At 42.4% G+C, this 288,358-nt stretch overlaps 5 protein-coding genes and 2 pseudogenes across 5 annotated transcripts; 4 read left to right on the top strand and 3 right to left on the bottom strand.

Moving 5' to 3' along the window:
• Nucleotides 1–11,303: 11,303 nt before the first annotated feature.
• Nucleotides 11,304–50,956, top strand: LOC120021846 (annotated as a pseudogene).
• A 2,076-nt stretch (nt 50,957–53,032) lies between these two features.
• LOC120021536 (E3 ubiquitin-protein ligase RNF165-like) lies at nt 53,033–68,984 on the bottom strand. Its single transcript, XM_038965327.1, has 8 exons — nt 68,860–68,984; nt 59,602–59,899; nt 59,236–59,361; nt 58,347–58,479; nt 57,927–58,031; nt 57,633–57,728; nt 57,161–57,264; nt 53,033–56,933 (listed from the first exon to the last, which is right to left on the bottom strand). Exons 1-8 carry the CDS (start codon nt 68,918–68,920, stop codon nt 56,816–56,818), a joined length of 1,041 nt encoding a protein of 346 aa, XP_038821255.1. The 5' UTR covers nt 68,921–68,984; the 3' UTR covers nt 53,033–56,815.
• Nucleotides 68,985–70,849: 1,865 nt separating this feature from the next.
• LOC120021847 (uncharacterized protein C18orf25-like) lies at nt 70,850–98,904 on the bottom strand. Its single transcript, XM_038965694.1, has 5 exons — nt 98,886–98,904; nt 95,811–96,665; nt 75,400–75,597; nt 73,793–73,901; nt 70,850–73,476 (listed from the first exon to the last, which is right to left on the bottom strand). Exons 1-5 carry the CDS (start codon nt 98,902–98,904, stop codon nt 73,278–73,280), a joined length of 1,380 nt encoding a protein of 459 aa, XP_038821622.1. The 3' UTR covers nt 70,850–73,277.
• A 7,077-nt stretch (nt 98,905–105,981) lies between these two features.
• On the top strand, nt 105,982–107,553 carry LOC120021848 (annotated as a pseudogene).
• Nucleotides 107,554–120,694: 13,141 nt separating this feature from the next.
• LOC120021628 (transitional endoplasmic reticulum ATPase-like) lies at nt 120,695–142,868 on the top strand. Its single transcript, XM_038965434.1, has 16 exons — nt 120,695–120,867; nt 120,987–121,129; nt 121,476–121,606; nt 121,811–121,942; nt 122,907–123,009; nt 123,208–123,341; nt 126,909–127,044; nt 127,283–127,395; nt 127,568–127,732; nt 128,038–128,160; nt 128,349–128,561; nt 128,849–129,027; nt 134,995–135,124; nt 135,414–135,569; nt 142,092–142,246; nt 142,504–142,868. The coding sequence occupies exons 1-16, from the start codon at nt 120,701–120,703 to the stop codon at nt 142,607–142,609; spliced, it is 2,286 nt and encodes a 761-aa protein (XP_038821362.1). The 5' UTR covers nt 120,695–120,700; the 3' UTR covers nt 142,610–142,868.
• Nucleotides 142,869–157,303: 14,435 nt separating this feature from the next.
• On the bottom strand, nt 157,304–161,087 carry LOC120021719 (dnaJ homolog subfamily B member 5-like). Its single transcript, XM_038965564.1, has 4 exons — nt 160,919–161,087; nt 159,654–159,906; nt 158,746–159,308; nt 157,304–157,904 (listed from the first exon to the last, which is right to left on the bottom strand). The coding sequence occupies exons 1-4, from the start codon at nt 161,015–161,017 to the stop codon at nt 157,671–157,673; spliced, it is 1,149 nt and encodes a 382-aa protein (XP_038821492.1). The 5' UTR covers nt 161,018–161,087; the 3' UTR covers nt 157,304–157,670.
• Nucleotides 161,088–203,521: 42,434 nt separating this feature from the next.
• On the top strand, nt 203,522–206,945 carry LOC120021850 (probable global transcription activator SNF2L2). Its single transcript, XM_038965695.1, has 5 exons — nt 203,522–203,784; nt 204,693–204,798; nt 206,144–206,245; nt 206,386–206,527; nt 206,809–206,945. Exons 1-5 carry the CDS (start codon nt 203,522–203,524, stop codon nt 206,943–206,945), a joined length of 750 nt encoding a protein of 249 aa, XP_038821623.1.
• Nucleotides 206,946–288,358: the final 81,413 nt, after the last annotated feature.

Raw genomic sequence — 288,358 nt, forward strand, 5'->3', positions numbered from 1 at the left:
TACTCATGTGATGCTGTGCATGATTCTACTATAATCTCTGTTCTGTGTGTGCCCGCCACCAACACATGTTTACAACCATCAGCTTCTGCTAAAGCTCACGGATCATTGGGAGAGATGAGTTTAATTCGAATGATATTACATTTATCATCAATTGCACACAAGGCCCAACCAAAACTTGACTTTCGCTTTTAACCCGACCCTTCTGAATCGGAGAGGTGCAGGGGGCGGCCACATTGGGCACCCAGGGAGCTGTTGTTGTGGGGGGTTAACTGCCTTGCTCAAGGGCAGAACAACCTTTTGGTTACTGGCCCAATTCTTTTACCGCTAGGCTGCCTGAAACCTTATATCAACCTTGAATGGATTTTAAAAGAGGACTGATCGACAGAGGCACTTTTTTTTTTACAGATGATGTAAAGGAATTACTAATATCGCTCCCTTTTGAAATGATATGATTTTTGTCATCAGTATTATCACCGCATCGTGTCATTTCCCTTTTTGCAATGTGACAAAGTTGTAACCTTGGAAAGCACCCTGAATCTCACCCTTGGAATGCTGTATGTTTGTTTCTAGTAGTATTTGTGGTGTTTAACTGTGCCAGAGTGGAGGAACATGACTGAACTGGAAACATAGGATCATTCTTCTGTACATGCTGTGCAATGCCTTTTGATTTTCGTAACGCCCCAAATTCCCATGATCTTCCATGATCACTCCTAAAGTCTTTGGAAGATTGTTTCTTGGACTTGTAATTCACAGTCACACGGGTTGTGTGTAAAAGACACAATGCACAAAATAAGTTATCCGTATGAGCACATTCAAGTTTGAGTCTCAGAATCACAAAAGATCATCATTTTATAGAGTCAAAAATAACTAGGTCGAAGAATCAGTCCGAAAATTAAAGGATGGCATTATTAGAGCTTGGATGGAATTATTACAGTTTGAACAGTGATATGAAACCTACATTCTGGGTCATTCTTTATATTGTGTTTGTAAATAAACATGTTTGGATTTTCTGCTTGTCCTGATCATTTACTTTCTATATATAGACGTCTGATCTACAAAGAAATGTGGATTTGGGTCAGGCATACAACATCCAATCATTTTAGTCCAAACTATACCCACCAATCACCACACAACCCAACAAATCTACTGTACTAACATTGCAAGTGAGAAATTCAGAATAGCACTGCATGGAATTGAATACATTACAGTATTTGGATACTTTTTCAAGTGAGTGGAATTGAACATGACAGGAAAATGCAATATTTCCCAATGAACGACAGTGAATTCAATCTTGTCATCTGAAGTCAAGTATTTTGTCTGCAGTTAATGAGTAAATCGGGGCCATGTTCATTCGGGGACACAACAGAAAGCGTTTCAAAATGTTTTGCAACAGAAACGGAAAATGACTGTCAGTCTTTTTCCGTTTGGTGACTAATGACCACAACCCTATATATGGATGGACCACAACCACATGACCAATTTACCGTCTCGTTTCAGGTCAGCTGGCCTCTGGTTTGTCTGCTCCAATTAGCTCCTTAAGCAAAGCTACTGTCAGCGCCTCAATAATTAAACAGACGGCAGTGTCAGTGTCCTATCCGCTCACTGAATCACTTAAGCAGGGCTGCTACTGCAGCTCTGCAGCCCCTTGAGCCCGTTGAATCCCACTGAGTCACCAGATACCATAGCTTGTATAGGTGAAATAGTAGTACACCCACATTCTCCTGTCATGGCAGTGAAATCTGAGAAAGACCATGTCACTATATATGAGGTATTGGGACCCCAACACAGGTATCATGTATAAAGTAATGTTGGATACATAACACAGATAAATCAATTAAACTCATAGGTGATGTGATAGAATGCAGCTGAGCACAGGCAAAATCCTAGAGGAAAACCTGGTTCAGTCTGATTTACACCAGACACTGGGAGATGAATTCACCTAAAACACAAAGCCAAATCTACACTGGACTTGCATACCAAGAAGACAGTGAATGGCCGAGTTACAGTTTTGACTTAAATCTGCTTGAAAATCTAATGGCAAGACCCGAAAAGGGTTGTCTAGCAATGATCAACAACCAATTTGACAGAGCTTGAAGAATTTAGAAAAATAATTATTGGCAAATGTTGCACAATCCAGGTGTGGAAAGCTCTTAGAGAATTACCCAGAAAGTATCCAGAAAGACTCACAGCTATAATCCCTGCCAAAGGGGATTATAAAATATATTGACTCAGGGCTGTGAAAGATATATTCGTTTTTTTTATTTGTACATTTTTACAAATGTACAAATGTTTCTTACACTGACATTAAAGTATTTTGTGTAGATCGTTGACAAAAAATTGCAATTAAATCAATTTTAATCTCACTTTGTGGCAAAAGTCAAGGTGTAAGAATACTTTCTGAGGGCCTAATGCATTTCACAGGCCTAGCATCTGGGCTTTAAGTCAGAAACTTTTAACCATGCTGAAACCGCTGAACCGTCAGAACCACTAATGGATGTTCAAATGTACCTGGTAGGCCTAAAAAATGTGTCAAAAACATTTCTTGTGCAGCAAGAAAGCATATTTGAACGTGTGTATTTCAGTTTTTCCACACAGGTCTTATATAGGCTACACAATGTATCAAGCTCTGTATAGTCTTCAACGGTAAATTTCTGCCCAAAACACACAAAAGCGCAGGCAGCAGGAGTCACAGCAGTGTTCCCTCAGAATTGATTCAACACAATCAACATGTCTGAATCCTCACCAAGTAAACTGAAATGACTGTATCTCTCCCCTTACAGTACCGTTCACAGCACCTCTGTTTTCACTTGTTCTAATCAAGTCCAAATTCAATTCCCGCTGAATGATGTTCTCATGCTTATTTAACGAGGTGACATGGTCTATAAAGAGAGCAGCGTATTGGTGGTTGACCTCATGAAGATTCTGAGAAGTCAGCATGGTTACCAAGAGAAAGAACAGGGGAAAAAATGAAGACATCGGGTCGAGATACAGGTGAGCAGTGAGCACATCCAGGTCGGCAGATGCAGGTGAGCAGTGAGCACATCCAGGTCGGCAGATGCAGGTGAGCAGTGAGCACATCCAGGTCGGCAGATGCAGGTGAGCAGTGAGCACATCCAGGTCGGCAGATGCAGGTGAGCAGTGAGCACATCCAGGTCGGCAGATGCAGGTGAGCAGTGAGCACATCCAGGTCTGCAGATGCAGGTGAGCAGTGAGCACATCCAGGTCTGCAGATGCAGGTTGTCACAATGATTATGACGATCAGCAGGTGAGAAGGTATGGATGACGAGGTAAGTCGTTAAACAAACAATCTCTTTCTTACCTGCTTGTCATGTGATTGGGTATGACGCTTTCTTACGATATAGGCCTACTTGGGGTTGTATTCAAGTGCTAAAATTAGTTAAGATGTGTTCCGATATGTAGCTATTTTTAGATATGTCCTTCTGGTTAACCGCTCAGACAAGACTTGACTATTTGCAGTCATTTGTGTATTGGGTATCAGAGAGTTGATGATAGAGATATGACAAGTTATATGCCAGAACTCTTCCCCCCTTTCCAATCCCCTTCCTTAAGACCACATCCCCCTGAGCGCCTCGTGCCTAGATGATCAGGTATCAGGTGCAGATATGTATACATTTGCACATGAATTTGATTACAAAATAATAAATGATCTGAGGTTCCCGTTCTCCTAAAACCTCTCAACATGAGGTTTTGCTGTACTTTCCATTTGTTTTGCATTCATAGAACAAGGGATATCAACGTGCACTACAGTACTAATGGCGATAAGAATTTTATTGAGGATTAGATGATGTATTTCTTTGCCTGTATCCTTGTGTATATATACCACACCTCCTCGTGCCTTATTGCTTAATTATAACACTTTGCTTTATAAGGCATTATGCAACTTGGGCATAATACTCTATGGTTGGAGATATAGATGTTTATGAACAGCTCATAAGGTGTTATTAAATGAGCTTATAATGCATTATAAGGGGTGTTACCCGAAAATACAAAAGGTTGTTAATTAGCATGAAATGCTGTTTCCTTTAGTAAAAAAACAAAAACATCTGGATTTATACGAGCTGGATTAATTTTAAGTTTTACTTTATGGTCGATGGTTGTCAGATACTGTAAGTGTTATTGAGATTCTAGTACATTATATTTTTACATTCCTGCTGATGTATGTATCTTACATACAGTACATACAAACATATCCTAATAAAATGAAACATCCCTATTCTGAACACAGACGTAACTATTTGCTAACAAAGTGGATCAATAGCAGCAGCAACACAAGATAATCATTTCTTTGGACAACATGCAAGCTCTGGGCATTAACCTTGGAGCTGGACTCTTAGTTTGTGACTGTAGACTAGCTGCAGGTTTCAGAAGGCCTTGGGACCAATATGAGTTCAATACACACTAGTATGCTCAATTGTGTCCTGCAGTTGTACATGATCATGGATGATATGTGTCCAGGCGTGTTAGGAGGTGATGAGTTGTGTGTGTGTTAGTGTGTGTATGTGCGTGTATGTGTGTACACGCGTATCTGTGCGTGTGCGCTTGTGTGTGCGCCTCGGTAAAATCGTGACGCACCCGGCCCGTGAAGAGATCCTGACATGATGAATAATGGAGAACACCGCGCGGGGCAAAGTTATCTCGGCAAGGCAACCTTTTTCACAAGGCTTTCTCCTGTGGGTCACATGATTCCCGTGGGGCCAGTCATTTTTCATGAGCAGAGCGTGTCGGCGGCCCTGCCCCAGGAGGAGTGCTCCTGGCCAGGCAGAGCTCCATGTGGCCCCAGCCTCCTCCTCAAGCACATCCACACACCTGACAGCCGGCCTGTCCAGTCTAGTGTACCCAGGGGCCCCAACACGGCTCGCTGCCACGGGTCAAATTAATTGTCTGACAGCTCTCGAAACTCAAGGAAGCTCTTATGAAACTGAAGGCCAGGAAAGCGGATGAATAAAAGATGCAGAGGAACGGAGGAAACTGAAGAGGTTGATGACAACGTGGAGGAAAGGAGCCAAAACCGAAAGGTAAAAGCAAGTTTGATACCAACAGAGACGCCAAGCCAAACGGGGAGAAGAGCCCAGAGGAGTGATTTGAGAGTCAGAGGAGGCACCAGAGGAAGGGAGAGAAAAAAAGGGGGAAAGCCACAATAAGGTAAAAGAGAAGAAAAAAAATAAGACAAAGAAAGAAAGCAGGCGATGAAGAGGGGGATGACGAGCAGAACAATAATGACACCACCAAAGCCAAACCAAAGAAGAAGAAATCCAAAGAAGAGGACATGACTGATGGAGAAGATAAAGAAGAGAAGAGGAGAGGAGGAGATGGGGTCCAAAGACAAGAAGTCCAAAGATGGAGGGAAGAAGAAGGCTCAGGATGAGGAGCCCCTCTTGGAAGATCAGGAGGGAGAAGAAGAAGACACCAAGACAAAAAACTTGAAGAAGCAGAAGAAGGGATCGGCTGAAAGAAAAGACCAAGGCCAAGCAGGTGGACTATGCTGCCACAATGAGCTGATGACCTACCACACGAACTCATCCGATGGCTATGAGGTTAAGTACCACAGCTGGGGCAAGACAGTATCTCTACATAGTTCAGGTAAGTCTGTAAAGTACTCTAGTTCTAAGCTGCTATCACTCACTGCTATCACTCACACTCACAATCACTGGCCACTTTAATAAATGGATCACCAGTCACTTTATACAATAATGCCACTTTGATAATGTTTACGTATATCTTACATTACTCATATCACATGTATATACTGTATTTTATACCATCTATTGCACCTCGCCTACGCGAGCGTCCAGCCATATACTTACATGTACATATTCTCATTCACCCCTTTAGATTTGTGTGTGTTAGGTAGTTGTTGGGGAATCGTTAGATTACTTGTTGGATATTACTGCACTGTCGGAACTAGAAGCACAAGTATTTCGCTACACTCGCATTAACATCTGCTAACCATGTGTATGTGACAAATAAAATTTGATTTGATTTGCTGTATTCTGAAGTGGGGCTGAGTTGTATTTCTTAAGCCAAGCTGGGCTCTACTGTGTTGTTGTAGGGCCTGTCTGGGGATCCCTCTGTGATTGTCCCTGGATGAAAGCTCAGTGTGTTCCACATGAATGGAGCCCAGCAGAGACTTAGAGGCAGACAGGTGCTTGGAGTCAGGCTGGGGCCAGGGCCTAGGTCCAGGGTTAGGAGGAAAGGTTGGCGTAGAACTGGGGCTATGCAGGGGACAGGAACAAGGACTGAGACCAGACAAACAGGCAGACAAACACACACGCACACGCACACACACACACACACACCAGAAGTAGAACTCTCTATCTTCTACACATCTAATCAGGTTCATCAGGTCATATCATTATCACATCTCTTTTTTTTACAAATGTATTAGGTCTGATTATATCAGGTCTCTTTCTGTGATCAGGTTTCATCTTCTCTCTTTCCCAGGTTGCTCTGTCTGATCAAGTATTTTTTTAGGACTCACTTTCTTTCAGGTCTTTCTCTCCCACTCTCTGATCAAGTTCTCCACTATTTCCCTCCCTCCCTCCCTCCCTCCCTCCCTCCCTCCCTCCCTCCCTCCCTCCCTCCCTCCCTCCCGCTCTCACACTCACACAAATCAAATCAAACTGTATGTCACCTACACTGAATACAACATGTGTAGACTTTATCGTGAAATGCTTACTTACGAGCCCTTTCCCAACAATGCAGAGTTAAAAAGTAAGACAACGTGCTAATAAAAATAGAAAATAGTAAGACAATAAATAACAATAACAAGGCTAAGGAGTACCGGTGCTGGGTCAATGTGCAGGGGTACAAGGTAGTTAGATAAAATGCATAGCCATGGGAAGTAGGGTTGCTGAAGGTGCTGCAGATGTTCAAGATGTGCTCAGTGGTGCAGCTGTAAAACCTTTTGAGGATCTGAGGCGCCACGCCAAATCATTTCAACCTCCTGAGGGGGGAGATGGCTTTCGCGCCTTCTTCACGACTGTGCTGGTATGACGCACGCACGCACGCACGCACGCACGCACGCACGCACGCACGCACGCACGCACACACACACACACACACACACACACACACACACACACACACACACACACACACACACCCCTTTCTCTGGGATAGTTTTCTCACTTTTCTTTATATTTTACTGAACCTAATGAACTGCTCCTCCATGGACTCGTCTCAACTCTTAGGGCTGAGGCAGTGCTGGGGTCCTCCGACTGTTTCCAGAGGAATAGAACAAGGCCCCATTTTGTATCATTTATGAGGCTGTACAATCAAAGTTTACCCAATGTCATGCAGTATTTACCAGGGACTTCTATTTACAGCTCCTCGTGTTTACCCTGTACATACACTATTAACCATGACCTGCATGTTACATAATTCTGCTGACTGGCTAGGGGGTTTGACCTAAACCCCTTGGTTACATTACCCATTTACTATGTCCTGTACCATCAGTTATTAATGGCGTAGAATAGAAAGAACCCTAATGAAGCCTGCTAAAAGAAGAAGACCCATTGCAGGACATAATATTACAAAGAAAGTCCTTTGGAGCCTATAACACTATAGGTTCATATTGTTTGCATAAAAAAAGAGCAATGAAATGTAATCACACCAAATTCAAGTCATTATAGAAAGCACTTACACTGAGTTACAGCTTAGGCAGCAAAACCAACAAATCTACTAAATGAAACCTACTTTAGTCACACACATAAACACAAAGTGACAACAGATAAACGTATCTACAGTGACAGCAGACATGTGTCAACCCCCCCCCCCCCCTCAGACAGACGGGTGTGGTACAAACAAACAAAGCCATATGATACGGATGAGTGCTGAGTGTTCATCTTCCTCCCTGTCTGTTTCATGGTCAGTCATAGAGAGAGAGAGAGAGAGAGAGAGAGAGAGAGAGAGAGAGAGAGAGAGAGATGCACATAAATCCAGCTCTGAAATGAAAAAGAGTCTCAGTTGGCTTGGAGCCAGGCATTGATTCAAAATGCTCTGTCAATATGTTTTATATTTAGTATTCATTTATTCATATTATTGAATGAGATACGTATATTGTAATTCAGTGACATCTTTCAAGGTATGTATGGCATATGTTTTTAATCCTAATTCATGAACGTACAATGCATGTTTGGGTGTTGCAAATGGGATGTACAATGTGGAATTTGGGCAGAAAATAATGTTTTCTTTGCCAATTGTTAACCCTTTGCATTTCATTCTAATTCTCCAGCACAGAAAATAGGTATTTTTATCAATCTACCTAAGGATGATTATTTATTACAGTATAATTACTTCCTTTGTTGTGTTGCATTGCGGGTTTGAGGGCTGTACAGGAGTGCATTCCTGTAACTTTAAACTCACGAGCCTCATATAAACTGACGAAGCGATGCTGTTCTGACGTCAACTATCAAATCAGTACAATTGTCACAAAAAGCTACTGATCACGTTAACTGGCCTCATAACGTTTACCAGGAGGTAATGGAAACGATATTGCTTGATGGATATGATCCATAACGAGAGGAGGCTAATCTCCTAATGCATTTGATGGAGGCCTGGCTAGAGTACAGAATGCATTCTTCTATACAGCTACATAATGGACACGCAGCGTATCTGGAGCGAGGAGGAACTACGTGACATGGCCGGTCTTCTTTTCAATTAGAGCAAATGAAAAAAGACCACGATGTAATTTCTATATAACACACTTAATCTGTGTTGGTAATATGAGGACCTGCACAGGGACTGTTATCATGCAAGTCGCAGGCTCTCTTTATCACTACACACCCATGGGCACGCAGATAGAGTTACACATATACAATATACTGTCCCTAATCTATAGTACACTTGGCTACACCTTGTCATTCAACCTGACATTCAGGTCATTCTCCCCTTCACATAAGACACATTGACTCAGTATGTAACATATGATATACACAGATGTATATACAGTAGATACTGTATACATAGATACATATGAATGTTTTACACTATATATACGAGAGTATGTGGACACCCCTTCAAATTTGTGGAGTCGGCTATTTCTGCCACAAATTGAGCACAAAACCATGCAATCTCCACTGACAAACATTGGCAGTAGAATGGCCTTACTGAAGAGCTCAGTGACTTTTAACGTTGCACCGTCATGGGATGCCACCTTGCCAACAAGTTGGTTGGTGAAATTTTTGCCCTGCTAGAGCTGCCCCGGTTAACTGTAAGTGCTGTTATTGTGAAGTGAAAACGTCTAGGAGCAACAACAGCTCGGCCGCAAAGTGGTAGGCCACACAAGCGCTGAAGCGCGTAGCGTGTAAAAATCACCGGCCCTCGGTTGCAACACTCAATAGCAAGTTCCAAATTGCCTCTGCAAGCAACGTCAGCACAAGAACTGTTCGTCGGGAGCTTCATGAAATGGGTTTCCATGGCCGAGTAGCCACACACAAGCCTAAGATCACCATGCGCAATGCCAAGCGTCGGCTGGAGTGAAGCTCGCCGCCATTGGACTCTTAAGCAGTGGAAACGTATTCTATGGAGTGATGAATCACGCTTCACCATATGGCAGTCTGACGGATGAATCTGGGTTGAGGATGCCAGGAAAATGCTACCTACCCCAATGCATAGTGCCAACTGTAAAGTTTGGTGGAGGAGGAATAATGGCCTGGGGCTGTTTTTCATGGTTCAGGCTAGGCCCCTTAGTTTCAGTGAAGGGAAATCTTAGCGTTACAGCATACAATGACATTCTTGTCAATTCTGTGCTTCAAACTTTGTGGCAACATTTTGGGGAAGGCCCTTTCCTGTTTCAGCAGGACAATGCCCCCGTGCACAAAGCGAGGTCCATACAGAAATTGTTTGTCGAGATCGGTGTGGAAGAACTTGATTGGCCTGCACAGAGCCATGACCTCAACCCCATCAAACACCTTTAGGATGAATTGGAACGCCGACTGCGAGCCAGGCCTAATCGCCCAACATCAGTGCCCGACGTCAGTAATGCTCTTGTGGCTGAATGGAAGCAAGTCCCCGCAGAAATGTTCCTACATCTAGTGGAAAGCCTTCCCAGAAGAGGGGAGGCTGTTATAGCGGCAAATGGGAGACCAACTCCATATTAATGACCATGATATTGGAATGAGATGTTCGACGAGCAGGTGTCCACATACTTTTGGTCATGTAGTGTGCAGTATATGTCCATATGTCAATATGTAATTAATTACAAATAGTTGTGACATATAGCTTTAATTATCATTACCATCATTACTACCGAGGATTAGTAAAGTTTCACCTTACTCAGATATAGCCTTTATATGTCCTACTTGTAATACGGAATGATCAATTAACATTTGCATCATGACACATGTAAGTGGTGGCCCTAGTTTTGAACAGGTCTGCGGGATTGGAACAATCAAGGCAGAGCGAAATGCAACATTTTGGAATTCTAATGGAATTGTGGGGATAACTGCTCAAATGGCATGAATTCCAAAGTTTGAGTTGGGGTTGATTTGTTTGGTCAATGTCAGTCCGCCATTTATTTTGAAGGTTCATTTTAGACACAGACAGGGCGAACTTGTTGGACAGTCATTTAGTGGCGGAAATGTTATTGATGCATTTTGCCCCTTTAATTAGGGAGGGCAGCCTTGGAATTGTCACATAGATTTGAATATTGACCATAATTGCCAAAAGGGGAGCATTGAGATATATGTGTGTCAATGACAATGGCAGGTATATTCTCCATTGTTGGAGTCTATCGTATCTGATTCACCACAGCTGGCAGTGGAAGACCTTCCACAGACACACTAGCCATCTGTCACTGTCAGAGGAGGGGGTAGCCTCATGCCAAAACCCCAGACTGGCTCTGGTCAGGTGTCCGATTCTACCACCCTGTGACAGAGACAACATATTAGGCCTCTATCCAAAGCCCACTGAATCAGATACTGAATAGTATTGTCTTTCAGGTAACACCTAATTTGATCGTTCTTATGACATTTATATGCAGTGGCATAAATATGACTTAAGACTTGTTATGAGGTGTCATGTCCAATACATTCAAGTTCACTCATGCCAAAGAAAGTGTTACCATTGATATTTAAGAGAGGACAACAGCATATTGGGATTCTGCCACTCTACCAATCTGGCATGAGACCATCATTGTGCCACACACTAAGCTGATCTATCAGAAGCTCTAATTTACCAGATCTATCTTTATCCCTATTTATCTTGTAGCCCGTCTCTCCCTTTTGCTCATACTATCTATCTCTTCTCACGTTACGGAAGCTGAACGGCATTTGAAAAAAAAAATGAAGACAGACGTGTTCCAGATCAGAACACACAACGTGGGGCCATCGAAGAAGCTGAGGTACGGTATGACAATGGTATCACGGTGGCAGAAACCACTAGTTTAATTCAATGTAGACTACATTATAATAATTTCAGCATACTCACTGTACTGCAGTCTTAGACTGAGCTGAGACTGCCTGTGGGGCATTTCCTCGGAAATGCCACTGAGTGTTAAGCACCATCTGTTCTTTGGGGGTTGTGATGGTGATGGTGCTAGAGATGGGATCTGGGTCACATCCCCAGTCCTAAAAAGGGAAGATGCATAGATTACGTCTGCGTGACTGCAACACACTGGGTGTTGGTAATAGCCTAGATCTATCTTTTGAGGAGTGAATATATATATATTTTTTTAAACATCTGCATTGCTGCAGGTCATCTGAAAATCTGCAAGTGTGAAATACAAACGGTTTCAATCTAGACCATCATTATCCAGTTCAATGTGTTTTGAAATTAGCTTACTGTAGAAGAATGTGCCAGGGCTAACTGTCAGTTAACCACCACCTAAATTAATAGGCCTAGAATTTCTGATAAGGTAGGGTAGTTTATTTAAACTCTAAATTGCTACTTTGGGCGACATTTTATCTCTGCAAAATTGCATAGCTACGCAATAATAACTTAAGGCCAAGGCTACTGACAATGTTGTAGAAGGACTGGTCTTGTGTTCTTTCATGATGTGACGTCTGTGAGAGTCAAGCATTTTGCCGCGGATTTCTTTACACCTCTAAAAAAAAAAAATCGCTGCATGGACAATAAGTTTAAAGATCATTCAAACGAGTGGCGTGTGGTAACGCAAAGCGGCTTCTGCACAACTGTACAGGAGTCAAGTTTTTTCTCTTCTTCCCAGCCGAGCGCAGGATCACACTACCAAGCGGAGCTCTTCACAAGTTCAACGACCCGACCGCTGCAATTGACTTCATCAACAAGAACTTGAAGGAAACTGCTCCCCCAGACTGACTGCAGCAACGAGATTGATATGTAGCCTTTCTGCAGTGCAGTGTTTGATAGGTAGCCTCCTGTTATTTTATTTGCATTATACATACATTTTCCTCATTGTTCGCTGAAATAGTAAGCCTCTATTCATATAATATATATATACTTTTATTTATTTTGTCATTGTTTTGTTTTGTTATTTTTTCTTGTATGTCAGGTTCGGTCTTCTGCTTACATTTAAAAAGCTACACTCATTTACTTTCTTTCCAAAGTATGACTCAACAACCTAATTTTCTAGGGCAGTCGACAGGGAGTACACTTCCATTTGCTTTTTTTTTAGGGGTGGATCAGCTTTAATATTGCGGGAAAATTGTTGCTTCCATCAATGTAATTGTCTGCATCATTTCCAATCCCCAATATATTTTTGGGGTAAATATATATATACATAGATACATACAGTACATACCTATATATATATATAAACATTCATACGTATACACATACACAGTTGTAGTCGGAAGTTTACACACACCTTAGCCAAATACATTTAAACTCAGTTTTTCACAATTCCTGACATTTAATCCTAGTAAGATTAGGTCAGTTAGGATCACCACTTTATTTTAAGAATGTGAAATGTCAGAATAATATCAGAGAGAATGATTTATTTCATGTTTTATTTCTTTCATCACATTCCCAGTGGGTCAGAAGTTTACATACACTCAATTAGTATTTGATAGCATTGCCTTTAAATGGTCTAACTTGGGTCAAACGTTTCGAGTATCCTTCCACAAGCTTCCTACAATAAGTTGGGTGAATTTTGGCCCATTCCTTCTGACAGAGCTGGTGTAACTGAGTCAGGTTTGTAGGCCTCCTTGCTCGCAAACGCTTTTTCAGTTCTGCCCACACATTTTCTATAGGATTGAGGTCAGGGCTTTGTGATGGCCACTCCAATACCTTGACTTTGTTGTCCTTAAGCCATTTTACCACAACTTTGGAAGTATGCTTGGGGTTATTGTCCATTAGGAAGACCCATTTGCGACCAAGCTTTAACTTCCTGACTGATGTCTTGAGATGTTGCTTCAATATATCCACATCATTTTCCTGCCTCATGATGCCATCTATTTTGTGAAGTGATGCTGATGCTGCCACCCCCGTGCTTCACGGTTGGGAAAGTGTTCTTCGGCTTGCAAGCCTCCCCCTTTTTCCTCCAAACATAATGATGGTCATTTTGGCAAACAGTTCTATTTCTGTTTCATCAGACCAGAGGACATTTCTCCAAAAAGTACGATCTTTGTCCCCATGTGCAGTTGCAAACCGTAGTCTGGCTTTTTTTATGGCGGTTTTGGAGCAGTGGCTTCTTCCTTGCTGAGGACGTCGGGCCCTCATACCACCCTCATGGAGTCTGTTTCTGACCGTTTGAGCAGACACATGCACATTTGTGGCCTGCTGGAGGTCATTTTGCAGGGCTCTGGCAGTGCTCCTCCTTGCATAAAGGCGGAGGTAGCGGTCCTGCTGCTGGGTTGTTGCCCTCCTACGGCCTCCTCCACGTCTCCTGATGTACTGGCCTGTCTCCTGGTAGCGCCTCCATGCTCTGGACACTACGCTGACAGACACAGCAAACCTTCTTGCCACAGCTCGCATTGATGTGCCATCCTGGATGAGCTGCACTACCTGAGCCACTTGTGTGGGTTGTAGACTCCGTCTCATGCTACCACTAGAGTGAAAGCACCGCCAGCATTCAAAAGTGACCAAAACATCAGCCAGGAAGCATAGGACTGAGAAGTGGTCTGTGGTCACCACCTGCAGAACCACTCCTTTATTGGGGGTGTCTTGCTAATTGCCTATAATTTCAACCTTTTGTCTATTCCATTTGCACAACAGCATGTGAAATGTATTGTCAATCAGTGTTGCTTCCTAAGTGGACAGTTTGATTTCACAGAAGTGTGATTGACTTGGAGTTACATTGTGTTGTTTAAGTGTTCCCTTTATTTTTTTGAGCAGTGTATAAATGGGCCCTTTTAACTTTGTCTGGCTTGCCATTCCAAATAAAATGTAATATTTTTTGTTCATATAATTTAAAAAGCAGGTCACTAGGTGTAGGCAAAACCATAAGCAAATAGTTAAACTGGGATATGACTAAAGAGTTAATCAGGGTGATTTTTCCACAAATAGGCAGGTATTTTCCTTTCCATTGTAGCAAGATCTTATCTATTTTTGCTAACTTTCTATAAAAATGTATTGGAGTGAGATCATTTCTTTCTTTCGGGTTTTGTATACCGAGTATGTCCACATCCCCGTCAGACCATTTTATTGGTAAACTACACGGTAATGTAAAACTGGAATTCTTTAGTGATCCAATACGTAGTATAGTACACTTATCATAATTTGGTTTAAATACAGAGAGGTTAGCAAAAGTATCTAGATCCTCTATGAGGCTGTGGAGGGATTCTAATTGTGGTTTTAAAAGAAAACATGAATCATCAGCGTACAATGACACCTTTGTTTTTAAGTCACGGATTTCGAATCTCTTAATATTATTGTTGGATCTAATTTTAACAGCTGACATTTCGATGGCAATAATAAATAGATATGCCGATAGTGGACAACCTTGTTTTACTCCTTTTGACAGTTTAAAACTTTCTGAGATGTAGCCATTATTTACTATTTTACACCTAGTGTTACTATACATAACTTTAACCCATTTTATAAGTGATTCACTTCCATTTTCTAGTTGGAACTGTAAAGGTTTGAACCAACCAGTCAAATATAGTAGAGTACTTAATCATCTTCAACATCTGGGAACACAGATTGCTTTCTTACAAGAGACCCATCTGAGAATTTCAGATCACTTTAGATTGCGAAAAGGCTGGGTAGGTCAACTTTATCTCTCCACTTTTCAAAATAAAATCAAGGCGAGCTGCAATTCTGATACATAAATCGGTGCACTTTGTTTCTTCCAATGTTATTTCAGATGCCAATATTATTGTCACTGACAGAATCTATAATACTCCATTGATCCTTGCCAATGTCTATGCGCTTTATAGCTTCACTTCCAGATATGACCTCACACTTATTCATCTTGGGAGGGGATTTCAATTGCTGGCTTAATCCTACTTAGCACACATTCTAAGTCTGCTAAGGCTATCCAAACTTTTCTTGAAGAATTTGCCGTTACAGACCCCTGGAGTTTTTTCAATCCAACTAGTAGGGAATATTCATTTTTCTCCCATGTCCATCACACTTATACCTACATTGACCACTTCTTCTTAGACAACAGACTTCTTTCATTTGTATGCTCATGCTCATACAATTCCATTGTCATATCTGATCACGCCCCTCTGACTTTAGAGCTATCAGTTGGTGGTGGGACTGAGCCTTGTGTACCTTGACATTTTAATAGATGCTTGCTGGCTGATTAAAGTTGTCAACTTTCTGACAGCTCAGATTTATGTTTTTATAGCTACTAACAACACCCCCGACGTTTCAGCATCTGTTCTGTGGGAGACTTTTAAGGCCTTCATTAGAGGTCAAATCCTTTCATACGCTAGTATTTTACAGTTAGCCAGTACTTACGCTACTTCACCATTCCCAAATGTGTACAGGGATTGACTCTACAAGCTGAATTCAATACCTTGTCAACAGGCCAAATTGAGGAACTGCAGGTTAAGTCGCAACATACTCACTATGAGTATGGTAACAAGGCAAGTAAATTGCTTTCTCATCAACTTTGCCAGTCTTCCTCTACTCAAAAAGATTCTCAAATTCAAACACCTACAGGTGCAACAATAGATCCCCAGCTAATAAATAACCAGTTTAAGGACTTCTATGCCTCTTTATACACTTCAGAACAATCTGCTGACCCCTCTGCTCTTGATACATTTTTTAATACTTGAACTGTCCCAACAATTGATTCAGTCTCCAAGCTTCAATTGGTGGGACCTATCACCATGGAAGAGATTTCAGAGTCAGCACCTCGCTGTATATAGCCTCAGCACATATCAAAGCTGCAGGATAAGGTCAAATCTAGACTTGGTTTCCTCTATCGTAATCGCTCCTCTTTCACCCCAGATGCCAAACTAACCCTGATTCAGATGACCATCCTATCCATGCTAGATTACGGAGATGTGATTTATAGATCGGCAGATAAGGGTGCTCTCGAGTGGCTAAAGGTTCTTTATCATTCGGCCATCAGATTTGCCACCAATGCTCCTTATAGGACACATCACTGTACTCTATGCTCCTTTGTAAAGTGGTCATCTCTGTGTACCCGTCACAAAACCCACTTATTTATAAAACCCTCTTTGGCCTCACTCACCCATATCTGAGATACCTACTGCAGCCCTCGTCCTCCACATACAACACACATTCCTGGGTCGCCCCTCCTTTCAGTTCACTGCAAAACACACTCAAATTGGAAAGTTTTATCTCCATCTCTTCATTCAAAGACTCAATCATGGACACTCTTACTGACAGTTGTGGCTGCTTCGCGTGATGTATTGTTATCTCTACCTTCTTGCCCTTCGTGCTGTTGTCTGTGCCCAATAATGTTTGTACCATGTTTTGTGCTGCTACCATGTTGTGCTGCTGCCATGTAGTGTTGCTACCATGCTGTGTTGTCATGTGTTGCTGTCATGCTATGTTGTTGTCTTAGGTTTCTCTTTATGTAGTGTTGTGGTGTCTCTCTTGTCATGATTTAAAAAAAAACAAACATTTTTAATCCCAGCCCCCGTCCCGCAGGACGCCTTTTGCCTTTTGGTAGGTCGTCATTGTAAATTTGATCTTAACTGACTAAATGTTAAATAAAATAAAATGAAAACAAGTGAAATCTTTTTTTCCTTTAAATGTGGCAGCTCGTAACTACCCATTACACACATTGGCTTTCAGAGTAGTTTTCAACAAACTTACATACTTGGGGGTACCTGTCACAGACACATTTGATAACCTTTTTTAGGCTAACTTTACTCCTCTCCTTACTCTGGTGGAGAAAGATTTTGAATGATGGTCATTGCTCCCCCTATCATTAGCTGGTCGAATTAATTCGGTTAAAATGAATACCCTAAATTCTCCGACCTCATTCAATGTATACCTATTTTTATTTATTCGATGGGATTATCTCTGACTTCATCTGGAATAAAAAAAAATCCAAGGGTCCGCAAGGTGTTCCTGCAAAGGCCTAAACCCTTAGGGGACGTGGCCCTAACTAATTTCCAGTTCTATTATTGGGCCGCCAACTTCCGTGTAATTCAGTACTGGATCCGTGCAGATAACTCACAAATCATTCCAGCATGGTTGAAGATAGAATCTCCCTCATGTATGCCATCCTCACTGGCTGCTTTGGCACATTCCCCTATTCATTCTGCTACTTCAAGTTATACCAAAAACATTTGAGTAAAAACCACTCTCAAGATCTGGAACCAGTTTAGACGTCACTTTGGTTTGCAAACCTAAATAAAGGTAAAAAAAAATAAAAATTAAGGGCACCTCTACTCATAATTACGTTTTCCATCCATCCCTAGTAGATAGAGCCCTCTCCATGTGGTTCAGCCTTGGCAGCAAATCATTCAATGATTTGAATATTGACGGCCCTTTTGCATCATTCCAACAACTCCGAATAGTCATTTCTTTAGATATCTACACATACGTAGCTTTGTCCTTGACATGACCTCTCAATTCCCTGGGCCCTCCCACTGACCACTGATGCATTTTTCACACCATCCCCAACAGTAAAAGGTATTATTTATTATAGCTATGATCAAATTTACCCTCTTCACAATCAATCCTTCATTCGCAGCTTTAAAACGTTTATGGGAACAGGATCTGGGTGATGAGTTTAATAATGACACATGGGAAGATATTCTGTACCGCGTCCACTCTTCTATTTGTGCCAAACATGGTTTGATCCAATGCAAAATCCTCCACCGCACTCACTGGACTGAACGCAGGCTTTCTAAGATCTATCCTGATGTCGACCCTGTTTGCGACAGGTGTCGGCAAGCTCCTGCTTCCTTAATACATATGTTTTAATACATATGCTTCTCTTCTCTACATAACTACTGGTCTGCAATCTTTGATAACATATCTAAAGTATTACAAGTGCCTTTTGCTCCTACTGCCATAACATCATTATTTGGGGTAATACCTGATACTATAACACTACCAAAACACACATCTGACTTTGTAGCCTTTGTGAGTTTTTTGGTAAGAAGGTTGATTTGGCTTCTGTTGAAATCGCCCTCGCCTCCAGCTGTTTGCTACGAAATTCTAGGGTCAGTAAGGAGGCCTGCGTCTTGTGACCGTAGCGTACGTGTAGGTATGTGCGGCAGGACCAATTCGGAAAGATAGGTAGGAGCAAGCCCATGTAATGCTTTGTAGGTTAGCAGTAAAACCTTAATCAGCCCAGCTCTAGGCTATCATTCCCAAATCCAGCTATAATATTGTGAGTATTATTGTTGTTTTTAGAAGTTCAGTGCCATTTCAGTCATTAGGTAAATGTAGAATGCATTCTCCACAGTAGAAAGGAATTGTTTTAAAATAGCCTGCAAATAGCCTAAGCTTCCACCATTTTCAGTGTTGAAACGGTGTGCAAATGTCCCCCCTTTGTGCCGTTTTGAAGCTACAAAAAGCTATTTTCTCTCAGCTCAATGGCAAAATGTGTAGAATTGCATGAAACTAGCTTTAAAACTGCAAAAATATCAAGCAGCTCCATTGGGAAATGTGTAGAATTGCAGGAAATTCGTTTAAAATTCTAAAATTGTCACGCCTTGATCTGTTTCACCTGTCTTTGTGCTTGTCTCCTCCCCCCTCCAGGTGTCGCCCATCTTCCCCATTATCCCCTGTGTACTTATACCTGTGTTTTCTGTTTGTATGTTGCCAGTTCATCTTGTTTATTCAAGCTTAACAGGGTTTGTCCTGTCAGCGCCTGTCTTTTCCCAGCCTCTCTTTTTCCAGCCTGTCCTGACCCTGAACCCGCCTGACCACTCTGCCTGATTCTGCCTGCCATCTAAAAACCTGTTTTTGCATTGTCATTATGTGGTATTGTGTGTAGATTGAGGATTTTAAAAATGTAATCAACTTAAGAATAAGGCTGTAAGGTAACAAAATGTGGGAAAAGGGAAGGGGTCTGAATACTTTCCAAATGCACTGTATATACAAAAGTATGTGGACACCCCTTCAAATTTGTGGATTCGGCTATTTCAGTAACACCCGTTGCTGACAGTTGTATAAAATCAGGCACACAGCCATGTAATCTCCATAGTCAAACATTGCCAGTAGAATGGCCTTACTGAAGAGCTCAGTGACTTTCAACGTGGCAACGTCCTAGGATGCAACCTTTCCAACAAGGCAGTTCATCAACTTTCTGCCCTGCTAGAGCTGCCCCAGGCAAATGTAAGTGCTGGTATTATGAAGTGGAAATGTCTAAGAGCCGGCAAGTGGTACGCCACACAAGCTCATAAAATGAGACATCCGAGTGCTGAAGCGTGTAATGTGTAAAAATCGTCTGTCCTCGGTTGCAACACTCACTACCAAGTTCGAAACTACCTCTGGAAGCAACATCAGCACAATAACTGTTCGTCGGGAGCTTCATGAAATGGGTTTCCATGGCCGAGCAGCCACACACAAGCCTAAGATCACCATGCACAATGCCATTGGACTCTGGAGCAGTGGAAACACCTTCTCTGGATGTAATCACACAAAGCGTCCATTTTCAAGATAGCATGCATAGGTCGTCGCAGGAGATCTTCACAATTGTAATAATCTACGCAGACTCTCGAACGGCATTGATCACTTGCACCATGTACTTTCAATATAATCTCACCTGCAACTCAATGTTAGGAAGGTGTTCTTAATGTTTTGTACACTCAGTGTAGGTTGTAATCTCATTGATCAAATCAAATCAAACCTTATTTGTCACATGCGACGAATACAACAAGTGTAGACCTTACCGTGAAATGCTTACTTAAATGCCCTTAACCAACAGTGCAGTTCAAGAAGAGTTAAGAAAATATTTACCTAATAAACTAAAGTAAAATATAATATAAATTAACGCAACAACATAACAATAACGAGGTTATATACAGGGGGTACCGGTACCGAGTCAGTGTGCGGGGGTACAGGTTAGAGGTCATTTGTAGGTAGGAGTGATGTGACTATGCATCGATAATAAACAGCGAGTAGCAACAGTGTACAAAACAAATGGAGGGGGGGGGGGGTCAATGTAATCAATCAATCAAATGTATTTATAAAGCCCTTTTTACATCAGCCGATGTCACAAAGTGCTATAGTCTGGTGGCCATTTGATCAATCAATGTCTCAACCAAATATTACCCACGATAAAATGACATGGGGTGCCCAGTGGAATCAAAATTGTAGCTAGTTGTTGCAAGATTTTTTGCAATTGTTTTGGTGTTTCTTTAAACAATAACGTCATGTGTAGGTGTCAGAGTATCAGAAGGCCTAATTGTCAAATGAGGAGTTGTTACCCCCAATAGCTGACTGCCACTGTGTCCCCAGGATTGAACACGACAACACAGGTGGCTTGAATGCCAGCTGGTTCCTGGACTGGGTCGTGGTCACCGACATGAACCGTCCGCACCCGAGGTTCTACTTTCAACCTGCAACAACTGTCTGAGCCGAGAGGAGGGGGACAAGCCTGTATGTCAGAGATCTGCTGGGCAGCCTCAACCCCATTGGCATCCCCAAATGTAGGTCGATCTGGAAAGCACACCTTTACACACAGTACAGGACGCACATCCAAACGACATAGAATATAGAAGGCGACACTGCACGAGGCCCGTGATTCAAAAACACTCGAACCAATTGCACTGAACACGCATACAGTATAAGCTGCAAAGTATAGGGCAACTGAAACACAGATTTACATCATTTAGGAGCTACACAGCCAACTTGATTTGTAGTTAATGCACACGTCATGTTCTTAAAGGTAAGTTACTCTGCCTACTGTTGCTTGTGGGTAAGGTGCCTCATGGAGCCTAAGCGTCTGGTAAGCCTTATACTCCTCTTGTTACCACGTGACCTTCATCTTACATCTCATTATCAGACAGAGAGAGGAGGACGCAGGGTGCATGTGTCTTGTGGCCAAACGTGACCACGGTAGTGGACACAGATCATGCCTCCGCTCGCGCCTACTTTTCCAGTGTATTCAAGACTGGAGGAGGGGTCAAAGTAGACCCGTTATTCCGAACCAGACAGTTGTCATGGGACCAGACACACCCTGACAGGCACACTTACACACACCTGTAGTCAACCTATTAATATTTCACTGCCTGATGTCTATTGCGAGAGAAGGGAAGGAGATGCACACAAACTCGCACAAGGCACGAGACTTGACAGGAATTAAAGAGAGGTTAGAGGTTACGGTAGAATGTAAGTTTCAGTGACAATGATGGCATAGCATGAAAAGTACCATGATGGCTGTGTCTATGCCCCATGTGAAATATCCCGAACAGACCATAACCAGTTCATGAATGTCCTATCCTGTTTGATATTTTGTGAATGTACAGGGAATGTATAAATACAGTAATTGTGTTCACCTCTGCCGAGAAGGGCAGTGGGTCAGATGGCGACGTCTTCCTGAATATCTTTGGAGACCATGGTGACACAGGTGAGATAAGACAATCTTCGTGTTCCACATCTCAAGCGTTAGTTGTTCTCTGAGTCAGCTGTGAGAATACAAGCACTGCACTGTAGCTGTTCTTTCTGTCATTAGCTGTTTGACTTCATTCTATATCATTCTAAATTCTATTTTGTTTCATTTAACATCATCAAAGAGGAGAGGTGGCTAGCCAGTGACAAAGATAACTTTTTGCTGAGAAGTATTTTGGTCTGTAATAAATCCCTTTAGTGGGGAAAAACTCATTCTGATTGGCTGGGCCCCTGCCCAGTCATGTGAAATCCATAGGTTAGGGCTTAATGAATTCATTTCAATTGACTGATTTCCTTAAATGAACTGAAATTGTTGCATGTTGCGTTTATATTTTTGTTCAGTATAAAAGGGGGCGTGTGAACACTTGCAATTTCTTTCAACATGGAGCAGGATAGACGGCAAGGGAGAGGAAGAAATCAAAGAGCTTGTGGACAAGGGGCCCGTCAGAGAGGTGGTCATGGGCCCCATCAAAAAGGTAAAAGAGGTGGGCAGAGGCCTTATCATGGCAGAGGTCCTTGAAATGTGTTCACCCCAATCTGGAAAGATCGCCTGTCAATTTGATTATGAGAACATTTCGCCAAGAAAAGTCGCCAAGTCTGCAGGATATGCACTATATTTAAAATGTTTCGCAGACACTCTTATCCAGAGCAACTCGGGTTAAGTGTCTTGCTCAAGGGCACATCGACAGAGCCTTGTAGGCTCAGGTTACTGGCCCAACCCTCTAACCACTAGGCTACCTGTCTCCCCGCTATCCTTTACCATTACATGTTCATTAAATTACATATCGTAATGCATGTAAACTCACAAAACATGTTACAGTAGTCTTACACTATGATATATTGACAGTATACTCTGTTCTACCCTCAGAATTGACAGAAGACCCCGTGGCCATGTGTGGCATCCATCAGCCTACCAACAATCACCTGCCTTTTGAAGAGGCACCAGGTATTTATGAAAAACATTTACCTGGTGCCTTTTGAAACAACGACCAGGTTAAAAAACTGCGGGCCGAGTATGTTGAGGTGTAGCGCTATATACTGTATTACTGTTACTATTTGATGCACATGCTACTTAAAAATGTCATATTGGAACTACACTGTAAAAATAACTAACCAAAATATATTTTTTAGAAGGAGATGGTGCTTGATGCTGCTGTGAACCATCACAAGTATATCTTTGTTGGTTGAAGTCCGCTTCATCATTCACAACAATACACAATCTAAAAGTAAAATGATGGAATAAAGAAATATGTAAATATTAGGACGAGCAATGTTGGAGTGGCATAGACAAAAATACAGTAGAATAGAATACAGTATATACATATGAAGCATATGAACATATAAAGCATTGTGTTTCTCAATGAAATTGGGCAGGCCTGTCAAAATGAAGGGGTCACCTTTGTCATTGTGTGGGACAATGTCAGGTTCCACCATGCAGAGGTGGTTCAGGCATGGTTTCGGGCCCATCCCCAATTCGTAACCCTATATACCTGCCATATACCTGCCCCAATACTCTCCTTTCCTCAACCCTATTGAGGATTTGTTTTTCAGCATGGAGGTGGAACATTTACGATCGCCATCCCCATGAGCATGCCAGCCTCCGTCTGGCCATGGATTAGGCATGCGAAGAAATCAATGCCGACCAGTGGTTTGAGCCCCACATTTTTATCAAAATGAAAATAAAAACCTGTTTGCCTGTTAGTTTGGCATTAATACGTGTCACATATCAGTTTGCAAACAATGTAAAAAAAGATATATATATATATCACTGAGTTAATAAAGCCACATACAAACATGGTCTCTTTTTTGTTTTCTTGAGTAAGGGAAATACAAAATGCAGGTGTTTCAGCCTAGCTCAGTGCTTTCTGTGGTGGTGTGATGCTACATTATTGCCAAGTCTAAGGGTAGAGCTTGAAAATTCAAGCCCCTTGGGTGCTGCCGTAGAGTTACATTAGAAGTGCCCATCCAAGAAGGCTCAAGATCATTGGCCGCAGATACAATTACGTCAAATCACGTTATATCTACAGTAGCTTTGATTGGACTGATCATGTCAACATCATACTTTCAAAATCTTAGCTAGCAGTCCTCATCATGAATCAAGTTGACAATCTACTGGCAAATCCTTTTTAATCCTTGTCATATGAAGAGAAATTATACATAAAATGTATCGGTGCTCATCGGCCATTGGAAATAAGCATTACACAACAAGCTAGAAATTGCAAATGCAACAATGAGTGGTTTGGAAGGGATCAGTGGCTAAATGCAAGCATTGCAAAGCAATCAGTGGATTGCAAAGCTATTCAGTGGAGTGGCTGTGTGGTCCCATGTCTAAGATTAAGTGTCTTGTTTCCTAGTTTAAATCCTAAACATTCAACATTGGCCAGGCTGTCAATGAAGCATGAGTTGTGCCACGCTCAAAACAACTGTTAACTCGGGAACTGCAAAATCTGACTTTATTTAGTTCAAGACAACTGGTAACTCGGGGAAAACGAGCTGTAATTGGGAAAATACGTTTTAAACTGTCATCGGAACTCGGGCCTCTTTCTAGAGCTACAACCTGACAATCACTGACATCATCAGGATTCAACCTTTTTTTCCCGAAATCCCAGTTGTCTTGAAAGCACCGTAAATACAGAGAATGCCAGACTGATGACAAGGTTTGATGACAAAATGTGCCCACGAAGGACCTCCGCGCCACCTTCCTGTTCACGTGAGCACAGCACAACAAGGTGAGTCCAAAAATGTATTGTATGCTGCTGCATAAATGATGTAATATGCCAGGGAGATATGTATAATGTAGCTAAGAAAGTAATACTAAGTGTATGTTGTGTAGTAAGCTGGTAGTAGCCCATGTGCCTATTTTCACCTCTTAACCAACTGTTCTGACTTGGTGGTGCACATGTAGCCTATAACCTGTTTTTGAGAAATGTAATCATTGAATATTGTAAGAGCTTTCATTGTCTGCTTATATACCCCCTTTATTTATCATATGGTTCTGACTTGGTGTTCTGAATTCTGTCGCTGTACATTTCAAAGGTGCTGAATAAATAGTTATATTGACTACGTCCATCCTAGCTCGCTCATTAATGTCTTAATCAAAATGACAGATTGCCTCTTATCTTCTCGTCCCCTTATGCCATAGTTTGTACATCTCAATTGTCAGTGGAAACCACATTTGTTAAAGCAAGTCAGGCATATCAGCTATATTTTTGAAAAAGGCAGTAAATGAGGCTGAATTAACTGTTTCACTGCCAGACAAGGCTCTGCTGATAGCCAAGGGCAGAAGTGGTAAGGTGTTGGGACAGATTTATGTAGGCCCTAACAGTTCGTGGGCACCGTTATAGTGCAATTAATGTATTGTTTAATATTGTGCTGTGTACTGCCTTTGCTGGCATGCATCCCAATTTATAAATTTTTTGCCACACCAAGATTTACATGTTAAAATCACTACTGATGCAGACCAATGTCCAACTTGGATTCACCATGCCAAAAGGTTTTTTCCTGCTGTGCATGATCAATGAGGACATTCCCTCTGATGTGGATGAGAATGTATGGCCAAATGCTCAAGCCAGGCTTGATGCAAATGAATGCATGCGAAACATTGTTTTATTTTCATTCATTTGTTTAATTTAATTTCTTACATTTGATTACAGACAGACAGTAAACCTATGTTGCAATTACATCTGAACAATGCATGAATGATTGTAGAGCAGTGGTCACCAACCAGTCGATCGCGACTGGTCGAATCTTCAAGGCATTCCTAGTCGATCATCAAACATTTCTGTAGAAAAGCCAACGATAAAGGCATAAAGGCTTGCACTCCTTTGTTTCCCGTATTGCGCTGTTGACGGTATGTGTAGTTGATTCAGAAGCCCTGCGCACCGGGTAGGCAAAGGGGTCCCATTTTGAACCAATTCATTTGTCTGCGGACAAGGAGATCTGTAGCTAAATCGAGTGGCCTACTGTGGTGGCCAATCAGATAGCGCCTTCCACCAGCAAACACATCTGCACCAGAATCAATAAAGCAAGAGCAAAAAGTCTGGAAATCTGGACAATATAGAACAAATACAAAACTTAAAATATACCAGAGCTGTGTACTGGCAACTCTCCGTTGTGGTTCAGAATGCTGCAAAATGACAGAAGCAGAGTTGAAAAAATGACACCTTCCACACAACTTCCCTCCGGAGAATCATGCACATCGTCGGGCCAAACACAATATCAAACACCAACCTCCTTAGACAAACGAAGCAGGAAGCCATGGATACCATGCTCAAGAGACACCGCTGGAGCTGGATTGGACACTTCCTGAGAAAGAGTACACTCCTAGGAAAAAAAGGTGCTATCTAGAACCTAAAAGGGTTCTTTGGCTGTTCCCACAGGAGAACCTTTTGAAGAACCCTTTTTGGTTCCAGGTAGAACCCTTTTTGGTTCCAGGTAGAACCATTTCCCCAGAGGGTTCTACATGGAATCCAAAAGAGACCCGAAGTCTTGTGTTAGCTCCCAGATCTAATATCTAGGCTTTAGCTCAGTGGGCTAACTTGGTTTTGAGTGGTTAATCTGCCTAATTTCTCCACAGGCTGATGAGTTCCTGATCGAGGCGGTGCCGTTGGGGCTGGTGTGCAGGGTGCGTATCGGCCATGATGGGTAGGGCGGAGGTTGCGGCTGGTTCCTGGATAAGGTGTTGGTCAGGGAGGAGGGCCAACCAGAGTCAGTGGCCATAGAGTTCCCCTGTAACAGGAAAGTCAACCAACCAGCCAATCACATGATATCTTTAATAACATAATGGGAGCATGACCAACTAACTAACTTAAAATAATTAGAGGCAAAATGTAAAGGCAATGTTCTCGCGCTCCTCTGAGACTGCATCGACGGTAAACGCTGCATATGTCAGCTCAATCGGAAATGACCTTGAAATTTAAATCGTGCTACAGCTCTGATCTTCAGCGCTACGGATTGAATCGAGCCCTTACCCAACATTTTTAACTGACATTTACCCAATTTATTGAAATGAAAATAGAGAGTTTGGAAAGTTACTTTCATGGGATACATGGACTAGTGCTATGCGACAGGGACTTTTTTCCCTGATAATGATTTTCATCTAATCACTCACTTCCCTCACTAGTAAAAGCAAAAGCACCAAACAGCCAATCACACAGTGTTTCACTAACAGCCGTACTGCCTCAGGGAAGACAGTTATCCGGACCGGCCACGCCCAGTCTGTCTCTAATGGCCGTTCTCCAATGGACACGCTTAAGCAGTTAGCCAGCTGATGGACCAGCATCCCATTACAATTTACAGTGTGTGTGTGTGTGTGTGTGTGTGTGTGTGTGTGTGTGTGTGTGTGTGTGTGTGTGTGTGTGTGTGTGTGTGTGTGTGTGTGTAAAAGAAATACAAGTAAAAGGCCTAAGAGGAGAAACCCACGCCTCATATTATTTTTTAGATGTCAACTACCATTTCTCGGTGGACAGGCAGCATCAAAGGGGCCAGCTCAGACTCCAAGGTGTTTGTCAAGCTGTACGGGAAGAAGGGCGACACCACAAGGATCCCCCTGGTGGTCTCCGACAACGACCTGAGTAACTACTATGAGACGGGCCAAACTGACATCTTCACTGTCGAGACCTACGACATCGTACAACTCTATTCTTTATGTTTTATAAACGTAGAAAATACAGATAGAATACACTATCAGAAACCTAGAAACGTAGATTACAGTCATCTTATTTATACCAACTTATTCCTACAGTATGCAATTATAGTGTATGTCTCAGTTTTTTGGAGTTGTGTGGTGCCTTAAACATCAGAGTTGTGGGTTTGATTCCTGATTGGGTCTCACATACTGACAACGCTAACTGGATTAAAGCATCTATAATGACCATCAATCCCACCATGATTCTTACTTCCTGATTTCTCTCTGTAGATCCACCGTCTTCTGATTGGCCACAATAACAAGGGTCTGGGTGCTGTTTGGTTCCTGGACATTGTGCCGGTCCATGGATAGCAGTACAAGTTCCCCAGCCACCGCTGGCTCTGTAAGGATGAGGCTGATGGGAAGATGGAGGTAGAGATCTACCCCAGCGAGACTCTGGACATCGAGAAACGTAACAGGACGTTTACTAGAGTTTATATTCTGAGACAACACATGCATTATACTGTACAGGGCAGTGGGTAGCTTAGTGGTTCGAGTGTTGGGCCAGCAACCGAAAGGTTTCTAGTTTGAATCCCTGAGCCAAACAAGGTGAAAAATCGATTGAGCAAGTCACTTAACTCTAATTGCTCCAGGGTCACCGTTGATAATGGCCGACCCTGGCCATGACTTCACTCTCTGAGGGTGTCACAGGGGGAGTGGGATATGCAAAACACATATTCCAATTCTCACATGCGTATTAACAGACTCGTACATGTGTGAAATAGGACAAATAAGCTTCACCCTTTACCCGCATACTGTGCCAGAGAATTCTATTATATCATGTTAAAGTTAAATTAATATATTTACAGTGTGTATTTATTTTGGCCAGAGCAGAGGTAATATTTATACACACTAGGTGCTGTACTAGAGCTTTCAAATACACTGAGGCATTTGTATACACAATGTAGCTACCCAAGTTCTCTCAAGAACGCCCAATGGAAAAAGTACAGGAATACCCAAAATGATAGAATACCTCCATGGGCACTGAATAAACCTGTAACCAGATGACTTCACTTGATAAATACAGTTCTGTCCTGCAAGTGATGAAGTCCTACTTAGTGATTATGATGGATTGTGGTGCATTAGCCCACTCTCCATCATCCTGCCATTGTCTAATTGGTTAGTGACATGTTGCTCTGCCCTCTCGTTTGCAGTGATAAACTGCGAGATCACAGAGGTTACGGGGAACAGCGCGCAAAGGTGGCACCAACGTCAATGTGTTCTGTCAGATCTATGGAGAGGACGGCAAGACTGAGCTCATCTGCCTCGACTTTGAGCGCAGGACCACAGAGATATTTCAAGTCAGACACGGTCAGTGAACCAGTAGAAGAAGTCGACGGACTACACATTCATTGGCTTCAAATTGTGGGAAGGAAAGTATTTTCCTTTTTGTGAATTAGTTGGATTCACGAAGAGCACAGCTGTCATTGGTTTTGAGAAGACTTAGCGTAAAATCAGTCATTCTGCCATGTTGTGGAGTGAAGAGGACAAATCTCTGAATAACCACCATTGGCCTGTCTTACAGTCTCTCACCCCTCAGATCGAGGCACTGAATGTGGGCAAATTATTCAAGATCTGCATCGGGTAGGACGGTTCTGGTATGGGCGACGGGTGGTTCCTTGAAACGGTGGACGTCAAGTGGCTCGCTATGGTGCAGAGGGAGGTGGCGAAGGAGAAGCCGAAGGATGACAAGAAGGAGGACGAGGAGCATGTGACAGAGCTCCAGGAGGTGGTGGAGAGCGTGACTTTTCCCTGTCAGCGCTGGCTGGCCCGTGACGAGGAGGATGGGGAGATCGTGGTGAAGCTCCTCCCAGAGGACTACTGAGACCTGGAGGGCTTATGTATACATCAACATCTACGGAGAGATCGTCGACAAGGGCCGAGCGGAGACTCAGGAAGTCCCAACAACCTGAACACATTTGAGAAAGGGCAGGTGAGACGTCTGTCAATATGATGATGATGGTGTCAATATCTGAGTCGCTGTTGAACTACAACCTCTTTCCCATTGACCTAGCTGTTTGACCTTTGTGCACAGTCCCCTGTTGTTACGAATCAAATAAATTAAAACATTTAAACAATTATTGATCATTGAACAGGTATCTTTTTATTAACCTTTTATTTTTGCCTTTGAACTCTGACCTTTCCCGTGGTTCTCTGCGGGGTTCAGGAGGACGTATTCTCCATCCCGGGCCATCGATCTGGGCATTCTTAAGAAGCTGAGGATTCGCCATGACAACAGCCAGCCTCATGCCGCCTGGTTCCTGGACTAGGTGGAGATAGTAGACAACAAAGACAACACCACGTACGGGAGGGGAGGAGGCAGGCACAGGATTACACAATAAGAGAGGATTATTAACCACTTTATTATACCATTTGAGATAATATTGCCTATTTTCTATTTTCTTATTACCACTTATCTACATTCTACACCATATGACACACCATACATGTTTATCTATATAGCTAGGAAGGTGATTTATAGATAAATAGCCGGTCCAAAAAAACATCTCTTCCAAGACTGCCTGTATGTTTGAGAAAAGGTGTGGTTTTGCAGGATATAAAAAGGTCTGCCCATTGGTCTAAGAAAACAACTGCACAGCTCCACTTGGTGGTCAGAAATGGTATTTATGGGGTTATTATCAAGTCACAGACAGACAGGCAGATAGGCCTAGAAGCCTGGCCGTCTAGGCTAGTGGCAGACAGACAAAAACTGTGTTCTAGGTACTACTTCCCCTGTAAACGGTGGTTTGATGACATTGATGAGGACGACTGACAGATCACCAGGGAGCTGGTCTCTGTGGACAAGGCCCTTTATGAAGAAGGGTGATGATGAGGAGGAGGAGAAAGACTCCAGTTCAACACTCGTCCTGGAGCAGAAGGGTGATAAATACACACACCAGTGGCTAGAATTACAAATTGTTTGCTCCTGTTATTTTCAGAGCAATTTTCCTAAGAAAAAGATGTATGTTCTATTCCTTCTGGAAAATAACAGATGCAAACATCAGGCCTAGTTACCCACATTTCATTAATCAGTAGTTATACAGTATATCATTTGATTGAATAATATCAACGCATTATACCATGAATACATTCTTATCTGATTTGGTTGATCTCTCTCTGTCAGCCATGTCCACCACCTTCACAATGAGGGTAAAGACTGGAGGCAAGAAGTATGCAGACACCGATGCCAACGCATTTGCCACCCTGTACGGCACGAAATAGACATTTTGATAATACACACGTTTGTGTCTGTGATCGTGTGCATTTGAATATACTACTAACTGTGCCATTTACTGCTGTGTGTTTTCACAGGCAGTTATGTGACACGAATACATAAGACAGAGAGGTTTCATCCGACACATTGGTGCGGCTGCCTTCCGGGTTAACCGAGCAGTGTGTCAAGAAGCAGTGCGGCTTGGCAGGGTCGTGTTTTTCGGCCTCTCCCGAGTTCGTACCGGAGTTGGAGCGATGGGACAAGACCGTAACTACCAATTAGATATCACGAAAATCGGGGAGAATTATAAAAATAGTGGGTAAAAAATAAATAAAAATAAAATTAAGATTGAGAGACAGACACACAGACACACACACAGTCCTTGTGATATGATGTGTTATGCCTGTGCAGCGGCCGCAGCAGGCTGGTTCCTTGACCAGGTAAAGGTTGACGCCCCGTCCCTGGGCCAGATGCTAAGGTTCCCCTAGGTCGCTGGCTGGACAAGGGAGAGGAAGAACGACAACGGGGCCTTCGTCAGGGACTTGTTGCCTGCAGACCTCCAGACTGATTTCGACAAACCATGTAAGAACCAACCTGCATCATGCTATACTTAGATAACCCATATTATAGCCTACTATCCAGCATACCACTACCCTATACAGTTTTACTATCTTATATCATATCAGGTCATATCTGACATACCATAAGAGCCAGTCTAAAGCACACTGTACTTATTGTAGATAATCCATATCTTACAGGACCTTATCCTAGCAACTACCATGCCATATCATACCCTTGTTTCCCCTCTGTCGCAGTTGTGCCGTACGAGATCAAAACCAGTGACCTGTTTGCAGCGGGTACAGATGCAGACGTGTTCACTGTGCTGTACGGTCGAGACGGGGTGTGCAGTCAGCAGAGGTCTCTCTGTGTCAACAAGAGGGAGCGGACCATGTAGTTTGAGAGGGGAGCTGAGGAGCTGAGTTCATCGTTGAGGTGAGACCACACTGTAGTCACCTATTAAAACACCGTATAGAGCAGACTGTTGAGTAAGGAATATATGGTTCTTTAATGAGGATGATGGTGATGATGAAGAGGATGACAATGTGGGGGATGATGCTCTTGATCCTCATGATGATGATGATGTTTCTGTAACACCATGCAGTTGGAGGACATGGGCGACGTCATAGAGAAGATCTATAGTGGTCATGACAACTGAGGGAAAAACGGAGGCTGGTGTCATTTAAAAAAGCTTGCACTGTGAAATCGCTCACAATCAATGATTATTGTGAGCATTTTTAGGACTGTGGTTAGAGCAGACGACTGCTGAGGAAGAGAATGATACACAGTAGAAAGGCTACTTACTACGCTACAGATCTAGGATAAGCTTACCCTTCACAAATTTTAACCTTAACCATATGGGGGAAAATGCACAAAACTGATCTTAGTCCAGTGTCAAAGGTCAGAGCAATCCTACACCCGCCTTCAGTAAAAAGAGACGGATGACGTCATATTATAAATCAAAACAATACAATTTCTAGTCACAAGGTGGTGCTCTTCTCACGGAGAGACCTGGTGTGTTTTCAGTCACTCACGCATTGCTGCTCTGTGTCTCTCTAAGGGTCGGAGACTATCATCTTCTCTTGTGAGTGCTGGCTGGCCAAGTCAGAGGATGACGGAGAGACAGTGAGAGAATTAGTACCTTCTGACATCATAACGGAGAAACTACTACGAGACGGAACCCTGAAAGTCAACGAGATTGAGGTGGAAGATGCACGGGAGAGTACATACACACAAACGCAAGAGAACACATACGCACATGCACACACACACACACACACACTGAGGAGGAAGGCTCGGTGGAAAGTACACACACATGCACACACATACACACCGGAGGCTGGCCATTCCAGCAGAATGTGCCTTTTCGTTTGTCAGATTCTTTGTCTGCCTGCCTTCTTTGTCTGACAGGTAAATGATGTGGCAGTTCTCTGCTCGAAATTGATGTCTTTCTCCGCTGCAGTCACACAGTGTTGGGAGTTTGTACCCATTTGGACACTTCAGCCCATTATTATGCTTTCTGTCTGTGGGTTATCTCAGTCTGTGTTTTATGTTATCTGTCCACCTACAATGTGTCTGTGACGACGGGTGGCGTTTACAACGCGGGCATGGATGCCAACGTTTTCCTCACCATCTACGGAGACCTGGGCGGCACGGGTGAACACAAACTCAGCAAGTCTGAGACAAACAGCAACAGGTCTGAGAGGGGAGCGGTAAGAGACAGAACAACACACCATATCCATGACTTCCTGTCATTTCTGTATATTATTTGTGCTTGAGTAGGTTTCTTGGCTTTTGCATCACAACATAAAAGGTAGTGATGTTGTTATACAATAATTGTACAGTGATATTAAGGCAATATAGAAGGAAAATACTAATTCATGTGTCTTTCTGGGTCATTCTAACCACTAGGCTACCTGGGGCGGCAGGTATTGGGCCAGTAACCGAAAGGTTGCTAGATTGAATCCCTGAGCTGACAAGGTAATCTGCCCCTGAACAAGGCAGTTAACCCACTGTTCCCCGGTAGGTCGTCATTGTAAATAAGAATTTGTTCTTAACTGACTTGCCTAGTTAATAAAGGTTAAATAAAACATTTTAAAAATGATACTGCTTGTGTTGAATGTGCCTCCTATTTCAGGTGGATATTCTCCAAAGAGGCGGTGGACCTGTACCAGGTGTTTAGAATTAAGATTCGCCATGACAACAGCATGGTGAGTGCTGATTGGTACCTGGACTACGTAGAGGTGGTTCATGAGGATCTGGAGGAGGTCTAAGTGTTCGATGTAGGAGCGCTAGTTGTCCAGGAAAAGAGAGGACAGATGCATCGAGAGAATGTTCTATGTCAAGGTACTGTGTTTGTGTGCCACAGTGTGTATACACCAATGTATTTGTGAACTATACTTCTGCTAGGGAAATCAGTTAAGAACAAATTCTTATTTACAATGACGGCCTACCAAAAGGCAAAAGGCCTCCTGCGGGGACAGGGGCCTGGGATTAAAAATAAAAAATAAATACAATATAAATATAGGACAAAACACACATCACAACAAGAGAGAGTGCGTGTGTGTGTGTGTGTGTGTGTGTGTGTGTGTGTGTGTGTGTGTGTGTGTGTGTGTGTGTGTGTGTGTGTGTGTGTGTGTGTGTGTGTGTGTGTGTGTGTGTGTATGCGTGTGAGTGCGTACGCATGTGTGTGAGCACACAGAACCCTGACAAAGTGTGTGTGACCTGACCTGTGAATTCTCACAGGGTTATGAGGGGGAGAGGGAGACTATCCAAGGCGGGAAGAAGAGCTCAGCCCTGATCATGAAGAGTGTAGACAGCAACATGAGCAAGAAGAGTGATACGAATGAGGACATCCAAAAGAAGAGCACCAATAAATGAACACAATACTGCCAATATAAACCCACACACACAAGCACATAAAGAGTTGTGAAAAAATACTGCATTTTCACCAGTTGCATACATTGCAATAAGCTGATTGAACACTCCAGGAATAAGTATTTATTCACATTACACTTTGTAGAGGCAGGGTTTGGAGAAACAACTGTACACACATATACACACAGTCAAAACACATGACCTTGTGTCTTTGCGGTCATGCCATACCACTTCACCATCTCAACAGGGGCAGAGAAGGATGCCAGTACCAGCAGCAGGGTCTATGTGGTCACCATGGATTGGACCAAACCACACCCAGACGGAGAGGCTGTGGCTGGACCTGCCTGGGGGGAAGAGGTGCTTCGATTCTGGGTCTCTGGAGTCCTTCGTGTCGCATGGCGTTGACGTGGGAGAGATCAGGAAGGTGGAGGTATGGGTCACAGGACATTAAGCATACAGAATATTCATTTCCCAAAGAAAAGTGGTGGTGAACAAAATATACTGTAGATAAAGAAAGAAAATGCCCGCACACAGTTTAATGCTGCTAACAATGAGTGCTTTATTCCTGTACCATGTTACACAAACAGCGTTTAGACACAGACGTCTTCATCGAGTGCAAGGGTCACAACACATATGCTGATGGATGTGGTTGCTCCATGCCCTCCCTATAGCTCAGACGGGGCCTCTCCTGAGAGCTGCTAGCTGGTTGATGAGCTAGCTGTTGCCATGCCAACCAAAGGGGTCAAATATGTTTTCCAGTGTAAGTGCTGGTTATGGAAACAGGATGAGCCTGAGCTCAATTTCGAGTCTTATAGGAAAGGGTCTGAATACTTATGTAAATAAGGTTTTTATTATTTTATACATTTGCAAAAATGTTAATCCATTTTAGAATAAGGCTGTAACGTAATAAAATGTGGAAAAAGGGAAAGGGTCTGAATAATTTCCGATATATATATTTCACCTTTATTTAACCAGGTAGGCCAGTTGAGAACAAGTTCTCATTTACAACTGCGACCTGGCCAAGACAAAGCAAAGCAGTGTGACACAAACAACACAGAGTTACACTTGGAATAAACAAACGTACAGTCAATAACACAATAGAAAAGTATATATATACAGTGTGTGTAAATGAAGTAAGATTAGGGAGGTAAGGCAATAAATAGGCCATAGTGGCAAAATAATTACAATTTAGCAATTAAACACTGGAGTGATAGATGTGCAGAAGATGAATGTGCAAGTAGAGATACTGGGTTGCAAAGGAGCAACAACAAAAAAATAACAATATGGGGATGAGGTAGTTGGGTGGGCTATTTACAGATGGGCTATGTACAGGTGCAATGATCTGTACGCTGCTCTGACAGCTGATGCTTAAAGTTAGTGAAGGAGATATGAGTCTCCAGCTTCAGTGATTTTTGCAATTTGTTCCAGTCATTGGCCCTGTTGTTCCCTCATTTCCCAGCAATGCCTTGTATTACGCCTGGGAAGAAAGCACTTCAATTTGCTCAACTTGCCATTGGCTCAACCATTGACTGAACTTACCCCATGGCCATTGGCACAACATAACCCAAAACACAAATGTTTACTATATTAGCTCACTCAGCTACAAGGATGCACTTTCATGCTAGGTTTAGGACCTCATATTGAAGCTTATGAAGACCCCAACTGATGTATAGAACAATCTTAAAAGTATCTGCTTTGGTTTAGATACAATCATCATGATACTTCTAACACAATACATTCATTTGACTTGGTGAACATCTGTTCTCTTCCTTCTTCCTTCACACTCCATGAAATTATGACCTCTTGCTAAATATTTGGTCACATGATTCATTTTTTGAATGGTTTCCTAGAATCAAGGATGGCTCAACTTACCCCTTTGGCTCAACTTACCCCACTCTCCCCTACAAGGAAATGTCTTAACATGTACTTTTTGTCACATTGATTAGTTTGGTTGGTTTATCTGTTTGGTTTACTTGGCAGTATATGTTATCTCATCAATTAAACAAATATGAATTGTTTAATTTGATTGAGTGATTGATTCATTGACTGATTATTAATCATTGTCTGTCTGTTATTGTCAGATCATCTATGAGGTGACGGTGGTGACGGTGGTGACGGTAGATGCTCTGAATGCAAGAGCAGACACCCAGATCTACCTGTCTGTGTCATTACAGAGGGCATCTTGCTGCAGAACAATGAGGACAGGTACAGTGCCGCACACACAGCTGACCCTGACCAAACACACACCTGACCAATTTCTCACATCTGACCAAACGTTCACAGGCAACTAAACACACTGATTAAACGCTATCAAACACAGCTGACCCAAAAGTTCACCCATATCACCAAATGTTCACACTTCAACAAATACATACATTTAACACACCCAAATAAACACACCCCAATTAGCCAACGTAAAGTGGTTTTGAAACGGCCAAACTGCAATTCTATTCCACATTCATCCACATAAAAAAACTATATTTGAATAGTTGTACTTACTGTAGTTCACAGTGCATGTGATGTGGACTAGTGGTGTGTTTACAGTTTTTTTAAACTCTCCCATAAAGCATTGCGCTCACACTCTGGCTGTCGTTAGGATTGAGCGGGGTCAGGAGGACATGTTCACCCTGGAGGTCGATGACATTGCTCCCCTGGGGAAGATGAAGGCTCGTATCGACGGCTCTGGTAGCCAACCTTACTGGTTCCTGGATAAGGTCAGCACTGACAACATGTCACAGTTTACCGGCTCAATACAACACCGTTTTTGTCTTTGACCTTTTTGAGCAGTAATTGCTCCATGTTTACAGTAAGAATATAATACAGTACCATACAGTCAGTGGAGGCTCCTCATAGGAGGAAGGGGAGGACCATCCTACTCAGTGAATTTCGGGGGGGGGGGAAAATAATTAAACATAGATAAGTTATCCTTTTTAGATAAAACTATACTACACTGAACAAAAATATAAGTGCAACATGGAACAATTCTGAGTTAGTTCATATAAAAAAATCTGTCAATTGAAATACATTCATTAGGCCCTAATCTATGAATTTCACATGACTGAGAATACAGATATGCATCTGTTGATCACAGATACCTTAAAAAAAGGTAGGGGCGTGTATCGGAAAACCAGTCAGTATCTAGTGTGACCACCATTTGCCTCATGCAGCGCGACACGACACATCTCCTTCACATAGAGTTGATCAGGCTGTTGTTTATGGCCTATGGAATGTTGTCCCACTTCAATGGCTGTGCGAAGTTGCTGGATATTGGCGGGAACTGGATCATGCTGTCATACACATCAATACAGAGCATCCCAAGCCTGCTCAATGGGTGACATGTCTAGTGAGTATGCAGACCATGGAAGAACTGAGACATTTTCAGCTTCCAGGAATTGTGTACAGATCCTTGCGACACAGAGGATTTTTGCGCCTGGTCAAAGACAGCTGTTGTGTTGTGCACTAAAGTCCACAAGCAAAGGGAAAAGGTGAGAGGAGGAGATGCGAGAAGGAATTATGCAACTAGCTAAAGTAGCGGACTAAACTCCACTCCATGGTGAAGGAAGTTTATGATTTCACCGAGAAAGAGAACGAGAGACCAGGCTTTGTGGAATCTAGCTCCGACTACATAGATACACCCAAGTCAATATTTAAAAAAAATATATTTGTTTGTCCTCTGTAGTTGTGTTCCTTTCTCTGTTTGCTGAAATCCACACCTTTTCAATAAGGGTTAATTTCTGATGGCAATTTAGTGCGTATGTGCATGTGTCAATTGAATAAATGCCCACGGCGAGGTGTGGTTTCATGTGACCACTCCCTCGAGTATGGTACAGCCGTGTACCATGCTGACCACACCGCTCGCGTTACGTGCCCGAGCATTGCAAAATACATTTACACATACATTATTCAATCATTGCATCCACACTGCTCACACGCCTGCATAGCCAGGCGCTAAAATAGAACTTGGTTCTATTTGTGACGCTCGATGCGCTGAAAGTCCTGCCTCCTCATTGGGTCCACACTCCAGTCCAGTTGGTGGTGGTAATGCACCTTAAAGTTGGTTGCCAACCGCCATATAAAGTCCAAAGAAGAAGACGACCGAAGGAAGAGAGATTACTAGACGGGAACTCGGTTTACCCTTTTATCTGTGGATTAATTGTCAGAGTAGAGGACCTTGTGCATTTCAGGTAAAACTAGCAACCCAATGTTTATATCCTGAGACAAATTAGCTAGCAACAGCAAGCTAAATTGCCATGAATGTTTAATGCTTTTCGACCTATCCCCAAATGAATACAGTTGGTTCAGAGTTAGTTTTTGATATTTCAACCAGCTTGTCCTGATCACGTCTGGTGTGGATTGACAAAATCAACATGCGCATGCCCGGTGCAGTCAGCATGGCAGGGCACTCCCGTTAGACCCATGGAATTAGCCTAACTTCGGCGGCATCCACTTTTTGGTCGTTTCAGTAAACGTTTTCGGCAGCCTCACGCGTCGATACGAACATACATGGCTGTCACGACAACCAATTATTTGCATGCTCCTTATTCTGCCGCTCTTAGTTTGTTACCCGACCTGCTAACACTGACAGTGAAGATAGTAAAGCTGTCTCGTTAAACTTACGTCAGTTTGTTTACCCATAGCTTTTTTTGTCAGTTAGCTGACGTCGTCGAGAGAAGTTAATCCTGATCTAATTCGTTAGTCTTAGTAATGCCGCATAGCTACTTCCAGTCTTTGCCTGCCCTTGAATGGTCTAGTTATTTATAAAAATGTATTCTTGTTGGCTTGGCTATATGTCCTGTCAATTTGCCTCCTACTGGCTCTCCAACACCACTTCCAGCAGCATCTGGTCTCCCATCCAGGGACCAACCCTGCTTAGCTACAGTGTCAAGCCAGTATAGCAGTGGGATGCAGGGTGGTATGCTATAAACTTCGAATTTGGCAGATAACTTTATTAACCTTGCATATTTTCTGTCCTGAGATACTAATAAATAACGAGATAGAAATCAATGAAATACTTATTTTTTTACAATAATTTTATAGCCTACAAACGTCATCGGCGATTCAATTGACACGCTAAATTGCCATTTGAGAAACAGAAATTAGCAAAAAGTCAGTGGTTGTATTTGATTAACGTTTATTGAAAAAGTATACATTTCAGTAAACAAAGAAAGGCACACAACTACAGAGGACAAACATAGGTACAAGGTAGTCATTTCATGATATTTTTTGGGAAGTATTGACCTTGGGCGAATCGATGTAGTCGGAGCTAGATTACACAAACCCTGGCCTCTGCTCCACTCTGTTGGTGAAGTTCATCATGAACTTCCTTCACAATGGAGTTGACTGTAGTCCCCTATGGGCATAGTGAGAATGTTGTATGTGACTGCTATGAAATTGAACTGTGTGTGGGTGATCAGGGGTGTATTCATTCCGCCGATTCTGTTGCAAAACATTTCACAAACGGAACTAACCGGGGAAGGACCTGGATTTGTCCAATAGAAACTCTGGTTTTCCTTGCAAAACAGAACATTTTGGAACTGTTTGGACTAATGATTACACCCCAGATCAGCTACGAGCAGGGGTATTCAACTCTTATCATACGAGGTCCAGAGCCTTCTGGTTTTCTGTTCTGCATGATAATTAATTGCACACTGGTGTCCCGGGTCTAAATCAGGCCCTGATTAGAGGGGAGCAATACAAAAATGGAACTGGCTTCGAGGTCCAGAGTTGAGTTTTAAGGTACTAGGGCTGTGCCGACATGGCCATACTCATAATCGTATTCGTAAATTGACAGTTGATAATCGGATCAGATGATACTTGTGGTCGGAAAAAAACGGAAGTGTTTTAATATGCCTAAATATATGTTGGCAAAATCCCTCCCTACACATTCTCACTTCAAAACAACTGCAGATTAGGAGCAGCGTGCGGAGGGGGTGTGTGTGTCTGTGTGTGTCTCTCCTCAACTTGCAGCGGGTAGCCAAGTTTACTGTCACTCAGTCAGAGTGCACATCACATACAGGCAAGAGTGTGCAAAACGCTATTGAATGTGTCACTCACTGTCTGTCACCTTGATTACTCCAATTTGTCTCTCAACCTGTGCACCTACATTTTAATTTCATTTGTAGGCTAGGTTGTAGCAACCTCACGATGGATATAGGGCAAATTCAAGTATCATGTAGTAGCCTAAATCTAGTGATGTTACACATTACCAAAAGTATGTGGACACCTGCTCGTCGAACTTCTCATTCCAAAATAATTAGCATTACTATGGAGTTGGTCCCCTCTTTGCTGCTATAACAGCCTCCACTCTTCTGGGAAGGCTTTCCACTAGATGTTGGAACTAGAGGTCGACCGATTATGACTTTTTAACGCTGGTACCGATTATTGGAGGACCAAAAAAAGCCGATACCAATTAATCGGACGATTTTTATTTAAGAAAATATATAAATAAAAAAGTATATATATTTGTAACAACAACAATACTGAATTAACACTTCTATTTTAACTTAATATAATACATAAATAAAAATCAATTTAGTCTCAAATAAATAATGAAACATGTTCAATTTGGTTTAAATAATGCAAAAACACAGTGTTGGAGAAAGTAAAAGTGCAATATGTGCCATGTAAAAAAGCTAACGTTTAAGTTCCTTGCTCAGAACATATGAAAGCTGGTGGTTCCTTTTAACATGAGTCTTCAATATTCCCAGTTAAGAAGTTTTAGGTTGTAGTTATTATAGGAATTATAGGACTATTTCTCTCTATACCATTTGTATTTCATATACCTTTGACTATTGGATGTCCTTATAGGCACTATAGTATTGACAGCTTAATCTCGGGAGTTGATAGGCTTGAAGTCATGAACAGCGCTGTGCTTCAAGCATTGCGAAGAGCTGCTGGCAAACGCATGATACTGCTGTTTGAATGAATGCTTACGAGCCTGCTGCTGTCTACCACCGCTCAGTCAGACTGCTCTATCAAATATCAAATCATAGACTTAATTAGAATATAACAAACACACAGAAATATGAGCCTTAGGTCATTAATATGGTCAAATCCGGAAACTATAATTTCAAAAACAAAACTTTTATTCTTTCAGTGAAATACGGAACCGTTCCGTATTTTATCTAACGGGTGGCATCCCTAAGTCTAAATATTGCTGTTACATTGCACAACCTTCACTGTTATGTCATAATTATGTAAAATTCTGGCAAGTTAATTATGGTCTTTGATAGGAAGAAATGGTCTTCACACAGTTCGCAACGAGCCAGGCAGCCCAAACTGCTGTCTATACCCTGACTCTGCTTGCACAGAACGCAAGAGACGCAAGACAATTTCCCTAGTTAATATTGTCTGCTAACATGAATTTCTTTTAACTAAATATGCAGGTTTAAAAACATATACTTGTGTGTTGATTTTAAAGAAAGGCATTGATGTTTATGGTTAGGTACATTGGTTCAACGACAGTGCTTTTTTTGCGAATGCTCTTGTTAAATCATCACCCGTTTGGCGAAGTAGGCTGTGATTCGATGATAAATTAAAAGGCACCACATTGATTATTTGCAACGCAGGACACGCTAGATAAACTAGTAATATCATCAACCATGCGTAGTTAACTAGTGATCATGTTAAGATTGATTGAATGTTTTTATAAGATAAGTTTAATGCTAGCTAGCAACTTACCTTGGGTACTTGCTGCACTCAAGTAACAGGTGGTCAGCCTGCCACGCAGTCTCCTCGTGGAGTTCAATGTAATCAGCCATAATCGGCGTCCAAAAATGCCGATTACCGATTGTTTTGAAAACTTGAAACCGGCCCTAATTAAATCGGCCATGCCGATTAATCGGTTGACCTCTAGTTGGAACATTGCTGCGGGGACTTGCTTCCATTCAGCCACGAGCATTAGTGAGGTCGGGTACTGATGTTGGGCGATTAGGCCTGGCTCGCAGTCGGCTTTCCAATTCATCCCAAAGGTGTTCGATGGGGTTGAGGACAGGGCTCTGTGCAGGCCAGTCAAGTTCTTCCACACCAATCTCAACAAACAATTTCTGTATGGACCTTGTTTTGTACCCAGGGGTATTGTCATGCTGAAACAGAAAATGACCTTCCCCAAACTGTTGCCACAAAGTTGGAAGCACAAAATCGTCTAGAATGTAATTGTATGCTGTAGCGTTAAGATTTCCCTTCACTGGAACTAACGGGCCTAGCCCGAACCATGGAAAACAGCCCCAGACTATTGTTCCTCCTCCACCAAACTTTACAGTTGGCACTATGCAATAGGACAGGTAGCATTCTCCTGGCATCCGCTAAACTCAGATTTGTCCGTCAGATGGTGAAGCGTTATTTCACACTCCGGAGAACGCGTTTCCAGCTATAGCAGGGCAGAAATTTGACAAACTGACTTGTTTGAAAGGTGGCATCCTATGACGGTGCCACGTTGAAAGTCACTGAGCTCTTCAGTACGGGCCATTCTATTGCCAATGTTTTTCGATTTTATACACCTGTCAGCAACGCATGTGGCTGAAATAGCTGAATCCACTAATTTAGCCATGTAGTGCACATTGACCTGCATGAATGGAATATGAATGATAGTAACAGGTGTAATTAATACGATAATAACAGTTGTTATTAACTAAGTGGCCAACGCACGTGAGAGAGAAAGGGAGAGACATGGGTGAGGCATTGATGTCTGTAAGGGCTCGATTTAATCCGTATCGCTGAAGTTCAGCGCTATAGCGCGATTTACATTTTATAAGTAATTTCTGATTGAGCCGACATATGCAGCATTTGGGCGAATCGTGAATGCGGTCTCCACTATCGCAGGAACATTGCCTTTACATTTGTATTTTTGTATTGAGCTGTAGCACAGGTCTACAGTGCTACGGATTTAATCGAGCCCTAAGTCTTAGGTCACAGGGTTGCTCAATCCCCAACATCCCTCTGACTTTCTCTCTTACACACTTGCTCTCTCGCTCTCTCTCACACACACACACACACACACACACACACACACACACACACACACACACACACACACACACACACACACACACACACACACACACACACACACACACACACACACACACACACACACACACACACACACACACACACACACACACACACACACACTGATCTCTACCTGCAGGCGATAGGTCACTGCATAATTCAGCCATACACACCAGACAGACAGACACGCTCACACAGCTCTGCACGGTAGGGGTAAGAGTTCGTCTGGGGTGAGCTTCATTGAATGGCACGTGAGTGTATTGACCCATTTCAGTCTGTGTGGGGTTAGAGCAGGCAGGCTGCAGCTACTGGGCTGAATCTGTTCTCCCCAGACACAGACACAGGCTCAGTAATGAGCAATAGCAGAAGCACAATGCTTTATGCCAATGGGGGACACTAAACATGTACAGTTTTATGTGGTGTCAAGGGGCTTGTGAATAACACAACACAGCAAAAAGACATTGGACAAAGTTGAATTGTATTGTATAACCCTGTCATGACACACTCACCTTCCTTTATATTTTACGATGTGACGTCACAGGGGCATTGCTAATTGTCTCAATATATTACCATACCAATTATTTGTGATATGTATTGGTTGTTGACAGAAGTAGTGCATGCACTAAGAATTGCAATACAACAATTCTGAACCACCCCCCTCACACACCTCCAGGAAACGTAACAGATTTTCTCCTACATTTTGAGGTTTCTCAGTGAGACATAATTGTGTTCCAGTTCTATTTGATGGTCAATATTGAACTGGCGGATGGCTTCCCCCTGTCAGAACAATATGAACGCGGGCCCCAAATTCACTTCGATGCCAAGACCTTACCTTACCACAGGCGTTTCCTATGCAGTAACAACACCCTCCATGTCTTTCCATATCACCCAGCCTGCCTGTAGACTAGCGAAACACGAGCAGTCAAGGCTCATACCCAGCCGTGTCGGTCTGTGGCTGGGCCATGTCCTTGGACTGACCCAGTAGCTGTACAGCATCCCAAACAGATGTGCGCTAACGTTATGGATTACACACACCGTGCCTGTTTATTCAAATGGCCACTGCAGTGAACTGGGCACACAGCCAGCATGCTAATCTCACTCAAGTGAATATATTGATGGTATTTGATGCAGGTTGGGCTACCGGAGCCTTGGGTTTTTACAGTAGGGTACTTTCTCCAGTTACACCCTGTCCATGAAAAGTGGTCAAACACACTGGGGGGAAGAGGGATATACTCATAATGCACAGTATTTACATATACTGTCAGGTCCATCATTATTGGCAGCCTTGATAAATATGAGCAAAAAGACTATAAAATGTATAATACAAATACTGAGCTATATTGTATGCTCCAAAAATGTGGGAAATTATTAGTTATTTTATACTAATACAATTGCCCAGAGACAAATATTTTGTTTAACAAGCAATGAAGAAAAATCTCAAAGAATTGGGGTCAAAATTATTGGCACCCCTGTTTTCAATATTCTAGCACTCTCCCCCTGCGAGGATAACGAGACTGAGCCTTTTTTCTAAAATGTTTTATGTGAATGGAAAACACTTTGGGAGAGATCTTAGACCATTATTCCATACAGAATCTTTCCAGATCCTTGATATCCTCTGTCTGCTCTCATGGACCGCCCTATTACATTCAAACCATTTTGTGGTTAATTAACAATTTCTTTGTGGATTTTTATTCATGCTTGTGGTTATTGTCTTGCTGGAAGATCCATTTGCTGCCAAGTATCGGCCTCCTGGCAGAGGAAACCATATTGAAAATCGGAAGAATATGCAGAAAAGTACCTCAGATCTACGGTAAAATATGGTGGTGGATCTTTGATGTTATGGGGCTATTTTGCTTCAACTATTCCTGGGGCCCTTGTTAAGGTCAACGGCATCATGAACTTTACCAAGTACCAGGACATTTCAGCGAAAAACCTGGTTGCCTCTGCCAGGAGGCTGATACTTGGCAGCAAGTGGATCTTCCAGCAAGACAATAACCCCGAGCATGAATCAAAATCCATAGAAATAAATGGTTAATTTACCACCAAATCTACATTTTTCAATGGCCATCTCAGTCTCCCGACTTGACCCATTGAAAACCTGTGGTTTGAATTGAAGAGGGCAGTCCAGAAGCGCAGATGAAGGATATCAAGGATCTGGAAAGATTCTGTATGGAGGAATGGTCTAAGATCTCTCCCAAAGTGTTTTCCAATCACATCAACAACAAAAAAATTAAAGGCTCAGTGGCGTTAACCTCGCAAAGGGAGGGTGCTAGAGTATTGAAAACAGGGGTGCCAACAATTTTAACCCCTATCTTTATGAGATCTTTTTTTTAAATTGCTTGTTAAACCAAATCTATTCTCTGAGCAATTGTATTAGTATAAAATAATAACATGTTTTAAAAAATTGCATACAATATAGCTCAGTATTTTGTATTTATTTTATGCAGTCCTTTTTGCTCATATTTATCAAGGGTGCCAATAATTATGGACCTGACTGTATTTATATATTTGCATATGTATATTTTTTGCATTTTACCACTATGGATTATGGTTGATGTTTGTCTGGTGTTGTCCTACAGATAATGGTCTTGTCCTTCAGATTAGTCCTGTACACAGGTATTGCCTTATCCTGACAACAGAGATGATTGATGCTTTATCCTGATAGAATTACACCAGTTGTAAAGGCACGCACTCCCATTCACTTCAATGTGCAAATCCACTTAAAAATGCACTCTAAATCTGTGAAAAGGTTGTTACATTGACAAGTTCAGCCACCTTACCTCACACCTAGTCAAATAAGGGTTAATAACTTTGACTAATTAATCATTTATGAATTAGAATTTCCCACAGATTATCATGCATAACCTGACCACAGAGAATGTGTCAGAGTTCACCTGTGAGGAATGGCTGTCTAAGACCAAAGGGCCCAAGAGGACCATGATATGCAAGCTGGCAGCCGTGGTGGACGAGGAGGAGATGGTGGAGAGCACCACCTACATTATCCAGGTAATCAAGACCAGCGACATCGGAGGTGGGCTCAGTCAGTCTGTGCATAGGCAAACAACACATTCTACAGTCCTCATTAAAGGCCATCGTGTTCATGTGACTGACCAGGGCCTGTATTCATAAAGCGTCTTAGAGTAAAACATACTGATCTAGGATCATTTTTGCCTTTTAGATTAAAATAAATGTGCAGGGGGGGACCTGATCCTAGAAAAGCAATCCTACTCCGAGCCACTTTATGAATACAGGCCCAGGTATCAATCTCAAGACAACATTATTCCACAGACCTAAAGCCTAGTCATTACCGTAGTTCCCCGAACCACATTTACATCAATTTTCTGTAATCACAGTGTCCCTCACTCTCTATCTTGCACTGCAAATCGACACCATTTATTATACACTGCCCCAGATCCAGCTTAAGTCCTGTTCCTAACTAGCTGAGATGTTTGTTACGGTATATCCTCCTGATTCACTTTATCTCTGTGGCACAGCGGAGCCTCTTTTCTGCTTGGAGGGACGTGACGCTGCAGCAGAGGTGGAATGCGACATTCCATTTAGACTCATATAGGCTAATGAATGAGATACTCCTCTGAAAGCTGTTGCCGGGCTTTGCTCCTTTGCCGTACAGTTTTCCACCGCAGAGGAGAGGCAGGCTGCTGATTGACACGATAGAGGAGCTAGGTGTCTGAGCTCACTTCAAAAAGCTCCTCGTTCTGCCCTTGGCTGCCAGTGTTACTGAAGACATGGCCCTCATCTTCCCGCCGAGCCCGTGTGTGTGTGGGGGGGATAATGAGCAGAGCTTTCACACACACCGCATCAGAGAAGCACAAACTGCGATCTCAACATTACACACACACATACACACACACAAGTTAAAGACATGTGAGCACATGAGTCACATGTGACTCAGAGGAAACAGGGATTTAATTTGATAAGGTAGTTGGTTAATTGTTAATAGTGGACTATTTGAAAGGCAGTCTATGGAAGTAAATATTTTAGTGATTTTATACATTTTCAAGGATGTCTGACAGATGGTGATGTCTTCAAAGGCAGAATGTTAGTGGCTAATGGGGAAGGTTTACAGAGACCTTTGGGGTGAAATTAGGTTTATATAATCTGTGTTATCGTCTGGCGACGGGGAATGGTTATTGGTGAATAGATTTTTATGAAGGCTGTACTTTCAGCTGATTTAAAAAGCAGGCATTTAGGTTTGTAAAAGTGTAACAAAGGGGATTCAGTTTGCATGGCCTTAAGCTCAGAGGGTTAACACAGTCTTGTGGTGCCCATGAGACCCGGGTTCGGAGCCCAGTCAGCCACAAAATCACTGCAGCTTTTCATAGAAGTTGGTGACTCTCCTCCCTCTCTCTCCACAGGTGCAGGCACTGACGCCAACGTGTGGATCATTGTGTTTAGGGAGAGCCGTGACACTGGGAACCTGGCTCTGAAATCCCAACATTTTGATCACAAGCGTGATCCGTTTCCCTGATGTGCTCCGCATCGGGGAACTCTCCAAGGTCCGGGTGTGGCACGACAACTCAGGTCAGCCAATCAGTCATCAGGAATATGATGCCATGACCGGGAGGGGAGCCAATTGCAATCACAGTGAACAAGTCAAAATAAGAAACCTGCATACCTATTGGTTCTATCAAATCAATTGTTATTTGTCACATGCCTTGTAAACAACAAGTGTAGACGAACAGTGAAATGCTTATTTACGGGCCCTTCTCAACAAAGCAGAAAGAAAAAGAGGGAAATAATCGAAAAAGAATCACACAAGGAATAAACACACAACGAATAACGATAACTTGGCTATATACACAAGGCACCAGTACTGAGTCGATGTGCAGGGGTACGAGGTCATTGAGGTAGATATGTACATATACAGTAGGTAGGGATACTGTGACTAGGTAACCGGATAGATAAAACAGTAGCAGCAGCATATGTGATGAGTCAAAAGAGTTAGGACAAGAAGGGTCAATGCAGATAGTTAAATAGTTAACCAATAGTTACCCGGACTAACTATTTAGAAGTCTTATGGCTTGGGGGTAAAAGCTGTTCACGGTCCTCTTGGTTCCAGACTTGGTGGATCGGTACCACTTGCCGTGCGGTAGCGGAGAGAACAGTCTGTGACTTGGGCGGCTGGAGTCTTTGACAATGTTTAGGGACTTCCTCTAAAACTTCCTGGTATAGAGGTGCTGGATGGCAGGGAGCTGTACGCCCCGTACCTAAATCTGCATTGTGTATTTATGCACCGACTGTGAACTAGGTCGTTATTATGATATATTGTTTATCACGCCTGTCTATTTCATACCCTGTCAGTTGTTTCATACTCTACTGATATGTCATGAGCAGGGCCTGCTCCAGGGTAGCACATAGAATACATTGATGTAAAAGATGAGGACCTGGACAAGACGTTTCGTTTCCCATGCGACCGCTCTTTGGCCAAGAATGAGGACGACGGTCAGATGAGGACGACGGTCAGACGAGGACGACGGTCAGACGAGGACGACGGTCAGACGAGGACGACGGTCAGACGAGGACGACGGTCAGATGAGGACGACGGTCAGATGAGGACGACGGTCAGACGAGGACGACGGTCAGACGAGGACGACGGTCAGACGAGGACGACGGTCAGACGAGGACGACGGTCAGACGAGAGCGACGGTCAGACGAGGACGACGGTCAGACGAGGACGACGGTCAGACGAGGACGACGGTCAGACGAGGACGACGGTCAGATGAGGACGACGGTCAGATGAGGACGACGGTCAGACGAGGACGACGGTCAGATGAGGACGACGGTCAGATCACGAGGGAGTTGGCCTGCGCCAACAACAGCATCCTCGACCTCAACGAGAAGACCTGTAAGATCAGTTGCACACAAGCCTGAGTTCTCTTTAGTAGGGCCGAGCATTTCTCCTGGTAAGGCTATGCAGTCAGGAAGAATTCCTGGCTCTTGTCTGTACAGTGTTCCAATCAGATCATAATGAAATGACTGTAGTGTACTGTAATCTACTTGGAATCCTATCCTATTGCAATCCAGTCCTCACATAACCCCAGTTGCACATTTTTGTCCTAGCCTTCTAAGCCCTTGATTAGTTGAATCAGGTCTGCAACAAAAATGTCCAACATTGGGGTTATGCAAGGGCTGGACACTGACTGTACTAATGACCTACGTTTGCCTAATGGACTGTTCAAGAGAATTCGGTCCCCCCAGGGCCAAGCTAACGCATTGTGTCTGTACTTTTGTTTGAAACAATATGAAATGATTACCACCACGGTGGACACAGACGACGCAGAGACCATCTGGATCGCACTGGAGGGGAAGAAGGGGCAGTCAAAATAAATTGTGACGGAGAACTCCAAGAAAAAGAGATTCTTGCGCTACGCTGCTCTTGGGCTTGTGTTTGTGTAAAGAATAAGCAGAAATGATTGGGTTGGAGGGTTTTTCTCTGTTATGCCAGCCAGGCTTAGAATGATCTCACTTGGCACTAAGAGCTCTTTTACAGACTGATGAGTCAGGCCTCTACAACAGTGTACTCTGCTCTTATGGAATTCAATCACTAGTAGTAATAAACTCGTTAGACATCGCCAGGCATGAAAAGAGCTCATAAAATCTAATCCACACCTATTTGTTTCAGATCAAATTTTTGCAAAACCTATTTAATGAAGCTTGTAATATTCTTTACTGCTTTTTGCACAATGGGTCTTATTTTCATTCAGAGGAAGTTCTCCAAGCAGCTGGGTGACATTGCTGGCATCTGCCTGGGCCACACTGCCAAGGATGGGAAGGAGGTGAAAGGAGGCATTCTGGCATGTGGAGGAGGTCGTCGTCATAGAGAAAGAGCTAAACAACAGGTGAATGACCCCTAGCCTGACCCCATGTACTGTATATCAACCATCTGGTGCTTATTCGGTAGGGTACAAAACCCTGCAGCTAGAAACATATTGTGTGGAAACTCACAAGTTCTCCATCTTGTGGAAGAGAGAATCACTCCTTTTCATATCTCTCCTGTCCCAGGATCCTATTAATCTGCAACGCCCTGATCCCACTCTCCCTGAAGAGGGACGAGTTTGTGACCAAGACCATCAAGAGCTTCGCAAGCAAGGCCCGGAGACTGGTAACCATCAAGTACGATATCATCACGAGCAACGAGAAGGGGGTGGGCACCGATGCCAACGTCTTCATTAGCATCTATGGCTCCAACTGCTGCGGCGGAAGTTCCGCGACCGCTTCCTGCTGGAGTTGCTGGACTCAGTCCGAGCTGGACTGTGTGGAGGTCACCAACACGGCCAACGACATCACCATCTTCCTGTGTGGGAAGTGGCTGGACACCAAGAAAGTGGACTGCCAGATCTTCAGGGTCCTCTACCCAAAGTACTAAAGACCTCATATTGAGAGTTCTCCACTATATCAAGCCCTTACTATAAGCCTCGGGGCTCAATTGCACAGCCGAGCAGGAAAGGCCCCACAGTATGTTGGACCATTTCCAAGCATCTTCGTAATGGAGAGATGCAAACTAAGTGGAGTTTGGATGTGAGCAGCCATTTCATTTTCCCATGGACGTTTTTTATTGCTTCATCACAGTCATGCTCTCACGAACAGAAAATGTTTATATTTATTACTATATTTTTTGAATATGTCATAGTGTCTCTGTGTGTGTGTATGTACAGTATATCACAAAAGTGAGTACACCCCTCACATTTTTGTATATATTTGAGTATATCTTTTCATGTGACAACACTGAAGAAATGACACTTTGCTACAATGTAAGGTAGTGAGTGTACAGCTTGTATAACAGTGTAAATTTGCTGTCCCCTCAAAATAACTCAACACACAGCCATTAATGTCTAAACCGCTGGCAACTAAAGTGAGTACACCCCTAAGTGAAAATGTCCAAATTGGGCCCAATTAGCCATTTCCCTCCCCGGTGTCATGTGACTCGTTAGTGTTACAAGGTCTCAGGTGTGAATGGGGAGCAGGTGTGTTAAATTTGGTATCATCGCTCTCACACTCCCTCATACTGACTGGTCACTGGAAGTTCAACATGGCACCTCATGGCAAAGAACTCTCTGAGGATCTGAAAAAAAGAATTGTTGCTCTACATAAAGATGGCCTGGGCTATAAGAAGATTGCCAAGACCCTGAAATTGAGCTGCAGCACAGTGGCCAAGACCATATAGCGGTTTAACTGGACAGGTTCCACTCAGAACAGGCCTCGCCATGGTCGACCAAAGAAGTTGAGTGCATGTGCTCAGCGTCATATCCAGAGGTTGTCTTTGGGAAATAGACGTATGAGTGCTGCCAGCATTGCTGCAGAGGTTGAAGGGGTGGGGGGTCAGCCTGTCAGTGCTCAGACCATACGCCGTCCACTGCATCAAATTGGTCTGCATGGCTGTCGTCCCAGAAGGAAGCCTCTTCTAAAGATGATGCACAAGAAAGCCCGCAAACAGTTTGCTGAAGACAAGCAGACTAAGGACATGGATTACTGGAACCATGTCCTGTGGTCTGATGAGACCAAGATAAACTTATTTGGTTCAGATGGTGTCAAGCGTGTGTGGCGGCAACCAGGTGAGGAGTAGAAAGACAAGTGTGTCTTGCTTACAGTCAAGCATGGTGGTGGGAGTGTCATGGTCTGGGGCTGCATGAGTGCTGCCGGCACTGGGGAGCTACAGTTCATTGAGGGAACCATGAATGCCAACATGTACTGTGACATACTGAAGCAGAGCATGATCCCCTCCCTTCGGAGACTGGGCCGCAGGGCAGTATTCCAACATGATAACGACCCCAAACACACCTCCAAGACGACCACTGCCTTGCTAAAGAAGCTGAGGGTAAAGGTGATGGACTGGCCAAGCATGTCTCCAGACCTAAACCCTATTGAGCATCTGTGGGGCATCCTCAAACGGAAGGTGGAGGCGTGCAAGGTCTCTAACATCCACCAGCTCCGTGATGTCGTCATGGAGGAGTGGAAGAGGACTCCAGTGGCAACATGTGAAGCTCTGGTGAACTCCATGCCCAAGAGGGTTAAGGCAGTGCTGGAAAATGATGGTGGCCACACAAAATATTGACACTTTGGGCCCAATTTGGACATTTTCACTTAGGGGTGTACTCACTTTAGTTGCCAGCGGTTTAGACATTAATGGCTGTGTGTTGAGTTATTTTGAGGGGACAGCAAATTTACACTGTTATACAAGCTGTACACTCACTACCTTACATTGTAGCAAAATGTCATTTCTTCAGTGTTGTCACATGAAAAGATATACTCAAATATTTACAAAAATGTGAGGGGTGTACTCACTTTTGTGATATACTGTATATATATATTGGACTTGTTGGACTCAATATATACTACGTGAGGAAATGGCCTGGACTTTATGGCTAAAACACAATAGTGTCAAAAGGTCAGGTAACATGATCGTGCCACAATTTTTAAGAACCTATTAGGGATGACATGTTGCAAATGAGTTTTTATAAGTGTATACAGTTTTGTACTGCTTATTCAAAACACTTGTTTCTGAAAACATATTTTTTAGATGCTTTGTCAGATGTGTTCAGCTGCAGGTGAGATTGATTACTTTGAAGGGAGCCTGGGAAAACAAATCAAAACATGATTGAGACATGATCTCCATCCTGATGATGTTGACATTCTCAATGAAAGTATTTTTTGAAAAACATTTAGAGGCATGGCTAGCTGGTCTTCTAGAGACACAAGTTAGCCTCCACTCACGCACACCCATAATACACCTTCCATTTTATCCAATTTATTACAAAAAGAGCACATACAAAAAGGATAATATACAAGCCTTGAAATAAAATTGAAATTAAAAAAAAAAAAGTAACAGTTTGGGTTTAGCGATGCAACTTTTTAAATCATTATTAGTAGTAATAAATAAAGTACAAAATTCCACCAAATGTGAATCTAACATTTTACACAATACGCTCATCCAGTTCTTCATCAACACACTCATCATTAATGAGCTATTGCTTTAATATTAATGATAAATAGTTCTACTCTCCGATAAAATATCCTATATTGAAAAACATTGCGCAGTCACAGCTAAAACAGCAGATATCTCATACAAAGGTGGTGGTTGCCCTTTCACTGGCAGTTTTTGGGATATTTTCTCTTTTCTTCAGTTGTTTGTTTGTCAGATGCAAGCAGCAGCAAAATGAATTATTTGTATTATTCTTAGTGTAATCTGCAAATATTTTCACCATATACTTATATACCATCGAGAATATATATACATATATATCCAAACCTGAGAAAAACATGCATTTTTAGTTAGTTTGTGCTTTAAGAGATCCTCTGTTCTTGTTTTCCCTAGAGAGAGGATTGTGAAGGGAAACATTGGATGGGTTCTGAGTGACGGGAGGGATGGACGGTCATGAAAAAATAAAGGGAAAGGAAAGATGGGAATAATTAGTGTAGCGTCGATGAACACAGTGAAGCGTGCCTCTTTCTACAAAGGTTTTGGTCAAATATTTCATACATTTTTTATAAAACAAAGTTATTTTAAAGGATGGATCTGATTAGGTACGATTTAGAGTTTAACTTTAAAAAAAAAAAGGAGAAAAACTGGTTATGTTCAAATACTCCTAAATAGCTGCTTTCATTTCTCTCATAAGGTAACCACAGATCTATTTGGTTAGTGAAAGCATTAATATGCCAACCACGCCACCGGATGATCCCACACTTCACTTATGGGGGCTGACATATTTATTTCACCTTGCAGGTTGGTCAGTGGTGACCTTAAAGGGAGAAAGGAGGGAATAAGGGAGGAAAGACAACATTCTACACTATTTGGACATGGATTTTGGGTAAATGAGTGAGTGTGGTTTAAATCATACGGTAATATCTCTTGACACTAGAAGCGAGGCACTTGTTGGACTCAAAACGACATGTTTTTCTGGAAACGAGGTAAGGAGAAATATCCCATGACAAAGACGAGAAGGAACATGCTTTGTAAACAGACAGGGTTGGAAGGATGAGACGCAGAGAGCTGGAAATGACAGAGTATATAATAATGATGACAATACATCTATGTTCGTGAACTGTTATGCCAGTGAGAGGGTTCCCATGTTAAAACTAAGAGTGCAAAATGAGAAAAAGGAAAACAATTCAAATTAAAAACCATTTCACTTCATTGCAGTTTGTCCACTACGTCACAGCATAGGGGATAAGGGAAAATTGCATTGAATGGAATGTAACCAAGATATCCACAGCACCACATGAGAAGAGCAGGCTAGACAGCTCGGGACAGTAAACATAGCACAGCCGGCTCGGGGAGAGATCAAACAGCAGGGCTTTTTTTGTTTAATTTCTTCAGGAAAATTACAACTGCATGCGGAGCATTCCCATTTAAAACAACGCAAAAATGAGGTAAATCATTTTTGTTGTTGTTTCTAAATAAATTGATTTAAATTGCAACAAAACAAACTATATAAAATTAAATATGTACCCATGATATCTACAGTTAGTAATAAATTATGATTGTTAAATACTTAAGGCATCTCAACTGACAACACCCTGTGTAAACTATCAAAACATCCCATAGAAAACTCCACTAAAAGGAGGAGGCAGTATCAACACTGGCAGTGCACAGGATAGTAAGGGTCTGTCCCAATCCTTCACAACTAAGTCCACAGGGCAATTACATTGTTCCTAATGCTTCAATACTGAGTCCACAATGCATATGACAGAGAGGTTTTTAAGGATTGGCACTGCTATGTAGTGTTTATGCACGTTGACTTAGACGTCACAGGGCAACAGACCAAAAGGAAAACATAAATTATCAACATTTAAATCCTTCTTTTTTTTCACAATAAAAGTGTTCTATGACCCTTATTTTGCCCCCTCCCCCCCCTCTGTCCGTGTGCACTGTGGATACTGCCCCCATCACACAACATTCTACATTGTTGTTCTAGCAATACAGCATAGAAACCAGCATAGCAACAACGAGGGGAGATCTGTCACACAAAAACACAAGTTCAACAACTAAGCTCCTCCCTCGGGTCCAAAACACTGCGTGTTTATATACCGAAATATACAGAAACCAACGCAAATGCAATACCAAAGAAAGAGGTTGTTGCTATATCTATCATCACGTGTGCTTGTTCTTTAGGCAATAAGGTAAACGTCACAATAGGATTCCATTTTGTTTGCCACCAAAAAGGGGCAGGATGAACACACGCTACAGGTCAGGGACAGCCGCTGACGTGGTGCTCAGTTCTTTTTTCTTTGTTAGTGTTGAGAAAGATAGTCACAGCTCAGATTAACTAAGTCATGCACAGACAACCCCCTCCCCTTGTAATTTTTTTTGTACGCTAACACAACAGCCCAAGCCAACATTGAAACATGCATTTCATTACACTGCTCAGCCATAACGCCTGCGCCAGGAGGGGATGGCACAGAGTCGCTGTTTCCAGGGCAGCTAACCCTCCTGCATACCCAGAATGCCCCACACCTCACCCAGTCACTGCAGTGCATGATGGGGGATTGGGTCTTACTACATTTCTTTTTTGCATTTTTTTTTAAAAGTCCTTATTTGGCTTTGTATTCTACAAGCACTCCAATCAAACCACCGTTAATCTAACTTCTATAACTTCTATATTCCCCTTTAACACACACTTGAACCCGCACTTTAAGTTTGTCACGCATGATCACGCATTGGTTAAATACACACTGAAACCCACACACTGGGGCGGAACACACACGTTAACCCGTGCTGCGGCAGGTCAAGCGATACCATAACTCATTTGGTGAAACACTCACTAACCTGTGTATTTACTCAAACACACGCCAACCCAAGCATTGGGACAGGCCGACATGGCAGCGGTGAAATAGTCGTATTATGTCCCGACACTGATGACAGCATCAGTCCCAAGCAAATGTACAACTACTGTATTGCTGTGTCTGATACTGCTACTGTACTACCACAAATGATCTGTAGGCAAACATGGCGACAGGACTTTTACGTGATTGATTTAGAATCCTGTTGTGGCAGAATAAGCAAGGTGTGTGTGTGTGTGTGTGTGGTCGGCTGGCTGGCAAGTGGGGTAGTGTGTTAATCACTCAGTACATTAATGTCATGGCTTTAAGAACATGCTACAAAGACACAGGAAACAGGACACACACCTGCCTCCCCTACCTACAACAACACGACGGCAACAACACCCCACCTCCAGCAAGCAACTAGTAAACCCTGTGTGTGTGTGTGTGTGTGTGTGTGTGTGTGGTGTGTGGTGTGTGTGTGTGTGTGTGTGTGTGGTGTGTGTGTGTCTTTTTGCCGGGGATGTGCTTTTATTGAGAGAGAGAAAGAGAGAGAGAGAGGGACTCCATTCTCTCGTGCAGTAAGTAATCCTGGATTGGCTCAGTAAAGCGTGAGTCAGAGGGTGATGTCACATGACGTCTGGAGACATTTGGCAAGCACCCGTGTGAGGAGGGACCAGGGCCGGGGTGGATGGGAGCAGGAAACACACCAGGGTGATTGACAGCAGCCAGGCCGTCAGGCTTCACCCCCTGGGCCATCAGCTGTCAGGATGGAGCTGCGTCTCGATGTCCACGCGGCAGATTGGACACTTTCTGCTGGTTGCCAGCCACTGGTCCACACAGCCCTGGTGGAAGAGGTGCATGCATGGTAACCGCCTGGACGGGCGAGGGGAAGAAAAGGAGGAAGGTAAATCGTCTGGTCATCAATTCACATATATTGAAAGATAGAAATATACGGTATACACATCACACTGGTTTGGGATATTTAATATGCTCCCAAAGGTTATTGATTGACGAGACGCAGAAATGGACACAACAAATCACCTTTGGGAGCATATCAGTTGCAGCCTACTCATTATTCGGAGGGTCCTGACGGTCATTACCTGACATCCTCTGCGTCCTCCAGCATCGACAGGCAGATGGTACATTTCTCATCCACGTCAGTCTCCTCGTCTTTCTCACCAATCTTCATATCCAGAGGCTTCCTCTGTGGACCAATCGAATGACATATCCAGACTATAATCAAATGGGGTCATCAGTGCTCGAGAGTTTTTTTTTTTAAAGAGACAAAAGGCTTCAGAAGTAAGCGACATTGCTTTTTAACATATTTATTTTATTTTTTACTTGGATTGTATACAGCACCATAATCATACCACACAGAATGCTAACCTGTGCTTGTGTATCTATGACGAGTTTGTGTAGTTGAGGTGATTTGGAATCATGCTTTAGTGGTGAGGTACGCCTGTCTGAGACTTGTAAAGCCCACAGACCTTGAGGATGTCTTCTTGGTCTCAGACATTTGCAATATAGCTCCACTAGTGTGTATATTTGTAGCTGAAAGAACTGCCTCCTCACCTTCTTGTATTTGTGTGGGAAGGTGAATCTCTCTATGGTGGTCTGAACCGCTCCCCTACTGACACTTCCCAGCCTGTCTTCAAGCTGCAACAGCTCCTAGGGCACAGGAGAACAAGGCTTTAGACAGAACTTCACGAGGCATTTGCAATTACAAGTGCACTGCTAACGGGACATAGAACAGATAAGGCATTGCCGTTAAAGCTAAATTGTTAAACATGTATAACACTAGTAACAACAGATATAGAACACAGTAAAACAGAATAGGGTAGGATACATCTAGAGATGGACGTTCACCTCGTAGCTCTCTCGTACAGCCGAAGCGTGGCGCGACGGGTTGAGGCTCTGTAGAGCCAGCAGGTGTAGCTGGGGGTATGGATAGTTTCTGATCTCGTGCACAACCTGTCAAAAAACACACAAAACACTCTATAGTCGTTCACAGAACATCGGAAGATATGACCAAACATACAGCACGGGACAGAAGTCAAGCAAAAACCTAAACCTAATAGAACAGCAAGACAGACGCCGAACAAAAGATGTAAACAGAGACAGACAGACAAACCACCGACATAGACCCCAAAACAGGCAGCACACAGTCTAAAGAAAAAGCTAAAGCAGAGATCTACAAAGACACTAAACAATAAAGATAGACATAAAAATAAAAATAAACTACAACAAAGCAGAGACAGACCAAAACAGCCAAATCAATTGATGTACCACTTGAGCAGAAGTCGTGTTCCTGGGAAAGTGGTGCATTCTGGGGGATGCCGCCAGGTAATGCTGATAGTGCTGTGGAAGCTGCTGGAGCTGGTACTGATGGTGAGAGAGGCCAGCGTCCACACTGAGGTCCCTACGAACAGAGGGACAGTGAGCGACCTGGATTAACATCAACACAGAATATGAAGGCGTTTACAGACAGGCTGCGATAAATAGCAATTGAACCGCAAGAACATCGGCCTACTGTTAGGAGAGACCAGGTCCCCGGTTGTTGTCAGCTCGAATGTTGTCATTAAAACATTGTTTGATTGGTTGACAAGATTAACTCTGCTCATTGGTCAACCACGCACAGCGGCCGCTCAAGACTTCAGCTAATTTCATATTTTGGCACCTCGAGCACCGGGCTAGCAACGCAGCTCACGGTAGCGAACCGCTTCTGTAAAGTGCCCGATGAACAATGATCAAATCAAACTTTATCGGTCGCGTACACAGTTTAGCATGTGATATATCAGGTGTAGCGAAATGCTCATGTTACTAGCTCCTTACAATGCAGTAAAAATGTCAAACACTTCAAAATGTAAAGTGGAAGAAAATACACAAAAAGAAAAAAACAAGAAATCAAGAACGGCAGAACAGTTGAGCTATGATCTATGGTCAGTTTAGCATTTACCTCCCAAATTGTTAAGGTTGGGATTTGGAACGGGTATGCTAATAATAGATCCGTTCTTATGAGTAACTACCCAAAGCCATAAACACTCCCGAGGTGCTTCCTACAGGCAGGTGGAGAGACACCTAAATCAACAAACACACTAATGCCAGACAGACGCGGCGGTGGAACAATGACTTAACGTCTCCACGGTTCCCGGTTTCATTTCAAACAGTGACTCACCAGTCTGTGCCCTCGGCCAGGTAGCGCGGCTGCTGGCCGATTGGCTGGGGGACGTGGAGGGGAGGGGAGTAGTCATACCCCGAGCGGAGCCTGTGAGGGTTCAGAGGAACGCGCTCCTGTGTTCGCCTGCACGGAGGAGGCATTTACATCCATTAGCATTTGGAAATTGGAGGGGCTGTAGTGCTCTAATGTCTGTTCGTGTGTGTGTGTGTGTGTGTGTGTGTGTGTGTGTGTGTGTGTGTGAGAGAGAGAGAGCGAGCGAGAAAGAAGGAGCGATAAAGTGTATCAAAGAGTGTGTCTTAATGAGCATCCAAGAGTGTGTTTAACTGAGCATGTCAAAGTGCTTAAAAAAGTGTGTGGTCATACCGGGAGTGTGGGAGGAACCTGCGGTGCTGCGCCTCTAGAAGCTGCTGCTGGATGAGGTATTGCTGGTGTAAGGCCTGAGGTAGAAACGGAGGCCCCTGGACGTCCTGGAACTGAGGGGGGGCCGGCAGGGCCGGAGGTTGGTGGGGGGCTGGGGACAGGTGAGGGGCCAGGCCAGTCTGGGGGGGCTGGCTGGCATGGCCCAGGGGGAACTCTGCTGAGATGGGAGCCTGGGGGGCCGCCAGGTTAAAATGTCGGCAGGAGGTAGCATGGCTGTGCTGATGCCTGGTGAAGTGTGCTCCTGCGGGAGACAAGCGCACCCAATCAGGATTCAGAGGAAGTAGGCCTCAACCAATCAAGACAAGACTGAAAAGACACAGCCAATCAGACGATAGAGAATCACACCCACCCGGAGAATAGACAGACAGAGTGATCAACCAAGACAAGAGAACACTCACCCAATCAGAGAAGACGCCAGAGAGAGTAGAAAGATTGAGTGATCACACCAATCAGACAGACAGTGAACAGCCAAACAGATAGAGGGAGTCAGTCACACTCAATTAAACATCACACAGAACTACACAGACATTTTACATTACATTTTAGTCATTAAGCAGATGCTATTATCCAGAGCGACTTACATAAGCAATTATAGTTAAGTGTATTACTCAAGTCACCTCAAAAGAGATCTTTCACCTAATTGGCTCGGGGGATTTGAACCAGCGACATTTCAGTTACTGTCCCAACGCTCTTTACCGCTAGGCTACCTGCCGGCCACAGACCGATCTAATGATAGCACAATCCCACAAAATCAGACAAACAATCTAACAGACAGGAGACGTACAAATCATTCTCAGACAGAAACCAAAACCACGCACACAGACAGAGTTTTAACCAACAGTCAGGACACGATCGTAAAAACATATTCAGAAACAGACTGACAACCCTCCCCCCAGCACACACACACACACACGAGACCATACAGATCAATTATACACAGAGAGAAAACAGAAAGTGACCTCACCCAGGAAGAAAACACAAAACAGGTGAAAGAGCAGATGAAGAACAGACAAAGTGGAGCGACCTCTAACCTCCAGACAGAGCCAAACTATCCAGCTCATATCCTGCCGTTCTACAGAGTCAGCTGGGAGTGAAGCGGTTCATTGGTCACCGACCGACTGGCCTTTAGTTTGATTTGGACTTCATGCAGGTCTCTGATAATATCAGCTAAGTTTGATTTCAAGGTTTGATGTGGACTTTTGCTTAAGTAGGTTTGTATAAAAGTTAGAAATAAGTACCCTGGGTTTAATTGCACCTTGAATGAACATAGATTTTCATATGGTACGGAGTTGCAGTGTATGAGAATGTTTAACGTGATGTGGCGGTACATAGTTTCAATGTTCAACATGCTACTTATTCACAAGGAACACAGCCACTGTCTACCTGCCTCTCCAGCTGTGAGATGTAACTGCAGTATTACCATCAGACCTCTGAGCACTAGGCCCTTAGGCCTCTCTCATTATGGAGCCTGGCATTATGGGATCAACTGATAGATCCACCAGCCACTTGGGGTCCGACTCAATAGTCTAAAGTGGGGTCCTCTTCTTGTCTCATTTTCTTATATCTTCGCTGATCTGAAAAGACAGGGCAGGTGAACACAACATGGCAGATAGACATGCCAAAATTGCTTTCACTTGTCCAGGGCCCGGTTTCCCGATGGAACTTAAGCTTACAAGTTTTTTTTAATGATGCATCTTTCCTACAACGGCCGAAGACGTAACATGCGTTTCCCAAAACACCACGAAGGTCGCTAAGTGCGTCGTTGGAGGGGGTTTCTATACTGATAAGATCGAAAGAAAGGAAGCACTGCTCTCGGATCAGCTTTCTCCATTCAAATAATAGCTTAACATTAGACGGATCAGCTCCTGGAGAGATATTACCACCTACGGCTGCATAGATTGAGGTTGCTTATTCTAACGCTTACCCAATAAAAATTCACAAAATCACCGATTTGGCACATCATTGCCCGCATTTTTGGCTACACATCATGAAATATATTGAGACAAATTACAAAAGGTAGCCTACAAGTAGCAAAATAGAACACAATTGAACATTAAATGTATTTCAATATGATTGAATAAATAGGCTTATAGCCTACTGTTTATATTTTAATGCAGTCATCTTGGTTTTCATTTGATGCTTATTTTAATATGTCGCTTGTTTGTATCAATTGAAAAGACATTGGCAACTTTGTATATGTAGTCAACTTTATACAAAGTGTTTAGCGGACATCTGTGTATGAAGTCATGCGGGAGGGCAAAAAAGCATTTAAAAAAGCACTTAGCGCTCTACAAGTGGTCTGAGGCAGGTGTTAGATTACGAGCGTTTAAATGCAACGTTAATAACAATGGTTTTGGGAAACAGCTCGGAGATCTAACGACGCTCCAACGAAGGTTCTAACGATGAACTTAAGATGCTTTTGGGAAACCGTCCTTCACACAGATCTGAAAGAGAACTGGGCTAGAAGGAAAGGACACAAGAGGAAGCCAATACAGACAGACTATTGAGGTGCAGACCTGTAGCTAATCCTACACTTCCACCTGAGGCAAGCTGCTGATGATATGTTCCCCATGTATCACCCCCGGGTTAATGCCGCCTCTCGGTCTGTCTCTCTGTTCCTCAAAGGAGGAGTGGTGGAGCGCTGGCCAACCTGCTGAATCAGCACACTGCTGGGTCGCAGCCAAACAATCAATATCCATTACACACAGGAGGTGTGGTGAGGAGGCAGCTGCTCAGTAAGGCCCCGTTTTAGCCCCCCCAGATGTCTGAGCCGGGGAGCAGACACCAAGGTCTGGGGGGGGGGGGGTGGTAGTTCTTTCTCAGACACGCAGCCCTCATATAAAAGACCCTCCGACTGACTATGAAAGGACAGGCTCCATATAGGGACATCTTTAGTGCCGTCCTAGTTTATTCAGCAAGCAGGTTATTCCTCACAAAGCCAGAACAAAAAAGCCAAAGTATTTTTTTTATTTGATGTACTCCATAGAAGGGTCCTTCGGAAGAAGGATAGTTGACATATAGGTGACATTTGTTCAACTTTTATATGCCTGTAGAGTAAATTATGTTCAACAATGTATTGAAAAAAAATTGCCAAATGAAAAATGCTATAATATTCATAAATGAACATAAGAAAATTGTGATTGAAATTAAAATACTACTTATATTACAGAGCAAGCAGAAAAGCTTCATGTGACATCAATTCTTGCTTTGTAGCACCTACCGGATGAAGTCTTAAAAGGAGGCCAGAGCAAGGCCAAAATGTCACAAATATTCCAACTTCAATGAACTATTTCTCAATTAAGCGTTAAGATACAAAATGTCAAATATGTCAACAATCCTTCCTCCAAATGACCCTTCTATGGAATATATTGTGAAAATCCCCAAAGTCATGTTCTTTTTTTTGTTATAGTTTCGTGAGGAATCGCCCAAGCTGTGTGCTTGGACTATTATTGTGACAATAAAACGATACTACTGAACTCCATAAATGATAAATGGCTCATAAAACAGCTATGCAACTTTGTTCTAATTTGATGCGGAGACAAGAGGGTTTAATCATTATCTTTACTGTTCAGAGGGGAATTTCAAGTAGCACTGCCTCTAATGATTATGATCAACAGAGGTGTACTTGATACTTTTTGCTGGTAGTTGAATCACATTGTGTAACCAATTCAAGTGACAAATGAATGAATCTGATACAGTGGTTGGACTATTTAAAATTACAAACCAAAAGGTTACTTCAGATCAACTCAAAATTGTATAACCCCCCCCCCCCTCCTCCCTTCTACATCATAGCCTACGTAATTCAAAGCAGTTTGAATGTTCTAGTCACAAACCAAGATGACATATTCTGCTTGGTTGTTCTTTTGCTACAGTATATATTGCCCTGAGACACAGGAAACCCAGTGAACCTCAGCCATAAGAGGAGAAATTGTGTTGGCTGGCTGAGGAAGTAGAGCGGGGGAAAAAAAACTGTTGGCTTCTGGCTTTGGTGGAACAGAGGATGCCATTTCAAAGCATTTTCACTCCGTTCTGACGGAATGCTTTACATGCATGTTATTTCACAATATTCATAAATGTAAGAAAATTGGGATTGAAATCCAAATGCTACTTATATTACAGACCTCAATAACAAACGGTTAAACTGACCCCAGTAACAAAGGAGAAACATGATCATAATTTTTTTTAGATTTGGATATAAGAACATCTCAGGGTGGATGTGTCCTATGATGACAGGGTTGTCCCCAGTATTTTTTTAACAAAGTATTGCTGCTGAGAGGGGGGGGGGGGGGGGGGGGGGCATTGCCCCCCTTTGGACTCAAGAGATTGTTTCAGTTTTGAACACTTGTCACAAGGTGTGCGAGCACCCCTCTTACATTCCTTGGGAGAGAACCCTTGATGATTCTAATCATAAATTACACCTTATTTGGCACACATTGCACCACTGACACAGACTGAGCAGCATACGGCCTCTATAGCCTATTATTGACTGTCTGTCTGCTCATACCTCTGTGCTGAGCTCGGGGTGCAAATCTCCTGACTGGTGCATATCTGTGCTCAGACCCTCCAGAGCTGCACGCACGCACACACCCAGCCCCTCCCTCATGGTGCGGCTGCGGCATCGCTCCCCCTCTTGACTGACAAGCCTGTAGCCCTGCCCACCCATGAATGCAGCAGTCTGACGTCCAACCCGGCTGGCTCTGCAGCTTTATAATCACTGCTACTACCCCCCCCCCCCCCCAACATAAGCCCCATCTACACTACACACCCCATTCCCTCGGCAGCATAAGCATCCCATTACTTTACAGTGCAAAAATAGAGGGGTGAAGAGGTAATGTGTAGGCTAATCAGTGCAGTAGCTATCAACCAATCATGAAAGACTTAGTACCTAGGTCTATCTGATGTAATGGCATGTAATGTGTCCAAGTGCAGGGTTTAGTAGGAAATTGGAAACTGGTTTGAGGGGGTAGCTAAGAAACACCTTATGTTTTACACATAAATAACCCAAAGTACCAAAAGTTTTGTAACTCATTATGGATGTAGGTGTCCGGTGCATACTAAAGTATAGTAAGATAAGGTGCTCACATTAATCCTAGTGATTTGTGCATTATTTCATCACATGATTAGAATACACATGTAAAGTCTAAAAGCGGCTGCTTGCATGGAACACTAGAGTAGGGTTGAATAATTTGTAATTGACTGCCGAATATGACCTTGTAAGTGTTTGAAGAACAAGGCGGTGACAATAACCTTTACCTGTGTGCGCTAGGTAGGAAGGCTATAAACCTTAGCCAGATATATTAGGTTATTTGGTTTTCCCCAAAACATGATGACCATTAAACGAGGGCAGTTTACTATCGAAAAGTGCTCTGCACTATCATTGTAGACTTTTATTTAATTGGTCATGTGTAGACCAAATTTAACACAATCTAGCCTAAATTTCTATCATCAACAACCAGGCCTAGCCGACATAACAAAAGCGACCCGTTTTACCTTTTCCTGGTACAAATATTTGACCATTTTCAAGTTGCACTTAAATCGGATCCAACTTCGTCCGTGTATAAAACTGATACAACCACACAGAAGTCTGCTTAAGACATTATCCAAAAGGTAAAACAAGGCCACTCACTGAGATTTTACGCTTCTGTCACAGATTTATACCGACTTAGGGTTGGATGCAATATCTTTTACTGCAAAGTGTATTGAGCTGTCTTTTACTGCAAAGTGTATTGAGCGGTTAAAATGCATTTTAAATACAGTATCACTCATCGTATAAAGTTGTTTTGCTAATTGAGTTCAGTTTGATGCTGATTGATCTAGCTCACCTGAACAGCCAGGTGCCATTCCATATTGAAGCAAGAGAGAATTATGCATCTAAGTGTATATGTCAAGGTAAAGACTTCACTTGTTCCTTGCGCTGTAGGGTTGTCAAAGTAAAAGTTTCACTTGCATAGTTTTGAGATACAGGCAAGTCTATCTATTTGCCTTATGTTGACCAACTCAGTCTGTACAGCTATTGACTGGCTGGTGCCGCTTGTGTCAAAACTATTTTTTTCAAGAACACCAACGTTAACAAAACCGGCATAACCTCCATAGCATTTAAATCAGTGTTTTATGTTGTGTGTCATGTAGAGGAACTTCAAGGTGTGTATTCAGCCTCAAAACAAAACTCAAAATCTCCCGTCCTGGTCAGTTTCTGAAAGACACCAATTCAAGATTCATTATTTTGCAAAAGATTAAACGCCAAATTCATCAGTTGCGTGCGACATATGGTGCATATACGGAATAACACTTTTGTAACCAGATTACAACAATCTTTAAAAAACAAACCGAGACTGGCAAAAAAGGATGAAAGGAAGAAACAGATTTAGCTCACTATTACTACTACAGTAAACAACCAATGTGTTACAGCTGACAAGAGTCAAATACAGATGGAATGTGTATTGATTGGAGGGGGGGGGTGACTATGGTTCCAACATTAATCCCTGCCTCCCATGTCTCAGTCAAAATGTATTTTCCCAGTAGGATCAAGTGATTTGACTGTCCCTAATCCTATGATTGGGAGTAGGGAGAGAGCAGCACCTTGAAGTACCTCCACAAGAGAGAGATGAGAGCACAGAGAGAGAGAGAGGGGGGACTGCCTTGGTGATGGCACGGTGGTGGGGACACACACACATGGAAATCAGCAAAAAGCACACTGAAGGTTAGGAAAAATACTACAAGTCTTTATTGGAAAATATTAGTATGTGTGGCACTGTGTGATAATAGTAATAATAATAATAATATAACTACATGCAAATAAAGACCAAAGGCAAGGCCCGACCATGCTCTGTAGGGTTAACAGAACAGAAGCAGCATCCAATGAGTAGATGTGTATGCTACAGCACATTTCAGTACAGCAGGGACATCTCTACACCAAGATTACATTGGAATCTGCTGTTCAATGTGAAAACATAAAAGTAATAAAAAATGATCATGCATTAGGTTCTAATACAAGGTAGAGAAACCACAACCAAAGAATAAAGACATTTTGATTCTAAAAGGAGTTCTACAGCAGTGCAGGATATACACATCCCTGTAAAATGGATAGCATTCTGTGGAGGTGTTGAGACTGGGGAGTTTAGCATGAGTGTGGATCACAAAGGGAATATTAAAAAGCAAGTCAAGTTAAGTCTCGCCGATCCGCTGTGACGAACTAAATGGGTTCATTCAATTAGAAGAGACAAAGGCTCGTACACACGTATAGGATTATGGCTGGCCGTTTAGCCACTAGAACAGGTGCATGGACCGTCAAAGGTGGCAATTTAGGATCATTTGGGAAAAAGGCATGCAAATTAGAATGCAGATTTATTGCTGCCAGTTGTCCAATTGGTTAATTGTGATTAGGATGATAGCATTTGGAAGGGGGAATGAATGTGATTTGTTTCAAACAGGCTATCAGGTCCAACTGACAAATGCAAGGTGGTACAATGCACCTTAGATTCAAGAGGGATGACTGGAGACAGCTATCCACAAGTTCGATCAAGCCTGGCTATAATCTAATCGAGGGGCCAAGGGGTCAAAATGTATCCACTTTACAGAGATTTACAGCAGAATGTAGTCTATCCACACTGAATGGGAGAATCACAATGACATTTTGTAGTAATAGGTCTAAGGCTACAATGGGTTATTTACTAAAGAGCAACATGACAGTTTAAATAAAGACAAACTGTTTTCTAGAGAAGGTGTTATTCTTTAGTCTGTTACACAGAAGGATACGGTATGAGTGGGAGAACTCGGGTTTTAATGCCAATGTCGTCTTCAGATGGAAAGAGGAAATGAGGAAGAAGGGGTTCACAATACAGCTAGATGCAGAGAACAGGCAGAGGCTACGGCAGACAGCAGCAGATGATCGTTAGCTACACAATGGAAGGGGACAAAGGTCTGAGAAATGCGGAATGTAGCGCCAGCCTCGATACTATGGAACAGGAAAAAAGAACACAAATAAAAGCACAATGAAATCATTGGTGCTACCTCATGTCTCTTAAAATGCACGTTCATATTATTATTATTACATAATTAGTATAGCCTTTTACTGCATATCGAGGATGTTACTTATTTTGGTCGATTTGGCTAGTATGGTCTTTGCAATCGAGCGAAACAAAAGGCAATCAGTTGTGCTCGTGTTTTTCCTGGAATATATAACGTTAGCTTGATAGCTCAAAACTAGACATGGGGTTTGGTTTCGGGTTTGAGAGAAAAAAAATATTTTTTTTACAAAGCTACGGGATAGCGTTTCTGACCGTACTATAGTTTACTAAGAAGAAAACGCGTCACTAGACTGCAGTGCATTTTAAAACACCTAACGTCAGCCAACCAGCTCAGATTGAATGTGGCAGTCGTTTTCGGGAGTTAATTGCATAATGAAAATGTATATAAATTAGGTAAGCCGACTTAAAGTACAGCCTCTGCCAATAACATTAAGCTACCTACACCAAATATTTCGCTGAAGTCAACTAACCCCACACAACACACACTAACACTATATTGTCACTCGCCAAAACCAATACATAAGGGTAAACAATTGATGTCACTGATGTGATGTTCGCTAACCAGCTGCTCGATCCGAGTAAATACAACAGCTAGTTGTTAATGTATTAGTCGACGGTGTAAAACAAATTTACCCTTAGAGTACTGTAGGCCAAATTGGTAGAAACGACTCCGCTAGCCATATCCTACTGTACTGTTAGTAAGAAAATGGACTATTCTACTGATGGTCCTCGCGCGTCTATCAGCCTAATAGTAAGGCAGGCTCAGCCAGGGTGGCCCATACCAGATAAACTAGCGTTGTTGGCTGGCGAACTACCATTTTGCTTAGTTAGTTAGCTTGACAGGATAACATTTGGCTTTGACAATAAGAATTTCAAACTAGAGAGGATTGCAAACATTACGCATTCGTTATAGTTACATCAGGTACACAAGTAGATTATTTCGTTTGACCTTGTTCGATTAGTTACAACCTTTAACGTTACTGCAAACCCAGATTTTATTCGCTCGAACGAAGCTGCGCTAGCAGGCTGGCTAGCTAAACAGCTAACGTTAGCTGGCTGGCTAGCATTATTAGCTTGGCCTCTGGCACTGCAGATGGCAGCTAGCTTTAATATTTACATCATACAGGAACGAGAAAATACATAAAAAAATGATATAATAAATACATAACTTTACCTCTATTTCTTACAGAGCCAAATACGGGAAGAACCAAATATCCGACATGTACTAACACCATCCTGGGTCCTTTGTTGTATCGCTAGCCTGTGAGACAGATGGTCCATGGAAATGGTCCCTTCCAATCCTTGCACATTCAAACGAACAGGCTGCTCAGCTGCCTGGCATACAAAGACAGAACGAACCAATCAATGAACACCTCTCTTAGTAAGCCTCTGCCTGTGGCACACGGGACAGCCAATCAAATCAGCGACTTGCGTTTTGTGAATTACAAAGAGGTGGGGATGTCCGTCTTCTGGACATCTACTCAAGTCAATCAAGCTCAGATCCATCCAGTGTTGAATATCATTGCATTTCTTTCATACCAACACACTATACTGCTAAAAATGTACACATTGTGTCATGTTCCTATATGTACTCCAGGACATTTTTGAAGGCCTATTATTTGAAAGGATATTGTCATGCCATGGTGTCCTGGCTAGACTCTCCAGTCTGCACCACCAGAATTAAGACAGGAGCTGAGCAAGTCTGACATGGGAACAGATGGAGAGGGGGGGGGGGTGTCACTAAACTCAATCATTCTCTACTCAGTGGCAACCCTAATACCGCCTAGCCTACCCACCACTATAATCCCCTATGGTCTTGCACAAAGGACCCTGAGCTCTATACTGCACCCCCGCGGTCTGACTGTCGAGGCCTTTATGGAAGTCATGCTCCAGCCACAGATATAACCTAATTTACCCTTTAGTTTCATATCATATTGACTGAGAGACTGACCAACACTCTTTCACACCCCCACTATCAAATTGACCCTTTACTTAGTGTGACAAGTAATCACAACGGTCATATTGATCAAATCAACAACAAAAAAAGGAAAACCATTCCTATGCATTGTTGCCCAGATAAATCAGACAGACGACACCAGTTGAGAGTTTTGGTTAATTTTGTATTTTTGGTACAAAATATTAATATTCAGACACAAATAGCGTTGCACTGATCTCGGAAGCCTGACGGGAATAAAAGCCCCAATCACATAGCTATCTTTGGATAAAAGGATATTCCTGCACAAAGATTAACTTCTGAATTTATTTGCAGAGTCAAGCAAGTACACGGTGGACTTTTTTGTTTAATATTGTGTGTAGGCTACGATCGTTGGTGTGTGAAATTAATTGCGAACTCAATGCAGTGACAGCTCGGTAGTCCTCCAGCAGGCAGCAGTTAGCTGAAATGAAGTCAACACCATTTTCATACCTATGACATGGCGGGGGTAGGGTAAGGTAAATGGTGACATGCAATATGCGATATAAGCTTGTGGATTGTTTACAACATATTGAATAACCTAGTATTTTACCATTCATTTCAAGGACTCGCTTACTGGTACTTAACGATGGTCCTTACCTCTGTGAACATTTTGTTTTGATTTCTACTAGGATAGGGCCCTCTGGTGGTCAAGTGTGTACTCTACAATCACAATTTCAATGAAAACGGCACAAACAAACAGCTACTCAGATATACAATCACCTCCTTCAGAGTTCCTTAAACTACCAGCACATAACAATTTAATTGATTTTCTAGGCTAGTAAAATATCTATTAGCAATTGTTCTACTCACCAATGACAAGGGGACTAGCCATGGGAATTAGCATACAGCTGTAGTGGTGGCCTCAGGATTAACAGAGATGGCAGAAGGGCTCCAGGGTTGAGGTTAGGATAGGCAGATTGCACAGCTCCGGTCCCCCTTGCCTGACCTCTGACCCTGTCCCTTTGTGGGTGAGGGTCATATTGTTCACGAAGAGAGGGAGTCCTCTGTGCTGTTGGGGTACTGAAGGAGGGAAACACTGCTCTACACAGATATTGAATCAGAGACAAGTAATAAGTGAAGCAGAAACATCATCCCTTTGTCACTCTGATAAGGCAAAGACACTGACAAACCCAACAGTATTGACAACATGGGAATTACATTTTTAAAAAAATCACAATCAACACAGTCCTTAAATAATACTATATTTATTTCATTTTAAAATAGTTTCCTTTTTGTTCTACAGACATCATTTCAAAGAAGTCCGGGACTTGCAAAATATTAACACTAATTTCTTGTTAATTTAAAATAATGACAGTAAAATAAATTAAACAGAACAAAAGGGTTAAATTACCGAGAGCGGGTTGAAACAATGTTTGACGTGAGGACAAAAATGTAACAATGGTATGCGCAACCATACTTGAGTGATGCTGCCATAGTTTCTTACAGAAAGCAATCCACTAAGCCTAAAAGGCATGAGCAATGTCTTAACTGACAAACAATAATCATAATGACGAGCTATACAACAAGAATGGGCTTAGCGGTGTTGCATGCAAGAGAATAGGTCTGGAATAAAAAGGTACATTTCAGTGCTAGCTGCATGCAGTGGAGAAAACCGTCATGGTGATACTGAAATTCCAACATAATAATGTCATCATCTAATTTACACAATATTTTTCTCTGGGAGGAGGGTGATGTTAACACATTCAACTTGAAATCAACTAAACAACTTAAGAACAAATTCATAGACCTCAAAATAATTTAAACACATGCAAAAGGGAAATAAAAGCTGTCAAAAGCTTAAATATCACAAGTCTGTAAGGATTTGAAGTCTTTCGTTGACAAAAATTGGATTAGACTTTGGTTCAGTTCCTGGTGTCGAGGAGGACTTTTCTCTTTCTGTGACCAGCAGGAGTGAATTGAATGCTTCAATATAACCCTCTAATGAGGGAAAGAGATAGAGACCAAGAGGTTCATGCAGTTTAAATGGATGTGATACCAGACCATTGGTAAAAACTAACCAGGCGTGGTTGCAGTCTCACCAGGCCTGAAGTACTGCATGAGTACACAATAAACAGGAGAACCAGGTAGAGTCCTGAGGAATCAGGGTTAAAACAATTCATACATTAAATAGGTATCTCTATAAAGCCCCCAAATGGGCACAACACTCACCAGTACTTTCCTTGTTAATATCTACGTAGTAAATTCACATCTATTATTAAAATAGCTTTTTTGTAGAGGCGGCAAAATCCACCGCACTTTAAGGTAAAAGAATATACATGACTCTGAAAGAAAATAGTTCACATTCCAAGGCATTCAGGCAATCTTCGCTCTTTAATGTTCAATGGAAGATACATTTCCTCAGATGTCAGAAGGGGGTCTCGAAAAGTTAGGAGGAGGGATATCTCATTCACACGGATACACATACACACAATCCACATAAGTGCATCCAGTTAGCACTGCAGGGTCATACATTCACTGACTACCAGAATGACACCTGGGACACTTTCAGACTGTTCTCCATAGCAACGGGCTGGCTCAATAGCCAGCAGACCTGTCTTACAGTAACAGTACTGTACACAACCTGCTATGTCAGAGGACTGCAGCAACTGTTTGAGTACAAACAGGACTGCAGCACTCATCTTGTCCTGTGTGTCTGACCACTAGCTACTCGAAGAGAAAGACGAGAACTGAACATAGACCAGTGATGCGGTTTGTTTCCTTGAACAGGAAAACAATACTATCTAGCTAGCTTAGAACTTGATTTAGCTATGGTCTTAAACACATTGAGTCACTGACAGCACCGTTATCAATAGTATAAATGAAACATAATTGACTATATATTTTTGTAAGCGAAGTAAGGTAAAAAGCAACATTATTACTGTAGTTTGACCAGTGAGAGTGTGGAGCCAGTGGTCAAATCTTAACATACACCTAAAAGAAAAGTGACTCTTATCGAGATGTAGGAATCAGGTCAAGCCACCAAAGCCCTGTCACAGGCCGGCGGACCTTGCTGTAGAAAGTGTACCAGTTGCCATTCAGTATCAACTGAAAGCCCAGTCCAGTCAGTCGGAGAATAGGTCACCAGTCTGTAGTGCAGCAGGTTCAAGCCACTGATCCTGCCCCGCCCTCATGCAGCAGCTTTTAAGTCTGGTTACAGCTAGCGGACAGAACACAAAGTGCCTACCTACATACGTACGACAGTCTCCGGGATGAATGAGGTACAGGACAGGGAGAATATTGCTATGTGTTTTACTGTAAAACATCTCTATGGTTCCACCTGCTCTAGTGTCTTGCCCTCTTGATTATTATATCTTTAAAAAAAAACATGAACAGGGAATCACCTTAGTTAAAATAGCTTTGATACACAAGGTTCTACAGTAGGTTAAAAACAAACAGCACTCAGCAAGAAGAGGAAGAGTCCATGGGGCTGCATCTCAAGACACCCTATTCCCTATATAGCACACTTCTTTTGACCAAAGCACTATAAAGTGCACTAAATAGGGTGTCATTCGAGACACAGCCCATGAGTCACAGGTGGTGTCTGTAATACTCAGGAAGGGCTTCCGCCGTGGTGGGGGAGGAGAGGGGTGCAAGGAAGTCTTCAGTGCACAAGTTGCTCAAAGTAGGAATTTGTGTCTAGTATCCTCATCCAGAGTGAGGTCCACTACCTCCGGAGGGGACACCCAGTTGGGCTGGGGGGACACGGTAGTCCAGAGCGGGGAGGATTGCCTTGTGCTGTTGTTGAAGTGCTCCCCTGAGTTGGGCTTCCAGGCAGAGGACAGGCTCTGGATCACTCCGGCCCTGGGATGGGCACACCTGTTAAGAGGAGCAGCACAATAACACAACAAGGACATTAGAGCAATGTAAGAGAAATATTTGGCCAACAACATTACACTGAGGATTTGGTAAGTGCAAACTACGCATTGCAGTTCACCAGTTCCTTGGCGTTGTGGTTGTCACCCAGTAAAACTATAATGACAGTTTTGTTGCGGCAATGAAACAGTCACATGACCATGATTCTCAAATTAACACGTGTCAGAGCAACACCATACACGATTACAGTTTCGTAGTGGTTGCAGTGCAGGCCGATGTGACCTCAGTGTGTGTTGTAAGTTATGCTTTCTGAACTCACCTTGTGTTTTCTTGCACTCCGACTATTTCCACCTCACTGTCTGAGGGGATGTGGATGTGGCCCTTGTGCTGAGGGGGTTCCCTGTGGGCCAGCTCTGCCTCCATGTGACCTGCAACACAACAATGCAACACACTTTAGAATGCACAGGGACATGTATAGCATTGCACCCCGGTAAAACAAATACAACAAAATTAACTGTGAAGTTAGGGGACACTGAAATTATACAATTCACACACCTCTTCTAGGAGTCTTATGGACACGAATATCTGGTTTACTCTATATTGCAGTAGATCTATGTCAATTTATACTGAACAAAAATATAAACGCAACATGTAAAGTGTTGGTCCCATGTTTCCTGAGCTGAAATAAAAGAGCTCAGAAATAATTTACATATGCACAAAAAGCTTACTTCGCTCAAATTTTGTGGACAAACTTGTTTACATCCCTGTTAGTGAGCATTTCTCCTTTGCCAAGATAATCCATCCACCTGACAGGTGGGGCATACCAAGAAGCTGATTAAACAGCATGATCATTACACAGTTGCACCTTGTGCCTGGGACAATAAAAGGCCACTCTAAAATGTGCTGTTTAGTCACACAATCAAATTTATTTATAAAGCCCTTCTTACATCAGCTGATGTCACAAAGTGCTGTACAGAAACCCAGCCTAAAACCCCAAACAGCAAGCAATGCAGGTGCAGAAGCACAACACAATGCCACAGATGTCTCAAGTTGAGGGAGCATGCAATTGGCATGCTGACTGCAGGAATGTCCATCAGAACTGTTGCCAGATAATTGAATGTTGATTTCTCTACTATAAACTGCCCCCAATGTCATGTTAGAGAATTTGGCAGTACGTCCAACCGGTCTCATAACCACAGACCATGTGTAACCAAGCCAGCCCAGGACCTCCACATCCAGCTTCTTCACCTGCGGGATCATCTGAGACCAACCACTCGGACAGCTGATGTGGGGAAAAACTCATTCTGATGGGCTGGGACTGGCTCCCCAGTGGCTGGGCCTAGCTCCCCCCTCCCATCGGTGGCCCACCTTTGGCTGCGCCCTTGCCCAGTCACGTGAAATCCATAGATCAGGGCCTAATTTATTAATTTATATTGACTGATTTCATATGAACTGTAACTCTGTAAAATCGTTAAAATTGTTGCATGTCGCATTTATATTTTTGTTCAGTATACAGCTATGTCAATTGACTAACTGAATTGCTATGAAATACATGTGCAGCAAGACGAAAAAGAAAAGGCAACCCCAAAAAGAAAAACAGCATTTGCAGCACCAGAAAGGAAAAGACAAGCAGATAGACAGTGTCATTTCTCCATCAAACTCCAAAAGATCTCCCCTTTCCAACCTTCGGAGCACAGTACAAAATGTTCTATTCAACCGTATCTATGTCATGGAGCTTGAGATGTGGAGGAAATGACATCATTATGACAATTTTACCAGGTCTTCATCTCTGAGAGTTTGGCTCCTATCACTACTTGTTGCACTAAACAAACCTCCTTGTGCCTGTCAAACTGTCTGCGGATTATACAGAAAGTCATCCCAGAGAGGGTGGAAATTTCAGTGTGATATAGCGAGTTTGTAACTGACCTGCTGAGAGAGAGCACAGATGCTGTACTCTTACTGCCCCAGAGTTTGCTCCCATATCCTGGTCCCTGTGTGTTTTTAGCCTTTCATGTGTTATCACGGTTGTCCGGCGCAGGCACACTCTCTCCACAGTCAAACTTAATCTCTCCTGGTTAGAATCAGTGTCCGAAATATCATAGTGGCCCACTACGGGAGGCCCGTCTGTAGAAACAACAGAAAACACTTCATTATTCAAAACACGGTGTCTCTCAGGTCTCACGTTAGCGGACTTCAGTGCTCGCAGAAGACGTAGCTACCTCCACGAGCACAATAAATGCATTCTTTGCCATTTGCCCTGTGAAAAGGTTACAACCCCCACTGACAATATCATAAGTGTTAGACCATGGCAGATTATGTAACGGTACACAAAACTGTAGCAGAGCAGTTAGGCTATCTGACTGTTTGTGGGTCTAGTATAGCAGCGCACGATAGGATTTCAGACATGGAATGACTGAGTGGATCAGATACATCATAAAAACCCACATTCTACAACTTCCAATATTTTATTTCATGATCTTGACTGCTTAATGCCACCTGCCATGCACGGTAATGAATGACCATGTGTTTCAGTTGTAAATATTTTTGTTGCTAGACAATTAACAAGCCAGTAATAATTTAACTATTCAACCTAAATAATTGCCTTTGTTTTTCTCAGCTGTAAATGCAGGGTTTGGTTTAAGAAGTGGGGGGACATAACCTGGCAGGTTTTTTATGGGCCTCTAAAGCTCATTTCCTGCATTTTTACACAATCCAATATGCCATCTCTATTGACAACAAAAAGTAAGCAAAATTGCCCAAAGTCATCAAGCTAGTAGGTAAGAGAACATTAAATATTTTTAAGTGATAAATAAGACTGAATTAGATCAAAGGTAATTCAATAATAAACATTGTGTTGCACCTTTAACCAATAGCCTAACAAATGAACATCTCTAGAAAAAAACAAAGACTTGATTGTCTTTATTAGACATCCTCTATATCAAATTTCCGCCAGACTGAGCAGCCAGCCCCATCTGCCTACACACTCAACCTCCACCAGCCTAGTCAATAACTCCTCTCCCAACACAAGTTCCTTACCAGTTCCCATCTTTAATTTGTTTTGTTCCCAAGTGAAAGGTAAAAAAATAAAAAATAAATTAAACACATACACCTCAAATATACATTAACACACAGAAACAGCAAATTCTCCAAATAATTAATCTCATAGGCCTAATAGTACTATAGAGCTCTTTTTACATCATTTTTTTGCACATAATATAGCGATGTCGCTCCATCCTGTCCCTAGTGGTCCACCACCCTGCAGCGCCCCAACCCAACACACCCCACTCAGGTTTAGGATCTTAGTGAAACATTCATTATTGGTTTGGGGTGTTTTAGGCCAAGGCCAAAGTGACAACCCGCAGGATGGCAGACACCCAGGGCCAGGACTGAACAGTCCAGCAGCTAGAGATTGCCTAAATAGGTATCTTCCATGACGTGGGCACGTTTTCAATACAGACTCCTTTAGACGTACTGTATTCCATATAAGGAATCCAGACCTCATGAAAGTTGCCCAGTATACCCTTAATCTTGTAATACATTTCTTAGCCGCTATAAATGCTTGGTTACACTGTTTCTTCAGATAGTCTCCAGTATCAACATTTCCAAGCAAACAAAAACAGGGAGATGGGAGAATCTGTAGACATGCTGAGATAAAAGATCTCAGCCTTCACAAGACTATAACATATGCAAATATGTCCCCTTTAGTGTTTTACACCTCCAGCAGAGGAATAACATTTCTAACTGCATGTAATTCAGTTTCACTGGCATATATTGCATTCTATGGATGGTCTTACTTAAACTGCAGTAATCTATGTCTGAGATGATATGAACATGACTGGGCATTCAAACACATCTGTATCCATTCATCATCTTCGATAGCTTCTACCAGGTCTTCTTCACGTTTTTGTTTTACATGTTTTGTGTCATCGGGAAAAGCCTCTAATACCCCTTGACCAGTTTGTAAAACAACTTGTGGTTTGTCATGCCGCCTAAAAAATTAAAAAAGCATCTGCCTTGTTCGGTGTTTGCTTCACAGAGCAGCTCCATAGACTGGTCTTGCCTGGCTGTCTGACCCTGCTGGGACCCGTCACCACCTAATCCTGCACTAGAGGGCTGCATTCCCGCGGGATCCGACAGAGATCATTGCAGCACGGTCAACGGTCAGTCCGAGACTGCTTTGAGATGAAAATGTACAGAACAAAAACACGCAACAATTTCAAAGATTTTACTGAGTTACAGTTCATACAATGCCTTCGGAAAGTTATTATGTTACAGCCTTATTCTAAAATGAATTAAAAAAAATATATATGTAATACCTAATTTATGTAAGTATTCAAACCCTTTGCTATGAGACTCGAAATTGAGCTCAGGTGCATCCTGTTTCCACTGATCATCCTTGAGATGTTTCTACAACTTGATTGGAGTCCATCTGTGGTTAATTCAATTAATTGGACATGATTTAGAAAAAGGCACACACCTGTCTATATAAGGTCACACAGTTGACAGTGCACGTCAGAGCAAAAACCAAGCCATGATGTCAAAGGAATTGTCCGTAGAGCTCCAAGACAGGATTGTGTCGGGCACAGATCTGGGGAAGGGTACCAAAAAATGTCTGCAGCATTTTCCCCAAGAACACAGTGGCCTCCATTATTCTTAAATGTAAGAATCTTGGAACCACCATGACTCTTGCTAGAGCTGGCTGCCCGGCCAAACTAAGCAATCGGGGGAGAAGGGCCTTGGTCAGGGAGGTGACCAAGAACCCGATGGTGACACTGACAGAGCTCCAGAGTTGCTCTGTGGAGGTGGGAGAACATTCCAGAAGGATGGGAAACCTTCCAGAAGGACAACCATCTCTGCAGCACTCAACCAAACCAGGCCTTTATGGTAGAGCGGCCAGACGTAAGCCACTCCTCAGTAAAAGGCACGACAGCCCACTGAGTTTGCCAAAAGGCACCTAAAGGACTCTCAGACCATGAGAAACAAGATGCTCTGGTCTGATGAAACCAAGACTGAACTCTTTGGCCTGAATGCCATGCCTCACATCTAGAGGAAACCAGGCACCGCTCATCACCTGGCCAATACCAGCCCTACGGTAAAGCATGGTGGGGTTGTTTTTCCAGAGGCAGGAGACTAGTCAGGATCAAGGGAAAGATGAACGGAGCAAAGTAGAGAGAGATCCTTGATGAAAACCTGCTCCAGAACGCTCAGAAACTCAGACTGGGGCGAAGGTTCACCTTCCAACAGGACAAAAACCCTAAGCACATATCCAAGACAACGCTTTGGGACAAGTCTCTGAATATCCTTGATTTGCCGAGCCAGAGCCCAGACTTGAATCCGATTGAACATCTCTGGAAATAGCTCCCCATCCAACCTGACAGAGCTTGAGAGGATCTGCAGAGGAAATATTTTTTTTAAGTACTTTTTGCTTCGTCATTATGGGGTGTGTAGACTGATGAGAATTATAAAAAATAAAAAATAAGAATAAGCCTGTAACCTAACAATGTGAAGGGGTCTGAATACTTTCCAAGTGCACTGTGTTTTATATAAACACTACCGGTCAAAAGTTTTCTACATTGTAGAATAATAGCGAAGACATCAAAATTATGACATAACACATACGGAATCATGTAGTGTTAAACAAATCAAAATATATATGTTATATTTGAGATTCTTCAAATAGACAGATCAGGTGTGCAAAGCTGTCGAGGCAAAGGGTGGCTATGTCATGGAAAGAGCATGTGTCCTTAATGTTTTGTACACATACATTCTTTATTAAAAACTTTGGGGGGGGGGGGGGGGGGCAAAATAAAATCACTCCCACCTGTTGTCGATCCCTGCTGTAATAGGAATCTCGGCTGCATAATTTGTGAGCGCAGACAGTGCTGTATGGGAGTCAAGTCAAGAGAAAAGGGGCACCAGGTTTACAGCAGATGCTAGGCACTCCAAAGTATATATAAGGGCCCAGAGTTTTTCCTGGCTGATCAGAATCACAGGGTCAGGAACAACTCCTGGCCCTCCCTATAACTAGGCCTAATGAAGATAAAAATGACTAATATAAACAAAGATTCTCACTTTGTTAATCATACCTGTCGTCAATGGAGAATTACCATAAAGGTATTTGATGTACTTGTAAAACTGGGCTCGCTCTCGCTCTCCAGTGAGATGCTGACATGATACAATACTGTGGTACACAAATAGAAGACAATTTACAGTACTGTGATCCATACAAGACAATAAGGCAAACCAAATATATCAAATTAACTGTGCGTCATGAAATTGAAGGCAGGAGATGGGAGCTGGACCTAGTCTTGTTCACATAAAAAGGTTAAAAAAAAGTATCAAAGAATGTCAATCACTACAATTCATGAGCATAATGAACACATCTTTGAAACTTTGACATACAGCGAAGATCACAAGCAAACAGTAAGAATTTGATGTCGCTATATTCTACAGTACATTTTGATCTGCAAATTGCGATACACCAAAAGATACAGCCCAACTGAATATGCTTCCAGATTTGTTCCTTTAGCTGTCCTGGATGTGTAGTGTTTTAAGAAGTCCTCTTCTTTTTTTTTTTTGACCCCCCTTTTTCAATCTTGTCTCATCGCCGTAACTCCCCAACGGTCTCGGGAGAGGCGAAGGTGGAGTCATGCGTCCTCCGAAACGTGACCCGCCTAACCGCTCTTCTTAACACCCACCAGCTTAACCGGAAGTCAGCTACACCAATGTGTCGGAGGAAATGCCGTTCCACTGGTGACCGGGGTCAGCATTAGACCGCTGCGCCACACGGGAGGCCCCATCTTTATTGTTTTACAAGAAACTGGAGAAGGTTGTTCAGACTCAAGCAACAGGATCTGAACCAGAAAAAGCCACGTTGTCACCTGTATCTTATGTAGGCCTATATAGGAACCAGGAAACAAACATGCGCTTTAACACTCTGTTGTTTTAGTGTGAAACCCTTGTTCCAGTTTGATAATACAACTATTATCAATACAACTACTAGTCTAAAACAGGCTGCGTTTGCTTCAAGCACAGGCCAGGCTGGCAGACAAACACACAACCAACAGCAGACCAGAGTTGGCACACCTAACTACTAGGGCCGGGACTATACCAGTATTGCGTTAGTATCGTGGCACGGAAACAAAAACCGAAGCAGATTTAACATTTAGGAAAACAGCCCTAAGGTCGGAAACAAACATTATGTTGTCATCCAGCTATAGCACACAATATTTTATATACAACAGGTTATACCAAAGAGTTTGATCTGCTTCGTGTTTTCTTTTTTACCATGGAAAAAATATTGTGATACTGGTCTCGTTCCGGCCCTACTAACCACTATGAGGATATGAAAATAAATTTGAGGCTCTTGATATTTTAGCTCCTGTTCAACACAAAAGACTACACATCTAAGGCCCAATCTGCACATAAAAAAAACAACCAACATTGTTTCTCTCAACTGCATTAGGCCTAGTCTTTCACAGTATCAGTGCCACCACAACAGCTGTTCAGGTGAAAAGAGACATCTACTCTACCCACTTATAAAGTTTAACAACGTTCTGAGTTGGACATCCAAATTCAAGGAATCATATGGGGCAGTGGGTATATTGCGTTAAGAATATAATTCTCTCCAGAATGTTTACTGTTTGTAGAGCAGTATTTAATCAATTACAAATCCTAACCCAGTGGCTGTTGCTCGGAGTAAAATGGCAGTATGATATTCCTCACAACGTTCTCACTCCCAGCATGAATTCAGTATGTCAAGGCACATGCTATGAAGCAGCCCCCTGCCTAATTAGCTGGGGTGCTGTAATGCACGTTTTTGTGCAAACTGACACAGTGTGTTAGCTGGTAAACATGTATACTTTTGGAATAGGCCATACTGCAAGCAATACAATGAGAGCCCTGCCTTGACAGTCTCTGTCAATAAAATATGCATTGTCCGTGTCAATGATGCATGCTATGCAGTACAAATAAGTAATTTGGCTCTGTTGAGTTGTTTAAAACGCATTAAGAGATCTCACAGTGATTCAGCGCAGTGAATCACAGTGATTCAAGTTCTGCAGGCATGGAGGACTTTAGAGTGCCATTCAAATGTAATCACCTGTTCCTAACGGCGGTCGACGGTGTTGTTTTTGTACTTGTACAGTCTTTAGTTAAAACACAGACAATGCCATGCTCACCGGGTTAACTAGTATGGAATACTGCACATAATGGACTTTCAGTAGAATTGGTGGCTTGGTGACTAAAATCCACAATAACATTTGGAAATCAGATAAGCACATCTGCAATCATCACTGTGTGCGTGATGGTAATGGAACATTATCCATTCGGAAAATACAGCACTAATGCAGTCCATGAGTCAAACAAGCCAATCTAAACTTTCAATAACCCGGGGTCGGAAATGTCCGGGTTTCCATTTTGGGTGGCCACTGGCACTACGTCAGGCAGGACGTTGTTGTTGTTGTTGAGGGGGTCGGGGGACATGCTGCTCATGGTGATGTTGGCATTCTCCCGGGCCAACATGTACGCCGCCATTGTCTCCTGCGACTCCGACGAGGGGAGGAAGGAGCTGGGCGGTGACGGGCGTGGCGCCCTGTGACGGTGGCGCACAGGGGCGTCGCTCGAGTGGATAGACGAGTCGCCGCTGTCGTCCGAGTCGAGGCGCGTCAGCTTCTCCATCCAGACGCGGAAGAGCTCCTCGGTCTGCCGCTGCATCACGGCGAAGCGCGTCATGGCTTCCTCCAGCACGCTGCCAATGCTGTTCCTGTTCCACGAGCCACCGCCGTCCAACAGGCCCTGAATCTGAGCGCTCACTCCGGAACCCTCCGCTGCACGGCAGAAGCTAGCTTTAAAGACATTGAGGCCAAAGCCATAAGAAACACAGTAGTACTTTTCATGTACACTGGTGGACTGTGTTTGTTTGTTTGATAAAACATTAAAAATTACAAATTTTGTTGACGTGCAGATCGACGTGTTCATGCTGATGACGGACTACGTTCATGCAGTTGTAGCAGTCAGGTCTGTGTAGGGAATGCAGTAATGGTTGATAACATGGAGTTCTACAGATCCATTCCGGACAGAAATTGGTGCTTTAGGAGATATAGTTGCTGTACCTCTTCATAGAAAGTGTTAACTGAAGATTAACCGTCTATAGTTTTGGCGATAAGATAAAGAAACTAACTACACGCACGGTACAATTACAGCATACAATAATTAAAGATGAAGCACCAAGCCACAAAGTACCATGGTTTTGAAACTCCACCTTGGACGTCAAATGTACTTAAACAAGCAAGATATGACCTATTTGATCTAGCACTAGCAGGCAAAACATTTTACCACTACCTCCATGTTATTTCTGTGCTTTAACCCAATCTAAATAAGGACAAAGTTACCTCAAATTAATATAAATTTGTCACCGCACTGCCAACTTTTTATTTTGTTATTATTCAGAGTAAACCCATTGAGACCAGGGTCTCATTCAAGGGTGCCCTGATCATAGTAATACAATCAAAAACAAAACTGTAATAAACCAGCTGGCAACATCATTGAGATAACAATGGAATGCCAGACCGGAGTAAGAAACAGAAAAAAACAGAAAACAAACTCAATATGAAAAGTCAAGAGCTTAAAGCAATAATGATATTTATTTGATCTACGGTTTATTTTATTTAACTAGGCAAGTCAGTACTAGGGCAATTTATATTTGATCCATTGTACTGATTGAAGTTGAGCGACACATTGTTTCTGTAATTCAAGAACTCAATTGTGAACCCAACGTCAGTGTGCTGCTAAGTTTAGCTTCCTCCACTGTTCCTGTCCCCATACCAGGCTCGAACCAGTGATCCTCTGCTTCACAACATGTGACCGCCCTCCGTGACAACCGTTTGAGCTATACAAAAAGGGTACTACAATGGAAATACATGATTCTGTTTTTGTGTTATCCTCTACACATTTTTAAATCCATTGAACTACTGGAAGGCTCTGGAAGATGGAGACATCTCATCCCATTCAGCATCAGTCTCTCTATTATGACAAAACACAGGAAGAAGTAAATCACAATAGGGTAGTTCCATTTGACTTCAATCACTTTTTGACCGCACTCCTTTTAAATTTGAACAAAAAAAGGTAGACATATTTGACCACGATAGAAGTCGTCAGAAAGTAACTTTTTGGACCTGAATGCCACAACATTTAGGAGAGGTGCTCAAAGTTGACCCATTTTGCATACCCCCGCTACCATGAGACAACCCTGTATTCATCACTGGAAAAGGTAAATAGTTGAGTTTAATATAAAAACTTACAAACAGGGTTGTCAAACTATTTTACAAATGTATTTTTTTTTTTTTTTTTACATTTTAACTTTTACATCAACTCTGAATGTTTTACATTTGTTGCAGCTTAGACTAGAGAATGACCAATATGGATTTTTTAAGGCTGATGCAGATACCGATTTTTGGGGGTCAAGATGGCCAATATTTTAGGCCGATTTCAAAATCATTAAATTAGAAAATGAATACAGTCATGTATGAATTATAATGCATCAATTAAAAAAGAAATAATAATAAGTGTAACCAATCTAACGACATAACGGTAATAATTTGATCTGAATGGTAAATCTCTTGATAACCTGAATAAATTAAGATGGCATAGGCCTACTCACAATACAGGTGAATGCCCATTCAATAGTAACGTGTGCATGCATTGAGTTATTGAGCTTGTTCTGGCTGATCAGTGGAGTCTATGGTGCTAAGGATGACAAACAATGTGTTCGCCTTCCATTTAGAACTTATTAGCCTACTAATCAACATTTGTTATAGAAGCATCACTCCAGCATGTCACGTCTGTATGGAAGGACATTATATAGGCACTGCTATTAGTTTGAGAACATAAAATAACACATATTCAAAGCAAATGGGTCCTACGTAACGTCATGATTTGTGATCACGGATTCTTATGAAACTAGTACTTGTCATTTTCCGTGATTTAATTTTTTAAATAAAAATTAAACCTTCAGGAAGCATCTCTAAACAACTCAGCTGCCAGGACGAAATTCGCTAGTTCAGCTATCTGTCAAGAAATGGGCAGGTTGTAACTTCATCCTACGGCTACGATTGGATAGAGTGAGGCTGTAACTCCGCTCCCTTTCACATGTCCCTCCATCGCTAATATCGCGTGCTGCTGTTTACAGGTACTATGAGAACTAGATCAATGGCGATGAAATTTGCTACCAAGCCATAACATTTGCATAATATCTAACAATGAGAGGAAGAAGAAATATGAAAACAATGCACGTTCTGTCTGAATGACTCAAATCTGCCCATAGTTTGAGAAGTGAGTACTCAGACACACGCTGATCTACAGCTTTCTTGCTCCATAAACATGCAGGAAGATTCTTTACGTAGCGAAACCCATTTCTAACCTTTATTTGGGAATATTAAAAAACTTAATAATTTCCCTATTATGGCAATCTAATCCGACTATCAATTCACGGATACGATTGCGGCTAGTCAAATCAGCACACCAGGAAATGGCTAACCTTACAGTGCAAGTCAGATGGCTTGTTGCTGAAAATGGTGCATGCTCAAAATGATAACCAGCTAACGTTAGCTAGCTACATTGGCAATTAGCTCCGAGCATCATGTTTATCTAACCAGCAAGGTAGCATAGTATCTCTTTTTTTCTTTGTAGCCTCGTTTGAATGTTGCAATTGCGCACATTTGTACGTAATGGGGTGAGTTTACGTTATCAGCTTAGTTGTTTATCGGTCGTTCTCTACCGTAGACCCTATTTTACATGATTTGAAGTGTTTGTGTTGTGCCCACCATCGGTTGAGAAACAGCATCCTCTTGAATACAGGGTGGGTGTCATGTTTTGGCTGATAAATGTACTAAAATGGGAATAGAATTGACATTTCAACTTTAAAATTATAGCACAAAGAGGTTTTACATTATACTGTCAATCTTCCATAGGAAACCTATTGAAATCATAGAAATATAGGCAATATATATATATTTTTTATATTTATTTCACCTTTATTTCACCAGGTAGGCTAGTTGAGAACAAGTTCTCATTTGCAACTGCGACCTGGCCAAGATAAAGCATAGCAATTCGACACATACAACACAGAGTTACACATGGAATAAACTAAACATAGTCAATAATACAGTAGAACAAAATAAAAAGTCTATATACAGTGAGTGCAAATGAGGTAAGTTAAGGCAATAAATAGGCCATGGTGGCGAAGTAATTACAATATAGCAATTAAACACTGGAATGGTAGATGTGCAGAAGATGAATGTGCAAGTAGAGATACTGGGGTGCAAAGGAGCAAGATAAATAAATAAATACAGTATGGGGATGAGGTAGATTGGATGGGCTATTTACAGATGGGCTATGTACTGGTGCAGTGATCTGTGAGCTGCTCTGACAGCTGGTGCTTAAAGTTAGTGAGGGAGATATGAGTCTCCAGTTTGAGATTTTTGCAGTTCGTTCCAGTCATTGGCAGCAGAGAACTGGAAGGAAAGACGACCAAAGGAGGAATTGGCTTTGAGGGTGACCAGTGAGATATACTTGCTGGAACGCGTGCTACGAGTGGGTGCTGCTATGGTGACCAGTGAGCTGACATTAGGCGGGGCTTTACCTAGCAGAGACTTGTAGATAACCTGTAGCCAGTGGGTTTGGCGACAAGTATGAAGCGAGGGCCAGCCAACGAGAGCGTACAGGTCGCAATGGTGGGTAGTGTATGGGGTTTTGATGACAAAACGGATGGCACTGTGATAGACTGCATCCAGTTTGTTGAGTAGTGTTGGAGGCTATTTTATAGATGACATCACCGAAGTCGAGGATCGGTAGGATGGTCAGTTTTACGAGGGTATGTTTGGCAGCATGAGTGAAGGATGCTTTGTTGCGATATAGGAAGCCGATTCTAGATTTAATTTTGGATTGGAGTTGCTTAATTGTCCCTAGAATTTCTAAGCAAACAGCTGGAGGCAGGGCTTTCTCCTATAGATCTCCATTTTTATGGAATGGTCTGCCTACCCATGTGAGAGACGCAGACTCGGTCTCAACCTTTAAGTCTTTACTGAAGACTTATCTCTTCAGTAGGTCATATGATTGAGTGTAGTCTGGCCCAGGAGTGTGAAGGTGAACGGAAAGGCTCTGGAGCAACGAACCGCCCTTGCTGTCTCTGCCTGGCCGGTTCCCCTCCACTGGGATTCTCTACCTCTAACCCTATTACAGGGGCTGAGTCACTGGCTTACTGGTGCTCTTTCATGCCGTCCCTAGGAGGGGTGCGTCACTTGAGTGGGTTGAGTTACTGACGTGATCTTCCTGTCTGGGTTGGCACCCCCCCTTGGTTTGTGCTGTGGTGGAGATCTTTGTGGGCTATACTCGGCCTTGTCTCAGGATTGTAAGTTGGTGGCTGAAGATATCCCTCTAGTGGTGCGGGGGCTGTGCTTTGGCAAAGTGGGTGGGGTTATATCCTTCCTGTTTGGCCCTGTCCGGGGGTATCATCAGATGGGGCCACAGTGTCTCCTGACCCCTCCTGTCTCAGCCTCCAGTATTTATGCTGCAGTAGTTTGTGTCGGGGGGCTAGGGCCAGTTGGTTATATCTGGAGTACTTCTCCTGTCTTATCCAGTGTCCTGTGTGAATTTAAGTATGCTCTCTCTAATTCTCTCCTTCTCTCTTTCTTTCTCTCTCTCGGAGGACCTGAGCCCTAGAACCATACGTCAGGACTACTGGGCATGATGACTCCTTGCTGTCCCCAGTCCACCTGGCCTTGCTGCTGTTCCAGTTTCAACTGTTCTGCCTGCAGTTATGGAACCCCTACCTGTCCCAGACCTGCTGTTTTCAACTCTTAATGATCGGCTATGAAAAGCCAACTGACATTTATTCCTGATTATTATTTGACCATGCTTGTCATTTATGAACATTTTGAACATCTTGGCCATGTTCCGTTATAATCTCCACCCGGCACAGCCAGAAGAGGACTGGCCACCCCTCATAGCCTGGTTCCTCTCTAGGTTTCTTCCTAGGTTTTGGCCTTTCTAGGGAGTTTTTCCTAGCCACCGTGCTTCTACACCTGCATTGCTTGCTGTTTGGGGTTTTAGGCTGGGTTTCTGTACAGCACTTCGAGATATTAGCTGATGTACGAAGGGCTATATAAAATAAACTTGATTGATTGATTGATTAATGTGAGTTTGGAAAGAGAGTTTACAGTCTAACCAGACACCCAGGTATTTGTAGTTGTCCACGTATTCTAAGTCCGAGCAGTGATGCTGGACGGGCGAGCAGATGCGGGCAGTGAGCGATTGAATAGCATGCATTTAGTTTTACTTGCATTTAAGAGCAGTTGGAGGCCACGGAAGGAGAGTTGTATGGCATTGAAGCTCGTCTGGAGGTTAGTTAACACAGTTTCCAAAGAAGGGCCAGAAGTATACAGAATGGTGTCGTCTGCGTAGAGGTGGATCAGAGAATCACCAGCAGCAGGAGCAACATCATTGATGTATACAGAGAAGAGAGTCGGCCCGAGAATTGAACCCTGTGGCACACCCATAGAGACTGCCAGAGGTCCGGACAACAGGCCCTCCGATTTGACACACTGAACTCTATCAGAGAAGTAGTTGGTAAACCAGGCGAGGCAATTGTTTGCGAAACCAAGGCTGTCGAGTCTGCCAATAAGAATGTGGTGATTGACAGAGTCGAAAGCCTTGGCCAGGTCGATGAATACGGCTGCACAGTAATGTCTCTTATCGATGGCGGTTATGATGTCGTTTAGGACCTTGAGCGTGGCTGAGGTGCACCCATGACCAGCTCTGAAACCAGATTGCATAGCGGAGAAGGTACGGTGGGATTCGAAATGGTCGGTAATCTGTTTGTTAACTTGGCTTTCGAAGACCTTAGAAAGACAGGGTAGGATAGAAATAGGTTTGTAGCAGTTTGGGTCTAGAGTGTCACCCCCTTTGAAGAGGGGGATAACCTGGGCAGCTTTCCAATCTTTGGGAATCTCAGACGATAAGAAAGAGAGGTTGAACAGGCTAGTAATAGTGGTTGCAACAATTTCGGCAGATAATTTTAGAAAGAGAGGGTCCAGATTGTCTAGCCCGGCTGATTTGTATGGGTCCAGATTTTGCAGCTCTTTCAGAACATCAGCTATTTGGATTTGGGTTAAGGAGAAATGGTGGGTGCTTTGACGGCTTGCTGTGGAGGGTGCCGGGCAGTTGACCGGGGTAGGTGTAGCCAGGTGGAAAGCATGGCCAGCCGTAGAGAATTGCTTATTGAAATTCTCAATTATAGTGGATTTATCTGTGGTAAGTGTTTCCTAGCCTCAGAGCAGTGGGCAGCTGGGACGAGGTGCTCTTATTCTCCATGGACTTTACAGTGTCCCAGAACTTTGAGTTAGTACTACAGGATGCAAATTTCTGTTTGAAAAAGCTAGCCTTAGCTTTTCTAACTGCCTGTGTATATTTGTTCCTAACTTCCCTGAAAAGTTGCATATCATGGGGGCTATTTGATGCTAATGCAGAACGCCACAGGATGTTTTTGTGCTGGTCAAGGGCAGACAGGTCTGGAGTGAACCAAGGACTATATCTATTCCTAGTTCTACATTTTTTGAGTGGGGCATGCTTGTTTAAGATGATGAGGAAGGCACTTTTAAAGAATAGCCAGGCATCATCTACTGACGGGATGAGGTCAGTGGCATTCCAGGATACCCCGGCCAGGATAGAATAGACATTCCTATTTATGTTGACATTCGATGGTGGGTGGCCCAGCAGCCATCTTTGTGGTAGTAATTGGAAGTTAACATTCCTATTAAAATGACATTTCAATGACGTACCAGCTAAATTGCAGCAGTCTGAAGGGATATGTCGATTCTATGATTGAAATACACCTACCCCATATACAAGAGAATGCTTTGTCTCTGCTGATGGTAGGCACAACAAACTCACCGTATGCTAAATACGGTCTAAACTACACCATTGTGTGAGAAAGTGTATATATATATATATATATATATATACACATATACACACTGCTCAAAAAAATAAAAGGGAACACTAAAATAACACATCCTAGATCTGAATGAATGAACTATTCTTATTAAATACTTTTTTCTTTACATAGTTGAATGTGCTGACAACAAAATCACACAAAAATGATCAATGGAAATCAAATTTATCAACCCATGGAGGTCTGGATTTGGAGTCACACTCAAAATTAAAGTGGAAAACTACACTACAGGCTGATCCAACTTTGATGTAATGTCCTTAAAACAAGTCAAAATGAGGCTCAGTAGTGTGTGTGGCCTCCACGTGCCTGTATGACCTCCCTACAACACCTGGGCATGCTCCTGATGAGGTGGCGGATGGTTTTCTGAGGGATCTCCTCCAAGACATGGACTAAAGCATCCACCAACTCCTGGACAGTCTGTGGTGCAACGTGGCATTGGTGGATGGAGCGAGACATGATGTCCCAGATGTGCTCAATTGGATTCAGGTCTGGGGAACGGGCGGGCCAGTCCACAGCATCAATGCCTTCCTCTTGCAGGAACTGCTGACACACTCCAGCCACATGAGGTCTAGCATTGTCTTGCATTAGGAGGAACCCAGGGCCAACCGCACCAGCATATGGTCTCACAAGGGGTCTGAGGATCTCATCTCGGTAACTAATGCCAGTCAGGCTACCTCTGGCGAGCCCATAGAGGGCCCCCCAAAGAAATGCCACCCCACACCATGACTGACCCACCGCCAAACCGGTCATGCTGGAGGATGTTGCAGGCAGCAGAACGTTCTCCACGGCGTCTCCAGACTGTCACATGTGCTCAGTGTGAACCTGCTTTCATCTGTGAAGAGCACAGGGCGCCAGTGGCGAATTTGCCAATCTTGGTGTTCTCTGGCAAATGCCAAACGTCCTGCACGGTGTTGGGCTGTAAGCACAACCCCCACCTGTGGACGTCGGGCCCTCATACCACCCTCATGGAGTCTGTTTCTGACCGTTTAAGCAGACACATGCACATTTGTGGCCTGCTGGAGGTCATTTTGCAGGGCTCTGGCAGTGCTCCTTCTGCTCCTTCTTGCACAAAGGCGGAGGTAGTGGTCCTGCTGCTGGGTTGTTGCCCTCCTACGGCCTCCTCCACGTCTCCTGGTGTACTGGCCTGTCTCCTGGTAGCGCCTCCATGCTCTGGACACTACGCTGACAGACACAGCAAACCTTCTTGCCACAGCTCGCATTGATGTGCCATCCTGGATGAGCTGCACTACCTGAGCAACTTGTGTGGGTTGTAGACTCCGTCTCATGCTACCACTAGAGTGAAAGCACCGCCAGCATTCAAAAGTGACCAAAACATCAGCCAGGAAGCATAGGAACTGAGAAGTGGTCTGTGGTCACCACCTGCAGAATCACTCCTTTATTGGGGGTGTCTTGCTAATTGCCTATAATTTCCACCTGTTGTCTATTCCATTTACACAACAGCATGTGAAATGTATTGTCAATCAGTGTTGCTTCCTAAGTGGACAGTTTGATTTCACAGAAGTGTGATTGACTTGGAGTTACATTGTGTTGTTTAAGTGTTCCCTTTATTTTTTTGAGCAGTGTATATACACACACACACATACACACACAGTTGAAGTCAGAAGTTCACATACACTTTAGCCAAATACATTTAAACTCAGTATTTCACAATTTCTGACATTTAATCCTAGTAAAAATTCCCTGTCTTAGGTCAGTTAGGCTCACCTTTATTTTTAGAATGTGAAATGTCAGAATAATAGCAGAGAAAATGATTTATTTCAGCTTTTATTTCTTTCATCACATTCCCAGTGGGTCAGAAGTTTACATACACTCAATTAGTATTTGGAAGCATTGCCTTTCAATTGTTTAATTTGGGTCAAATGTTTTGGGTAGCCTTCCACAAGCTTCCCACAATAAGTTGGACAAATCTTGGCTCATTCCTCCTGACAGAGCTGGTGTAACTGAGTCAGGTTTGTAGGCCTCCTTGCTCGCACACGCGTTTTCAGTTCTGCCCACAAATGTTCTATAGTATTGAGGTCAGGGCTTTGTGATTGATGGCCACTCCAATAGCTTGACTTTGTTGTCCTTAAGCCAGTTTGCAACAACTTTGGAAGTATGCTTGGGGTTATTGCCCTCACTACATATGTCGCCAGACCCACCCACGGGCTCCAGGTCATCTATAAGTATTTTCTAGGTAAAGCTCCGCCTTATCTCAGCTCACTGGTAATGATAACACCCACCCGTAGCACACGCTCCAGCAGGTATATCTCACTGGTCATCCCCAAAGCCAACACCTCCTTTGGCCGCCTTTCCTTCCAGTTCTCTGCTGCAATGGCTGAAACGAATTGCAAAAATCGCTGAAGTTGGAGACTTATCTCCCTCACTAACTTTAAACATCAGCTATCTGAGCAGCTAACCGATCACTGCAGCTGTACACAGCCCATCTGTAAATAGCCCAACCAATCTACCTACCTCATCCCCATATTGTTTTTTACTTTTTTGCACACCAGTATTTCTACTTGCACATCATCATCTGCACATCTATCACTCCAGTGTTAATTTGCTAAATTGTAATTACTTCGCTACTTTGGCCTATTTGCCTTACCTCCTCACGCCATTTGCACACACTGTATATAGACTTTCTGTTATTTACTGTACTTTGTTTATTCCATGTAACTCTGTTGTTTGTGTCGCTTTGCTTTATCTTGGCCAGGTCGCAGTTGTAAATGAGAACTTGTTCAACTGGCTTACCTGGTTAAATAAAGGTGAAATACTAAAAATTGTCAATTTGGAAGACCCATTCGCAACCAAGCTTTAACTTCCTGACTGAGGTCTTGAGATGTTGCTTCAATATATCCACAATTTTCCTACCTCATGATGCCATCTATTTTGTGAAGTGCACCAGTCCCTTTTGCAGCAAAGCAACCCCACAACATGATGCTAACGCCCCCCTGCTTCAGGGTTGGGATTGTGTTATTCGGCTTGCAAGCCTCCCCCCTTTTCCTCCAAACATAACAATGGTCATTATGGCCAAACGGTTCTATTTTTTGTTTCATCAGACCAGAGGACATTTCTCTAAAAAGTACGATCTTTGTCCCCATGTGCAGTTGCCAACCGTATGGCTTTTTTATGGCGGTTTTGGAGCAGTGGCTTCTTCCTTGCTGAGCGGCCTTTCAGGTTATGTCGATATAGGACTCGTTTTACTGTGGATATAGATACTTTTGTACCCGTTTCCTCCAGCATCTTCACAAGGTCCTTTGCTGTTGTTCTGGGGTTGATTAGCATTTTTCGCACCAAAGTACGTTCATCTCTAGGAGAAAGAACGCGTCTCCTTCCTGAGTGGTATGACGGCTGCGTGGTCCCATGGTGTTTATACTTGCGTACTATTGTTTGTACAGATGCATGTGATACCTTCAGGCGTTTGGGAATTGCTCCCAAGGATGAACCAAAATTGTGGAGGTCTACATTTTTTCCCCCTGAGGTCTAGGCGGATTCTTTTTTTCCCTTTTGATGTCAAGCAAAGAGGCACTGAGTTTGAAGGTAGGCCTTGAAATACATCCACAGGTACACCTCCAATTGACTCAAATGATGTCAATTAGCCTATCAGAAGCTTCTAAAGCCATGACATCATTTTCTGGAATTTTCCAAGCTGTTTAAAGGCACAGTCAACTTAGTGTATGTAAACTTCTGACCCACTGCAATTGTGGCACAGTGAATTATAAGTAAAATAATCTGTCTGTAAACAATTGTTGGAAAAATGACTTGTGTCATGCACAAAGTAGATGTCCTAACCGACTTGCCAAAACTATAGTTTGTTAACAAGAAATTTGTGGAGTGGTTGATAAACGAGTTTAAATGACTCAAACTTAGGTGTGTGTATATATATATATATATATTATTATTTTCTTCATGGGAGGTTCTTTTAAGCAATTGACGTTAAAGGATAAAAAAATACATTTTTTTTTACAAATTTGTTTGACAAACCTGTTTGTATGCATTTAAATATCAAACTCAACCCTTTACCTTTTCCAGTGATTAAGACATGGATGTCTCATGGTAGGGTATGCAAAATGAGTCAACTTCACTTTCTGACCACTTCTACAAAGGACAAATATTGAAAGTTTTGTTCAAATCAAAACAATGTGCGGTCAAAAAGTGATTGAAATCAAATGGAACAACGCAATATTATGTATGCCGTCAACGTGAATGACGCATTTACTACTTTGAGATACTACTATGTCACAAGGTTACCGCTGCACACTGTTCTCACAGTGAATACCACACAGTGAGGTCATATACTGTGGTAAAGAATTGCTCCCTACGGCAGCACAGAACAAACTAGCAAATTAGAGGTAAAACAATAACCCAATTGTAACACTCAATAAATGATGTCTATATTCCCACAACATGCCAATAACGACAGTCACAGTTCAACAAGAACACCACCGACGTGTGGATTACGTGGTGAAGACGTGATGTGTTGTAATCTTTAAAAGGCATGGTGAATGGAGACAATTTAGACAGTGGAACAGTCATTAAAACATTCAACACTCAGTGCTGCCTGTGCTAGTATCCATTTCAGATGAGCAAACATGAATAACCAGAAGCGTCAGTCAGTGATTGCATTGGCTTGGGAGCTATCGTTACTTGACGTCTCTGGTGAATGTATGTGGAGTGACTCATCTGAAATGTCTCTAGAAAACGTTTAAGTTACAGCCTTATCCTAAAACAGATTAAATAAAAAATGTTCCTCAATCTACACACAATACCCCATAATGAAAAAGCAAACAGGTTTTTTGACATTTTTGCATAAGTATTCAGACCCTTTGCTATGAGACTCGAAATTGAGCTCAGGTGCATCCTGTTTCCATTGCTCAACCTTGAAATGTTTCTACAACTTGATTGGAGAACACTTGTGGTAAATTCAATTGATTGGACATGATTTGGAAAGGCACACACCTATCTATACAAGGTCCCAGAGTTGCAGTGCATGTCAGAGCAAAAAACAAGCCATGAGGTCGAAGGAATTGTCCGTAGAGCTCCAAGACAGGATTGTGTCGAGGCACAGATCTGGGTAAGGGTACCAAAACATTTCTGCAGCATTGAAGGTCCCCAAGAATACAGTGGCCTCCATCATTCTTAAATGGAAGAAGTTTGGAACCACCAAGACTCTTCCTAGAGCTGGCCGCCCGGCCAAACTGAGCACCTGGGGAGAAGGGCCTTGACCAAGAACACGACGGTCACTCTGACAGAGCTCCAGAGGGCTTCAGTGGAGATAGGAGAACCTTCCAGAAAGACAACAAATCAAGCCTTTATGGTAGTGGCCAGACAGAAGCCACTCCAGAGTAAAAAGCACATGACAGACCGCTTGGAGCTTGCCAAATGAAACCTAAAGGCCTCTCAGAACATGAGAAACAAGATTCTCTGGTCTGATGAAACAAAGATTGAACTCTTTGGCTTGAATGCCAAGTATCAGGTCAGGAGGAAACTTGGCACCATCCCTACGGTGAAGCATGGTGGTGGCAGAATCATGCTGTGGGGATGTTTTTCAGCGGCAGTGACTGGGACACTAGTCAGAATCGAGGGAAAGATACACAGAGCAAAGTACAGAGAGATCATTGATGAAAACCTGCTCCAGAGCGCTCAGGACCTCAGACTGGGGCAAAGGTTCAGCTTCCAACAAGACAATGACCGTAAGCACACAGCAAAGACAATGCAGGTGTGGCTTCAGGACAAGTCTCTGAATGTCATTGAGTCAGCCAGAGCCAGGTCTTGAACCCGATCGAACATCTCTGGAGAGACCTGAAAATAGCTGTGCAGCTCCACATCCAACCTGACAGAGCTTGAGAGGATCTACAGAGAAGAATGGGAGAAACAACCCAAATACAGGTGTGCCAAGCTTGTAGCGTCATACCCAAGAAGACTTGAGGCTGTAATCACTGCCAAAGGTGCTTCAACAAAATACTGAGTAAAGGGCCTGAATGCTTATGTAAATGTTATTTTATTGATTAAAAAAATTGCCATTTCCTAAAAGAAAAACGTTTTTGCTTTGTCATTATGGGGTATTGTGAGGAAGAAAAAAAAAACTATCCATTTTAGAATAAGGCTGTAATATAACAAAATGTGGAAGACGTCAAGGGGTCTGAATACTTTCCGAATGCACTATACCTGTGATGTCTGGAGCAAATGTATAGTGATTGTTACTTCATGGTGTGCTAAATGTGGGTTACTTGGAATGTCTGTAGTAAATGTATTTAACATGGGATACACGTGTGGTGAATATTACCGCTGGGTGGTTTGGGTGAATGTGTCTGGTGTTGAATGTTACCTGGGATGTCTGTGGTGATTGTCTTGCCGCCTGATGTCTCATCTTCAGAGGAGCTGGTGCTAGAGTCACAGGTGAGGTCGCTGTCACTTGTACTGCTGTCCTGCAGCAGGTTGTACTTCTTCCTCGCCGCTGCCTCACGCTTCTGCCTCAGCAGCCGTATCCGCTCCTTGTGCTTCTGGCTCCGGTGACCTTTGACTTTAGCCAGCCGGCCGTTGGTCTGCTTCTCGCCGCCTGCTCCTCCTGCCACAGCCGGCTGGCAGCGGTTCTTCTTGGCTGCCATTGTGTTGGTGGACATCTCACTTTCAGAACGTGAACGCCGGGACTTTTGCCTGCTTGACGATGACATTTGGCACCCTGCTGCCAGCCCGGTGTCAGCCACCGTGGTGCCCTCCTCCCCTGACGCCCGCGAGGCGGCTCCCTCCTCACCAGAGGAGAGTGTGTCTGAGTCGGCCTGGTGGCCACTGGAGGAGGGCGAGAGCATGCAGGGGTTGGAGGAGTCGCTCTCGTAGACGCGGTCTGAGGCAGGCTTGTCACTGCCGGTGGAGGCGTGCTGGGACTCTGGGGAGTCTCTCCTTAGCTCCTTCATGAGGCAGGGCATGGAGAGCAGGCTGGGCTCACCCTCCATCTGCAAGGGACTGTCCCCCTCTTCTCCTGGTGGAAAGCTGGTGGTGGTCTCTGTTTTAAGGGGCTCCCCCTGCTCCCCCCTAAAAGCAGCTGCTGACCCCACCTGTGCAGGACACTCTGGGAGGGTCTCGCCATCCACAAACTCCTCTGTGTCTGCCATCTTAAGGCTAGTTGAGAGTAGGGCCCCGTGGTCTGACTGTCTTAGAAGAGTGGGCCTGGACAGGAACTCACCTGGAACAACAATACATATATATTTAGGGAAAAGGGGATACCTAGTCAGTTGTACAACTGAATGCATTCAACTGAAATGTGTCTCCTGCATTTTTACACACACATACATATATATATATATATAAATAAATGCAACTTTGGTTCAAACGCCAAAGGAAGCTGGCTATTTTTCTTCTTTGCTAGCTGGCTAATAGTAGCTTAGCTGTCTGGCTAGGTAGCTAGATTAGTGTGTGTGTGTGTGGGGGGGGGGGTTCGAAGGGTGCATTTGCGGCCCGCAATTCAGGGCATTCTGCAGGAACGCCTATTCATATTTCTATTGGTCTATTTTTAAGCTAGGACTCTGGTACACAGGTGGGGACGCTCCAGTACAGTAGGTGGCAGTAATGCACCGTAACGTTGGATGCCAACCGCCGATAAACCCCACAAAAGAAGAGGCGGGGGCTAGAACGGTAGCTAGCTAGTGTCCTTCAACCCCACCAGTCGTGCACCGCTTAACCCGCAGTTCTGAGGGCAGGTGTTCGGCAGGCGGGAGCGAAGGTCACTGTGTGCTTGCTAGGATTCCGGTACACAGCAGGTGGGAGCATCACCGGTAGACAGTGTCCTTTGATCCAGAAAAACTAAAATACTTGCATTTCCCTTTTGACACATTTTAATCGCATTGACAATCAGGGGAAATCCTGAATATGAAAAGTGTCTCACAAGCATGAAGATGGCTGGTGAATAGGAGGAGGAGGAGGGGGCTTTAATACAGGAACCAATGGGATACTTGGACGCAATGCAGGAATGCCCACATGCAGGAACGCCCTGAATTGCGGGCCGCTACTGAGAAAGGCTGCAAGTTTCCCATAAATCGATTGTTTTTGACGAGTGGATTCAGTTGCGGGGGAAGGACGGGGGATTTGTAAACATAGTCATCCATGCATGCATTTGTTATACTAGCACGAACCCGCTGGGCAGATAACTACGTAGTTAGCCAACTACCTAAAATGGAAGAGGCGTAACATTAGCTATGCTAGTGACGATTCAATTTAAAACGCATTCCTTTAGCTAGCCATGGTATGCTAGCCAGTTAGCACTGACGGCGTATCTAGCTATGCAGGCGAACATGCTAGCTAGCAACTTACCTAGGACCGGGTGTTACACGCTTGTTTCTTCAGTGTCCGACTTCTGTGACATCTTATTTTTATATATGTATATATATTTTTTTTTATGTATGACTTATACAAATAATACACTTGCAACGTCAACCTTAGTCCATTCACACATACGAATACCAGCTAGCTACTTATTTCAAAATGTCCCCACCGGCCGATGTTCACATAAAAATGTGCGTCACTTCCGTGGTTGTAAATGACATAGGAAAAACTAGCACCTCGGTGCGTCTAGGAGGTAGTGTAGCTACATAATCACTTCAGGTTGTTGTAGGTGCACACTGTATATTGGTTTTGAACTTAAATCACTAAAGCCGTGCTCACATTGACAGTTTGAAGTGACTCAAATCCAATTTATTTTGCATATCCGATTCTGTTCTTTTTCCTGCAGTCTGAACAGGCAAAAAGCACATGGAATCAGATATTTCAAGCCACATTTCGTTGTTTGAAGTCCAATACTATGCAAATCTGATTCCTGGACATGTCACTTGCCTTGAATGGTCAAATCGGAATTTTGCGCTCATGTGGTTTTTAGACTTCGGCATATCTTGTTGCTTGCTAGCTACTCTGACATTTTGACAAAAACATGTGGTAGCTAACTAGCTTGTTAATTAGTGAATGTGCTAGAAAGCTAAACAGCTACCTAGCTAGCTACTTGACTGTTGTGGCTACCCAAAAATGACTCATTTTGAATGTTAGATCATGTTATCCTTTTTGGCTTTAAAAAGTGTTCTTACACTAATTTTGAACATTCAAAACAACTGGGAAACGTCCATGTCAGGCATTGTTGTCACCTTAGCATGCTACATATCTTCTGAATGATAGGAAGCACCACCAATCAGCTGCATCATTTGTGGGGGACGACATGTTTACTGTTGCATTGTTTTCATAGGAAACAATTAGCGGCTCATCTTTACTTTCCCGCCTATGATTTTGTAAGACAGCTAAAGATACCCTTAGACACATTCTGGAAAAAAAATATAGCCTAAACAGCCCATGACAAATTAATGAAAAACCTTTATGATTTCTATTGACATGTATTATCATTAAAAATACTTTCTACACTTACCATCCCCAAAATGTGTCATTTTAAAGGCAGCCCTTTAGACATGGAGGAATTCATGAAGTCCACCTTCATCTCCAGTTGAGCATCAATTGCAGCCTTGGACAAGGAGAAAACAGTTAACTTAAAATAGAATTGTCACAATGTACAGTATTATCACAAAGTTCATGTTGGCAAAACTCACAAATTCTCGCTTTGTCGCTTCAATTTTTACTTCCGCAAGAGATGGACTTTTATCAGGAAATATGATATTTAGAAGAGCATATCACAAATTTAGAAAAATGTAAAAACATTTTTTTTTAAATACTCACATTTCTTACTGGGCTCAAATCTCTGTAGGGTTCTAGTTTCTTTGACAAAGGTATCATTTCTTGTTTCAACGTGGGAATTTGCTGCAGAGGGAGGAGAAACCCATGGCAATACATTTCACAGCAAAGCAGAACGGCAAATACTACCAGCTTAAAACATAACATGAGTAAACCACAGAGAGCTCCAACAGAGCTTGGTGGGAGATATATTCTCCATGTGTCTGGATGCCTGATGTTCCTGAGGGTGAGAGTATGAACATGCATTGCTTATGACCCAGGCAAAAAGCCCTAAATACCTGACCGTGTTTCCGAGGTTGACTTCCCTGCTCAAGCTATCCCCCAATCCAACATCTCAAAGCCAGAAACAAAACAGAGGAAATCTTTACTTTTGAAGAAAAAGAATAAACAACATACAGTACCAGTCAGAAGTTTGAACACACCTACTCATTCCAGGGGTTTTCTTAATTTTTACTATTTTCTACATGGTAGAATAATAGAGAAGACATCAAAACTATGAAATAACACATGGAATAATGTGGAAGAGATGTAAGACATGTTGTCCAACTCATTATAGTTAAGCACAGAAAACATGGTAATTAACTACAATGATCTACAGCTGCCTGTTTTCATTGGTTCTTGCCAGGTAAGCCTGTGGGGCCAGCAAACATAGGCTGCATGGAGAGGAAGGGCGATAGAGAGACAGGAGAGGGATAGAGAGCGGTTATTTGGGTATCTACTCGACAATGAATCTAATTGTGTTGTTATTTAGCAGTATTAAAGAGTAACTGACCCTAAAAAACAACTAATCTCTTTCAAAACGGCCTATGTGTCATCGATATGAGTCAAACATTTAGTCTCGTGTAAAAATAGACTACAAAGTGTAAATATAATAATTTTGGTCAGTCAGTTTTGTCTAAATCGGAGTTTGGAAGCTCAGTATGTCACAACAAGTAAATTAAGGTTAGGTTTGGATTACAAGTATGTCAACAAGTCATGCCGCTTTTTGCCAAGCTCCACATGAAAATTGCCCGTCCGCCCACTTTGCTTCCCTACATTGAATGGGGCTCCGTTGTTTCATCGCCCGCAGTTTTGAGACTGAAAAGCCCTATACTGTAATGCCCGGGGTGTAGTGGATGAAAGGAGTCAAACACAGGAGACAGAGAGTTCAGAGTAGCGTTCCAAATTTAATTCCCCACACGGGTGAAAACACGACGCTACTCTAAAACTAATGCTTCACCACAAACAAAGTGAGAAACACGAAAATCACAAACCAACGTACACGTACCCTGACACACAAGAATGTACACACAACAATCCCGCACACCCAGCAGGCCGGGCTGCTGGGTAATAAAGCCCCACAAATCACCCTAACCACAAACAGGTGTCACTACTCAACAAAAAGGGAGGGGGAGGAAAAGTCAGTAGCAGCTAGTAGGCCGGTGACGACGACCGCCGAGCGCCACCCGAACAGGAAGGGGAGCCACCTTCGGTGGGAGTCGTTACATATACGAATTGACCAACTATGGGTTGCATGCCCTTCTAAATCAAATTGTATTAGTCACATGCGCTGAATACAACCTTACAGTGAAATGCTTACTTACGAGCCCCTAACCAACAATGCATTTTTTTTTTTAAACAAATAAAATACTAGTAAGAAATAGAAGTAACAAATAATTGAAGAGTTGCAGTAAAATAACAATAGCGAGACTAAACACAGGGGGGTACCGGTGGGGCGGGGGGGGTGCTTGTGGGTAGATGTTAGATGTTCAGGAGTCTTATGGCTTGGGGGTAGAAGCTGTTTAGAAGCCTCGTGGACCTAGACTTGGCGCTCAGGTACCACTTGATATGCAGTAGCAGAGAGAACTGTCTATGACGAGGGTGGCTGGAGTCTTTGACAATTTTTAGGGCCTTCCTCTGACACCGTGTAGAGGTCCTGGATGGCAGGAAGCTTGGCCCCAGTGATGTACTGGGCCGTATGCACTACCCTATGTAGCGCCTTGCGGTCGGAGGCCGAGCAGTTGCCATACCAGGCAGTGATGCAACCAGTCAGGATGCTCTCGATGGTGCAGCTGTAGAACCTTTTGAGGATCTGAGGACCCATGCCAGATCTTTCAGTCTCCTGAGGCGGAAAATATTCTGTTGTGCCCTCTTCACAGCTGTCTTCGTGTGCTTGGACCATGTTAGTTTGATGGAGATGTGGACACCAAGGAACTTGAAGCTCTCAACCTGCTCCACTACAGCACCGTCGATGAGAATGGGGGCATGCTTGGTACTCTTTTTCCTGTAGTCCACAATCATCTCCTTTATCTTCATGACGTTGAGGGAGAGGTTGTTGTCCTCGCACCACACGGCCAGGTCTCTGACCCCCTTCCTATAGGCTGCCTCATCGTTGTCGGTGATCACTGTTGTGTCATCGACAAACTTTATGATGGTGTTGGAGTTGTGCCTGGCCGTGCAGTCATGAGTGAACAGGGAATACAGGAGGGGAATAAGCACGCATCTCTGAGGGGCCCCCGGTGTTGAGGATCAGCGTGGCGGATGTGCTGTTACCTACCCTTACCACCTGGGGGCGGCCCGTCAGGAAGTCCAGGATCCAGTTGCAGAGGGAGGTGTTTAGTCCCAGGGTCCTTAGCTTATTGATGAGCTTTGAGGGCACTATGGTGTTGAACGCTGAGCTGTAGTCAAGGAATAGCATTCTCACATAGGTGTTCCTTTTGTCCAGGTGGGAAAGGGCAGTGTGGAGTGCAATAGAGATTGCATCATCTGTGGATCTGTTGGGGTGGTATGCAAATTGGAGTGGGTCTAGGGTTTCTGGGAAAATGGTGTTGATGTGAGCCATGACCAGCCTTTCAAAGCACTTAATGGCTACAGACGTGAATGCTACGGGTCGGTAGTCATTTAGGCAGGTTACCTTAGTGTTCTTGGGCACAGGGACTATGGTGGTCTGCTTAAAACATGTTTGTATTACAGACTTGGACAGGGAGAGGTTGAAAATGTCAGTGAAGACACCTGCCAGTTGGCCACCGCATGCTCGCAGTACACGTCCTGGTAATCCGCCCTGCGGCCTTGTGAATGTTGACCTGTTTAAAGGTCTAACTCACATCGGCTGCAGAGAGAGTGATCACACAGTCTTCCAGAACAGCTGGTGCTCTCATGCATGTTTCAGTGTTATTTGCCTCGAAGAGAGCATAGAAGTAGTTTAGCTCGTCTGGTAGGCTCGTGTCACTGGGCAGCTCTCGGCTGTGCTTCCCTTTGCAGTCTGTAATGGTTTGCAAGCCCTGCCACATCCGACGAGCGTCAGAGCTGGTGTAGCACGATTCGATCTTAGTCCTGTATTGATGCTTTGCCTGTTTGATGGTTCGTCGGAGGGCATAGCAGGATTTCTTATAAGCTTCTGGGTTAGAGTCCTGCTCCTTGAAAGCGGCAGCTTTCAACCATAATTCATGGCTTCTGTTTGGGGTATGTACGTATGGTCACTGTGGGGACGACGTCATCGATGCACTTATTGATATAAGTATCCTTCCTGTTTGGCCCTGTCCGGGGTTATCATCAGATGGGGCCACAGTGTCTCCTGACCCCTCCTGTCTCAGCCTCCAGTATTTATGCTGCAGTAGTTTATGTGTCGGGGGGCTAGGGTCAGTTTGTTATATCTGGAGTACTTCTCCTGTCTTATCCGGTGTCCTGTGTGAATTTAAGTATGCTCTCTCTAATTCTCTCTTTCTCTCTTTCTTTCTCTCTCTCGGAGGACCTGAGCCCTAGGACCATGCCTCAGGACTACCTGGCATGATGACTCCTTGCTGTCCCCAGTCCACCTGGCCGTGCTGCTGCTTCAGTTTCAACTGTTCTGCCTGCGGCTATGGAACCCTGACCTGTCCACCGGACGTGCTACCTGTCCCAGACCTGCTGTTTTCAACTCTCTAGAGACAGCAGGAGCGGTAGAGATACTCTTAATGATCGGCTATGAAAAGCCAACTGACATTTACTCCTGAGGTGCTGACTTGCTGCACCCTCGACAACTACTGTGATTATTATTATTTGACCATGCTGGTAATTTATGAACATTTGAACATCTTGGCCATGTTCTGTTATAATTTCCACCCGGCACAGCCAGAAGAGGACTGGCCACCCCTCATAGCCGGGTTCCTCTCTAGGTTTCTTCCTAGGTTTTGGCCTTTCTAGGGAGTTTTTCCTAGCCACCATGCTTCTACACCTGCATTGCTTGCTGTTTGGGGTTTTAGGCTGGGTTTCTGTACAGCACTTTGAGATATCAGCTGATGTAAGAAGGGCTATATAAATACATTTGATTTGATACAAGCGCACACTTTTATTAAATATAAAGATACCGTACCGTTACCGTGGCCCACAAACCGTGACCCACAAACTGTAATACATACCGAACCGTGGGCCCACTGTACCGTTGCATCCCTACTGCATACATTAATGACTTTGGCGTCCAGATAGATCTATTCAAGTTTTTCCCGTAATCTGAGATCTGAGAGTTCTTTGATAAGAGTGAAACTTACATGACTCCACTTGAAATGTCATCCTCAGTGAGATGTATACATAGGTCTACCACGCTAATCAATAGACTTTACATGTCCTACCGTGAGTCAATAAGGAGATGGAGCCATTAACCCAGATGAGGTACCTGAGAACTCTGAGAGAACCACATTTAGAGCAAAAAGCAATGCGTCCATAGAAACCTTCTGTAGGATTGTTACAAATGACGTAGGTGACCTACTGAAAGACAAACAGAAACACAAATCCTACGATAACCCGAGTAGAGACGAGAGAATGGCTCTTAAGGACTTTGATTATCATTAAAAAAATGTGACAAAAGAGGAGGAATTTGTATACAAAACAAATGTGACTATGTGAATGAATGTCGCCGACAACTATCTAAAGGTAACTTCTATCGCAAACTGAATTATGACCCTACCCTAGAATTCCAGCATAAGATCTCATCCACAGTGGAAAGCTGTTTGGAATCAGGACAAATCACCAAGAAAGAAGTTGAATTTCTATGTGTGAAATTTCCCAAGATACCAACTTTCTATACAGTCACTAAATTACACAAACAAGTGTCTCCTCCTCCAGGTAGACCAATTGTAGCAGCAATCTACTCTGTGACATCCAACATTTCTAAATTTCTGGATTACCACATTAATCCGATGGTTGAGAATCTCCCATTTTATGTCAAAGACACTAGTCACATGATCTCATTGAATGAGGGCTTAGGAAGGATACCAGAGGGCACCCTGCTGGCCACTTTTGATGTGGAGAGCTTGTACACTAACATCCCACACACTGGAGGCTTGCAGGCGCTGCAACACTTCCTTCAGCAGAGAGACTTTACCCTTGCTCCATCCAATTAATGCATCTTACAACTTACTGAACTGGTATTATCCAATAACTACTTCGTAGACTTTTTCCTTCAAAATTTGGGGTGTAGCCATGGGCTCCCCCTTTTCCTCCAACTATGCAAACCTGTATGTGGGACAATTTGAAGAAGCACTCCTGTACAAAACAGAGACACACCCCCTACTTTCTAAAATCCTCCTATGGAAGAGACAAATAGATGATGTCTTTGTGCTCTCGGAGGGAAGTCAGCAGGAACTAAATTAATTCCAAACTACTAAACGAGAGCTCTTGAATACCTCAAATTCAACATGCAGACTGATGAGAGAGAAATAAACTACCTGGACTTATGGATCATCAAAGAAAATGATGCATTACACACAGACTTATACACAAAGCCCACAGACCGCAACACCTTGCTATGTGCGGATAATATGCATCTTCTTCCCTTCAAGAATGGTCTACCATATAGCCAGTTATGCAGGATTAAACAAATCTGTGGCCACTAGACAGATTTTGACAGCAAAAAATTACAGATAAATTGAAAATGAGAGGCTACAAGGACAAAACTCTTGATGCTGCAATGATGAGAATATCTCAAAAACCAAGAGAGGAATTACTAAAAACTCAACCAAAGAAGAAAAACAAAGCAACCGTCTTTTGCACTAAGTACACCAAGGGTTCGGGGAAAATGAAAGCTATCCTGAAAACGAAATCGCACACCTCTTCAAGGAACGCCCACAACTTTATGGAAGACCATTTTCACTCTTATTTGCCAAGCAAAATGTTTGTGTGGTGCACCCATAGGTAAAAAAATACCGGACCTGCGGAGAGTGCTATCACAGATAGAACAAAGAGCTAGTTGTTTCACCTGATGTATAAATCTGAAGCATCTGGATTTTTAAATGGTGTTTGGAAACCAAAAGGTGCTTTACCGCCACCAACTAGACTGTGTAAATCCATTACACGTTGTGATACAAAAAGGATGAAATGTACCCTGCCAACTAACCCTACACTCATTTTAAAAAATGGGGGAAAAACATTCCACGTCTTGACCCTATCTGACGGCCTGGGTGGACGGGACACTACTATTCAACGCACCATGTTACTCTTTTGCTGTAAAATCTCACCACAACACCTATTGTCGGTTATTTACGTTCCATTTCTGCAGTACAGTTGATAACCATGGCAATGAGAGCTAAAAAGCCAACCTTAATTAAGCACATTTCATTCCTAGGCCACTCTGTACTGGTAAAGGTCTACTACTCACTGCAGGGTTCTAGACTAACTTTTTCCACTAGGGGCACTGGTGCTACCAAATATTTAATTGGATGGCACCAGCACATGATTTGGTCACACCAATTTCTCTCCCCTGCTCAGCGATAATGGCCTGACCTGTGCCCCATAATTTACCTGCATTCCATACAGGGCAGGTGATGGCTGGTGATGTGTCTGCCTACATTCCAACCAACATCATCTCCGTCACAGACGGACAGGTAAGTATCATGTGTTCTCAAAAATGTTTACCATAATTAATCAGAAGCTGAAAATAAAAGTTGAGTTATCTGGTTTTAATGGACCTTCCTCATACCTATCCTTGCATTCATTCCTTTTTTATTTTATTTTCCCCCCCAATTTTGTGGTATCCAATTGGTAGTTATACAGTCTTGTCCCATCGCTGCAACTCCCGTATGGATTCGGGAGAGCCGAAGGTCGAGAAAAGTGCATCCTCCGAAATGCAACCCAGCCAAGCAGCACTGCTTCTTGACACAATGCCCGCTTAACCCGGAAGCCAGCCCCACCAATGTGTCGGAGGAAACGCCGTACACCTGGCGACCATGTCAGTGTGCATTGTGCCCGGCCCGCCACAGGAGTCGCTAGTGCGCGATTGGACAAGAACATCCCTGTCGGCCAAACCCTCCCCTAACCCGGACGATGCTGGGCCAATTGTGCGCCGCCCCACGGGTCTCCCGGTCGCGGCCGGCTGCCTCTAACCAGGATCTCTAGCGGCACAGCTTAGCACTGCAATGCAGTGCCTTAGACCACTGCACCACTTGGGAGGCCTCACATTCATTCCTGTGGTCATTTTCGGTAATGTCACTTTTTGTTATCTTAGGACTGATTGATCAGGTGTTTACCCAATTATAACACTGAACCCAGACCAAAGCCATGAAGTAGGTGGGCCTCTAATTTCTTTCCCCAGTATTTATAAATTGGCATTGGGCCCCTGCATTAGAAACCCTTACAAGGGAATTAGTGTCCCACTTGTCACTGACCCCATTTCCTCCCTGGTCAGGTGGGTGGTACCATGGAGCTGGACCGGTACAGTGAGGTGGCGTCCTTCACCCCGTTTGATTCGGACTCGGACGCTGCCACCCAGCAGCTGCTGAACCATGGTGTTTTCCTTCCAGAGCTCCTCAAGCAGGGGTAGTACTGTGAGTATCTCCTAGGATGTGTTGTTTTGGTCACATTTGTATGATTTTAATCAACTGAAATTATGATTGTGTGCACTGTCCCTGTCAAATAAATTGCATGAGTGGATGAGACTGAATTGAGATTTTCCAGAGGGTCGTCTTCAGTAAAGTTTTCTCTAGCCACTGCTGTTCCTTCTTCCTTGCCTGTGTGACTGACTACATGCATTTTGTCCTGCAGGCCCCATGGCCATTGAGGAGCAGGTTACAGTCATCTATGCCGGTGTGAGGGGACACTTGGACAAAATGGACCTAACCAAGATCGAAGATCGAGAAGGATTTCCTTCAACACGTTCTCAGCCAGCACCAGGACCTCTTGTCACAAATTAGGTCAACCAAATCAACTACCATGTTTTAGCCAGCTTAAGCTTGATGTTCTGACATTATTGGACTCCTTTTGTAAGTTATCGTACCATGTTCGTGAACATAATGTTAACCCATTTGGCTTCCCCTTGCAGAGCCGATGGCAAAATCTCAGAAACCACAGATGCCCAGTTGAAGCAGATTGTCTTGACCTTCCTGGCAAGCTTTGAGTAGTGTTTTATATTTTGAACTGTTTTGTCAATGTTTGCACAGTGTGCAGGTTAAACTTTCTACGCCATTCAGAAAATAAAGTGGCACTTGATATCTCCTAAAAGAGAATAAAAACTTTCTACTCCAGGACCCATGGACTTTCTTTTCTACTGCCTCCCCCCTCACCCTTCTTAAAGTATTTAACATTTACATTTTGGCCATTTAGCAGACACACTTACTGTATGCAAAGTTGCTTACAATCAGTGCATTCAACTTAGGAAGGTTATGGAGAGCCACATACCAAGACCATCCAGTAAAAGCTTATTCAAATGAGCTGACCAAAAAAGACTAGTGGTCACTTTTTACTGACTGCAAAATGCAGATTATCTCACTGACATCAATGATGGATAGCCATATAATATTGTTTTAGTAAGAGTCTATGCCTCAGTTATGCTTCACAATCATAAAGCATGATCAACAAACTATGAAGTCTCGTCAGGATTCTGAACCATCTTGCTGTCCCTGCCGCAGATGTCTGACATTCAGGGACCAATCTTATGACTGGGTGACCTAGTTTCTAGGGGTGATAACCATAGACTTGCCTACACGGTCATATCATTAGTGACAACAGTGCTTTTTCTCAGCATTTCTACAGCTCTTTTTAACAACAAAGGACTATGAATTGTAAAATAATAACAAAGACAGTTCTAATTAATGTTATCCCTTTCGTTAATTCGGCGGTAATAGTACATAGAATGAAACGTTTTGTCATGGAGAAAAAAAACATTAAGACATATGGCCTATGGGGTATTGTTACTAGGTAGAAAATGACAAAGAAACGTTTTATTCTGATTGGCTCTATTGAATCGAGAATCCGCTGCGCTGTCTGTTTACTACATCAGTCACCGATCAAATCAAACTGTCGGCGTTGCACTCACTGGAGAGGAAAATACACATAAGAGGTTACAAACTATAAAGAAACCATCATTTATTCGTTGAACATACCAAGCGGAACACCATGGCTTCAGGAGGAGAGTAAGTTGCCATCGCTATCTAATTTGCTTTCCTGAAGGACCCAGTTACCAAGAAAGAACGTTTGCTCTGTTAGCTAAAACCTAGGTAAATTGACTAGATAATGCTGACTAACTTTCTGTTGTTAACGAACTAATATCGGTATGTGTTCTATGGACGTAGCAATATTTGAACATATAGAAGTACTATACATGCAAATGATACGTTTCCACATAGATTATGCCATGCCCACGTGTCAGTGCCGGTTAGCTAAACGCATAGATAATTTCAGTTATACTGGCTATGTCAAAAATACCAGCTTGCCATCTCTGCATCTGTCTACCAGATTTAACCAGCTACGTAACTAGCAAAGCTGGTTAACTGACAGCGACGTAAATAGGAAGACTGCTTGTCATGTAGCTAACATTTGCTAAGTGATGCTTGTTATACTAGCAAAAGTTATAGTAGTCTGTTAAATTGAGCGAATGACTGACCACCTTCGCTCTCGTAGTTTTTCATGCTGTGTCATGTGGGGGCATGTGTAACACTTAGCTACATATTTACAACTGAATCTGAAACCCAGAGGCCGGCAGATGCCGATATTGAGTCGTTTCATCTTACTGTCCAAACGCATTGTATGCAGCTGGCAATACACTCCTATCACCGTGGACCGGTTTATACATAAAACATTCTCCATACAGGCAGCGAAGGCGTCTCCTTAACTTTCCCCTTAACTATACAGAATTTAATGGTGGGGAAAATATGCATACTTCATTTATGAAACACCATTTTCCACCACCATGCCAGAGTGGCTAATACTACTTCCTGATGTTGCGCCCGTCATTCAGGAGGAAATCTATAATTTGCAGCCTCAATGGAGAACGTTTTAAGTATGATCTGATCTACGGGATAGGTGTGTATTGCCTGCGGCATACAATGCGTTTGGACGGTAAGATGAAACGACTCAATATCACAATCTGCTGGTCTTTGGGCTGCTGATGCTAGCGTTTAGCAAAACATTAGCATTTCGTACAGTAAACATTACAAATGGGATACTCCCGTTCTTCCGAGTCCCGACCCTAGCTAGGTTCTTTCAAAAGGAATACACATCTTATGTATGCTACCTAATACCACAGAACAGTGAGCCAGATGTTAGACTGGATGTATAAATCTGGTGCATCTGGTTGGCATTTCCACTCACCACCAAATATGGTGCTGAGAGGAAGCCCAGTGGCCAGCAGTGGTAGAAGATGGATTTTGGCAGACATTCTGCACATTTTCTCATTGATGAAGCATTTGATCTCTGTTCCCGAAACTAAAATCTGTTACAAAGTGGACTAAGTTTGGTAGAGCTTACCCTTTGCCGAAGTTTTAAAAAAATTAGTTGTTTAGGAGTGCAAGGAAAATTTTTGTTATTGAACATTCGCACATTGGGCTCTCAAGTGGTGCAGCGGTCTAAGGCACTGCATCTCAGACCCTAGTTCGATTCCAGGCCGTATCACAACTGGCCATGATTAGGGTTTGGCCAGGGTAGGCCGTCATTGTAAATAAGAATTTGTTCTTAACTGACTTGCCTAGTTAAATAAATAAAGTTTTACTTCAGAGTAGGCGTTCTCTTATGGAAATATGCAAATACATGCTAGAACGCGCCAATAGGATTCTGCCAACCTCCTTGCTTGTTCAATCAATTTGCTCCAAGTGGAAATGACAGGCTATGGTCCATCTTGGGTTAGTTATAAAAAAATCTTTGCTAATACTCTCCTCTCCTGATAGCAAGCAAGTTAACTCAGCTATCTAGCAAAAAGTGTGGCAGATGTCTTTTCAAAACCCACAAAAATACAATTGCTGCCCATTCTAGTAGCTAGTTTCACTACTGTATAATAAGAAACTGAAAGCAACTGCCCCATAATAGCTATTCTAAGTTTCTGTCTCTAGTCAGTAGGCACACATTTAACACACAGACCACTTTTAACCCAACGAGACAGTTGATTAAAATGATGGCACGGTATCCAATCAAAAACCCATCTTTTGACCAATGGGTAAAATGTTAATCGTTGGGTATTAGGGTCAAAATTAAACATTGGTTCTGGTGTTATACTTATTCCATGTATTTAATGTTGTATAGCAGCTTCGCAGAAAAACAGACCACTTTATTTCATGAGGATAGGACTTACCATTGCTCAGATTCTTATTTTCATGTGATTGGAAAAGGTCAAAATGGTCACAGACGGGTAAATAATAATCCTTTTTTCAATAAGGCACAAAATCACCCGTTTGGAAACCTTTTTTGTCCAATATCTAAAGATAGGGTGGTCATATTAGTATGACATATTCAGGGCTGATGTAGAACACAGGTGATTAGAATAAAAGTAGAATATGCAATATTATGCAAATTATGCACTTAAAACAAAGACCATAGTAACACTGCAAAAAGACTAGAAATCATGGTGAATAACAATCTAACACAGGATGAAGTCGAAATAGCAATAGTCTTCAATTCCTACTTTATTGACTCTGTCAGGGTACTGACACAGAACCCCTCCACTGGTTTCTTGGGCTCAGTGCTGGTGAATGACGCTCAACCTGTCTTCATCATAAGGGAGGTTTCTGAGTCAAAGGTGAACAAGGTGATTAGCTCACTAAAGAACCCTAAAGCCAAAGATGTGTTTGGGCTGGACTCTACCTTTCCTAAAAACTACAAAGAGTCACTCATTGGCCCCATTACTAAGATCACCAACACATCTATTGGTCTCGGGGTGTTTCCAAGGATATGGAAGTCGGCCATAATAACGGCCATCTTTAAATCAGGTGACCCTGCTGACGTGAGTAACTACAGGCCCAGTAGTATACTACCTGTGGTGTCAAAGGTTGTTGAAAAGTGTGTAGCAGAACAACTGATTGCCCACCTCAACAACAGCCCCTTCACATTACACTCCATGCAGTTTGGCTTCAGAACGAAACACTCCACAGAAACGGGCCAACTGCTTTCTTCTGGAAAATGTGAAGTCCAAGATGGACAAAGGGGGTGTTGTTGGGGCTGTGTTTCTGGACCTAAGGAAGGCTTTTGATACTGTTAACCATGAGATTCTCATTGCAAAATTGTCCAAGTTCAACTTTTCCCCCCGATGCCTTGAGATGGATGAAATCATACCTTGAAGGCAGAACTCAGTGTGTCCGAGTGAGCAATGAGCTGTCGCCCACTCTTAGCTATGATGTGGGCGTGCCCCAAGGGTCAATACTGGGGCCCCTCCTGTTCAGCCTGTACATTAATGATCTGCCTTCTGTCTGTACTGGGTCTGAGGTTCAAATGTATGCAGATGATGCAGTGATATATGTGCATGCAAAGAGCAAACAACAAGCTGCACAAGAACTCACTACTGTAATGGTCCAGGTTACAAAGTGGCTCAGTGACTCGTGTTTGCATCTCAATGTGAAAAAAACTATTTGCATGTTCTTCACAAAGAGGGCAACAGATGCTACTGAGTCAGATGTCTATGTGTCAGGAGAGAAGCTCCAGGTGGTATCTGATTTTAAGTACCTTGGCATCATACTTGATTCCAACCTCTCTTTAAAAAACATGTGAATAAGGTAATTCAAATAACCAAATTCAACCTAGCTAATTTCCGATTTATAAGAAATTGTTTGACTACAGAGGTAGCAAAACTGTACTTCAAATCTATGATACTCCCCCACTTAACATACTGCTTGACTAGTTGGGCCCAAGCTTGCTGTACAACATTAAAACCTATTCAGTCTGTCTACAAACAGGCTCTCAAAGTGCTTGATAGGAAGCCCAATAGCCATCATCACTGTTACATCCTCAGAAAGCATGAGCTCCTGAGTTGGTAAAATCTGTGCAATACACCGACGCATGTCTTGTATTCAAGATCCTAAATGGCCTGGCTCCCCCTCCACTCAGTATTTTTGTTGAACAGAAAACCCAAACAAATGGCAGCAGATCCACAAGGTCTGCCATGAGAGGTGACTGTATAGTTCCCTTAACCCCTTATTTTTTGGCACTAAACAGTCTCCATATATACAGTAGTTCCATTTATTTTTTTGACCTGTACTCGGGGACCTTAAGACAAGTCTTGTGAGCAAAGCATGTTCGTGAGAGTCTCATTAGTGTGTAGCCCTAACTGTTCGGATGCCACAGACAGAAGTTGGCAGATCTGCTGTACCAACTTCAGACGAGTTCCAAGATGCTTGTGGGGGTTGTAGAGCAAAATGGAGAACACTACCGTGTTCACGGGAGTCTCGTCTTTCCATAGAGGGGTCGTAATAGTTTGGAGGCCAAACTGACAAAGACCGCTCTAGTTCTTTCACCGCAGATATGGAAATGCGACATAGGCGGATGCGGTGGATTGAAACGCATCCAATGCAAAAAAAAACATATTTCTAGCTAAAACTGACAGATTTCATAGGGATTTTTTATTATTATGCAGTGGTAGGTGATCAGGCCTACTAACTGTTGTGTCGTCGGCAAACTTAATGATGGTGTTGGAGTCGTGCTTGGCCATGCAGTCATGGGTGAACAGGGAGTACAGGAGGGGATTGAACACGCACCCCTGAGGGGCCCACGTTTTGAGGGTCAGCGTGGCAGATGTGTTGTTTCCTACCCTCACCACCTGGGGTCATCCTGTCAGGAAGTCCAGAATCCAGTTGCAGAGGGAGATGTTCAGTCCCAGCGTCCTTAGCTTGATGAACTTGGAGAGAACTATGGTTTGAATGCTGAGGTGTAGTCAATGAATAGCATTCTCACGTAGGTGTTCCTTTTGTCCTAGTGGGAAAGGGCAGTGTGGAGCGCAATAGAGATTGCATTCTCCCTGGATCTGTTGCGGCAGTATGTGAATTAGTGGGTCCAGGGTGTATGGGATGATGGTGTTGATGTGAGCCATGACCAGTCTTTCAAGGTGTTTCATGGCTATAGAGTGCTACAAGTCTGTCATCTAGACAGGTTACCTAGGTGTTCTTGGGCACAGGGACTATGGTGGTCTGCTTGAAACATGTAGGTATTACAGACTTGGTCAGAGAGTGGTTGAAAATGTCAGTGAAGACACTTGCCAGTTGGTCAGTGCATGCTCAGAATACTCGTCCTGTTAATCTGTCTGGCCCAAGGTCGCGATAACACTCTCTACGGAGAGTGTTATCACACAGTTGTCCAGAACAGTTGGAGCTCTCACGTAGGGTTGCCCATTTTGGGGAATATTCAGAGGTGGAATCCTTCTGTGGGAATTAATGGAAATATTATGCAAATTAATATTAATACCTTTTAAATGTAGATATGTTTTGCATTGGATATATTTACCATATCATATGGAGACAGAAACCTAAACCTTTCTACTTATCATAAGTAGACATAATTGCAAATGATTAAATCCTTCCAATAGAAATAAAAAAAATTGTTTAGTTACGAATTGAACTTTAATTAAATGAGTTGACTTCACATGGGTTGGTTTCACTGAACAACAAAAGAAAGGGAATATTGAATGATCCCCAATGATCCATCGCATCTCCCAAAAACGTTTTCAACATTCATCTGTAAAATGATAGTCTAGAAACTAAAGCTTTGGTTGTCTTCCTCTCAGGGTTCCATTTCTTCTCCCTGGACCTCCTCAATGTCCACCTCTTGAACATCAAACTCTGAGGCCTCATCTTCACTGTCACTTTCCAACCTTGTTGAGGATGGCTCGTTGTCAGGTTCAAAAAGCGTATAATTCGCCCCGGATGGCGACCAATTTTTCGACCCTTGTATTGGTCAGCCTGTTGCATGCTCTGGTGTGTGTGTTCCCAAACAAGGACCAGTTGCGCTCTGAGGCAGCTGATGTTGGTGGGATTTGGAGGATGACGGAGGCAACAGGGGATAGAGCCTCAGATCCACAAAGTCCCTTCCACCAGGTGGCTGATGAGATATGTTGGCACGACTGCCATATTGCATCTCCATCCCAAAGCCCTTGCTTGGAAGTGTACTTCGCCAGACGACAAAGAACCTTGCCCTCATCCAGGCCAAGGTGGCGAGACACTGTAGTGATGAAACCATAGGCCTTGTTGATCTCTGCACCAAACAGGATGCTCTTGCCAGCATACTTGGGGTCCAACGTATACGCTGCGGCATGTATCTGCTTCAGGCCGAAGTCTTCACGCTTTTTGATGTATTTCAGAAATGCAGTTTCCTCTGCTTGGAGTGACAGTGAAGTGGGCAGGGCAGTATGTATTTCTTCTCTTACATCTGCAAGCAGAATCTGAACATCAGACAGGATGGCATTGTCTCCCTCAATCCGTGCAATGGCTACTGCTATAGGTTTCAGGAATTTCAGGCTGCTTACCACTCTCCCAAAATACATCATCCAGGAGGTTCCTCTTGATGGGGCTGTCCATATTGGCAGACTGTGAAATGGCCATTTCTTGGAGAGACTCCTTCCCCTCCAGGAGACTGTCAAACATGATGACAACACCACCCCAACGGGTGTTGCTGGGCAGCTTCAATGTGGTGCTCTTATTCTTCTCACTTTGCTTGGTGAGGTAGATTGCTGCTATAACTTGATGCCCCTTCACATACAGTTGAAGTCGGAAGTTTACATACACCTTAGCCAAATACATTTAAACTCTGTTTATTTAGTAAAAATGCACTGTCTTAGGTCAGTTAGGATCACCACTTTATTTTAAGAATGTGAAATGTCAGAATAATAGTAGAGATAATTATTTATTTCAGCTTTTATTTCTTTCATCACATTCCCAGTGGGTCAGAAGTTTACATACACTCAATTAGCATTAGGTAGCATTGCCTTTAAATTGTTTAACCTGGGTCAAACGCTTCAGGTAGCCTTCCACAAGCTTCCCACAATAAGTTGGGTGAATTTTGGCCCATTCCTCCTGACAGAGCTGGTGTAACTGAGTCAGGTTTGTAGGCCTCCTTGCTCGCACAAGCTTTTTAAGTTTTGCCTACACATTTTCTATTGGATTGAGGTCAGGGCTTTGTGATGGCCACTCCAATACCTTGACTTTGTTGTCCTTAAGCCATTTTGCCACAACTTTGGAAGTATGCTTGGGGTCATTGTCCATTTGGAAGACCCATTTGCGACCAAGCTTTAACTTCCTGACTGATGTCTTGAGATGTTGCTTTAATAAATCCACATAATTTTCCTACCTCCTGAAGCCATCTATTTTGTGAAGTGCACCAGTCCCTTCTGCAGCAAAGCACCCCCACAACATGATGCTGCCACCCCCGTGCTTCACGGTTTGGATGGTGTTCTTCAGCTTGCAAGCCTCCCCCTTTTTCCTCCAAACATAATGATGGTCATTATGGCCAAACAGTTCTATTTTTGTTTCATCAGAACAGAGGACATTTTTCCAAAAAGTACGATCTTTGTCCCCATGTGCAGTTGCAAACCGTAGTCTGGCTTTTTTTATGGCATTTTGGAGCAGTGGCTTCTTCCTTGCTGAGGGCCTTTCAGGTTATGTCAATATAGGACTCGTTTTACTGTGGATATAGATACTTTTTTACCTGTTTCCTCCAGCATCTTCACAAGGTCCTTTGCTGTTGTTCTGGGATTGATTTGCACTTTTTGCACGAAAGTACATTAATCTCTAGGAGACAGAACGCGTCTCCTTCCTGAGCGGTATGACGGCTGCGTGGTCCCATGGTGTTTATACTTGCGTACTATTGGGAATTGCTCCCAAGGATGAACCATACTGGTGGAGGTCTACAATTTTTTTTCTGAGGTCTTGGCTGATTTCTTTTGATTTTCCCATAATGTCAAGCAAAGAGGCACTGAGTTTGAAGGTAGGCCTTGAAATACATCCACAGGTACACCTCCAATTGACTCAAATTATGTCAGTTAGGTACACCTCCAATTGACTCAAATGATGTCAATTAGCCTATCAGAAGCTTCTAAAGCCATGACATCATTTTCTGGAATTTTCCAAGCTGTTTCACCTCTCTGGTACAAGTGAGACGGTAGCGTCCCACCTCGACAACAGCCAGTGAAATTGCAGGGCGCCAAATTCCAAACAACAGAAATCCCATAATTGAAATTCCTCAAACATACAAGTTTTATACACCATTTTAAAGATAAACTTATTGTAAATCCAACCACAGTGTCCGATTTCAAAAAGGCTTTACTGCGAAAGCACACCATGCGATTATGTTAGGTCAGCGCCTAGTCGCAGAAAACCATACAGCCATTTTCCAGCCAAGGAGAGGGCTCACAAAAGTCTGAAATAGCGATTAAATTATTCACTAACCTTTGATGATCTTCATCAGATGGCACTCCCAGGACTCCATGTTAGACAATAAATGTGTGTTTTGTTCGATAAAGTTCATATTTATATCCAAAAACCTAATTTGAAATTGGCACGTTATGTTCAGAAATGCATTGTCTCAAACAAACATTCGGGGAAAGTGCAGAGAGCCACATCAAATTACAGAAATACTCATCATAAACATTGATCTAAGATACAAGTGTTTAACATACGATTAACGATATATACTTCTCCTTAATGCAACCGCTGTATCAGATTTCAAAAAGGCTTTATGGCAAAAGCACACCATGCGATTATGTTAGGTCAGCGCCTTGTCACAGAAAAACACAGCCATTTTTCCAGCCAAAGAGAGGAGTCACAAAAAGCAGAAATAGAGATAAAATGAATCACTAACCTTTTGATGATCTTCATCAGATGGCACTCATAGGACTTCATGTTACACAATACATGTATGTTTTGTTCGATAAAGTTCATATTTATATCCAAAAATCTCAGTTTCCATTGGCGCGTTATGTTCAGTAATGTTATGCCTCCAAAACATCCGGTGATTTTGCAGAGAGCCACATCAATTTACAGGAATACTCATCATAAATGTTGATGAAATACAAGTGTTATGCATGGAATTAAAGATATACTTCTCCTTAATGCAACCGCTGTATCAGATTTCACAAAAGCTTTATGGCAAAAGCACACCATGCAATAATCTGAGTACAGCGCTCAGGCACCAAAACAAGCCATACAGATACCCGCCATGTTGTGGAGTCAACAAAAGTCAGAAATAGCATTATAAATATTCACTTACCTTTTTAATCTTCATCGGAATGCACTCCCAGGAATCCCAGTTCCACAATAAATGTTCGATGAAGTCCATAATTTATGTCCAAATACCTCCTATTCATTCGCGCATTTAGTACAGTAATCCAAATGCACAACGCGCGAGCACGAAGTCAAGACGAAAAGTCAAAAAAGTTCTATTACAGTTCGTAGAAACATGTCAAACAATGTATAGAATCAATCTTTAGGATGTTTTTATCATAAATCTTCAATAATGTTTCAACCGGACAATTCCTTTGTCTTTAGAAATGAAAAGGAACAGAGCTCGCTGTTGGATGCCACCCGTTCGATAAAATACGTAATGGTTCCGTATTTCACTGAAAGAATAAATGTTTTGTTTTCGAAATTATAGATTTCCAGATTTGACCATATTAATGACCAAAGACTCGTATTTCTGTGTTTATTATAATTAAGTCTATGATTTGATATTTAATAGAGCAGTCTGACTGAGCGGTGGTAGGCAGCAGCAGGCTCGTAAGCATTCATTAAAACTTTACTGCGTTTGCCAGCAGCTCTTAGCAATGCTTGCTTCACAGCGCTGTTTATGACTTCAAGCCTGTCAACTCCTGAGATTAGGCTGGCAATACTAAAGTGCCTATTAGAACATCCAATAGTCAAAGGTATATGAAATACAAATGGTATAGTGAGAAATAGTCGACGCGTCATAATTCCTATAATAATTACAACCTAAAACTTCTTAACTGGGAATATTAAAGACCTGGGAATATTGAACCACCAGCTTTCATATGTTTTGAGCAAGGAACTTAAACGTTAGCTTTTTTACATGGCACATATTGCACTTTTACTTTCTTCTCCAACACTGTTTTTTTGCATTATTTAAACCAAATTGAGCGTGTTTCATTATTTATTTGAGACTAAATAGATTTTATTTATGTATTATATTAAGTTAAAATAAGTGTTCATTGTTCATTCAGTATTGTTGTAATTGTCATTATTACAAAAATAATATATATATATATATTTAAATATACAGTGGGGCAAAAAAGTATTTAGTCAGCCCCCAATTGTGCAAGTTCTCCCACTTAAAAAGATGAGAGAGGCCTGTAATTTTCATCATAGGTACACTTCAACTATAACAGACAAAATGAGAAAAAAAAATACAGAAAATCACATTGTAGGATTTTTTATGAATTTATTTGCAAATTATGGTGGAAAATAAGTATTTGGTCACCTACAAACAAGCAAGATTTCTGGCTCTCACAGACCTGTAACTTCTTCTTTAAGAGGATCTCTGTCCTCCACTCGTTACCTGTATTAATGGCACCTGTTTGAACTTGTTATCAGTATAAAAGACACCTGTCCAAAACATCAAACAGTCACACTCCAAACTCCACTATGGCCAAGACCAAAGAGCTGTCAAAGGACACCAGAAACAAAATTGTAGACCTGCACCAGGTTGGGAAGACTGAATCTGCAATAGGTAAGCAGCTTGGTTTGAAGAAATCAACTGTGGGAGCAATTATTAGGAAATGGAAGACATACAAGACCACTGATAATCTCCCTCGATCTGGGGCTCCACGCAAGATCTCACCCCGTGGGGTCAAAATGATCACAAGAACGGTGAGCAAAAATCCCAGAACCACACGGGGGGACCTAGTGAATGACCTGCAGAGAGCTCGGACCAAAGTAACACACTACGCCGCCAGGGACTCAAATCCTGCAGTGCCAGACGTGTCCCCCTGCTTAAGCCAGTACATGTCCAGGCCCGTCTGAAGTTTGCTAAAGTTGCAAGTTTTGCTTGACACCCTATACATTTTCATGGTCAAAGCATATTGATTCAATTGTTTTAAAGATGGGGAGAGGTCTGTCTGTGATAAAGAGATGCTCAGCATTTTTAACACCACAGTCAACCAAACAAGTCTTACAGGCTCTAGTTTGATCTAATCATAACTATTCCCCATTGGTATGGTCAAGTGCTGCAAAGAAGGACCTAGAGAAACTGCAGCTGGCCCAGAAGAGAGCAGCACGCCTTGCCCTTCAATGTACACAGAGGGCTAATATCAACAGTATGCTTGTCGGTCTCTTGGCTCAACGTAGAGGAGAGATTGACTGCATGCATCAATTCTCGTTTTTGTGAGAAATGTATGTGTTAAATTCCAAATAGTCTGTAATTAGCTTACATATAGCTCTGACAGACGTACTTACCCCCACCAGACATGCCACCAGGGGTCTATTCACAGTCCCTAGGTCCAGAATAAATTCAAGAAAACGTAGAATATTATATAGAGCCAATGTTGCATCGAAACGCCCTTCCATCTCATATAGCGCAAGTGAACAGCAAACCTGGTTTTAAAACAAATAAAACAACACATCAAGGCAGAACGCCTTTCCCCCATGTGCCATCATTTTTGTGTGTATGTACTGACATGTATGTGTAACTAATAGATGCGTGCACACACGCACTGTAACACAGTCTACGCACACATTATTATTCTTTAGTAATTCATGTAAGTCTGTAATGTTCATGTCAATGTTTTAAATGTATGTGAATTGTCTTTAATGTATTTTCCGTTGTGTTGGACCCCAGAAAGACTAGCGGTCGCCATTGGTTTCTAATTTAAAAAATCTGAATAAAGAAACCCGTTTGTCTCTTAGCAGAAATTTCCAACAGTCAGCTAGCTGTCTGTCTATATATTCCCAGATTCAATGTATTTTTGGGTATTATGAAGTATGTTACGTCTTGCCATCATATATATTTACAATCTCTTTGATTTTCCATCAGATCGAAAAATGATCTATCCACAGCGATTTTAAAGCAGAAGACCAGGCCCAACCGGTTGGTTGTGGATGAATCTCTCAATGAGGACAACAGTGTGGTTTCTCTGTCTCAGGTGAGGCATTGGTGGTGCGAATGAATGGGGCAGGGACATTTTAGTGAACCCCTTCGTCTGCACTGAGTACTACAATATTATTTCACCAGTAACTCACTCATTCATGTTGTGCAGGCTGTATTACAGTTATATTCCCTGTTCAAGGTTCTATACTATATCAGTAGGATTCAGTGTCTGACTAATTCCTCTTTCCTGCACCGCCCTAGACAAAGATGGATGAGTTGCAGCTGTTCAGGGGAGACACAGTGCTGATGAAAGGAAAGAAGAGACGGGAGACGGTATGCATCGTGCTCTCTGACGACACCTGCTCCGACGAGAAGGTCCGCATGAACAGAGTGGTCCGCAACAACCTGAGAGTCCGCCTGGGAGATGTCATCAGGTGAGATAGAACTGGAGAGTTTTGCCATCAGTGCAGAATGATGTGGGCAACCAGACCGCTGCTCCTTCACACTGTACAGTAAAGCCATGGCATATTTAGTTCCTTTTGTGATCACACAGTATTCAGCCATGCCCAGATGTGAAGTACGGGAAGCGGATCCATGTTCTGCCCATCGATGACACTGTAGAGGGGATCACAGGGAACCTGTTTGAGGTCTACCTCAAGCCCTACTTCCTGGAGGCCTACAGGCCCATCAGGAAAGGTAACTGATTCAGGGGAAAACATGGGGTGTTTTCAGTAGGCACCAAATGGGAGGAAATGTTTAAGGTACTTCCTCCACCTGGACTTGACCCTGTACTACAGACGTTCTTCTGTATTATGGTCATTAGGACACATCATTAAAAACATGTTGCAACGGAAATCTAAAGTGTTACTTATTGGACAAGTCCAGGTAGTCCATACCTGTTTCGGTCTGTTTTCATCTGTTTCGTGTGTAACGAACCTGATCCTATGTCTTTGCCAGCAGACTATAACTATGAAAAACAATAAAAGGTTAAGGTCAGGGTCTTGGGGACCTGGTTTAATGTGAAGTCTCTGTTGTTTTGTAGGGGACATTTTCCTGGTGAGGGGAGGCATGCGTGCGGTGGAGTTCAAGGTAGTGGAGACGGATCCTAACCCCTACTGCATCGCGGCCCCAGACACTGTCATCCACTGTGAGGGCGAGCCCATCAAACGAGAGGTAGGGCTACATCCAGGCTTCGGATGGAACTTGTGCATGAGAGCAGGTTGACTTTAAAGCTGTAGTTTTCAGAGACGTGATTTCTTTCTCGATCGTTCAGGAATTCCAGATTTTCTGATCATAGCATACGAAGAAATAGTTTTCTATCTGTAGCCTTTCCCTCTGCTTTTCTATGCTTTACCAACCACATCTCTCTGTGTTCAGGATGAGGAGGAGTCTCTGAATGAGGTTGGCTATGATGACATTGGGGGTGTGAGGAAGCAGCTGGCCCAGATTAAGGAGATGGTGGAGCTGCCCCTGAGACACCCAGCACTTTTCAAGGCCATCGGCGTCAAGGTGAACTAAATACACCACCTCTCATTAGGCTTGGGCAGTATACCTTATACCGGGTTATTTGGAAATTGCCAAGGGATGGTTTTTCAATACATTTTTATAATTTTTGCTATTTTGAGAGTAAATACCTGCAGTCAACTTGTGCAATACGTTAGGAGATAATGCAGATCGCGTTCTTCATTCCACCTGTCACATTATGAAGCTTACCGTAGTTCCCCAGAACAGTTGAGCCAGTCACGTGTTTGTAAATAGCGCAGCGGGAGAAAGCGAGTCCAGCTGTGTATTGACAGGGTTCACGTTTTATATTGAAAGTATAGTTTTTATTTATATATGGGGCGGCAGCGTAGCCTAGTGGTTAGAGCGTTGGACTAGTAACCGAAAGGTTGCAAGTTCGAATCCCCGAACTGACAAGGTACAAATCTGTCGTTCTGCCCACTGTTCCTAGGCCGTCATTGAAAATAAGAATTTGTTCTTAACTGACTTGCCTAGAGGTAAAATAAAAATAAATATTTTTTATTTAATACAGTAATCAGGGACGTGCAACTATAGTTTTCCTTTGCAGAAAATACATTAGTGCAACACATTCGGCAGAAAATACAATATATGTTCAGAATTTTAGGAACTCTCTTTGCAATTTGTTTATTTTCCGTTTGCGCTCATTATCATATTTAGCTAGCCTCCATGGAAATTCGCTATTACTTGTGCCAATTTTGTTAGCATTCTGGTAATAGAGTCCCAATGGGCTTTTTTGTGTTTTTTTTTACACCCCCTTGTGTACTAAACCGGTAATACCGTAAATCCCGGGATGAGATATGAACATCTGGATACCGCCCAACCCTATCTCTCATCATTCACCTCAAACCTCATGGACAAGATAAAAGATAAATAAGTAAACAGTTTTAGTTTTTTATTATGTTGTATGTGATAATGCAAATAATTAAAAAGGTAATTTAATTGTTAATCCCAGCCTCCAAGGGGTATCCTGCTGTATGGACCCCCTGGAACAGGAAAGACACTGATTGCACGTGCCGTGGCCAACGAGACTGGAGCCTTCTTTTTCCTTATCAATGGTGAGACTGAGCAACAATACCCCTTTTTGTTATTTTTCATTCAGTGTTTCATTAAGTTTCAATTGTCATTGCATTAAGTGAATAGAAATTCCATTCAAGAGCAAATACTGAATTGGAATTGATTGACCCAAACTCTGTTCAGTGACGGTCAGGAAAAAGTGAACTAATAGTTTAACTTTTGCCTGCTAAATGTTTCAGGGCCCGAGATCATGAGTAAACTGGCTGGAGAGTCTGAGAGTAACCTGAGGAAGGCCTTCGAGGAGGCTGAGAAGAATGCCCCCGCCATCATCTTCATTGACGAGCTGGACGCCATTGCACCAAAAAGAGAAAAGGTGGGCTCACGTCTTCTGATACAGTTTTCTTCCCGTCCGCTATATAGGTGTTCTTCTTTCCTACTCTGGAGTCATGTTCATTAGGAAGATTTTTTTTGGAGTGAAACAGGAAGGTACATTATTGAACATTGTCCCCTCCAGGGCCCCTGGAGGCCCACAGGGTGTGTAGGCTTTTTTTTTTAGCCCAGCACAAACTTCTTTAGTTGAATCGTGTGTGGTTGCAGCCCTGAAACAAAAGCCTGCACGCTCGGTGGGTCTCAAGGACCAGGATTGAATGGCACTGCAGTAATTCCTTGCACATATGCTGACCATCATGACGCTTGCTGCCTACAGTTTTCTTTGTCTGATTTTTCAACATTTTGTTACGTTACAGCCTTATTCTAAAATTGATTCAATTAATTGTTTTCCTCATCAATCTACATACAAGACCCCATAATGACAAAGAAAAACAGTAAAAAAAAAAAAATGTTTGCAACTTTATAAAAAATGTATAAATACCTTATTTACATAAGTATTCAGACCCTTTGCTCTGAGACTTGAAATTGAGCTCAGGTGTATCTATGGATGGGTACTGAAACCCGGTACTAAACGGTCCCCGGGGATAAATTATGAAAGACCGTAGAATCAATAAGCTCCGACCTTATCGGTTCTGCTTTCGGTACTGGAGAAATTAAGAAAATACATTTCCTATTTATTATTGCTACATACAGTGGGGAGAACAAGTATTTGATAAACTGCCGATTTTGCAGGTTTTCCTACTTACAAAGCATGTAGAGGTCTGTAATTTTTATCATAGGTACACTTCAACTGTGAGAGACGGAATCTAAAACAAAAATCCAGAAAATCACATTGTATTATTTTTAAGTAATTCATTTGCATTTTATTGCATGTCATAAGTATTTGATCACCTACCAACCAGTAAGAATTCGGGCTCTCACAGAGCTGTTAGTTTTTCTTTAAGAAGCCCTCCTGTTCTCCACTCATTACCTGTATTAACTGCACCTGTTCTCCACTCGTTACCTGTATAAAAGACACCTGTCCACACACTCAATCAAACAGACTCCAACCTCTCCACAATGGCCAAGACCAGAGAGCTGTGTAAGGACATGAGGGATAAAATTGTAGACCTGCACAAGGCTGGGATGGGCTACAGGACAATAGGCAAGCAGCTTGGTGAGAAGGCAACAACTGTTGGCGCAATTATTAGAAAATGGAAGAAGTTCAAGATGACGGTCAATCACCCTCGGTCTGGGGCTCCATGCAAGATCTCACCTCGTGGGGCATCAATGATCATGAGGAAGGTGAGGGATCAGCCCAGAACTACACGGCAGGACCTGGTCAATGACCTGAAGAGAGCTGGGACCACAGTCTCAAAGAAAACCATTAGTAACACACTACGCCGTCATGGATTAAAATCTTGCAGCGCACGCAAGGTCCCCCTGCTCAAGCCAGCGCATGTCCAGGCCCGTCTGAAGTTTGCCAATGACCATCTGGATGATCCAGAGGAGGAATGGGAGAAGGTGATGTGCTCTGATGAGACAAAAATAGAGCTTTTTGGTCTAAACTCCACTCGCCGTGTTTGGAGGAAGAAGGATGAGTACAACCCCAAGAACACCATCCCAACCGTGAAGCATGGAGGTGGAAACATCATTCTTTGAGGATGCTTTTCTGCAAAGGGGACAGGACGACTGCACCGTATTGAGGGGAGGATGGATGGGGCCATGTATCGCGAGATCTTGGCCAACAACCTCCTTCCCTCAGTAAGAGCATTGAAGCTGGGTCGTGGCTGGGTCTTCCAGCATCACAACGACCCGAAACACACAGCCAGGGCAACTAAGGAGTGGCTCCGTAAGAAGCATCTCAAGGTCCTGGAGTGGCCTAGCCAGTCTCCAGATCTGAACCCAATAGAAAATCTTTGGAGGGAGCTGAAAGTCCGTATTGCCCAGCGACAGCCCCAAAACCTGAAGGATCTGGAGAAGGTCTGTATGGAGGAGTGGGCCAAAATCCTTGCTGCAGTGTGTGCAAACCTGGTCAAGAACTACAGGAAACGTATGATCTCTGTAATTGCAAACAAAGGTTTCTGTACCAAATATTAAGTTCTGCTTTTCTGATGTATCAAATACTTATGTCATACAATAAAATGCAAATTAATTACTTAAAAATCATACAATGTGATTTTCTGGATTTTTGTTTTAGATTCCGTCTCTCACAGTTGAAGTGTACCTATGATAAAAAATTACAGACCTCTACATGCTTTGTAAGTAGGAAACACTGCCTATTTTGCAGGTTATCAAATACTTCTTCTCCCCACTGTGTGTATATATATATATAGACGATGAACATCAATATAGTTAAACTTATTTCTATATATTTTTTTTTAAACCTAATAGGCCTATTCGAGGAGAGAAGCATCGAAGGATCTTCTTGGTTGCTGAATGGCTATTAAATAGCCTACAGCATTGTCAATGAACTGGCAGGGAGTTTAAATGGCGAGAGCGATGTGTAGCTCTGGTGTGATGTGATCACTTTGGCTAAATTAATACATTTTTTGCACCGATGCATTGCAAATGTAAAAAACGGGCGGAGAAATAAATACATTTGTTCATTCACACAACGATCCCACAGATCCGTCAGTAGCGGCCTGTCACTGGCATTGTCTCAGATAACAATTCATACTGAACAAAAATATAAACGCAACATGTAAAGTGTTGGTCCCGTGTTTCATGAACTGAAATAAAAGATCCCAGAATTATCCATATGCACAAAAAGCTTATTTCTCTGTGTTGTGCACAAATTTGTTTACATCCCTGTTAGTGAAATGTTTTCCTTTGCTAAGATAATCCATTCACCTGACAGGTGTGGTATATCAAGAAGCTGATTAAACTGCATGACCATTACACAGGTGCACCTTGTGCTGGGGACAATAGAAGGTTGTTCTAAAATGTGTAGTTTTCACATAACACAATGCCATAGATGTTTTGAGGGAGTGTGCAATTACCATACTGACTGCAGTAATGTCCACCAGAGTTGTTGCCAGAGAAGTCAATGTTAATTTCTCTACAATAAATCCCCTCCAATGTCGTTTTAGAGAATTTGGCAGTGTGTCCAACCGGCCTTCTAACCGCAGACCACGTGTAACCACGCCAGCCCAGGACCTCCGCATCCGCCTTCTTCACTTGTGGGATAGTCTAAGACCAGCCACCTGAACAGCTGATGAAACCAAGGAGTATTTCTATCTGTAATATAGCCCTTTTGGGGGGTAAAAACTCATTATTTGGCTGGGCCTGGCTCCCCGGTGGGTGGACATGGCTGCACTCCTGCCCAGTCATGTGAAATCCATATATTAGGGCCTAATGAATTTTTTTGTTCAGTGTATATCGATCAACAGCTTATTTTCGCATGCGAAAAGACACACATCGAACCTGTTCCGAATAAGTAATTGACGGATTGCAGCAGGACGATATTTTGCAATTGGCGTGAACGGCGTCGTCAACAAGACATGGTGAGAAAGGGACTTTAGGGTCAACCCGAGAATGTCATTAACCTTTTTTATGTTGTCCTGTGCAGACACACGGTGAGGTGGAGAGGCGCATTGTGTCCCAGCTCCTCACACTCATGGATGGCCTAAAGCAGCGCGCTCACGTCATCGTCATGGCAGCCACCAACAGGCCCAACAGCATTGACCCCGCCCTGAGGCGATTTGGTACGATCCCTCCTCAATGCACTTGCACACCTAGAATGTAACAGTGTCCGTTCTGAGTTTTGTCGGAGGCCTCTTATATTTGATATACCATATTTGATGAATATCTTCATCCAATGTTGATTCTTTGTCATTACTAGCTGTGAATCAGCAGGGTTGACGTTAACAAAGAAATCAAAATGGAATCTATTTCTATGCTGGTTAGTGAGACTGACCTTCACTGTGTGACGTCGCTCCTCAGGGCGTTTTGACAGGGAGGTGGACATCGGCATCCCTGACGCCACAGGCAGACTGGAGATCCTGCAGATACACACCAAGAACATGAAACTGTCCGACGACGTGGACCTCGAGCAGGTGTGTATAGCACTACTGTCGTTTTACAGAGTGAGGTTGTCAATGAAACTCACCATTTTGTGTGTGCGCGCAAGGTGGAATGAAAAGTTGCGAGTGGCTTAACTCACTGCCATATTGATTCTGTGTCTGTATCGCCACTGTATGTGTGACCATGTCTATCTGTGTCCTCCAGGTTGCCAATCAGACTCACGGCCATGTGGGTGCTGACCTGGCCGCTCTGTGCTCTGAAGCCGCCCTGCAGGCCATCAGGAAGAAGATGGATCTCATCGACCTGGAGGACGAAACCATCGACGCGGAGGTCATGAGCTCCCTGGCTGTCACCATGGATGACTTCAGAGTAAGGAACTGGATTATTTTCTCCTTTAACACACACACACACACACACACACACACACACACACACACACACACTACTCAAAGTAGCTTAGCACAGAGCACTTTATTCACCTTTGTTTTTCGTCACGATGTAAATCTGCAGCATCCAGCAATTGTCTTTTTTCTAATGGTCTGAGGACAGCACTTTATGCTTAAAGTTATCTCCCCAAAACGTGACCAGGTACCATTTTAAGCATTAGAACCAGTTGTAGCAGAGAATCTCTTAACCAGCAGGACTAACCGATTTGTATGCGTGTTGTGTTTCAGTGGGCTCTAAGCCAGAGCAACCCGTCAGCCCTGAGAGAGACGGTGGTTGAGGTGCCCAACATCAGCTGGGAGGACATCGGAGGTCTGGAGGACGTCAAGAGGGAACTCCAGGAGCTTGTACAGGTAAGCCATGTTATAGTCATGGGTACATTACTGATACGATTTAGCTATATATGCCATAAAAGCTAATATGTCATTTGTTTATTTATTTTTTATCAATAGAGAGTGAAGTGTACAGTTAATTTCTCTGGTCTGTTTTGCTTGTCTGTAGTGGGTCTTGATTAACCTTCATGGTCTGCGCTTCTCTTCAGTACCCAGTGGAGCACCCAGACAAGTTCTTGAAGTTCGGCATGACCCCGTCCAAGGGCGTGCTGTTCTACGGGCCCCCAGGTTGTGGTAAGACCCTGCTGGCCAAAGCTATCGCCAACGAGTGCCAGGCGAACTTCATCTCCATCAAAGGACCTGAGCTGCTCACCATGTGGTTCGGAGAGTCCGAGGCCAACGTTCGTGAGATCTTCGACAAGGTAAGGCTAAACCAATTTTTCATGGCTTCAGATCCCTCTAACCTCATATTCACATGTATTTGAACTGTTTTTGTATGTTTTTATTGATTGTATGGTATTTCATTGTTGTGTTACACATGCACAAAGATGGTTAATAAATGTGAAACCTGGGAGGTGTTTATTAGGCATAAACGGAAGAAAAATGACTGAAAAGGGAGGGACCAACCTTGACTCGTCCAATAAACGCTTATTCTCGTTTTCCGTTGCAAAACCTATATTGTACCCTCCTAAGCCCGCTTGTGTTCCAGGCTCGTCAGGCCGCCCCCTGCGTGCTTTTCTTTGACGAGCTGGACTCCATCGCCAAGGCACGTGGCGGCAACGTGGGTGATGGCGGCGGCGCGGCCGACCGCGTCATCAACCAGATCCTGACAGAAATGGACGGCATGTCCAGCAAGAAGAACGTCTTCATCATCGGTGCCACCAACAGGTCGGCCATCTCAACCGCTCACTCTGCTACACTGTTATTCTCACTAATTGAGTTTTTAACACTACAACCACTGGGCCTCGAGGGACCCCCCCTCTTCAAGCTAATGAGCAGTCATTCCGACTGCAACATCGAACAATGTAATTAATACATTCCATATATGCTATCACAAAAATAATAATTTTATTGTGTTTGAAGGTTTTAGGTAACGTTAGAATTAAAAATAATAATAATTCTACAAATAACACAATAGCATTTTTATTAGTTTGTTACTGTCGTTTATATGTAAAAACAAAACACTAAAAACAGTTTAATTGTTCAATCAATTCTTTTTGTGTAGTGCCTTTGTTGGAATGCGGGGACAGCATCTTTTTATAAAGTCAAAATCAAAATGAATACCCCAACCATCAAGGCGTCATGTGGGCGAGCGGTTTGCTGATGTCAATGTTGTTAACAGAGTTCCCCATGGTGGCGGCGGAATTATGGTATGGGCAGGCATAAGTTACAGACAATGAACACAATTGCATTTTATCGATGGCAATTTGAATGTACAGAGATACCGTAATGAGATCCTGAGGCCCATTGTCATGCCATTCATCCGCCGCCATCACCTCATGTTTCAGCATGATAATGCACGGCCCAATGTCGCAAGGATCCGTACACATTTGCTGGAAGCAGAAAATATCCAAGTTATTCAATGGCCTGCATACTCACCAGACATGTCACCCATTGAGCATGTTTGGGATGCTCTGGATCGACGTGTCCAACAGCGTGTTCCAGTTCCCGTTAATATCCATCAACTTCACACAGCCATTGAAGAGGAGTGGGACAACATTCCACAGGCCACAATCAATAGCCTAATCAACTCTATGCGAAGGTGATGTCTCGCTGTATGAGCCAACTGATCACACCAGATACTGCCTCTTTTTTAAATCCATTCCCCTGCGATTTTTTTTAAGGTATCTGTGAACAACAGGTGCATATCTGTATTCCCAGTCATGTGAAATACATAGACTAGGGCCTAAATTAATGTATTTCAATTGACTGATTTCATTATGAACTGTAACTCTGTAAAATCTTTGAAATTGTTGCATGTTGTGTTTTTATATTTCTGTTCAGTGTAAGGGAGCAGGATAACTTATTAATTGGCTACAATAATTACTTGAACTTTAAGCACCAAATTGCATAAATGTCTGATTTTCAAGGTAGGCCTACTCTAGTACCTGAATGTCTGAGCTCCAAATTCAAGTTCATGTCGGCTACTTCAAGCCACTTGTATTGTTTAAAATTGCAGGTCTAACACGGAAAACAAAACAAATGTGTCATGTTATTTCATTACCAGATCATATTGTGAATAAGCCCACTAGGCTATGTAAATTCTTGTCATTATATCCAGAATAATTCATAGAAATAGCGTTGGGTGTTGCGCAATAGTCTAACCTACACAATTGCGCACTGTAGATTTGGTGTCCAATCCGAGGGACAAAAACATATGAAAACATTAACTATTTACCTCGATGCTTTGTCTGTTAAATCACAGACACAGACAACAGATGATCAACATCAATTCGCTAGGGTTATTAGATCCAGGCACAACTGTCATTCAGGGCCAGCGACAGAACTAATCAGTTGGACGGGCCTTTGATATCCATAGGCGTGCACGCACTTGCACATTCACCATTTTTTTAAATAGGTGTTATACTGTAGTAAAGACAATAAGCAGCTTGTGAGTTTGAACTTTAGGGAAGCTTTCAATTTATCTTACCATTTCTATGTAAAAGTTATGATTATTTTTTATATGCACATTTTCGTGGAACAGTTTCATTTCAATAATAACGTTTCTCAATCATTGTCACGTGGTTAAGCATAAAGATCTGAAGGAAAATGATACAAATCTAAAAGTTCAAATTTAACAAAGGCGAGAGCACCAGCCACTGCCATATGGCTGTCCATTGGCTAGCTAAAGAAATGTGCATAGAACTCAGAGATAGCCTATAGGCCAATGCAGCAGTATGCCTATAACTTTCATCGTCGACTAAGTAAAATACATAGGCCTAAAGCTGACAAAACAATATCCTGATAAATTCAGGTTCTTTCAATCTCCTTCATCTCTACTCCGCCTGACTCCCTTTCGATCTGTCTTGACGAGCTATTGCTAGTGAAGTGCAACATTGTATCGAATCAACAACTGGATCCGCCTGAAGCTGTCCCTAGCGAACTTGCAACATTATATCAACTAGCCTATTCCTGGCCCTCAGTTTCCTGCGCCAGTGAGCTCAGGACAGACAGTTGTTTTTTATTATGCTTCCACTGGATATATGTGATCTTTGCTCTTTCACACCGAGGCTTGGTGATTATCGAGGCCAGGAGTGTTGGAAAGATCTTTCAAATACTGAGGAACTGTCATTAGTTAAGACAATCAGAAATCAGACATTGCCAAATGGGCACTTTCCTACATTTGCATGCAGCAGGCCAGATAGGTTTACTTCTATGCGTGCTCCCTCAGCGTTATCAGGACAAAAAAAAACAGACACATGCTCACTCACGAAGCAATCCAATGAAAAGATTGGCAAAACTCGTAATGGTTATGAAATAAACCAAAACTTGTTTCTCACAAGTGTAGCAGGTTGTGAACTCTGCAAACGTTTCTACTCCGAGAATGGTAAATGGACGTACTTAATACATGCATTAACAGAAATGTATGTAACCAAATGACGGGGGATTAACGGTACACTTACTAGGCATATTGGTGACATGCAGTACCAGTCAAAAGTTGACACACCTACTCATTCAAGGGTTTTTAAATGTTTTTTTTTTTTTACTATTTTCTACATTGTAGAATAATAGTGAAGACATAAAAACTATTTAATAACACATGGAATCATGTAGTAACCAAAACATATATTTTTTTTTTAACAAAATATATTTTGAGATTCTTCAAAGTACCCAACCTTTGCCTTCATGACAGTTTGGCACACTCTGTCACACATGTTTTATGTCACACGATTTTGGACAAATCTGTCAAGACAACAACCATGATAAAGGGTTAAACACAGGTTTTAAATCAACTTGTGAATTGTATTGAATCAATGTTCCCCCTTAATGAAATTACATGATTATTTTTTTTGCTGATTTATTATCAATGACTTATGAGCAGCTGTAACAAGTTGTCCAATGTAGGAAATTCTCACTGGTACCCTAGTTTATAGAAAGACTATGTGTCTGTCTGCAGTCATAAATAGCCAATTATTGTCAGCTCGTGCTTACACGGTCTGCGTGTACATACAGTCGTGGCCAAAAGTTTTGAGAATGACACAAATATTAATTTTCACAGTCTGCTGCCTCAGTTTGTATGATGGCAATTTGCATATACTCCAGAATGTTATGAAGAGTGATCAGATGAATTGCAATTAATTGCAAAGTCCCTCTTTGCCATGCAAATTAACTGAATCCCCCAAAAAACATTTCCACTGCATTTCATCCCTGCCACAAAAGGACCAGCTGACATCATGTCAGTGATTCTCACATTAACACAGGTGTGAGTGTTGACTAGGACAAGGCTGCAGATCACTCTGTCATGCTGATTGAGTTCGAATAACAGACTGGAAGCTTCAAAAGGAGGGTGGTGCTTGGAATCATTGTTCTTCCTCTGTCAACCATGGTTCCCTGAAAGGAAACACGTGCCGTCATCATTGCTTGGCACAAAAAGGGCTTCACAGGCAAGGATATTGCTGCCAGTAAGATTGCACCTAAGTCAACCATCTATCGGATCATCAAGAACTTCAAGGAGAGCGGTTCAATTGTTGTGAAGAAGGCTTCAGGGCGCCCAAGAAAGTCCAGCAAGCGCCAGGACCGTCTCCTAAAGTTGATTCAGCTGCGGGATCGGGGCACCACCAGTACAGAGCTTGCTCAGGAATGGCAGCAGGCAGGTGTGAGTGCATCTGCACACACAGTGAGGCGAAGACTTTTGGAGGATGGCCTGGTGTCAAGAAGGGCAGCAAAGAAGCCACTTCTCTCCAGGAAAACATGGACAGACTGATATTCTGCAAAAGGTACAGGGATTGGACTGCTGAGGACTGGGGTAAAGTCATTTTCTCTGATGAATCCCCTTTCCGATTGTTTAGGGCATCCGGAAAAAAGCTTGTCCGGAGAAGACAAGGTGAGCGCTACCATCAGTCCTGTGTCATGCCAACAGTAAAGCATCCTGAGACCATTCATGTGTGGGTTGCTTTTCAGCCAAGGGAGTGGGCTCACTCACAACTTTGCCTAAGAACACAGGCTTGAATAAAGAATGGTACCAACACATCCGAGAGCAACTTCTCCCAACCATCCAGGAACAGTTTGGTGACGAACAATGCCTTTTCCAGCATGATGGAGCACCTTGCCATAAGGCAAAAGTGATAACTAAGTGGCTCGGGGAACAAAACATCAATATTTTGTGTCCATGGCCAGGAAACTCCCCAGACCTTAATCCCATTGAGAACTTGTGGTCAATCCTCAAGAGGTGGGTAGACAAACAAAAACCCACAAACTCCAAGCATTGATTATGCAAGAATGGGCTGCCATCAGTCAGGAAGTGGCCCAGCAGTTAATTGACAGCATGCCAGGGCGGATTGCAGAGGTCTTGAAAAAGAAGGGTCAACACTGCAAATATTGACTCTTTGCATCAACTTCATGTAATTGTCAATAAAAGCCTTTGACACTTATGAAATGCTTGTAATTATACTTCAGTATTCCATAGTAACATCTGACAAAAATATCTGAAGACACTGAGGCAGCAGACTTTTAATATACTTTTAATATAAAAATTAATATTTGTGTCATTCTCAAAACTTTTGGCCACGACTGTACATAAGTTGCAAATACATAAGTTGGAGTATGTCCAAGTCACATAAACAACCAAAGCTGGAGATCTATTTTTTTGCTTGAAATGTAGGGCCTGCTCTCTGTGATTACATTTTGTGCTGATAATCGGCCTGTGGCATTGTCAGCGGCTTGTTCTATCAAAATGGGGCAGTCATCATTTCCTCTCTCACCGTTTCATGTGGTGGTGGTGAGGGCACCTGGTCAGTGTGCACCGTTCTGTCTTTTTTGCGCTTGGGCCTCGGAGGTGTAGGTTCAGGTTAGATACAATTTGGTTGACTGATATAGGGTACATAGCATTTTGAGATCATTAGAATAGATCAAATCAATAGAATGGCCCGCCCTGTTCTTCATTCACAATTGGTGATTACATAATTATGCAACGGGTGTGGCTGAAATAGTAGCCTAGTGGTAAGAGCGTTGGACTGGTAACCGAAAGGTTGCAAGATCGAATCCCGAGCTGACAAGGTAAAAATCTGTTCTGCCCCTGAACAAGGCAGTTAACCCACTGTTCCAATGCCGTCATTGAAAATAAGAATTTGTTCTTAACTGACTTGCCTAGATAAATAAAGGTAAAATAAAAAAATATATAGTGTATTTAATCTGTTGTGTGAAAATAGTTTCGGTATAGTTTTAGATTTCGTTTGAGGCAATTATAGGGGTGATTATCAACTGTTGGGAGAAGGAGTAGAGCATGTCTTTAAAAAAATATATTTTTACTGTCGGGGGGAGGCTTGGAAACGTCTCAATGTCATTTCCCCCTAAAACGGGTTATAACTCCAGTTCTTTTTGTGATATTAAGATTCTAACATCGATATAGACTTATTTAGGAAAAGTCAATAAAAATGAATGAGCAGTCCAAATGACTGCTTTAGCGGTTCTAGTGTTAAAAACACATTTCTAGCACTGTGGTTGATGCTAGAAGCAATAAACAAACAAAAAATGTATTAAGGTTTTACTTGCAATTATCATATGTGGTAGTCTCCCCTACCTTAGTTGAATGCACTTAGATCTGAGGTGGACAATAAGGTAGCGTATAATGAGGTGTAGAATGGTTTGTGTAGAAATGTAGGTTAAGTTTAATGACTAAACTGTGTGCTGTACCAGGCCTGATATCATCGACCCGGCCATCCTGAGGCCCGGAAGACTGGACCAGCTCATCTACATCCCCCTGCCAGACGAGAAGTCCCGCATCAACATCCTCAGCGCCAACCTCAGGAAGTCACCCATCGCCAAGGCAAGCATCTATGTGTATTTGGCCATGCGCTGACATTGTGCTGACTGAACTGAACTTTCTCCAATCTCCTCAGTCAGCATGTTCTGATTTGAGGGGTGGGGTTAGGGCTTATCAAATGTCTTTATTCCAGGCTGGCTTCATGTAATGGGTATTGATTGTTTGTGGGAAAAGTTGTTGATATGGAAATTGCTGTGTGTGGTAAAACATCAGTGTTTTCTAATCACATTACTGTTTTGATCTTTGTCTGGAAGTGGTTTTAACACTCCCTCCACCCCTGTCTGATTTATAGGATGTGGACTTGGATTTCCTGGCCAAGATGACCAATGGTTTCTCTGGCGCTGACCTGACAGAGATCTGTCAGAGGGCCTGTAAGATGGCCATCAGGGAGTCCATTGAGAATGAGATCAGGAGGGAGAGAGAGCGGCAGACCAACCCCTTATCCATGGTGAGTTTAGTCACTACTGCATTTTTATTCATTCAATGACCCGGTCTAGACCAGGGGTCCGCAAAAATATAAATAAGTCATTTTATCCCCCCCAATGTTTTTATGAGTTTCACTAGCAACCGCAAAATAAAAATATTTTGAATTGCATACCTACAGTAGAAAAGAGGAGAATGTCATCTTTCTAATAATGTCCAGTAGCGGTGCGTGGTTAAAATGAATGGGGAAGCCAAGCCCCCCCCAAAAAAGCCATATTACAACCTGTGTTGTGATAATTGCGTTGTTTGCACTAAAACCTGTTAGTTCATATGCCTTGAAACGTTGATATATAGGCCTAAGGCCCGAGACAATAAGCAGACACCGTGGCAGAATCAATTCAACCACACCTTTCTTTCATCAGAAAACCGGAGAGCAACCTCTATCCGGTGAAGTCCACAAAGCATTTTGCATGTGTAACAAACAGTTGCATGACCTACAGCACGGTCAAGCAAGTTCATGTTTCTGACATTTTCAGACTTCTACACAACTATGGATTTAGAATCATGGACAATTGCCGTAAGCTGCAAAGAAAACAGGAGTTGCCTCCACTATTCCAGCAACATTTCAACTTCAACATTCCAACATCATCAAATCACCTATGCTTAGTCTAATACAGTGACAACGAAAAGATCCCAAAAACAATTTAGTCCAATCAACGTAAGTTAAATATGTCTGTTAATGGTTCTGATTGCTCTGTGTGTGCAAGTAGAAAAAAACATGTTGACTTACCCTACTTGTAGAGAAACAACAATGCTATCCACCTCGCTTTCATGTTGTCGAAATGGTCTATGACTCTGTCATGCAGTACACGCTTTTAGTTTTTGTTGTCCTAGGCTACCTGGCTAAAATGCTTGCTCGCTAGCCTTACTCCCTGGGCAACGATGAACCAGCTAGTTAACATTAGCCTACTGCATCTAGCTACATATTGAACTTCCATCCTCGCAGGCCAGGGTCACAATATATGAATTTATGGTTGGATCAGAATTATCGTTACAATCATTGGCCAGAGGGGAGAATTAAGTAAAACCACAAGTCCAAATCCCTATTTCCATCCATGGCTAATTTCGGAAAGGGACAATTTTATAACACAACCAGATGCAACAATTTACGTTTTCTGTCAATGACGGTTTGCTTTTAATGTGGTTGGTGTGAAGCCAAATCCAAACTGACTTCCCTTGACACTTTTTTAAGTAAATTATTATATATTTTTTGATGCGCCAGGACCATTCACAGTTGAGCTCACTCAGTTTAGCTAAAAGCTGATTGGCTATTATTTTATACTTTTTTATCAAGGGAGGCCAAATGCTTGCTGGCTTCCATTGCATTCAATGCTACGGGCAGCAACAATGTCATACTCTTTTTGACCAGACCGCATAAGACCGAGGGGCACTGTTTCACTCGCTCGGATGCTTCCTCCGGTGAGATACATTCAGCCTCTTGTGAGTTGATGGAAAATTCTGAAAGTATTCAGACCCCTTTTTCCACTTTGTTACATTTGTTATTGCATTATTCTATTATTGCATTCATCTAAAAGTTTTTTAAACATTTTTATATTCATCAATCTACACACACTACCCCATAATGACAAAGCAAAAACAGGTTTTTATAAATGTTTGCAAATGAGGTCTAAGGAATTGTCCGTAGCTCCGAGACAGGATTGTGTCGTGGCACAGATCTAGGGAAGGTTACCAACAAATGTTGCAGCATTGAAGGTCCCCAACAACATAGTGGCCTCCTCCATTCTTAAATGGATGAAGTTTTGAAACACCAAGACTCTTCCTAGAGCTGGCCGCCCGGCCAAACTGAGCAATCGGGGGAGAAGGGCCTTGGTCAGGGAGGTGACCAAGAACCCGCTGGTCATTTTGACCGCGCTCTAGAGTTCCTCTGTGAAGATGGGAGAACTTTCCAGAAGAACAACCATCTCTGCAGCACTCCACCAATCAGGCCTTTATGGTAGAGTGGCCAGACCAAAGCCACTCTTCAGTAAAAGGCTGACAGCCCGCTTGGAGTTTGCCAAAAGGCACCTAAAGGACTCTCCAACCATGAGAAACAAGATTCTCTGGTCTGATGAAACCAAGATCAATTTCTTTAGCCTGAATGCCAAGCTTCACGTCTGGAGGAAACCAGGCACCATCACTACGGTGAAGCATGGTGGTGGCAGCATGCTGTGAGGATGTTTTTCAGTGGCAGGGACTGGGAGACTAGTCAGGATTAAGGGAAAGACGAACGGAGTAAAGTACATATATCCTTGATGAAAACCTGCTCCAAAGCTCTCAGGACCTCCGACTCAGGCGAAGGTTCACCTTGCAACAGGACAACGACCCTAAGCACACAGCCAACAAAACGTAAGAGTGGCTTCGGGACAAGTCTGAATGTCCTTGAGTGGCCCTGCCAGCACCCGGACTTGAACCGGATTGAACATCTCTGGAGAGACCTGAAAATAGTTGTACAGCAACACTCCCCATCCTACCTGACAGCGCTTAATAGGATCTGCAGAGAAGAATGGGAGAAACTCCCCAGATACAGGTGTGCCAAGCTCGTAGTGTCATACCCAAGAAGACTCGAAGCTGTAATCACTGCCAAAGTTGCTTCAAAAAAATACTGAGTAAAGGGTCTGAATACTTACATAAATGTGATATTTGCAAATATTTCTAAAAACCTGTTTTTGCATTATGGGGTGTGGAAAAAACAGTACATTTTAGAATAAAGCTGTAATGTAACAAAATTTGGAAAAGGTCAAGGGGTCTGAATACTTTCCGAATGCACTGTAGGTTTTGAAAAAGCACCCTCGAATAGGCTACCAGTGCGGCAAGTGCTGCTGGTAAGCTTTCTTGACTTGGACATTCATTTTTGCCCAACACACAGCTAACCTTTGTTTAAAGGTCGAATGCAGCTGTTTTTATCTGAATATCAAATCATTTCTGGATAACAATTAAGTACCTTACTGTGATTTGTTTTTTAACATTTTAATTTAAAACAAACAAATTGCTTCTTTGTAAGGAGCAATTTCTCAAGCAACAAATTTTGCTAGGACTGTTTGGGGGTTCAGGCGGTCTTTTCAAACAGCTCTCACAGTATTATTCCAACCTTGGTGTGGTATGTATGTACAGTTGAAGTCGGAAGTTTACATTAAAACTCGTTTTTTAACCACTCCACAAATTTCTTGTTAACAAACTATAGTTTTGGAAAGTCGGTTAGGACATCTACTTTGTGCATGACACAAGTAATTTTTCCAACAATTGTTTACAGACAGATTATTTCACTTATAATTAACTGTATCACGATTCCACTAAGTTGACTGTGCCTTTAAACAGCTTGGAAAATTCCAGACAATTATGTCATGGCTTTAGAAGCTTCTGATAGGCTAATTGACATCATTTAAGTCAATTGGAGGTGTACCTGTGGATGTATTTCAAGGCCTACCTTCAAACTCAGTTCCTCTTTGCTTGACATAAAAAGAAAAATATCAGCCAAGACCCCAGAAAAAAAATTGTAGACCTTCACAATTCTGGTTCATCCTTGGGAGCAATTTCCAAACGCCTACCACATTCATCTGTACAAACAATAGTTCGCAAGTATAAACACCATGGGACCACGCAGCTGTCGTACCGCTCAGGAAGGAGACTCGTTCTGTCTCCTAGAGATGAATGGACTTTGGTGCGAAAAGTGCAAATCAATCCCAGAACAACAGCAAAGGACCTTGTGAAGATCCTGGACGGAACAGGTAGAAAAGTATCTATATCCACAGTAATACGAGTCCTATATCGACATAACCTGAAAGGCCGCTCAGCAAGGAAGAAGCCACTGCTCCAAAACCACCATTAATAAAAGTGAGAATACGGTTTGCAACTACTCTGGTCTGATAAAATAGAACTGTTTGGCCATAATGACCATCGTTATGTTTGGAGGAAAAAAGGGGTGGCTTGCAAGCCGAAGAACACCATCCCAACCGTGAGGCACGGGGGTGGCAGCATCATGTTGTGGGGGTGCTTTGCTGCAGGAGGGACTGGTGCACTTCACAAAATAGATGGCATCATGAGGCAGGAAAATTATGTGGATATATTGAAGCAACATCTCAAGACATCAATCAGGAAGTTAAAGCTTGGTTGCAAATGGGTCTTCCAAATGGACATGACCTCAAGCATACTTCAAAAGTTGTGGCAAAATGGCTAAAGGACAACAAAGTCAGGGTATTGGAGTGACCATCACAAAGCCCTGACCTAAATCCTATAGACAATTTGTGGGCAGAACTGAAAAAGCGTGTGTGAGCAAGGAGGCCTACAAACCTGACTCAGTTACTTACACCAGCTCTTGTCAGGAGAAATTGGCCAAAATTCACCCAACTTAATGTGGAAGGCTACCCGAAACGTTTGGCCCAAGTTAAAGTTGAAATAAATAATTCTCTATGCTATTATTATGACGTTTCACATTATTAAAATAAAGTGGTGATCCTAACTGACCTAAGATGTAATTTTTACTAGGATTAAATGTCAGGAATTGTGAGAAACTGAATTTAAATGTATTTGGCTAAGGTGTATGAACTTCCGACTTCAACTGTATGTATGTTTGTATGCATGTAAACTCATTAAAAAAAACGAAACGTCCTCTCACTGTCAACTGCGTTTATTTTCAGCGAACTTAACGTGTAAATATTTGTATGAACATAAGATTCAACAACTGAGGCATAAACTGAACAAGTTCCACAGACATGTGACTAACATAAATTGAATGTGTCCCTGAACAAAGGGAGGGGGGGTCAAAATCAAAAGTAACAGTTAATGCAGCTGGTGGCCACACCAGATACTAAGTACTGCAGTGCATCTCCTCCTCATGGACTGCACCAGATTTGCCAGTTCTTGCTGTGAGATGTTACCCCACTCTTCCACCAAGGCACCTGCAAGTTCCCGGACATTTCTGGGGGGAATGGCCATAGCCCTCACCCTCCGATCCAACAGGTCCCAGACGTGCTCAATGAGATTGCGATCCGGGCTCTTCGCTGGCCATGGCAGAACACTGACATTCCTGTCATGCAGGAAATCATGCACAGAACGAGCAGTATGGCTGGTGGCATTGTCATGCTGGAGGGTCATGTCAGGTTGAGCCTGCAGGAAGGGTACCACATGAGGGAGGAGGATGTCTTCCCTGTAATGCACAGCGTTGAGATTGCCTGCAATGACAACGAGCTCAGTCCGATGATGCTGTGACACACCGCCCCAGACCATGACGGACCCTCCACCTCCAAATCGATCCCGCTCTAGAGTACAGGCCTTGGTGTAACGCTCATTCCTTCGACGATAAACGCGAATCCGACCATCACCCCTGGTGAGACAAAACCGTGACTCATCAGCGAAGAGCACTCTTTGCCAGTCCTGTCTGGTCTAGCAACGGTGGGTTTGTGCCCATAGGCGACGTTGTTGCCGGTGATGTCTGGTGAGGACCTGCCTTACAACAAGCTTACAAGCCCCCAGTCCAGCCTCTCTCAGCCTATTGCGGACAGTCTGAGCACTGATAGAGGGATTGTGCGTTCCTGGTGTAACTCGGGCAGTTGTTGTTGCCATCCTGTACCTGTCCCGCAGTTGTGATGTTCGGATGTACCGATCCTGTGCAGGTGTTGTTACACGTGGTCTGCCACTGCGAGAACGATCACTGCGAGGACGATCTCGTCTCCCTGTACCTCTGTCTTAGGCGTCTCACAGTATGGACATTGCAATTTATTGCCCTGGCCACATCTGCAGTCCTCATGCCACCTTGCAGTATGCCTAAGGCATGTTCACGCAGATGACCCTGGGCATCTTTCTTTTTGTGTTTTTCAGTGTCAGTAGAAAGGCCTCTTTAGTGTCCTAAGTTTTCATAACTGTGACCTTAATTGCCTTTAGTGTCTTAACGACAGTTGTGCATGTTCATTAATTGTTTATGGTTCATTGAACAAGCATGGGAAACGGTGTTAAACCATATACAATGAAGATGTGTGAAGTTATTTGGATTTTTACGAATTATCTTTGAAAGACAGGGTCCTGAAAAAAGGGACGTTTCTTTTTTTGCAGATTTTATATACAGTACCAGTCAAAAGTTTGGACACACCTACTCATTCAAGGTTTATCTTTTATTTTTACTATTTTCTACATTGTAAACTATGAAATAACACATGGAATCATGTAGTAACCAAAAAAGTGTTAAACATATCAAAATATATTTGAGATTTTGGACTTACCCAGGCCTTTAAGACACTTCAATTATGAGTCTGTAGATGCTACAAAGCCAGTCTTGGTGTCTTAATCTCTTAATTATTAAATGACTGAGTAAATCAACCTGGGCATTTCTTTAACGGACACATAAACCATAAAGATTTCTATACATTATTTATACACAGGAAGAAGAGTAGGAATAATGCATTGAACCTTAAACCAATTCACACACATACTGGAGGAAGAGAAAGCGTGATGTTATTTTAAAGATATCAATTATTTATTGCCCTTGCCCCCACAGGAGGTTGAGGAGGACGACCCTGTCCCAGAGATCCGTAAAGACCATTTTGAGGAGGCCATGCGTTTCGCCCGCCGCTCAGTCAGCGACAACGACATCCGCAAATACGAGATGTTCGCACAGACGTTACAGCAGAGCAGAGGCTTCGGCAGCTTCCGGTAAGAACACGCATTTCACATAGCGGACGATGATGTTGAATAATACTGTTAGGTAACTTTTTCTGCTCATATATCCTAGATCATTTATAGCCTATATACACCCAGTGGGAACATTCATTGAACTTTTCTTCTTACAAAGTACAGCTAACATGCCATAAGGTTTACATAAGGAATGTTGTGGCACTACCAAGCTGGCTCCCCTTGATATGTACTGTACTGAGCTAAACAGTTACTTTCCCCTCCTCTCCTCATCTCAGGTTCCCCACTAGCTCTGCGCCAGGCGCTGGGCCCAGCCAGGGCTCTGCTGGTGGCAGCGGTGGTACAGTCTTCAACGAGGACAACGACGACGACCTCTATGGTTAAACCGCACCGTGGACCAAAACACAACCACTCGGTGGACCAAAGTTTCCTCACATTCTGGCAAAGCTGTACAATACCACAACTAAAACAAAAAAATGCCTATTTAATATTATTTACAAACCTGTCTCACCCCCCTCTAATAGTTAGAGACCGCATGGTGCAGCTTGTCTGTATTCTGGCTATGGGGACATGTATTTATTTCAAACCTTGTAAGGATTTACACAGAAGGCTGTGGGGGATTGGGTAGAGTACATTTGCCTTCTTACTAGCCACTATTGAAGGATTCAATGCTATAGCCTGTAATAAAAGGAGGGATTGCTTATGACTTGTCATTTTTTTATAAATATATATATAATGTAATAGGGCTACAGAAATGTGAAAATTGAATTGTATGAAATAAACAATAAATGAACTGGTGAAACGGGTGTCAGTTTTGCTTGCATGAAACTTAATTGTACATGTTTGGATAGATATTTTAAATGGGAATGAACTTGAACCACGAAACCAATACACAATTTTTATTGAAAGTTTAATAGTGAATTTAAGTGAAAAGTACAAGAAATTTGTGCACAATCAAAACGTGCTTATTCAAGTGGACCACAAACGATTTTTTGAAACATTGAAAGTTGTGTGAAATGAATGCATTACAAAAAAAGTGAATCATACAAGTAAGTGTCTTGGAATAAATGTGATTTACATTAGTGAATTAGCAATTCTTTACTAAACTAGTGGGGATTCTTTTTTTTTTACATTTGGTAAGTGATCTGTTTAGTGCTCTTATATTATTTTAAATATGTGGAGAAAAATATGTATAGCCTAATATTGTAAATAAAGTATATAAAAAAATCTAAATGAGATTAAAACATGTAGATCTCGGGCATCATACCCAATAATGCTTGGTATGTAATGCAGGTTTGTGATCTTTTTGTTTGGGTATGCCTCTCTCCCTCACGTAGCACGGGTCATAATAGTCCCAATCCATTCCTGAGGCCCACATTCTGTTGGTGAGACCGTCGCTGTCTGCAGACAGAATTCGGAGCAAGACACCTGTAGAAGCACATGCGTAATTAGGTATGTGAAAGGGAATCCCTTAAATTGGAAAATGTGATATCCATACTGTATTTGACAAGCTATGTCTAATATTTATACTACATTGCATTTTAGTTACACTGTTTATACACACCGCATATTTATATACTGGATTCTTGACATAGCGCACCAATATCGATTGCTGTACAGTGCCTTCAGAAACTATTCACGCCCCTTGACTTTTTCCACATTTTGTTAGTCAATGTAAAATGGATTCAAATGAGATTGTGTCACTGACCTACACACTAATGGTATTATGTTAAGATATTTTTTACAAATTATTTAGAAATGAAAAGCTGAAGTTCAAATAAAAGATTGCTCATAAGTTGCATGGACTCGGTGTGCAATAATAGTGTTTAACATTATGACTACCTCCTCTCTGTACCCCACACATACTGAACAAAAATATAAAAAACATGAGCAGAAATAAAATATCCCAGAAATGTTCCATGTGCAAAAAAAAACTCAATTTGTGCACATCCCTGTTTAGTGAGCATTTCTTAATTGCCAAGATAATCCATCCACCAGACAGGTGTGGCATATCAAGAAGCTGATTAAACAGCATGATCATTACACATATTTGATTTCATTTGACCGGTTCACCTTGTGATGGGGACAAAAGGTAATTCTAAAATGTGTAGTTTTGTGACACAACACAATGCCACAGATGTCTCAAGTTCTGAGGGAGTGAGAAATTGTCATGCTGACTGCAGGAATGTCCACCAGAGCTTCTTCACATGCGGGATCGTCTGATAACAGCCACCTGGACAGCTGATGAAACAGTGGGTTTGGACAACCATCACAGGAAAGCTCATCTGCATGCACGTCGTCCTCACCAGGGACTTAATCTGACTGCAGTTCGGCATCGTAACTGACTTCAGTGGGCAAATGCTCACCTTCGAATACCACTGGCACGCTGGAGAATGTTACTTAGATCCTTCCTTTTAATTCTTCTGCGGTGACACCATAGTCTTGATATTGGTCATTTCTATTTTGAAGTCTTTATCACCGTTTGTGCTGGTCAGACGGCTGCTAAACACGGCTACTAGAATCTTGAATAGAACCAAAAAAGTGTTCATATTACCCCAGTGCTAGCTTCTCTACACTGGCTTCCTGTTAAGGCTAGGGCTGATTTCAAGGTTTTACTGCCAATCTACAAAGCATATTACATAGGCTTGCTCCTACCGATCTCTCCGATTTGGTCCTGCCGTACATACCTACAAGTACGCTACGGTCACAAGACACAGGCCTCCTTACTGTCCCTAGAATTTCTAAGCAAACAGCTGGAGCCAGGGCTTTCTCCTATAGAGCTCCAATTTTATGGAATGGTCTGCCTATCCATGTGAGAGACGCAGACTCCGTCTCAACCTTTAAGTCTTTGTTGAAGACTCATCTCTTCAGTACGTCCTATGATTGAGTGTAGTCTGGCCCAGGGGTGCGAAGGTAAACGGAAAGGCACTGGAGCGACGAACCACCCTTGCCGTCTCTGCCTGGCCGGTTCCGCTATCTCCACTGGGATTCTCTGCCTCTAACCCTATTAAGCGGGCTGAGTCACTGGCTTACTAGTGCTTTTCCATGCCGTCCCTACGAGAGGTGCGTCATTTGAGTTTGTTGAGTCACTGACGTGATCTTCCAGTCCGGATTGGCACCCCCTCGGGTTTGTGCCGTGGGGGAGATCTTCGTGGGCTATACTCAGCCCTGTCTCAGTGTAGTAAGTTGGTGGTTTGCGGATATGTGGTGTGGGGGCTGTGCTTTGGCAAGGTGGTTGGGGTCATATCCTGCCTGGTTGGCCCTGTCCGGGGTTGTCGTCGGACGGGACCACAGTGTCTCCCGACCCCTCCTGTCTCGGCCTCCAGTATCTATGCTGCAATAGTTTGTGTCGGGGGGCTAGGGTCAGTCTGTTATCTGGTGTAATTCTCCTGTCTTATCTGGTGTCCTGTGTGAACTTAAGTATGCTCCCTCTAATTCTCTCTCTCTTCCCTCCCGGAGGACCTGAGCCCTGGGGCCATACCTCAGGACTACCTAGCCTGATGATTCCTTGCTGTCTCCAGTCCACCTGGTCGTGCTGCTGCTCCAGTTTCAACTGTTCTGCCTGCGGCTATGGAACCCTGACCAACGTGCTACCTTGTCCCGGACCTGCCTGCTGTTTTCGACTCTACCACACCTGCTATCTCAAACTCTGAACGCTCAGCTATGACAAAGCAACTGACATTTACTCCTGAGGTGCTGGCCTGTTGCATCCTCTACAACCACTGTGATTATTATTATTTGACCCTGCTGGTCATCTATAAACATTTGAACATCTTGGCCATGTACTGTTAATCTTCACCCAGCACAGCCAGAAGAGGACTGGCCACCCCTCGTAGCCTGGTTCCTCTCTAGGTTTCTTCCTAGGTTCCGGCCTTTCTAGGGAGTTTTTCCTAGCCACCGTGCTTCTACACCTGCATTGCTTGCTGTTTGGGGTTTTTGGCTGGGTTTCTGTATAGTACTTTGTGACATCGGCTGATATAAAAAGAGCTTTATAAATACATTTGATTGATTGATTGTATTTTCTCTTGTTTCAGCTGAAATAATGGCCGTCATTGATTTGAAAAGTTGATTTTGCGTAATTTTTTACATTTCTGCGTCATTTCTTTTCATACTTTCCGTTGAAGCGATAAATGCTTCAAAGTATGTACAAACGGAGTACGCATACGAGAGGTGCCCTCCGTGCTCCATTTCGCATACTTTGATTTGAACTCCTACTCTAATCCCGTTCTCCAATTTGTGTGCTCTGAGCAAGGTAGTATGCATTTTGAGAAACACCCTGGGAGACAAATTTACCATTCAGCAGGACAATAGCCTAAAACACAAGGCCAAATATACACTGGAATTGCATACCAAGGCGACATTGAATATTCCTGAGTGGCCAAGTTAGTTTTGGCTTAAATCGGCTAGTAAATCTATCTCTTGTAATGATTAACAACCAACTTGACAAAGCTTGAAGATTAGTTTTTTGTAATAATCTGTAAATATAGTAAAAAACAGGTGTGCAAAAAAAGAACTTCAAGATGCAAATACTTTCTGAAGGCATCGTGTATATGTGTATTTTATTTAACTAGGCAAGTCAGTTAAGAACAAATTCTTATGTACAATGACGGCCTACACATACATGTACCAGTTAAAGGTTGACGCACCGACTCATTCCAGGGTTTCTTTATATTTACTATTTTCAACGTTGTAGAATAATAGCAAAGACATCAACTATGAAATAACACATATGGAGTCATGTAGTAACTAAAAAAAGTTCAACAAATCTAAATATTTAATATAATTGAGATTCTTCAAAGAAACCACCCTTTGCCTTGATGACAGCTTTGCACACATTCAACCAGCTTCATGAGGTAGTCACCTGGAATGCATTTCAATTAACAGGTGTGCCTTGTTAAAAGTTAATTTGTGGAATTTCTTTCCTTAATGTTCTTTCCTTCTTCAGTTGTGTTGTGACAAGGCAGGGGTGGTATACAGAAGATAGCCCTATTTGGTAAAAGACCAAGTCCATATTATGGCAAGAACAGCTCAAATGAAGCAAAGAGAAACAACAGTCCATCATTACTTTAAGACATGAAGGTCAGTCATTGCGGAAAATGTCAAGAACTTGGAAAGTATCTTCAAGTGCAGTCGAAAAAACCAAGCGCTATGATGAAACTGGTTCTTATGACAACCACCACAGGTAAGGAAGACCCAGGGTTACCTCTGCTGCAGAGGATAGGTTCATTACAGTTAACTGCATCTCAGAAATTGCAGCCAAATAAATTCTTCAGAGTTCAAGTAACAGATACATCAACATGAACTGTTCAGAGGAGATTCATAGTCGAATTTCTGCAAAGAAACCACTACTAAAGGACACCAATAAGAATAAGACTTGCTTGGGCCAAGAAACACGAGCAATGGACATTAGACTGGTGGAAATATGTTGTTTGGTCTGATGAGTCCAAATTTGAGATTTTTGGTTCCAACCGCTATGTCTTTGTGAGACGCAGAGTAAGTGAACGCATGTGTGGTTCCCACCGTGAAGCATGCTGGTGACACCGTCAGTGATTTATTTAGAATTCAAGCCACACTTAACCAGCATGGCTACCACAGCAATCTGCAGCGATACCCAATCCCATCTAGTTTGCGCTTAGTGGGACTGTCATTTGTTTTTCAACAGTACAATGACTCAACACACCTCCAGGCTGTGTACGGGCTATTTGACCAAGAGAGTGATGGAGTGCTGTATCAGTTGACCTGGCCTCCACAATCCCCCGACCTCAACCAAATTGAGATGGTTTGGATTGAGTTGGACCGCACAGTGAATGAAAAGCAGCCAACCAGTGCTCAGCATATGTGGGAACTCCTTCAACACTGTTGGAAATGCATTCCAGGTGAAGCTGGTTGAGAGAAGGCCAAGAGTGTCCAAAGCTGTTATCAAGGCAAAGGGTGGCTACTTTGAAGAATCTAAAATTTGTTTAACACTTGGTTACTACATGATTTCATAGTTTGTCTTCACTATTATTCTACAATGTAGAAAATAGTAAAAATAAAGAAAAACCTTTGAATTAGTAGGTGTCCAAACTTTTGATTGGTACTGTATGTACAGCGCATTCGGAAAGTATTTAGATCCCTTGACTTTTTCCACATTTTGCTACGTTAAAGCCATATTCCAAAATTGATTCGTTTTTTTCCTCACATCAATCTACACACAATACCCCATAATGACAAAGCAAAAATAGATTTTTGCAGATGTATAAATAAAAAAACATTTACATAAGTATTCAGACCGTTTACTCTGTACTTTGTTGAAGCACCTTTGGCAGCAATTACAGCATCGAGTCTTCTTGGGTATGACGCTACAAGCTTGACACACCTGTATTTGGGGAGTTTCTCCAATTCTTCTCTGCAGATCCTCTCAAGCTCTGTCAGATTTGATGAGGAGCGTTGCTGCACAGCTATTTCAGGTCTCTCCAGAGATGTTCGATCGGGTTCAAGTCTGGGCTCTGGCTGGGCCACTCAAGGCCATTCAGAGACTTTTCCTGAAGCCACTCCTGCATTGTCTTTGCTGTGTGATTAGAGCCGTTGTCCTGTTGGAAGGTGAACCTTTGCCCCAGTCTGAGGTCCTGAGCGTTCTGGAGCAGGTTTTCATCAAGGATCTCTCTGTACTTTTCTCCGTTCATCTTTGCTTAAATGACTACCGACCCATATCACTCACATCTGTAGCCATGAAGTGCTTTGAAAGGCTGGTCATGGCTCACATCACTGCCCTTTCACACCTGGACAAAAGGAACACCTATTTGAGAATGCTATTCATTGACTACAGCTCAGTGTTCAACACCATAGTCACCTCAAAGCTCATCACTAAGCTAAGGACCCTGGGACTAAACACCTCCCTCTGCAACTGGATCCTGGACTTCCTGACGGGCTGCCCCCAGGTGGTAAGGGTAGGTAACAACATCTGCCACGCTGATCCTCAACACGGGGGCCCCTCAAGGGTGCATGCTCAGTCCCCTTCTATACTCCCTGTTCACTCATGACAGCATGGCCAGGCAAGACTTCAACACCATCTTTGCCGATGACACAACAATGGTAGGCCTGATCACCAACAACGATGAGACAGCCTATAGGGAGGAGGTCGGGGACCTGGCCGTGTGTTGCCAGGACAACAACCTCCCTCAACGTAATCAAGACCAAGGAGATGATTGTGGACTACAGGAAAAGGAAGACAGAGCACACCCCCATTCTCATCAACAGGGCTGTAGTGGAGCAGGTTGAGAGCTTCAAGTTTCTTGGTGTCCACATCACCAACAAACTATCATGGTCCAAGCACACCAAGACAGTCGTGAAGACGGCATGACAAAACCTATTCCCCCTCAGGAGACTGAAAAGATTTGGCATGGGTCCTCAGATCCTCAAAAGGTTCAACAGCTGCACCATCCTGACGGGTTGCATCACTGCCTGGTATGGCATCTGCTCGGCCTCCAACTGCAAGGCACTACAGATGGTAGTGCGTACGGCCCAGTACATCACTGGGGCCAAGCTTCCTGCCATCCAGGACCTCGGTAGCAGGCGGTGTCAGAGGAAGGCCCTAAAAATTGTCAAAGACTCCAGCCACCCTAGTCATAGACTATTCTCTCTGCTACTGCACGGAAAGTGTTACCGGAGAGCCAAATCTAGGTCCAAGAGGCTCCTAAACAACTTCTACCCCCAAGCCATAAGACTCCTGAAAATCTCATCAAATGGCTACCCAGACTATCTGCATTGCCCCGCTCCCTCTTTTGCGCTGCTGCTAGTATTTGTTACTTTTATTTATTTATTTGTATTTTTCTTAAACTACATTGTTGGTTAAGGGCTTGTAAGTAAGCATTTCACTGTTGTTCACCTGTTGTATTCGGTGCATGTGACAAATACAATTTGATTTGACTAGTCTCCCAGTCTCTGCCGCTGAAAAACATCCCCACAGCATGATGCTGCCACCACTATGCCTCACTGTAGGGATGGTGCCAGGTTTCCTCCAGACGTGACGCTTGGCATTCAGGTCAAAGAGTTCAATCTTTGTTTCATCAGACCAGAGAATCTTGTTTCTCATGGTCTGAGAGTCTTTAGGTGCCTTTTGGCAAACTCCAAGCGGTCTGTCATGTGCCTTTTACTAGTGGCTTCCGTCTGGCCACTCTACCATAAAGGCCTGATTGGTGGAGTGCTGCAGAGATGGTTGTCCTTCTGGAAGGTTCTCCCATCTTCACAGAGGAACTCTTGAGCTCTGAGAGTGAGCATCGGGTTCTTGGTCACTCTTTTCCCCCGATTGCTCAGTTTGGCCGGACGGCCAGCTCTCGGAAGAGTCTTGGTGGTTCAAAACTTCTTCCATTTAAGAATGATGGAGACCACTGTGTTCTTGGTGATCTACAATGCTATAGACATTTGTTGGTACCCTTCCCCAGATCTGTGCCTCGACACAATCCTGTCTTGGAGCTCTACGGACAATACCTTAAACCTCATGGCTTGGTTTTTGCTCTGACATGCATTGTCAACTGTGGGACCTTATATAGATAGGTGTGCCTTTCCAAATCAATTGAATTTACCACAGGTGAACTCTCATCAAGTTTTAGAAACATAAACCATCGAGGATAATCAATGGAAACAGGATGCATCTGAGCTCAATTTCCTTGTCTTATAGCAAAGGGTCTGAATACTTATGTAAATAAGGTATTTGTTTTTTAAATTTGCAAAACATTTTAAAAACCTGTTTTCGCTTTGTCATTATGGGGTATTGTGTGTAGATTGTTGAGGATTAAAAAAATGGTATTATCCATTTTTAGAATAAGTTATTTGTTTCTGGCCATTTTTAGCTTGTAATCAAACCCACAAATGCTGATGCTCCAGATACTCAACTAGTCTAAAGAAGGCCAGTTTATATCTTCTTTAATCAGAACAACAGTTTTCAGCTGTGCTAACATAATTTCAAAAGGGTTTCCTAACGATCAATTAGCATTTAAAATGATAAACTTGGATTAGCTAACACAATGTGCCACTGGAACACAGGAGTGATGGTTGCTGATAATGGGCCTCTGTACGCCTATGTAGATATTCCTTTTTTTAAATGTTTAAATCAGCCGTTTCCAGCTACAATAGTCATTTACAACGTGAACAATGTCTACACTGTATTTCGGATCAATTTGATGTTATTTTAATGTGCTTTTCTTTCAAAAACAAGGACATTTCTAAGTGACCCTAAACTTTTGAACAGTAGTGTATATGGTCTAGTACGTTTACACAGCAGCTATTTAAGGTCTAGTACAGTGTTTAGCAAACCTCTCCTTGGGGTCCCCCAGACATTTCATAGTTTTGTTGTAGCCCTGAACTAACTCACCTGATTCCCCTAGTCAAGGGCTTGATTATTAGTTGACAAGTTGTATCAAGTGTGCTAGCTGTGGAATAGTTTAAATGCAAGGAGGTTTGAGAACCACTGGTCTAGTATGCGGTACCAGAGTGCCAAGTCGAGGTCCCAAAGGCTTCTCAACAGCTTCTATCCCCAAGCCATAAGAATCCTGAACAACTAATCGAAGGGCTACCCAGACCCCTCTTTTACGCTGCTGCTACTCTCTGTTTATAATCTATGCATAGTCACTTTAACTCTACCTACATGTACATATTACCTCAGTTACTTCGACTAACCGATGCCCCCGCACATTGACTCTGTACCGGTACCCCCTGTATATAGCATCGCTTGTTATTTTACTGCTGCTGTTTAATTATTTGCTACTTTTATTTTCTATTTTCTACTCATCTATTTTTTACTTAACACTTACTTATTTTTTTCTTCGCATTGCTGGTTAATTAAGGGCTTGTATGTAAGCATTTTACTGTAAGGTTTACACCTGTTGTATTCGGTCGCATGTGACAAATACATTTTGATTTGATGTCAACTCACCTGCGCTTGCTCCAAAGTCGCTGTCCAATCCAGGACCCATTGTGGAAGAGTTGTCAGATGCAACAAAGTATGAAATCTCTGGAGGTATGCTACTGGCATATTCACATTCGAATTCAACCATATCAAACTTGTGTTCCCCTGTGTTGTTCAATACATATTGCAGCTCCATGGTGCTGCACCGACGCATGGGCCTCTGGTCAGGTGTTACCTGCGTGCATAAAACAGTCACACATCACATCCAAGACAGAGTTCAATGGTTACTTTGGCTAATATTAGTCTGGAACCAAGAATTTACCCTTGAGTGTGTATCATTTAGCGCAGGTGAATTGGGTGGCACAAGGCAAGGCAGTTCTGCCTCTGAATCACTTGACTGCGGTAGGACAGGGGCGCTCCTGCGCCAGCCCATTTTATTCCTACTGTACACGCTTGACCTACGGGGCTGGTCGACCCTGGAGTTGGTATCGGCTGTTGTCGCCAATATGGCGCTCGGAGCTCTCAGGGACTCCGAGCCACCATCGCCTGTGGCCCCACCCAGACTCTGCTCCACTGCTACCCTGTCATTTGAAGAGGTACGTGAAGAGCTCAAGGGCTGGGCCAAAATAGGCTCTGAAACAGAGATATAACCTATTTTTCCATCTTGATTTGGAAAAAATGGCGCCTCTGATATTATGGTCATTCTCTGGCGCGTCGAAAGAGTAGACTGTAAAATACTTTCGTTGTCTTGTCTTTTTCTGTTTTTCTTTGAAAAAATGTGTAACTTGTAACCCAGGAACAAACAGTTCAACAGCAGCAGAAGAACCACGCACGGTATGAGTAAAATAATAAGTAGTCTTAAACTTGTAATTGGCAAACCTTCACTCAGATTTGAGGGTGGTGTTGATGGGCCTATTTGCGACATTTCGTCATATAGTTTATAGGATCCAATTCCAGAACGCATAAAATTGTGATTTTTCTCTGCGAGAGCGCAGGTGTTTTGTGGGACCAATCAATTTCACTATCCAGGGTCTGTGATTGAACTCTGCAGAATGACTGCTTGGATTTTGTACTTGGCGAACCCCGTGGCCATGGTAGATTTTATTTTCTGCTTCAAGAGCTATTGAATATATCTGTATTTAAATGAGAATATTTTACCCCAAATTAAGTATTTACGTAGACAATTCATTTTTATGCTCGGACAGCCGAAAGAAGGCCTACTCGAAAATGTGCGTATAGGAATGAAATAATAACCCCAAAACGCAGGTGACGAGTTTAATGTCCGCTTGCTTGATGCATGTCTGTCCTGTAAAATAGGTCACAAATAGTCAATCACATCACCCAGATCTCGCTCTCATATCCAAGCTGCCAGTGACGTACAGGTGTATAAATATTATGGCACATTGAATAAAGCAAGGATTTACAGCATAACGAATTGGCCCAACCACGCTGTTTTATGCTCGTTGGCATAGATTTACAGGACACCTTCCTATTCAGCCTGGTCTAATAGACAAGACGTTACATAGTAAACATACATCCAGGAGAATCAAATTAGTATGGAATGTTACATTTGGTATGGTTACATAAAATAGATGGATACGTGAAGGTCAAGCAACCCAAGGGATGCAAGTTCAAAACTCATCACCGACAGCTTTAGCATTTTAGCTAATTATTAACTTTTCAACTACTTAGTACTTTTTAGCTACTTTGCAACTACTTAGCATGTTAGCTGAACCTTCCCCTAACCTTAACCCTTTTAGCTAACCCTTACCCTAACTCTTTTGGCTAACCCTTCCCCTAACCTTAACCCCTAACCTAGCTAATGTTAGCCACCTAGCTAACTTTAGCCACCTAACTAGAAGTCGTAACATATAGTAGTCATTGCATATTCACATATAATACAAATTGTAATTAGTAACATATCGAACGAAATGGGTGATGGACATCCACAAATTAATACATACCATACGGAAAGTAACATATAACTAAATGGAGTGTATCGGATTAAGATACAGAATAATACGAAATTCTCTGTGATCAGGTTGTCCTATTTGGCACACAAATACACATGGTGGTAAGTCTACAAGGAAAGAAAGCAGACAAGACTTAACACTTCAGAATCAACAACACTCTTGTGAGATGATGATGCTTCATGTTCTGTTAAATTTTATTGGTAAGCAATTTGTTACGTTTTGCCTTCCCATCTCAAACCATTTGTCAGTGTCTGTCTCACTGTCTCTGTCTATGTATCAGGGAAAGACTGACTCTCAAGTCGGTGGCTGCGGTGGCAATTTTCTATGTTGTGTGAAACTAGCTCGGTCTCCATGTTTTACAAACGTCACATTTCAAATTGTTTAAGGTTAAGTTTAGGCATTAACTCTGAATGTTAATGGTTAAAGTTTGGGATGGGCTTAAAACCAAAAATCTCAAAACAACTTTCTATCACTGGATTCGAACTTGCAACCTTTGGATTCAGAGGCCTATTTGACGGTAACAGTGCTCAATGTTGCCCCTGGTAGCCGGTTTCCACGTCATATCCCGATATCCTCAGATATGGATAGACGTCAAATACTGACTTCTATCACAGCTGACCTGGCTGAAAACCCAGCATCAACCATGGAGGAGTGGAAATCTCTCAACAGTCCACAGGGGAGCGCTCTTTTGAGTCTTGCCTTAAAATATGTCCTGCTTCCTTTTTCTAGCATGTTTGTACCATCTGTTTTTCCAGAATTTTCAACTCCAACTTTAAAACATGAACTAAGTGTTACATTTTTTTCCTCCCCTAAGAAGTGATGAGAGTGAAGGAAAGAGTACATTATTGCAAAAGGGGCTGCGTCTCAATAGTGCGAGGTAGCTTCTTCTCTCTCCTTTCCCTCATCTGCACTGATGTGAAAGAGTTGGATAGGAAAATAAATATGCCCCATAGTAGTACACATTGCTTTCACCTACCCTGTGTTTAGCTCAATGCAGATGAAAAGAGAGGAGTCAGGAAAAGGAAGCTTTTTTTTAGCATATTGGGATGCACCTATGGGCCCTAGAATATGGTTTCTGAGTCATTTTAGTAGCATTGAACACTAGGTGGCAGTAGTTAACTAAACCGACATGTGCGTGACTATGGGGCAAAACAGACGGAGTTGGCTTAGATTGGATATGAAATATAGTTGACATTTTATCAACAATGTTTATTGAAAACATAAAGTCGCACATTGAGCACTTGTCTCTCAAATGCATTGTTACAGTTGTTGGTTAGCTAGCTAGCAAATGTTTTTGCCGTATTAGCATATAGACGTGACATCAGTCAAAACACCTCAACATAAGACATGGTGTCAAGATCAAGATCAAATTAGCTAAAACAAGCCACTTACGATTCCCCACAAGGCAGTTTCTTGTCATTATTGCTAGCTATCTGGCCATCAAGAACCATAACACAGCCTTCAGCTCCTTTGAAGCGCGCAGATTGTTTTCGTGAGGTTGTCAGGCAACCTGTCTGCGGTGCAATACCGACACTCTTTCAACCAACAGTACGGCTCAAAACCTACTGACACCACTGATGATCATGAACAGTTTATGTACTCATTACTCTGGGTCAGCTGGATGATCTGCACTTGGAGGTAGTAAGGTAGCCTTCAGGCCTCATTAGTCTTCCTTGATTCTGTTGCAAGATGGCAATTGCAGGAGGCATTGCCTCGCCCAAGAGTTCTCTCCAACTCTTCACATAATCTAAATTGTTTGTAGTCAGGATGAATGTGAGGTTTATCTAATTTACGGTATTATGAAGTTAAGTCTTCATAGTACACTGAACAAAAATATAAATGCAACAATTTCAAAGATTTTTCTGAGTTACAGTTCATATGAGGAAATCAGTAAATTGGAATATATTAATTAGGCTCTACTTTATGGATTTCACAGACTGGGAATACAGATATGTAGCTGTTGGTCACAGATACCCTAAAGAAAGGTAATGAAAACCAACATTTCTGGGATTTTTTTTTTCAGCTCATGAAACATGGGACCAACAGATTACATATTGCATTTATATATATTTTCTTTAACAAATTTGAGAGAAATAAACTTTGTGCGCATGAAACATTTCTGGGATCTTTTATTTCAGCTCAGAAAACATGGGACCAACACTTTACATGCTGCACTTATATTTTTGTTCAGTGTATAAGAATGAGAGAGAGATACAGTACCAGTCAAAAGTTTGCACACACCTACGCATTCAAGGGTTTTTCTTTATTTTTTACTATTTTGAACATTTTAGAATACTAGTGAAGACATTAACACTTGGAATCATGATAATAATAATGCACGGCCCCATGTCGCAAGGATCTGCACACAATTCCTGGAAGCTGAAAATGTCTCAGTTCTTCCATAGCCTGCATAATCACCAGACATGTCACCCATTGAGCATGTTTGGGATGCTCTGGATCGACGTGTACGACAGCGTGTTCCAATATCCAGCAACTTCACACAGCCATTGAAGAGCGGGACAACATTCCTCAGGCCACAATCAACAGCCTGATCAACTCCATGCGAAGGAGATGTGCTGCGCTGCATGAGGCAAATGTTGGTCACACCAGATACTGACTGGTTTTCTGATCCATGCCTGTACCTTTTTTTAAGGTATCTGTGACCAACAGATGCATATCTGTATTCACAGTCATGTGAAATCAATAGATTAGGGCTTAATGAATTTATTTCAATTGACTGTTTTCCTTATATGAACTGTAACTCAGTAAACTCTTTGAAATTGCATGCTGAATGTAATTTTTGTTTTGCTCAGTGTATTTCATATTTTTCTCATTTCCTTTTGTGATATGGACATGCTTATTCTTATTCTGAATCATAGTTCATGACCAGTGCTGCACATTTTAATATAATAAAACACAAACACTTTTAATTAAAATTCAGGTATTTTCATTTATTCAACATGCTTTTCTTTGTCCATTTGTCAATTTAGAATAATACATTAACATCTGGTATAAGTTAAAGCACAAATATATACACAAACATTTCAAATGATTCAGTTGAACATTTGACAAATTCATCTCTTTTAGAGACAGTTATAACTATATTTGTACATTAGTACAGTCTTGTACACAAGTACATATTTGTTATTGTAATAAATCAATGTAAAAGTGCAGTCATATGAACACCATACAACTGGTAGAATCATTTTGCCACGTGACAATCAACTACCTCAGGTTTCTCTAATGAGTCAAATGACTCTATTGGCATACCAAATTCTTGCTATAGGCAACACAGTAAGAGTACCTCTACCCTTTTTCATTCAAGAGAAAGGCTAGTCAGTCAGTCAGAAAACGTGCCCAGACACTCAGGAGTCCATTTGCCAGTTAAACTGTAAACCTTTTCCCCTGTGGCATTGTAGATGATGAATAGTGCCTATAATCAAAAAGGTATATATGTTTTTAAAGATTCCATTCCTGCCATTGTCTCTAAACCAAGCATAGGGAGAAGCTGTGCTGGATTGTCATAGCACCTAGCAAGGCTGTGATTGTATCGGCTAGCTGTGGTGGTCGTTAGCACGATAGCATGTTAGCACCCAATGAGGCTGTGTTTGATAATCTCTTTGGACTGGGGAGGGATCCTGTCAGGGAAGGCCACCTGGAACTCCACCACCAGGTCGCCACGTGTGGTGGGGGTCTTGGCATGGGGCAGCCCCTCACCCCTCAGCCGCCGGATGGCGCCGGGCTTGATGACGTCACTGCACGGTAGTGGCATCGTCCTGTTGTCGAGGGTGGGGACGTTGACTGTGCATCCACATAGAGCCTGGAGAGAGTGAGGAAGACAGTATTTGTTAATCTTCTTCCTTTTATGTTGAGAGCGTTTGGTTACATAACAGTGGAAGCAGTCCCCATAACATAATTAGCTGCAGTTGGTACTTCTGAATGAATGTATGAAACTAACCAGGCCAATTTTCTTAAGTGAGTGTTATATCAGACTCAAATGTGGAGCAATCTCCCCCCAAAGGCGATGCTTTGCTCTGTTATGCAACGATAAGTGTTACAAATGCTATACCAGTAATGTCCTCTCTATTCTGGCTGTGGGTGTCGGTACTCAACAGAGTGACTGAGTGGGGCCAGGGGAAGATGAAGAGGCGATGTTGAAGAGTCTGCAATGTCTGAACACTAGCATGCTAATCTGAGGAGCGTAGGATGTGGGAGTGAGTGATTGTAAGCCAGAGAGAGAGGAAGCTAAAGGCTGGCACAGAGCAGAGGAGTCAGTGGGGGAGCAAAGTGAAAGCAGTGTGAGGGAGCGGCTGACAGAGGCTATATTTAGCTACTGCTGATGCTGCTCTCTGTAGGTGCCGATGAGGTAAGTGAGGGGAGGTGTTGGTGTGCACTGTGTGTTATTGGGGGGTTGTTAGCTGGGCTAAGGACACGGTTGGAGCAGTGGGGGTTAGCTGAGAGGGGCTCTGAATAGAACAAAGTGTTCTCCCTACAGCCACCAATTTGAGCCATTATCTAAAGTACGGAAGTGGCATACTTCAGCTATGCCTTGAAGCATTATGTTATACTGAAAGTATGGCAGTGCTGTACATCTGCTAATACTAACTGCATTATATAACCATATCAATGTTAAGTTGACACACAAGTTCACACAAACGTACTTCTTTGAGGGTGATCTTTGCCGTATAGACTAAGTTGGACCCGTCCCTCTTGTAGTGGGGGTGTTTCTTGTCCTTGAGGACGAAGGCCACGTCGGCGGGTATGCTATTGGCCGTCTCATCACCCTCTCTGGGAAAGGTGATCTTGGTACCCTCCTTCCATCCCTTTTTCACCACCACGTTCAGGACCTTGTCCTCAGTGCGAAGGCTGCGGCCATCTGGGTTGAGGCGGTGCCGCGTGATCTTCATGTGCTTAGAGCAGCCGTGGAACACCTCTTCCAGGGTCACCAGGAGGTCGTGCACCACCGCCACGCCCTGCCGTCGCCCGCCCCGAAGTTTCTCGCCGTTGGGGCCGTAGTTACCATGGTAACCGTCACCTTTACTGAAGGTGAAACGGTTAAAGGGTTTGAAAAGCTCCTCCTCGCCGTCGGGCCCGAAGAAGATGTCGAAGTGGTCGGAGCCCTGGAAGAATGTTGAGAAGGTCTCGTGGGCATCGCCGTGGTAACTATAGTGATGGGGGTTGTTCTCTTTGCCTGCCATGGACACCCCGCCTCCGTTCTTGAGACCTGAGACACAAAAGAAAAAAGACAACTGCAGTTAGTACAGTTCACTCAGGCAGAAGTGTGACCTTCCATCTTGTCTAATCTTGTATTCTTCTCCCACTCTGAGACAAAGTTCTTACTCGTTAAATTTAGCTCAACACTTCTGGAGGGCTTGCTAAATTTATATATTGGCACTTTGAAGTTTGACAAACACTTTCTCGTTGCTGGCTGACTAATTTATCAACCTGTAGTCGTCTACACTGCATGTGTTGGGCTGGCTCTCAGGGGGACCGGGTGCTGTAGATTTTTTGCTAGATGCAACAGCACTTGCCGGTCAAATGACAAAGGGAAAGAAGGAAAGGCTCTCACCTTCTTCTCCAAACTGATCATAGATGACCCTTTTCTTGGAGTCGGTCAGAATCTCATAAGCTTCTGCAATCTCCTTAAACTTGTCCGCGGCGTCCGCAGCACTGTTCTTGTCGGGGTGAAACTTCAGGGCCATCTTCCTGTACGCCTTCTTGATGTCGTCTTCGTTGGAGTCAGACTCGACGCCCAGGACCTTGTAGAAATCCTTCCCCATAGGCCTGGACAGAACGGGTACCTCTTGGTCCTTCTGGTTCTCCTGGAGAAACAAGGTGGGAGAAGGAACACGTTAGAGCTCTACTGCACACAGAATAGCCACGTTTTAAAAGGACAAATGTCTTTGCCTCAATGAAGCCATCGAAAGCCAGAGCTGGATAAGATGTCATAGAAAGAGAACCAACTCCCTGGGCTGTGGGCTATAAACTTCAACCACTCCTTATAGCGCTCTCACTCCCATGCCCATAATAATGCATTTCCAAGCACCAGGCAGCTTTATGACACCCAGCAGGTGTGACATTCAACAATTGATTGAGAATGACCCAGACAAGTAGACTATGATTGTCAGCAAGCCTTCTGTGCTAGTACCAGTTTCAGAGGACACATACTTGGAATTGTCACCTGTCAGTCCTTTGAATACAAATTACCACAACTTATTCTTTATTATTACATTCAGCCTGTGAAAATAGTATTGTATGAAAACTAACCCATGGCAAATGCAATTCAGGCCAGTTAAGTCTTCTAGACTGTAATGCAGATCTGTCTGTGCATCTAAATGCAGGCAACGTGACTATAGGGGGAACTCGTGTGTATGAGCATCTTGATGCAGACTGCACCTCCCACCACAGATGCCAGCTGAGCCCTGATTGGCTCAACTAGGCTACACTGTCTGCATTGGAATTAGGGGTACAAAGCATATACAGTAGGTTACTGGAGAACCCGTTGACATTGTGCAAACTGCTCACACACAGTGTGTATAAGCTTTAAAAAAATATATAATTCCTTATTTTACCAGGTGAGTTGACTGAGAATACATTCTCATTTACAATAAAAGGAACATTAAATATTTGACACATCTATGCTTTAATCCGATAATATTCTCAGCAATGATACCACTAGTCTTTAAACTCACGGTCAACTTTTTAATGACACAACCATTAGGCACAATTTATGACATACATGAGTTTAACGGACATGGGCTACTTGCATTTGATACAATACATAACAATCTGTAAATTACTGAAATTTAGACACATTTCAAAAATATAACTTACCCCTGATGAAGAGCCCGAGCTGTCATTCCTGTTCATAACGCGGACCTTGCACTTTCCATTTTTGGTTTTCACTCCAAACTGGGTCCAGATCAGAACCATAGTGTTCGCTTATTGAGGAGCTGTCCGCTGTTTTTTTGGTGCTGAAAAGCTCTTAGCTGTTTTCGCTGTGGTTGGGCTGTTGGTTGACTGAGCGGCTGACTGCAGACTGTGCTAAATACTGCCGCGGCAACCCTTTACTATACACTCAACACCCACGCAGCGTGACCGAGCTTTCCCCAAACCCGCCCATTTTCCTACGCACAAGAGGGAATACCGTGCCTACCGATTCCTCCGCGAGACCATTGGCGTTCGCTTCATGATCATGCGGATGTAACCGCCTCCTTCTCCTTGTTGAGACTCGTTTCCGGGATTCTTAGCAGAAAGTTCACGAGCAGTCACGACCAGTGAGTTGAATCCTCAGAGCCGTCTAGGTTTGCCGATTGAAGAGAGTTTCTCAACTCCACGATGTAAAATGGAGTTGAGTGACATGTGGACGGACTGCACCTCCGACTACATCGAGTTGCTGTCACTCATGACTTAAATGTTTATGCTTTCCTTGCACCTACAGTATGTTTGTCCTGTGTAAATGCGAGCTTGTCCGTAGTTTTGAAACTGTACCTGTACTTCTCCTGATTGTTATAGAGTTGTCAGTTGGATTTGAAAGCTAAAGTAAAAAAAAATTAAAAAAAATTAAACTGCCAAAATACAAACTACATCCCTATGCATGTGATCCATTCATCAGAGAAAATCATCTTGTTTTTTAATCAATTACTCATATATATATTTAAGTGATAATGCCAGAGAAGCCGGTGTTTGGAGGATATATTGGCACAGGTGTTGTTAGGCCCGAGACGAAGTCCTCCAAACACTGGCTTTGAGGTCATTATCACTTTTATACAACGGGTCACCAACATATTCAAATAATGATTTACACATTTTCATTAAAGTTATTTTGATGAATTTATTCATAATATTTCATCCTTTGTTCCACAATATATATTCCTGACACAAATCTAGGGTTGCTACCCAAGCCGGCTGGTCGTTCCTTCTATCGGTTCGGTTGCACACAAATCTCCACCGTTGAAAACTAAATGTTAGTCTAAAAGAAGTGTTTAATGTCTATATAATGTATTTTTATAGTGGAGATCAAGTTCATAAAGTGCCTGGCTGGGTTGATGAGACAGTGGATTGCGTCGTGCATAAGAACAATCCTTAACCGTGGTATATTGGCCATATACCACACCTCCTCGGGCCTTATTGCTTAAATATATTAGTCCTCCGAAGCTCAGTTGGTAGAGCATGGCGCTTGCAATGCCAGGTTAGTCGGTTCGATTCCCAGGACCATCTGTACGTAAAATGTATGCAATACTTTAACTATTGTCCCTGTGGGGAAATAGCAGTATCATGTACACACATGACTGTAAGTCACTTTAGATAAACGCATCTACTTAATGGCTTATTTTTTTAATTATATTTGTTAGGGGAGCAGTGTTTATTTGAGGATGCTCCTCTGGTTGTTATCTGGTTAGATTTGATATGAACACATTATGGAATAGAAATGGACTGTTGATAGATTCAAGAGAACCTTTTGTGAGGGAGTCTCCTGCGAGACTTCTTTTGTCTAGCAGTGTGCATTGTATAGCGTGGACATCCACTACAGTTGAAGGGAGGACCTGCATTGTGTACACCAGTGTATGGTTATGGAACAAAAAGCGGACACACGTGGCAATGCTTCCACTTCTATGATGCTCACCACAGCCAATGGGAGAGGTGGATTCTCCATCTTCCAGTAGATTCTCCCAGTCACTCGCAACAGGAAATGGGAGACAAATTTGGTCTGAACATGGAGAGTCAGCAGCGTCACGGGCTCTGGCTGGAGTAGAGCTCCACTACAACAGCGAGAGATGGTTTTAGAATGAAGTGAATCAGAAGATTATGTTCTATTCACAGTATTCTCAGCCTTCTCACTCTCCCATCCGCCCACGGGAACATTGGGACTGGTGGGACTTTGAGCTCGCTATTTCTCTCGCCTTTCTTGCTCTCCACACAGAGGAAATCACAGTTATTAATGCCTGTCCTGTCACACTGAGACTATGGCTGGATGGGGACGGCAGGGGGGACAGCTAACGTGCCAAAGTGTACCAACAATACACACAGACAAACGTACAGAATTCATACACTCACATGCAGTCTCACTTCAGTACTTTATTTAGATCCAATTTAAGCATTGTCATTATCGCGTGCTAGGGGCTGAATTGTCACTGGTCTACTTATGGGCTATGGAGCCGACATGAGTTCATGATACACAGGCTATCACGCACAAACACATTGTTGTACAACACAGAATTCTTGTACACCTTTATTCTAGTCTGTGATTTGCCTGAGGGCCGATGTGTCCTGTTGATGTTCAATTGTTATCGAGGCCCCTGTATGCATTTTCAAAGAATCCTTATTTTCAGATGTATTCCTTAATATTTACAATTCTAAAGGGTTAACAATCAATATGGCTGAACAGTCCAGCATAGCGTTGGTGAGGAGCCTACTTGAGGGTTTTTGTTTCCTGTTAGGCCTCCTCTCCCATAGATGTTTTATTTTCCCAGTGATGTTTCAGCTTCGCCTGAGACGACCGCTGTCCATGGTTCTGAAATCTCAAATCACCACTATTTGCTTGTTGTTTACATCAGACTTGCTGTGGACTGAGTCGCCACACCACTCTTAACAGGGCCTACCAAAATGAGATCACACTTACATTTTTCTAAAATGCCTGACTTTAGATCGTTGTCTCGGTACTGGTACCCATGTACAGTATATAGCCAAGTTATTGTTACTCATTGTGTATTTAGTCCTCGCGTTATTATTTTTCTATTTTTAAATTTGTCTCTGCGTTGTTGTAAGTAAACATTTCACTTAGTCTACACCCGTTTGTGAAGCATGTGACAAAGATACATTTATCATGACTCATGGCTAATGAGAAACTGAAAATGTAAATATCAAAATCCCAGGAGTTTATCTTTCTTCCTCTGATCAGTGTTTAGACCTATGACAGATTAACAGATTATGGTGTGTGCGTGTCCCCCTTAAAAACACGCCACTTCGATACAAGTGACTTTTCATAGTAGGGTAGGTGAGCATTTTCGCTAACCCCAACCCTTAACCTATTTCTCCTAACCTGCTGCGTAAATTCTCCTATCCTGCTACGAAAAGTCATTGCTGTATCGAAATAGCAGGTTTTTAGGGAGTCCCGTGTGTGTTTGTGTATGTGTGGCAAGTGCTGTCCTTCACAGGTTCAGCTCAGTCCACCACCTTCCCCCATGCTCATGTGGGAGTAGTAGGCAATGCTGGATCCTTGAGGTGGTGAGTTGCTGACAGTACATTCACAAAGGAAGTGACACTTCATCCCACTATCACAGACTGTCTGTCAGTCTATTCAGTCACTGAAAGGTTAGAGTCTAGTGTAATGTGATGTAGATCAGTAGTGTGTAGAATGGAGTAGAGCAGGGTTTGACAACTGATCCTGAAGTATCTGCTGGGTTCTCTCTTTTCCCTGTTGATCAGTTGATATCACTGAGTTTTTCCTAGTCACTGTGCTTCTGCCTCTGTATTTGCTTGCTCTTTAGGGTTTTAGGCTGGGCATCTGTAATCACTTTGTGACAACTGCTGATGTAAAAAAGGGCTTAATAAAATACATTTGATAGATTGAGTGCAGAGAGTTTGTCTGGTTTTCCCAGTCTAAATCAGTTGCTGATGTTTGTCACGTGTGAGAATGGAAGCAGCAGACACTGTGTTCCCTGAGGAATCAGATCAGAACTACCATCCCAAGAGACCGTGTGTTTGAAATTGTCTCCAGGCATGTGTTTTTAATGAGCGTGAAGTTCAGGAAATGGGGAGAGTGTTGAGGATGTGAGGAAGAGGACTAGCAAGAAATGGCTGTGAATGTTTTGTTGAGTAATACTGTTTTCTTTCCTCGTCCAACCCCTTGTCTCCTTTCCCCTCCATCCCCCTCCCATCTCTCACCTTTTTTTCCCGGTCTCCTTCAGCTCTCACACGTCTGGGAGTGTGACTCTGTCACAGCAGCTGAACCGTTTGAAGGTGTATCAAGGATTAACGCACACACACAGACAAACACACACACACATATTTGCATAGTTCATGCAGTCACATCACACTTGATATTGGGAGGAGAAATGGTGCAACAAAGAGAAGATTGTGGACGCGTTTCAGAGAATCTCTTACAAATGTGTATTTACATGCAGGTTTCCATGGACCCAGGTTTATTCAACAAAAGCAATAAGACACATAACGAAAATGGCAGATAAATGTAAAATTCTCTAAAGATCGACAACATTTTTATCCGTTCGAAGGGTGGATTCTAACTTTCTTTATTGCGATAAATAATGATGGAAACTGTTTTTTTGAATAAATGATTGCCAAATAATTCAATCAAATTTCAATCAAATGTATTTATAAAGCCCTTCTTACATCAGCTGATGTCACACAGTGCTGTACAGAAACCCAGCCTAAAACCCCAAACAGCAAGCAATGCAGGTGTAGAAGCACTGTGGCTAGGAAAAACTCCCTAGAAAGGCCGAAACCTAGAGAGGAACCAGGCTATGAGTGGTGGCCAATCCTCTTCTTTTCTAACAGAACATGGCCAAGAGGTTCAAATGTTCATAGATGACCAGCAGGGTCAAATAATAATAATCACAGTGGTTGTAGAGGGTGCAACAGGTCAGCACCTCAGGAGTAAATGTCAGTTGTCTTTTCATATCTCTACAGCTTCTGCTGTCTCTAGAGAGTTGAAAACAGCAGGTCTGGGACAAGGTAGCACGTCCGGTGAACAGGTCAGTGTTCCAGAGCCGCAGGCAGAACAGTTGAAACTGGAGCAGCAGCACGACCGGGTGGACTGGGAACAGCAAGGAGTCAACAGGCCAGGTAGTCCTAGGGCTCAGGTCGGGGTCGAGAGAGAGAATTCTTAAATTCGCACAGGACACCGGATAAGACAGGAGAAATACTCCAGATATAACAGACTGACCCTAGCCCCCCGACACATGAACTATTGCAGCATAAATACTGGAGGCTGAGACAGGAGGTGTCGGGAGACACTGTGGCCCCGTCTGACGATACCCCTGGACAGGGCCAAACAGGCAGGATATAACCCCACCCATTTTGCCAAAGCACAGCCCCCACACCACTAGAGGGATATCTTCAACCACCAACTTACTATCCTGAGACAAGGCTGAGTATAGCCCACGAAGATCTCCCCCACGGCACGAACCCAAGGGGTTCATAATAAATAAATAATTAAGGTACTGGGGGCTATAAAGATTCACTCCACATTCCATTCTAAATGCCTACTGCTTGTGAAATCAAAAAGATTTTACTATGAAAATTGGGTAACACTTGACACCCAGTGTCATAGCACGGGTGTGCTATGACACTGAATCAATGTTCCCTCATTTTTTCAGCACTAAGCAAATTTCTGGTCCGCTGAGTGCAAACTTGATCTTTGTAAAGATTCTGTGTAACGCGTTTACTGTGAACACTGAGGCTGTACCCACTTTAAGTCAGTTTTAACAGTGGCCAAGTAGGCTACTGTGGCTAGTTAATCATAATGTAGGCCTACCAGAGTGGCCTACCATCGAAAACAACGGAGAAAATGCATGCCGTAACATTTAACATGGAAACTGCTGTTCTATCATTCAGCCTACAGTAGCAGCCACTGTGTGGTGTTCAATGTAGGCCTACATTGAGCTTGACATTAACCTGTTAATCCACTTGTCCTTCAGACAAGGAGGTGACTAAAAAGTTGTTTGATGCAAGAAACCCCTTTACAAAATAAAATGCATTATTATTCCCATACCATTTATTACAAAGAATCAGAAGAATTATGCTACCCTCGGCCTGTTGGCTACTTACCTTATTCAAGCCTGTCTCAAAATACAACACTGCCCATTTAAGGCTTGAATAAGAGCTCTTTAGCTGACTTGCTTTTCAATGACGTCTAGAAATGCACGTTTTGTGCTCTTGTAGGAAGAAATCACTCCTCTATTGCTGACTACAAATGATTCAAACTGGGCTAATAACTCACTAACTGGCAAAATATATTACACAAATTGCATGTGGCTACATGCAGCTCTTGCTTTGATCTCAAAACAAGGCATCTACTCATGACCACAGCTGTAAACACAGTCCAGTTCAAAATAAATGGCACAGATCCATTAATGGCAATGGTCTATTTGCATGTAGGCCTACTGCAGCTCTGATTGATTATCCCTCACCGGTCTTTGTAGAGTATGGTCTGAGTTATGAGCAATAGAATCCTACTCCGATGAGTTCTGCCTACAACAACATCTCTTGCATAGTTCTCTTTGTTTCGGCGCGTTGCGTTGAAAGTGGCTAACATTGCGTCCATTCATTCACTATTGCCACTGTAAAGGGAAACGTTGATAGTGTTAACAGGGAAAACTCTAGAAAGTTGAGTGAAGTTCAGTCTCGTGCTTCTCTCCGTGGGCTGATATTTACTTTCCGCTCTGCACGGCAGTCCTGGGAGCTGCATGCAGCTTGGAGGGAACGTTAGTCATAACCATGTCAATGTCATAACAGCTGCTGTAACTTGTCATAACATGGCCATAACACTCATGACCCATTTACACCTGTTGTGACATATTGCGTTATTTTATGGCTGGTTAAGACACTTACATACAGTGCATTCGAAAAGTATTCAAACCCCTTGACTTTTTCCACAATTTGTTACGCTACAGCCTTTTTCTGAAATTGATGGAAAATTGTATTTAATCAATCTACACACAATACCCCATAATGACAAAGTGAAAACAGGTTTTAGACATTTTTGCTAATGTATTAAAAATCTACAACTTGATTTCTACAACTTGATTTGAGTCCACCGGTGGTAAATTCAATTGATTGGATATGATTTGGAAAGGCACACACCTGTCTATATAAGTTCCCACAGTTGACAGTGCATGTCAGAGCAAATACCAAGCTTCATGTCTGGAGGAAACCTGGCACCATCACTACGGTGAAGCATCATGCTGTGGGGATGTTTTTCAGCGACAGGGACTGGGAGACTAGTCAGGATTGAGGGAAAGATGAACGGAGCAAAGTACAGAGAGATCCTTGATGAAAACCTGCTCCAGAGCACTCAGCACCTTCCAGCAGGACAATGACCCCAAGCACACAGCCAAGTCAACACAGGAGTGGCATCGGGACAAGTCTCTGAATGTCCTTGAGTGGCCCAGCCAGAGCCCGGACTTGAACCCAATCAAAAATCTCTGGAGAGACCTGAAAATAGCTGTGCAGCGACGCTCTCCATCAAACTTGACAGAGTTTGAGAGGATCTGCAGAGAAGAATGGGAGAAACACCCCAAATACAGGTGTGCCAAGCTTGTAGCGTCATAACCAAGACTCGATGCTGTAATCGCTGCCAAAGGTGCATGTACTGAGTAAAGGGTCTGAATACTTACACTACCTGTCAAAAGTTTGGACACCTACTAATTCCAGGGTTTTTTCTTTATTTGTACTATTTTATACATTGTAGAATAATAGTGAAGACATCAAAACTATGAAATAACACATGGAATGGTGTAGTAACTAAAAAAGTGTTAAACAAATCCAAATATATTTGAGTTTCTTCAAAGTAGCCACCCTTTGCGTTGATGACAGCTTTGCACACGCTTGGCATTCTGATAGGCCTATCACGTGCATGCCCTTATGTCAGTCATCAGTCAAAAAGATGTTTTGAAGGTGTTTTGTCCTGCTCCTGAAATCTGCTCCTGCTTTCAGCCTCGTCATCAGCCACAGAGCATTGGGGCAGGTGCATGTCTGACATCAATTTGTGTGCAGTTACAATGATCATTTAATATGATCAATTTCAGAAAATGTTATAACAAACGAGTAGGCTATGGCGTAATGGAATGTTTTGCCTTGTGTGGTAGGTTTTATGGGTTTTGAGACGCTTTTATTTAGGTGTCGTAACAAGCCAAAAAATAATACTATAAATTATGACAACAGGTCTAAATATGTCATGAGTGTTATGACCATGTTATGACATGTTGTCAATTGTTATGACATTGTTATGACTGTGTTAAAATTATTTTCATTGCAGAACAAGGATTGTCTTGACTTTCAAAAATGCCTGAATTACTTTGCCTAGCGTTTCTGGTTGGCTGGATTCAAGTTTCGCCATCCAATTATTTCAGATCTACGGGAGTGCAAGTCTCACCATGGCACGGACCGTGGTGATACGTTTGCACATGAGAATTATTATAATATGTCAAATATTAGTAATTTCTTGCATTCTATCTATGCTGGCTTTTGCGGGCTAGCTGATACAATGTACATGAAATCGGTAGGTGGGAGGAGATAAAGGCTGTCGCTAATTTATTAATGCCTAAATGGGTAATGGAAACACTTAAACCACTTCATTTTTATTTGACACGAGGTTTTTGCAACGTCGTCTTTCTTTTGGTGACGTCATTACGTCCAGCTGTTTTTAATCAACACAGATAGTTAAATGGAAACCCGCCGTAGCAGGCAATTGTCGCATCAATTTTCTATGCAAACTTTCTGAATGTTGACGACAACAAAAAAATCACTGGGCATGCTAGACATGGTACTTTGGCGACTAGTAAGTCTTTTTTTTTTTTTTTTACATTCTACTTTGGGCTGGATGTGTCATTGTGTAGTTCATACATGCATAATCTATGTTCAGAATGACTGTTTTACCTCAATTAGCCATGAAATCCCAAGTTTAAAAGTGACTGTTTTCTGGAAGTTGTGCAGTGCCATTTTCCTTACATTTACCCCCACGTGGGCCAGCCCCCTACCAATTCGAATGTCAGCCCCTCAGTGAAAGAGAGCGAGAGAGAGAGCTGGCATGTTGCACATTTGTGACATAGTACCCAATTTTTGGGGACCATTTTTGTCTCGAGGGCGCTACTTTCAGATCTAATGGCTAAAAAGTATACAAAAGTACAGCTTCTCCAATGATAGGAATCTACCTCCGAGTGCAGAGGAGGAGAAGCCAGTGATGCACAATACCTGAAATAGCCTGTTTTTGCTGGAAGAGGACTATATGAGAGCACCCTTTAACAACTCACTGTCTGAATTGCTGTGATGATCTCCTGCACTGTATATTCCTCTCAAAATCCCATTCAAATGTATCTCCCCACCTCCCGTCTAATCTAAGAAACATAATACGAAGCCAGGTAGTCCAGTTACAGATTGCTTTATACTGAACAAAAATATAAACGCAACATGTAAAGTGTTTGTCCCATGTTTCATGAGCTGAAATAAGAGATTCCCGAAATGTTCCATACAAACAAAAAGCTTATTTTTCTCAAATGACGGGCACTGTATAGTGTATCTGTGACCAACAGATGCATATCTGTATTCCCAGTCATGTAAAATCCAGAGATTAGGGCCTAATGAATTTATTTCACTGATTGTTTTCCTTATATGAACTGTAACTCAGTAAAATCTTTTGAAATTGTTGCATGCTGCGTATATTTTTTCAATTAATTTATCGTTAATGCATGTCTTTAGAGTGCTTATCAAAGCAAAATCCTTTTTTCTCACTACTATCTATATATTTTTCTTATTAATACATTGCGTGTTGCCTTCCTCAAATGAAGGGGATGATGACTCAGTCTTTGCAAGAGGGAGGAAATCTGATTTCATTGGTCCTCAACTCAGAGCAGGTTAGTTCAGAAGGATTCGTTGCCATAGAATTTACTTGGCTAAAAGGTGAGCCACTTTTGTATGACCGGTTATCCTGAGTTGAACTCGGTTGAGTTACCTCTAACTCCTCAAACCTGCTTCGGAGGATACCCCTCTGGCGGGAAAACGTCTGTATGCTATTGAGAACAGTAGAGGAAGCTGAAATGAATGAAGTCTGAGGTCTCGTGACTGTAACACTAGCCAAATAGCTATTGATATCCAAGCCAATATGTTTTCGAAATCCCAAACTCCAGCCTTGACTTTACTATCAATCGCTAACAACCGAGGCAGTCTGTGGATGGCTGTGGTTTCCGTGGTGGAAGGTGAGAGCGGACAGGCAGAAAGGCCAGGTGCATGCTGGTTACCCAAACTGAAAACAGATATGGTGGAAAAGGGGACTTAAGAGCAGATTCCAGATCAGGGGCCATATGCATCATGCATCTCAGAATAGGAGTTTATGATATAGCATCAGTTTTGTCTTTTAGATCATAATGAATAAGATTACGTAGACCGGAGGGACCTGGAATTCCTACTTTGAGACGCTTGATGAGTACGGCCCTGTTGATTTTTCTACTCTGTGATGTAACAGACTCACTTCAGAAAAGGATCTGGTTAGATAAGGATTTTCATACATTCATTCAGAATTACCACTGCAGCTAATTATGGTATGGAGTCGACTGCTTGTACTGTAACCAAAAGCTCGGATCATAAAAATAAATGCCAGAAGAATAACTAAACAATCAATAATATTCAACTGTCTTTTTAAAAATTCCCTAATGTTTAGGCTGAAATGCTCTTTTTTGTAACTTATTAGACACGTCGGAAGTTTACATACACTTAGGTTGGAGTCATTAAAATTCGTTTTTCAACCACTCCAAAAAATGCCTTGTTAACAAACTATAGTTTTGGCAAGTTGGTTAGGACATCTACTTTGAAGTCATTTTTCCAACAATTGTTTACAGACAGATTATTTCACTTATAATTCACTGTATCACAATTCCAGTGGATCAGAAGTTTACATACACTAAGTTGACTCTGCCTTTAAACAGCTTGGAAAATTCCAGAAAATTATGTCATGGCTTTAGAAGCTTCTGATAGGCTAATTGACATCATTTGAGTCAATTGGAGGTGTACCTGTGGATGTATTTCAAGGCCTACCTTCAAACTCAGTGCATCTTTGCTTGACATCATGGGAAAATCAACAGAAATCAGCCAAGACATCAGAAAAAAATTGTAGTCTGGTTCATCCTTGGGAGCAATTTCCAAATGCCTGAATGTACCACATTCATCTGTACAAACAATAGTATGCACGTATAAACACCATGGGACCACGCAGCCGTCAGACCGCTCAGGAAGGAGACGCGTTCTTTCTCCTAGAGATGAACATACTTTGGTGCGCAAAATGCAAATCAATCCCAGAACAACAGCAAAGGACCTTGTGAAGATGCTGAAGGAAACAGGTACAAAAGTATCTATATCCACAGTAAAACAAGTCCTATATCGACATAACCTGAAAGGCAGCTCAGCAAGGAAGAAGCCACTGCTCCAAAACCGCCATAAAAAAGCCAGTCTAAGGTTTGCAACTGCACATGGGGACAAAGATTGTACTTTTTGGAGAAATGTCCTCTGGTCTGATGAAAGAAAAATAGAACTGTTTGGACATAATGACCATCATTATGTTTGGAGGAATAAGGGGGAGGCTTGCAAGCCGAAGAACACTATCCCAACCTTGAAGCATGGGGGTGGCAGCATCATGTTGTGAGAGTGCTTTGCAGCAGGAGGGACTGGTGCACTTCACAAAATGGATGGCATCATGAGGCAGGAAAATCATGTGGATATATTGAAGCAAAATCTCAAGACATCAGTCAGGAAGTTAAAGCTTGGTCGCAAATGGGTCTTCCAAATGGACAATGACCCCAAGCATGCTTACAAAGTTGTGGCAAAATGCCTTAAGGACAACAAAGTCATGGTATTGGAGTGGCCATCACAAAGCTCTGACCTCAATCCTAGAAAATTTGTGGGCAGAACTGAAAAAGCGTGTGCGAGCAAGGAGGCCTACAAACCTGACTCAATTACACCAGCTCTGTCAGGAGGAATGGGCCAAAATTCACCCAATTTATTGTGGGAAGCTTGTGGAAGGCTACCTGAAACGTTTGACCCAAGTTAAACAATTTAAAGGCAATGCAACCAAATAGTAATTGAGTGTATGTAAACCTCTGACCCACTGGGAATGTGATGACAAAAATAAAGCTGAACTAAATCATTCTATACTATTATTCTGACATTTCACATTCTTAAAATAAAGTGGTGATCCTAACTAACCTAAAACAGGGGATTTTTACTGGGGTTAAATGTCAGGAATTGTGAAAAACTGAGTTTAAATGTATTTGCCTAAGGTGTATGTAATCCTCCGACTTCAACTGTACACTGCATTCATAATGGGACAGCAGTACATTCAATGTTAACCGATGTCCACAGGCAGCCCGATTCTGATATTTTTTCCACTAATTGGTCTTTTGACTAATCACATCAGATCTTTCACATCAGCTCTTTTTTTAGAGCTGTTATGATTGGTCAAAAGACCAATTAGTGAAAAAAAAGAATGGGCTGCTTGTGTAAACGCAGCCCACGAGACAACATTTCGACCCCACAGTGGAAACATTCTTTTAGAAGTACAGCTCCTAGTTTTTTCCGTGATGTAACTTTTATTATACCATTAATTATATCACTAAAGAGAATGTCCATTGGGATTGTTCATTAGTTTAGCCATTAAAACCAAGCTTTGTCTGTTGTATCTCAATCACCACCTCCACAGTCTGGGCTGGGGTTAAAGGTCGGGTGTACACTTTTCTATGAGAGGAATTCTCTTACCGGAGACCACGCCAACAGTAGAGCACAGTACAGCGTGCAGGCAGATGGTTGGGGATGAAAGCAGCAGGGCTACAATGAAGATACCTCCGTTCCAGGTGCAGTCACAGCCATACACTTGACCCATGCCAACTGGCACTGCCACCAATAGCTGCACCAGGACGTAGTCACCAACAAGCAGGCTTTCACTGATTGTGGGTAAGATCTATTTTCCTTCATTCCAACGGGTAATGGTTAAGATTGGGAGATAAGCTGATCCGAGATCTGTGGTTACTGTTAACTTCTATCTCATGGTCATCCCTAGCCCGGATGGCAGATCTACTTTCAACCCATGTCAATCTGTGGTGAGTTTGTTGTCATATGGCCCCATATAAAACAGAACCAGGTCTGGCTACCAGGCTAGGTCGTCATCACTAGCTATCATAAACCTACATCCATTCAATAATCTCTTATTATAAGTCTAATTACCTGCTCTTGGAATGTTCAGTGAAACCGTTTCACAGAAAATCCTTTCTTTGGATTATATCCGTAAGGATTATGTTTGACCTCTTTATGTTCCTTAGTTGTTTAAGTGTGAGAATCATCGAGAATATGTTGGAGAGGTTAAGAAACTTAGATGGTGCCGTCTTACCTGATTGGTTCTGCCAAGGTGGTGTTTAGATGAAGGGAGGATTTTGTGTTTAGGCTGTACTGTGTTGTTGGTTGAATTTTGTGAGCAACCATTTTGTGACCATGCTGTCTTGAAAACATTTTTGGGGTGTGGCTGATTTGTTCTCAACGGTATGTGTTGAGTTTGACCATCAGTGAGTTTATTAATGTGTGACAATATTTAAGATGTTCGTTATATAAAGCCGCTGCAATAATGTCCTTTTGTTTTCAGTTTGTTTGTTTGGAGAGGCTTTGCTGGTTTAAGGTCCAGGCAGTTAATTGGCAGCGCCCACCTATAAGGTGACCGTCATTTGTATTTTTAAGTCATTTGTATTTCTAAAAAATCTATTGTTTAAAAGGGCCAAACAGGCAGGATATAACCCCACCCACTTTGCCAAAGCACAGCCCCCACACCACTAGAGGGATATCTTCAACCACCAACCTACTACCCTGAGACAAAGCCGAGTATAGCCCACGAAGATCTCCCCCACGGCACGAACCCGAGGGGGGCGCCAACCCGGACAGGAAGATCACGTTAGTGTTTCAACCCACTCAAGTGACGCACCCCTCCTAGGGACGGCATGGAAGAGCACCAGTAAGGCAGTGACTCAGCCCCTGTAATAGGGTTAGAGGCAGAGAATCCCAGTGTAGAGAGAGGAACCGGCCAGGCAGAGACTGCAAGGGAGGTTCGTCGCTCCAGTGCCTTTCCATTCAACTTCACACTCCTGGGCCAGACTACACTCAATCATAGGACCTACTGAAGAGATGAGTCTTCAATAAAGACTTAAAGGTCGAGACCGAGTCTGGGTCTCTCACATGGATAGGCAGACCATTCCATAAAAATGGAGCTTTATAGGAGAAAGCCCTGCCTCCAGCTGTTTGCTTAGAAATTCTAGGGACAGTAAGGAGGCCTGCGTCTTGTGACCGTAGCGTACGTGTAGGTATGTACGGGAGGACCAAATTGGAAGAATAGGTAGAAGCAAGCCGATGTAATGCGTTGTAGGTTAGCAGTAAGTCAGCATCAGCTGATGTCACAAAGTGCTGTACAGAACTCCCTAGAAAGGCCAGAACCTAGGAAGAAACCTAGAGAGGAACCAGGCTATGAGGGGTGGCCAGTCCTCTTCTGGCTGTGCCGGGTGGAGATTATAACAGAACATGGCCAAGACGTTCAAATGTTCATAGATGACCAGCAGGGTCTTATAATAATAATCACAGTGTTTGTAGAGGGTGCAACAGGTCAGCACCTCAGGAGTAAATGTCAGTTGGCTTTTCATAGCCGATCATTCAGAGTATCTCTACCGCTCCTGATGTCTCTAGAGAGTTTAAAACAGCAGGTCTGGGACAGGTAGCACGTCCGGTGAACAGATCAGGGTTCCATAGCCGCAGGCAGAACAGTTGCAACTGGAGCAGCAGCACGACCAAGTGGACTGGGGACAGCAAGGAGTCATCAGGCTAGATAGTCCTGAGGCATGGTCCTAGGGTTCAGGTCCTCCGAGAGAGAGAGAAAGAAAGAGAAAACGAGAGAGAATTAGAGAGAGCATACTTAAATTCACACAGGACACCGGATAGACAGGAGAAATACTCCAGATATAACAGACTGACCCTAGCATCCCGACACAAACTATTGTAGCATAACTACTGGAGGCTGAGACAGGAGGGGTCGGGAGACACGGTGGCGGAATACCTATGTAAGAATGCTGTTTATTGACTATAGCTCAGCATTCAACACCATAGTACCCTCCAAGCTCATCATTAAGCTTGAGGCCCTGGGTCTGAACCCCACCCTGTGCAACTGGGTCCTGGACTTCTTGACGGGCTGCCCCCAGGTGGTGAAGGTAGGAAAAACCACCTCCACTTCGCTGATACTCAACACTGGGGCCGCACTGGGGCCGCACGGATGCGTGCTCAGCCCCCTCCTGTACTCCCTGTTCACCCATGACTGCATGGCCTTGCACGCCTCCAACTCAATGATCAAGTTTGCAGACGACACAACAGTATTAGGCCTGATTACCAACAATGATGAGACAGCCTACAGGGAGGAAGTGAGGGCCCTGGTTGTGTGGTGCCAGAAAAATAACCTCTCACCCAACGTCAACAAAACAAAGGAGTTGATCGTGGACTTCACGAAACAGCAGAGGGAGCACCCCCCTATCCACATCGACGGGACAGCAGTGTAGAAGGTGTCTGCAAAAACACTACAGTGAATTCTGTCGTATACTACATTAATTTCCGCAAAAACACTACAGTTTAACCTCTCTAGGGTATGTGGGACGGTAGCGTCTCACCTCGTCAACAGCCAGTGAAACTGCAGGGCGCCAAATTCAAAACAACAGAAATCCCATAATTAAAATTCCTCAAACATACATGTATTTTACAACATTTTAAAGATACACTTGTTGTAAATCCAGCCACAGTGTCCGATTTCAAAAAGGCTTTACGACGAAAGCAAACCAAACAATTATGTTTGGTCAGAGCCAAGTCACAGAAAAACACAGCCATATTTCCAGCCAAAGAGAGGAGTCACAAAAAGCAGAAATATAGATCAAATTAATCACTAACCTTTGATGAGCTTCATCAGATGACACTCATAGGACTTCATGTTACACAATACATGTATGTTTTGTTCGGTAAAGTTCATATTTATATCCAAAAATCTGAGTTTACATTGGCGCGTTATGTTCAGTAGTTCCAAAACATCTGGTGATTTTGCAGAGAGCCACATCAATTTACAGAAATACTCATAATAAACATTGCTAAAAGATACAACTGTAATGCATGGAATTTTAGATCCACTTCTCCTTAATGCAACCGCTGTGTCAGATTTTTTTTTAAACTTTACGGAAAAGCAAACCATGCAATAATCTGAGTACGGCGCTCAGACGACAAATCAACCCAAAGAGATATCCGCCATGTTGTGCAGTCAACAGAAGTCAGAATAACATTATAAACATTCACTTACCTTTGATGATCTTCATCAGAATGCACTCCCAGGAATCCCAGTTCCACAATAAATGTTTGTTTTGTTCTATAATGTCCATAATGTATGTCCAAATTCCTCCTTGTTGTTCGCGCGTTCAGTACACAATCTAAACTCATGGCGCGTGTGCAAGTGCAGCGAAAAGTACGGACGAAAAGTCCAAAAAGTTCCGTTACAGTCCGTAGAAACATGTCAAACGATGTATGGAATCAATCTTTAGGAGGTTTTTAACATACATCTTCAATAATGTTCCAACCGGAGAATTCCTTTGTCTTCAGAAATGCGATGGAACGCAGCTAACTCTCACATGAATGCGCATGGTCAGCACATGGTCAGCTCGTGGCACTTTGGGAGAGACCTTACTCAATCTCCTCTCATTCGCCCCCACTTCACAGTAGAAGCATCAAACAAGGTTCTAAATACTGTTGACATCTAGTGGAAGCCTTAGGAAGTGCAACATGACCATTTCCACTGTATCTTGGATAAGCAAAGAGTTGAAAACCTACAAACCTCAGATTTCCCACTTCCTGGTTGGATTTTTTGTCAGGTTTTTGCCTGCCATATGAGTTCTGTTATACTCACAGACATCATTCAAACAGTTTTAGAAACTTCCGAGTGTTTTCTATTTTCTATCCAACTCTACTAATAATATGCATATCCTAGGATCTGGGCCTGAGTAGCAGGCAGTTTACTCTGGGCACGCTTTTCATCCGGACGAGAAAATACTGCCCCCTACCCCAAAGAAGTTAAATCAAATCAAATTGTATTTGTCACATGCGCCGAATACAACAGGTGTAGACCTTACAGTGAAATGTTTACTTACAAGCCCTTAACCAACAATGCAGTTTTAAGAAAATACCTACAAATTACAAATAAGTAAGACATAAGAAAAAGATAAGAAAAACAAATAATTAAAGAGCAGCAGTAAATAACAATAGCGAGGTTATTTACAGGGGGTACCGGTTCAGAGTCAATGTGTCAGCGGGGGCACCGGTGTCGACGTAGTTGAGGTAATTATGTACATAGTTGAGGTAATTATGTGGCAGGAAGCTTGATCAAGACAAAGGAGATTATTGTGGACTACAGGAAAAGGAGGACCGAGCACACCCCCATTCTCATCGACGGGGCTATAGTGGAGCAGGTTGAGAGTTCCTTGGTGTCCACATCACCAACAAACTATCATGGTCGAAGCACACCAAGACAGTTGTGAAGAGGGCAAGACAAAACCTATTCCCCCTCAGGAGACTGAAAAGATTTGGCATGGGTCCTCAGATCCTCAAAAAGTTCTACAGCTGCACAATCGAGAACATCCTGACTGGTTGCATCACTGCCTGGTATGGCAACTGCTCGACCTCAACCTTTTGCCATTTTATACATTTTAACACATTTAAAGGAACTAATTTTGTGGTCTTAAGTATGATACCATGTAATCTACATCTACCTTTCTCCTGTCAAAGTACCTTCACATGGTACAATAATCACATGAAAGTAACTAATTAACTCCCTCCCTTGTAATGTAGATATGAATGTATTTGTGTATTTACTGGTATGTTTTTAATCATTGACTCTCGACTGCAAGGCACTACAGAGGGTAGTGCGTACGGCCCAGTACATCACTGATGCCAATCTTAAAAAAAAAATATAAAAAAATAAAAAAAAAAACACTTGAATCTTCCTGCCATCCAGGACCTCAATACCAGGCGGTGTCAGAGGAAGGCCCTAAAAATTGTCAAAGACTCCAGCCACCCTAGTCATAGACTGTTCTCTCTGCTACTGCACGGCAAGCGGTACCAGAGCTACAAGTCTAGGTCCAAGAGGCTTCTCAACAGCTTCTACCCCCAAGCCATAAGACTCCTGAACATCTAATCAAATAACTACCCAGACTATTTGCATTGCCCCCCCACCCCCTCTTTTACACTGCTGCTATTCTCTGTTTAGTATCTATGCATAGTCACTTTAACCCTACCTACATGGTCATATTACCTCAATTACCTGGACTAACCGGTGCCCCCGCACATTGACTCTGTACCGGCATCCCCTGTATATAGCCTTGCTATTGTTATTTTACTGCTGCTCTTTAATTATTTGTAACTTTTACTTGTTATTTTTGACTTATCCATTTTTTACCTAACCCGTATTTTTCTTAACTGCATTGTTGATTAACGGCTTGTAAGTAAGCATTTCACTGTAAGGTCTACACCTGTTGTATTCGGCGCATGTGACTAACATTTGATTGAATTTTATTTCACATTTTGTTAAGTTACAGCTTTATTCTAAAATGGATTCAATAAAAAATGTTCCTCATCAATGTACGAACAATACCCAATAACGACAAAGTGAGAACATTTTTTGGACGATTTTGCAAATGTCTTAAAAACAGAAATAACTTATTTACATAAGTATTCCGACCCTTTGCTATGAGATTCGAAATTAAGCTCAGGTGCATTCTGTTTCCATTGATCATCCTTGATGTTTTTACAACTTGATTGGAATACACCTGTGGTAAATTCAATTGAATGGACATTATTTGGAAAGGCACACATCTTTCTATATAAGGTCGCACAGTTGACAGTGAATGTCAGAGCAAAAACCAAGTCATGAGGTTCAAGGAATTGTCCGTAGAGCTCCGAGACAAGATTGTGTCAAGGCACAGATCTGGGGAAGGGTGCCAAAAAATGTCTGCAGCATTGAAGGTCCCCAAAAATACAGTGGCCTCGATCATTGTTAAATGGAAGAACTTTGGAACCACCAAGACTTTTCCTAGAGCTGGACGTCCGGCCAAACTGAGCAATCGGAGGGAGAAGGGCCTTGGTCAGGGAGGTGACCAAGAACCCAATGGTCACTCTGACAGAGCTCCAGAGTTCTTCTGTGGAGATGGGAGAACCTTCCAGAAGGACAACCATCTCTGCAGCACTCCACCAATCAGGCCCTTATGGTAGAGTGGCCAGACGGAAGCCACTCCTCAGTAAAAGGCACATGACAGCCTGCTTGGAGTTTGCCAAACGGCACCTAAAGGACTCTCAGACCATGAGAAACAAGATTCTCTGGTCTGACGATACCAAGATTGAACTTTTTGGCCTGAATGCCAAGCATCACGTCTGGAGGAAACCTGGCACCATCCCTACGGTGAAGCATGGTGGTGGCAGCATCCGGATCGAAGGAAAGATGAACGTAGCAAAGTACAGAGAGATGAAAACCTGCTTGATGAAAACCTGCTCCAGAGAGCCTTAGGACCTCAGACTGAGGCGAATGTTCACCTTCTAACAGGACAACGACCCTAAGCACACAGCCAAGACAACGCAGAAGTGGCTTTAGCTAGAGTACAGACTTGAACCAGATCTAACGTCTCTGGAGAGACCTGAAAATAGCTGTGCAGCGATGCTCCCCATCCAACCAGACAGAGCTTGAGAGGATCTGCAGACAAAGAATGGGAGGAACTCCCCAAATACAGGTGTGCCAAGCTTGTAGCGTCATACCCAAGAGGACTCGAGGCTGTAATCGCTGCTTCAACAAAGTATTGAGGAAAGGGTCTGAATACTTATGTAAATGTGATATTTCATTTATTTATTTATTTTATAAATCTTTTGTCATTATGGGCTATTGTGTGTAGATTGATGGAAAATAACAATTTCATCCATTTTAGAATGAGGCTGGATCATACAAAAAGGTGGAAAATGTGAATGGGTTCTGAATACTTTCCGAATGCACTGTGTACTGTAGAACAACAGTACATCATGACCGACAGGTCTGGGTAAAGTTGATATATTTGTACCTGGCGCCACCAGCTGGAGCTTTCGGGTTGAACATCTTCAGAGGAACACACTGTGTGAGGAACAGAACTCCGTTAAGTTTTCTCCTGCTGGTGAATGGTCCCCGTGAGCAAAATGTTCAGCCCCTCTTGGAGTACGACGGCAGTGGAATTCAAAACTGGTTCTCTATTGTTAAAAACCAACACATTTCTGAATTCCATTCCTTCGTCCTCCTAGGAAGGCTGAATATTTTCTTCTCTTCCGTTTGCTCGTCTCGTTCATGCACCTTGGTTCGAAGGCGAGGAAGTAGTTATAGCAAACAATCATATTTTGTGAATGTTCCTCATAGCATTTCTCTCAGTTGTAGGTTTTCACAGAAGTTTTCCAGTGGGTACAGTAGTATTGTCTACAACAAACAATGAATCTGTAGCCCTCACCTAATCGTCGTTGTCTAAATCGTTTTCTCTCCTTCAGACGCTAATAGAGATTGAGGGCAACTCTGTAGCAATGTAACTTGAAGTGAGAATGCAACACAAACTTTTAAGCAAACCTCCCATTGTCATGAACTAGTCACGGTTAACACAGTGGAGCCGATTAGACTACCTTGTTACCCTCTCATACCCCTGTCAACGAAATAAATCGCTTACATTTGGAATCCATACATTTTTGGACTCATTAATTATATACTCTAAACCTAACCGATTCTGGAAGAATATGACTTATAAACGCCAAAATACAAGCTTGTTTTACTCCAATGTTCATAAACAAACACTGAATAGCCTCAAAACATAGTTAAAATAATTTAGTCCTTGCATCCATAGCTCTGTTTCGAGGCCCATCCCTCAACTTTTTGCCAAAACACAGACGGGGATGACTGCTTTGCTATTGTTTCAATGAAGGATTCTAGCTTAAAAGAGCGACTGCCTCTAAAAAACAACTTCTAATTTTGAAAATGGCCTATGTGGCATCGATATGAGTCAAACTTGTATTCTAGTGTAAAAATGTACTACAACGTGTAAATATGATAATTTTGGTCATAAAGCCAGTCTCGTCCAAAATGAGGATTTGTGAGATGATAGGAAATAATGGTATGTCACGGAATGAATGAATCAAGGGTATTGTAACAGTTTTCCCAGGGTTTATTTTCATTCCTGCCCACAGCTGGCTGCACCCAGGTACATGTAATTATCAATTCGGAGTGCAGCTGCACTTAACCCAATCATAATGCACATGGTCAATTTGGTTTGACATTAGATATCCCCATGGGGCTACTTAGGGACCATCATTAAATTACCCAATGTGTAAATAGGCTAATATTCTAAAAGGGCAATAGCAAAAAATTTCAATGACTTAAAAATCTTAAAACCAACTATAAATTGTACAAATTCATATACAAATTTTTAAAGCATTTAATGAGACAACTACGATGCGCAACATGAGAATATTGTCCCATTTACGTTGTGTAACTTATTGACGGGCCCTAACGATCCCCAGAGATAGGCTATCCAAAGTCAAACCACCAAACCGCTGTAGCTAATTAGCTAAATTATTTGGCTAACTCTTACCACCTGGGAACACATACACAAGGTACCCACATCAAACCACACCCCGCGAAACCAACTCAGGTTTAATTCAGCCATGGCCTCCAGCATTTCTTAAAGACCTCCCGCTTTGGACTGGGTGTGTTACTATGTAGTTCATACATGCATAATCTATCAGCAGAATTACTGTCTTACCTCATTAAATTTGTCACGAAATCCCTAGTTTGAAAGCAGCTGTTTTTCTGGAGGGTGCGCTGCTCCATTTCCCCTCTATTTTCCCCCACTTGAGCCAGCCCCCTAGCGATTCAAATTCAACCAATGAGCTTCAGTCCCTCTTCAAGTGAGTGACAGCTAGCAAGAGGCACATCATGCACACACAGCATAGCGAGAGAGAGCGGTGACGTGGTGCACATATCTGCACATATGTGACACAGTACGCAATTTCCGGGGACTAATTTCCTCTCCAAAACGTTCTCCTCTTATGCCTGTGAGCTCATGCCTCGCCACCCCTCCTCCAGAACTGACAGCCTGACCCCCCCCCACTAGGACATATTCAATCCCTTCCACTGTTCTCCAAAACGCTGAGAAATGTTTCACCCAACAGTGAAATGTATCTGAACATTTGGAAATAATTGAGGGAGATATATAGTTTCCCATCGTTAAAACTGAGGGATTAAATTAGAGGAAGCAGATACTCCTCATTCATCTCCATCCTAGGCTGTGTCCCAAATGGCACCCTATTACATATATATACAGTATTAGGAATATAGTACAAAACTATGTAGCCCATACGGTTCTGGTTAAAAGAAGTGCACTACATAGGGACGCATGCCGTTCAGGACTCACCTCTACATCTCCGGCTAATACTACATGCTACCCAATCCTCCCCGGGATCCAGACCCCCATTCCATCCACTTCTGTCTGTAGAGTTGTCCTCCAGAAGAAGAAAAAATCTCTCTATAAAACTATCACGTGAACTTCCCCTGATCCTTGATGACTTTGTAAACTCTTAATGTATTGAAGTCTTTAGGGTGAGGTGTTTGAGGGGGTCTAGGGAGCGTGGTGAGAGAAGATCTGTGATTGACATGTGTGTGTGTGTGTGAGAGCATCTGTGTGTGTGTGCTTGTGTGTGTCTTCTCAGATCCCGAATGTGTGTGAACCATGTACTATTATCGTTGTCTGAAATTATGTACATTTGGTTCTTTTCTGGTTGTCTTCAGGCCTCCTTGAGCGTGTGATTTCCCCAGCTCAGTGATGGAATACATTAGTGCCTATGAGGTCCATAATCAAAATGGGATGTTGCTATGGTAACACGCAGCAGTGGAAAATGTTGTTTTGAGCAAGTGGTGATCTCAGCGAGATAAAAATATAATGATATCTCTGTCTCACTGGAATGAACACGTCTAGACGCCGTTACTCATACACACAAATCAATATTTGATATAAAACCAACTCTTCACAGCATTGATTTGATATTGATCGTCTCGCTCACATCAAATTCCCTTTTCCTGTTTAATCGCCCCCGTTGTCAAGGTGAGGACAGGACCATGTAAGGGGACTATTACCACACCAAAAAAATATATAAAAAATATATATCTAATTTCAAGATGGAGCAATAATAAGACCAGTAGCCTGAAGTGGCGTATTGGCCAAATGATGTAATGTTCTATGCAGCACAGACACAGACAGTCTGGAATAGCAGCTCATTCCTGGATCAGGACACATGCTGTTGAATGTGAGGACAATGATTATGATGAAGATTTTGCTGAAAAATGTAAGTCCGATCAAAATCTAAAATCTTTCCATGTCTGACCTTTGCTGAGTTCATATCAACAGGTTATGTTCGGACAACCCTTGAACTACTACCTTTTTTTTGCAAGCATCATGGCCACAAGGTAATTTCAGTTTTATGTAAATGGTCACCAGCCCTTGTTTTATTTTTTTCTGTAGCTACATTGGCATCAGGTTTTTCAGTGGAGTCCCGCAGAGAAATTAGAGCTACAGAATAAATTGTTTTAAATTGTTTAATAAATTGTACACACGCGTGGACACACGACCAAAAACCTAAATTACCACTTGCATGACATCGTGGCAGCACTGAGCTTAAGTTATTTGTGTGCAGTCTGAGCCGCGTGTGTGTGTAACATACACATTATAATCTCATAGATCCCTCACCCCACCCCTCACAGTCTTATCCCCACGCTGAAAAGCAATGCAAAAATCATTCATTAAAAAAAAAACTGGACCCGATAACTTTAACAGGATCTGCAAAAAAAATGCGTATGGCGACAGTCGATATTAAAACATGCAGAGGCAGACGAGCTTGGGGCCTTACTGAGAGGAATGAGACTGCAGCAGAGGCGAGAGGACAGGGAGAGAAATGCTTACTGCAGCCCGCCACACTGAGCCAGAGTGAGATGACTACTATTATTATAACATTGTTATTTTCCCCCGTTCAGCTACCCATTGATTTGTGTATGAAAACCTAGTGCTTTTCTTTTTCTTCTGCATGCTTGCCCCCCTTCTGGGTTCCTGCTCTTTTGAGTGATCAGCTGATGAAGAGGCTAGCAGCTCGCCGCTATGCTGGCTTGCTAATTCTCTCCCCTCCAGCTGCAGCCGATCCAGCTACAACCCATCCTGATCCACAGAGCCAGACTGCAGACTGCAGCCAGGTAAATATGTATTCCTTCTTTCACTCTCTTTCTTCACTCTCCCTCTCTCTTTATTCTCAGGATAGGATTCAGCTGCATCGCACAGATCGGCACAGAGGGAGACGCGAGAGTGTGCGTGTCTGTCCGTCTGTGTAGGTGTGCACGGTGTCTGTGTGAGTGTGCGAGAGGTAGAGGGTGTGGGTGTGTAGGTGTGAGCTGTAACGGATGAGGGGGTATCGTTTTCCAGTCGAGGAGGGGAAGGAAGAGGCAGGCTTGTTTGGTGATGGTACAGGCATGGAGCAACGAATATTGTACACACACTCACACTTGCATACAAAGGCAGTGTTTAGCTGTGTTGCCCGTCTTTCAGGATTACTCTGTATCCCTGTGCATTCCACTGTAGCCCGGTAGAGAAATGTTTGCCGGGCTTTATAAAGATGACCATTTAAAGCTGACAGACTTATCAGCATGATGTCTTTTGTTGTCCTTTGTACTGTTCTTGACACTCTCTATCATTTCTGTTTCATGCATGCTTTTCTCGCTTTCACTGTGTGTGTGCATGTGTATCAGGGTACGTATGGAATGCATATTCCACTGTCGGAATGTCATTCAGATTTTTCGCCATTGATAATGGTTATTTGGCCACTGTTGTCGTCTGTGTGTGTGTGTGTGTGTGTGCCGGTTGACTAATTTATGAATGTGTATTCATAAGCGCAGACGACATATCTGCATGAATACACAGTTACATGCGCATTCATCGTTGTGTCGTTGTAGATATGTGCTAAGACAGTATAATATAACGTGGGTGTGCTATGTCTATGTGTCTACATGCCTGCGTGGCTGTATGACTCATTTCAAACATCAATATTTTCGTTAGATTGGCCAGCCTACATCAATGACTGAGTGTACAAAACATTAAGAACACCTTCCTAATATTGAGTTGCACCCCCTCAGAACAACCTCAATTTGTCAGTGCATGGACTCTACAAGGTGTCCAAAGCGGTTCACAGGGATGCTGGCACATGTTGACTCCAATGCTTCCTACAGTTGGATCAAGTTGGCTGGATGTCCTTTGGGTGGTGGACCATTCTTGATACACACAGGAAACATGACGTGAAAAACCCAGCAGTGTTGCAGTTCTTGATACAAACCGGTGTGCCTGGCACCTACTACCATACACTTAAATATTTTGTCTTGCCCATACACCCTTTAAATGACACACATACACACTCCAAGTCTCAATTGTCTCAAGGCTTAACAATCCTTCTTTAACCTGTCGCCAAGCCTTCATCTACACTGATTGAAGTGGATTTAACAAGTGACATCAGTAAGGGATCATAGGATTCACCTGGTCAGTCTATGTCATGGAAATAACAATGTTTGTACACTCACGTGATACCATTCATTCCTATGTGAAGATTACAATAGCGCATTTGAAGCCAAGGAATTTGGTTAAGATGGCGTCTCATGGATACTCTCACTGATACATAACGTGCAGTTTGAGCTAGTCCAGGAAGTTACGTTGCTGGCTAGCCTAGTGCTGCCCTCTCTCATTGAGTTTCTCAAGTTGAAGGCCGTCCTTGGGTACTGCTGGCTGGTATTAACAACTAAATCACCCTTATAACTTATTCTGTGTGAGATTTTAAAATAAATCAATTCAAGGACATACATCTGGTGTAATAGAAGCAATTATTGCTAACATAGTCTTCGATTATGTATTTATTTTACATGAAGATTGACCATAAAGATTGCCATTTTCTCATTCACTATAATAGGGATCCTGTTTTCTGCAAACAATGCCTGCAGTACCGCATTCGGCCTTGAACTTTGTGGCTTCAAGAAGAGGGGGCACTCTTTCCCCTCTTGCCTGCATGCATTCCTCATTCTCTGCTGAATGGGCCTGATTCAGACTTAGAAAATGTACAGTTGAAGTCAGAAGTTTACATACACTTATGTTGGAGTTATTAAAACTAGTTTGTCAACCACTCCACAAATATCTTGTTAACAAACTTCTGGCAAGTCGGTTAGGACATCTACTTTGTGCATGACACACGTAATTTTTCCAACAATTGTTTACAGACAGGTTATTCACTTATAATTCACTGTATCACAATTCCAGTGGGTCAGAAATTTACTCTGCCTTTAAACAGCTTGGAAAATTCCAGAAAATGATGTCATGGCTTTAGAAGCTTCTGATAGGCTAATTGACATCATGTCTGTCAATTGGAGGTGTACCTGTGGGTGTATTTCAAGGCCTACCTTCAAACTCAGTGCCTTTTTGCTTGACATCATGGGAAAATCAACAGAAATCAGCCAACACCTCAGAAAAAAATGGTAGACCTCCACAAGTCTGGTTCATCCTTGGGAGCAATTTCCAAATGCCTGAAGGTACCACTTTCACCTGTACAAATAATAGTACGCAAGTATAAACACCATGGGACCACGCAGTTGTCATACCGCTCAGGGAGGAGACGCGTTCTGTCTCCTAGAGATGAATGTACTTTGGTGCAAAAAGTGCAAATCAATCCCAGAACAACAGCAAAGGACCTTGTGAAGATGCTGGAGGAAACAGGTACAAAAGTATCTATATCCACAGTAAAACGAGTCCTATATCGACATAACCTGAAAGGCCGCTCAGCAAGGAAGAAGCCACTGCTCTAAAACCGCCATAAAAAAAGCCAGACTACGGTTTGCAACTGCACATGGGGACAAAGATCATACTTTTTGGAGAAATGTCCTCTGGTCTGATGAAACAAAAATAGAACTGTTTGGCTATAATGACCATCGTTGTGTTTGAAGGAAAAAGGCGCTCGCTTGCAAGCCGAAGAATACCATCCCAACCGTGAAGCACCAGGGGTGGCAGCATCATGTTGTGGGGGTGCTTTGCTGCAGGAGGGACTGGTGCACTTCACAAAATAGATGACATCATGAGAAATTGAAAATTATGTGGATATATTGAAGCAACAACTCAAGACATCAGTCAGGAAGTTAAAACTTGGTCACAAATGGGTCTTCCAAATGGACAATGACCCCAAGCATACTTCCAAAGTTGTGGCAGGAGGAATGGGCCAAAATTCACCCAACTTATTGTGGGAAGCTTATGGAAGGCTACCCGAAACGTTTGACCCAAGTTAAACAATTCAAAGGCAATGCAACCAAATACTAAGTGAGTGTATGTAAACTTCTGACCCACTGGAAATGTGATGAAAGAAATAAAAGCTGTAATAAACCATTCTCTCTATTATTATTCTGACATTTCACATTCTTAAAATAAAGTGGTGATCCTAACTAACCTAAGACAGGGAATTTTTACAAGGATTAAATGTCAGGAATTGTGAAAAACTGAGTTTAAATGTATTTGGCTAAGGTGTATGTAAACTTCCGACTTCAACTGTATGCCTTTCCTATGCGTTTTGATTGAAGCACTTCTCAGTATTTGGTATTCAGACTTACCTTGTGCATCTGCATAATGAGCTCTTTGGGAATGGCTCCCTTATGTGCACTGAATCCATTTAATTAAACAGCTGAAAACCCCCCCACTTGCTGGCCAACAGATTTCCTCATGGAGTTTTCATTCAATGGGATTTTTAGTACATTTATCTCATTTACATTTATCTCCTATATCTTTATTTCAGTACATTTAGCCATCCCTTTAAATACGGTGTACCTTGAATTAGAATTTTCTTTACGGACTCAATTTAAAATATTAAGAGAATGAGTTCGGAATATTAGGGATCAATGAAAGAAATCCATCTAAAGATATGCATATTCATTTCCGTTTCAGCACCAATTGGTAGATTTAAAAATACTACGATCTTGTAGATCATTTAGGGTTAGGAAAGTCTTAATAAATCCAAAAAAAAACAGGTTTGGGGAGCTTTTACACACTGAATATATTGAATACAAAATTCAAGTTGACACATTCAGTTGTTCAATCGATGAAATATTGGAGAGTGAAATAAGTGTACAATAGGGTTTGAACAATAGTCTTATAAATCTACCCTACTAATCGGAACTGTAATGACAACGGTCCAGTTGCCGTGAACTGTGCGCCAGGCTCCAGGTTTAAACTTCTAAGTGTGGTCTGAGTTCTATAATGAATCAAATAGGCTACATGTCCCAAATTATTGCACGATGTTAACCTAATATGATCCGCTATTGCTAGCAACTCTCAGGAACAACTACATGGAGGAAGGAAAGAAAAGTTAAAGTAAACGGAATGTAGTGGTAAAATACAAAATATAGGCTACAAATTGAAGGAACTAACACTAAAATTGACAGTTGGCGTATGTGTGAATTACTGACGGTGGCTACCGATAGTGGCTAATACTTTACATGATACAAATTGTACAAAAAAATGGAGAAAAACCTGGGTATATAATTAAAACTTTAAAGAGCGCATACATCAACTTGGTAGGTTCGGCGCTACAGAAGCCTATAGCTTAGGTCTCCAAATGTAATTCCCTGCAAATGTATTATGTTATTCAATACAAATTCTGAATAACGGCACAACTGTTTTATAGAATACTGCTTCATTGTGGAAAAAGGAAATACGTGTCATGTTAATATAATTTTCAGTTTACTTCCATGACTAGTTTCACATTCGTCTCCATAAGGAAAAATAATCTAAAACAATTGCTATTTGTTATTACAGTCCTCTTTTCCAAATGGATTACTAGCTCTTATCAATTTATACATTACATTACAGTGCATGGAGAATGGTGTTATTTCTATTGGAAATGGTAGATGTTTTTTCCTTTGGAACCAATAGGAGCTCGACCTTATTCATGGTTTCCTTGCGTGTAAAGGTGGTGGAATTATTAGGGAGTTAAGTCAAGGTCAGAATAAGGCGTATCTGTAGCCACACCTCTGCCACACCTCCATTTCTATGATCTCCACACCAAACGAATAGTTGAGCTGTGTTCAAGGTCAGTATACACATAGAGAGAGAAGTGCATAAAAAGGGAATAATGTTCCATTATAAAGCACGTGTAACTCGGGTCTGAATTCCCCCCCAATGTGAATACATATTCACTCCCCCTTTCTCTCTTCTTCTCTCACTCTCCCCGCCAGCCCAGACAAGCGCTGCTGCATGCATACATCTAGGCTTTAATTGCCTTTGTGTAAAATACAGCAGTTGCTTGCTGCAGACATTTGCAGCTATGAGAGATAAAAACAAGACACAGGCACTAAGGCACATAGGCAACCCTGCCGCACAGCAACCTCACACATATAAGCGTGCACCCGCAAACACTCACACACTCATACACATAAGACTCACACAATCACACTCTTTTCTTTTTCCATTCTAACCTTTTTTGAACTTTTTCTAAACTTTTCTCTTCTAAAGATATTGATATTTGGGTCGTTCCACGAAAATGAGTCCCTTTTGCGTATCTTTTAATATTTTAAGTGGAAATTGTGCACCAATATTATATTTTAAAAGGGTGTTATATTAAATGAACTGCCCTTTTTAATATTGACCACATGGAAAATTCAATAAATCCCTTTTTTTTTTTTATTATATAGCTGCAAGCAGCAATGAATGGGGTTCACAGGATGCAGTGGTGTGCCGTGGGCCTGGGCCTTCAGTGAGGTCCTACACAGTCCCACCCGAATTAATCCACCTCTTATTACCATCATTATGATGCCATGGCTCTAGACACTATACATTTAGACAGAAACGCAGTATAACCAGGCGTTGCGTCACCTTAAAATTGACAAAAATTTAAATTTTGGGGTAAACAGTGTTTAGCCAAAAACATGACACAATCAGAGTCTTTTCAATATTTCCCCATTTTTCTTCACCTTTTCATTGTGCAGCTCCGTTGTCCTGCGAGCTTGTTCGTTGAGCTGTAGATCCACTCGGGTGTCCCCAAAAGATTTCAAAAGCACCATTGCTTGTAAGTGCCCAGCCGTACTTTGGTGTCTCGTTGCTGCTTTGGTTAGACAACTCAAGTTTGCAAAGCCAATGTGGCTCCAAACACCAAATCGATCACTTGCAAATAATAGGCATTCCCAGCAGTACAGTTTGCAGTGCTTCTCGGAGCCTGTGAGCCATTGATAGCGCTCGTAGTTGGAACTTTGAAAGTGGCGAACGAACCCCTTTCCCGCCTGTGACAGGCTTTGTAGCGTCGGCGTTGGGCGACCTCTCCTTACAATGTCTAACTTTTCTTGAAAAGTTCGTCTTGAGAATGGCGTTATAATTATATCCTCGCTCCAAATCGATATCTTCTCCTCCTTCCGCCATTGTGGGTTGAAAAAACAGCTTAGTAGTACGCGAATTAATTCGTTTATCAAATTCAGTTTCCTAGTTCTGAGGTTCTGCATAGACCTGCCCATAGGACCTGCCTCTCAATATTGGTAATCCAATCAAAAGACGTGCACGCACTACGCCTGCTAGCTGGCTCCTGTGTAACACTGGAGCCAGCCAGCAGGCGTACAATAGCCAACTCTAAAGCTGATTGGTTGACACTAAATTTTCATTTCCATTCACTTTAAGCTACAAGCGCCCGCACTGTTGATTCTGAAGGCCTGAGGGCAGATTTTAGACCCCTGGCAACACATGATGGCTGAATATGATTGGATAAAAGATCTAACATAAAGACCAGCCCTCCAAATCTCAACCTGGGGCTGGAAGCAGTGCAACCAAGAGGAAAGCTATGAAATGAAGAGTATAACTCTTACTCTGGGGAATAATTTAATACATATTTGTGGGAAAATATATTTAAAAAAAAAATTATATTCTGATGTTTAGGCCAGCAGAGAAGGCCTTGCTGGCCCTGACGGCCCACCACTGACAGGATGTCAGAAAGGACACAAGTTCAGTTGGATAACAAAGCAAGCACTTTATCATGTAGGAACTGTGCAATCAGTGAAATCATTACCATGTTTATCTCTCAATACCACAAGGATGACTTTAGTCTAGTGTTGTAGGTTGGTTACCTTTGAATGCAGCTGGTAATCACTCTTAATATCACTACTTAATGTATTCAGTTGTCAGTTGATATACCAATTATGGGGTTGGTATTTTGACTAATGGTATATGTCAAGATTTGTGAAATATTTTCAGCGATATTTCACATTGTTCATCTGCATGATTAAAATCTATCATTCATTTGCATGAGACAAAGTCCACTTGATCAATATTTATTTTCAATAGGTATTCGTTGCAATAGTTATACCCATGCTCTAATGAATGGACAAGACAAAATATTTAAGTGCCTTTCAATTGGGGTATGGTAGTGGGTGCTTGGCACACTGGTTTGTGTCAAGAACTGCAACGCTGCTGGGTTTTAACTGTGGGAAGCATTGGAGGCAACAGGTCAGATTTCCAAAATTTTAAGGCCTCATATCCATCGGTTCAGTTCTTATAGCCATGGTGTGATATGGTGCCATCTAGGGGTGTAGCGTGGCCGATTTTGAATGCAGCAACTAATCATTCGAGGCGAATTCATTGAGTCTGACTCCAGATGTGGTATATAATCTGACTTATGGTTCATGAAGAAGATTTTAGCATTAGCATATGTGCTAACCTGCATCTATAGGTACAGTGCATTTAATTTTTTAAACATTTATTTAACTAGGCAAGTCAGTTAAGAACAAATTCTTATTTACAATGATGGCCTACTGGGGAACAGTACAGGGGCAGAACGACATATTTGTCCCTTGTCAGCTCGGGGATTTGTTCCAGCAACCTTTCGGTTACTGACCCAACGCTCTAACCACTAGGCTACCTGCCTCATTAATTAATGAGTCTAAATACAAAATTTGGAGTAAATCTATATTTTATGTAAAAGTATATTTTTAAGCTACTTTAATAACCGGAGCTGATAAAGCGTGATGGAGAGGAGATAAAGGTAATGCTCTAGCAGGGGCCTTGCTGTGTGTGTCGGCTACTGTTAGTGTGTGCGAGTGACATGGGGAACAGGGAGGAGTGAGCGGAGACGAGAGACAGCAACCAACCTAGGCTAATTGAGGCTTTATGCGCTTTCTCGTCCTACACAGTTACAAACCACGACAACTTATTTCAGAATATAAAGTAGCCTACCTGTTGGCTCTTGGTCACTGTATCCTATCCTTCTCCTTGAACTTTAATGTCATTATTTTAATTCCTTCTTCCATTGATTTGATATCTCCTAACTGTTGCCTCACACGGAGGCTCTTTGACTGTAGCCTATTGCCGCTTTGATGACTTATGATTGGACAACAACAAGCTACACATGCCACTCGTGAAAAGCAAAGTGCTACAACATAAATTGTACAATTTCTCTTTCTCTACGGCAGCAGTCGCGTTCAGATTTGTATGGGTCCTTCCGGACAAGTCAGTTAAAATTACACATACCAGAGACCCGTGACAATCATATCAGAACCGACCCAGACCCGTGACATTATTTAGAATTCTGGATCCGGGTCCTGGATTGGACCTCGGGTATTCGGGTACAAGTGATTCTGTGAAGACTTCTCGTTTCAAGTTGATAGGCCACTGTGTAGTGGATTTACAGTGGTTAAATTGGACAAGTAAAATCTTTTCTTTTTTTGTTGTCAATAACTCAGCCATCTTTTGACCTATCCCTAAGCTCAAACTAAAGGCCCAGTGCAGTCAAAAATGCTATTTGTCTGTGTTTTATATACAGTACCTTCAGAAAGTTTTTCACATTTTGATGTGTTACAGCCTGAATTTATAACGGGTTAAATTGAGATTGTTTGTATCACTGGCCTGCACACAATACCCCATAATGTCAGAGTGGAATTATGTTTTTCGAAATGTTTAAATACGAGTAAAAAATGAAAAGCTGAAATATCTTGAGTCAATAAGTATTCAACCCCTTTGTTATGGCAAGCCTAAATAAGTTCAGGAGTAAAAATGTGCTTAACAAGTCACATAATAAGTTGCATGGACTCACTCTGTGTGCAATAATAGTGTTTAACATGATTTTTGAGTGACTACTTCATCTCTGTACCCCAGATATATAATTATCTGTAAGGTCCCTAAATCGAGCAGGGAATTTTAAATACAGATTCCACCCAAAGAACAGGGAGGTTTTCCAATGTCTTGCAAAGAAGGGCACCTATTGGTAGATGGATAAAAAAAAGAAGCAGATATTGAATATCCATTTGAGCATGGTGATGTTATTAATTACACTTTGGATGGTGTATCAATACACCCAGTCACTACAAAGGTACACGCGTCCTTCCTATCTCAGTTGCCGATAGGAAGGAAACCGCTCAGGGATTTTACCATGAGGCCAATGGTGAGAGTGCGCAGCTGAACACTGTATTCTGGAAACAGTCATTTTTGTTGTTTTTGACAAAAAAACAACAAGCTTTTAACAACTAGGACCATTATTTCTTGTCCCGGAATCCCGCTTAACAGACAGGTTGAAGCCTGCTTGACAGAGCCGCTAACCTTAGTTAACTAGCTACTAGCCAACAAGCTAACGAAGTTAGTCCCAGAGGAGTTTGCAATGGATTCTTTTTTGTTTGGAGAAGTAAATGAATGGTTCCAGCGCTGTATAAGCTGTATCTACTACGTTTTTTTTCTCGGGACAAACTGGATCACTCAGAGTTCCAATATGGCAATTGTTTGCTTGCCGAGGATTATAAGATTGAACTGGCTTCCTTGATCAAGCAAGTCGCAACGTAAGAAACTTAGGGAAACGCAGAGTGGTGGCTAGAGGCCGTTCGTGCTTGTTGGATGCATCTCTGCCTTGTTGTCTGACTGGCCGGTGTTGCCTGGAGTTTGTTTGCCAGAGGAGCCATCTCCTGCCTCTCCTCCCCCATCTAATAGTGGAGTTGAAGGAGCACAGCAAGAGGAGCATGCGACCATCAACAACCCAACGAGAGGCCCAGAGCAGATACAAACAACAAATAGTTTCACTGCCCCGGAGCCTGATCTTCCTGCACCTTTGTCGCTGGGGGTACCTGTCCCTGCGGCAAATCGAGCAGGGCTTCTCCATCTGTCGGAGGCCTGCACCAGAAGCCGCGGGCTCAAGTTATCCTGTCTCTCGCTCATCCTTAAAGGGTTCTCAGAATCCTGTGAAGCGTGGGAGTGGGTGGATTTCCTCGTCCTTCTCACCAGCCGTGATTCTGGGCAGCTCAAGGGTAAGAAATGTCACTGTTCCTGGTGCAAAAACAATGTCCTATCCTGGAGCTTGATTAAATGACATTACTAAGATGCTCCCAAATGTTCTAGGCCAGGACAAGGAATTCGATTCTATCGTAGTCCATTTGGGTTTTAATGTCCTTATGAAGGGCAGCTCTGAACAGTTGAAACTGGATTTTAAAGAGCTGATTGATTCTCTGATTGACACTAATAAAAGACCACTTCTGGCCCTGTGCGCTCTCTGAATCGTGGCATTGAACGCTTTAGCAGGATTATTTCTCTTCACAACTGGCTATGTGATTATTGCAGCTTAATGTGTGCAACTTTTGTTGACAATTTTGATACCTTTTGGAAACAAAACACGTTTTATAGGGAGGATTGGATCCACCAGAATAATTTGGGTTCCTGGGTCCTTTCAAAGCGCTATAAGGCTCCGTTGAGACAAGCCAAGCTCAGTTAATCCTTACCATTGTGTCGCTGAGTTATCATAATGCTTCAGCAAATGTACAGTTGAAGTCGGAAGTTTACATACACTTAGGTTGGAGTCATTAAAACTCATTTTTCAACCACTCCACAAATATCTTGTTAAAAAACTATAGTTTTAGCAAGTCGATTAGGACATCTATTTTGTGCATGACACAAGTAATTTTTACAACAATTGTTGACAGACAGATTATTTCACATATAATTCACTGTATCACAATTCCAGTGGGTCAGAAGTTTACATACACTAAGTTGACTGTGCCTTTAAACAGCTTGGAAAATTCCAGAAAATATGTCATGGCTTTAGAAGCTTCTGATAGGCTAATTGACATCATGTGGGTCAATTGGAGGTGTACCTGTGGATGTATTTCAAGGCCTACCTTCAAACTACCTTCAAACCTTCAGCCTTTTTGCTTGACATCATGGGAAAATCAACAGAAATCAGCCAAGACCTCAGAATTTTTTGTTGTTGACCTTTTTAGTAAATGGATCAGTAGTCACTTAAAACCTCTTATGGCTGCAATCCCGCTAACAGGATCGATATGACAACAGCGAGTGAAAGTGCAGGGCGCCAAATTCAAACAACAGAAATCTCATAATTAAAATTCCTCAAACATACATGTATCTTATACCATTTTAAAGGTATTTTTGTTGTTAATCCCACCAAAGTGTCCGGTTTCAAATATGCTTTACTGTGAAAGCACCACAAACGATTATGTTAGGTCACCACCAAGCCACAGAATAAGCAGAGCCATTTTTCCAGCAAAAGATAGCAGTCACAAAAAGCACAAATAGAGATAAAATTAATCACTAACCTTTGATGATCTTCATCAGATCATAGGACTTCATGTTACACAATACATGTATGTTTTGTTTGATAAAGTTCATATTTAAAAAAAAAAATCTGAGTTTACAATGGCGTGTTACGTTCACTAGTTCCAAAAACATCCAGTGATTTTGCATAGCCACTTCTATTCAACAGAAATACTCATCATAAATGTAGATGATAATACAAGTTATACACATGGAATTATAGATATACCTCTCCTTAATGCAACCGCTGTGTCAGATTTCACATTTGTTTTACGGAAAAAGCAAACCGTGCAATAATCTGAGACGGCGCTCAGAAATATAATAACATTTGCCACCATTTTGGAGTCAACATAAACCAGAAATTACATTATAAAAATTCCCTTACCTTTGATGATCTTCATCAGAATGCACTCCCAGGAATCCCAGGTCCACAATAAATGCTTGATTTGTTCGATAATGTCCGTTATTTATGTCCAATTAGCTACTTTGGTTAGCGCGTTTGGTAAACAATTCCAAAGTCAAAAAGCGCGTTCACTAAAACGTGACGAAATGTCCAAAGGTTCCGTAACAGTCAGTAGAAACATGTCAAACGATGTATTGAATCAATCTTTAGAATGTTGTTAACATAAATCTTGAATAACGTTCCAACCGGAGAATTACATTGACTTCAGATGAGCGGTGGAACGGAGCTCCCTCTCATGTGAACGCGCATGGTCAAAGAATGGTCACCTCATGGCAGTGGTGACTAATTCTCCTCTCATCCGGCCCCCCTTCACAGTAGAGTCATCAGACAAAGTTCTACAGACTGTTGACATCTAGTGGAAGCCGTAGGAAGAGAATACTCATTCATATCTCGCTGTGATTTCAATGGGATCTTGGTTGAAAATCCACCAGCCTCAGAATTTCCACTTCCTGTTTGGATTTTATCTCAGGTTTTTGCCTGCCATATGAGTTTTGTTATACTCACAGACATAATTCAAACAGTTTTAGAAACTTCAGAGTGTTTTCTATCCAATACTAATAATAATATGCATATATTAGCAACTATGACTGAGGAACAGGCCGTTTACTCTGGGCACCTCTGTGCACCTTTCATCCAAGCTACTCAATACTGCCCCTGCAGCCACAAGAAGTTAAAACAATGCAACTTTAAATAATGCGAATGTAATAATGTTACATATCTTACATTACTCATATCACATGTACATACTTTATTTTATACCATCTACTGCACCTTGCCTATGCCGCTCGGCCATCGCTCATCCATATACTTATATGTACATATTCTCATTCACCCCTTTAGATTTGTGTGTATTAGGTAGTTGTTGGGTAATTGTTAGATTACTTGTTACATATTACTGCGCTGTTGGAACTAGAAGCACAAGAATTTTGCTACACTCGCATTAACATCTGCTAACCATGTGTATGTGACCAATAAAATTTGATTTGATTTGAATTTAGGCTGTAGCACAAGAAAATATGTATATTGTATATTTCCATACTATGATGTTGGAATAATACTGTGAAATTGTGAAAATTATGATTAGTGGCCTTTTAGTGTAAGAGCTGTTTGAAAAGACAGCCTTAAATTTCAGACTGTTTTAGTGGGATGGAGTTTTGGCCTGCCTGATGACATCACCAGGTGGTGAATTGGTTAATCGATCAATAAGAAAGTCCGTTCCAAATCTCTCTGCCAACACTAGCTAGTTGTCAGTTTTCCCCTCCCCACTCAGACCACTCTGACAGTTCTAGCAAAATTCTTGGTTGAGTAATTGCTCTTTGCTAACAAACTATTTTTGACAAATTTTTTTATTTAAAAAAATCACAGTTGAAATTAAACTGCTGCATTGGACCTTTAGGACATGTACAATGGGCCTACATTCCAAAGTGTATATATCGTTTTTTGTTGGTGACTATTTTAGCATATTTGCGTATTTGTTCATATGTATCCACTGGTATATGTGGCCATCTTCGAATGCATCAACATTATTTTGTCCAACTCTTTTGGGACTAGTGTGTTGAGCACAAAGACCAAATTTGGAGTGAATCTGACTTTCATTCCATGAAAATACGATTTTTTATGATTATTTAAAGCTTTAGCGTTACATATTCAAAAGCGTGAATAATTAAGTTTCCTTATTTTTTAAGACACCAATGCCAAACTTAACGTGGTTCATCATGTTAATGGGTTTTGATTAACCTAACAAGTCTCAAGTTGATAGGCCATTGTGAAGTGGATTTACAAAGGATTTAAATGGACACATAAAATCAGATTTTCTGATTTATCAATAACTCAGCCATTTCTTAACCAACCCCTTAGTTGTTAAGGGATGTAACTTAGTTTTGGTAAAACAATTATAATATTTTAGTTATTGACAAGAAAAATCCACACCTATCAACTTGAAACTTTTCAAAATGAACAACTCATTCTTTGCATATATAATGCTAATGCTCAAAATCATCTGCAATCATCTTCTTTTCATGAGCCATCAATCAGATTGACTCCAGATTTGGTTTATAGACTCATGATGGCACATAAAGGAAGATAGTTCCGACATGATAGAGTGCTTGCTTTGTTATCCAACTGATCTTGTGTCCTTTCTGTCATCCTGTGAACCCCGTTCATTGCTGCTGGCAGCTATATTTTGGTCTCATGGCCTCTAATGAATTTGAGAATGATTCGTTGCTGCATTCGAAGTCAGCCACACTACACCATTAGATGGCACAATATCACACCAGGGCTATGAGAACTGAACCGATGGGCATGGGGCCATGAAACTTGGTATGCAAACCTTATGTAAAAGTCCTTAGAAGCTGTGTGAATATAAAGTCACTGCAACTTTTTATGGCTGCACCAGACCAGTTGGTGGCATTATAGATGTTATTGGCATCAGTGGCACCATAGGATAATAGAGCAATAACTATTGATCAGGCGGACTTTGTCTCATGCAAATAAATGTTAGATTTAAATGATGCAGATGAACAATGTGAAATATAGTGATTAGTATATCTGTATAATCACATATTGTTATCCTGTTATGTGGTCTGAACATAGTGAAAAGTGGACATTTTATTCAGGAAAATTTGAAATCAGAAGTCCTGCCGCTAGCCCAGTCAGCGTATTACAGCTGTGAGAGTGTATTGTAATATTTTTAAATAATAATGTGTAAATCAAATAGTATTGGTCACATACACGTGGTTAGCAGATGTTAATGCGAGTGTAGCGAAATGTTTGTGCTTCTAGTTCCGACCATGCAGTAATATCTAACAAGTCATCTAACAATTTCACAACTACCTTTTACACACAAGTGTAAAGGAATGAATATGTACATATAAATATATGGATGAGCGATGGCCGAACGGCATAGGCAAGATGCAGTAGATGGTATAGAGTACAGTATATACATATGAGATGAGTAATGTAGGGTATGTAAACATTATATAAAGTGGCATTGTTTAAAGTGACTAGTGATACATTTATTACATCCAATTTTTTATTATTAAAGTGGCTAGAGATTTGAGTCAGTATGTTGACAGCAGCCACTCAATGTTAGTGATGGCTGTTTAACAGTCTGATGGCCTTGAGATAGAAGCTGTTTTTCAGTCTCTCGGTCCCTGCTTTGATGCACCTGTACTGACCTCGCCTTCTGGATGCTAGCGAGGTGAACAGGCAGTGGCTCGGATGGTTGTTGTCCTTGATGATCTTTTTGGCCTTCCTGTGACACCGGGTGTTGTAGGTGTCCTGGAGGGCAGGTAGTTTGCCCCCGGTGATGCGTTGTGCAGACCTCACTACCCTCTGCAGAGCCTTACGGTTGTGGGCGGAGCAGTTGCCGTACCAGGCGGTGATACAGCCCGACAGGATGCTCTCGATTGTGCATCTGTAAAAGTTTGCGAGTGTTTTTGGTGACATGGCAAATTTCTAGTCATATCACAGTTTACCTATTTGCTTATGGTTTTGCCTACACCTAGTGACCTGCTTTTTAAATTATATGAACAAAAAATATTCAATTTTATTTGGAACGGCAAGCCAGATTAAAATTAAAAGGGCCTATTTATATAACGAATATGAATTCGGAGGGCAGAAATGATTAAATATTAAAGCATTAGACCTCTCACTAAAGGCATCAGTCATACAAAAGTTATACTTAAATCCAAACTGGTTCTCTAGTAAATTGGTACGAATGTCTCATCCTATGTTCAAGAAGGGCCTTTTTCCCTTTATTCAGATTACACCTACTCATTTTCGGTTGTTTGAAAAGGAAATAATCTCCAAAATATCTTTATTTTTTAACAAGCCTTAGAAAGTTGGTTGCAATTTCAGTTTAATCCACCTGAAAAGGCTGAACAAATATTGTGGTTAAATTCAAATATACTAATTGATAAAAAAACTGTATTTATCGAAGACATTTTTAAAAAAGGTATAATTTTAGTGAATGATATCATAAATAGGACTGGTGGAGTTATGTCACACATGCAGCTAACATAGACATATGGAAATGTCTGCTCTACCCAAAATTACAACCAATTAATTGCAGCATTACCACAAAAATGGAAGAGGCAAGTAGAAGGGGAAAAAAGTAAGGAACTTGTATGTCGGCCCTGTATTAAAGAACATAAATGGTTAAAGACAAGTGTGATAAATAAAAACATATACCAATTTAATTTAAGGACCAAAAAATTGACAGCTGTGCCATATAAATTGCAAAATAGTTGGGAAGAGATTTTCAATGTACCCATTCCATGGCACATGGTTTATGAATTGATACGCAAAACAACGCCGGATTCAAAACTTCAAATTTTTCAATTTAAATTACTATACAAAATTCTTGCAACTAATATAATGTTATATATATGGGGGATACAATCTTCCCAGCTCTGCAGATTCTGCTGTGAGGCAAAGTCATTAGATCATTTATTTTGGTATTGTCCATATGTAGCTCGTTTTTGGTCACAGGTCCAGGAATGGCTGAAGAATTGCAACATTTGCCTAGAACTAACGCTACAGATGGCAATACTGGGTGATTTGAAAAGCCATAGTCAATCAATCAATAATATAATAATTATTTTAGCAAAAATGTTTGTAAATTAAAAATAATCTGTAGAAGCTATGAGAATAGGAAGGTTCAATTATTTTGTGAAGCATCACAGCACAGTTGAAAAATATATGGCAAATAGAAATCCGAAATGGATGATGTTGAGAGATAGATGGGAGGGGTTGAATGGAGCTGAATGGTGGGACTAATAACAAGATAAACAATGTAAAACATACGGGATCTGTTAAATGTATATAGGTTCGGGAACTTTTGTGAAATAGCACAGTTACAAATAGAAATCAAACTGGATGGACATCAGAAATAGAGGAAGGACTAAGAACAAACAAGAGAGAACTATTGTGAAGTAGACTGTGTCTGTAAAATGTGTATAAGATGTATAAATTGAAGGTAAAAGCAGAAGTGTTTATTAGTTACTCCAATTGTGGGATCGGTGGTAGGGTTTGCGGGGAATAATAATAAAGGTATATTCTTTAAAAAACGTATGTATGTCTATATAGGTATGTGTATGTATATATGTGTATATGTATGCATGCATGTATGGATATATATATTTACCAAAAAAATATGGGGGATTGTAAATAATGCAGACAATTACATTGGAAGCAACATTCTTTCCGCAATATTAAGCTGATCCACCCCTTTAAAAAAAAGAAATTATTCAGCCTCCTGAGGTTGAAGAGGCGCTGTTGTGCCTTCTTCACCACGCTCTCTGTGTGGGTGGACCATTTCAGTTTGTCCGTGATGTGTACGCCGAGGAACTTAAAACTTTCTACCTTCTCCACTACTGTCCCGTCAATGTGGATAGGGGGGTGCTCCCTCTGCGGTTTCCTGAAGTCCACAATCATCTCCTTTATTTTGTTGACGTTGAGTGTGTGGTTATTTTCCTGACACCACACTCTGAGGGCCCTCACCTCCTCCCTGTAGGCCGCCTCGCCGTTGTTGGTAATCAAGCCTACCACTGTAGTGTTGTCTGCAAACTTGATGATTGAGTTGGAGGCGTGCATGCCCACACAGTCATGGGTGAACAGGGAGTACAGGAGAGGGCTGAGAACGCACCCTTGTGGAGCCCCAGTGTTGAGGATCAGCGGGGTGGAGATGTTGTTTCCTACCCTCACCACCTGGGAGCGTCCCGTCAAAGTCCAGGACCCAGTTGCACAGGGTGGGGTCGAGACCCAGGGTCTCGAGCTTAATGACGAGTTTGGAGGGTACTATGGTGTTAAATACTGAGCTGTAGTCGATGAACAGCATTCTTACATAGGTATTCCTCTTGTCCAGATGGGTTAGGGCAGTGTGCAGTGTGATTGAGATTGAGTCCTCTGTGGAGCTATTGGGGCGGTAAGCAAATTGGAGTGGGTCTAGGGTGTCAGGTAGGGTGGAGGTGATATGATCCTTGACTAGTCTCTCAAAACACTTCATGATGACGGAAGTGAGTGCTACGGGGCGATAGTCGTTTAGCTCAGTTACCTTAGCTTTCTTGGGAACAGGAACAATGGTGGCCCTCTTGAAGCATGTGGAACAGCAGACTGGGATAGGGATTGATTGAATATGTCCGTAAACACACCAGCCAGCTGGTCTGCGGATGCTCTGAGGACGCGGCTAGGGATGCCATCTGTGCCGGCAGCCTTGCGAGGGTTAACACGTTTAAATGTTTTACTCACGTTGACTGCGGTGAAGGAGAGCCTGCAGGTTTTGGTAGCGGGCCGTGTCGGTGGCACTGTATTGTACTCAAAGCGAACAAAGAAGTTGTTTAGTTTGTCTGGGAGCAAGTACCAAATGAGATTTAAATTGTTTACACAAACAGATTTCGACAAAAATAAAGACCCAGAAGTCAAAGATGACCGCAATAGACCTATACACCAAAGGTTTATGTTAAAATTTGTGAACTATTTTCAGCTTTAGTGTATAAGTATATTGCGGTCATCTTTGAATTCTGAACAATGAACTGCTTCTTCCTCCTCCTCAAGGTGGAGGAGAACGGGGTCTTGGAGGACATGGAAGAGGACATCAGCCTGAAGAAACGGAAAGGTGATCACCACGGCAACAAAGACTTAGAGTCACGAGACTCCGGACAGGATGCTGAAGGTGAAAAGGTCAAGAAGCGCCGGGGACGACCTCCGGCGGAGAAACCGCTCCCCAACCCCCCCGAGCTCACCAAGCAGCTGAGCACACTGGTGGATATGGTCATCAACTACAAAGATGGGTGAGATTAGCAGCGAGAATTGGGGATGAGCACTGTGTTAATTATGTAATTATGATGCAATTATGTCCACACGTACTAATTAGCAATTTGTGGATAAGAAGGGCAGTGACGTTTGATGTTAGACCATGCAGGGACTGGTTCAACATTAATTACTTATTGTTTCCCTCCATTTCACAGTGTGAGCAGTGTGCTGCAGAAATGATCAGACAGAGAGGACTTAGATAGAATCTGTCCCATTATGGCATCTGTGAGAGCATGGGCAGCAGGTAGCCTAGCAGTTAAGCGCTTTGGGCCAGGTTGCTGGTTAGAATCTCCAACATGACTAGGTGAAAAATCTGTCGATGTGCTCTTCAGCAAGGCACTTAACCCGAATTGCTCCTCTAAGACCCTCTGCTAAATAACTTAAATGTAAAAAAAAAATGAAAAAACTATTTTGAGGTAGTCCATTTTCTTATTCTACTACTTCTATGAGTTGGCAAACAAACTAAAAGGGTGCACACTGCCACCTAAAGTGTGTTGTTTGAACAGGTATAGAGCCAAGGTTGGCGATTATGTTATCAGTCAGTTATGGAATTTTTCTGCACATGTATATTTCATTGGCTGATCCCTCCTGGTGACCTGTTGGAATTATGTGATCCTTCCTCAATGGCTCTGCCCATGCTAGAACAAGCTGTTGGGCACAAGAGTCTTCTATCTATCTCTATGATCGGACCCGACTTAAAATAATATGTTTTCTTTCAAATACTTTGGCTGCACTTGATTGGCACGATGGAACTAAATCTGGCCAATCTGCCACTCCAGGCAGGCTATATCAAACGCTGAAACTATTTGAAACTAATCACATACTATTGTCTGGAGAGGTCTGTGTGTTTTTGGCCCGTAACAGAGCCTGTGCTAAATGCTTCCAGGTTGGGCCGTCAGATCAGCAAAGGCTTCATCCAACTGCCTTCTAGGAAGGAGGTGTCAGAGTATTACGAGCTGATCCGAAAGCCTGTGGACTTCAGGAGGATCCGGGTAGGCTCAGTGGACCCTCTACACCAGAGATTCCTAACCTTTTTCACACAGGGTCCCCTATTTGACATTTGATCAAATTAGACACAAATACATAGCATTTTACATTTTCATATTGCATTTGATATAACCCTTCATAGTTCATAACAGCATCACAATGAAATGGAATACAATGCACTTGTAGGCCTCCACAAAAACAGTAGGCTATTTTGCTGCAAATATACTTTTTGTGTAAAATAGCCATCTTAAAGAGTCATTCCAATTAAATGCAGAGATTTGGGAACACACCATTTTCTGTTCATATTGCATTTTATATGACCTATATCAGCATCAAAATGAATTATTATCTATTATTATGCACCTGTATTTATATTTGCACATGCAGTACCAGTCAAAGGTTTGAGGCACACCTACTCATTCCAGGGTTTTTCCTTATTGCTACTGTTTTTTACATTGTAAAATAATAGTGAAGACATCAAAACTATGAAATAACACCTATGGAATCCTGTAGTAACCAAGAAAGTGTTAAACAAATCCAAATATAATCCATATTTGAGCTTCTTCAAAGTAGCCACCCTTTGCCTTGATGACAGCTGTGCTCAGCATATGTAGAAACTCCTTCAAGACTGTTGGAAAAGCATTCCAGGTGAAGCTGGTTGAGAGAATGCCGAGAGTGTGCAAAGCTGTCATCAAGGCAAAGGGTGGCTACTTTGAAGAATCTCAAATATAAAACATATTTGGATTTGTTTAACACTTTTTTGGTTACTACATGATTCCATATGTGTTATTTCATAGTTTTGATGTCTTCACTATTATTCTACAATGTAGAACATAGTAAAAAATAAAGAAAAACCCTTGAATGAGAAGGTGTCCAAACTTTTGACTGGTACTGTATATATATTATTTTGATTATCCCCCCCCAAAAAATTATTTCAGGACTCAAGCCCCAACAGGAAATATTGGCACACCCCCTAGATTGGGCACCCCTGCTCTACACCGCAATCTATAAACTCAGCACGACACCAACCCACCCACATCTTACCACATACCAATTCAGCGCAGAACCAACCCACCCATCAGCCTTCTGGTTGCTCACCACCAAATCTCAACACTAACCTACCAGATCGACCAACAAATCTTCCCACATACCAACTGGATCTAGGCCTGTTAACAAAGTGACAGACGGCAGTGCTATTCTTTCATGTGTCCTACGGTCCCTCCACAACCCTGTGGTTGCATATTCCATTGTCATCTGAGCAAACGTTTCTATGATGTTGTATTCAGGTACTAATATACACTGTATTTATGTGAGCATACATGTTTTCTGACAATGTGTTGTTTTTGGTAGGAGCGTGTGCGCAATCATAAGTACAGGAGTGTGGGAGATCTGGAGAAAGACATCATACTGCTGTGTCACAACGCCCAGACCTTCAACCTGGAGGGATCTCAGGTGTGCCGCAGGGATGTGATCTAGGGCCACTGGAATTCATGTCACTGCCTACGGTTTTACGTGAAATCCACATACCATGATGCCCCCAGCTAATGATTGTGAGAGGCTAATTTGGTTTATGCTGTGTGTGTTTGCCATAGATATTTGAGGACTCAATTGTTCTCAAGTCTGTGTTTGAGAGTGCACGGCAAAGGATTGTCATTGACGATGAGGTGAAACAGGACAGCACTGCCATCCGTGAAGATGACGGAGGTCGAGACAATCAGTTGGTTTCATCAGCAGGTGAGACCCAGCCATTGTGATCTCAAAATAAACTCTGTGAAGGATACCTTCTTTAAAAAAAATTATGAGAAGATCAAGATTATGTAGTTCAGTTGACAATGAGAAGCACATTTTCACTTTCACTCACCCAAGTTATGAAGCAACATTATTTAGATTTTGAGTAGCTTGAAATTATTTATTTTCACAAAGATCAATGATAGGACAAACTAATATCTGGTTGTCATTAAAAAAGTAAATGGCAAACTAGTGCCTTCAACTCACTTTTGTTCCTCTCTTTTCAGTGAAAATGGCAACAAAGCAGGGGAAACAGAGGATGAAGGAGGAGAGAAGCAGAAAGACGAAGGTCAAGAAGACAGTCTACAGTGATGTAGACAGCGATGAGGATCTGGAGGACAATACAGCTAAAGATGAGGCTTGACCTGGAGGACCAACGCTAGTTCATTTATCCTCCTTATCCTCTTTCTTCCTATCCACTCTGACTGTTTTTGCGTCGCAGCTTATTCATTTGCTCACCTTGCAAAAGGTTTGTCTCATCTCAAGTCAAGAAAGCCACTCGAAGGAATGCACGTAACTAATTATGTTGGTCCTCAAGTAATTAATGCAGCCTCAAATGTTCATGTCCTTTTACTATTATTTGAGCTTTTTTTTTTATGATGTTGCTCCCCCGGTCTTCATGTGAAAGCTGCTGTGTGTATCCTTAATGCTTTACCAGAGGATATCTCTCCACTCTTTTTCCATTTGTTTTTTATTTTATATGAACGTGTTATTACTGTATGTGTGAAATTAGAATGTATTTCTGCTGAGACGGAGACCACCCTCAGAGAGTGACACCTGTTGATAACATCTCTATGTGTTGTGTACAGGTATGGGAGATGTCAGAACATGGTTGGTCAGTTCTTCAATATGACCAGGGTGGACACTACTGGATTGTTTCAAATCTCAAAATGTGTGGATTTAAAATTGAAATTTGATTCTGTAATAAAACTCCAAATAGGAGAAGTGTATTTGAACAATATTGTGTATTCTGAACGACCTGACCACCAACATTGATTTCAAACTTAATAAGCAGTTATAAACAGAAAGTTGTATCACTTCAGGTGTACGTTTTATACTTTATACTCATGGGCTTTTTGTATTATTTTGCGTCTTTTTGAGTTTGGTTTAGAGTGGCAACTAGCAAGTCCCAGGTGACAAACAAGAAAGAGAAAAAATAGATCTCCCAGCAGGAGACAGTATGGATTTGTGTTGATGTCTTTTTTTTTTTTTCTCTCTCTTTTTTTGGCAAGAAAAAGCAACCCACTGGGACCCTGATTCTGGCATGAAGAAGTTTGTGTACCAGTTGCTACAGTTCTTCTGTACTAATCCTGCTTTGTGTAAAAAGAAAGGCAAGACATCAGTGTAGCCAGCAGAAACATATTCTATAGCCCAAGGACTGATTATATTAATATGTTTATATTGTTTAACCTCACTAGGGTATGTGGAACGGTAGCGTCCCACCTCGTCAACAGCCAGTGAAACTGCAGGGCGCCAAATTAAAAACAACAGAAATCCCATAATTAAAATTGCTCAAACATACAAGTATTTTACACCATTTTAAAGATAGACTTGTTGTAAATCCAGGCACAGTGTCCGATTTCAAAAAGGCTTTACAACGAAAGCACACCAAACGATTATGTTAGGTCAGAGCCAAGTCACAGAAAAACACAGCCATTTTTCCAGCCAAAGTCACAAAAAGCAGAAATAGAGATCAAATTAATCACTAACCTTTGATGATCTTCATCAGATGACACTCATAGGACTTCAGGTTACACAATACATGTATGTTTTGTTCGGTAAAGTTAATATTTATATCCCAAAATCTGAGTTTACATTGGCGCGTTATGTTCAGTAGTTCCAAAACATCCGGTGATTTTGCAGAGAGCCACATCAATTTACAGAAATACTCATAATAAACATTGCTAAAAGATACAACTGTAATGCATGGAATTTTAGATCCACTTCTCCTTAATGCAACCGCTGTGTCAGATTTCAAAAAAGCTTTACGGGGAAAAGCACACCATGCAATAATCTGAGTACAGCGCTCAGAGACCAACACAACCCAAACAGATATCCGCCATGTTGTGTAGTCAACAGAAGTCAGAAATAGCATTATAAATATTCACTTACCTTTGATGATCTTCATCAGAATGCACTCCCAGGAATCCCAGTTCCACAATAAATGTTTGTTTTGTTCGATAATGTCCATAATTTATGTCCAAATACCTCCTTTTTGTTCGCGCGTTTAGCCCAGTAATCAAAATTCATGACGAACGATCACTAGGTGCAGACGAAAAGTCAAAAAGTTCCGATACAGTCCGTAGAAACATGTCAAACGATGTATAGAATCAATCTTTAGGATGTTTTTAACATAAATCTTCAATAATGTTCCAACCGGAGAATACCTTTGTCTTCAGAAATGCAATGGAACGCAAGCTACCTCTCACGTGAACTCGCATGGTCAGCTCGTGGCTCTCTGGCAGACCTCTGACTCATTCCCCTCTCATTCGCCCCTCCTTCACAGTAGAAGCATCAAACAAGGTTCTAAAGACTGTTGACATCTAGTGGAAGCCTTAGGAAGTGCAATATGACCCCATGGACACTGTGTATTCGATAGTCAAAGAGTTGAAAAACTACAAACCTTAGATTTCCCAATTCCTGGTTGGATTTTTTCTCAGGTGTTTTCCTGCCATATGAGTTCTGTTATACTCACAGACATCATTCAAACACTTTTAGAAACTTCCGAGTGTTTTCTATCCAAATCTACTAATAATATGCATATCTCAGCTTCTGGGCCTGAGTAGCAGGCAGTTTACTCTGGGCATGCTTTTCATCCAAAATTCCCAATGCTGCCCCCTACCCTAGTGAAGTTAAATTGCAGGTAAGGTTTGCTGAGACAGAACGTGAAAGACAGCATTGTACCCATTCTTATGCTTATCACTCTTTTTGTATGTAGGACAATGCTGTAGCAATGCACTTAGCCATCCGCTACATTTGTATAGTCTCAGCCAGGAGAGGAGAGAAAGGAAAATGAACTGCATTTGGGCTATTATATGTCACTCTCTCTGAGGAAAGTATATGATGTGATGTAAAATGTGTCTGAATCTCTTGCATCTTTCTTTCTCTTTGTCAACATTGAAACAACGTTGAATGCATTTTGCAAGGAGTATATTTTTGCATAGTACGGGATCTAATCTTATCCGATTGCATTCTGTTTGTGTTGTGATATGAAAGTCTGCTTACAACCCACCCTTCCTCTTTCAATCAGAGTTCAATACACATGCAATCAATCAGAAGCAGACTAGAACAAATTCAATCAAATATTTATTTATGAATCCATTTGAGTAAGTGTTCTTGTTTCAATATGCTAAACCAGATTTTCTTTGCACAACCAGATTTGCTTTGTACACTCTACAGATCTCTGAATAAGTAATTGGTTTAGTGCAATGATTTGCGATGAAGTCGGTAGCTGGGTAGACACGGGCCATTATCAAAGCCAGATTTACTCATAAATAAACATTGATCAACCCCAAGTTCACCATAGCTTCAACATTACCAGAGTGACAAAGGATATTAACTGAAATTGACAAAATGTTTCATCAAATGTAAATGCCAATGTTGCAAAGATACACAAGCGATAGCCTCCGATGGCAGGATATTTCATATCATCCGACAAAATGTAGCATGGACCAACGTAGCTTCCACAGTTACAACCAATAGGTGGTATAGTGCCCTCAAATCTCATCACTAAGCTAAGTTCCCTGGGACTGAACACCTCCCTCTGCAACTGGATCCTGGACTTCCTGACGGGCGCCCCAGGTGGTGAGGGTATTAAAAAACATATCCGCCATGCTGACCCTCAACACAGGGGCCCTTCCTGGGTGTGTGCTTATTCACCTCCTGTACTCCCTGTTCACCCACGACTGCGTGGCCTAGCACGACTCCAACACCATAATTACGTTTGCCAACAACACAATGGTGGTAGGCCTGATCACCGATGACAACGAGACAGCCTATAGGCAGGAGGTCAGAGACCTGGCAGTGTGGTGCCAGGACAACAACCTCTCCCTCAAAGTCAGTATTACAAAGGAACTGATCATGGACTACAGGAAACGGAAGGCCGAGCACTCCCCATTCACATCGACAGGGCTGTAGTGGAGAGGGTCGAGAGCTTCAGGTTCCTTGGTGTCCACATCACCAACAAACTATCATGGTCCAAACACACCAACACAGTCGTGAAGAGGGCACGACAATGCCTCTTCTCTCTCAGGAGGCTGAAAAGATTTGACATGGGCCTTCAGATCCTCAAAACGTTATACAGCTGCACCATCGAGAGCATCTTGACTGGCTGCATCACTGCTTTGTATGGCAACTGCTTAGCATCTGACCGCAAGGCGCTATACAGGGTAGTGAATACGGCCCAGGACCTCTATACCAGGCTGTGTCAGAGGAAGGCCCAAAAAATTGTCAGTGACTCCAGTCAAACAAGCCACAAGCGGTACCGGCAAGCGTTACCAAGCGGTACCGGCAAGCGGTACTAATGCACCAACAGGATCCTGAACAGCTTCTATCCCCTAGCCATAAGACTTCTAAACAAGACTGCTGAATAGCTAATAAAATGGCTACCTGGACTACTGGCATTGACCCTTTTTTTACACTGACACCACAACACACACACACACACACACACACACACTTTCAAACTCACAACATACGCTGCTGCTATTGTCTATTATCTATCCTGTTGCCTAGTCACTTTACCCATACCTACTGTACTGTATATGTACAGTACATACCTACCTCAATTACCTCGTACCCCTGCACATCGACTCGGTACTGGTACTCCCTGTATATAGGCATGTTATTTTCTACTCCTTTTAAAGAGCCATGTTAATTTTACTCATTATTTTTATTAGTTATTCACTGTGTATTTATTTCTCGTGTCACTATTTCCATTTTCTTTATTTATTCAAAATCTTATCTTTAACTCTGTATTGTTGGAAATGGACCTGTAAGTAAGCATTTCACTGTTAGTCTACACATGTTGTCTACGAAGCATGTGACAAATAACATTTGATTTAATTTGACTAAAATACCAATATATGGACACATTTCATCTGAATAGTTTGTAACGCAAACTCCATAGCCTTTCACAATGGATTTACAATTCTTCCAATGCACAATATTGTTATGCTTTTATTGCATCAAATGGTTGTTTTATGCAACAGAATAGAAGGTTCTTATAACTCTATTGTGTCTGTGTGAACTGAAAGTGTGCGTCTGTGAAAACACTGACAGGAGATTTACGATGTCTTTGGGGTTCCGCATTCCAGAGCATGAATATCACGGGCGGTGTCATTGTCCGGGAAACAAAAGTGAATTTTTTTGGTTCTGCTGGGAGTATGTTTGGAGAGCTGCTTCGTAGCGGTGGAGAGTCCTTGAAAATGCAAATGGGATGGTTGATGTGTGTACCTAAAAATGTGTTACGTTTCATTTGGATTCATTGAAGGTATGAAAATGTGATGAATTCTATGTGGGTATGTGTGTATAATCGATTACTAGAGATTCGATAAAGTAAATCAGATGCAACTTAAACAACCCATACGTAGACTTACAGTTGAAGTTGGAAGTTTACATACACCTTAGCCAAATACATTTAAACTACATTTTTCACAATTCCTGGCATTTAATCTGAGTAAAAATTAGGTCAGTTAGGATCACCACTTTATTTTAAGAATGTGAAATGTCAGAACAATAGTTGAGAGAATGATTTATTTCAGCTTTTATTTCTTTCATCATATTCCCAGTGGGTCAGAAGTTTACATACACTCAATTACTATTTGGAAGCATTGCCTTTAAATTGTTTAACTTGGGGTCAAACATTTCGGGTAGCCTTCCACAAGCTTCCCACAATAAGTTGGGTGAATTTTGGCCCATTCCTCCTGACAGAGCTGGTGTAACTGAGTCAGGTTTGTAGGCCTCCTTGCTCGCACACGCTTTTTCAGTTCTGCCCACAAATTTTCTAGGATTGAGGTCAGAGCTTTGTGATGGCCACTCCAATACCTTGCCTTTGTTGTCCTTAAGCCATTTTGCCACAACTTTGGAAGTATGATTGGGGTCATTGTCCATTTGGAAGACCCATTTGCGACCAAGCTTTAACTACTGATGTCTGGAGTTGTTGCTTCAATATATCCACATAATTCTCCTACCTCATGATGCCATCTATTTTCTGAAGTGCCCCAGTCCCTCCTGCAGCAAAGCACCCCCATAATATAATGCTGCGACCCCTGTGCTTCACGGTTGGGATGGTGTTCTTCGGCTTGCAAGCCTCCCCTTTTTCCTCCAAACATAACGATTGTTATTATGGCCAAACAGTTCTATTTTTGTTTCATCAGACCAGAGGACATTTCTCCAAAATGTACAATCTTTGTCCCCGTGTGCAGTTGCAAACTGTAGTCTGGCTTTTTTATGGCGGTTTTGGAGCAGTGGCTTCTTCCTTGCTGTGCGGCCTTTCAGGTTATGTCAATATAGGACTCGTTTTACTCTGGATATAGATACTTTTGTACCTGTTTCCTCCAGCAATTTTCACACCAAAGTACATTAATCTCTAGGAGACAGAACGCATCTCCTTCCAGAGCGGTATGACGGCTGCGTTGACCCATGGTGTTTATACTTGCGTACTATTGCTTGTACAGATGAACGTGGTACCTTCAGGCGTTTGGAAATTGCTCCCAAGGATGAACCAGACTTGTGGATGTCTACAATTTTTTCTTGGCTGATTTCTTTTGATTTTCCCATGATGTCAAGCAAAGAGGCACTGAGTTTGAAGGTAGGCCTTGAAATACATCCACAGGTACAGGCACCTCCAATTGACTCAAATGATGTCAATTAGCCTATCAGAAGCTTCTAAAGCCATGACATCATTTTCTGGAATTTTCTAAGCTGTTTAAAGTCCCAGTTACCTTTGTGTATTCCCACTGGAATTGTGACACAGTGAATTATAAGTGAAATAATCTGTCTGTAAACAATTGTTGGAAAAATGACTTGTGTCATGCACAAAGTCGATGTCCTAACCGACTTGCCAAAACTATAGTTTGTTAACAATACATTTGTGGAGTGGTTGAAAAACGAGTTTTAATGACTCCAACCTAAGTGTATGTAAACTTCCGACTTCAAATGTACATAGGTTTTGAGTTGGTATCTTTAATGGATCATTTGATAAATATTATGTTTAATCATTATTAAACTGTCTACAAAGTCTGAGCAATTGTCTCAGAAACTGATTGGAGGGTGTCCACTTTTGGGTTACTTACCCTAACGATGTAACTATAAGGCTATTTTCTGGGAATTGTGTTATTATGTGCCTGATGTTTCGACTACAGACAATTGTAAATTGGGTTATTTGCGGGATTTCTTCGTCTTTTCAATAGCATTGGTATTGACTAAAATCTATGTTTTTGATTGTAATTCAACTATTGGTATGTTTTGCCTGTACAAATACGGCCGCCAGTGTTTGATTAAGATACAAACTGAACGTTTTAACAGCTTGCTTAGTTCAAATTGAAAGGCTAACTTATTCAACATAAATAGCGAGGCGATTTCAATGTAATACGTTGTCTGTTGCGTAAATGGTCTGCTGGAATAATATATTGAGAATGGAGTAGTATGTAAATAACTGAATCAAAGAAGAGGCAGTTACCTAAATCTAATGACTTCTATTAATAGCGGATAGGCAATTGCGACAGTGCTGTGCCCACCGAAATGTTTTTTTTTCTTCTTATGGATTGACTGATGTATTTTATGAAGTTGGCATGTTACATGTTACTTTTAAAGTCTTGGACATTTCATAAGTGTGAAGCTGAAGGAGAAGAGCAAGTTGTCAAGTTTGTTTTTAACCTTACGATAGAGGTAAGGGCTGAACGTTGTTGAGAATGGGTAATATAGTTTTTTCCTACTGGTAAGAATAGAAGAGTTATTCGTACTCGCTGGGCTATATCGAGCTGTAAGGATTCAGTGGGACATTTGCAGGTGAGGTCTGAATAGTTAAATCGAAAACGTTCTGTGATCATTTCGGATTACTGTTGCTGGGTTTTATAGTTTAGTTAATACCAGTGAATTTGAGCAGAAAGTTTATGTATTCTAACATTATAATCTGGTTCTATTACGTGGAACAGTGTCCAGTCATTAAAGTGGATTACAGGATAGTTTTCACTATTATGCTGATGAGACAGCACCAACTTTTTAAAGGTTCTAGATTTGTTAAACGACAGGTTTATATTTTTACTAAATTAATGCAACAGGTTGAAATTATTAGATTACCGGGAAGGATAAATGGTTCATTACGATGAGACATTGACTACATTTGTGACAGAAACAAGTATTACATTTAAAGAGGTTACAGGAAACATCTAAGGTGAAATAGCTATTACTGTCACGACTTCCTTCGAAGTCGGTCCCTCTCCTTGTTCAGGCGGCGTTCGGCGGTCGACGTCACCGGCCTTCGAGCCACCGCCGATCCACTTTTCATTTTCCATTTGTTTTGTCTTAGTCTTACACACCTGGTTTCACTCACCCAATTACCTGTTTATTATTTAACCCTCTGTTCCCCATGTTTGTTTGTGAGTGATTGTTTATTGTATTTTCGGTCCGTTATGGTGTGCTCGTGATGTTACTTTGTACATTTGTCATTCTGAGTAAAAGTATGTTGATTACTCATATTTGCTGTCCTGCGCCTGACTCTCTACACCAGCTACACACAGGACCCTTACAATTACATATGTTGTTGGACATTGGTCTAGTAACTATACCAGGATCATTTTATATGATTATGGAAAAGAGAGACCAGTCATATAATATAATATGGGAGTGAATTGTTAGACTCGGTGGTGAGATACATGTTGTCGTGTCTAAGGGTAGCACGTGCTAAATTAAGCGCACATAAACGTTGGGGTAGATTGAAACAAACGATTAATGATTTGACGGAGTACAGTGGACTTATCATTATCATAAGGTTTTGTTTGTAGTTAGAACTTTTGGGTTGCTGAATCGGTGTCGTATAGTGAATGCTAACGACATGTTTTGTGAGAGTTTTCCAAGAAAATGGGGGTTTCCTGGTCTCTCTTTGAAATGTTTCCCAGAGCTGTGGTCTTGGGAAGAGCAGTGAATAAGATTAAGGCCATAAACTACTAAATTAAATAATTTTTTGTTTGTTTTTACCTTAAGGTTTGCAAATACCCACACTCAACAAACTTGTTATGACTATTTGTTGGTGTTTTTAAAATACTATGTTTGATTTATTGTAAGTGTTCTATCTCCTTTGGGTTTGGTGAGTTTTCCATTTGTCTTAGTGCCGAGGTATCTTAATGGGGCACACACGCACATGGACTTTTTTGAAGTTTTTATTTTCTGAGTTTTTATTGAACACTTGAATTCTTTTGATAAGACATGTACTGAAAACTTACTAGAAACCTGGGATACGAAATGTATGAAATGTTTGACTGTTTTTCATTAATTTGGCTAATATAGTAAGAAATACTTCTTTGGAGGGTTTGTATGACCTCTGACCTCTGTCCTGATCACCCTCACTGGAAAGCCATTTGGATAATGAATTTAAGGTAATTTGTAATACTGATTTGAAGGTAATTTGTGATATTGATAATGTGATGAAGTTTATAGTTCTTAGCCATATTTGTGATTTGAACCAACGGGAAGGAAAGGGCATTGCCATTAACTAAGGTTCGGCTGTCTTAAGTCTTTTTTACTATGACCATATGGGTACAGTTATTTTAATTTGATTTTGTTATTTGAAATTATTTTGTTTTATTTTTTGCCCACTAGTAGTGTTTTTTTTTTTTACACATTACTCACATGTGGAGTTATGTGTCAAAATGGGGGAGGTAACAGTTTACACGCCTTGAGTGATATGTAGGAGTGTATTGAGTGGTATGTGAAGGAGTGTATTGTTGTGTTTGTTCTGTTCTGTTTTGATACAAATCTCACCAGATTAGGTCTGCTGGATTGTTGGGATTTCTCCCGATGGGTTATAGGTTTAACTTCCTGATCCTGTGGCTCTGCGATGAAGTTGACAGTGTGATGGGGAGTATAAGCCAATTTGAAAAAATAGTTTCAGTTGAATGTGTTGTTAGTCTCTTTGACACTTGTTTAGACATTGGTATTAAGAATAATTGGTACAAGTAATTATTTATCATATAGTTAATGCTTGTCTGGATTTCCTGAATAAAAAATGTTCCTGAACTAAACTGTTGTTCTGATCTGTCCTCTCGAGGTTATCATGAAAGGTGACATCAGTCGGTGTCTTAATGCATGGAAGAGATAATTGGACCGAACAGTGTGTGTACCTCAAAACCCACTCTAACTCGCTGAAGAAGAGTGACAAAGGCGTTCAACACGGCCCTGTCCGCACCACTTCTACCGAGAGACCTGAGTCCTGAGCCAGCAACCTGTATGCAGCGTACGGTCGGAGCTATCAACTGCTTTTCTCTCATGTCTTTTCTCTCAGGAGTGTGACAGGAGTCCACGTGGAGTGAGCATGGAGAGAGATCTGTTCCGAACTTCTCTTATGTTGCTGGTGTACTGGTTGACAAATAGAATAGACATAATGGGTGGTAGACATAGACACACGGGACCACACGTGGTCCCGTGTGGCTCAGTTGGTAGAGCATGGCGCTTGCAACGCCAGGGTTGTGGGTTCAATTCCCACGGGGGGACCAGGGTTCAATTCCCACGGGGGGACCAGGATGAATATGTATGAACTTTCCAATTTGTAAGTCGCTCTGGATAAGAGCGTCTGCTAAATTACTTAAATGTAATGTAAATGTAAAGGGGGTGGCGGCTCAGGTAGGACATTGAAATTGGGACATTATCATGGGCCATCCACTTTGAACTGTAAAGCTATCTGAAGAAGACAATGAAGAAGACGTCAGAAGAATCGGTGCTTGATGGGTGTGTGTGTGTGTGTGGGGGGGGAAACTGTGCCCAATAATGATTTAGACTTGTCTAAAATTGTTTATTTTGGGGTATCAGGTTGATTGTAGGGGTCTACACACTACATAAAATTATAGTAATTTAGATTAAGAATGCATTAAGATACTGATCTGTATTATAATCGTGATAAGAAAGTTAATAGTAGAGTTATAGGATAATTATACTGTACTTAATATAAATGTACATTCTGCCAATGTTGATGTGTGTTAAATTTATGGTTTTTGTCTTTGAGTGATAGGACCAATTTGAATCACTGAGCAATGTCATTGAACATTTGGGTTGGATAATTCATTTTGGCTTTGATTATGATTTGGAAACTGAATGATTTTTTTTAAACTGAAGGATTCATTTGAGTTAAGTATGCTAATAACTATACGAGTGAAGAAATTCATGTATTATGGATTTTTTGATTGCTGTTATGAACTAAAGATGTTGACACTATTCTCAGCATGAATGGGTGAATAATGGAGAGGGTGAACTTTGATCCGGAGAGTGAAACTGATCCTAATCTATTTGATCTATAGGCATTGCCTTATAAATAGTGGAATCATGATTCTTGTCTTGGGTCATGTTCATTAGGCACCAACAGAATACATTTGACTTAAAGCAGGGGTCACTACCTGGATTTTTCCGACAAGATATGCTAATTTTAGTTTCTGGGATGGAAATAGTTATTTCCACTCCATTGGAGTGTGATATATAACTAAAGCTTATTTTATTAAAGTCCATTGTTGCATTGCATTATGCATAAAATATTTGCTTTTCATTGTCTATGAAGACATAGCGTTGAAACTCATAAACTGTATGCATCTTTTGTTTTTCTTCAAGGGGTTCATGCAGGTGACTCATGACCTACCCAGACAAATTGGTAGAATGTTGAGAATATGTGTTGGAGGTTGAAATGGGAGACAGTGCTACGTTTCTTGGGAGAAGGCTTAGCCAGTGCTATAGCAGCCGGTCACATACAGGAATCCATGCAATGAGTTATTGCTTTTATGCTTCTTGGTTTATGAAGAATGTATGCATTTTCTACAAGTGAGTTAATGTTCTTTAATCTTGTAATTTTCTTTAAGTTGAGAGGACTCTCAAAATGGGGGCATGAAATAGCAAAATTGCAAGATTATGTTATAATACATTTATTGCATCAAATGGTTTTGTTTTATGCAACAGAATAGAGGGTTCTTATAACTATATTGTGTCTGTGTGAACTGAGAGTGGGCCTCTGTGAGAACACTGACAGGAGATTTACGATGTCTTTGGGGATATCGCATTCCAGAGCATAAGTTAATGTTTCTGTTCTGTAAGGTACCAGGGAGAGATGACTCCAGAGCCAGACCCTGGTCTCTACACAATGAGATACTGTCTGCTGTGAATTATTAGTATCTTTCACACAAATCTTAACCTTGTAACCCATTCCATACATCTGTTGGTTGTCATTAACATCCAGGAGGGTGGACTTTGCTATAAAATGCCGTGGTTCAAACCAGCTCGTTGAGTTCTCAGTGATCACAGGTAGGCAGCTCCATCCATTAGGGCAACCAGCCGATCGGAAAAAAGAATCATGCCACTCGAGTGCACTCCCATGCAGCCACACACATAAAATCATTGTTGAAGCCAACTTGTAGAAGCCAAGGCTTGGGCCCAAATTGAGTGGCAGGAGAAGCCCCATTCCCATGATGTGCACAAAGCAAAATTAAATGTCCAAGATCTGTAAAAGTCTGGGTAAAAAGTATTAATTGGTAATGACATTTAAGACACGTGGACAGTCCAGTACTCGCTGTTTGCCCGCCTGCCTGACAGGTAGCAGTGCGGGAGATGTGGTTGCCTGTCATGAATGAAGCCATGTCTTGTGGAAATCCTGTATGCTGCCAATGTTTAGCTTGTCCATTAACAGCGTGACTCTCCGGGTGCTGTTGGAGAGACGCATCTCTGCAGAGCTCCAGAAACGTTCCATCAAAAAAACTATCAACAGCCTCCCAAGTGATCTGAGAAACCTGCATGATGTAAAAAGTGTCTATCTCATTACATTGTCATACATTTTATCTCCAGCCAGTAGGCTACAGCAAAGGCCACATACTCGTTCTACCATATCCTATATCTATCTGATTTATGTTAGATAAAAAAATAAACACTTAAAATTATATATATTTTATGATTTCGATCTTGTCTCATCACTGCAACTCCCCAACGGGCTCGGGAGGCGAAGGTCGAATTATGGCGTTCAGAAACACACTTCTTAACACCTGCCCGCTTAACCCGGAAGCCAGCCGCACCAATGTGTCGGAGGAAACACCGTTCAACTGACGACTGATGTCAGCCTGCAGGCCCCTGGCCTGCCACAAGGAGTCGCTACAGCGCGATAAGCCAAGTAAAGCCCCCCCCCGGCCAAACCCTTGCCTAACCCAGACGACACTGGGCCAATTGTGCGCCGCCCTATGGGACTCCCGATCACGGCCGGTTGTGATACAGCCCGAGATCAAACCCGGGTCTGTAGTGATGCCTCTAGCACTGTGATGCCGTGCCTTAGACTGCTGGGAGGCCCCAGCAATTAAAATGTTGACCTGAATACAATGTGTTATGTTTGGGTAAATCCAATACAACACATTACTGAGTACCGCTCTTTATACACTGCTCAAAAAAATAAAGGGAACACTTAAACAACACAATGTAACTCCAAGTCAATCACACTTCTGTGAAATCAAACTGTCCACTTAGGAAGCAACACTGATTGACAATAAATTTCACATGCTGTTGTGCAAATGGAATAGACAAAAGGTGGAAATTATAGGCAATTAGCAAGACACCCCCAATAAAGGAATGGTTCTGCAGGTGGTGACCACAGACACTGCCAGAGCCCTGCAAAATGACCTCCAGCAGGCCACAAATGTGCATGTGTCTGCTCAAACGGTCAGAAACAGACTCTATGAGGGTGGTATGAGGGCCCGACGTCCACAGGTGGGGGTTGTGCTTACAGCCCAACACCGTGCAGGACATTTGGCATTTGCCAGAGAACACCAAGATTGGCAAATTCGCCACTGGCGCCCTGTGCTCTTCACAGATGAAAGCAGGTTCACACTGAGCACATGAGCACATGTGACAGACGTGACAGTTTGATTTCACAGAAGTGTGATTGACTTGGAGTTACATTGTGTTGTTTAAGTGTTCCCTTTATTTTTTTGAGCAGTGTATTTTCAAGCATAGCGATGACTGCATCATGTTATGGGTATGCTTGTAATCGTTAAGGACTGGGGAGTTTTTTTAGGATAAAAAAGAAATGCAAATGATCTAAGCACAGGCAAAATCCTAGGGAAAAACCTGGTTCAGTCTGCTTTCCACCAGACACTGGAAGATTAATACATTTTTCAGCTGGACAATAACCTAAAGCACAAGTCCAAATATACACTGGAGTTGCTTACCAAGAAGACAGTGAATGTTCCTGATTGGCCAAGTTACAGTTTAGACTTAAATCTGCTTGAAAATCTATCGCAAGACTTGAAAATGGTTGTGTGGCAATGACCAGCAACCAATTTGACAGAGCTAGAAGAATTTTGAAATGATCCAATTGGCAAATATTGTACAATCCAGGTGTACAAAGCTCTTAGAGACTTACAGCTGTAATCACTGCCAACGGTGATTATAACATGTATTGACTCAGGGGTTTGAATACTTATGTATTATAGATATGTGTTTCATTTCCAATACCTTTCCAAAATTTTCTCAAAACATGTTTTCACTTCATCATTATGGGGTACTGTGTGTAGATAGGTGAGAAAAAGCAGTATGAATACTTTCTGAAGGCACTGAATTTATAGATTTGTATTATTTAAGATATACTGTACATTGGATGCCGTGTTCACTTGAAAAAAGGTTTGTGGAAAAGTACTGTAAATGATTATATGTGTGAAAAATGTATCAGGTAACGAGAGCCAATGCTGGTCATCTGGATCCACAGGCGACGACAAATAATATCCAGTCAAATCTTATTTTCGCGTACTTGCAGGCTTCTCACACAACATAATGGCAACAAATGTGACACAGCTAATAATCAAATAAGTAACAGGAAAATAATCAAATATATCACATTGTAAATATATAACATACTAATAAAAATACTAATGCAGGAAAAATAAGAAATACATCAAAATACAATTTTTTAAAATTGCCTATATGGATATAGTATAGACATTGTTTGCCCATGTGCATAGTGAGTGGAATAAGGTACAGCGTAGTAGAGCGTATAATTATATGAAAGCATATACATTAGTAGTGTGGTAAGGTGACATAACTATTGCATTGTTCCGGTAGACAAAAGGGATTTCAGTCTGTACAGAACTTGAATAAATGTTAAGTGTTTTGGTAGGGTGCAGTAGTCCGCCCAGGGTTCAGCTGTTGGAACAGTCTTGTGGCTTGGGTGTAGAGGCTAGCTTTGAGACAGGTGCTCCGAGAGTTGATGTTGACATTCCCTGCAGAGGTTCACTCTCCGCCTTCACAATCGGAGGCTCCTTTCAGGTAACTGTGGCATTCCGGGTTGCAGTTCTTCCGAATGGCTCCTATACACAATTAACTTTTACTTGGTCACAATCCCGGATCCGGGAGCACCCTCATCAGTAAAAAAGCTGACTAGCATAGCCTAGCATAGCGCCACAAGTAAATACTAGCATCTAAATATCATGAAATCACAAGTCCAAGACACCAGATGAAAGATACACATCTTGTGAATCCAGCCATCATTTCCGATTTTTAAAATGTTTTACAGCAAAAACACAATATGTATTTCTATTAGCTAACCACGATAGCAAAAGACCCAACCGCATATTTTCACCATTTTTTTACCGCATAGGTAGCTATCACAAATTCGACCAAATAAAGATATAAATAGTCACTAACCAAGAAACAACTTCATCAGATGACAGTCTTATAACAGATTTATTGTATAGCATATGTTTTGTTCTGTTCTGTTTTACTCACAGATATAATTCAAACGGTTTTAGAAACTAGAGAGTGTTTTCTATCCAATAGTAATAATAATATGCATATTGTACGAGCAAGAATTGAGTACGAGGCAGTTTAATTTGGGAACGATTTTTTACAAAGTGAAAATAGCGCCCCCCTATTGAGAAAAGGTTAAAGAACATTGAGATACATTTGAATTGCAAATGGTCTTACAAATGAGTTCAGGAATTGACTTACAAGTAGAGAAAACAAGTATAACACATTGAACAATATCAAGACTTACTGTGAAGAATGATCTAATGAAACAAGTCCCTGAAACAGGCCTTATCTCCTGGCCCAGTTCAGGTTGTGGTGATGGCAAGACGGTTTGGCAGAACGCAAGGTAGCATCCACCACACTATCGACTTCAGGTTCTTGGCACCCATTACAGACAGAAATCTTAGCTACAAAATGCAAGAGAAGTATTAGATATGACACACTATGTTAACATATTTCCAAACCCTTATATTTTATATACATTTTTTTGTGACAGTCTGTAAAGACAGATTGCAGATATTCCCAATAACTATTTACATTGAAGTTGGTAACAGTTATGTTTTTAACTTCCTGTCTGCAGCCCAAACTTGGCAACATTGGCCTGTTGTAGTGTCTCACTCCTGGCCCCGTTTGAAACAATAACGTTACATTGAAATGAAGTAACTACTGTGCAAAAAAAAACAGATATGAAAAGTCTCATCTAGGCTAAGGCTATCACATCCACATGATGCTGTGGTGAATACAATGCTGGATCAGGCCATCGCCTTAATTGAAAGACAAACCAGATTAGTTACATGAAAAAGTCATTTTTTTCTCCCCTGAATGTACAGTACATATACATTTAGTCAATGTTGTTAGCTAGCTAGCTAGTTGGCTAACTAACATTAGCAAACAATCTAACATTAGCAAGCTAGCTAGCTAAGTAACTCGGCTAGCAAGGACACAATCACATAGCAGACTAGCAAGCCAACGTAACAGCATTTAGCTAGCTAAATCATGTTAGCAAGCCATCCAAAGTTAGCAAGCTAGCCAAGTAACGGTAACTAGTTAGGCTAGCTAGCTGGTGTCATTGTCCTCGTTGATGTTAACGTTATACAAGTAAAACTACTAACTAACGAAGGAAAGCAGTAATGTTAATTACTTGAGCAAACAAATGTTTCATTCCAATCTGGAACAGAGATGGTACTGCGGTGGAAAGCGAATGTTTTACGGGCACCTGACCAACCTCTTCTATTCTGTGTGTTTTTTGATTATTGCTGATTTTAAACTTTTTTGTACATAATGTCTCCACTGAAGAAACTGAAGATCTCGTACAATGCTGTGTACTACTCCCTTCTACCCCCAAGCCATAATAGCTACATTGACACCCCTTTGCACTCTCTTTTGACTCATCACATACGGTGCTGCTACTGTTTACTATCTATCCTGTTGCCTAGTCACTTTACTCCAACCCATATGTACAAATTAGAGGTCGACCGATTAATTAGGGCCGATTTCAAGTTTTCATAACAATCGGAAATCTGTATTTTTTTATATATATTTTTTTACACCTTTATTTAACTAGGCAAGTCAGTTAAGAACACATTCTTATTTTCAATGACGGCCTAGGAACGGTGGGTTAACTGCCTTGTTCAGGGGCAGAACGACAGATTTTTACCTTGTCAGCTCAGGGATTCAATCTTGCAACCTTACAGTTAACCACCTGCCTCACGAGGAGCCTGCCTGTTACGCGAATGCAGTAAGAAGCCAAAGTAAGTTACTAGCTAGCATTAAACTATAACTATTATAAAAAACAATCAATCAATCAATCATAATCACTAGTTATAACTACACATGGTTGATGATATTACTAGTTTATCTAGCGTGTCCTGCGTTGCATATAATCGATGCGGTGCACATTCGCGAAAAAGGACTGTCGTTGCTCCAAGGTGTACCTAACCATAAACATCAATGCCTTTCTTAAAATCAATACACAGAAGTATATATTTTTAAACCTGCATATTTAGCTAAAAGAAATCCAGGTTAGCAGGCAATATTAACCAGGTGAAATTGTGTCACTTCTCTTGCGTTCATTGCACGCAGAGTCAGGGTATATGCAACAGTTTGGGCCGCCTGGCTCATTGCGAACTAATTTGCCAGAATTTTACGTAATTATGACATAACATTGAAGGTTGTGCAATGTAACAGGAATATTTAGACTTATGGATGCCACCTGTTAGATAAAATACGGAACGGTTCCATATTTCACTGAAAGAATAAAAGTTTTGTTTTCGAGATGATAGTTTCCGGATTCGACCATATTAATGACCTAAGGCTCGTATTTCTGTGTGTTATTATGTTATAATTAAGTCTATGATTTGATAGAGCAGTCTGACTGAGCGATGGTAGGCACCAGCAGGCTTGTAAGCATTCATTCAAACAGCACTTTCGTGCGTTTTGCCAGCAGCTCTTCGCAATGCTTCAAGCATTGCACTGTTTATGACTTCAAGCCTATCAACTCCCGAGATTAGGCTGGTGTAACCGATGTGAAATGGCTAACTAGTTAGCGGGGTGCGCGCTAATAGCGTTTCAAACGTCACTCGCTCTGAGACTTGGAGTAGTTGTTCCCCTTGCTCTGCATGGGTAACGCTGCTTCGAGGGTAGCTGTTGTCGATGTGTTCCGGGTTCGAGCCCAGGTAGCGGCGAGGAGAGGGATGGAAGCTATACTGTTACACTGGCAATACTAAAGTGCCTATAAGAACATCCAATAGTCAAAGGTATATGAAATACAAATCGTATAGAGAGAAATAGTCCTATAATTCCTATAACAACTACAACCTAAAACTTCTTACCTGGGAATATTGAAGACTCATGTTAAAAGGAACCACCAGCTTTCATATGTTCTCATGTTCTGAGCAAGGAACTTAAACCTTAGCTTTCTTACATAGCACATATTGCACTTTTACTTTCTTCACCAACACTTTGTTTTTGCATTATTTAAACCCAATTGAACATGTTTCATTATTTATTTGAGGCTAAATTGATTTTATTGATGTATTATATTAAGTTAAAATAAGTGTTCATTCAGTATTGTTGTAATTGTCATTATTACAACTAAATAAATAAAAAAAATCGGCCGATTAATCAGTATCTGCTTTTTTTGGTCCTCCAACAATCGGTATCAGTATTGGCGTTGAAAAATCATAATCGGTCGACCTCTAGTACAAATCTTCCTTGATTACCTCGTACCCCTGCACATCGACTCGGTACTGGTACCCCATGTACAGTGCATTCGGAAAGTATTCAGACCCCTTGACTTTTTCAAATTTTGTTACGTTACAGCCTTATTCTAAAATGGATTGAAACTGAAATATCAAAAAATTGCTAGCTAGCTAGCTAACAATGTCTATTGTCTCTGGCGAATGATCCACTCTAACATTAGTCTCTTTACATCATTTAAAATCCATTCTAGCGAATTGGTGCTCCATCTGTCTACACTGAGTATACAAAATATTAAGAACACCTGCTCTTTCCATGACATAGACCGATGAGGTGAATCCGGGTGAAAGCTATCAAATCAAATCAAATGTTATTTGTCACATGCGCCGAATACAACAGGACCTTACAGTGAAATGCTTACTTACTAGCTCTTAACCAACAATGCAGTTTTAAGAAAAATACCTAAAAAAAGTAAGAAATAAAAAGTACCAAATAATTAAAGAGCAGCAGTAAAATAACAATAGTGAGGCTATGTACAGGGGGTACCGGTACAGAGAGCTATGACCCCTTATTGATGTCACTTGTTAAATCCACTTCAATCAGTTCAGATTAAGTGTTGGAGACAGGTTACAGAAAGGATTTTTAATCCTTGAGACAATTGAGACATGGAATGTGTATGTGTGCCATTCAGAGCGTGAATACTTTTTTTTTTCAAGTGGGTGAGACGGTTTAGGCACTGGCATTTATTGCTAGAAAGGAAAAATGTAGGCAATTTCCGGCATAATCAATATGTCATTATAATATAGATAGATGTATCTATCTAGCTGACAATCTAAAACACAATACATTTGGATAATGCATTTAAAATAACAAAACATTATATTCATTGTGGTCCTCTTCAATACATGTTTCAAAAATTAACAAACCACCTAGTGGGACCAGGCTACACAGTAGACCTAACCTACTGGGCATGTTTGGGTAACACATATAACACATAACAAAACAAAGGACAGGACGACATTGTCATAGCCATAGAGTATGACTGCGTCAGTAGATCAGCTCCTAAACTGAGTTAAACGATGGTTCGATGATGGTGATTCCAGATGATGGTGATGCAGTTGGCTTGTTGGTGCTGATGTTTCTAACTAAGGGTTGTTTCTGGATGAGACCTATTAAGACCAGAAGTCACCATGCAACACCCATACACTATGTGTTCCTCTCCCTTGACCAGTAGGTGGTGGAATCGAGCTATTCAGTCCAATCGCGTTCATCTTAACTCATCCACACAATCACAACTTCCGTCTGGGACTGAACTGGGACTGCAAGTCTCCTGCTGCTGCAGTTTGCCCTGTCTCACTGACACTCACTGTTCTTTACTGGCTGTAGAGAGAGACCTCAGACTTGCTCTCTCAGGTCTTAGTTTGTCTCAGAGGAAACAGAAAGAAGGAATAACAGCAGAGAAGTAGAATAGCGTGCTCTTGAATCCAACTAGAAACGGTAATCCACCCCAAAGTAGTCTACGTATTGTTAACCATAGTAAATGGTATTTAAAACATTGTTTTCTTGTTAAAAGTGTTGTTCACTGGGAAACTCATTGGCGCCCTTTGATTATATTTCACCTTATTCTGCAGAACTCTACCCATTTCCTATAAATAACCTCAGTGGATGTCTCTGTCTGTGTTGTTTGTGCTGCAGTGAACAATGACAGTTTTGCTGTAGAAGCTATACTTGGATACCAAACCACAAGTGGGGTAAATATCTTTGTCTTTCCCCCAACAGAAACAAGGCCGTATATACCCTGAGCAACCGTTCTCTCTCTCTCTCTCTCTCTCTCTCTCTCTCTCTCTCTCTCTCTCTCTCTCTCTCTCTCTCTCTCTCTCTCTCTCTCTCTCTCTCTCTCTCTCTCTCTCTCTCTCTCTCTCTCTCTCTCTCTCTCTCTCTCTCTCTCTCTCTCTCTCTCTCTCTCTCTCTCTCTCTCTCTCTCTCTCTCTCTCTCTCTCTCTCTCTCTCTCGATTCTTTAGAATTTTGTGCAGTAGTATTTACTGATTTGCCAGAAACAGTCAACACAATTGCACACATTTCTCTTCTGATGAAAACAATGTGTTAATATTCTGTGAACTGAACACTTAACAGTGAATTATGTATTCATTATGTATATGCATATTTGCTCAGTATGTGCTAAGTGTGTGCTGATGAGTCTATTCTGTGCTCCGATGCAATGTCATAATTTGATTAGCAAGACGAGCTATTCACTAATTAATCGCAAATTGCATTATATGTTGGTAACAGCTGTCGGTGTATTCTCTAACTAAATCACAGATTGTTTTGTAGTACTGGGTGCAATATGCTCAGAATAAGTTTAGAGACGCCATTTTCCAATGTTTGGAGAAGGTTGTTATGAGTTATGTAATCATGACATGACTTTCTGTTCTCTTTCTCTGCTCAGCAAAGACCTTGTATCATTCTAGTGCTTCTTTCACCTGAAGTCCAAATGTCACTTTTTCAGTTGCTCGAGAGAAAAAAATGTGGCCTGTCAAGGAAATGCAAAGGTCTTCATTCTATTAACTGCAGACGACTCCTTGTCCAGTTTGAAAAAGGAAGGGTCATGGAAATCATCATAAAATGTTTATTTTTATTTTTTTATAGTTGTGCAATACAATATCTGAATGGTTGGAATTTGGGCAATCTGTGTCCACACAGAATCATTTATTCATGTTCTAGGCTAGGGCAATGTGGCTCAAGAGGTAATAACTCTGACATATATTATCCAGAAAGCCATTTCTTGTCTGCCTATGGGCATGGACACAATGCTAAAATCCACTGTAAACTTGGATTTATCGAGCCAACTTCGCAATTACACCCCTGGATCGTGATGACTGATGTGTCCAGTAGTAAAACTGGACACCCAAACACCTGTGAGCCTTGCTGCTCTCCGACACAACGCACAGCTGCACCTTGGAAATGTGAAATTAAATAGTGAAAGACAACATTTTATTGATCTAGGATGCAAGAACCTTAGAGTCTGTCTGGCTTCAGAGAATCTCTGCAGTCATTGATGTCGTTGAGAGAGAGTCTAGACCAGTGTGTGCTGCTGAGGGGAGAACGGCTCATAATAATTTCCGGAAGGAACAAATTGAATGGCATCAAACACCTGGAACCCATGTGTTTGATGTATTTTATACCGTTCCACTGATTCCCCGAGCCCATTCTTCCCAATTAAGGTGCCATCAACCTCCTGTGGTCTAGACAGTGCACCATAACACTGCTGTCTCCTCCACCTTTTCCCAGTCTCGTTTATTAGCTTTGTGTCTAGGAGACGCAAGAGCAAGGATCTCAAACTCTTACCCTGGAGAGCTACTGGGTAGGCAGGCTTTAACGCACCTTTTTCAAATGTTCAACTAATCGTTCTCGACCATTAGCAGAATCGGATGTGTTAGTGTACTGGCAGGGGAACAAATAACACAGTTGAACATTTGGACCTTGACAGTCCCATCGTGAGTGCCAACATCAGCTGGAAATCCACCTGCTGTGTCATTTTGACATACTTGTCATTTTGACGAGGTCCCTCGCCATTCACAGCTCTCTCCTCAGAAGTTGCCAACTGTGCGAGAAGAAATTGTCTGGGACTCAGATAAAAAATAAAGTGTGAATGAGTATTTTCAGAACTGTTGTCACTGGCGGTCCAATTTGTCTTTCATTTGAAGGACCAGAAAGAAAGGGAAAAAGGCTGAAAAGAAGCCAATTACGCATGGAAATGAATAGGCATGAAAGTTATTGACCTATAAAATGTGCAGTAGAGTAGGCCACAATGGCCTTCCGACTGCACTGTGGCAGACCATTAAATTGATAGACCGTTCACTCAGGCATAATAGACACAAAAGAGATGATTGTGTAGCAAGGTAATGTTTTTCCTCTCATATAAGGTACTGCTGGGTTGAATAACTGCAATGCTAATTATGTCTAGCCCCAGTGGTGGAAAAAGTACCCGACTGTCATACTCAAGTAAAAGTAAAAATACCTTGATAGAAAATGACTCGAGCAAAAGTAAAAGTCAGCCAGTAGAATTCTACTTGATTAAAGTCCAAAAGTATTTGGTTTGAAATATACTTAAGTATCAAAAGTAAAAGTAAAAATAGTTTTAAATTCCTTATATTAAACAAACCAGATGGCACCATTTTCTTGTTTTTTTATTTATGGAAAGCCACGTGCTTTACACCAACATTCAGACATAATTTACAAACTAAGCATGTGTGTTAGTGAGTCCGCCAGATCAGAGGCAGTAGGGATGACCAGGGATGACCCTGTCCTGCTAAGCATTCAAAATGCAACAAGTACTTTTGGGTGTCAAGGAAAATGTATGGAGTAAATAGTACAATATTTTCTTATGGAATGTAGTGAAGTAAAAGTTGTTAAAAATATAAATAGTAAATTAAAGTACAGATACCCCAAAAAACGACTTAAGAAGTACTTTAAGGTATTTTTACTTAAGTACTTTACACCACTGTCTAGCACTTGACATGTATTAGCTGTTTTATAACATGTATGTAACAAAGTGTCGGTTTCAGTCCATTCCCAGCAAACCACAACTGGTTCTGTGAATGTTCCCAGAACATTTCATTACATTGCAGTGGGAAAAGTATAAGAACATTCCCCCCAAAAGTTCTAATAACACAAAATCTGTACAGTTGTGTTTATGATTATTCAATGTTTGTATTAGCGTGAAAAAACGTTCCTCTAACGTTGCAAGACTGTTAATAGAACATAATTTTGAATGTTCTTTTACATTTTCAAAGCATTTCATTATGTTGTGAGAACAGTGTGGTGACTTTACAAGAGATACTGTTGTGCTGACATTCATAAAATGTTGGTATTAACATTGGCAAAACATTCCCCTAATATTGCAACATTTTTCACAGAACACATTTTTTCTGTTGTTTAAAAGTTCCCAAGCATGTCATAAGGATTGTGGGAACAGTGTGGGGACATTACTACATATATAAACTAAGCAAAAAAAGAAACATCCCTTTTTCAGGACCCTGTCTTTCAAAGATAATTAGTAAAAATCCAAATAACTTCACAGATCTTCCCGTGCTTGTTCATTGAACCATAAACAATAAATGAACATGCACCTGTGGAACAGTCGCTAAGACACTAACAGCTTACAGACGGTAGGCAATTATGGTCACAGTTATGAAAACTTAGGACACTAAAGAGGCCTTTCTACTGACTCTGAAAAACACCAAAAGAAAGATGCCCAGGGTTCCTGCTCAGGGACCCTCAGGTACAGGATGGCAACAACAACTGCCCGAGTTACACCAGGAACGCACAATCCCTCCATCAGTGCTCAGACTGTCCGCAATAGGCTGAGAGAGGCTGGACGGAGGGCTTGTAGGCCTGTTGTAAGGCAGGTCCTCACCAGAAATCACCGGCAACAACATCGCCTATGGGCACAAACCCACCGTTGCTGGACCAGACAGGACTGACAAAAAGTGCTCTTCACTGACGAGTCGCGGTTTTGTCTCACCAGGGGTGATGGTCGGATTCGTGTTTATCGTTGAAGGAATGAGCGTTACACCGAGGCCTGTACTCTGGAGGGGGATCGATTTGGAGGTGGAGGGTCCGTCATGGTCTGGGGCGGTGTGTCACAGCATCATCGGACTGATTGCAGGCAATCTCAACGCTGTGCATTACATCCTCCTCCCTCATGCGGTAACCTTCCTGCAGGCTCATCCTGACATGACCCTCCAGCATGACAATGCCACCAGCCATACTGCTCGTTCTGTGCGTGATTTCCTGCAAGACAGGAATGTTAGTATCCTGCCATGGCCAGCAAAGAGCCCGGATCTCAATCCCATTGAGCACGTCTGGGACCTGTTGCATCGGAGGGTGAGGGCTAAGGCCATTCCCCCCAGAAATGTCCAGGAACTTGCAGGTGCCTTGGTGGAAGAGTGGGGTAACATCTCACAGCAAGAACTGGCAAATCTGGTGCAATCCATGAGGAGGAGATGCACTGCAGTACTTAATGCAGCTGGTGGCCACACCAGATACTGACTGTTACTTTTGATTTTGACCCCCTTTGTTCACCGACACATTATTCCATTTCTGTTAGTCACATGTCTGTGGAACTTGTTCTGTTTATGTCTCAGTTGTTGAATCTTGTTATGTTCATACAAATATTTACACATGTTAAGTTTGCTGAAAATAAACGCAGTTGACAGTGAGAGGACATTTTAGGTTCCCAAAACACAAAATATATCCAGTTATGATGACAGTTTGTATTAGGGTGCAAAAAATATTCCATCAATGTTCTTCCTATGTTCCTTGCACGATTTCTTTGAGGAATGTGGTTGCCAGCAATTCATATAGAAAAACACACTTGACAATTACATGACAGTTTATTAGACATTGATTGTACAAATATAGTTTTGCTGTATTTTATTGAATGTCACTAGCGGAGACTGAACATGGGACCTTTGGAGTGTTATCCCTGGAATTAACCCACTGCTCCACTGGAAGGGTACACAGCTTTGCTCTGACTTCCAGGTCGGGGCTTTTGTCTTTGCAGAGAAACAATAACTAAATCTAGAAAAATACCTATTGATACTTAATTATAATTTAGGGATTTCAGTGCAAAGGGAAATCCAATGGAAACATTAGGGTCCTGGTGGTGTAGACCACAAGGCTAGAAGACGGCAGACAGCAGGTTCAAATCTAATGGCCTGTCTGTAGAAAAGCTATAACTATGTTTGGACAAAACCCTAATACAATATCATAATGTAAGAAGCTTGAAATTCCATTTGTTTAAATGTTTGGCAACTGCATAATGTTACACGACACATCAATATTAACAGAACATTGAAGCAACGTTTTCAGAACTACTTCCATCTTCTTTGAAGTATGTTTTTACAGTAGTATTGGAACATCATGTCATAACAATACATGATAACTTCATAAGAGTCTAGCAGTTTCTTCAGTTTCTTGGCAATTTCTCGCATGGAATAGCCTTCATTTCTCAGAACAAGAAAAGACGGACGAGTTTCAGAAGAAAGGTCTCTTTCTGGCCATTGTGAGCCTGTAATCGAACCCACAAATGCTGATGCTCCAGATACTCAACTAGTCTAAAGAAGGCCAGTTTAATTGCTTCTTTAATCAGAACAACAGTTTTCAGCTGCGCTAACATAATTGCAAAAGGGTTTTCTAATGATCAATTAGCCTTTTAAAATGATCATCTTGGATTAGCTAACACAACGTGCCATTTGAACACAGGAGTGATGGTTGCTGACAATGGGCTTCTGTACGCCTATGTAGATATTCCATAAAAAATCAGCCGTTTCCAGCTACAATAGTCATTTACAACATTAACAATATCTACACTGTATGTCTGATCAATTTGATGTTATTTTAATGGACAAAAAATGTGCCTTTCTTCAAAAAACAAGGACATTTCTAGGTGACCCCAAACTTTTGAACGTTAGTGTATATGGAATGTAAAAAAATATACTGTTGAAAAATAAATGAAAGTCCCACTAAGCGCAAACCAGATGGGATGGCATATGCTGCAGAATGCTGTGGTGGTCATGCTGGTTAAGAGTGCCTTGAATTATAAATAAATCGCCGACAGTGTCACCAGCAAAACACCCCCACACCATCACACCTCCTCCTCCATGCTTCACGGTGGTAACCACACAAATCAAATCAAATGTTATTTGTTACATACATGTGTTTAGCAGATGTTATTGCAGGTGTAGCTAAATGCTTGTGTTTCTCGCTCCAACAGTGCAGTAATATCTAACAAGCAATATCTAACAATTTCACTGTGGGAACTACACATGCGGACATCATTCGTTCACCTACACTGTGCCTCACAAAGACATGGCGGTCGGAACCAAAAATGTCAAATTTTGACTCATCAGACCAAAGGACAAATTTCCAACGGTCTAATGTTCATTGCTCGTTTCTTGGACCAAGCAGGTCTTTTCTTTTTATTGGTGTCCTTTAGTAGTGATTTCTTTGCAGCAATTCGACCATGAAGACCTGATTCACGCTGTCTCCTCTGAACACTTGATGTTGAGATGTGTCTGTAAAGCATTTATTTGGGCTGCAATTTCAGAGGTAACTCTGGGTCTTCCTTTCCTGTGGCGGTCCTCATAAGAGCCAGTTTCATCATAGCGCTTGATGGTTTATGCAGCTGCACTTGAAGATACTTTCAAAGTTCTTGAAATAATCAGGATTGACTGACCTTCATGTCTTAAAGTAATGATGGACTGTCGTTTCTCTTTGCTTATTTGAGCTGTTCTTGCCATAATATGGATTTGTTTTTTTTACCAAATACGGCTATCTTCTGTATACCTTGTCACAACACAAATTATTGGGTCAAACGCATTAAGAAGGAAGGCAATTCCACAAATTAACTTTTAACAAGGCACACTTGTTAATTGAAATTCACTCCAGGTGACTGGCTTGATTGCGAGAATACCAAGAGTGTGCAAAGCTTTCATCAAGGCAAAGGGTGGCTATTATTAGAATACATTTTCATTTGTTTAACACTTTTTTGGTTACTACATGATTCCTTATGTGTTTTTTCATCATTTTAATATCTTCACTATTGTTCTACAATGTAGAAAATAGTAAAACTAAAGAAAAACCCTGGAATGAGTAGGTGTGTCCAAACTTCTGACTGGTACTGTATACAATGGCTTGCAAAAGTATTCACCCCCCTTGGCATTTTTCCTATTTTATTGTCTTACAACCTGGAATTAAAATGTTTATGATCATTTGATTTACACAACATGCCTACCACTTTGAAGATCCAAAATATTTTTTATTGTGAAACAAACAACAAATAAGAAAACTTGAATGTGCGTAACAATTCACCCCCCCCCCCCCAAAGTCAATACTTTGTAGAGCCACCTTTTGCAGTAATTACAGCTGCAAGTCTCTTGGGGTATGTCTCTGTACGCTTGGCACATCTAACCACTGGGAATTTTGCCCATTCTTCAAGGAAAAACTGCTCCAGCTCCTTCACGTTGGATGGGTTCCACTGGCGTACAGCAATATATAAGTCATACCACAGATTCTCAATTGGATTGAGGTCTGGGCTTTGACTAGGCCATTTCAAGACATTTAAATGTTTCCCCTTAAACCACTCGAGTATTGCTTTAGCAGTGTGCTTAGGGTCATCGTCCTGCTGGAAGGTGAACCTCCGTCCCAGTCTCAAATCTCTGGAAGACTGAAACAGGTTTCCCTCAAGAATTTCCCTGTATTTAGCGCCATCCATCATTCCTTCAATTCTGACCAGTTTCCCAGTCGCTGCAGATGAAAAATATCCCCACAGCATGATGCTGCCCCCACCATTATTCACTGTGGGGATGGTGACTCGGGGTGATGTGAGCATTTTCCTTGATGGTCAAAAAGCTCAATTTCGGTCTCATCTGACCAGAGTACTTTCTTCCATATGTTTGGGGAGTCTCCCACATGCCTTTTGGCGAACACCAAACATGTTCTCTTATTTTTTTCTTTAAGCAATGGCTCTTTCTGGCCACTCTTCTGTACAGCCCAGCTCTGTGGCTTAAAGTGGTCCTATGGACAGATACTCCAATCTCCGCTGTGGAGCTTTGCAGCTCCTTCAGGGTAATCTTTGGTCTCTTTGATGCTTCTCTGATTAATGCCCTCCTTGCCTGGTTTGTGAGTTTTGGTGGGCGGCCCTCTTTTGGCAGGTTTGTTGTGGTGCCATATTCTTTCAATTTTTTAAGAATGGATTTAATGGTGCTCCGTGGGATGTTCAAAGTTTCGGATATTTTTTTATAACCCAACCCTGACCTGTACTTCTCCACAACTTTGTCCCTGATCTGTTTGGAGAGCTCCTTGGTCTTCATGGTGTTGCTTGCTTGGTGGTGTCCATTGCTTAGCGGGGTTGCAGACTCTGGGGCCTTTCAGAACAGGTGTGTATATATACTGAGCTCATGTGACAGATCATGTGACACTTAGATTGCACACAGGTGGACTTTATTTAACTAATTATGTAACTTCTGAAGGTAATTGGTTGCACCAGATCTTATTTATGGGCTTCATATTAAAGGGGGTGAATACATATGCACGCACCACTTTTCCAGATTTTTTTTAAATAAGTTATTTTTTCATTTCACATCACCAATTTGGACTATTTTGTGTACGTCCATTACATGAAATTCAAATAAAAATATATTTAAATAACAGGTTGTAATGCAACAAAATAGGAAAGATGCCAAGGGGGATGAATACTTTTGCAAGGCACTGTACATTTCGTTCTCAGCATCAACAACACTCTCTCTATTCTCTATCTTGTTAACTGTTTTCAGGTGTGTTGGCCGCACCCACTAATTGTCACAATAACAAATAAATGTGTTTGCATGATTAATGCATAAGGAAATACATGTCTGTCCTATCTGAGCTTGGAGTTAGAAGAAGTGAACACAAAGTCAGGAAGTGGTGATATTAAAAGTCTTAATAAAAAATTCAATGAAAGTGAAAGGAAGTAATTCAAAAACCTCCAAGTAACCTATCATTTCCGTTCTCAGAGTGTTAATAAAACCTCACAGGAAAACATTCAAGGGACTAGAGTAAAACGTTTCCAGAACGTCCCTGCAACCTAAAAATAGATGTTCCCAGAAGAAGCTACATTTTAAATTCCGCTCTAAGAATGTTTAAAAAAAAGAAGATGTTTTACCGGTCAGGAAACATATGGTTTCATTCTCAGAACCAATGGGAAACCAAAAACGTATGTCCCCACTACTTCCAAGGAACCAAATGTGTTAGCTGGGGTGATAGTGTGAAGAGTGGAGAGGGATTTCATATGAAACAGTCATTAGGCAGACTGACCAGAGGATCAAACATCCAAGAGCCACTCGAAAACCAAGACTTGTTGTATAATAAGCACAGAAATGACATACAATTAAGAGGTATTATTTACCATGAATATCTATCCACCTGTCTGGCTTTGATAAATAAGCTTTTATGGTAAAAATACAGCAACTCTACCTCCCGCTATGAGTGTCATCATAATGCGAGTGTCATCACAATGCATTACAAATTATTCCCTATGGAAGATGAATTAATAGAGGATCATTACCTTCACATACAGTTGAAGTCGGAAGTTTACATAGACTTAGGTTGGAGTCATTAAAACTCAGTTTTTCAACCACTCCACACATTTCTTGTTAACAAACTATAGTTTTGGAAAGTCGGTTAGGACATCTACTTTGTGCATGACACAAGTATTTTTTCCAACGATTGTTTACAGACATATTATTTCACTTATAATTCACTGTATCACGATTCCAGTGGGTCAGAAGTTTACATACACTAAGTTGACTGTGCCTTTAACCTCTTTGGGCTCAAGGGGCAGTATTGAGTAGCCAGGTAAAAGGTGCCCATTTCAAAAAGGCCTCGTACTCAATTCTTGCTCGTACAATATGCATATTATTATTACTATTGGATAGAAAACACTCTCTAGTTTCTAAAACCGTTTGAATTATATCTGTGGGTGAAACAGAACTCGACTTAGAGCAATTTTCCTATGTGTATGTAATAATGCAGAATTTTACTGGCTGTTCTGAGACCTGTGTATTAATTTGCCTGTCCTCTATTGGTTGAGATGCACTGCATACGCCTTCCCCTGGTTGTTAGCGAATAGGGAGACTTGAAATGGAGTTTCTACGCAGTTCAGAAAGTCTATAAATTGGTTGGAATCGAGGTGTCCACCCTTTTGGATCCTCGCGCTGACGCAGAGAGGGTCTTGGCATGTCTTTTTAGAAGCTCTGGTTTTAGCTCCTATATATATCCGGCTCTGTTTTTATTCGATATAGGCTTTAAAGACATCATAATCTTGTTATTTTAAACCGATTTATATCAGTTTATGTCAGTATATTGCGATTTTCGGGTATTTCATTTTGTGACGTTGTAGAAAATTGGGTATCTCTCTTTCGCATGCCATTGTTTACTGCTATGGAACAACATGGAAGAGGATGTTCTCCAACCCAGCAACGATTCTTTTGGACAAGGACACCCATCCCAAGATTCTGATGGAAGCTCAGCTAAAAGTAAGAACTATTTATGCTGATAATTCGTTGTTCTGTTGAAAAAAGTAAAATGCATAAGACGCCATTATTTGCAGTGTAGCCTTGCGTTATCGCACCCTGTATTGCACCCTGTATTGCGCAGTAAGGTTAATTTTAAAAATGTAATTCAGCGATTGCATTAAGAACTAATTTGTCTTTCAATTGCTGTCCACCCTGTATTTTTTAGTCAAGTTTATGATTATTTATTGATTAGACTAGGTGACTCTCCAAGATGGCGCCCGACATTTTCTGGGCAGCTTGGCAACTTTTCTCATTGTATAAGCACGATTTGTGCCGCTAAATATGCACATTTTCGAACAAACTCTATATGCATTGTGTAATATGATGTTACAGGACTGTCATCTGAAGAATTCTGAGAAGGTTAGTGAAAATTAATATTTTTGGTGGTGAATACGTTATCGCTATGTTTGGCTGGAATCAATGCTGTTGTGTGGTTTGCTACTGTGCTAAGCTAATATAACGCTATATTGTGTTTTCGCTGTAAAACACTTAGAAAATCTGAAATATTGTCTGGATTCACAAGATCTGTGTCTTTCAATTGCTGTACGCTGTGTATTTTTAAGAAATGTTTTATGATGAGTAATTAGGTAATACACGTTGCTCTCTGTAGTTATTCTAGTCGAGTTGTGATGGTGGCTGCAATGGTAAACTATGATTTATACCTGAAATATGCACATTTTTCTAACAAAACCTATGCTATACAATAAATATGTTATCAGACTGTCATCTGATGAGGTTGTTTCTTGGTTAGTGGCTATTTATATCTTTATTTGGTCGAATTTGTGATAGCTACTGATGCAGTAAAAAACTGGTGGAGTAAAAAAAATTGTGTCTTTTGCTAACGTGGTTAGCTAATAGATTTACATATTTTGTCTTCCCTGTAAAACATTTTAAAAATCGGACATGTTGGCTGGATTCACAAGATGTGTACCTTTCATATGCTGTATTGGACTTGTTAATGTGTGAAAGTTAAATATTTAAAAAATATATATTTTGAATTTCGCGCCCTGCACTTTGAGCTGGCTGTTGTCATAAGTGTACCGGTGTCGGGCTTGCACGCCAAACAGGTTAAACAGCTTGGACAATTCCAGAAAATGATGTCATGGCTTTAGAAGCTTCTGATAGGCTAATTGACATAATTTGAGTCAATTGGAGGTGTACCTGTGGATGTATTTCAAGGCCTACCTTAAACTCAGCGCCTCTTTGCTTGACATCATGGGAAAAATCAAAAGAAATCAGCCAAGACCTCAGAAAAATACAGACTTTTGCAAGTCTGGTTCATCCTTGGGAGCAATTTCCAAATGCCTAAAGGTACCACATTCATCTGTACAAACAATAGTATGCAAGAATAAACCTCCCGGGTGGCGCAGTGGTCTAGGGCACTGCATCGCAGTGCTAGCTGCGCCACCAGAGTCTCTGGGTTCGCGCCCAGGCTGGGCTGGGTTCGCGCCCAGGCTCTGTCGCAGCCGGCCGCAACCGGGAGGTCCGTGGGGCGACGCACAATTGGCATAGCGTCGTCCGGGTTAGGGAGGGTTTGGCCGGTAGGGATATCCTTGTCTCAGTATGTGAAATGTAAAAATGTAATAAAATGTATGCACTCTACTGTAAGTCGCTCTGGATAAGAGCGTCTGCTAAATGACTAAAATGTAAAAATGTAAAAATGTAAACACCATGGGAACACGCAGCCGTCATACCGCTCTGGAAGGAGATGCGTTCTGTCTCCTAGAGATGAACGTACTTTGGTGTGAAAAGTGCAAATCAATCTCAGAACAACAGCAAAGGACCTTGTGAAGATTCTGAAGGAAACAGGTACAAAAGTATCTATATCCACAGTAAAATGAGTCCTATATCGACATAATCTGAAAGGCCACTCAGCAAGGGAGAAGCCACTGCTCCAAAACCGACATAAAAAGGCCAGACTACGGTTTGCAACTGCACATGGGGACAAAGATCGTACTTTTTGGAGAAATGTCCTCTGGTCTGATGAAACAAAAATTGAACTGTTTGGCCATAATGACCATCGTTATGTTTGGAGGAAAAAGGGGGGCTTGCAAGCCGAAGAACACCATCCCAACCGTGAAGCACGGGGGTGGCAGCATCATGTTGTGGGGGTGCTTTGCTGCAGAAGAGACTGGTGTACTTCACAAAATAGATGGCTTCATGAGGTAGGAAAATTATGTGGATATATTATAGCAACATCTCCAGACATCAGTCAGGAAGTTAAAGCTTGGTCGCAAATGGGTCTTCCAAATGGACAATGACCCCAAGCATACTTCCAAAGTTGTGGCAAAATGGCTTAAGGACAACAAAGGCAAGGTATTGGAGTGGCCATCACAAATCCCTGACCTCAATCCTATAGAACATTTGTGGGCAGAACTGAAAAAGTTTTTGCGAGCAAGGAGGCCTACAAACCTGACTCAGTTACACCAGCTCTGTCAGGAGGAATGGGCCAAAATTCACCCAATTTATTGTGGGAAGCTTGTGGAAGGTTTGACCCAAGTTTAACAATTTAAAGGCAATGCTACCAAATACTAATTGAGTGTATGTAAACTTCTGACCCACTGGGAATGTGATGAAAGAAATAAAACCTGAAATAAATAATTATTTCTGCTATCAATATGACATTTCACATTCTTAAAATAAAGTGGTGATCCTAACTGTGTTGGTATGTGTTAATAACATTTAGACTACGTTACCCAGCAGGCTATGCGGGCGCGGGAGTTGTTTAAAGAATGCCTTGCATGGCTAAACATGGAGTTTTCTAGCTGAAGTATATGTTCAATAAAAGTAGTTAAACCTACGGTTTGTCATTATATAAGGAACAAACATAACATGGTGTCAGATTGGTAGTCGCTATGACGAGACAGAGAAAAGAAAGGAGTAACTCTGCAAATTTCCGCGACGAAAATTGAACATTCTACCACAAGTCAAGTGACGTGAGTAGTCGAAGATGCTAGCTTGCAAGAGCGAGGACAACGAGCCGCAGCAGCGAGAGTGACAGCAGCGAGAGCGAGGCTGCATTGGAATTTGTTGACGAGCAAGTTGATGAGCAACATACTGTGAAGTAAGAGAAATTGACACTGTTCCTGTTCTCCGTCATGGATAGGCTTAGTCCTCCTACTCCTATGCAGTTAACAGGCAATTTAGCCGACAATTGGAAACGTTTCAAGCAGAGATTCAATATCTACCTAGCAGCCAGTGGTGCAGGGGGAGATGATGACAAATTGAAAGCTTCCATTTTTCTGCATGTTATTGGAGAGGATGCATTGGACATTTACAATAGCTTTCAGCAAGACGAGGCAAACTTGACATTGACTGTGCTAATGGCTAAATTTGAGGAGTACTTTGTACCAAGCCAGAACATCACGTTTGAGAGATACAAGTTTTTCTCTCATGATCAGAAACAAGGAGTCAGTTTTGACCAGTATTTGGCTGAGCTGAACACACTGAGCAAAACGTGGGAATTCGAAAATCTGAAAGACTCACTAGTGAAGGACAGGATAGTCTGTGGCATACTTGATAATGGACTCAAGGAGAGATTGCTGCGTGAGCAAGATTTAACTTTGGATAAAGCAGTGAATATGTGTCGAGCAGCTGAAACCACCAGAGCTCAAGCTAAAGAGCTGTGCAGGGATGAGACGTCAGTGTATGCAATAAAAAGAGAGGAGCACCACACACAACGCCTTACAAAACAAAAACAAGCAAAAGAGAGAAATCAAAACACTACATGTGGAAAATGTGGATTTATCCACAAGCCAAAAAAATGCCCTGCATATGGCAAATCATGTAACAACTGTGGGAAAAATAATAATTTCTCAAAATGCTGCAAAGCTGAGGCTACAAAGAAAAAAGGTTCACACAGTCAAGGAGGAGATTGAAGAATTCTTTGTTGATTCTGTGGAAATATGCAATGCAGTAAAAGCTGAATGGATTGTGCCATTGACTGTGAATGAAACTATAATACCATTCAAGCTTGATACTGGAGCACAGGTAAACCTGTTGTCGCTGGATGACTACAAAACACTGAAGGTGAAGAGCAAAATACACCCGGTGAAAATTAAGGTTACTGGTTATACTGGGGAGAACATACCAGTCAAAGGTAGCTGCATAGTAACTTTACAACATAAAGGAAAACAGTTCAGAGCACAGCTGCTGATTGTGGAAAAGAGTGTACAACCTATTCTAGGAATCATTGCATATGAAAAGCTCAATTTGTTGAAAAGAGTGTATGTAGTGACATCACAGACTGAAAATGACCAAGAATCACTACTGGCTGAGTATGAGGATGTGTTTGAGGGTCTTGGATGTTTACCAGGAGAACACAAAATATGTACTGATGACAAAATTACTCCAGTTGTGCATGCATGCAGAAAAGTTCCATTTGCACTGAGGAAAAAGCTCAAAGAGGAACTCGGACGCATGGAAAAGATGGATGTCATCACAAAAATGGATGAACCTACAGACTGGGTAAGCTCACTGGTTATTGTGGTGAAAAAGAACGGCGATCTCAGGATGTCTAGACCCGAGAGATCTCAACAAAGCAATCAAGAGAGAGCATTTCAAGTTGCCAACCAGAGAAGAGATAATGTCTCAGTCTGCTGGAGCAAAGTGGTTCAGGAAGCTTGATGCCTCATCAGGATTCTGGCAAATGAAGCTAGACGATGCAAGCTCAAGGCTATGCACATTCAACACACCTGAGGGCAGGTACAGATTTCTTCGTCTACCATATGGGATTCTCTTAGCGCCAGAGGTCTACCACAAGACAATCCACATGATCTTCGAGCACATTCCAGGAGTGGAGACTATGATGGATGACATCATCGTCTGGGGGTCCACAAAAGAAGAACACGATGCGAGAGTGAGACAAGTGCTGGACCTAACATGGAAAGTCAACCTAAAACTAAACAAGGACAAATGCGAGTTTGGTGTGAAAACACTTACCTTCGTGGGAGATGTACTTTCAGAGGACGGAGTCAAACCAGACCCAAGGAAAACATCAGCCATCAACAACATGGAGCGCCCGAAGAACAAGGACGATGTGAGACGCTTCATGGGCATGATCACCTACCTTGCAAAGTTCATACCTCAACTGTCGGCACAGTCTGCTCCACTCAGATGTCTTCTGGAACAGAAAAATGAATGGGAATGGTCCCATGAACAGGAAAACTGCTTCAAAAACCTAAAGAAGACAATCACAGAAGAGCCAGTGCTTAGGTTCTATGATCCAGAGAAAAGCACAAGGATTTCTGCAGACGCGTCACAGTTTGGCCTGGGAGCAGTTCTTCTGCAACAGCATGACGACACATGGCAACCCGTCGCTTATGCGTCCAGAGCCTTGACAGGCGCAGAGACAAGGTATGCACAAATAGAGAAAGAACTACTGGCAAGCACATACGATTGCGAAAGGTTTCACCAATACGTCTACGGACGAGATTTCGAAGTAGAAACCGACCACAAACCATTGGTGTCAATCATGTCTAAGCCACTGAATGATTGTCCAATGAGAATCCAGAGAATGTTGATCAGACTGCAAAAGTATGATGTGAAGATGATCTATACCCCGCGAAGTTCATGTTCGCCGCCTACACTCTTTCTCGAGCAGTCAACAAGAAGGAGAGCTTCGACACACAGAAAAACACTGAGATTCAGGCCTACGTCGACATGATCGTAGCATCACTTCCTGTGTCTTCTGAGAGAATGGAGCAGATCAAAAGAGAGACCGCAGCTGACCAAACAATGACAGAGTTGAAAGAAACAACACTGATAGGATGACCCGCACAGAAAAACAACTGTCCAAGGAGAATGCAGGATTACTGGATATGCAGAGCAGAGCTCACCGTTGTGGATGACATAGTGTTCAAAGGCAACAAGATTGTCATTCCCATGACACTACGCAAAGAAATGCTACAGAAAATACACGAGGGCCACTTGGGTGAGGAAAAATGCAAACGACGAGCACGAGAACTAATGTACTGGCCAAGAATTAACTAGGAAACCAGCCAGACCACTGCTTCATGTGAACTGTGTTTGACCTACAGGCCAAAGCAGCAAGCAGAGCCGCTATAGCCTCATCCAGTACCCAACAGACCCTACTACAAAGTTGGAGTTGACCTTTTTGACTGCAATGGCAAAAGTCACATTGTTGTTACCAACTACTACTCAAACTACCCTGAAGTAGCAACACTGCCAACTACCTCCAGCAAAGCTGTAATCACCTACCTGAAATCAGTCTTTGCAAGACATGGGGTTGCGTCTGAACTGTACTCGGACAATGGCCCGCAGTTTTCAAGTTCTGAATTCCGATCGTTCGCTGACGACTGGGGATTCCGACACAACACCTCCAGCCCCAACTACCCAAGGTCCAACGGCTTAGCAGAGAGTTCAGTCAAAATTGTCAAAGGTCTGATGAAAAAGGGACACGATGGAAAGGAGGACTTCCTAAAAAATCTGATGATCTACCGCAGCGCACCGCTGCAGAACGGACTTTCACCTGCACAAATGTTGATGGGACGTCGCATCAGAACCAACCTACCCATCCATGAGGACTTGCTAACACCCAGAGGTGCTCACAAAGTCAAACTCGCAAAGGAAAAACAGAAAGACAAACAAAAACAGCGACACGACAAAAGTGCAAGACACTTACCTGAACTGAAACCTGGAGTCCGACTCCGAGACATCACTACAGGAACATGGATGCAGCAAGGGTGTGTGCAGAGAGAAGTTGCATCGCGATCCTTTGAGATCCAAATGAAGCATGGATCACAACTGAGACGAAACAGAGTGGATCTAAGACTGCAGCCATTCACTCAAGGGACTGAGGATCATCGGGAGGATACTGCTGAAGCGTCAAATGCCTTTAGAAATGGACAATTCAGTCAGAACACCCTGACTGACAATGAACACTGTCCAACTGTTTCAGGAAGCACATCAGCAGAACGACTAAAAAGGACTGTCAAAGCCCCTGAAAGGCTTATTGAGAATTGGACTGAATGTTTTGTTAATGTGAATAGAAATAGAGCCACAATAGAGTATTGTTGGACAGACTATATTTAGTTGAAAAACTATTTTATTTTTAAAGAAAAAAAAATTGGGGGAAAGAAATGTGTGTTATTGAAAATTGCATGTTATGCAGGTTGAGTAAACAAATGTGATGTGACATGTGTAGTTACATAGAAAAGTAGTTTTCTTTTAAAGGAAAGAAGATGTGTTGTTATGTGTTAATAACATTTAGACTACATTACCCAGCAGGCTATGCGGGTTAATATTTCCGATTTATCAAGTGTTTTACAGCGAAAACACAATATAGCGTTATATTAGCTTGCCACAATAGCCAAAAACACAAGCAATTTCCCAGTAGCAAAAGTAAGCGATCGTAACAAACAAGCAAAAGATATATAATTTTTGACTAACCTTGATTTTCTTCCTCAGATGACAGTCCTATAACATCAGGTTATACATACACTTATGTTTTGTTCGAAAATGTGCATATTTAGAGCTGAAATCAATGGTTACACATTGTGCTAACTTAGCTACTTTTTCCCACAACGTCCGGATTTTTCCTGACACTTTTTCTGACACACATATTCTGACCAAATAGCTATTCATAAACATAACTAAAAAATACATGTTGTATAGGAAATGATAGATCCATTAGTTCTTAATGAAATCGCAGTGTTAGAATTCTAAAAATAACTTCATTACGATATGCAGCTTCGGTATAGCTAGAGTACCCAAACGTTGGGCGCCCACGACTAGTTCACATGTACGACAGATATATGAAATAGCATCATAAAATGTTTCTTACTTTTGCTGATCTTTCATCAGAATGTTGGACAAGGGGTCCTTTGTCCAGAACAGTCGTTGTTTGGATTTAGAACGGCAACTTTCCCTCTTCATTTAGCACGCGCAATAGCCAAGTGCCACGGATCTCTCCATCGTCAACAAAGTCAGAGAACGGAACACGGCAAAACTCCCAAAAAAATTTCAATAATCTGATTAAACTATATTGAAAAAACATACTTTACGATGATATGGTCACATGTATCAAATAAAATCAAAGCCGGAGATAGTAGTCGTCAAGGCAATCCCACTGTCCACCTCGCGCTCCCAAGAGTACCGGAAATGAGGGACACGTCATACAAAGAGCTTGTATTCCACTTCAGACCAAGATAAACACTAAATTTCTTCTCTCACAGCCTCTTGACATCCAGGGGAAGGTCTATGAAGTGCACGTAGACTCTTACGTATCATGCCCATGTATAGGCAGGAAGAAGAACAGAGCCTCAATTTCAGACTTTCCACTTCCTGGTCAGGAAGTTTGTGCCAAATGAGTTCTGTTTGACTCACAGATATAATTCAAACGGTTTTAGAAACTAGAGAGTGTTTTCTATCCAATAGTAATAATAATATGCATATTGTACGAGCAACAATTGAGTACGAGGCCGTTTGAAATGGGCACCTTTAATCAGAGCTACTCAATACTGCCCCTGCAGCCATAAAAAGTTAAAGAATGCCTTGCATGGCAAAACAAGGAGTTTTCTAGCTGAAGTATATGTTCATTAAAAGTAGTTAAACCTACGCCCCGGTTTGTTTGGCTGAGGTGTATGTAAACTTCCGACCTCAACTATAAACTGTATGTCGACTCAATACTTCTTATCTCTTTTCCTCTCATCCTACAGTCGGCTGAACAAGGGACCACTCAGTTCATTAAGGAGAGATGGAGAGAGAAATATATGGACAGAGGTGAATGGAATGGTGGAGAGAAAGGAGGGAGAATTCTATTCAGTTTGATATTCTTCTCGTTTATATTCACACAATGTACTTCACACAGGGGGATGTCAATGCCATCATGTTTTGAAATGTCTTGTGTCGTGCACAGGTATGGATCCTACCTGTTGCCGCAACTGCTACTGTCCATCAAAAGCAGAGAAAGTAGCTGTTGTGGATTGAGACAGGGGGACTTGTATCTTTCACAAAGGCATTTTGCATAATATCGAAAGCACCTAGAGGGAGATGGTTAGACGATGTTCTTAGCAACCTCTGGGAATTTCACTGAAGAGGCGACGCCGTGTGCATACACAATTTTGTCCTTCCTTCTCTCTTATCCCTCCCTCCCCCACACCTCCTATACTCACCCGTTGCCCCTCTCTCCCTCTTTAATCACAAATCTCTCCATTCACAGACAACTAATTGATGAGTTCCTAATACCGCATGGCCCCGCACTGCCCTGCAGAGCGCGGATTGTTTACCAAAAGTAAATGTTATTACCTGTGTGCTCCATTCCCCTGTTCCCCGTCCGGTGTGTGTTTTTAAAAGGATATTGAGATCTGAGCATTGCAGGCTTGGATAGGAGCTAAACACCCATGGGTAATCAGGTGTGATTAGGCCCCAGCGGGGAGAGAGCGGGGAGGGTTTGTGTGGAGAGACAAGTGCCAGATATCAGAGGCCTGCTATCCCATCACATCCGTGTGTATTGGCTAATGGACCAATACACTCGGACCGGAGGACAGATGGGACAGTAATGGTAGTGTGACAATGCTCCTGATTCACCTATTCGGTAGGGACAAGACATTTCTCCATCTATTTCTCTTTCTCTCTCTTTCACTCTCTGTCTCTCCCCACTGGGCACAGATGTCAGTTGAACATCTAGTTTTCATTTATACTTGGTTGAGTTGTCAACTAATGTGAATTCAACGTGAAATCAACAAAAAATGTCACCATGTCATTGGATTTACAAAAACGTTGGGTGATGACTTTTTGCAAATCCCATCAGTTTTCCATGTTGATTCAACGTCATCACATAGATATTTTTTTTAAATGACGTGGAAACAATGTTGATTCAACCAGTTTTTGTCCAGTGGGTCTCTCTGTCTCTCTCTCTCTCTCTGTCTCTTAGAAAGACCACAGACAGACCTGCCGTGTCTAATGTACACTGAACAAAAATATAAACACAACATGTAAAGCATTGGTCCCATGTTTCATGAGCTGAAATTAAAGATCCCAGAAATGTTCCATATGCACAAAAAGCTTATTTCTCTAAAATGTTATGCACAAATTAGTTTACATCCCTGTTAGTGAGCATTTCTCCTTTGCCAAGATAATCCATCCGCCTGACCATTCTGGCATATCAAGAAGCTGATTAAACAGTATGATCATTTCACAGGTGCACCTTGTTCTGGGGACAATTAAAGGCCACACTAAAATGTGCAGTTTTGTCAAACAGGACAATGCCACATATGTCTCAAATTTTGAGGGAGTATGCAATTGGCATGCTGACTGCAGGAATGACCATCAGAGCTGTTGCCAGAGAATTGAACATGTATTTCTCTACCATAAGCTGCCTCCAACATCGATTTTGAGATTTTGAGAACTTGGTAGTACTTTCAAACAGCCTCACAACAGTAGACCACATGTAACCACGTCAGCCCTGGACCTACACATCTGGCTTCTTCGCCTGCGGGGTCATAGTTGGGGGGGGGGGGGTGCTGAGGAGTATTTATGTATTTATGTCTGTAATAAAGCCCCTTTGTGGGAAGAACACATTCTGATTGCCTTGGCCTGACCCACCCGTGGCTGCACCCCTGCCCAGTCATGTGAAATCCATGTATTAGGGCCTAATTCATTTATTTCAAATGACTGATTTCTTTATATGAAATGTAACTCAGCAAAATCCTTGAAATTGTTGCATGTTGCATTTATGTTTTTGTTCAGTATATTTAGCACGTACTGTTTAGTAAAAAGTATGCAGTATGCCATGGCCACAACGTACTACTTTTAATGCGTTCAAAAAAACTGGGAACTAGCAAACAAAACGAGTTCAGACTGGATGTCACGTCGACTCCCGCTCCCCTTCTCTGCCGCTCAATGTCGCCGGTCTACTAACCATCGGTCCTTGCAACCCATCCTGACGGACACCTGGCAACCTTCATTACGCACACCTGTGCCTCATTAGGCACACCTGGACCTCATCACCTCCCAGATTACTTCCCCTTTATACAGCACTCCGTTGTTATCACCCACCAGGCAATATTGTTTATGTTTCCATGTTTAGACGATTTTCTTGTTTTGTATCGGGCAATGGTCGTCGTAATTAACTTCTTATGGCTGCAGGGGCAGTATTGAGTAGCTTGGATAAAAGGTGCCCATTTCAAACGGCCTCGTACTCAATTCTTGCTCGTACAATATGCATATTATTATTGCTATTGGATAGAAAACACTCTCAAGTTTCTAAAACCGTTTGAATTATATCTGTGAGTAAAACAGAACTCATTTTGCAGCAAACTTCCTGTCAGAAAGTGAAAAATCTGAAATCGAGGCTCTGTTCCAGGGCCTCCCTAATCGTTTGCTTGAAATCTATTAGTATACATGCACTTCATACGCCTTCCACTAGATGTCAATAGGCTGTGAGAGGTGAAATGGGGTCTCTAGCTCTTTCTATGGTCAAAAGAGAGAGCTTGGAATGACAGGACCCCAATTTCCTCTGTTCAGGAAGACACGGAAAGGACTTCCGCATTGGCTTCTGAAAACCGTTTGTTATAGACGGCTAATATCTCCGGCTTTGATTTTATTTGATAAATGACTGGGTACTGTCGCCGGACGCTCTGGACTGGGTACTGTTGCCGGACGCTCTGGACTGGGTACTGTTGCCGGACGCTCTGGACTGGGTACTGTTGCCGGACGCTCTGGACTGGGTACTGTTGCCGGACGCTCTGTACTGCCGAGGCGCACTGTATGCCTGGTGCGTGGTGCCGGAACTGGTGGTACCGGGCTGACACACACCTCAGGGCGAGTGCGGGGAGGAGGAACGGGACGTACTGGACTCTGGAGGCGCACTGGCGGTCTCGAGCGCAGAGCTGGCCCCACCCGTTCTGGCTGGATGCCAGCTTCCACCCGGCAAATGCGGGACGCTGGCACCGAGCACACCGGCCTGTGAATGCTCCGCCTCGACACCGTGAGCATCACCCCATAGCACGGGGCCTGACCAGTCCCATGCTCGCTACGGTAAGCACGGGGAGTTGGCTCAGGTCTACTACCTGACTCCGCCACATTCCCCGTGTTCCCCCCCGATTTTTTGGGGGGGGGCTGCCTCTCGGGCTTCCTTGCCAGCCGTTTTCGTGTCGCCAACTCCATTCTCCGGTATCCCTCCTCGCACTATTCTATAGAATCCCAGGCGGGCTTCAGCACTCTCCCTGGGTCGACCGACCACCTCTATCTCCTCCCAGGTTGTTTCATACTCCAGATAGCACTGCTTACCTGTCCAGGAGTCCCTTTCACCACGCTGCTTGGTCCTTTGGTGGTGGGTAGTTCTGTAACGGACATCGTTGCATGAAGAAGTCGACCAAAGCGCAGCATAGTAAGTGTTCATGATTATTTAATAAAACTGAACACTGAATAACAAAAACAACAAAGAGAACGAACGAAACCGAAACAGTTCTGTCTGGTGCAGACACAAAAACAAAAAACAACTACCCACCAAACACAGGTGGGAAAAGGCTACCTAAGTATGGTTCTCAATCAGAGACAACGATAGACAGCTGCCTCTGATTGAGAACCACACCCGGCCAAACACACAGAAATAGAAAACATAGAATGCCCACCCCAACTCACGCCCTGACCAAACCAAAATAGAAACATAAAAAGGATCTCTAAGGTCAGAGCGTGACACGTACTTGAATAGAAAATGACAAAAGTAAAAGCAAAAGACACCCAGTAAAAAGTCTAAAAGTATCTGGTTTAAAATGTACTTAAGTACAGTGGTGGAAAAACTACTAAACTGTTATACTTGAGTAAAGGCAAAAAGTCAAAGTAAATGCTATTTATCAAATTCCTTGCAATAAGCAAAGCAGATCGCATTATTTTCTTCATATTTTTATTCAAGGCCAGCCAGAGGCTCACTCCAACACCCAGACATCATGTACAAATGCAGTAAGTGTTTAGTCTGTCCGCCAGATCAGAGAAAGTAGGGATGACAAAGCTTTATTTAAAAAAATTTACTTTTTTAATTTCACCTTTATTTAACCAGGTAGGCAAGTTGAGAACAAGTTCTCATTAACAATTGCGACCTGGCCAAGATAGAGCAAAGCAGTTCGACACATACAACAACACAGAGTTACACATGGAGTAAAACAAACATACAGTCAATAATACAGTAGAAAAATAAGTCTATATATAATGTGAGCAAATGAGGTGAGATAAGGGAGGTAAAGGCAAAAAAAAGGCCATGGTGGCGAAGTAAATACAATATAGCAAGTAAAACACTGGAATGGTAGATTTGCAGTGGAAGAATGTGCAAAGTAGAGATAGAAATAATGGGGTGCAAAGGAGCAAAATAAATAAATAAATAAATACAGTAGGGGAGAGGTAGTTGTTTGGGCTAAATTATAGATAGGCTATGTACAGGTGCAGTAATCTGTGAGCTGCTCTGACAGCTGGTGCTTAAAGCTAGTGAGGGAGATAAGTGTTTCCAGTTTCAGAGATTTTTGTAGTTCTTTCCAGTCATTGGCAGCAGAGAACTGGAAGGAGAGGCGGCCAAAGGAAGAATTGGTTTTGGGGGTGACCAGAGAGATATACCTGCTGGAGCGCGTGCTACAGGTGGGTGCTGCTATGGTGACCAGTGAGCTGAGATAAGGGGGGACTTTACCTAGCAGGGTCTTGTAGATGACCTGGAGCCAGTGGGTTTCGCGACGAGTATGAAGCGAGGGCCAGCCAACGAGAGCGTACAGGTCGCGGTGGTGGGTAGTATATGGGGCTTTAGTGACAAAACGGCTGGCACTGTGATAGATTGCATCCAATTTATTGAGTAGGGTATTGGAGGCTATTTTGTAAATGACATCGCCGAAGTCGAGGATTGGTAGGATAGTCAGTTTTACAAGGGTATGTTTGGCAGCATGAGTGAAGGATGCTGTGTTGCGAAATAGGAAGCCAATTCTAGATTTAACTTTGGATTGGAGATGTTTGATGTGAGTCTGGAAGGACAGTTTACAGTCTAACCAGACACCTAGGTATTTGTAGTCAGAACCGTCCAGAGTAGTGATATTGGACGGGCGGGCAGTTGCAGGCAGCGATCGGTTGAAGAGCATGCATTTAGTTTTACTTGTATTTAAGAGCAATTGGAGGCCACGGAAGGAGAGTTGTATGGCATTGAAGCTAGTCTGGAGGGTTGTTAACATAGTGTCCAAAGATGGGCCAGAAGTATACAGAATGGTGTCGTCTGAATAGAGGTGGATCAGAGACTCACCAGCAGCAAGAGCGACATCATTGATGTATACAGAGAAGAGAGTCGGTCCAAGAATTGAACCCTGTGGCACCCCCATAGAGACTGCCAAAGGCCCGGACAACAGGCCCTCCGATTTGACACACTGAACTCTATCAGAGAAGTAGTTGGTGTAACGATCGTCGTAATCCCCCTCCTCGGACGAGGAGGAGAGGCGAGAAGGATCAGACCAATATGCGGAGTGATTAGTGTCCATGATTATTTATTATATCGAAACTGAACACGAAACAAAAGAACACCATGAAAACAATCGACAAACAGTCCCGTGTGGCACGAATGCAGACACGCGATACAACCACCCACAAAACACACGTGAAACCCCGGCTGCCTTAGTATGATTCTCAATCAGGGACAAACGATCTACAGCTGCCTCTGACTGAGAATCATACCAGGCCGAACACAAAAACCCCAACATAGAAAAATACACATAGACCAACCCACCCAACTCACGCCCTGACCAACTAAATAAATACAAGAAAAAAGGAAAACAGGTCAGGAACGTGACATAACCCCCCCCCTTAAGGTGCGAACTCCGGGCGCACCCGCATAAACTCTAGGGGAGGGTCTGGGTGGGCGTCTGTCCACGGTGGCGGCTCTGGCGCTGGTCGTGGTCCCCAACCCACCATAGTCAAACCCCGCTTCCGTGGTCTCCTCCCAATGGCCACCCTCCATGTCAAACCCACTCTACCAAAAGGCAGCACCGGACTGAGGGGCAGCACCAGACTGAGGGGCAGCACCAGACTGAGGGGCGGATCCTGGCTGGCTGGCTCTGGCGGATCCTGGCTGGCTGGCTCTGGCGGATCCTGGCTGGCTGGCTCTGGCGGATCCTGGCTGGACGGCTCTGGCGGATCCTGGCTGGACGGCGGATCCTGGCTGGACGGCTCTGGCTGGTCCTGGCTGGACGGCTCTGGCTGGTCCTGGCTGGACGGCTCTGGCTGGTCCTGGCTGGACGGCTCTGGCTGGTCCTGGCTGGACGGCTCTGGCTGGTCCTGGCTGGACGGCTCATAACAGACGGACAGCGCTGGGAAGGCAGGCAGCTCAAACAGCGCTGAGCAGGCAGGCAGTTCAGGCGCCGCTGGGCAGACGGCAGACTCTGGCCGGCTGAGACGCACTGTAGACCTGGTGCGTGGTATAGGCACTGGCTGCGCTGGAGAGGAGGAAAGCTCTGACAGCGCTGGACAGGTGGGAGCAGCTGGAGAGAGAACCCGGAGAGACAGCCTGGTGCGGGGGGCTGCCACCGGTGGACTGCTACGTGGAGGTGGCACCGGGTATACCGGACCGTGAAGGAGGACACGTGCTCTTGAGCACCGAGCCTGCCCAACCTTACCAGGTTGAATGGTGCCCGTAGCCCTGCCAGTGCGGCGAGGTGGAATAGCCCGCACTGGGCTATGCTGGCGAACCGGGGACACCATCTGTAAGGCTGGTGCCATGTATGCCGGCCCGAGGAGACGCACTGGTGGCCAGATGCGTTGGGCCGGCTTCATGACATCCGGCTCGATGCCCAACTTAGCCCTACCAGTGCGGCGAGGTGGAATAGCCCACACTGGGCTAAGCACACGTACTGGGGACACCGTGCGCTTTACCGCATAACACGGTGTCTGACCAGTACGACGCCCTCTCACTCCACGGTAAGCACGGGGAGTTGGCTCAGGTATCCTACCCGGCTTTGCCACACTCCTCGTGTGCCCCCCCCCCCAAGAAATTTTTGGGTCTGACTCTCGGGCTCCCAACCGCGTCGCCGCGCTGCCTCCTCATACCAGCGCCTCTCTGCCTTCGCTGCCTCCAGCTCCGCCTTGGGACGGCGATATTCCCCTGGCTGAGCCCAGGGTCCTTTGCCGTCCAGGATCTCCTCCCAAGTCCAGGAGTCCTGGGTTTTTTCCCACTGCTGTCGCTGCCTGTTTGCACTCCGCTTGATCCTAGATTGGTGGGTGGTTCTGTAACGATCGTCGTAATCGTCCTCCTCGGACGAGGAGGAGAGGCGAGAAGGATCAGACCAATATGCGGAGTGATTAGTGTCCATGATTATTTATTATATCGAAACTGAACACGAAACAAAAGAACACCATGAAAACAATCGACAAACAGTCCCGTGTGGCACGAATGCAGACACGCGATACAACCACCCACAAAACACACGTGAAACCCCGGCTGCCTTAGTATGATTCTCAATCAGGGACAAACGATCTACAGCTGCCTCTGACTGAGAATCATACCAGGCCGAACACAAAAACCCCAACATAGAAAAATACACATAGACCAACCCACCCAACTCACGCCCTGACCAACTAAATAAATACAAGAAAAAAGGAAAACAGGTCAGGAACGTGACAGTTGGTGAACCAGACGAGGCAATCATTTGAGAAACCAAGGCTATCGAGTCTGCCGATGAGGATGTGGTGATTGACAGAGTCGAAAGCCTTGGCCAGGTCAATGAATACGGCTGCACAGTATTGTTTCTTATCGATGGCGGTTAAGATATCATTTAGGACCTTGAGCGTGGCTGAGGTGCACCCATGACCAGCTCTGAAACCAGATTGCATAGCGGAGAAGGTATGGTGGGATTCGAAATGGTCGGTAATCTGTTTGTTGACTTGGCTTTCGAAGACCTTAGAAAGGCAGGGTAGGATAGATATAGGTCTGTAGCAGTTTGGGTCAAGAGTGTCCCCCCCTTTGAAGAGGGGGATGACCGCAGCTGCTTTCCAATCTTTGGGAATCTCAGACGACACGAAAGAGAAGTTGAACAGGCTAGTAATAGGGGTTGCAACAATTTCGGCAGATAATTTTAGAAAGAAAGGGTCCAGATTGTCTAGCCCGGCTGATTTGTAGGGGTCCAGATTTTGCAGATCTTTCAGAACATCAGCTGACTGGATTTGGGAGAAGGAGAAATGGGGAAGGCTTGGGCAAGTTGCTGTGGGGGGTGCAGTGCTGTTGACCGGGATAGGGGTAGCCAGGTGGATAGCATGGCCAGCCGTAGAAAAATGCTTATTGAAATTCTCAATTATAGTGGATTTATCAGTGGTGACAGTGTTTCCTAGCCTCAGAGCAGTGGGCAGCTGGGAGGAGGTGTTTTTATTCTCCATGGACTTTACAGTGTCCCAGAACTTTTTTGAGTTTGTGTTGCAGGAAGCAAATGTCTGCTTGAAAAAGCTAGCCTTAGCTTTTCTAAATGCCTGTGTATATTGGTTTCTAGCTTCCCTGAAAAGTTATATTGATAGGTGCGTGAATTGGACCATGTTGCTGTCCTGCCTGAGCAATCGAAATGTAAAGAGTACTTTTGGGTGTCAGGGGAAATGTATGGGAGTAAAAAGTACATATTTTCTTTAGGAATGTAGTGGAGTGGAAGTAAAAGTTGTAAAACATATAAATAGTAAAGTACAGATACCCCAAAAAAGTACTTAAGTAGAATTTCAAAGTATTTTTTACTTGCAGTAGTTACTTTACACCACTGCTCATATCTAATTGTCGAAACCGAAATGTGTATACTTGATTTTAGAAATGTGACATACTATAAAACTACATTTTAACGGCTACTATTTAGGACCCAAGTATGGGAATTTCAGAAACAACCACTGTATAGAAATAGAAAAAGTGTTGGAGATACTGGTGATGGAGGGAGATGGTGATGATAGCAAGAGAGTAAGGGAGAGAGAGCACAGAAGAGAGAGAAAGCGAGGGAGAGACAGAGACAGGAAGATGAGAGAGAGTAGAGAGGCTAGATGAGAAGCCAGTATGAATGATGTCACGTCTCTCTGACACATGCGCTAGGATCAATCTGCTCAATCTGAGGAGACACATTTATTGCTATTTAATTGCTGACTGGGACAGATTGCTCCGTCTGACATCCATCCATCTCTATGACACGCTGAAGCACAACATACAGTATCAATCACCATGCAGCTCCATTCAACTGCAGGACATAAACCAAGAACAATGAGCATTCATGCAGCGCTATAGTCCCCAAGCTGAAGAAATCTATCAAACAGCCCTATGCCATCATTGTGTATTGTGTCTATATTAACTATCCTACTAGATGGTTTATGTAATGGTTATGAATGGGTGTTGGAGGTTGGAGATTGATTTTAAACGGGTCAGTTAGACAATTCGAGTGAGAACAGAGATTGGACATGCACTATTGTAGTGATAAATCAATGGGTGAAATTTCACCCAAAAGGAAGAAATGACGGCTTCACTTGATGGTCACAGTAGCTGCACTGCTATGGGTTATTTGTCCCATAGCAGTGCAGGTTGTGGGATTTCTCATCTTTCTCTCCCAACAATTTCCATATATCCTTCACCTCACCTCCCTAAATCTGTTTTGATCATCACTCTCCTCCCCCCTCTCTCCATCTCTCTTCCCCCTCTCTCCCCCCTCTCTCTTTCACTCCCTACCCCATCAGCTCTCCCTCTTCCCATCACTCTCTCTCTCTCTCTCTCCCTCTCTCCAATGTTCATGGCCTCATGTTTGTTTTTCACAGATGACAGTTTGTAATTTTGCTGATGCCACCGCTGCGCCGGTGGTTTGTTGATGAAGTGGACCTCATGAGGCCTTTAGTGAGGATGGGGTGGGGGCATTAAAAACATTTGTTAGGGAAGCATTTAGAATGCCATTATCCATGAAGTGTAACTACTGCTTGTGATAAAGCACCACCTGCAACACTAACGCCACCCCCCAAAACAACAACCAGTATATTATAAACAAGTGCCCCAAGGCACTGTCTAGAATTAGCACTTCAGGGCAAATGTAAGTTAGGGCCTTGGAGCTGGGACCAGTGCCTATGGGCATCTTCTTCCTGTTTAAAGAAATAAATTAAACAACAAAAACATAATACATATAGCATGAATTTTTGCTTCGGGCTATAACAGTTTTAGAATCTAAAAACACCAGTAATGAACATAAGGGATTTAGATAAAATAATTGGTTTTTGTAAGGAGTAAAAAAGGTCAACCATAAAAAGATAGGATTTTCTCTAACACCTGCCTCTTGTGTCTCTGGGAGATAGTAGAAAGGTTATTGATTATTAAGTGAGTTTTTAGTCTTAATAAGAGGGGATTCATCTACGTACATACTCTGATCCTGAAGATATGTAACTCTTGTTCCCGCTCATCCCAGGGTCTTACGAACACAGAGAGCTTTAATGGAGCAAGCAACCTCCACCTTTGTCCATTTAATATAGAAAGTGGAGCACTGAGAAAAAATGATGCCAGTTACCTTCTGTTCCTCACAGCAGGGTGGACAAGTAATAAATCCTCAGATAGTGTCACGTCCTGACCATAGTTCTTATGTGTTTTGCTTGTTTAGTGTTGGTCAGGACGTGAGCTGGGTGGGAATTCTATGTTGTGTGTCTAGTTTGTCTGTTTCTGTGTCCAGCCTAATATGGTTCTCAATCAGAGACAGCTGTCAATCGTTGTCCCTGATTGAGAATCATATATAGGTGGCTTGTTTTGTGTTGGGGATTGTGGGTGGTTGTTTCCTGTCTCTGTGTTTGTATTCTGCACCAGATAGGACTGTTTCGGTTTTCACATTTATTGTTTTGTTGTTTGTAGTGTTCTCACATTCTTTATTAAATTATGTTTAACACTAGCTGCATTTTGGTCCTCTCCTTCATCCCAGGAAGAAAGCCGTTACAGATAGAATGTGCACACGTCTTCTGTCTCCTTTGCCTCCAAGCTGAGGGCAAATTGGTCTGCATGGGAATAACTGCAGATCAATAAACATATTATATTATAGCACTGAATGTAATTAGTGGTTTAAATATCTGGTTAGTTGTTCACAGCCGGAACTCATCTTTTAATAAACTCATCTGAAATGAGCAACGTGAGATAGAGAAGTGTTATTATTGATCTTTTAAGTGTTAAGCCTAAATCCCTGGGAGTATATTGTCTTTTTTGTGTGTTTTTTTACAATATCTCCTGGTAGTAGGATTTTTTTACTATGAATTTTCATGTCATTCATGTTGTTTGATGGTTTAAGTCCTTCCATTGTATTCAAGCCTTTAGGTTGTATTTTGAAAAATATGGCATTACCTGAATACTGTCTCTCTCTAGTGAGAGCGGGGCACACGTGATAAGATTGAGATGGCGCCAGAGGGGATGGCTGCCATTTTACGGGCTCCTAACCAATTGTGTTATTTTGTGGTTTTTCGCCTTGTTTGTAACTTATTTTGTACATAATGTCGATGCTACCGTCTCTTATGATCAAAAATAACTTCTATATATCAGAACAGCGATTACTTACCTCGAACTGGACAAAGATTTTTTCTTTAATGGGTCTGACGCGAAGGATATAATGTTGCTCCCGGACTGGACCCAAATCCCAGTCATTTGCATGAAAAAATTAGATACAGGTGTATCAGGTTGCCTTTTGAGAATTTATCGGCGAGTAGGTAACCCGCCTCTACCATCCGTTCTATTGGCCGACGTGCAATCACTAGAGAATAAACTGGATGAGCTCTGTTCGAGACGATCCTATCAACAGGACATTAAAAACGGTAATCTCTTATGTTTCACTGAGTCGTGGCTGAACGACGACACAGATAATATACAGTTGGCTGGGTTTTCCGTGCATCAGCAGGACAGGACAGCTACGTCCGGTAAGAAGAGGGGTGGGGGTGTGCGTCTATTTGTCAATAACAGCTGGTGTGTGATGTCTAATATTAAGGTAGTCTCAAGGTATTGCTCACCTGAAGTAGAGTACCTCATGATAAGCTGTAGACCACACTTTCTACCAAGAGAGTTTTCATCAATATTTTACGTAGCCGTCTATTTACCATCCCAAACCGTTGCTGGCACTAAGAACACACTCAACGAGCTGTATAAAGCCATAAGCAAACAAGACAATGCTCATCCAGAAGCGGCCCTCGTAGTGGCCGGGGACTTTGATGCAGGAAAACCTAAATCCGTTTTACCTCATTTCTACAAGCATGTCACATGTGCAACCATAGGGAAAAAAACTCTAGACCATCTTTACTCCACACACAATGATGCGTACAAAGCTCTCCCTCGCCCTCCATTTAGCAAATCTGACCATAATTCAATCCTCCTGATTCCTACTTACAAGCAAAAACTAAAGCAGGAAGTACCAGTGACTCGCTCCATACAGAAGTGATCAGATGACATTGATGCTACGCTACAGGACTGTTTTGATAGCACAGACTGGACTATGTTCCGGGATTCATCCAATGGCATTGAGGAATATACCACCTCAGTCACCGGCTTCATCAATAAATGCATCACAGATGTCGTCTCCACACTGACCGTACGTACATTTCCCAACCAGAAGCCACGGACTTCAGGCAACATCTACACCGAGCTAAAGGCTAGAGCTGCTGCTTTCAAGGAGCCGGACACTTATATAAAATCCCGCTATGCCCTCAGACGAACCATCAAACAGGCAAAGTATACAGTCGTATGAAAAAGTTTGGGCACCCCTGACTATTTTCCATGATTTCCATTTATAAATAATTGGGTGTTTGGATCAGCAATTTCATTTTGATCTATCAAATAACTGATGGACACAGTAATATTTCAGTAGTGAAATGAGGTTTATTGGATGAACAGAAAATGTGCAATATGCATCAAAACAAAATTAGACAGGTGCATAAATTTGGGCACCCCAATAGAAAAATCACATCAATATTTAGTAGAGCCTCCTTTTGCTAAAATAACAGCCTCTAGACGCTTCCCATAGCCTCTAATGAGTGTCTGGATTCTGGATGAAGGTATTTTGGACCATTCCTCCTTACAAAACATCTCCAGTTCAGTTAGGTTTGATGGTTGCCGAGCATGGACAGCCCGCTTCAAATCATCCCACAGATTCTCAATGATATTCAGGTCTGGGGACTGGGATGGCCATTCCAGAACATTGTACTTGTTCCTCTGCATAAATGCCCGGGTAGATTTTGAGCAGTGTTTTGGGTCGTTGTCTTGTTGAAATATCCAGCGCCCGGCGTAACTTCAACTTTGTGACTGATTCTTCAACATTATTCCCAAGAATCTGCTGATATTGAGTGGAATCCATGCGACCCTCAACTTTAACAAGATTCCCAGTACCGGCACTGGCCACACAGCCCCACAGCATGATGGATCCCCACCAAATTTTACTGTGGGTAGCAAGTGTTTTTCTTGGAACGCTGTGTTCTTTTGCCGCCATGCATAACGTCCCTTGTTATGACCAAATAACTCAATCTTTGTTTCATCAGTCCACAGCACCTTATTCCAAAATGAAGCTGGCTTGTCCAAATGTGCGTTTGCATACCTCAAGCGACTGTTTGTGGCGTGTGTGCAGAAAAGGCTTCTTCCGCATCACTCTCCCATACAGCTTCTCCTTGTGCAAAGTGCGCTGAATTGTTGAACGATGCACAGTGACACCATCTGCAGCAAGATGATGTTGTAGGTCTTTGGAGGTGGTCTGTGGGCTGTTTTTGACCGTTCTCACCATCCTTCGCCTTTGCCTCTCCGATATTTTACTTGGCCTGCAACTTCTGGCCTTAACAAGAACTGTGCCTGTGGTCTTCCATTTCCTCACTATGTTCCTCACAGTGGACACTGACAGCTTAAATCTCTGCGATAGCTTTTTGTAGCCTTCCTCTAAACCATAATGTTGAACAATCTTTGTTTTCAGGTCATTTGAGAGTTGTTTTGAGCCCCCGATGTTGCCACTCTTCAGAGGAGAGTCAAAGAGAACAACAACTTGCAATTGGCCACCTTAAATACCTTTTCTCATGATTGGATGCACTTGTCTATGAAGTTCAAGGCTTAATGAGCTCACCAAACCAATTGTGTGTTCCAATTAATCAGTGCTAAGTAGTTACAGGTATTCAAATCAACAGAATGACAAGGGTGCCCACATTTTTGCATAGCCTATTTTTCACATCTGATTTAATTTCATACAACTTAATATTGCTACACTAAAATTATTTGTCTGGACAATACCCCAGTACTCAGCTTTTATTAGAAAATGAATGGCATGCCACTGTGATCATTTTCTGTGACGACAGAGTAAATTATTATGCAGCCTCAGAGGGGTGCCCAAACTTTCTCATACGACTGTAAATACAGGACTAAGATTGAATCCTACTACACCGGCTCTGGCACTCGTCGGATTTGGCAGGGCTTGCAAACTATTACGGACTACAAAGGGATACCCAGCCGCTAACTGCCCAGTGATGCGAGCCTACCAGACGGGCTAAATATATTTTATACTCGCTTCGTTGCAAGCAACACAGAAGCATGCATGAGAGCACCAGCTCTTCTGGACAACTGTGTGATCACGCTCTCCGTAGACGATGTGATCAATACCTTTAAACAGGTCAACATTCAAAAGGCCGCGGGGCCAGACGGGGCCAGACTCAGAGCATGCGCGGACCAACTGGCAGGTGTCTTCACTGACATTTTCAACCTCTCCTTGACCGAGTCTGTAATACCTGCATGTTTCAAGCAGACCACCATAGTCCCTGTGCTCATGAAAGCAAAGGTAAACCTGCCTAAATGACGTAGCACTCGCGTCGGGAGCCATGAAGTGCTTTGAAAGGCTGGTCATGGCTCACATCAACACCATCGTCCGGAAACCTTAGACCCACTCCAATTTGCATACCGCCATTCACATCGACTGGGCTGTAGTGGAGCGGGTCAAGAGTTAAGTTCCTGGGTGTCCACATCACCAACAAACTATCATGGTCCAAACACACCAAGAATGTTGTGAAGAGGGCACGACAACACCCTTTCCCCCTCAGGAGACTGAAAAGATTTGGCATGGGTCCCCAGATACTCAAATAGTTCTACAGCTGCACCATCGAGAGCATCCTGATTGGTTGCATCACCGCCTGGTATGGCAACTGCTTGGCATCCCTAAATCACTGGGGCCAAGCTTCCTACCATCCAGGAGCTATATGCTTGGCGGTGTCAAAGGAAGGCCAAAGAAATTGTCAAATAATTCCAGTCAACCAAGTCATATACTGTTCTCTCTGCTACCGCATGGCAAGCGGTACCAGAGAGCCAAGTCTAGGCCCAAAAGGCTCATTAACAGTGTTGCCAGAGAGAGAGAGAGAGAGAGAGAGAGAGAGAGAGAGAGAGAGAGAGAGAGAGAGAGAGAGAGAGAGAGAGAGAGAGAGAGAGAGAGAGAGAGAGAGAGAGAGAGAGAGAGAGAGAGAGAGAGAGAGAGAGAGAGAGAGAGAGAGAGAGAGAGAGAGAGAGAGAGAGAGAGAGAGAGAGAGAGAGAGAGAGAGAGAGAGAGAGAGAGAGAGAGAGAGAGAGAGAGAGAGAGAGAGAGAGAGAGAGAGAGAGAGAGAGTACATGTGTCAGGTGTCAGAGACTGGGAAGCCTCCCAGGAAATAAATGAAAGAAGGGATATAATATATGACCTCTTGGCCTTCATTTTCTCTTTGTGCAGAATGATTGCTCTTTCAAACAACAAGAGATAGTGACGGGGGAGAAGGGGAAGGGGGGAGAGGGAATCATATGAAAGATGAAAAACAGGAAGAGAGGGATGATGAGATGAAAGAAAACGAATGAATAAGACAGAGTGGGAGTTTGTAAAGGACAGCAAGAATTAGAGAGGGAGAGAGCTGAAAAACACAGGCTGGCTAACCAAATAAGTGTGTGTGTGTTTGCGTACGTGCATGTGTTGAGTGTGTGTTTGCACATATTATGCGTGCGTGTGTGCTGTCTGAGTGTGGCCCCACTGTATGAGGTAAGGGAATTGGGAACTGGGATCAAAAGAGATGGCACTCTTCTATCAGTACAATTGTCACCCCCTACTCTTCTGAAGAAGAGAAGGAGGAGAGGGTGAATAGATTCATGTGCTTTTATTCAATACCATTAGATGAAATCAGGCCCAACCTCCATTTCAATTCCATCTCTCTCTTCCTCACATCCTCCATATCATGGATTTATCATGTTTAAGAAAGTTGTTGTTTAGTCTGTGGGTAAGTGGGTAAGTGGTATACATACGGTATATACTGTATATATATATATATATAACCTTTATTTAACTAGGCAAGTCAGTTATGAACAAATTCTTATTTTCAATGATGGCCTAGGAACAGTGGGTTAACTGCCCTGTTCAGGAGCATAACGACAAATTTTTACCTTGTCAGCTCAGGGATTCGATCTTGCAACCTTTCGGCTCCAAAGTCTAATTTTATTTGCCACATGCTTCGGAGACAACAGGTGTAGACTAACAGTGAAACTAAAGGGCCCTTCCCAACAATGCAGAGAGAAAAAAAGAAAATGGATGGGGAAAAACAACACAAGGAATAAATACACAACGAGTAACAATCCCGTGGCTATGTGCACGGGGTACCAGTACTGAATCGATATACAGGGATATGAGGTAATTGAGGTATAAGTGTTGCTCTCCACTTTCTGGAGGATCGAGTTTTGAAATCAGTGGAATTAGAGTATGATAGCTAAAGAGATGGGAAAACACCTGTTTCCGGATTACATCTTCAAACTAAGGGCATTTGTGGCATGGGTCCGTGACTGGGAGACGCGTCCACCATGCATGATGCTGTATACGGGTAAGATAGTCTAGCTAGCTACATTTTCAGATATTACACATTTCTAATTTTGACAGAAAGTTGTTTCATGTCAAGATAAAGTGTACTGTTAGCTAGTGTTAGCTGGCTGGCTCCCTGGCTAACGTTCGGTGGCGTGACGTGGTGTGTGTGATCTTACATGTTGTTTACCTAGCTAGGTTCATTGTAGCTAGGTAGCTAGCTACATGTCTTAAGCTAAAGTGTACTGTTAGCTAGTGTTAGCTGGCTGGCTCCCTGGCTAACGTTCAGTGGCGTGACGTGTGTGATCTTACATGTTGTTTACCTAGCTAGGTTCATTGTAGCTAGGTAGCTAGCTACATGTCTTAAGCTAAAGTGTACTGTTAGCTAGTGTTAGCTGGCTGGCTCCCTGGCTAACGTTCGGTGGTGTGACGTGATGTGTGTGATCTTACATGCTGTTTACCTAGCTAGGTTAATTGTAGCTAGGTAGCTAGCTACATGTCTTAAGCTAAAGTGTACAACACCCGTTGAATATGGCCTGTGCCAGTAAACATCGGCAAAAAAGCGTAATTAAATTGTTGCCAGCAGAGCTGGTTAGGCTGTTTTCATGTTATCCAGAGGTAAACAAATCATCGGCCAGAGCGTCAAGTGTGCGCTCTGAACGCAAGGAGATGGGTGGGGCTAAAGCTTAAGAGGGTGCGAACGATGCTGAATGGGTGTAGACAAAGAAGAGCTCTCTCACCGAAACACTAAAATGCCCTTTTCTCAAAAGTATATCAACTTTCAAAGCAGAATTACTTTCCCACTGTTCCTCAAAAATGCAGTGTATGATATACCATTTTATATCTCTGAGTCTCTACTTTTTACCAATGTAAAAAACCCAATTTCAAATTTTGCTACATAAGACCAAATCCAGGTGGTGAGTCACATATGTACATATGAGTAAGTGTAAAGTGACTAGGTAACAGGATAGATAGTAAGCAGTAGCAGCAGCGTATATGATGAGTCAAAAGAGTTAGTGCAAAGGGGGCCAATGCAGATAGTCCAGGTAGCTATTTGGTTAACTATGGAGCAGTTTTATGGCTTGGAGGTAGAAGCTTTTCAGGGTTCTGTTGGTTCCAGACTTGGTGCATCGGTATTGCTTGCCGTGCGGCAGCAGAGAGAACAGTCTATGACTGGAGTATGACTGAGTTTGACTGAATTTTTAGGACCTTCTTTTGACACCGCCTGGTATAGAAGTCCTGGATGGCAGAGCCCTCTGCCCCAGTGATGTACTTCCGATGCATTACCCTCTGTAGAGGCTTGCAGTCGGAAGCCAAGAAGTTGCCATACCAAGCAGTGACGTAGCCAGTCAAGATGCTCTCAGTGGTGCAGCTGTAGAACTTTTTGAGGATCTGAAGGCCCATGCTAAATCTTTTCAGCCTCCTGAGGGGGAAGAGGCATTGTTATGCCCTCTTCACGACTGTGTTGTTGTGTGTGGACCAGACCTGGGATAACTATAGTTTTAAATATGCTTTGTGGAAAGTAACTATTTTTGGGGCAGAACAAATAGTTACATTGGAGGTGACTACAACTATCTGAATACAGAGCCGAAAAAATGACTACTCTTTTTTAATATTTGAATACAGATCTCATAAAACGACTACTTTTGAAAATTATTTCAATACAGATCTCAGGAAGTGACTACTTTTCACAAACTATTGGATTTGCTGCCTTCAACTACTGTCGGGGCTGCAACTGGAGCTGCATGTTGCAGATAGAGATATAATGAATAGAGCACACACAATGCCCTATAATATTTACATCTATCTGACAGTAGATTTGATCTAAATAATACATTTCCATTCTCCTGAACAGGCCCCAGGTGTAGATAATCAAGTCAAACAAATAAATCAATGATATTATGTGCAGATAAGTATAAATAAGATGTGACACTATACTACACAGCAAATTCCCCAGTGTTATTAAAAAAAAAAAGAGTTAACACTGACAGTGTTAAATCAACATGAAAGTGTTGAGTTTGTGGACCCATATAGACACCGGAAAGTTTTAAATTAAGACACTGCTTAGTGTAAAGCCTTATTAAAATATTTCCCAGTGTGTCTTGCCTTTCAAGTAAATTGTAAAGTTACCACCTGTGACTGTATCTGTTAAGGACAGACACATGCTGGTTGCATTCATCCATTTTTAGTTCTATGGTTCACCAAGCGAGATTCTAAGTGAATATGATGTCATAAAAAAAGACTGCTACGTTGGTCCACTAATACAGGACTAGTAAATGCCCAGAACACTACTTTTGTGAAGAAAAAAAACGAAAAAAAATGTTTATTCATATTTTTCTTATATTCATATTTTTCCTGGGATGCTGCAGCGCCTCAGCAACCCAACTTCCCGTGGCTATGCTTAGGATCTCACGTGGTGAAGTCCATAGAATCAGAAATGGATGAATGCAACAACCATGTTTCTGTCAATAACAAATACAAAATACAATCACGGGTGGTAACTCTACAATTTACTCGAAAGACACTCTGGGAATGATTTGAATAAGGCTTTACACGAAGCAGTGTGTTAATATACTGCTCAAAAAAATAAAGGGAACACTAAAATAACACATCCTAGATCTGAATGAATGAAATATTCTTATTAAATACTTTTTTCTTTACATAGTTGAATTTGCTGACAACAAAATCACACAAAAATTATCAATGGAAATCAAATTTAACAACACATGGAGGTCTGGATTTGGAGTCACACTCAAAATTAAAGTGGAAAACCACACTACAGGCTGATCCAACTTTGATGTAATGTCCTTAAAACAAGTCAAAATGAGGCTCAGTAGTGTATGTGGCCTCCACGTGCCTTTATGACCTCCCTACAACGCCTGGGCATGCTCCTGATGAGGTGGTGGATGGTCTCCTGAGGGATCTCTTCCCAGACCTGGACTAAAGCATCCACCAACTCCTGGACAGTCTGTGGTGCAACGTGGCATTGGTGGATGGAGCGAGACATGATGTCCCAGATGTGCTCAATTGGATTCAGGTCTGGGGAACGGACGGGCCAGTCCATAGCATCAATACCTTCCTCTTGCAGGAACTGCTGACACACTCCAGCCACATGAGGTCTAGCATTGTCTTGCATTAGGAGGAACCCAGGGCCAACCGCACCAGCATATGGTCTCACAAGGGGTCTGAGGATCTCATCTCGGTACCTAATGGCAGTCAGGCTACCTCTGGCGAGCACATGGAGGGCTGTGCGGCCCCCCAAAGAAATGCCACCCCACACCATGACTGACCCACCGCCAAACCAGTCATGCTGGAGGATGTTGCAGGCAGCAGAACGTTCTCCACGGCGTCTCCAGACTCTGTGACGTCTGTCACATGTGCTCAGTGTGAACCTGCTTTCATCTGTGAAGAGCACAGGGCGCCAGTGGCGAATTTGCCAATCTTGGTGTTTTCTGGCAAATGCCAAACGTCCTGCACGGTGTTGGGCTGTAAGCGCAACCCCCACCTGTGGATGTCGGGCCCTCATACCACCCTCATGGAGTCTGTTTCTGACCGTTTGAGCAGACACATGCACATTTGTGGCCTGCTGGAGGTCATTTTGCAGGGCTCTGGCAGTGCTCCTCCTGCTGCTCCTTGCACAAAGGCGGAGGTAGCGGTCCTGCTGCTGGGTTGTTGCCCTCCTACGGCCTCCTCCACGTCTCCTGATGTACTGGCCTGTCTCCTGGTAGCGCCTCCATGCTCTGGACACTACGCTGACAGACACAGCAAACCTTCTTGCCACAGCCCGCATTGATGTGCCATCCTGGATGAGCTGCACTACCTGAGCCACTTGTGTGGGTTGTAGACTCCGTCTCATGCTACCACTAGAGTGAAAGCACCGCCAGCATTCAAAAGTGACCAAAACATCAGCCAGGAAGCATAGGAACTGAGAAGTGGTCTGTGGTCACCACCTGCAGAACCACTCCTTTTTTGGGGGTGTCTTGCTAATTGCCTATAATTTCCACCTGTTGTCTATTCCATTTGAACAACAGCATGTGAAATTTATTGTCAATCAGTGTTGCTTCCTAAGTGGACAGTTTGATTTCACAGAAGTGTGATTGACTTGGAGTTACATTGTGTTGTTTAAGTGTTCCCTTTATTTTTTTGAGCAGTGTATAACACTTTTCCTGTGTCTATATGGGTTCACCGACTCCACACTTTCAGTGTTGATTTAACACAAAACTGTGTCATCATAAGTCCATGACCCAGGCCATTTGTTGTGTAGACTGAGTATACCAAACATACCCCGAATACTCCAATGCTACACACAGTTGTGTCAAATTGGTTGGATGTCTTTCGGGAAACTGTTGAGCGTGGAAAACCGAGCAGCGTTCTAGTTCCTTATTTTTTTATATTTTTTAAAATATATCCTTATTTTTTAAACCTTTATTTAACTAGGCAAGTTAATTAAGAACAAATTCTTATTTACAATAACGGCCTACACTGGCCAAATCCGGACGACGCTGGGCCAATTGTGCACCGCCCTATGGGACTCCCAATCGCGGCCGGTTGTGATACAGTCTGGATTTGAACCAGGGTGTCTGTAGTGACGCCTCTAGCACTGACATGCAGTGCCTTAGACCTCTCTTTAGCTAATGACTGCCTCGTCTGGTTCACTAACTACTTCTCAGATAGAGTTCAGTGTGTCAAATCGGAGAGCCTGTTGTCCGGACCTCTGGCAGTCTCTATGGGGGTGCCACAGGGTTCAATTCTCGGGCCGACTCTTTTCTCTGTATATATCAATGATGTCGCTCTTGCTGCTGGTGATTCTTTGATCCACCTCTACGCAGACAACACCATTCTGTATACATCTGGCCCTTGTTTGAACACTGTGTTAACAAACCTCCAATCGAGCTTCAACGCCATACATCACTCCTTCCGTGGCCTCCAACTGCTCTTAAATGCTAGTAAAATGAAATGCATGCTCTTCAACCGATAGCTGCCTGCACCCGCCCGCCCGACTAGCATCACTACTAAGGACAGTTCTGACTTAGAATATGTGGACAACTATAAATACTAGACTGTAAACTCTCCTTCCAGACTCACATTAAGCATCTCCAATCCCATTTTAAATCTAGAATTGGCTTCCTATTTCGCAACAAAGCCTCCTTCACTCACGCTGCCAAACATACCCTCGTAAAACTGACTACCCTACCGATCCTTGACCTCGGTGATGTCGTTAATATGTTAATAAGTGACATCAATAAGGGATCAAGCCTTCCACCTAGATTCTCCTGTCTATGTCGTGGAAAGAGATGGTGTTCTTAATGTTTTATATTCTCAGTGTCTACAGTATGCCTCAATGCTAAATGGAATGTTAAATGTGATATAATTCCCTGGTTTCATTCTGTGCCTATCTTTCCCATTCATTTGGGAATGAGGGATATACTTGAACCTACATAACTGATGGCATTGGACAGATGCGTTTTAATGCAGGAATAAGGAAATTATGTTTGTTTCAGCATCGCTGGAAAAACATTCAGGCATGACCGATGCTCAATGAGTGACAAAACCTTTGAGACCCTGATGTTCATCAAATTCAATCACCATATAAAATGATTAACCAAGATCTACAGTTACTGTTAAAGAACCATAGGCTATGACAATGATGTAAACAGTAACGTAATGAATGATGTTAATAAACATAAATGCCTTTATGTTTATTAACCATGCGAGTTGCTAAATATGTGTAGGCTGTTTGTACGTAGACAAATAATACAACTCACCTTCTCCACTGAATTATGTATGCTTGTTCAATTACGAAAATTATGATGATGCATGTGTTAATACTTAACATAATCTGTGACCTTTGCAATCACATCCCTCAAGTCCCTCTACGTTGTTTATCCTCTAACGAGTCTCCCTCCCGGATCCGGGATCCTCCTCATCAAAAAATCTGACTAGCATAGCCTAGCCTAACGGGACAGGGATATCATATAATATAATTTCATGAAATCACAAGTCCAATACAGCAAATGAAAGATAAACATCTTGTGAATCTAGCCATCATTTCCGATTTTTTAAATGTTTTACAGCGAAAGCACAATATGTATTTATATTAGCTCACCACAATAGCCAAACACACAACGCCATGTTTTCACCATGTTTCCACCGCATAGGTAGCTTTCACAAAACCCACAAATAGAGATAAAATTAATCACTAACCTTGAACAACTTCATCAGATGACAGTCTTATAACATCATGTTATACAATACATTTGTGTTTTGTTCAAAAATGTGCATATTTGAGGTATAAATCGTAGTTTTACATTGCAGCCACCATCACAAATAGCACCAAAGCAGCCAGAATAATTACAGAGAGCAACGTGAAATACATAAATACTCATCATAAAACATTTATGAAAAATACATGGTGTACAGCAAATGAAAGATAAACATCTTGTGAATCCAGCCAATATTTCCGATTTTTTAAGTGTTTTACAGCGAAAACACAATATATATTTCTATTAGCTCACCACAATAGCTAAACACACAACGCCATTTATTCACCGCCAAAATAGCTTTCACAAAACCCAGAAATAGAGATAAAATTAATCACTAACCTTTGGACAACTTCATCAGATGACAGTCTAATAACATCATGTTATACAATACATTTATGTTTTGTTCGAAAATGTGCATATTTAGAGGTACAAATCCTGGTTTTACATTGTGAATACGTAGCCACAATACGCCAAAATGTCCGGAGATATTTTGGACAGTCACCCAATCTAACCAAAGAACTCATCACAAACTTTACTAAAAAATACATGTTGTACAGCAAATGAAAGATACACTGGTTCTTAATGCAACCGCTGTGTTAGATTTAAAAAAAATAACTTTAGTACAACATACAGCATGCAGTATTGTGAGACAGCGCTCACATATTCTCCGCCTTGTTGGAGCCAACATTTACCACAAAAATCCGAAATAACATCATAAATATTCTCTTACCTTTGTTGATCTTCCATCAGAATGTTGTGCAAGGAGTCCTAGTTCCAGAATAAATCGTTGTTTGGTTTTAGAATGTCCATTTCTTCTGTTGAATTAGCAACTTTGGCTAGCATTGTGGCGCGAACATGCCCATCAACTCTTGGCGCCTGCAACGAAAAATTCCAAAATTCCCAATAAACGTCGAATAAACTGGTCAAACTCGGTTGAAAATCCTACTTTATGATGTTCTTCTCATATGTATCCAATAAAATCAGAGCCGGAGCAATTCGTCGTGTATACAGAACGCTTTTCAGAAGACAATGTGAGGTTCCCCGGCGCGCAGTTGAAAACTGACAAAAGAGCGGACCTGTCACTCCAAAAGCTCTTATTCGGCCTCACATCAAGCTAGACACCCCATTCAACCTTCTACTGCCTGTTGACATCTAGTGGAAGGCGTATGAAGTGCATACAGATCCATAAATAAAAGCCAGTTGAATAGGCAGGCCCTGACACAGAGCCTCATTTTCAGAATTTTCACTTCCTGTATGGAAGTTTGCTGCCAAATGAGTTCTGTTTTACTCACAGATATAATTCAAACAGTTTTAGAAACTTCAGAGTGTTTTCTATCCAATAGTGATAATAATATGCATATTGTATGATCTAGAACAGAGTACGAGGCCGTTTAATTTGGGCACGATTTTTTCCAAAGTGAAAACAGCGCCCCCCTATTAAGAAGAAGTTATCAATGAGGGCTTGCACATTCTTCAAGATGGCCACCATTGTTCTTGTACCCAAGAATGCAAAGGTAATTGAACTAAATGACTATCGCCCCATAGCACTCACCTCTGTCATCATGAAGTGTTTTGAGAGACTAGTCAAGGATCATATCACCTCCATCTTACCGGTCACCCTAGACCCACTTCAATTTGCTTACCGCCCCAATAGGTTCACAGACGATGCAATCGCCATCACACTGCACACTGCCCTAACCCATCTGGAGAACAGGAATATCTATGTAAGAATGCTGTTCATTGACTATAGCTCAGCATTCAACACCCTAGTACCCTCCAAGCTCATCATTAAGCTAGAGGCCCAGGGTCCTCACCTCGCCCTTTGCAATTGGGTCCTGGACATCCTGAAAGGGCCACCCCCAGGAGTGAAAGTAGGAAAAAACAACTCCACTTCGCTTATCCTCAACACTGGGGCCTCACAAGCGTGCGTACTCAGCCCTCTCCTGTACTATCTGTTCACCCATGACTGTGTAGCCAAGCACGCCTCAAACTCAATCATCAAGTTTGCCGGCGACACAACAGTATTATGCCTGATTACCAACAATGACGAGACAGCCTACAGAGAGCAGGTGAGGGCTCTGGGAGTGTGGTGCCTGGAAAATAACCTCTCACTCAACGTCAACAAAATAAAGGAGATGATCGTGGACTTCAGGAAACAGCAGAGGGAGCATCCCCCATCCACATCGGCAGGACAGCAGTGGAGAAAGTTTTACGTTCCTTGGCATACACACTGACAAACTGAAATGACCCACCCACACAGATAGTGTGGTGATGCGCCTCTTCAACCTCAGGAGGCTGAAGAAATGTGTCTTGTCACCAAAAACCCTCACAAACTTTTACAGATGCACAATTGAGAGCATGCTGTCTGGCTGTATCACCGCCTGGTATGGCAACTGCACCACCTACAACCGCAGGGCTCTCCAGAGGGTGGTGCGGTCTGCCCAATGCATCATCGGGAGCAAACTATCTGCCCTCCAGGGCACCTACACCACCCAATGTCACAGGAAGGCCAAAAAGATCATCAAGGACAACAACCACCCGAGCCACTGCCTGTTCACATCGCTATCATCCAGAAGGCGAGGTCAGTTCAGGTGCATCAAAGCTGGGACCGAGAGACTGAAAAACAGCATCTATCTCAAGGCCATCAGACTGTTAAATAGCACATTAAAGGCTGCTGCCTATATACACAGACTTGAAATCACTGGCCACTTTAATAAATGGAACACTAGTCCCTTTAATAACGTTTACAAATTTTGCATTACTCATCTCATATGTATATACTGTATTCCATCCTATTCTACTGTATCTTAGTCTAAGCTGCTCTGACATTGCTCACCCAAATATTTACGTATTCTTAATTCCATTCCTTTACATTACATTTGTGTGTATTGTGTGTATTGTTGTGAAATTGTTAGATATTACTTGTTAGATGTTACTGCACTGTTGGAGCTAGAAGCACAATAATTTCGCTACACCCGCAATAATACCTGCTAAACTCGTGTATGTGACAAATACAATTTGATTTGATTTGTTTTGTGTGGTTCCCACTGTGAAGCATGGAGGAGGAGGTGTGATGGTGTGGGGGTGCTTTGCTGGTGACACTGTCGGTGATTTATTTCGAAATCAAGACACATTTAAAACTTCTTAGGGCTATGGGGCAGAATCCGGAATTTATGCCTGTCTGACGTGCCCAAAGTAAACTGCCTGTTACTCAGGCCCAGAAGCCATTATAGGCATATAATTGGTAGATTGGATAGAAAACACTTTGAAGTTTCTTAAACTGTTACAATAATGTTTGTGGCTATAACAGAACTGATATGATAGGCGAAAATCCGACCAGGATTTTTCTTTTAGCTCCCAGGCTCTTAATTTGGAAACCTATTGAAAACCCCTATGTCCGTCACCCAAATTGCAATTCCTATGACTTCCACTAGATGTCAACAGTCAATTATTCAAGGTTTCAGGCTTCTTTTTTGAAAAATGAACAAGTATTTGGAGTTTCTTTTGGGAGAGCACCTGGACCAAATCAGTCTTTCAGCGGGTGAGGGAGAAGGTGTGCGCTTACGAATTTTTGTTTCCTATTGAACATAGTACTTTCCGTTTGAAATATTATAGTTTATTTACATTTTAGACTACCTGAGGTTTGGATAGAAATGTTGTTTGACTTGTTTGGACGAAGTTTACCGGTAGCTTTTTGGACTCATTTGTCTGCATGTTGAACGAGTGTATTACTGAAATCAATGGTGCCAACTAAACAGACTTTTTGGGATATAAAGGAGGATTTTATTGAACAAAACGACCATTCATGTTGTAGCTGGGTGCCTCGGGATTGCAAACAGAGGAAGACCTTCAAAGGTAAGTAATTTTTTAATCGCTATTTGTGATTTTGTTTAGCCTGTGCTGGTTGAAAAATATGTTGATGTGGGGCGCTGTCCTCAGATAATCGCATGGTATGCTTTCACCGTAAAGCCCTTTAGATACCTGACAACACAGTTGGATTAACAAGAAGTTAAGCTTTTAAATGATATAAGACACTTGTACGTTCATGAATGTTTAATATTACGAATGTTTATTTGAATTGCGTGCCCTCCAATTTCACCGGATGTTATCGGCTTCTATCCTGCTAGCGCGACACCAAGCCCCAAGAATTAACCTAATTCTAATTAACCTAATAATGCTAAACACATGTATGTAACAAATAACATTTGATTTGATATGTCTGGTTCCCACTGTGAAGCATGGAGGAGGAGGTGTGATGGTGTGGGGGTGTTTTGCTGGTGACACTGTCGGCGATTTATTTATAATTCAAGGCACTCTTAACCAGCATGACCACCACAGCATTCTGCAGTGATACGCCATCCCATCTGGTTTGCGTTTAGTGGGACTATCATTTGTTTTTCAACAGGACAATGACCCAACACACCTCCAGGCTGTGTAAGGGATATTTTACCAAGAAGGAAAGTGATGAAGTGCTGTGTGTTGGAAATGTTTAATGTTTGTGCTTTTCTAATAACTAATTTCTGTGTGCTATTCATGTGCTTTTCTAATAACCGTTTTCTGTGCTCATGCAAGTGACTGACTGAACAAATCTTCACTATCAGTAGCTGCAATTTGGCAGTACACCCAGACTTTTGTTTTGGGAACGAAATATATCTGTTTGAAAGTCTCAGATTAGAGAGAAGAAGGATCGTGAGGTATTGGTCTTTCACATGTTATGTACCAGTATTGGTCGGTCACATGAATGAAACAAAATGGTAATATTGAAATAATTATGCTAAATCATGCAAATACAACTTTTCTGTGTATAGCCGTTTATAAGGCAACTGCTGGGACAGCCCCAGGAAAGCTCCTTATTGACATGTGTACTTTGGTGCGACGATTTCAGTTGGAACCTGTCCGGTGCGCTGATAATAAAGGATGATTCATTTAAGATTGACTTCGAGTGTCTCTGGTGGTAATTTCTATGACATGGTGGTACATTTCCACGACAGCTGCATCAGGTGACCTGGCCTCCACAATCACCCGACCTCGACCCAATTGAGATGTGAAGGAAAAGCAGCCAACAGGTGCTCAGCATATGTGGGAACTCCTTCAAGACGGTTGGAAAAGGTGAAGCTGGTTGAGAGAATGCCAAGAGTGTGCAAAGCTGTCATCAAGGCAAAGGGCATACTTTGAAGAATCTCAAATATATTTTGATTTGTTTAACACTTTTTTGGGTTACTGCATGATTCCATATGTGTAATTTCATAGTTTTGATGTCTTCAATATTATTATACAAAATAGTAAAAATAAAGAAAAACCCTGGAATGAGCAGGTGTGTCAACTTTTGACTGGTACTGTACTTTTTTTAAATGTATTTTTTATATATTTACAAAAGTAATGCACTGGGCCTTTATTAGTGTTGTATTAGCGGCTATTCAAAAAAAGTAGTGCACTGGGCCTTTAGTTCTGCATTAGCGGACCAATATAGCGTATGCAACAAAAAACGCAGCACCCCAAAAATTTTGTCCCAGGTATGAAGGGGTCAAATCCTGTTGAAGGCACACTATGTAGAAACATTGTTTACATGAACCACACTTTTATTAGACTAACTAATTTATTCAAAGTATTCCTGACCCCTTGACTTTTTCCACATTTTGTTACGTTAGTCTAATTCAAAAATGTATAGTTTTTCCCCCCTCATCAATCTAAACACAATACCCCATAATGACAAAGCAAAAACAGTTTAATTTTTTTTACATTTATTATAAATAAAAATTAAACATCACATTTACATAAGTATTCAGACCCTTTACTCAATACTTTGTTGAAGCACCTTTGGCAGCGATTACAGCCTCGAGTCCTCTTGGGTATGACGCTACAAGCTTGGCACACCTGTATTTGAGGAGTTCCTCCCAATTCTTTGTCTGCAGATCCTCTCAAGCTCTGTCAGGTTGGATGGGGAGCATCACTGCACAGCTATTTTCAGGTCTCTCCAGAGATGTTCGATCGGGTTCAATTCTGGGCTCTGGCTGGGCCACTCAAGGACATTCAGAGATTTGAAGCCACTCCTGCATTGTCTTGGCTGTGTGGTTAGGGTCATTGTCCTGTTGGAAGGTAAACCTTCGCTCCAGTTTGAGGTCTGGAGCGCTCTGAAGCAGGTTTTCATCAAGGATCTCTCTGTACTTTGCTCTGTTAATCAATGCCTCAATCCTGACTAGTCTCCCAGTCCCTGCCACTGAGAAACATCCCCACAGCATGATGCTGCCATCCATGCTTCACCGTAGGGATGGTGCCAGGTTTCCTCCAGACATGACGCTTGGCATTCAGGCCAAAGAGTTCAATCTTGGTTTCATCAGACGAAATAATCTTGTTTCTCATGGTCTGAGAGTATTTATATGCCTTTTGGAAAACTCCAAGCAGGCTGTCATGTGCCTTTTAATGAGGAATGGCTTCTCTCAGGCCACTCTACCATGAAGGCCTGATTGGTGGAGTGCTGCAGGGATGCTTGTCCTTCTGGAAGGTTCTCCCATCTCCACAGAGGAACTCTAGAGCTCTGTCAGAGTGACCATTGGGTTCTTGGTCACCTCATTGACCAAGGCCCTTCTCCCCCGTTTGCTCAGTTTGGCCGGGCGGCCACCTCGAAACAATCCTGTCTCGGAGCATTATGGACAACTCCTTCGACCTCAGGCTTGGTTTTTGTTCTGACATGCACTATCAACTGTGGGACCTTACATAGACAGGTGTGTGCCTTTCCGAATGATGCCCAATTAATTCAAATGTTTTTACAATTTAACACAGGTGGACTCCAATCAAGTTGAAGAAACAGCTGAAGGATAATCAATGGAAACAGGATGCACCTGAGATCGAGTCTCATAGCAAAGGGTCTGAGTACTTATGTAAATTCGGTATTTATGTTTTTTATTTAAAAAAAAATCAGTTTCTAAACAGTTTTCGCCTTGTCATAATTTTTTTGGTTCAATCAATTTTAGAATAAGGATGTAACGTAACAAAATGTGGAAAAAGTCAAGGGATTTGAATACTCTTCGAAGGCAGGTAAGCGTGCGTCGGTCTTATTCATCCTAAATAATGGCATATATTCCATTTTTGAAAAAAAGTAAACTCGAAGGCAAGAAAGGGAAGCATGATGTAAAATGCAAACCTTGTTGGTATTCCAACAGATCATAGGCTATTAAATCCAATGACTTACCACTGCTCCACATAGTTTTGATGAAAACAGCTCCGACCAGGCCTTGGACAGGTGTGCGTAATGAAGGGCAGCCTGGCACCCTCGAGCCCCAGAGAGGGGGAGCGGGGACAGGCGTGGCGGCTACATCAATATCAAAATTGGGACGGTGGCCATCGGAGAAGTGAGTCCACGTGAGGGTCTTGGAATAGAGAAGCGTGGGGACAGAGATGGGCAGTATTTCTGTTACATGTATTTGAAATACGGTACCAGTCATAAGTTTGGACACACCTACTCATTCAGGGGTTTTCTTTATTTTTGAAATGTTCTACATTGTAGAATAATAGTGAAGACATCAAAACTTTGAAATAGCACTTATGGAATCACGTAGTAACCAAAAAAAGTGTTAAACACATCAAAATACAGTACCAGTCAAAAGTTTGGACACACCTACTCATTCCAGGGTTTTTCTTTATTTTTACTGTTTTCTACATTGTAGAATAATAGTGAAGACATCAACACTATGAAACAACACATATGGAATCTCCTAGTAACCATAAAAGTGTTAAACAAATCAACACATATTATATATTTGAGATTCTTCAAAGTAGCCATCCTTTACCTTGATGACAGCTTTGCACACTTGGCATTCTCTCAACCAGCTTCATGAGGTAGTCAGCTGGAATACATTTAACAGGTGTGCCTTGTTAAAAGTTAATTGGTGGAATTTCTTTCCTTCTTATTGCGTTTGAGCCAATCAGTTGTGTTGGAACAAGGTAGGGGTGGTATACAGAATACAGCCCTATTTGGTAAAAGACCAAGTCCATATTATGGCAAGAACAGCTCAAATAAGCAAAGAGAAATGACAGTCTATCATAACTTTAAGACATGAAGGTCAGTCAATCCGCAAAATTTCCAGAACTTTGAAAGTTCCTTCAAGTGCAGTCGCATAAACCATCAAGCCCGATGATGAAACTGGCTCTCATGAGGACCGCCACAGGAAAGGAAGACCCAGAGGTACCTCTGCCGCAGAGGATAAGTTCATTAGAGTTAACTATACCTCAGATTGCAGCCCAAACAAATGCTTCAAAGAGTTCAAGTAACAGACACATCTCAAAGGAATGTGGCACCAGTTATATGAAAAAGTAAAGAATCCAAAAAGAGAAGCATTTTTTTTTACTTCATACACTCTTACTGTTATAAGAGCTTAGTCCAGGCTCTCCAGTCTGATTTGTCACCCAGGAATTCTCCAGACATGTGAAGAATGGAGAGGGAGTGACTTTCCTGGCTCAATTATGGGAAATGTGTTTGATGGGTGTGTGGAAAAACGTTCAATTTCAAGATTGCATACCATTCCTTGCAGCACCCAATAATTTAGCCCTCATGATGAACATTGACTGGTATCAACCTTATAAATACAGTGAATAATCGCTGGGTACAATTTTTGAAAAAAACTTTCCTTGAGAAGAGCACTTCAAAAGATGAAAACATAATTGTAGTTTGATTGATACCTGGCCCAAAGGAACCATCACTGAATGTTTACTCTGACAGTCCTACATCAAGAAAGTTTGGAGGCTTCATGGAACATGGGCATACTTTTGATTTATCAGGTGGTGCTGCAGCACCCCCAGCACCACTACTTCCCGTGGCTTTGGCCATGGCGCTTTTATCTTTTCATGTTCAAAATATCAAAATAGTTCAAAATAAATTCCACCATAATTTGCAAATAAATTCATAACAATCCTACAATGTGATTTTCTGGATTTTTTTTTCTCATTTTGTCTGTCATAGTTGAAGTGTACCTATGATTAAAATTACAGGCCTCTCTCATCTTTTTAAGTGGGAGAACTTGCACAATTGGTGGCTGACTAAATACTTTTTTGCCCCACTATATGTGGCGCCATGTTTGTTCACATCATACAGTGCGTTCTTGTTGTCACGTAAACTTTTGTCAGACCAAAGATGTTATAACAAAAAGAGGTGAAGGGATGGTTCACTCGATTTACTTAGATTGTAACTATCGTTACTCAGGGTTGCCAGCTCAACTCCTGGAAAGGGGGGTCTTTCTATTTAGCTTATAAACTTCTCCGGTGTTTGCACCCCATTTATGGATAAATCTCCCGTCATAGTAATATTTCCTGCATCATATCCCCCTACAATACCATCCCCCATTTCTACCCTCCATGGACTTGGAATTCCCCACAAATGAAACCCCCCCCCACACACACAACCCCCCCCCCTAAAATGGTTTCTTCCAAATCTGGAAACAATGGCTGTAGGCTTGTATTTTGGGTGATGTCTGTAAGGTGATAACATTGTATTTGCTTTGTGATTTGTAAAAAAAAACTGTAAACGACTTGTCAAGTCATGTGCTCTGGTTCTTGTATACACTGTAACAAGTACATTGAAGATTTGTAATTTGCTGAAAAGTGGCCTAAATTCCTATTTTTCAAGCAAAACCATCTTTGACTTTGTTTATTTGTGTCTTATAGTGAATGGCATTATGGGATTAGGGAGTTTTCGCTTGTCAAACATAATGTCACACCCTGACCATAGAGAGCTTTTTATTCTCTATGTTGGTTAGGTCGGGGTGTGACTAGGGTGGGTTATCTAGGTGATTTATACATCTATGTTGGCCTGGTATGGTCCCCAATCAGAGGCAGCTGTTTATCGTTGTCTCTGATTGGGGATCATATTTAGGCAGCCATTTCCCCTTTGTACTTTGTGGGATCTTGACTATGGATAGTTGCCTGTGAGCACTATAGCAGCGTCATGTTTCGTTTTGCTATTTATTGTTTTGTTTTGCTGTGAGTTTCACCTAGTAATGAAAAGATGTGGAACCCAGATCACGCTGCGCTTTGGTCCACTCATTATAACGATCATGACACATAAACAAACATGTCTGCCATCATAAAAAATGTAGCTGCTGTTAGCTTAGCTGACACGTATCTCTGTTCTAAACAATATTACATTTCTCCCTTGTGCTCACCAGAGATGTGGTACATTGTAAACAAGTCTAGCTGTTGGGTCGCTAACTTATGTTTCGTTTTTTTTATCAGCGCAACCTGTTATTTAGACTGGTTTATGGAATGAGTTTGGCTGTAGATGTGTGATGGTTGGATGATGAAGTCTTTCATTTATCTTTCACAATAAAGGTGAACTTGAGGAATAAAGTTGTGAAGACCTTTATTTACCATCAGTACAAACCATTGTTTAGATGCTTTTGAGACAATAATGCTGTTTAGACGGCCTTTGTTGCGTCACATGTTCCGTTGCCACATATTTGCGACGGCGTGCTGCAGGGACCAATGGGACCGATCAACAATGATCGTAAATGGTTATTAATACGTAACGAAATACTGAAATGTTTATTGAAAGAAACATTGATCATAATAAATCATTTTAGTTTGATGCTTTGATCATGGAGAGCTTCATCAGATAAGGAATATTTACATACAATGTCGCACATTTTAGGCTATTCTTAAATCATTCATTAGAGAAAAGAAGAATAGTCAAAATTGTGAAGCATTGTATGTTTTCCCTGTCTGGTGAAGCGCTCCATGATCAAAACATCACAATTGGCACACCTCAATATCTTATTTCTCAACTTCGCACATCTTCTTTGGCTGCATCTCTATTCCAGTTATTTGACCACCAAGCCTCCTCTTTTAAAATTAAATACTGTGTTTCCTTTTTTGAAGGATGCAGCAAATGCCTGCAGAAATTCACCACAGCCAGGTTTGGAATCAAGGCAGGCTATTCAAGGTTTGACCGCCGAGAGTGGATTCCACCCACCTCCGCAGAATATATAAAATTAAATCTAGAATCGGCTTCCTATTTCGCAACAAAGCCTCCTTCACTCACGCTGCCAAACATACCCTCGTAAAACTGACTATCCTACTGATCCTCAGCTTCGGCGATGTCATTTACAAAATAGCCTCCAACACTCTACTCAGCCAACTGGATGCAGTCTATCACAGTGCCACCCACCACTGCAACCTGTATGCTATCCTCGGCTGGCCCTCGCTACATATTCGTCGCCAGACCCACTGACTCCAGGTCATCTATAAGTCTTTGCTAGGTAAAGCTCCACCTTATCTCAGCTCACTGGTTACCATAACAACACCCACCCGTAGCAGCGCTCCAGCAGGTATATCTCACTGGTCATCCCCAAAGCCAACACCTACTTTGGCCTTTCTTTCCTTCCAGTTCTCTGTTCCCAGTGACTGGAACAATTTGCTGAAGTTGGAAATCACTGAAGAGACTTATATCTCCCTCACTAACTTTAAGCATCAGCTATATGAGCAGCTTACCGATCGCTGCAGCTGTACACAGCCCATCTGTATATAGCCCATCCAATCTACCTACCTCATCCCCATATTGGTTTTATTTACTTTTTTGCTCTTTTGCACACCAGTATTTCTTCTTGCACATCATCATCTGCACATCTCACTCCAGTGTTAATTTGCTAAATTGTAATTACTTCGCTCCTATGGCCTATTTATTGCCTTACCACCTCATGCAATGTGCACACACTGTATATAGACTTTTTCTATTGCGTTATTGACTGTACGTTTGTTTATTCCATGTGTAACTCTGTGTTGTTTGTGTTTCACTGCTTTGCTTTATCTTGGCCAGGTCGCAGTTTTAAATGAGAAATTGTTCTCAACTGGCCTACCTGGTTAAATAAAGGTGAAATAAAAAAAATATATAAAAAAATGAATATCAACTTTGCAAAGATGGGCAAAAGAGCAACAACAGAAAATCTAAGACCAGTATGGGGCCAGGTGGTGAGAGCTTTTTCGTCTGCCATATTATGATGCTGTCAGGTTTGTGGTCATCGATCCAATGCACAATCTCGTACTGGGAACTGTCAAATGTGTTTAAGGTCTGGACAGAACTCAACATGTCGTCGAAAGGATCTAGAGACCCTTCAGAGCAGGATAGATGGTGTCAAAGTCCCTCAAGATATGTGGAGAATACCGTCCAAAATAGGATCTGGGTTGGTTTCACCGCCCTGCACACCAAACATGCACTTGCACCTTAATTTGAAGGACTGTATCCTGAATTATGCTCCAGTATATTCCTTCAGGTGTTTCTCATTTGAGCGCTACAATGGCATGTTAGGAAGCTATCAAAATAACAACAGAAACATAGAAGTGCAGATAATGATAAAGTTTTAACAAGGTCAACAGCTGAGCAACTTGCCTTTGCCTTCTGAATATGGACTGTTATTCAATAATAGTATTGCAGTCTAAGGTAACTGTAACCATGTTGGATTCACTGTGTGTCATGCAGCAAGACTAAGTGTCCTCGGGTACATTTAGTATAGACATGTTTCCATGTTTACCATGACATGCACCAGAGTTTGACAGCAGGGTGTAACATATTCTGTTGATGGCTGCAGAACTGAAAAGTCTGCTTGTGTTTATGCCAAATGGTGTTCAAGAGGTCCTAGTTTTGAAGATCCCATCACAGATCTACAGTTAGAGCAACGCACAGGGATTTTGAAGGATCTATGTGCTTAACAACACAGCAAGGAACAAAACACAAGCATGTTATAGCTGGTCACATGGTTTAAACTCCGCCCTGACAGGTGGTTTTATAGAAGTCTCTTATTATTATTTGACCATGCTGGTCATTTATGAACATTTGAACATCTTGGCCATGTTCTGTTATAATCTCCACCCGGCACAGCCAGATGAGGACTGGCCACCCCTCATAGCCTGGTTCCTCTCTAGGTTTCTTCCTAGGTTTTGGCCTTTCAAGGGAGTTTTTCCTAGCCACCGTGCTTCTACACCTGCATTGCTTGCTGTTTGGGGTTTTAGGCTGGGTTTCTGTACAGCACTTCGAGATATTAGCTGATGTACGAAGGGCTATATAAAATAAATTTGATTGATTGATTGAAGTCCTATCCAAGTTTTTGTTTAGACTTTGAGGTGGACTCTCCAGACTCTTTTTTACCCATTGAGTGTATTGCACTGAGGTGTACTCTGGTAGAAATGTGTGCCTAATATACTGTCAGATTGTTGTTATTATCTCGTGATGTGCAAACACATGGTTGAATATTCATTTTGAAGCAAACACATACCTTTCATAGAATGAACTAATAATACAAAATAAGCACTACTTCAATTCAAAATAACGATTGAATCATCATTATTTTTAAGTGAATTTATGCCGTGTTTATTGATGTCAAACAGGGGTTAAATTCAAATGTGTTGCTGGGTGCAGGAGCAAAGTGAGAGTTTACCTGACGAGTACGGTCCAGAAATTTCCAGAAACATTTTAATGCATAATTGGGAATTTACTATGTCAAAAATTCCATTATCACAATATCCGGGAGTCTACAGGTGTCTGCACACTCATATGGGAAATTCCCATCCACGACCGTGCATCTCAAATTTCATGGGGAATATAGCAGATCACATTTCACCCAGAAACGTAACTTTTCATGCAGTGTGCCTCACCCTCTCTGGAGCTCGATGCCATACACTGGAGCTCCAGGCCTCTAGGCCTACACTCCCTGCCTGCCGTCCAGACATCTCTGAGAGTCCAGCGTAATCCCTGGACCTCCAGGCCTCCACACCCACTCCCCCTACCCAGGCCAACACCCCTCTCTCTGGGTATCACCCATGACAACACACATTTATGTATTCAACAGTGGATGAAGGATGCATTGCTGCCTCGATCAGAGCTCTGGCCCGGCTGGCGTTATGATACAGACGATGAAAGCGATGTTACTGGGATTCCGTTTGAATCGAGGGATTAATGTGATCTGCGACAGTGCCGCTGTATATAACAGAGTCTTGATTAAATTTCAATGTCCCAATGCTGTGTCGGAGTGTGCCGAACATCCCGAGTTCCCAAGCAAAACTCGAGAAATATCCGGCCAACGTAGTCCTCAAGATTACGGTACGTTTTACTTCAAGACATGAAAAAAAATGCTTCTCGCTGAAGCCATGCAGAGAAGGCCTGAGCACATGGAACCTCCAAAGCCAAGCGTACTCTTCGTCCGACATTACAATTTGACACTCACCAAAGCTATAGTTCGTTTTATGGCTTGCAACACATAGCTGATGGCCCCACTTTCCTGGGATATTTCAATCAATCCCCTTTCACTGAAAAAATGGTCAGTGGGGATCAACCTTGTCCCGTTACGTACTGCTAACCAGCTTTGCAGATCCATCAGGATTATCTTTGGTCTCTTTGTTGCCTCTCTGATTAATGTCCTCCTTGCTTGGTCCGTGAGTATTGGTGCGCGGACCTCTCTTGGCAGGTTTGTTGTGGTGCCATATTCTTTCATTTTTTTTAATGATGGATTTAATGGTGCTCCGTGGGATGTTCAAAGTTTCTGATATTTTTTTATAACCCAACCCTGATCTGTACTTCTCCACAACTTTGTCCCTGATCTGTTTGGCGAGCTCCTTGGTCTTCATGGTGCCGCTTGCTTAGTGGTGTTGCCGACTCTGGGGCCTTTTAGAACAGGTGTGTATATATACTAAGCTCATGTGACAGATCATGTGACACTTAGATTGCACACAGGTGGACTTTATTTCACTAATTATGTGACTTATGAAGATAATTGGTTGCACCAGATCTTATTTAGGGGCTTCATAGCAAAGGGGGTGAATACATATGCACGCACCACTTTTCTGTTTTTTATTTTGTAGAGTTTGTTTCTTTTCTTAATTTCACTTCACCGTTTTGGACTATTTTGTGTATGTCCATTCCATGAAATCCAAATAAAAATCCATTTAAATTCCAGGTTGTAATGCAACAAAATAGGAAAAACATCAAGGGGGATGAATACTTTTGCAAGGCACAGTATCTACCTCTATGCTTGCAACCTCTGCCTCCTATCTATCCAAGTAGTACTTGTACATGTCCTACATGTGCTCATTGCTCAGTGAGGATGCCCTCCAGTGTTGTCCGCCACTACTCTCCTGCAGTCACAACTCCTAAAAGAAAGACTGACACAGACAGACAGAGACAGAGAGCAAGAGAGACACGCACAGTGTGAGAGCTCGGCCCAAAAAATAAACAAAAGCTAAACAAAATGTTCTCTTGTACATGTGACATGACACTAGTCTGAAGACATGCTTTCAGATAATTCCCTTGTTTTTGAATAGCCACATACCATTAGGGGCAGATCAAAATGTACCGAATGGTTACCTGGAGCAAAATGTGTGAGTGTCATGCTTTTTCAATTTCAGTCAGTTACTTATTAGGCTATATATCGATGTGTGTCCGATACCGCCCCTCATCTCTGATTTTCTGCTGGGCCACAATAAAGTGCGCCTACAGTATAGGTTATTTAGTGTGGTCTCAATCAAATGATCCATAGCCTATAGGCTATGAAGTGCATGCTCGGAGAAGCACAAAGCAAAGTTAAACTAAGATAGCTGCTGGGATGGTGTAAATAAAACTAGGCCGCATTGCACACTGCAATGGATATTCCAACCCTGAGGCCCGGCTTGCTCTGCTCTTGCTGATCAAAAACTTTTTTGTGTGCTGCCTGACCTGTGTAGGCCAACGTAGCAGTCAAAGGTTTCTTCCAAAAATATGTTTTTATTAGGCCTAGTCCAGAACATGGACTAGCCTATGTTCTGTTAAATTTAAGAAGGAGAGTGCAAAGATGAGAAGGAGGACCGGAGGTCAACTTTGATAGCTTGCTAGTACTACAATTGATTTGATTAAAAACAATGTTTCTTGCCATGATGTATTTACCAGAGTTATTGACCTCACAATAAGCCAGATTAGAGTAACTTCCATTGTGGTGCTGTAACATGGACGCTGGGAGTCGGGAAGCAAGTGCAGGTGGTGAGTTTAATAATAAATGAAACAATACAAGAAACATAAGTAGCGTACAGATATAGAACACATAGTCAATACTGCATGGGGAATAGAACTACGGGAGTGACAGATATTGGGGAAGTAATCAGTGAAATGATGAATGCCAGGTGCACGTAATGATAACAGTCCAGAACCGATGGTTAGTAAAAACCGGCGATGTCGAACCTCTGGACATCTCCTTCTGGCGATGGACGGCACGCTGGAGCCTCACATGAGCATCACTCCAAACCTCCTCCAAGAGCCGGAACCATTTGTACACCGCAGGGGCCTCGGTCTGGCTCAGAGTCCACGGAGCCAGAGCCGGCTGTTAACCCAGGACACAGTGGAAGAAAGTAAGCCCGGTGGAGGAGTGACGTAATGAATTCTGGACGTATGAAGAACAGACAGGTAATGTGATCGACACTAAAAGGAGTTTAGCAGAAACGGATGAAGATGGGATACTCACACCTGCCCCTGGAGATGGAAGATCACGTGACCGTCCTTCTGCTCTCGTGGATCCCGAGTTGGGATGTATCGGACACTGCTGAAGCCTCCATAAATCCAGGCTCTGCTACAGATTGTTCACTGGGGGGGGGAAAGAAGCGATGTGGGTACCGACGCTCCTGAAGTAGATTATCCAACCGGATGGCCATCACGATGAGTGCATCCAAGAAGAGATTGTCGTCCTGACATGTCAGTTCCGTTTGGACCTCCTCACGCAGTCCCCTTCGGCGTAGTGTACGGAGCGCCGCTTCATTCCGTCCGCTGGATGGAATGCCCCTTGATCATCCGTCTCCCAGGGTAGGTGTAAGTATTCCTTCTTCATCGTTTTCTGCCAACCCTTCCTGGTTTCCATTTCACTGGATGGTGTTGTCTCTACAGCTGTTGTGGAAATGGAATTTCATCGACCAGACCCTCGTCTCCTCCCTGAACATCATCTCAGACCTGCTCTCCTCTCCTTTTCCGGTCCAAGCCCTGGATAATCGACCATTGGGATCCGACACTATCATGCACATCACAGCACCACTCACCCTCACCGTGGGACCCTTGCACCAAGAATGCCTTCCCTTCCTCATCATCACTGCGCCCATTCACAAAGTCATCCTGGGTATCCCGTGGCTCCAACGTTATAAAATCACTACCTGGGTACCAGGATGCCGGAAGACCTGCTTTCCCTTACACGGGGTACTGGCCTCAGTCCAACGGGTAGGTGGAGAGGACCAACCAGGAGCTGGGTCGTGGGGGTCGGCTCCGGCACCTGGTGGACTGGGAGGGTTATGGCTCAGAGGAGCGCTGTTGGGTTCCGGTGGTCGACATTCTGGACCCCAACATTACTCTCGGGGCCGTCCTCCTGGCCGGCGTCATAGTGTGGCTGGGGGGGTACTGTAACGCCTACTCCTGCTCCGGTGCTCAACATCGCCGGTCTACTAACCACCAGCCCTGGCCATCTTCATTACGTACACCTGCTCTCCATTATTACGCACACCTGGAATTTATCATCACCTTGATTCCCTCCCCTTTATTTAGTCCTCAGTAGCCTCGGTCATCAGGCAGTATTGGTTTGTTTTCATTCACGTTCCCTACACTTGTGTTTTGTTTATCTGTATTCTTCATTATTAAACTCACCTTCTGCACATGCTTCCTGACTCTCGGCGTATACGGGAAATACAATGTTAGATTCATGCAATGCTTTTACTATAAAGGTGATCTTTCCACCTATTGTCTACTCTTGTTCAAAGGGGTGTATGAACCCACAACCGTCTGGCTCAGAGTCCTGTGCGTTATCAAATTTCCATGTAGTAACCAAAAAAGTGTTCAACAAATCAAAATATATTTTATATTTGAGATTCTTCAAATAGCCACCCTTTGCCTTGATGACAGCTTTGCACACTTATTGGCATTCTCTCAACCAGCTTTACCTGGAATTCTTTTCCAACAGTCATGAAGGAGTTCCCGCATATGCTGAGCACTTGTTGGTTGCTTTTCCTTCACTCTGCAGTTATAGTCATCCCAAACCATCACAATTTGGTTGAGGTCGGGTGATTGTGGAGGCTAGGTCATCTGATGCAGTACTCCATCACTCTCCTTCTTGGCAGAGTAGCCCTTACACAGCCTGGAGGTGTGTTGGGTCATTGTCCTGTTGAAAAACAAATGATAGTCCCACTAAGCTCAAATCAGATGGGATGGCGTATCGCTGAAGAATGCTGTGGTAGCCCATGCTGGTTACGTGTGCCTTGAATTCTAAATAAATCACAGACAGTGTCACCAGCAAAGCATCCCTCATGCAGAGATCATCCATTCACCCACGGCGCATCTCACAAAGACATGGGGGTTGGAACCAAATATCTCCAAATTCGACTCCAGACCAAAGGACAAACTCACGCACAGTGAGGCAAAGACTTTTGGATGATGGCCTGGTGTCAAGAACGGCAGCAAAGAAGCCACTTCTCTCCAGGAA

This window comes from Salvelinus namaycush, chromosome 26, assembly GCF_016432855.1.
Source record: "Salvelinus namaycush isolate Seneca chromosome 26, SaNama_1.0, whole genome shotgun sequence".
In the NCBI taxonomy this organism is placed as follows: Eukaryota; Metazoa; Chordata; class Actinopteri; order Salmoniformes; family Salmonidae; genus Salvelinus; species Salvelinus namaycush.

Coding starts and splice junctions, on each gene's coding strand:
- LOC120021536 (XM_038965327.1), bottom strand. CDS start 68,920: ATGGTGTTAGTACATGTCGGATATTTGGTTCTTCCCGTATTTGGCTCT. Junction 59,362..59,601: donor AGGTTCCTCCCACACTCCCG/GTATGACCACAC, acceptor TCCTCCGTGCAG/GCGAACACAGGAGCGCGTTC. Junction 57,265..57,632: donor TCCCACACAAATACAAGAAG/GTGAGGAGGCAG, acceptor ATTGGTCCACAG/AGGAAGCCTCTGGATATGAA.
- LOC120021847 (XM_038965694.1), bottom strand. Junction 75,598..95,810: donor AATCACCACAGACATCCCAG/GTAACATTCAAC, acceptor TTGTTTCTACAG/ACGGGCCTCCCGTAGTGGGC. Junction 73,477..73,792: donor GGAGTGCAAGAAAACACAAG/GTGAGTTCAGAA, acceptor TCCTCTTAACAG/GTGTGCCCATCCCAGGGCCG.
- LOC120021628 (XM_038965434.1), top strand. CDS start 120,701: ATGGATGAGTTGCAGCTGTTCAGGGGAGACACAGTGCTGATGAAAGGA. Junction 121,607..121,810: donor GCGAGCCCATCAAACGAGAG/GTAGGGCTACAT, acceptor CTCTGTGTTCAG/GATGAGGAGGAGTCTCTGAA. Junction 127,733..128,037: donor TCACCATGGATGACTTCAGA/GTAAGGAACTGG, acceptor GTTGTGTTTCAG/TGGGCTCTAAGCCAGAGCAA.
- LOC120021719 (XM_038965564.1), bottom strand. CDS start 161,017: ATGGTTCTGATCTGGACCCAGTTTGGAGTGAAAACCAAAAATGGAAAG. Junction 159,907..160,918: donor GCTCGGGCTCTTCATCAGGG/GTAAGTTATATT, acceptor TTGTTTCTCCAG/GAGAACCAGAAGGACCAAGA. Junction 159,309..159,653: donor TGATCAGTTTGGAGAAGAAG/GTGAGAGCCTTT, acceptor TTTGTGTCTCAG/GTCTCAAGAACGGAGGCGGG.
- LOC120021850 (XM_038965695.1), top strand. CDS start 203,522: ATGAACTGCTTCTTCCTCCTCCTCAAGGTGGAGGAGAACGGGGTCTTG. Junction 203,785..204,692: donor GTCATCAACTACAAAGATGG/GTGAGATTAGCA, acceptor AAATGCTTCCAG/GTTGGGCCGTCAGATCAGCA. Junction 206,528..206,808: donor TCAGTTGGTTTCATCAGCAG/GTGAGACCCAGC, acceptor CTCTCTTTTCAG/TGAAAATGGCAACAAAGCAG.